The sequence below is a fragment of the Trifolium pratense genome, linkage group LG2 (genome assembly GCF_020283565.1).
Source record: "Trifolium pratense cultivar HEN17-A07 linkage group LG2, ARS_RC_1.1, whole genome shotgun sequence".
Classification (NCBI taxonomy): Eukaryota; Viridiplantae; Streptophyta; class Magnoliopsida; order Fabales; family Fabaceae; genus Trifolium; species Trifolium pratense.
Window position 1 is genome coordinate 39,572,866 of NC_060060.1, and position 259,398 is coordinate 39,832,263.

At 33.7% G+C, this 259,398-nt stretch overlaps 27 protein-coding genes, 2 non-coding genes and 2 pseudogenes across 47 annotated transcripts; 19 read left to right on the top strand and 12 right to left on the bottom strand.

Moving 5' to 3' along the window:
- The first annotated feature begins 8,075 nt into the window (after positions 1–8,075).
- Positions 8,076–20,897, top strand: LOC123904690 (annotated as a pseudogene).
- Positions 20,898–22,282: 1,385 nt separating this feature from the next.
- Positions 22,283–22,880, top strand: LOC123904691 (annotated as a pseudogene).
- An 18,318-nt stretch (positions 22,881–41,198) lies between these two features.
- LOC123908687 (glucan endo-1,3-beta-glucosidase 14-like) lies at positions 41,199–44,576 on the top strand. Of its 3 annotated transcripts, none has more exons than XM_045959402.1 (3): positions 41,199–41,494; positions 41,599–42,653; positions 43,743–44,576. In XM_045959402.1, exons 1-3 carry the CDS (start codon positions 41,431–41,433, stop codon positions 43,821–43,823), a joined length of 1,200 nt encoding a protein of 399 aa, XP_045815358.1. In that variant the 5' UTR covers positions 41,199–41,430; the 3' UTR covers positions 43,824–44,576. The 3 variants fall into 3 exon arrangements, with proteins under 3 accessions (XP_045815358.1, XP_045815357.1, XP_045815359.1); XM_045959401.1 differs by having other exon boundaries at positions 41,282–41,494; positions 43,740–44,425; XM_045959403.1 differs by having other exon boundaries at positions 41,283–41,494; positions 43,962–44,190.
- Positions 44,577–46,655: 2,079 nt separating this feature from the next.
- Positions 46,656–51,215, bottom strand: LOC123910107 (succinate dehydrogenase subunit 6, mitochondrial-like). Of its 2 annotated transcripts, none has more exons than XM_045961156.1 (4): positions 50,951–51,215; positions 50,150–50,368; positions 47,346–47,448; positions 46,656–47,126 (listed from the first exon to the last, which is right to left on the bottom strand). In XM_045961156.1, exons 2-4 carry the CDS (start codon positions 50,330–50,332, stop codon positions 46,972–46,974), a joined length of 441 nt encoding a protein of 146 aa, XP_045817112.1. In that variant the 5' UTR covers positions 50,333–50,368; positions 50,951–51,215; the 3' UTR covers positions 46,656–46,971. The 2 variants fall into 2 exon arrangements, with proteins under 2 accessions (XP_045817112.1, XP_045817111.1); XM_045961155.1 differs by having other exon boundaries at positions 50,150–50,337; positions 50,951–51,104.
- A 2,560-nt stretch (positions 51,216–53,775) lies between these two features.
- Positions 53,776–56,681, top strand: LOC123908923 (nuclease SbcCD subunit C). The gene is made up of 4 exons (XM_045959662.1): positions 53,776–53,975; positions 54,052–54,239; positions 54,321–54,483; positions 55,100–56,681. The coding sequence occupies exons 1-4, from the start codon at positions 53,898–53,900 to the stop codon at positions 55,277–55,279; spliced, it is 609 nt and encodes a 202-aa protein (XP_045815618.1). The 5' UTR covers positions 53,776–53,897; the 3' UTR covers positions 55,280–56,681.
- Positions 56,682–56,793: 112 nt separating this feature from the next.
- Positions 56,794–58,816, top strand: LOC123908922 (calcyclin-binding protein-like). The gene is made up of 5 exons (XM_045959661.1): positions 56,794–57,039; positions 57,152–57,289; positions 57,985–58,224; positions 58,312–58,371; positions 58,511–58,816. Exons 1-5 carry the CDS (start codon positions 56,929–56,931, stop codon positions 58,613–58,615), a joined length of 654 nt encoding a protein of 217 aa, XP_045815617.1. The 5' UTR covers positions 56,794–56,928; the 3' UTR covers positions 58,616–58,816.
- Positions 58,817–60,522: 1,706 nt separating this feature from the next.
- LOC123908921 (geraniol 8-hydroxylase-like) lies at positions 60,523–61,966 on the bottom strand. Its single transcript, XM_045959660.1, has 2 exons — positions 61,414–61,966; positions 60,523–61,317 (listed from the first exon to the last, which is right to left on the bottom strand). The coding sequence occupies exons 1-2, from the start codon at positions 61,942–61,944 to the stop codon at positions 60,715–60,717; spliced, it is 1,134 nt and encodes a 377-aa protein (XP_045815616.1). The 5' UTR covers positions 61,945–61,966; the 3' UTR covers positions 60,523–60,714.
- Positions 61,967–67,413: 5,447 nt separating this feature from the next.
- Positions 67,414–71,241, top strand: LOC123907851 (probable arabinosyltransferase ARAD1). The gene is made up of 3 exons (XM_045958247.1): positions 67,414–68,631; positions 69,445–69,810; positions 70,599–71,241. The coding sequence occupies exons 1-3, from the start codon at positions 67,714–67,716 to the stop codon at positions 70,773–70,775; spliced, it is 1,461 nt and encodes a 486-aa protein (XP_045814203.1). The 5' UTR covers positions 67,414–67,713; the 3' UTR covers positions 70,776–71,241.
- A 670-nt stretch (positions 71,242–71,911) lies between these two features.
- LOC123907852 (14 kDa zinc-binding protein) lies at positions 71,912–74,229 on the bottom strand. Its single transcript, XM_045958248.1, has 6 exons — positions 74,094–74,229; positions 73,928–74,020; positions 73,050–73,136; positions 72,613–72,760; positions 72,300–72,417; positions 71,912–72,200 (listed from the first exon to the last, which is right to left on the bottom strand). Exons 1-6 carry the CDS (start codon positions 74,123–74,125, stop codon positions 72,133–72,135), a joined length of 546 nt encoding a protein of 181 aa, XP_045814204.1. The 5' UTR covers positions 74,126–74,229; the 3' UTR covers positions 71,912–72,132.
- Positions 74,230–74,305: 76 nt separating this feature from the next.
- Positions 74,306–75,990, top strand: LOC123907853 (sulfiredoxin, chloroplastic/mitochondrial). Of its 3 annotated transcripts, none has more exons than XM_045958250.1 (5): positions 74,306–74,417; positions 74,499–74,665; positions 75,311–75,344; positions 75,522–75,615; positions 75,716–75,990. In XM_045958250.1, exons 1-5 carry the CDS (start codon positions 74,345–74,347, stop codon positions 75,729–75,731), a joined length of 384 nt encoding a protein of 127 aa, XP_045814206.1. In that variant the 5' UTR covers positions 74,306–74,344; the 3' UTR covers positions 75,732–75,990. The 3 variants fall into 3 exon arrangements, with proteins under 3 accessions (XP_045814206.1, XP_045814205.1, XP_045814207.1); XM_045958249.1 differs by having other exon boundaries at positions 74,331–74,417; positions 75,311–75,382; XM_045958251.1 differs by lacking the exon at positions 75,311–75,344 and having other exon boundaries at positions 74,331–74,417.
- A 510-nt stretch (positions 75,991–76,500) lies between these two features.
- TRNAK-CUU lies at positions 76,501–76,573 on the top strand. Its single transcript has one exon. It is a non-coding gene; the product is annotated as a tRNA-Lys (tRNA).
- An 857-nt stretch (positions 76,574–77,430) lies between these two features.
- Positions 77,431–78,423, bottom strand: LOC123908704 (E3 ubiquitin-protein ligase ATL23-like). Its single transcript, XM_045959417.1, has one exon. The coding sequence runs from the start codon at positions 77,993–77,995 to the stop codon at positions 77,588–77,590; it is 408 nt and encodes a 135-aa protein (XP_045815373.1). The 5' UTR covers positions 77,996–78,423; the 3' UTR covers positions 77,431–77,587.
- A 4,796-nt stretch (positions 78,424–83,219) lies between these two features.
- On the top strand, positions 83,220–86,506 carry LOC123909490 (DNA-directed RNA polymerases II, IV and V subunit 3-like). Its single transcript, XM_045960329.1, has 3 exons — positions 83,220–83,763; positions 84,538–84,775; positions 86,085–86,506. The coding sequence occupies exons 1-3, from the start codon at positions 83,312–83,314 to the stop codon at positions 86,355–86,357; spliced, it is 963 nt and encodes a 320-aa protein (XP_045816285.1). The 5' UTR covers positions 83,220–83,311; the 3' UTR covers positions 86,358–86,506.
- Positions 86,507–87,433: 927 nt separating this feature from the next.
- On the bottom strand, positions 87,434–103,533 carry LOC123910211 (protein NAP1). Of its 3 annotated transcripts, XM_045961296.1 has the most exons (24): positions 103,225–103,533; positions 102,233–102,670; positions 102,070–102,144; positions 100,331–100,411; positions 99,758–99,838; positions 99,546–99,628; positions 98,696–98,780; positions 97,154–97,279; positions 96,959–97,066; positions 95,947–95,991; positions 95,727–95,869; positions 95,143–95,275; positions 93,922–94,032; positions 93,697–93,775; positions 93,354–93,547; positions 92,814–92,959; positions 91,931–92,012; positions 91,675–91,785; positions 90,962–91,087; positions 90,759–90,898; positions 90,578–90,674; positions 88,972–89,963; positions 88,521–88,733; positions 87,434–88,289 (listed from the first exon to the last, which is right to left on the bottom strand). In XM_045961296.1, exons 2-24 carry the CDS (start codon positions 102,650–102,652, stop codon positions 87,812–87,814), a joined length of 4,149 nt encoding a protein of 1,382 aa, XP_045817252.1. In that variant the 5' UTR covers positions 102,653–102,670; positions 103,225–103,533; the 3' UTR covers positions 87,434–87,811. The 3 variants fall into 3 exon arrangements, with proteins under 3 accessions (XP_045817252.1, XP_045817251.1, XP_045817253.1); XM_045961295.1 differs by having other exon boundaries at positions 96,959–97,279; positions 103,225–103,387; XM_045961297.1 differs by lacking the exons at positions 102,070–102,144; positions 102,233–102,670; positions 103,225–103,533 and having other exon boundaries at positions 96,959–97,279; positions 99,758–99,848; positions 100,331–100,384.
- Positions 103,534–111,283: 7,750 nt separating this feature from the next.
- On the bottom strand, positions 111,284–119,384 carry LOC123909468 (chaperonin 60 subunit alpha 2, chloroplastic). 2 transcript variants are annotated; one of them, XM_045960308.1, is made up of 10 exons: positions 119,173–119,384; positions 118,943–119,096; positions 117,302–117,423; positions 116,993–117,200; positions 116,755–116,900; positions 116,333–116,639; positions 115,612–115,862; positions 113,975–114,175; positions 111,920–112,715; positions 111,284–111,626 (listed from the first exon to the last, which is right to left on the bottom strand). In XM_045960308.1, the coding sequence occupies exons 1-9, from the start codon at positions 119,233–119,235 to the stop codon at positions 112,428–112,430; spliced, it is 1,740 nt and encodes a 579-aa protein (XP_045816264.1). In that variant the 5' UTR covers positions 119,236–119,384; the 3' UTR covers positions 111,284–111,626; positions 111,920–112,427. The 2 variants fall into 2 exon arrangements, with proteins under 2 accessions (XP_045816264.1, XP_045816265.1); XM_045960309.1 differs by lacking the exons at positions 118,943–119,096; positions 119,173–119,384 and having other exon boundaries at positions 117,322–117,423.
- A 1,142-nt stretch (positions 119,385–120,526) lies between these two features.
- Positions 120,527–120,598, bottom strand: TRNAQ-CUG. Its single transcript has one exon. It is a non-coding gene; the product is annotated as a tRNA-Gln (tRNA).
- A 96-nt stretch (positions 120,599–120,694) lies between these two features.
- LOC123907684 (UPF0047 protein YjbQ) lies at positions 120,695–124,175 on the top strand. Its single transcript, XM_045958044.1, has 7 exons — positions 120,695–120,902; positions 120,988–121,048; positions 121,143–121,237; positions 121,341–121,374; positions 122,454–122,508; positions 122,598–122,640; positions 123,921–124,175. The coding sequence occupies exons 1-7, from the start codon at positions 120,732–120,734 to the stop codon at positions 123,990–123,992; spliced, it is 531 nt and encodes a 176-aa protein (XP_045814000.1). The 5' UTR covers positions 120,695–120,731; the 3' UTR covers positions 123,993–124,175.
- A 4,089-nt stretch (positions 124,176–128,264) lies between these two features.
- Positions 128,265–132,203, bottom strand: LOC123907686 (glycine cleavage system H protein 2, mitochondrial). The gene is made up of 3 exons (XM_045958046.1): positions 132,042–132,203; positions 129,494–129,753; positions 128,265–128,673 (listed from the first exon to the last, which is right to left on the bottom strand). Exons 1-3 carry the CDS (start codon positions 132,118–132,120, stop codon positions 128,545–128,547), a joined length of 468 nt encoding a protein of 155 aa, XP_045814002.1. The 5' UTR covers positions 132,121–132,203; the 3' UTR covers positions 128,265–128,544.
- A 172-nt stretch (positions 132,204–132,375) lies between these two features.
- Positions 132,376–138,192, top strand: LOC123907685 (pseudouridine kinase). Its single transcript, XM_045958045.1, has 9 exons — positions 132,376–132,497; positions 132,616–132,741; positions 133,421–133,523; positions 134,248–134,295; positions 134,396–134,493; positions 134,602–134,716; positions 134,821–134,903; positions 135,692–136,256; positions 137,473–138,192. The coding sequence occupies exons 1-9, from the start codon at positions 132,441–132,443 to the stop codon at positions 137,529–137,531; spliced, it is 1,254 nt and encodes a 417-aa protein (XP_045814001.1). The 5' UTR covers positions 132,376–132,440; the 3' UTR covers positions 137,532–138,192.
- Positions 138,193–140,489: 2,297 nt separating this feature from the next.
- On the top strand, positions 140,490–145,976 carry LOC123907892. 2 transcript variants are annotated; one of them, XM_045958338.1, is made up of 4 exons: positions 140,490–140,632; positions 141,139–141,543; positions 141,682–141,798; positions 141,892–145,976. In XM_045958338.1, the coding sequence occupies exons 2-4, from the start codon at positions 141,259–141,261 to the stop codon at positions 145,201–145,203; spliced, it is 3,714 nt and encodes a 1,237-aa protein (XP_045814294.1). In that variant the 5' UTR covers positions 140,490–140,632; positions 141,139–141,258; the 3' UTR covers positions 145,204–145,976. The 2 variants fall into 2 exon arrangements, with proteins under 2 accessions (XP_045814294.1, XP_045814295.1); XM_045958339.1 differs by having other exon boundaries at positions 140,495–141,543.
- Positions 145,977–148,152: 2,176 nt separating this feature from the next.
- Positions 148,153–153,146, top strand: LOC123907893 (GPI mannosyltransferase 2). Of its 5 annotated transcripts, XM_045958340.1 has the most exons (7): positions 148,153–148,673; positions 148,786–148,878; positions 149,650–149,845; positions 150,554–150,732; positions 150,905–151,149; positions 151,755–151,924; positions 152,752–153,146. In XM_045958340.1, exons 1-7 carry the CDS (start codon positions 148,228–148,230, stop codon positions 152,917–152,919), a joined length of 1,497 nt encoding a protein of 498 aa, XP_045814296.1. In that variant the 5' UTR covers positions 148,153–148,227; the 3' UTR covers positions 152,920–153,146. The 5 variants fall into 5 exon arrangements, with proteins under 5 accessions (XP_045814296.1, XP_045814300.1, XP_045814299.1 ...); XM_045958344.1 differs by lacking the exon at positions 152,752–153,146 and having other exon boundaries at positions 148,169–148,673; positions 151,771–151,920; XM_045958343.1 differs by lacking the exon at positions 152,752–153,146 and having other exon boundaries at positions 148,169–148,673; positions 151,646–151,778.
- A 1,384-nt stretch (positions 153,147–154,530) lies between these two features.
- On the top strand, positions 154,531–160,020 carry LOC123907895 (uncharacterized protein At4g19900). Its single transcript, XM_045958345.1, has 5 exons — positions 154,531–155,703; positions 155,791–155,940; positions 156,598–156,732; positions 159,138–159,332; positions 159,425–160,020. The coding sequence occupies exons 1-5, from the start codon at positions 154,634–154,636 to the stop codon at positions 159,609–159,611; spliced, it is 1,737 nt and encodes a 578-aa protein (XP_045814301.1). The 5' UTR covers positions 154,531–154,633; the 3' UTR covers positions 159,612–160,020.
- Positions 160,021–161,057: 1,037 nt separating this feature from the next.
- LOC123907896 (glutathionyl-hydroquinone reductase YqjG) lies at positions 161,058–163,987 on the top strand. Of its 2 annotated transcripts, none has more exons than XM_045958347.1 (6): positions 161,058–161,183; positions 162,070–162,294; positions 162,384–162,560; positions 162,663–162,887; positions 162,989–163,117; positions 163,611–163,987. In XM_045958347.1, exons 1-6 carry the CDS (start codon positions 161,091–161,093, stop codon positions 163,842–163,844), a joined length of 1,083 nt encoding a protein of 360 aa, XP_045814303.1. In that variant the 5' UTR covers positions 161,058–161,090; the 3' UTR covers positions 163,845–163,987. The 2 variants fall into 2 exon arrangements, with proteins under 2 accessions (XP_045814303.1, XP_045814304.1); XM_045958348.1 differs by having other exon boundaries at positions 161,066–161,183; positions 162,064–162,294.
- Positions 163,988–175,175: 11,188 nt separating this feature from the next.
- LOC123907897 (protein NARROW LEAF 1-like) lies at positions 175,176–179,848 on the top strand. 4 transcript variants are annotated; one of them, XM_045958350.1, is made up of 5 exons: positions 175,176–175,596; positions 176,294–176,807; positions 177,039–177,423; positions 178,474–178,974; positions 179,064–179,848. In XM_045958350.1, the coding sequence occupies exons 2-5, from the start codon at positions 176,316–176,318 to the stop codon at positions 179,486–179,488; spliced, it is 1,803 nt and encodes a 600-aa protein (XP_045814306.1). In that variant the 5' UTR covers positions 175,176–175,596; positions 176,294–176,315; the 3' UTR covers positions 179,489–179,848. The 4 variants fall into 4 exon arrangements, with proteins under 4 accessions (XP_045814306.1, XP_045814307.1, XP_045814305.1 ...); XM_045958351.1 differs by having other exon boundaries at positions 175,209–175,596; positions 176,294–176,841; XM_045958349.1 differs by having other exon boundaries at positions 175,214–175,596; positions 176,304–176,807.
- Positions 179,849–198,499: 18,651 nt separating this feature from the next.
- LOC123907898 lies at positions 198,500–199,945 on the bottom strand. The gene is made up of 3 exons (XM_045958353.1): positions 199,548–199,945; positions 199,356–199,465; positions 198,500–199,263 (listed from the first exon to the last, which is right to left on the bottom strand). The coding sequence occupies exons 1-3, from the start codon at positions 199,865–199,867 to the stop codon at positions 198,710–198,712; spliced, it is 984 nt and encodes a 327-aa protein (XP_045814309.1). The 5' UTR covers positions 199,868–199,945; the 3' UTR covers positions 198,500–198,709.
- A 1,152-nt stretch (positions 199,946–201,097) lies between these two features.
- LOC123907899 (cytochrome c6, chloroplastic) lies at positions 201,098–205,886 on the bottom strand. Its single transcript, XM_045958354.1, has 6 exons — positions 205,741–205,886; positions 205,482–205,638; positions 202,028–202,125; positions 201,894–201,925; positions 201,532–201,595; positions 201,098–201,402 (listed from the first exon to the last, which is right to left on the bottom strand). Exons 1-6 carry the CDS (start codon positions 205,789–205,791, stop codon positions 201,262–201,264), a joined length of 543 nt encoding a protein of 180 aa, XP_045814310.1. The 5' UTR covers positions 205,792–205,886; the 3' UTR covers positions 201,098–201,261.
- Positions 205,887–208,573: 2,687 nt separating this feature from the next.
- On the top strand, positions 208,574–216,361 carry LOC123907900 (lecithin-cholesterol acyltransferase-like 4). Its single transcript, XM_045958356.1, has 11 exons — positions 208,574–209,034; positions 209,402–209,493; positions 209,590–209,708; positions 210,163–210,298; positions 210,438–210,489; positions 211,214–211,314; positions 212,041–212,223; positions 213,081–213,238; positions 213,611–213,665; positions 214,344–214,397; positions 215,668–216,361. The coding sequence occupies exons 1-11, from the start codon at positions 208,788–208,790 to the stop codon at positions 216,082–216,084; spliced, it is 1,614 nt and encodes a 537-aa protein (XP_045814312.1). The 5' UTR covers positions 208,574–208,787; the 3' UTR covers positions 216,085–216,361.
- Positions 216,362–216,676: 315 nt separating this feature from the next.
- On the bottom strand, positions 216,677–218,827 carry LOC123907901 (protein PHLOEM PROTEIN 2-LIKE A1-like). 2 transcript variants are annotated; one of them, XM_045958357.1, is made up of 3 exons: positions 218,214–218,827; positions 217,575–217,693; positions 216,677–217,318 (listed from the first exon to the last, which is right to left on the bottom strand). In XM_045958357.1, the coding sequence occupies exons 1-3, from the start codon at positions 218,586–218,588 to the stop codon at positions 216,949–216,951; spliced, it is 864 nt and encodes a 287-aa protein (XP_045814313.1). In that variant the 5' UTR covers positions 218,589–218,827; the 3' UTR covers positions 216,677–216,948. The 2 variants fall into 2 exon arrangements, with proteins under 2 accessions (XP_045814313.1, XP_045814314.1); XM_045958358.1 differs by having other exon boundaries at positions 217,575–217,690; positions 218,214–218,745.
- Positions 218,828–226,897: 8,070 nt separating this feature from the next.
- On the top strand, positions 226,898–230,544 carry LOC123906279 (probable inorganic phosphate transporter 1-8). Its single transcript, XM_045956155.1, has 2 exons — positions 226,898–228,039; positions 229,555–230,544. Exons 1-2 carry the CDS (start codon positions 227,339–227,341, stop codon positions 230,408–230,410), a joined length of 1,557 nt encoding a protein of 518 aa, XP_045812111.1. The 5' UTR covers positions 226,898–227,338; the 3' UTR covers positions 230,411–230,544.
- A 358-nt stretch (positions 230,545–230,902) lies between these two features.
- Positions 230,903–237,348, bottom strand: LOC123906278 (exocyst complex component EXO84C). The gene is made up of 7 exons (XM_045956153.1): positions 237,095–237,348; positions 236,180–236,274; positions 233,736–234,780; positions 232,750–233,274; positions 232,195–232,383; positions 231,471–231,613; positions 230,903–231,358 (listed from the first exon to the last, which is right to left on the bottom strand). Exons 1-7 carry the CDS (start codon positions 237,188–237,190, stop codon positions 231,115–231,117), a joined length of 2,337 nt encoding a protein of 778 aa, XP_045812109.1. The 5' UTR covers positions 237,191–237,348; the 3' UTR covers positions 230,903–231,114.
- A 16,478-nt stretch (positions 237,349–253,826) lies between these two features.
- Positions 253,827–257,521, top strand: LOC123904692. The gene is made up of 3 exons (XM_045954321.1): positions 253,827–255,110; positions 255,396–255,824; positions 257,354–257,521. Exons 1-3 carry the CDS (start codon positions 253,827–253,829, stop codon positions 257,519–257,521), a joined length of 1,881 nt encoding a protein of 626 aa, XP_045810277.1.
- Positions 257,522–259,398: the final 1,877 nt, after the last annotated feature.

Consider the following 259,398-nt stretch of genomic DNA (forward strand, 5'->3'; position numbering starts at 1 on the left):
TGAGGATAGCTGCTGAGCAGAAGGGAGAGAAATCAAAGAAGAAGGCGAGGAAATCCAAGCCTAGTGTTTTGATTGCTGAACAAGCTGCTTCGAGGAGCATTAGTCAGTCTTCACCGGTGGGAAGCTCAGCGGGAACCCCGGGAGGTCGAGTTAAGAGGCAGAGGGAGGAGCAGATGACGCCTATCGTCGACTTGTCGGAGGGGGAAGGTGGCTTTGTCCTCCCCGCGTGTTTGAGCAACAGGAAATTTTTTGATAAGAATCCTCTTCAGGTGCCTGCATCGGAGAGGAATTATATCCTGGGTGCTTCTTCATCTGCCCGACAGAACCAGCTCAACGAAGATGTTGCTGCTGTCATCCGGCTGGCGGAGACAGCCTTGGTGTTAAATGAAGGGGGGCCAACTCATGAGGTGGAAAAGCTGGCTGCCCGGAACGCCAAGCTGGAGGGAAAAATTGTGCTGATGGAGGGTGAGCTGATCGATCTGAGGGGGAAATAGGAGAATTATGGGAATTTGCTGGAGGATGTTAGGTTGACCCGGGATGAGCTGAAAGATACAAAGAAGAAGCTCGAGGATGTGGAGACCCGGGGTGCCGAGGAGAAGAAGAGGCTGGAGGAGGTGATAGCTGACCTGCAATCCCAGCTTGCTCCAGCTGCCGACGAGGCCATTGAGACTTCCAGGCTGGTGAGTCGGGCAGACTTGGTGAAGGAAATCAAAAGGCAAGGGGGCTTGATGTTGGCGAGCATGGTGCATGGGTGGAAGAATGCGATCGCCCAACTCAGGGTTGTGAATGCCGAGCATGGTTTGATTACTGATGGCATTCACAAGCTCAAACGGGTTGAGAACGGGCAGATTGTTATTCCTGAAGAGTATAAGAAAATGGCCCTTGAGGAGGAGAAGTACGATGAGGCTGGTGATGATGATGACGAGGAGGAGGAGGAAGCTGAGGAGGAAGCTGTCGGGGAGGACCAGGCACCGGCGGATAACCCAGAGGGCCATGATGAGAGCACCTGATCCTCCTCGACTGTTTTATTTGGGCCTGCGCGCCGTTAACTTGTAATTTTCTTTGTTTTTGAACAATATTTGGGGGCCTGCGTGCCCGGTTTTGTAATATTTGAACAAGTGGGTTTTTATGCCCGGTATTTATAACAGTGCCCGTTTTGTTAATCATGCTCGTTTATTTCGTTCTCCTCGTGTGTATGTTTAAATTATTGTTTTCGTTTTGCTAAGTTATGCCTGCGTGGAATATGCATGTCTTTATGCTTGCTCGTTTTTAACTTAACAAATTTTTGGTTTTGATATTCGTATACTTGCTCGACATTGTTGTATGCCTGCTCGACAAAACCGTTTTTATATTTGTAAGTTTTTTGTTGCGAGCGCGTTTCGTCGAGGATGTCGTCCTCGGATTTAACTTAGAAAGTTTAGGGAACTAACTAAGCGCCTAGAGTTGTTTTCTGAGGCTAATACGGAGACCGACACGTTGTTGTGCCCGTCCCCGCGGCTTGAACTTCCCATCGCGAGCTGGGCGTTAAGCCTTGGCACGAAGACGAGGAGCTTGTCTCAAAGGTTATCCTCGTCGGGGAGATGCTCTGCCCTTCCTGAGCCAAAGTATCTCTTTTTCAGTTATTGGATCGAGCACGTGTGCCCGCGTGCTTTCCGTTGTCGGGGTGTCGGGCTCGTTGCTAGAGGATCCGAGCAGCCTTTTAGAATTGTTTTTAGTTTGGCAATAACTTAGCTATAATACTGTTTTAATTTTTGGGCGTTCCAAGGTCGAGGAAGTTTCTTTCCTCGAAGATCCTCGAGATAGTATGCGCCATTTTCTGTTTTGTCAATGACGCGATATGGTCCTTCCCAGTTGGCCGCCAGTTTACCATCCTGGGAGTCCTTAGCATTTCGTCTTAGGACGAGGCTGCCCACTTCAAATTCTCTTTTGATGACTTTGACGTCATGTCGGGCAGCTATTTTTTGTTTAAGGGTGGCTTCCCGAAGGGATGCCCCCGTACGAATTTCTTCGACGAGATCTAGCTCTTCACGGAGAGCTTCGTCGTTCATTTCTTCTTCGAGCGGCTGCTCGGTTCGGCGAGATGGCTCGCCCACCTCCACGGGGATGACTGCTTCTGTTCCATATACCATTCTAAATGGAGTCTCCCCGGTTGTGGAGTGTGGTGTTGTGCGATAGGCCCAAAGGACGCTTTCGAGCTCCTCGACCCATTTCTTTTTGTTTTGATCCAATCTTCGTCGTAGGCCGCGCAGGATTACTCTGTTGGCGGCCTCGGCTTGCCCGTTAGTTTGGGGATGTTCCACTGAAGTGAAATGTTGCTTGGTCCCCAGAGCAGCGAGGAAGTCTTGGAATCCTTTGTCCGTGAATTGTGTCCCGTTGTCTGTGACGACGGCTTGTGGTATTCCAAATCGGCAGAGTACGTCGCGTTTGAAGAAACGGAGTATCCTGAACGACGTTATGTCGGAGAGGGGTTCTGCCTCTACCCACTTGGTGAAATAGTCCACGGCGACTATCAAGAATTTATTTTGGTGAAGTCCCTTTGTGAAGGGGCCAAGTATGTCCATGCCCCACCAAGCGAAGGGCCATGGCGACGACATAGATTTGAGCTCGTGGGGAGGAGCTAGGTGCATGTCACCATGTCGTTGACATTTGTCGCATTTTTTCACATGGTCCTTTGCGTCTTGCTGCATGGTGGGCCAGTAGTATCCTGCTCGGAGAGCTTTTCTGGCCAGCGATCTTCCTCCCAGGTGCTGGGCGTTGATCCCCTCGTGTACCTCGCGCAGGATGTAGTCGACTGTTTCGTCGTCGACGCATTTTAGGAGTGGGATTGAGAACCCTCGTCTGTATAACTTTCCGTCGAGGATGACGTATGCGCATGCTCGTCGTCTAATTATGGCTGCTTCTTTCTGATTGTCGGGGAGGGTTCCATTTGCGAGGAAGTTATAAACGGGGGTCATCCAGCAATTTTTGTCGCCAATGACATTTATGTCGAGGACGTTGGTCGTCTTCTCGATGCTTGGTCGAGGGAGTACTTCTTGAATGACGGATTTGTTTCCGCCTTTCTTTTTTGTGCTCGCCAGTTTGGACAGGATGTCTGCCCGTTTGTTGTGCTCGCGTGGAACGTGTTGCACTTCCACGGATTCGAACTTAGTGATTTTTTCCTTCACTAATGCTAGATATTCAGAGAGATTGTCATTTTTGGCTTGATATTCTCCCAATACTTGTGAGGCAACAAGTTGTGAATCTGTGAAAATTTTTACTTCTTTTGCCTCCATGTCCTCGGCCAACCGTAGCCCTGCTAGGAAGGCTTCGTATTCTGCTTGGTTATTTGATGTCGGGAAGGATAGTGCTAGGGATACTTCGATGATGATCCCATTTTCGTTTTCCAGGATAATTCCTGCTCCTGCTCCCGTGGAGCTTGACGCTCCGTCGACGAATATTGTCCATTTGTCTGCCTCGCTTGTCGAGGAGGCTGGACTCATCATTTCGGCCACAAAGTCTGCTAGGACTTGTGATTTTAGCGCTTTCCTGCTTTCGTAACGAATGTCGAATTCGGAAAGCTCGAGGGACCATTTGAGCATCCTGCCCGCCATGTCTGGTCGACCAAGCAATGATTTGATGGGTTGGTCGGTTCGTACTATGATTGTGTGTGCTAGGAAGTAGTGGCGTAGTCTTCTTGCTGCGTTGATCAAGGCAAGGGCCACCTTCTCGATTTGTGTATATCTGAGTTCGGGCCCTTGGAGAGCCTTGCTTGTAAAGTACACTGGTTTTTGTCCTTGCGTTGTTTCACGGACAAGGGCTGCGCTGACGGCCTCAGATGCGACGGAGAGGTAGATGTATAGCACTTCCTCGACATCCGGGCGCGAGAGGACTGGGGGTTCGGACAGGGCCTTCTTAAGATGTTGGAGGGCCTGCTCGCACTCGTCCGTCCATTCGAACACAGCTTCTTTCCTTAGTAGTTTGAAAAGCGGTAATGCGTGTTGAGCAGATTTTGCTACGAAGCGAGACAATGAGGTTAGCATTCCGTTCAGGGTTTGTATGGATTTTTTGTTGCTCGGAGTTGGGAGCTCCGTAAAGGCACGACATTTGTCGGGGTTGGCTTCGATTCCTCGTTCTGTTAGGTAGAATCCGAGGAACTTTCCTGCTCGTACCCCGAAGGTGCACTTTTCTGGGTTGAATCGCATGTTGTGTTTTCTGGCCTGCTCGAAGACCTTACGTAAGTGGGCGGTATGGTCGATTTCCTCATGGGATTTTACGATCATGTCGTCCATGTAGACTTCGAGCATGTCGCCTATTTCTCCCCGGAATACTTTGTTCATCATCCGCTGGTATGTAGCCCCAGCGTTTTTTAGACCGAAGGGCATTACGTTGTAGTAATAGTTGCCCGACTCGGTCATGAAAGCTGTTTTTCCCCTGTCGGCCACGGCCATTGGGATTTGGTTATATCCTGAATATGCATCCATAAAAGACAATAATTTAAAGCCAGAAGAATTATCGACTAGTTTATCAATGCAAGGTAAAGGATAAGAATCTTTAGGGCAAGCCCTATTGAGATCGGTATAGTCAACACACATGCGCCATTTTCCATTAGATTTTTTAACTAGTACAACGTTTGACAACCAGGTAGTGTATCTGGCTTCAGAAATAAAATTTGCCTCTAGGAGGTCTTTTACAGCTTTTTCAGCAGCCTCCGCTTTTTCGGGAGACTGCCTACGCCTACGTTGCACTACAGCACTAGCAAGTGGGTCGACAGTAAGTTGATGACAAGCGATGTTTGGATCCAGTCCGGGCATGTCGGCAGCGTGCCATGCGAACAAGTCAGCATTTTCTCTAAGGCAGGCTTTCAGCTGCTTCCTCGCCAACTCGGGGAGCCCCGTACCAATCTTGACTCCTTTTTCTGGATCCTCGCCAAACTGGACTATCTCAAAGTCTCCATCTGGAATGGGGCGATAATGCTCTTTGCTAGCCTCGTCGTCCTCCTTCTCCTCCTTCCTTAGCTTTTTCTCCTCCTTATGCTCTTTCTTGGAGGTGCGGCTGTCAAGATCAACAGAGCTCACACTTGGACCGGGCAGACTTGGTGGTGCTTGCGGGGATGGCTTTGGTGGTGTTTCCGAGGAAGGCTTTGGCTTCTTTGCTTCAGGAGCTTTGCCAATGAAGTTGTTGCCTTTGGATGCTGCGTCAAAGCACCTTCTTGCAGCTTCAATGTCCCCGTGTAGAGTAGCAACCTGCCCCTTATGAGTATAGTACTTCATCTTCAGGTGGGCAGTAGAAGGGACAGCAACCAGGTCTGCTATGGCCGTCCTGCCGATGATGCACTGGTAGAGGCAAGGGCAGTCCACGACCAAGAATTTCACCCTGATCGACTTAGCAGTCTCTTCGAAGCCAAAGGTGACGATCAGGTCGACATAACCCCAAGGCCTAGTAGTTGCTCCATTGAATCCTGTGAGGTCTGAGCCCATGTATGGGGTGAGGTGTGTCTCGTCCAGCTGTAATGTTCTGAACAAACTGGCGTACATGATGTCGCATGAGCTCCCCGGATCTATGAGCACCCGGCGAACGTCCATGTTGGCCATATCTGCCCGGACAAGGAGAGGAATCTGATAATTGGCCGTCCCACCGGGCAGCTCTTCGAGATAGAAAGCTAAAGGCATTGATCGCCCCTTCGCCTTGTCCAGCGTTGCGTTCATGTTCGAGGACGTGTTGATGAAATCCTCGAATTTTCTTTTTATTGATCCGACGGTGTGCTTGTCCATATGACCGCCGGATATGACCAATGAGTCTGTGAAATACTCCCACGTGCTAAGCGTAGGACCAGTATAGGTGTCCCCAAAATCGCTGGGGATAGCCAAATCTTCTGGCCGGGATACGCTCATAGCTATCTGCTTGGCGTTTTTCTGCCCGGCTGGCTGTGGAGGTACCTCCTCGACCGCGCGAGTCTCCGCGGTTTCCGGTCGAGGATCATTGTTTCTTTTCACGAACTGTCTTAGTTGTCCGTTTCTGATCATGATTTCAATAGCATCCTTCAGTTGGATGCAGTCGTCGGTCCTGTGACCATAACTCTTGTGGTATCTGCAATACCTATTTTTGTCTTGGCCAGGCTTCAGGGGGGTTGGCTTTGGTTGCTTCACATTTGCTCTGTCGAATTCAGAGATGTGAACTTCAGCGAATATCTCTCCCCGTGATTTGACGAGGGGGGTGTAGGTGGCGAATGTGCTTGGAGGGCCACGAGGCTCTCGTCTTTCGCTCCTCCTTCTGTCTCTACCCCTCTCGCCACCCCTGTCGCCGCCTCTATCGCTTCCCTTGTCGCCACCCCTGTCATCGTTCCTATGGGAGGACTCGCGGGCAGGGTGGCTGCTTCCAGGTCGGGCAAGGCGGGCGACATCAGCTGCCTGGACTTCCTCGTAATCAATGTACTTTTGAGCTTTTAGGAGGAGGTCGTCCCAGGTGGGTGGTTTTTCTATGCCCACAGCTTTGGCAAAATCGCTGCCCGGGCGAAGGCCCCTCTGCAGCAAGTACTTCTTCATATCGTCGGTTGTTTCGACCTGCACAGCCTCCTTATTGAACCTCTCGACGAAATTGCGGAGAGTTTCTTCCTCGGCCTGGTAGATGGGCTCCAAGGCGTGCACGGTTTTTGGGTGCTTGCGGGAAGCAGTGAAATGTCTACAGAACTGGTCTGTAAGGTCCTTCCACGAGTAGATTGATTGAGGGGGCAGGCTTTGGTACCATGCCATTGCTCCCTTCCTCAGCGTGGTCGGAAAGAGTCTGCATCTGATGGCACCGCTAATATTCCTGAAATCCAGGTTAGCGTTGACATTGGCTATGTGATCGTCGGGGTCGGTCAAGCCATCGTACGCGGGGAGCGTAGGAGGTCTCTCGAAGCCCTTTGGAACACGCTTCCTCAGAATGTCTGCGGACAGGGGGCATCGGGGATCACCCTCGTCACTCCCATTGGGAGAATGGTCCTCGGACGACCGTGGAGAATGATCGCCGGGCATGGGCGTTGGACTGCGAGATTTGCGAGGACGGTAGCTGCCCGACGCGCCATGGTTGGCCATCGTCGCCAACCCTTGAGGTGAATGACGGCGGGGACCTACCCTCGCGATGAGGAGGAGTACGATCTTTCTTCCGAGGAGTAACTTCGACCCTCTCTAGGTCGGGGCGTCGATGTTTGACGGCCGCCGGACGGGGAGGGGAAGAATCAGCCTGTTGTCTCCACGGGGGAGAGTTGGTCTTTCTGCGGCGCCGGTCTCTTTCCAGCGCGGCGATTCTTTCGCTTTGTTCGTCTAGCCGACGACCTTGAGCCTGCATGGCCTCCGTTGTTTGTTTGAGAGCAGCGATCAAGGCCGTGATCTCGGAATTGGCCAAGATTGCAGGTTGTCCAGCGTTGTTTGCTGGAGTTTCTTGTTTCAATTGCGGGCGTTTGCCCATCTGACGATCGGTTAGGATCTCGACGTCTTCTTCATCGGAAGAGAGTGAGGTTTCCCGTCCATCGCGGGAGTCGGTTTCTGGACCGCGTGGTACGGTGGTATCGTCACGCACCGGTGATAGAACGGTGTTATGCTGCGGCGGCGGTGAGGGTGGAACGTTGAGCACGTTCTCGTCGCCGGTATCGGTGTTGAGTTGCTGTGATGAACTAGCCATGGTGAAAGTTGTTGAGAGAATCGGTTTTTATCTTTGTTTCTTTAGGAAAGATTAAAGAAGGGGAGGAACTCAGTCCCCACAGACGGCGCCACTGATCGTACCTGGTGATCAGAATAGATTGATGGCCGGTACGTTGAGCAAGCGTCCACACCGAAGGGGGGGTTTGTACCTGCAGGTGCTCCGATGCCTAAGTCAGCAAGGTGAACAAGAGAGATACAAAAGAAGAGAGAGAAAGTTGAATGCTTAATGATTCAGAATACCTGGCTCTCCTGTATAGGAGAGCTTATATAGTGCCCCCAGCGCTGGGCCAAAGGTTGGTCTATTGGGCCTGGATAACCGGCCCAATAGGCCCAACTGCCAGGATAGCCCCTGTATCGTAGGGGAAGGCAGTTATTTGCCTCTATCCTGGTTTGGAGTCGTTCCGCTATTGGCGGGTAATGGATGACTCCGTGACGGATATGGTTGGTCAATGGAGCACGTGTTAAACATGCTGCTTAGCTGTTAAGCTAAGGCTGAATGAGTCGTCGTGCACGGATAACCGAGCACGTGATTAGCGCGGAGCTAATCTGTTATGTCGAGCAGGACACGTCATTGGCTGACGTGTCGGGGAAGTATCCCCTTATTGGGCCATGCCCCAAATGTCGGGCATAAGTGATTGGGCCAGCTCTTGGCCCAGTCCAGAACAGTTTTGGTGAAAAGTTGAAGAAGAGAGTGAAACTAGCAGCAGGGTAGGGAGGAGGCGCAGCACTGTTCATGGAGGAAAAGGATCGTGCACTGTGCTGCTAGCTACAGTGTTCTGTCCTTCTTGTTTCATTTTTTTGTTTTGTCAATTAATAATAATAATAATAATAATAATAATAATAATAATAATAATAATAATAATAATAATAATAATAATAATGTAATTAAGTAAAAACCAAATAAAAGGATGAAAAACAATTTAAGAAGAGAGTAGGACAAAATTAGGGTATAACACAACCCCTATGGGGTGAAAGAGATGATGCGGAGGCCAAGAACACCCTCGTCGCATGACCACCAACAGGTTCTACATGTTTAAAGAAAAAACTTGGATTTTTCGGGAGGAGGCGACACGTGAAAATTTAGAGAGAAGGCACAGGAAAAAAATCTAGAGAGATAAAGCGAGTTCTTGGTCATATATTGATGTAGTCTAATATTCACCTTTGCCTTAAAAGAAAATGATGAACTATTAAAAAGATGTATCATCAAATGTTAACACAACAGAGTATAAAGATGTATTATTTCTTCATTAAATTAAACTTATACATAATTCAAATATTACATACGAAATAGATTTGTCTTAAACCTAGATTTAAGGCAACAAAAAGGTTCTTCGGGACAACATGACGGAGGAGGTAACACAAAGCCATCCTTATTTGCACCCTTAATCGACTGTGCACTTTCTACCACTTGTCTACTAGAAATCTCTTGTGTGTTATGCACATCTTGTGCATATCCCGGCTGAATACTCACAACAGCAACAAGTAACACCACCAACTTCACCATCATCTTCAACGACATCTTCATCATATATATTAAAACTTATTTTCTAAACAATACTCAAGTGTTTAGATTATTATTGAGGTGGATGTTAAGAAAATGTACTTATTTATATGCATAATGAAAACATTAACAAATATACTCACTTTTTAGATACATTGAAAGTTTGATGTATCTAGTCTATATTACAGTCTAGATACATCAAACTTTGAATGTATCTAAAAAGTAAATTTTTTTCTTATAATTAGGACCAAAGGGAGTATATAATTGAATTCATTAATTAATGTCTAAATCAAGAAATTATTTGACTTTTTTTTTTGTAAGTAATTATTTTGTCTTTTTAATCATATCTATAAGAGATAAGAGATTATTTTATTCATTAATATTTGACCATTTTTTGACCAATTATTATTTTCTTTCTTTTTCTTTTGCAAAGGAAGTTCAATTTTAAAAAAGAAAGTTTTGAGCAATTTTTCATTTGAATTTCCACTTAACAAAATTTCTTTCACACATCTGTAAAAATAAATAAATTAATTTCTTGTAAAATAAATGGAGTTAATTATAGGGTAAATAGTGTTATACCCCCCTGCAAAATAGGCGAGTTTTGCGTTACCTCCCTGCAAAATATTTTTTTGAGATTACCCCCCTGCAATGTCAAGATTCTTTGCGTTACCCCCCTGGCTTAACAAGTGGGCATATGACATGGAAGAATCTTGACGTGGCATGACACGTGGAAATTAATTTATTTTTTATTTATTTTTAATTGCCAACTCATTAATTAATGTGGGGTTTTAATTAAAAAAATGAAAAAAAAAACTTAAAAGTTGTTATATTTTTATGAACTTACTTAAAAGAAAGTTTTGTTTTTTTTTTTTTGACTAAAAGTTGTTATTATATATATAAAAAAAATTCTTATATATATATATATATATAATAACTAATAATAGAGTAACCAAAAAAAAAAACGAAGATGAAAAAAAACTAATAATAATAATAGTAACCAAAAAACTAATAATAATAATAATAACTAATATTATTATTAGTTAAAATATGTGATTGCAGTTTTTTTTTTTGGTTATATTAGTTAAAATATGTGACTGCAGTTTTTTTTTTTTATTACTCTATTATTATTATTATTATTATTATTATTATTAGTTTTTTGGTTACTATTATTATTATTATTATTATTATTATTATATATTATTATTATATATTATTAGTATATATTATTATTATTATTATTATTAGTTTTTTGGTTACTATTATTATTATTAGTTTTTTTTCATCTTCGTTTTTTTTTTTGGTTACTCTATTATTAGTTATTATATATATATATATATATAAGAATTTTTTTTATATATATAATAACAACTTTTAGTCAAAAAAAAAAACAAAACTTTCTTTTAAGTAAGTTCATAAAAATATAACAACTTTTAAGTTTTTTTTTTCATTTTTTTAATTAAAAACCCACATTAATTAATGAGTTGGCAATTAAAAATAAATAAAAAATAAATTAATTTCCACGTGTCATGCCACGTCAAGATTCTTCCATGTCATATACCCACTTGTTAAGCCAGGGGGGTAACGCAAAGAATCTTGACATTGTAGGGGGGTAATCTCAAAAAAATATTTTGCAGGGGGGTAACGCAAAACTCGTCTATTTTGCAGGGGGGTATAACACTATTTACCCTTAATTATATATTTAAATTATTGAAATGATATGTTAGTTTTTAAAGTTATAATTCAATTCAAAATACTATAATACAGGCTTAAATGCATTTTTGTTCCCCTATTTTGATATTTTTAAACTTTTGGTTCCGCTATTAGCCTATTACATTTTTTATGGCCCCCCTCTCAATTTAATGATGTGACATTAACATGACAAAGTTGACTAAGAAATATTAGCTTCCATGTCATTAGTTTGTTTCATATAATTTATTTTAATTATTAACTAATAAAATTATATAAAACAAATAATCTTTGAAAATAGGTTTAGTCTTGTGGTGAGGGGTTTGGGTAGTAGTTATAGGTCCTGAGTTCGATTCTCAGTTCATTGTAAACAAAATATATATATATATGTTCCGGTAAAGAACATATGGGATTTGTATTATTCAAGATTGATAATGGATACAAGTATGATCAGAGAAAAAAAATTGTTTCTCTTTACAAGATTGAAAGAATTGTGTGTAGAATGAATGAATTCTCTATTTATAGGCAAAAACCTCCACCTCTTGCTTCTCAGGTAACTGTCTTGCTTGTAGAGGAATTCATGGGTAGTGGGCGGTTTCTTTTCCTTCTTCTCCAAGCTTCTTCCTACTTCTCCAAGCCATGGTGGATCATGCTTATCTTGTGTTTTTCATGGTTGTTTTCACGCTTCTCCTTTAGATGTTCCTTGAGATATTTTAATTGGACTTGAGTGATTTGGGCTTTCTAGGTTGGGCCTTAACAAATTACACCTTGGTCCATTGCCCGGTACACAACCCCTAAGCACGAGGCTTCAGGAAGGCGAAGTGCTTTTGATTGAAATAACTTGGCGATTATTATGCTTCGGCGTTGTTCTATGTCGCCTATTTGTTGCTGACTCATATTCCTTGTTTGCTTGTCGCCTTGTCCTTCCTTTTGTTGTTGATATTTATTAGCTAATGTGTACGCCCTTCTATGGCTTTGAATACTGTTGTCATTGTTTCTTGGCGACTTTGAGCAAGTTGGCAAGTCGCCCTTCCTCCTTTTCCATTGTATTTGCATTTTCAAGCTAGCGTTGTCACCAATCTCGCCTCTTCTTTTTTCGCTATTTGTCCCTCCTTGTCTTCTTGAAATCAAATTAAAACTTTGTGGCTAGTAACTTCTGCTTCTTCTACTCAACATGAGTTTCTTATTTTCTTTTGACATTCTATATTTAAGAATTGTAAGTAGTCGGGCGTAATCTGTCTCGCCACTTTTTTGTTGTAGTTGATTTTCGTACCGTCGGGCTTGCACGCCTTATTTTGTAACTGTTGTTTCTTGGCGATTTAGAAAGAATTGGCGCTGCTCAGAGTCGCCCTTCCACTTACTTGCATTTAGCGTTGAAAGTAATCTCGCCTTTGAAATTTTTAACTTTGCACCTGCAATGTCTTTGGCTCTTTAAATATAATTATATATCATTTATGAATAACTTTATACTTGTTGCCTTTTGGCGGTTGCAAATGATTTGGCGTTATAATGAATCGTCTTGCTTTGCTGCACGTAAGATTTTTCTGCCGGCGTTGTTAATGATCTCGCCTTCTTTCATATTGCTGGACTTTATGGCCATAGCACTTTTCATATGCATATTTTTGGTTCAGAGCCGGTTAGCGTTTATTGGTCTAGAGTAGAGCCGGTTGACCTTTATTCCAGAGCCGATTAACCTTTATTGGTCTAGAGCCGGTTGGCTTTTATTCTTGGTTCATAGCCCGTAACTTAATCAGGTTGACCTTGAATTTACTTGGTTCAGAGCCCGTAACTTAATCAGGTTGACCTTTATTCCATCACCGGTTAGCCTTTATTGGTCTAGAGCCGGCTGACTTCATTTATGGTTCAGAGCCGGCAACTTAATCAGGTTGACCTTTATTCCAACACCGATTAGCCTTTATTGGTCTAGAGCCGGCTGACTTCATTTATTCTTGGTGTAGTAGCTCTGTCTTTTTAGAGTACTATTTGGACTCACCACCTTTGTTTGTTGTCCTGCATTATGATCAACTTGATACTTTCATTAGATAAATGATAATTTGTGCTTATGTTATTAGAAGAAGTAACGCCAATATATCAAACTTAGTCAAATAAGAGTCTAACCATAATAGGATATGGATAAGTGTTAGTGAACATGTTAACATCAGCAACACTTTACAGAAAATTTATAAGACTAAACTTCAGCAATTATTATAAGATTATGAGTAATGACTTGTGGTTGAATATAACCAATTCTTCACCAAATGTGACTAATTATAGAATGCCAATAATTATAGTGTTGATGAAAGGGTTTCATGTTTTAACCAAATGTCATAACTGATGACGCTGAATGAATTATATGTTCTCTTCCAATAATATAGATTCATCTAGGTGGCTTTTATATATATTGATTATTGAAAGGAACAGATAAAATGTTAGATTTCATCAAGGAGATTTAAAATGATATCACCTGGGTTATGATCATTCGAGCTAACCGATGATCCGACATAGCTTTCCTTCTCACTGTGTTGCAGGAGAAAAGTGTTCCACCTCGCCGTGGCGCGAGAGAAAAGTGTTACGCCTAGCCGTACATTATTCGTATCTGCCCTTATCACATTTGTTCATTATCTTGCACTTTCAAACTGTGGTCCACCTTGCAGCGTATTCATCATTAAATCGCCATATATAGTTCCGACGTTTGTTCCGGTGGTTTCCTCAAAAGAGTAACATGATTTTGACGGTGATGGCGTCCGTGTTTGAAACAACGATGACCGAAGTTACAACACCGACAATCGACAGCGAGACGACGACATTGGGGGCGACAGTTTGGCGAGACAGCAGGTTCAGATCCACGCCATTGATCAAACAAAATTAAACATGAATGAATCAAATTAAAATAGAGGCAACAAATGAATGAACTGAATAAAAATGAGAAACGAGTCGAACAAAACTTCTATCAGTTAAGATAGAAACGGTACAAGCCGACGTAAAGCAGATTTTCTCCATTCAAATACACAAATTATCCTATAAGCGGTACACTAAATATAACCTGTATTAGTTAGATAAACATACTGATAAATCATGGTTGGTGATAAATAGTAAGGACTTAATTATGCTATTGGATATTGTCATCCTAACACCATTATTATGGCCTGATTTTCACATTCTTAATAAAATGTCATATACAAAGCAATGTTCTATCCTTAAGGACAAATATGGTTTTACTCTGTATTTTTTACTCTCCAGCTAGAGTGATTGTGTTTAATAAACTCAACACCCTTCTACTTGTATATGACAAAGACAATTTTGATCCTTGTGTGGAAAATCCCTTCAGGACGACGAAATGCATGCGGATGAACTTCTCCGTTGTAAAATTGAAAGTGTTCTAAAACAATATCTGATATGATGTTATTGTTAAGAGTTGAACGAGATGAAACTTTGAGGCCTGGGAATCGTTTTACCGAGGACATAGGGGGTTTGTATTATTCAAGATTGATAATGGATACAAGTATGATTAGAGAGAAAAAATTGTTTCTCTTTACAAGATTGAAAGAATTCAATCTTGTAGAATGAATGAATTGTCCTCTTCCCTTTATCATAGGTGATGACCCTTTAATTTTTATATATATAGAACATTTTTCTAGTTATTGTTCTAACAAAGATTTAAAGGTTGTGATTTATAATTAACTTTGTTGTTTTGTTTTTGATATTTTGAATTAGCAAATGAGGCTTTTGAGAAGGTTGCAAATGTAGGGCTTCATGTGAATATGATTTTGTACCTACGGAATGAGTATCATGCAGACCCTTCAACTGTAGCTATCATAATATTCTTGTGGAATGCTGGATCCAATTTTATGCCACTTTTTGGTGCTTTTCTTTCTGATTCTTGCCTTGGTCGATTTCATGTTATTGCTTGGGGAACAATCATCAACCTTCTTGTAAGCTAATTATCATATACTAATCCGTCCTTGGGCTAGATACTAAGTCTTAAAAAAAAAAAACACTATTAGGCACATATTTATAACTTATAAGCACTAAAAAATATTGCAGGGAATCATTATGTTATGGCTTACTGCAATAATTAGGCATGCAAGGCCACCAGATTGCAAAAATGGACAAACATGTGAAACAGCAACAGGAATGCAATACGTTTCTTTTCACTTCATTTGCTATAATGTCTATTGGAGCTGGTGGTATTAGGCCATGTTCTTTAGCTTTTGCAGCTGATCAAATCAACAATCCGAAAAATGAGAGAATCATGAAGAGTTTCTTTAATTGGTATTATGTTTCAGTTGGTGTTTCAGTAATGATTTCAGTGGTATTCATAGTATACGTTCAAGTTAAAGCTGGATGGGTTATTGGTTTTGGAATTCCTGTGGGTCTTATGTTGTTATCTTCTGTCATGTTTTTCTTGGGATCTTTTATGTATGTTAAAGTGAAACCAAACAAAAGCTTGCTTGCTGGATTTGCTCAAGTAATTGTTGCATCATGGAAAAACAGACATTTGACACTTCCTCATCCAAACAACTCTGGTTTGTGGTATTTCCATAATGGCTCTAATCTTGTTCAGCCAACGGAGAAAGCAAGGTACGTACTGTTTTGTCTAGCTTATTCAATTTATGGAATCTGGATTGCATGACGTCATTGACTACACGCAATCACGCAGTCAGAGAGATTGTGAGATTTTGACCGTCCGATCTCCCTGGTTTTGTGATTATGCGATTGCATGTAGTTAGTGAATGCAGTAAGATTTTATTGGATGACGGATCCGAGTTTGGATACGTATATATGTCAATTTTTCATTAATTTTAATCATCAAACTAAAAATTTAAGCTTATAAAATTTGAAAAACTATGATTTTTATTAATAAACTTAAATTTTAAGTTATATGTATTTTTAAAATATAAAAATATTAACTATAAAATCACAACTATAAATAAATGTTCAATTTATATCTACTACATTTTAATGTTCATAATTGTTGAGATAATCTTGTAATATTCGACAGTTGAATTCAATATGTTTTGATTCTCCATTTCTCCCTAGGTTCTTGAACAAGGCTTGCATTATAAAGAACAGAGAAGAAGATTTAGACTCTAATGGAATGCCAACTGATCCATGGAGTATATGTACAGTAAGACAAGTAGAGGAGTTGAAAGCAGTGATCAAAGTCCTTCCCATTTGGTCAACTGGAATCACAATGGCCATTACAATAAGTCAACAATCATTTTCTGTGGTCCAAGCAGAAACTATGAATAGAATGGTTCACAACTTTGAGATTCCATCAACAAGTTATGGTGCATTTGCAATCCTCACCTTAACCATATGGGTAGCTATTTATGACCGCATTATAGTTCCTTTGTTAACAAAATACACTAAGAAAGGAAAAGGACTCAGTTTAAAGCAAAGAATGGGAATTGGTATAGCAATATCATGTTTAGCTATGATCGCTGTCGTTTCGTGATCAAAATAAGTTTTAATTAAGAAAAGTAGTAACAAGGTAATTAACCTTGGTCGTCTCACAAGGACCTCTAATTTAATAATTAGTAAAAATAAGAACAATGAATAACACAATTAAATATGGGGTTTTGGGTTTGTTTAGATCGAAAGAGTATTAGAAATTCAATTGATAAAAAGACGATCAATCCATTGGTTTTAGGAAAACTTCGTTATGATTCTATCCTCGGTTCACATAAAATATTGTTTATATATTCATGCCTTGGTTGGTTTATAAGACCGATTATACAAGCGATAAACAGTTTATACGAATTCATTCGATTAAGCAAAGAATGTGTTCAACTAACCATGAGTAGTGAACAAGCGTCACTTAGAACACGGTTTGTATCATGACAGATTTCGACCAACCCTTTTTTGCTAAGCACGAAAAAACCTATATCAATTCCTATTCGAACTAGTCATACAAGCGATGAATCAATCCGAAAAGTCTCACAATATATAACTCAAAATAGAGATTAAGCATCACTATATTCGAGTTTCATAAATAAATAAAGAGCATGAATTGATAAGAGAAGACAGTAAATAAATAAACTGAATTACTATTAAGAATTGAACCTCAAGAAGTCATGAACGATGTTCCCGTATACCAATGAATCAACCTAGGGTTTTTAGGCTTCCATGAGAGCAAAGCAGCCCTTCTTTTCTATTTTGCGTGAAATCAGAATTTTTAAAACCCTAGCTGTGTTTTTGCTTAAGTACTCAGAGAAAATTGGGCTTCAAAAGCTACGGGTCGAAAAACATAAGTTTGACCCGAAATTACATTATTTTCATAAAGTCTGGAACATAAACGTAAATATTTGACACACTTGCGCTCCGAACTGGGTATTGGCCTCAACATGAAAGTTGTAGCTCTTGATCTCAGCTTTCCAACGCATCTTCCGGCGGCTCAATCCGATATTCGTAGCTCCAGTTATGACCTGCAGACTGGAAGGGTGTCAAAGTGCTATTTATTCATAAATTAAGTGCGAAAATAAAATAAAGTTAGAAATAAACTTAAATATAAAAACACATTAAAATAGTAAAAATAGTAAATTAAACCATAGGAATACACTAGTACAATAGTAAAAGAATGTGCATTAAAATGCACTGATCAAATTCCCCCACACTTATTCTTTTGCTCTCCTGAGCAAAACTCAAGTTTAAAGACTAAAGTAAAACTTTTTTATTTTATTTTACTATTTTTTTTTAATTGACAGAAAAATAAAATAACTAAATGTTCCCCCCACACTTAAAACATACATTGTCCGCAATGTATAACAATAAGCATAAAGTGAGAAAAGGAAGGAACACACCCGAGGAGCTAAGTTATAGCAGCTGGAAAGTCCATGTCCGGCGGTTTTGGTGGAGGCCTTTCTGCACTACGAACACATGAAACAAGAAAAAGCAAATAGCACGTGAGCTTGTATAATAGTACAGAATTCGGTGGCTTAGGAGGAATAACCAGCACATATAGTGAACCTGCGTTAACAAAAGCATGGAAATCACAAAATCCACAATTAACTTGTGAGTCAGGTAAAATAGGTGGAAGAGATGCATAAATGGTGAAGGACAACTGCATATTGTGTGGCTTAATCCGAGGCTCCACCACCAATTTTTCTGCTATGGGCAATAGTTGCTTCCGACTAAAATCCACATTTTTTGTGTCAACTTCAAGAGTTATTGAATTTGTTTGAATTTCTGCACAAGTGGTTGTCGGCATCAAAATGTCTTCTCCTAAAATGACTGCACTGATCTCATGACAAACATTACAAACACCACATTCACAAGCAACAATTTCAAAAGATTTATCTACTTCAAGAGAAGTATATGATTCATCCAAATCAAAATTTTGTGGTGTAATATTCTCTTTCATGCATTCACTTGAGTTTGTGTTATTTATTTTATGTTCATCAGATGAAACAAACAATGTTTTAATGGGCTCACCTGAAGTTTCATCAACACTTGTATCACATTGCATTACCTCTAAGAGTGCAGCAGGTTGTACATCAACATGAGACATCTTCTCCTCTTGAATTCGATGGACGGTGGAGATTATTTGTTCAACTTGATCAGTTTGGACTTTCATAACTTGCATATGTTGAAGAAATTGCAAATGATCTTCAGCCATTCTCTTATTATTTTCAGCCATCTGCATTATCATTTCTTCCAAACTAGGTTGTGGTTCAACTACCAATGAATCAATTTGCTGAAACTGTGGATGTGACCAAATAGGCTGTTCTTCAAGATATGAATTTTGTTCTTGATAGTATTGTCCTTGAAAATTACCTACAAATTGGGTCTCACCACAAAGAGCAGTATCTAACAATATAGGACATGCATCACTAATATGAAAACTCGAAGAACAAATATTACACATCACAGTTGGAATATGATTTTGATAGCATGTTTGTTGTTTTCTTGCATCCAAGCAATTAATTATATAAGTCAACTGGTCCAATGAATCTTCCATTTTTTTTATAGTTTTTTTTTTTTTTTGTCTAAATGAAATGAAGAGAAAAATAAAAAATTGAGTCAAATAAAATCTAAAAAAAATAAAAATACCACCTAAAATCTCTAAAAATCAAACAAATCTATATATAATTTTTTTGGATTTTTTTAAATATATGGAAAATTCAAAAAAAATAAAAAGTGGTCTAAACGAAGGAATTTCGCAATCTCAGCCTGAATTTTCGTATCAAAGATACGAAAGTTTTGTTCCTTGATTTTTTTCGGATTTGTGGACCAAATTTCGGATCAATCCGAGATATGAACCGAAAATTAATTATTTTTCAGCTTCACTACAAAATTCAACGTCAGAACCTGAAACACAACTAAAACTCACAAAACAAAATTGTTAGTAATGTTAGTTATTTCTCAATTTTACTAATCCTAATCAGAGATCCCCGGCAACGGCGCCAATTTGATCGCTGTCGTTTCGTGATCAAAATAAGTTTTAATTAAGAAAAGTAGTAACAAGGTAATTAACCTTGGTCGTCTCACAAGGACCTCTAATTTAATAATTAGTAAAAATAAGAACAATGAATAACACAATTAAATATGGGGTTTTGGGTTTGTTTAGATCGAAAGAGTATTAGAAATTCAATTGATAAAAAGACGATCAATCCATTGGTTTTAGGAAAACTTCGTTATGATTCTATCCTCGGTTCACATAAAATATTGTTTATATATTCATGCCTTGGTTGGTTTATAAGACCGATTATACAAGCGATAAACAGTTTATACGAATTCATTCGATTAAGCAAAGAATGTGTTCAACTAACCATGAGTAGTGAACAAGCGTCACTTAGAACACGGTTTGTATCATGACAGATTTCGACCAACCCTTTTTTGCTAAGCACGAAAAAACCTATATCAATTCCTATTCGAACTAGTCATACAAGCGATGAATCAATCCGAAAAGTCTCACAATATATAACTCAAAATAGAGATTAAGCATCACTATATTCGAGTTTCATAAATAAATAAAGAGCATGAATTGATAAGAGAAGACAGTAAATAAATAAACTGAATTACTATTAAGAATTGAACCTCAAGAAGTCATGAACGATGTTCCCGTATACCAATGAATCAACCTAGGGTTTTTAGGCTTCCATGAGAGCAAAGCAGCCCTTCTTTTCTATTTTGCGTGAAATCAGAATTTTTAAAACCCTAGCTGTGTTTTTGCTTAAGTACTCAGAGAAAATTGGGCTTCAAAAGCTACGGGTCGAAAAACATAAGTTTGACCCGAAATTACATTATTTTCATAAAGTCTGGAACATAAACGTAAATATTTGACACACTTGCGCTCCGAACTGGGTATTGGCCTCAACATGAAAGTTGTAGCTCTTGATCTCAGCTTTCCAACGCATCTTCCGGCGGCTCAATCCGATATTCGTAGCTCCAGTTATGACCTGCAGACTGGAAGGGTGTCAAAGTGCTATTTATTCATAAATTAAGTGCGAAAATAAAATAAAGTTAGAAATAAACTTAAATATAAAAACACATTAAAATAGTAAAAATAGTAAATTAAACCATAGGAATACACTAGTACAATAGTAAAAGAATGTGCATTAAAATGCACTGATCAAGCTACATTAGTTGCAGCATTAGTAGAGAAAAAGAGAAGAAATGAAGCAATTACAGATGGCTTTATAGATAATCCTAAAGGTGTAGTGAACATGTCAGCAATGTGATTAGTGCCTCAACATTGTTTAGTTGGTTTTGCTGAGGCATTTAATGTGATTGGACAAATTGAGTTTTATTATTCACAATTTCCTAAAACTATGTCTAGTATTGCTGTTGCTTTTTACGCTCTTGGATTTGGGACAGGAAATTTGGTTGCCAGTATTATAGTTAAGGTTGTTAAAATTGGGACACAAAGAGGAAGTGAAGTTAGTTGGTTATCATCAAATATCAATCAAGGGCACTATGATTACTACTATTGGTTACTCACTATTCTAGGTTTGGTTAATTTGTTATACTTCTTGTTGTGTAGTTGGGGTTATGGGAGTGTTGAAGATATCAAAAATTGGGATGAAGAAGATGAGGAAGAACATATGTAGTAGTTGATTGATTAATCCAAAGGGTTATATTTTATAATGATTGTATTGCTAAACTTGGCTTCTTCTTTTTTCCTTTGGCAAGAGGAAGTGTGGCTTTTTCCTGGTTACAGGAGGGCAAGTAAATGTATTTTTATAATTAAATAAATGAATGGATGTTTTATAAAAACTTGTAAATTGACAAGTTAGGAATTACTTTTTGAATGTAATTTTTTACCATCATCTTCTAGTTGTATTTTTTACAAGAATCATTTAGTTCTAGTTGTGGTTGCTATTGATAAACTAAACAACCAACCATTGCAATGATTAATACATTGAATTTAGTTATAACTTATGATGCATAAAAATAATTATGAATTAGATGCAGGGATTGGCCTAAAGTTATCAAGTTCTTGCCACAGCTTTTTCATCTTAGTATAGTGTGTAGAAACAGAAGTGTCACCTTGCTTAAGGATGTAAATTTCTTCTTGTATATCAGAAATGCGAAAAACATCACCTTGATAGAAGCGTTCTTTAAGATCTTGCCAAATTTCTGATGCAGTATCCATCCACAAGACACTTTGTGAGATTTCAGCATCAACAGCATTAGGGATCCATGACATTATCATAGTGATGCATCTATCCCAAGCAAGAGAATCGTGATCTTCATCATCTGGTCTAGGCAAAGATCCATTGATGAAATGAAGCTTATTCTTGGATCTGAGTGCCATAGTCATGGCTCGAGACCATGAGTGGTAATTCAAGCCTGATAGTGGTGGAGTAATTAACCAAGATGAGACCAGGATTTTCATTTTGATGTATAAAGTAAGGATTGAGAATGTCATTTTGATAACCCTTGTTATGATTCTGAGATGCAGAACCAGAATGACCCCCATGAACGCTAGCATTGCTATCAACAGACATTGTTGAAGGAATGAAGAGTCAAAGATGAAACAAGGAAAAAGAAAGAAACAGAATGGGAATCTTGCAGAGAAAGAAACTGCAAAGAATGAAAAACAAAGATGCAATTTCAAGGAAGAATTGCAGAAAACGAGAAAGGGATCATAACCAGATGATCAAGTTGCAGAGTTTAGGCGCGAATTGAGCCAAACGAAGGAAAGAAAGAATGAAAACTTTATTATTCAACTTGATTATTACAATCTCAATGTTCTACCTTATATACAAGTTAAGGGTTCATAACCAACTAGTAGAAGTAGTTGTAACTAACTAAAACTGTTTCTAACAAGTAAAACTAACTAACTTGGTAACTTGTATTACAAGCGACAGTGAATTTATCTCAATTCACTTATCATCAACAATAGTATCATAATTAGGCTAAAAAGTGTTAATTTTTGCTTATATTTCATTCAAGGATTTTTTTATTGGCACAACATTTCATTCAGAGATATATGAGCTATTTTTTGCGTATAAATCATTTGATTATTCCGGAGTCAGTATGTTTTTAGGCTATAATAAATTCCGAATTTTAGTCAGTATATTTTGGAGTTGCATCCTAAGTAAAGGAGTGTATTAGGTTTATGTCGTGAATGAAATGTTTCGTTGACTAATTTTCTCAGGCAAGGATACTCACAGAGCCTGGATTTGATGCTTTTGAGGAGAATCCACCACCGTATGAGCATGATAGTTCTAATCATGAAAGTTCAATTCATCATCCTGAAGCTTTTCCTCACACTAACAACTTAGGCCAGCGAATTTAGATGTGAAAATCAAGAGCAGGGAAGCAGTCATTGGTGTTTCAGATAAGGATACCAACATTCCCGATGGAAATACTTCTTGTCTTGCAACGTGCAAAACAAGTGATATGGATAATGATCCAATGAGAACTTTTAGTTATGAAGCAACGGAGGGGGAAGATAGAGAAAGTGGTGGTTTCAGGTCATGTGTTGGAACTCGCTGGTTCTGCGCTCCTGAATTGCCTTAGAAATTGATTTCTGGTCACTTGGATGTATTTTTGCTGAGCTCTTGACTCTTAAGCCCTTGTTATGATCCGGCTAGGATGGCTACAACAATGGAGCTACTCCATGACAAGTACTTTAATAAATAACCTCTTCCTGTTCCTGTTTCTGAATTGCGAGTTCCTTTGACCAGAAATACAAAAGATGAGGATTCTGTTGGTGGGTGGCAGGTTACAATGACATGGGTTCTGATTCTGATTTCGATAACTTTGGCCCACCAGAACTGGTACCGGTTTCTCCATACAGTTTCCTTGAGCTTGATGGATTTGAGGTACACCATTTTCTGGGAATCGCTGTTTTCGTTTTTGTTGTTCTACTAATATTTACTCACAGAACATCATATGGAATGTCTGCAGTGACGAGACTATATGTAAGAAAATATCTTTTTCTGTTATAACATGTGTGAACTAAAGGATAAATTCTGAAAAGCAAGCAGCAAAACGGAATGTTAGTGTTACAAATTACAATGATATCTGTAGTTGATGTAATAGAGCATTTTTTTTTTCTTGACTAATAATAGAGCATTTTTTGAACACTGAACTTTCTGCGATTGGACTAAACTCCTACGGTCCTACAGTTAAATGTTGCCAAGTCGAAATTTTCGCAACTCCACTATATTCAGAGAGCCAAATGTCCTTTTTTCTTTGAAATCCTTATTCTCTTAAAACTCAATCAAAACTGAAAGAAAATAGAAGGATACCTACAGGACCAAGCACCGAGTATCATGACTCCATAAAATATTTGTTCTGTCCTGTATCATGATTGGTTATGTTATGTCCAATATATCTTTTGCCTGCGTTCTCAACGGTGCATCCAATTTGTGAGGGAACTGAAGTCAAAAGTCAGAACATGTTCTTGTGTAGGCATGCAATCTGTAACTGATAATGAATACCACTTGCTCTGCAGACGCAGCCTAAATTTGGTTATTGGTTTCTATTTGCACTTTTGATTGTAAGTTCTTTCTGTTCTTTATTATTGATCATGTATTTTATAGGTCTTATTTATTGATTCTGTATTGATTCATCAGAGCAGGGAGTAATCTCCATCTATCTTAGTCAAAAACTGAAGTTGCATAAATTGTGGTGCAAGCCCTGCCCTACAATTATAGAGTGGTTGTTCCGATAAGTAAGTGAGCAAGTTAAACATTTTGGTTGTGGAGAGTGCACAGGGTGCATTGGCTACATAGCTTATATGAGTATTGACTTGAAGTCTTCAACACTAAATAACACACTACATGTTTAATAATTAGGAGTTTATCCACTAAAACAAAATAAAAGAACAAAAGAAAACAATTTAGACTTTTTTATCATAAAAAAAAGTTAATATTTCAAGACTCTTAAGGAAAGTCAAGTTCTAAAGAGAAGACAAGTCCTGAAGAACTATCATAGCCTCTTAAAGTTATCAGAAGTGTGCCCCATCGCATCTGATCGTGCAACGATGGCTTCACAAACTTGCCTATCGTGGTACGATGCGCCTCATCGTGGCACGATGAGTTGAATTTGTTTTCTAAAAAAAAACATATTTACTTCAAAATAAAAACAAATCCATCGTGTTGCGATGGCTCTCATCGTGACACGATGTACCAGCGAATTTCTTCCTTATTTGCTCTTTTTTATGCGTTTTCCATATTTCTTGCTTCTTGGTCAAGTAACTTCATATCTTTAGGTCTTTGCTTGCATTTGGTCTTCAATAATTACTAAAACTATTAAAAACTAACCTAAAATACTACTAAAATCACTATATAAATTCCCGTCATCAATATCTCTAATGAAAATGCCTCATAAACCGTACAATAGTAGCTAATATCATTTAGTCCAAAAAAAAAAAACAGCTCATATCATCAATTCATGATCAACAACAATTAATTCATAACAACTATTTTTTAATAATTACCAAGTTCTATCGTTACCAATTAATCCATATATTATAAGTATTTAATCTATATAAGAAAGTTAATTGTTCTGGAAAATTTCAAAATGTCCTTACTTAAGCTGCTGTCATGTGTCCAATGAAAGGACAATTAGTGTCCAAAAATTTTGTAACTGAACTAAAAGTACACATCCAACCAAGCCACATGAACCAATTGGGAAATTGTGAGTAGAAAAGTGCTTTTTCAAACTACCATTTGCTAACATAACCAAGCCACATGAGCCATTTGTCTCATTTTGAGTGGAAAATTGCTTTTTCTAACTAAGCCATCTAAGCAACTAAAATATTCCACACTTTCCCTCTCATTGTGAAATTCAAATTTTGAACTCAAATGTTAAAATTCAATGTTTTATTACCTTCTAACTGATATATAAATTTTAGCTATCGTATACGGGATAAATTATCACTGATAAAAATTCAAAATAATTATCATATGCGAGACAAATTCTTACTAATAAAAATTTCAAAAAAACTATTTTACAGGGGTAAATTCTAACTGATATATAAATTTTAACTATCATATATGTGATAAATTATCACTAATAAAAAATTTAAAATAATTGTCATATGTGAGACAAGTTCTTACTAATAAAAATTTCAAAAAAACTATTTTACACGGGATAAATTTTAACTATCGTATACGGGATAAATTATCACTGATAAAAAAAATTCAAAATAGTTATCATTTGTGAGACATTTGTTCTAACTAATAAAAATTTCAAAAAAACTATTTTACACAGGGTAAATTCTAACTGATATATAAGTTTTAACTATCATATACGGGTTAAATTATCGCTGATAAAAAATTCAAAATAATTATCATATGCGAGACAAGTTCCTACTAATAAAAATTTCAAAAAAACTATTTTATACGAGATAAATTTTAACTGATATATAAATATGTTCTATGTAATTGTTTCTTTCAATTCAAATATTTATAATTACAACCAATTTTGATTACCAAATTATAATTTAAAAAAATGTCGTCGTAACATTACGACCCGTGCAATAGCATGGGTCTATTACGTATAAATTATTAATCGATCTCTTATATGGAAAGAAACTTGCAAAGAAAGATGTCTTTGAGCGACATAAGACGTACATATCGACACCCCGTTGCTTCCTTTAACTAAGATATATATGATCAATTATTTTTGTACAATATCGACTTTAAGAAACTTTCCTACTTTCTTGGAGGAAAAAGATATGGTATTGACTAACAAAACTAACAAAAGATATGGCACGACATCAATGTAGTGTGATCCCATGACATTTAAGATATCACTTTCTTTACTAAGAATATATACGTAGTTTTTATTGGCCCAATATAGGCACAATAATGGTACTGCTTCAGAGTATAGGTGCAGAAACGGCGCAATCTTGCGCTTCATGCACACTAAGCTATCACACAAAAGCATGGAATGAAAGAAAGAAAGGGAGATGTTGGTATAATCACTTATTCTTAAGATATGTAAACAAAAATTATAACAACTCTATTTATAAGGATTGCCTTGTTAGCTAAGTAATTGAATCAACTACCTAACTAACTAAAAAAGAATTTCCTAACAGTTTTAACTAACTAGATTGGTTATTATATATGGATTAGTTTCACAGCAATTTTGAGATGGGGAGAGTTTCAAACTATAATTAATCTCATATGTTTTACTCCCTTCATCCTTTATTATAATTTCGACCAATTTCACATATATTAAAAAAAACAATTGTAGTGCAGTAGTCAATTCAATTCAATTATATCCTTCATAAAAGTTGTAATTTAATAGAAAAATGTTATGCGAACATAAAGTAAAAAATAAAAATACAATAACATGCATAAAATGGATGAACGAGGGTGTCGTATATTTGTCTGAAAATTTTGATGTTCCAATAGAAACCCTCAATTTTATATATTCTAAAGAGTCGCAAAACTTACACATATTCATTACTCAAAAGTGAAAAATGACGAGTTTAAATTTATACATATCAAATGTTCCGTAACCTTTTACCACATAAGATTTACTTACAATTATATATCTACTTTTTAACAGAATCTAACTTGTATACCTGCCGACCTATTCAATTATTTCCAAATTGCATGCACTTAATTAGTCAAATAAAGACCCTACGTACGCAAACTTTTCACTATTTTGCTTTGTGTTTTTATATTTCATTTGGTTGATTAGAGGTGAAGTAAAAAAATCCGCTACATATAAACAACATAAGAAATAAGAATCTATATATAATATATCCTGGATGGAAGATTCAAAGCGAGCTCCAACTTGAAGTACGAACAGATAATAAAAGTTGTGATTCTAGCTAAAAAAGAAAGATAAAAAAGTTGTGATTATACCTAAAGAAAGAAAGATAAAAAAGTTGGGATTAAACCTAAAAAAATAAAGATAAAAAAGTTGGGCAAATTCAGTACCCCATATTTGATTCACATACAGCTAGCTAACAAGATATTCCCTCCGATCCTATATATATATATAAAAAGTTTACTTTTTAGATTCTTCATGTATCTAAATAACATTGATCTAAAAAGTAAACTTTTGGATAATGATTTAGTTATTTATCTTTTATTTATGTCATTTTTTTTTTATCTTTACCTTATGTTTGTATATGAATTTTTAAACATCAGATCTATAAAAAAAATTAGGGAATAAAATATATGTATGATTTCTATCGAGCCCACTTTGCTGACACAAATAGGGAATAAAATTTATCCCGTGTAAAATAGTTTTTTTTGAAATTTTTATTAGTAAGAACTTGTCACACATATAATAATTATTTTAAAATTTTTATCGGTGATAATTTGTCCCATATATAATGGTTAAAATTTATATTAGTAAGAATGGTCAATTTTAAAAAATATTTTACATACTGGTTTTTTTACGGACTATATTTGTAAAAAAAAAAAATATTGACTTTTTTTCATATATCCAATGTCATATTTTTGTTTTACTAAAAAACCAAAATTCAAACTCATCTTTTTTTAGTCCATGCCCAAATAACTTGACTCAGCTCAAACCTCTTATCATTAGTCTATCTCAAACCCTAAATTTATTCTCTTTTCCTCTTCCATTTTATGAACAGACGCTCCTTCCTTTCATTTTTCCAACTTCTTCTTTCAATATTTTATCATAAACTCACATCTTTCAATTTGGATTTTTTTATATCTTTATATTATTTTATAAAGTACAATTTTGATGAATAAATTTCTTTGGAAGTGTTTATAACTACTATTTTTGTGTTTTCTTGGGTTAATTTGATTTATTTATTTTGGTTATGGTATATTTTTTATTCAAAAGATCTTGTATGTCATTTATGTTTACTATTTGAATGTTAATTTGAAAAAGAATTATGAAAGTTTTTTTTGCATACCGCGTGATCTTGATGTAATTTGACTGTGATGAAGTTCTTCATGTTGTTGTTTGTTAGATAGAAAAAAAAATATCTTTAAATTACATAATCAAACTATTAGAAAAAGTTAGTTTAACATGAGTAGAGAAAGAAAGAATGACTACAGAGAAAGAAGATGTGAGGAAAGGGGAAATGATATGGAAATTTGTGTAGAAGATATAATAGAATTTTGAATAAGTGAAGAGAGGGAAAAAAATTGAATTTGAAATTTGGTGTCATACATTGGGAACCATAATTAGAAGAATGAAAAAGAGTCAAAACCAGTGATGTCATTGTCAAATGGTTTATTTGTAACTTGAAGGGTCTTTTCATGTGGTTGGCTTAGATGACTTGGTCCAATCTCAATGATATATTTCTTTTCTACTAACAAAATGTCATATGACTTAGATGGCTTGGTTCAATCTCAATGATACATTTCCTTTCTATTCACAAAATGTCATATGGCTTAGATGGCTTGGTTAGTAGTGTATTTTTAGTTTAGTTATCAATTTTTTGGACACCAATTGTCCTTACTTTGAACACATGACAACATTTTAAGTAAGGGCAATTGAGAATTTTTCAGAACAATCAATTTTCTTATATAAAATAGATGTATGATACCCACCATAGGTGGTCTATCCATATAGGTTATGAGGGGGTTGGATCGACATATTTGTCTAACAACAACCACTCAAGTGATTTTGACACCACAATTTCACCTAAAATCTTAATCCAATAGGTTTATAGGTTCTCTCATTTATATTTTGCTCCACATCAACTCTTCTAACCAATATGCGAGACTTAACTCATACTTGATATATCACAATAGTCCACCATAGACCTCAATAAATTTTTTAATTTTAACCATTTGATAATCTTATATAAAAAAAAAAAAAAACACCATTAGATTTTGCGTGTCCATCACCAAATTTATGTGATAACTCGCACATTAAATTTTTTAATTTTAACCATTTGATCTTTTAGGTTAATTAATTATACCAAAAAAGTAATTAGAAAATAAAATATTTAGTAGAATATATATATGGGTCAGAATCAAATGACACCAAATGTTACACCTCTAAATAACGTTTTAACCGATATAAATTTTATAAAATCTACCGTTGGATTGAAAGTTTATATCATATAGATTATTTATGTAAAACTTCAGACAAATTCAAAATCATTTGATATGTTATTGAGATACATTAAAATTAACGATTTGTGTCTTTTTTTTAAATGTCGTTAATCTTTATATATCGCAATAACAAAAAATGGATGATAAATGATTTTCATCGTAAATGTATAGCATTAAACAATATTATTTCTTATTTTCAATATAATTTAGTGGATAATTTCTATGATATTTGACCACAAATGTCCAGATCCGCCCCTGGGCTAAGCGCCTCCCATAAAAAATGTTGATTGATTATACTATTTAAATCATAATATATATATATATATATATAGGGGTTTTCTAACTTAGACCCTAGTTAGGTCTAAGTTAGCAAGGTGCACCTTTTGAGTTGGACAAAAATACCCATTTTTTTTTTTGAAACAATAGAGTAACTGGGGCATGTATGTAATTTGCATCATAAAAATACCCTTTTTTTTTTTTTTGAAACAATAGAACAACTATTACATTTTTTAAATTTCTTCCAAATTTCGACCTCATTTTACGTGCGAATCGAACGCCGATTTCAAAAACTAATACCGGAAACCTTTGTAAAATTGAAAAACGATCAAAATCCATATAAGGAACGTCGAGTTTCGTTGAGTATTGAGGGAGATCGAACCGGGTCAAAAACCGGGTCGCACGACCCGTTTATGCATAAAACGGGTGGGAGGGACGATGAACAGTGCGCGTCGCCCACGCCCACTCTCACCGGCGGCGCGTGGGGGCGCGTGCGGCCTCAGGGAGGCTCTATTTTTTTTTGTTTTTTCATAATAAAATAGTAGATAATATTCTGGAAATTTTGGTATATTGTATGAAATTTTTGGAGACCCGAAACTATTTTTAGTTAATTAAATGAGTAAAAAGGTAATTAAAAATATTATAATTCCATAAAAAATTTCCAAAATTTTATGTAAAGTACTATGAATTATTTAGAACCCTTTTGTGTACCTCACTCTCCCTAGTTCAAGTCATGAAATTATTTTCACAAATTCCGCTGATTATTTAAAACCATTTAACAAATAATAATAATAATTTCATAGATTTGTACTCTGAAACCAATTGTGTTTTTATTTGTTTCTAATAAAATATTAGATAATATTCTGGAACTTTTGGTATATTTTATGAAATTTTTTGAGACCTGAAACTATTTTTCGTTAATTAAATGAGATAAAACGGTAATTAAAAACTATTGTTTGCTTCTGAAACCATTTAGCTGGAAGAATGGTTTCAGAGAGTTATACTGTGAAACCATTCTAGCAGTAAAATGGTTTCAGAAGCAAACAATTAAAAATCAACTCCCCTGAAACCATTCTATCAGTGAAATGGTTTCAAAGTACAACGCTCTGAAACCATTGTACCAGCTAAATGGTTTCAGAATGGTTTCAGAAGCAAACAATTAAGAAATTACTCACTGAAACCATTCTACCAGTAAAATGGTTTCAGAGAGTTATACTGTGAAACCATTCTACCAGCTAAATGGTTTCACAGTATTATATAAAGATAATTAAAGGTAGTGAAAAATTGAGTTTTTTTTTTGTGTCCAAATCAAACGAACCAAGTCTCTATTTGTAGACAAAAAAAAATTATGAATTTTGGTATAAAAATAAAAAAATAAAAAATTAATTTACAACGAAATAATTGAGTTTAAAGTATTAAATGAAAAAAAAACACGCCAACCACCCAGCAGTTGACACGTGTCCTGCTTTTTTAAAATGAAATTTTCTCTCTCCAGGCGCAGATCTAGTGTGGTGCACGCGCTGGCTTATCATGGAGATGGATGATCTGGACTGTCTGATTGATCCGACAGCCATGATGAGATCATCTCTTGGCCGTCTGATGGAAATCAACGGTCTGTAACGGTGGTCCTGCGGTAGGCGCGCGACACTGGATCAGCGCCAATATGTTTTTTTATTTTTGTTTTTAAAAAAGAAAGGGTATTTTTGTCCAACTCAAAAGGTGCACCTTGCTAATTTAGACCCAACTGGAATCTCACGTGAGTTAGCATTCGTTGACACCAAGTGTTAAACTTTAGTTTGACACTAAATCTTGTCCATTTATATTTTTTGATCTAAAGGTTGATATTTATTCACTTAAAATCTCACGTGATCAATAGTTTTCCTAATCTTAGCTAAGTGCTATTTACTCTCTTTCGTTTAAGTTATTTGCTGCCCAGATTTTTTTTTCTCGCCTTTCTACCATTCATTCTTTCAGATCTAATTTGTTAGGGTTTAAATTACACCCTCTTCCCCATTTTAATATTTTTTAGGGTTTAAATTTGGGAATTAAAACACCAAGGGAGAATGATGATTTAACAATAAACCTTGTGATTTCATAAACTCATTTGTCACACCTAAATTCCACATATAAAATCAATCCCTAGATTATGATTCACCGCTTCCTAAATTCCACACCTAACTTATGATTTCACCGCTTCCTCTCCAATTGGGATTGTTTTAATTTTATAAATTTTGCATAAATTGATTTCATGAACAAAGATCCATATGATGGAAATGCAGACAAAATATTGAGTTGTAATAGAGACTAAAAAAATTATAGTATCGCACGACCATTATGTTTCTTTCAACTGGAATTTTTCAATGATCAAAAAATAAATAATAGGATGCGGTTGAAAGAAAAGATGAGAATCACGGATTAATTATAAGCCGATTGATTAATTATAATACACGGTTTAGATTTGGTGTCAAACAAAATTTTGACATCTGGTGTCAACGGATCGTAACTTTTATATATATATATATATATATATATATATATATATATATATATATATTGGTAAGGATAAAATACATAATATATGATATACAGCTAGCTGTTTTATATTTATAAAATAAAACATCTTTAAAGTAGTAATGTTAGTAGGCATCATAGAAAGAAAGAAAGAAAAAGTACTATTACTTGGCATGCATATATATTTTATCTTTTGTTATACTTTGGCATGAAATTGACACCCGCTTGATTTGAACTTTGAAAAATCAATCATATCCACAATCTTATTGCAGTTTTGCAAATAGTAGGAAAAAGCAGAGACAAACTGCTTTTGGTTAATGTACTATGTGTGACTAAAACAATATTATCGTAAATAAAGATATTGAATTTAAGTGATTAATGAGTTTCTTCTATGATAATTTGTTGGGAAAACTTGAGTCTAATTTATGTTAAGAAGTTTCGGGTCACTTGCGAGATGGTCTGAATATGTGTTTATAAATTAGAGATAACAAACCGCTTTTATGGAGTTAAGTTAGGCCTAACTCTCAATGCTAAGATGATATATCAGAGCCTCCTTCACGATTTACTAAGTTGCATGCTATCGGGTTTTTTATCGGACCTTCTTCTAAAAAATAGATAGTTAATACCAAAAAAAGATAAAAATAAAATCATGTTCTCGAATAGAGAAAATCCATTGATATTAGTTAATTGGTATTGTTGCATTTGGATTTGATTTTCTTTTAAATAGTTTAGTAGCTATAGCTCTATCCTTAAGATGAATAAGTGAAACATATAATGTTTGAATTCCGAATCCTATATATATAAATATAATATAATATAATATTTCTATCAATTGAGTTAGATCGGACGAAACGTAGGTGATATTTTCTTTAATTGTCCAAATTAAGCCAACATGTTACATGAGAAGTCAAAAACGAGTAATATTATCCAATTAGGAAGCTCCCAAACCCTGACCCGGAAGTATTTACATACAGAGAACAATGGATGAACCAAAAAAAAGTTGTGACAAACACACACAATCTTATTGCAGTTTTGAAAATAGTAGGAAAAGCAGAGACAAACTGCTTTTGATTAATGTACTATGTGACTAAAACAATATTATCGTAAATAAAGATATTGAATTTAAGGGATTAATGAGTCTTTTTTATGATAAATGGTTGGAAACAGTCATTACTTTACAAACCGTTTTTTTTGTTAAGTTAGGTTTAACTCTCAATGTTAAGATGATATCAGAGCCTCTTTCACGATTTACGGGTTGTCTGCTATCAAGTTTATGATCGGACCTTGTTCTAAAAAATAGATACTCCTTCCATCCCAAATTATAAGGGAAAAAACAAAAATCACACTCATTAAGAAAAAAATAAAACATGATAATTTGAACTATGTTTTTTTGGATTTTACTTGGAATAAGTTGCATGGAAATATCTAAAAACAATTTGGTTGTTGTTATTGAGAAAATGAGAGAAAAAAAATTAAATGCAATTTGCAATTAATTTTATGAGATTAAGGAAAAAAAAACATTATTGGAAATGATTTTTTTCCTTATAATTTGGGGAAAAAAATGGGATTTTTCCCTTATAATTTGGAACGAAAGGAGTAGTTAATAAAAAAAAATAAACATGTTCTTGAATCAGAGAAAATCCATTAATATTAGTTAATTGGTATTGTTGCATTTGGATTTGATTTTCTTCTAACTAGTTTAGTAGATACAGTTCTATCCTTAATATGAATAAGTGAAACATATAATGTTTGAATTCCCAATCCTATATAAATATAATATAATACTACATTCGATCATTTTTACAAGGAACACTTTGAAAAAATCACACAGACCAATAAAATACATTTAACATAGTTATTTTCATTTAATACTTTTATAAATTTAAATTTATTTCATGTATAACCTTATTTAATTACTTTTTTATTCAACTAACTTACTTATTTTAAAATTCTCTCTCATAATAAATAAGGGCATAAATGAAATTGAACATTTAAAACATTTAAAAATTGGTCAAAATTTCTTATAAAAAATACCAATTTTTTTCAACATGTTACATGAGGAGTCATTCTAAGAAAACCAGTAATATTATCCAATTAGGAAGATCCCAAACCCTGACCCGAAAGCATTTACATACAGAGAACAATGGATGAACCCAGAAAAGTTGTGACAAACACACACAATTTGAATTCTTAGCAATGACACGCATGTATCGCACTAATAACAACAAATTTTCTACATTCCAACTCAGACACAGGTATGTAGGTAGATATATATACTTCTCATTTTCCTTCACTGCTTTTCACCTCAAAATTTTAATTTCAAGAAATAGATAATTTTAAAAGTAAAATAAAAAATCGTATTTAAAAGTCTCTTTTTTTTCTATTATACCCAAAAATGCCATGCCAAATGTCATGCGACTTTGTTTTCATTATTTGTGGTTGTAGAGTTTATTGTGATTATTTCCACTTTGTTTGTAGAAAAAAAAAAAATATTCTCGTGAGATTAGCTCAGTTGACAGAACATTGCATTATATATGTAGAGGTCGAGGTGTGAATTCTGATTATCTCACTTATTCATCTCAAGGGTAGAATTTCTAGCCACTAGATTATAATTGACCAAAAAAAAGATATGGTTCAATTGATAAGGGATATCACATTTTATATGCAGGGGTCGTAGTTCAAATAAATTCCACACATATCCACTTAAGAGTAAAAATTTTATCACTAAACTACCCGATCAAAAATATATTTACTATGGAATATACTGAATTTTTAGCACGTGCAAGAATCAAACATGGTCTAAATAAGTTTTCATGTTCAACTCTTTCATTTATCTTAAGAAATTGTTCAACTCTTCTGTTTAAATTAAACTAAATATAAACATAAAAGGATTAAAGGTATTGTGTGCGAAAAAAGGGATTAAAGGTATTGATAAAAAAAGAAGATATAAGATAAGAACACGTACATCTCATCACCCTTGCTTAATACTGTTCCTTATCCATTCACCAAAAACGTCTTTTGCTGCTCTCTTGGGCCATATTACATCACCATATTCTTCAACATTCATAAACCAATTGCGCATGTTGCACATTTTGTTTCTCTTCTTTGGACCTTATGTTCACTCCTTTTCTTTTCCACCTTTTTCCTCGATGATATTAGCTGTCGTATTAAAGCTAATTTACGGTTACACCAGCCTTAATACAAGATGAGAAATGTTACTTAAACACATTTTTCTAACAAAAATATAACAAAAGCACACTTTTAGTTTTTTTTAATATTTTTTTGTATATTTCGATAATCATGTTGGGAGTAAAAGAATACAATGTTATATTTTTGTCTAGATTTTTGATGTTGATATAGCATATCTCATAGAAGATTATACTCTCTTTTGTTGACCGACTATAGAAGATTTGTTGATGATCTATTTGTAAAAAGAAAAAGAAAAGAAGTCTTTGATAACAAATACCTTCGAGACACTCTTTAAGTATTATCTATTTAAATAAATAATTTATTTAAAAAGTATTGAAACATTTCAATTTTCAACGTGTTGATTTCACATATTTGCATAAAATTTTAATAAAAAAATACTATTTAAGATACTGAAAAAATATCTCGAGGACACTGTTTAGAATTCCAAAAAGAAAAAACCTAATTCACAAGGTCAGACCAACATTAAAGGGGTCTAAAATAAATTTTAAATTAAAGTGAGACGTTTTTACTTAGTCAGAAAAAGTGTCAAACAAAAACAAACAGTACAAAAAGTCCTTTTTTTAATACAAAGACTGATAACTCACTTTATGTAATGTTTGTTATCCTTGTTACTTTGATTATTACCTGATCAGACGGTGATTTACAGTTGCTTTAGAGTCATTTTATTATGTTTTTGAGTCTAGTGATGTATTTAGGCTTATATGTAATCCTCTATGAAAAGAGAGTAGTTCTATTGACAAAAGGAGTCAAGACAGACCACTGAGTGAAGTTGAAGAACGCCTCAGAGATAATGAATGATAATCAGAGTCAAGACATCCTGAGTCCGTACAGATTTGATGACTGGAGTCAAAGCGTGAGTCAAACTTAGCCACATTAGAGTTGAAACGTTGAACGCAAAAGCTGCATAATGGAGGAAAGACAGTCTGGCTATTTTCTAGTGTAATACAATACTCTTGTTTGTATTGGCTACTTTGGGGAATATTCTTTGGTTAGTGGCTGATCTTTCTCCACTCATTAGAGGCCCAAATCCCGATGATGATGCTTATATAAAGGGGCCTATAAACCTAATTTTACTATCTTTGAAAGCTCATCTTAGATCTATCATTCGTACTGTCAAGCGCAGCCGTTCCAGTGAAGAGCAGACGCAACTCTGAGATCTAATAATCGGTGTTTCGTCGCCATTGATCAGAGGTTTATCTTTCTCTATGATTTGTAAATCTTTATCTATGGTTGTATCAGTTACTCAGCTCAATATGAGTTAAACTCTCTATAGTTGGAATTATGTGAAGCTTAATTGATTTCGATGTTGTTTATGTGATGTGATTGTGTGATGTTTATGCTACGTTATTCATAGAATACAAAGTCTCGCATTATTTTAAATCCAGGAAAACAATATTTTTATTTTTCGGAAGCCTTTATCTATATTATGTGGTCATTTTCTTGCTATGAACAAATGAACTTATTAACTCGTAAAAATACTATAATTCTAATACTTTTAAATAAGATTTTTGTAATTTACTATATATGATGATGTTATTTTTGTAGGGTTAATTTTTTAAATATCATTAAAAATATTTACATAATTTAATTGAATGTAGGTGTAAACTTTTTTAACATATAATGGGTGCATGATTCTCATTTATTATAGTCAAAATCTTATTTTGCATAAATTTTATTATTTTTATTAAATAATGACATAATTTCATTTTTTTACAATAAAAAACTTAACTCATATCATTAAAAATATATAATTTTCAATATAAAGAAGAAGCGAATTAAATATACATTGACTGGATGACTTTCCCAAAACATAGCCGCCCTTATCGATGTATAACCAACTATATTCATTTGTTGCATAATAAAATTCCTTTCAAAATTGAAATGTAAAGACAAACATAGGCTTAATATTAAAAAATTTAATACTAAATTCAGATACACCAGCAATTTTAAATTAAATACTATAGCATCCACCATAGTTTTGGAATTAATTACATGAGAAAATTCTCTTGCTACTACTTCACGCATGGCCTCCAATAATGTCATTGCCTCTCCTTCGATTGTTTCAAGCTTTTCTTGAATCCAAGTAGTTCCAGCAAGTACAAATTGACCATGGTTATATCTCTTAGACATAATTTCGTATTATATATGCTGCATATTTAGTGAAATGTTTTATATGAACACTTTTTCAAAATTGAGATGTGAAATATATAACTTTTTTATTAATATTTTCTCGTGTATATGGCACATGTCTCACACTAGTTTGAGACATTTACATATAATAATTCTTGAAAATTAAAAATACATTATTAGCAATATACCTAAAGATGCAACAAGTGGCCCGGGTTTTTGATGAAGTGATACATCGCCAGGTCAAAAAGAAAAATAGTACTCAGTTCCAACGTGGCTCAATATGTTCAAGAAGACTCAGCTGCCATCGTTAAGTCAAGGAAAATAATTCAGTTCCGGCGGCAGGTTAGTCACCGCTAATCTATTTGCTTTTAATAGACATATAAAAAATCATATACCAAATATTTACTCAAAAAATAATAATACTATAGTATAGTTTTTTATGATATATTTCCTTTACACGTTTGGTTCAGTTTATCCAAAATATATACAATGAGGTATATAGTATCAAAGAAATGGAGACTTAGTCAACCAAGGAAAGATATGAGAAGCTACCTATATATATATTTTATGATTTCGTAACAAACAAATATAGCACAAAGTTTCGCTAAAAGTTATGAACAGAGCAGGGTGGCAAATCGGACAGTTCGCCCCGGTTAAGCTTACGCTAAAAGTGGAGGGGAGTGGGACGAGCCAACTTAAGTGTATGGGTTTAAAACTCAATTCTGCCTGACAATTCACTTTATGTGATGTTATTAATAATTACCAAAGAGTCCGACAAAAGATGTTTTTTAACATCGCATAATAAAAATTCAACAAGTCTTAATATCAATGTCATATTCTTTATAAACAAGACAACTTAATTATAACACCAAAAACTGAAAAAAAAACATTAAAAAACCAAAATAATCCACTTGGTTTCAACCACAATACCAAAAAAACCAACAAGCAAAACCTAGTTAAGGACATAAATTAATTTTTAAGTATTCTATTTAATCTAAATTGAAACCTTGTGTTGTTTTTGTGCAGGAATACAAGAAATTAGATAAATCTAATTAGTAGTGTGTACATTATGCAATGTAACATGATGCGACCACTAAGATTGTTAGGAATATCAGAGAAATGTAACACATACTAAATACTACATAATCTCACTTTAATATAATCAAACACCGACAACCACTTCATTTTCTACATCCAAATTTTCACCCTTAGCAAGCACAACAGTTTGAACTCTATTCAAGAAATCAAAATAACAACTTACAATCAATACAGGGGAATGGTTTGTCTATTATCCTTGGAACTCAAATTTAATAAAGAAATCAACTACAAAATTCCAAACATTAACAAGTAAAGATGCAAAATTCAAGGCAAGAGGGAAAGATGATTTTTTTTTACCAATAAAGAGAAGAAAAAAAAATAGTGGAATGAGTTCCTCAATGCACTACCCAATTTTTCATTTTAAGTAAACAAAATATTAATTTTTTAAAATATTTATTTATTTCATGTTTTGTCTCAATTCGGTGATTGATTGGACAATAGAATATGATAAGTAGAGTTGTATATGAGGCAGGGTGAAGAGGTCGACCATCCTAGGTCTAAAATAATAAGTCCAAAATTTAGACCCCAAAATAATTTTTTTATAAGGGTCTAATCTATTATGCAACAAAAAACAAACCAAATTCTTATTTTTGTCTATTGCTTCTTATTCTCTATTAGCGTGCGTATCATTGTATCAAGTATCAAATAAGGATTTTATAGTACAATGATACTTGGTATGGTTGATAATTGATGAGTTGATTCAAAATGTTACATAAGTTTTAGCTAGTGGTCAAATTCTCTACCAGACTGTTTTCGTATTACTCCATCATTGATGCATGTTTACACTTCTCTTCTTCTCTACCAAACTGCTTCCGTACTACAAATACCCACCGTCTTCCTCTAGTTTTCTCTATTCAAGTCTGCCTTTCATCGAATCCCTTGTTTTCTTTGATTTTTTCCTTTCTTTTTCTTTTATATGGGATTTTCAATCTTTCCTCCTCCTCATTCTTCTTCAAGGTGTGCGATTTACGATCATTTTTCAGGAAAAATATCAATATTTTTTGGGAATTCAATTCTTAGGCCCAAATTGACTTCCTCTACTTTTCTCTATTCAAGTTTGCAACTCATCGGCCATCCTTTGTTTTCTCATATATTTTCTTTCTTTTATATGCGATTTTCGATCTTTCCTCCTCCTTCAAATGTTTACTATATTAATTAGGAATTCAATTTTTTTATACTACATATTAATTAGGCCCAAATTGTAGCCTCGTCCCTAGGCCACCAAAATCTCAAAAACGGCCTGATGATAACTTAATTATGAAATTTATCATATTTTACCTTTATAGTTATCCTGAATATAAGCTGGGTTAGAAACTAAATTAGTAATTAGTTCCTATAAAAGGATAATTTAAAATATAAAAATTAAAATCTAACGAAATATTGATAAAAATAAATAAATGTTAAATTTAAATTATTTATTTATTGAAATTAGAATATTAAAATTAGTCCGTGTGAACATAGCTCAATAGTAGGGAAGTTGCATTTTATATGCGGGGTTCGAACCCGAAATTTCTCACTTTTTCACCTCGAAAGGTGAATTTCTAACAAATAATTAGGCTATTTCACAATTAAAATAGTTATATAAAATTACAAAAATAGAAATATCAATTTAATTTTTTTAACAGTTAAATATGATTTTCTTATAAGGGTATTTTCATGAGTATGAAGAAGACTTCATGTTCAATCAGAACTAAGAGTCTGTATTTCTCTCTTTTTAGACTCAAAAGAGTCTTGTATTTCTCTAAATAAGAGTTAGACAAAATTAGGCATGCTGTCCATTGTCAAAGGCTAAGGCACATCGTCCTCAGGATACATTGTTTATGGTGGATATGTTGTTGCGTTTCAAGTGTAAGTGGTTAAGTCCTATATCGATTATAATGGGAAGATTGTTGGATTTATAAGAGAGATAATTTATTAACTTAATGCCTTAAAGTTTTGGGTGGAGATGTAGTGTCTTCCTCTCTTGTGGTACTAGTGCATTTGATCCGATGTTTCTCCCGAGTTTCCCCGGACTCTCCAACGAGTGGTATTAAAGTTGTGGTTCAATTTAATGGAGGAGTGGGAATGGGTCATTGAAGAAAACATAGGAGGCAGAAAACATAACAGAAATTATGTGTTTCCATGAGTCAGGACTCTGTCTAAAAATTTTCTAAATCATTTATTCATTTTTCTAGTGCACAAGGGTCATTGAAGAAATTTTATTCCGTAAACTATGATTGATCGATATGCTTGATGTGTGTATGCAATCCATGTCAAGGTTTCCAAAGTATCCTGAAGGGGATTCGCCGGTTAACCCTTTTGCATCCGGTTTACATAAACTGGTGGGGGCGAATCGAACCTAAAGTTTAGTGTGATACACACGCTTTGTAATTTGTGCAATATGGTCATCATATCATTCATCATCTTCTTCTTGTTCAAGTCATTTGCAGCAGTCCCTCAACAAAATGTTCTAACATGTCGGACTACACCAAATTCACCAGAAAAACTATTCAGTTATATCCATTTAGAGCAACATTCATGAAAATGAGATTATAATATAATGAAATTCAATTGCAATGTCATGAGGTGGCTCCCCTCCAATATTTGACCGACTACAATTCTTCTTTTACTTTTGATAGTGACTCAGTGTAGGGTATTTATATAAATAAAAAAACTTTGAAGGTTGGTGAGTGGGTTGTAAAGACTAAAGATACAACCCTGTCCTAGAGAATATATTATAAATATAAGACCAAACCATTTAGTAACATCAAACCACTCTCTTCAAAAAAATAAAATACCAAACCATTTAGTAACACATTACTTACTTCTAAGGCAATCTAAATAAACCACTCTTATCAAAACCATATAACATAAATCTCATCTCATTTCATTTCATTTTCTTAAGCCACAAGTCACAATGGCAACATTTACTCAAAAAATGACATTAAGTTATATTCTTCTAACATATTTTCTCTCTGCAGGTACATACCCTGTTTAATTTGTTCTGTTTTTTTCATCATGCATTTTAACATTTTATCTTATCATTGTTACATTACATTCTAACTTGTGATTATTGAAATTACAGATATTGGATTATTTGTACATGTAGCATCATTTGGAATCAATTATGGACAAGTAGCTAACAATTTGCCACCACCAGAAAAAGTCTTGGAACTTCTCGGCACATTAAAGATCACAAAAACAAGAATCTACGACACGAATCCAGATATTCTTAAAGCTTTCGCCAATTCAAACGTCGAAATCATCGTAACAATTGAAAATCAAATACTAAACCAATTAAATGATCCACAGCAAGCACTACAATGGGTAAACACCAATATCAAACCTTATTTACCAGACACAAAAATCACTGGAATTCAAGTAGGGAATGAAGTTTTCACCGAAATCGACACAACACTAATTCAATATCTTGTTCCAGCAGTGATCAACATTCACAATGCTCTAGTTCAATTAGGTTTAGAATCAAACATCCACGTGTCAACACCTAGTTCATTAGAAGTTCTTGAAGAATCATATCCTCCTTCAGCTGGTAGTTTCAGAAGTGAAATTTCAGGAATCATGTATCAATTTTTGGAATTTTTGTCAAAAACAAAATCACCCTTTTGGATTAATGCTTATCCTTATTTTGCTTATAAGAATAACCCTAATCAAATATCATTAGATTATGTATTATTTAATCATAATCAAGGAATGATTGATCCTAATACAAATTTACATTATGATAATATGCTATATGCTATGGTAGATGCAGTTACATTTGCAATTGGTAAATTAGGGTTTAATGGAATAGAAGTTAGGGTTTCTGAAACTGGTTGGCCAAGTAAAGGTGATTCTGATGAAATTGGTGCATCATTGGAAAATGCTGAAATATATAACAAGAATTTGTTGAGAAGACAAATGAAGAATGAAGGGACACCTTTGAATCCTAGAATGAGATTGGAATCATATTTGTTTGCATTGTTTAATGAAAATTTGAAGAATGGACCAACATCAGAAAGGAATTATGGTTTGTTTGAGCATGATGAAAGTATGACATATAATGTTGGGTTGTCTTCTTTTGCAAAGTCATCAAATCCATCTACTTCAATTTCTCTTACCTCCTCTGCCACTAGGACAAAGGTAACAATAATGAAATGAGTAATAACATTGTTTTTTTGTTTTCCAACAATGCACAAGTGTTTTTTTACGAGTACGAATCGAATTCGATACTCGTATAAATTTACAGCACTCACACTATGCAGGGCCATGAGTCCCTGTTGTGCAATGTTCACATAGTTTCACACAGTAATAAATCTGGATTGTTGATTTGAAATCAGACAGTCTAGATTATTTCAATTGTAAAACAATCTCAATTGTCGGTTCAGATCGGATGGTTGAGAGCTGCAACAGCGTGCAGAAAATCAAATTCCCACTATGCATGCACCAACCGCTTCTACTAGATGTGGCGGTTCGCCTATGCACAAGTTATTCGTGATTAAAAGAGAACTTTTATTTAAGACATTAGTTATATGTATATGTCACGATACATATGTGTGAGTTGTACCTCGATTCGAAACAAAATTGAACTTTTATTTTGAACATGAATATGAATCTTGATTCATTTAGATTGTATGTTTTGGGATTGAATCTTGAATTTTGTGTAGCTAGCTATTTTTATTTATCATATTTATTTCCAACTTGAAGGTTAAATTATTTAAAAAATTCTTGTATGATATGATTTTTGCTTATGTCACGTGTATTTTTAAAATGTCATATTTTCATTGACCGTGTATATCATACTATGATTAATAATATAAAATTTAGTGTCGTAAGTTTGGCTCAGTTGAATGGAACATTACATTATATATGTATGGAATTGAGTTCGAATCCCGATCATCCCACTTATCCACCTAAAAAAAATCTGATTCATGATTTATTAAATATACCTCTTGAATGTTGATACACAATTTGCATCATGATTCAATAACCATTTTTTTTTTTACACACAATAACCATGTTTTAGAAAGTTGTAAGAAGTGTATATTAATTTTATAAGAAATTTTTATATAACTATTTAAAGATTGTCTCATTCCTAGTTACATAGTTAGCCAAATATTTTCTTCAAATATACTATGACTATCTTGCTATTTTAAGTACTTTATTATATTAATTTTATCAACATATGAATCTAATTATTTTCTTTTTAAATCAAAATTTATTTTGAAGCAGGCTGCCCAAAAGGAAAAACAAAGCATGTTCTACTGGATGTTTGTGTATTTGCTGATTTCATCACTTTGTGCCTTTCTTTAAGAAGACTATTATAACACTGTGGAGTGATTCATGTGTACATATTACAACAAAAAAAATAAAAATTATCTTCAAATTGCAAAATAAAGACCCCCTTAAAGTATATTATCAATATATTTAAAGGTACCCTATATTTTGCAGAAAATAAAGACTAACACACTTTCCAATTGATGGGGGCAACAAAATCAAAATCAGAGGGTACTACGAAGAGACATAGCAATTCAATGAAGATTTTACTTACTACCTTTCTTAATTTGATCGTGTGGCTATTTACTTTAACATGTCACTTTAGCAACATGCATGTGGTTGTGACGTTAGATTGTGCTTATTTTTTGGTAGATAAGGACCAAATGCCACCTCATTCTTTTATTGTTCTAGACTTCTAGTAGAAGAATGTTTCTATTTTAATTTTATTTAATTTAATTGTCCAAAAGGGAATGTGTTGTATTGTATTGTATATTGTTGATTTTTGTAGAATTTATTTCATATATATAGTAAAAATAATTAAGTTGTTGGCTGTGGATAAAGTATGAGGTTAGACATTATATCTTATTGGATGTTATGAAAAGCCCCTCTTTTATGGGACGTGGAATCCATTAATTATTAATTTTTGTGTGTATATTATTACTCTAGCTTCTTCTTTTTTCCCTTTCTCAACTTGACTATATTTTAGTATAGCAGAAAGTTCAATTAAAATGTGTATATAATGAAAATGTAATTAATTAAAGTGTACAAAGTTAAGACTTTGTTTGTTTCTTTTCATTATCCTTAAGCAGACAATAGGACGATCTTGCTTTATTTCCTGGCCAAATAACCGTCAGCAAAGGGTCATCCCCCACCCTTTTCCAAAGGTGCCTTTATCAATTTTTATTTTTACTTAAATCTTTTTCTATTTTTCTTATGTTTCAAAAGGCCATTAAAATCAACTGGTTAATAGATTTCACTTAAGATTAAATCATTCAAAAGAGTTTAAATTTATCGATCGTTAGTTGGTTTAGTTGTGATTGACATTGAATTTGACGGGGTGGACCACGGTTCGATCCCCACAACTTCTATCCGGAAGGGGTTGGAACCATTTGATATCAGAACTGACCCTCGAACCAAATTATGTGGTCTAGTAAGTCGAATACTGGTGGTGAAATAAAACAAAAAATCTAAATTTTAGATTAAACAATGTTTTGTCAAAATTCATATTATCAAATAATTTTTTTTATATTATCATATCTCTTCTTTAAGAAACATGTCATTAACATGGAAAAGTAGAATATAAAAATAAAAAGACAATCATACATTAGCTTATATTAAGCAGGTGCGTATAAAAAAAAATTGTTGGAAAAAATTATTGTATTACATAAATATCAATTATTTTGAGAGGATTAGTCACTGCAGTTGTACGCGGAGATATCTTTTGTTTAAAAATAAAATATGATGGGATTGTCTTAGCTCTTTGAGATCAATCAGTGTGGTGGTGTGCACATGAGCCCCTCAAATTCTAAAGTTGAGACAAGATGAAGAAATAATAATACTTTTTCCTTAGGTCATAAAATAATTACAAAGGCAATTTGTAAGTGTATCCCACCAAGAATTTTTGTGTCAGCAAATTAGTATCCTCTTAAGGAATTGAACCTTCTGATTTGAAATTTCTTCTAGTGGCAGTATTTTGAACTTTATTGATTTTAACACAAGTTTAATATGACTGTAGGAAGACCAAACCAACGAATTAGGTTTTGTTTGGATAAACAACATACTTGAGCACTTATAGAATAAACACATATCATATAAATGTTTATATATAAATTGTCTTTATTTAAGGTCAAAATTGTTATAGTAAACTATTTTGAAAAGCTTTAAATCAGGTGTTTTCAACTTATGGATGTATCACAAATTGTTATCTTAAATGTCAGAAATGAAAAATGTCTAAAGTGTGAACAAATTCTTAAAATTGATGTGGTAAATTCGTAACCATCAAATAGTGAGTTAAGAACTTAAACCTTCGGGCAGTGCAATGTATACATATGTGTTTGTGTTTAGACACTATCATTATGAGTTATATTTTATGTTTTAAGATTAAGATTCAAATCCATTTAATATGATACTAGTGGGTCAGGCGCGCGGACACGCCTGCCTGTGTCTAACTTATGTCCAAAAAAAATAGATATGTCTTATGTTACGGTCAGTTTATTAATAAAAGATTTTTGCTGCTAAAAAAAAGTGTTTTATTATATTATGGTGAGTTTGTTAATAAAATATTTTTGTTGGTACTAAAAAAATCAAAAATATTATCGGTATTATGAAAAGTTCACACCAAAATTCATGTATTCTCTTTATATAATATAGATATAGATAATAGCTAGACTTTGTAGACAAGTTGGGAGAATTGATCTCAAGCCTACACTAGGCACGAGGGTACCTCATCTTATGAACTAACTATTGAAAGGGAGCTTGTTTAACACGATCATCTTTGAAGATGCTCTTAATATCTTGCATAAGTGCTCAATTACATGAAAATTGAAAAATAGTGTTCACCTTTGTATTCTTTTACGCATATCATTGGATATACTCTCATTTTACCTGGTAATATGTTAAGTAGCTCAATTATTTTGGTTTGGTTGTGTCATAAACGATAATCTAAATTTCTGATGTTCATGATATGTTCTCTATTATATACGATATATGTAGTAGTAGTACCTACAGAATAGAAGTCAGAGCTTAAGGTCAAAATGACAAAATCTATCACCCTGCAGGAAACTTCAACTTAACCTAATCCTGCTGAATTTTGGAGGGAAATAGCAACAACAAAAAAACTGTCATGGTCATTAGAAGTCTTAGCTGTCATTTGCCTTTTGAACATTTCTTTGCATTATTTTCATAAAAACAGAACAAAATATAAAAAATTTCCAAACCAAGTGCTTCATCACACAAGGTCCACCAGTAACAAAATTTTACATTGGTTCCATAATTATTTTCAGAGTAATAAAGAACAACACAACATCGGGAGAAAAAATGGCAGTCACAATTTGATTTGTGGACAATGCATTATTTCTAAATTTTGACCTATGCAACAACAAAAATATTTATTCTGCAAACATAAATCGAACTGGCAACACCGAAAACTAACAAATGTAGCATTAACTTCCAGACACCAACAGATTCAATAACCTCCTTCGGTCTTCCTTTTCCACCACTCCAGAAACTTAGCCTCAGAAGCCAATGTGTCTACCCTGTAAAGTTGAAGTGCATGATTTGCGATTTCATGTCCAAATGTCCATCCAAATACACCTCCAGCTAAAAAAGACAGTCCAGCACCTGTTTAATAGTAAAACATTAACAGAGTACATGAAATATACTTTCGTAGTTTGCTTGAATCACAAAATCCTATTTAAAACTTCACATAGAATATATTATATATTATATATTATAAACTATAAAGAGTAAAAACATTTCAGAGCAAGAATGATGCTTGGATATGATAATCACATTTGGCTGCAGTGAAAGGTTTCAATAGTATGAAAAGTAATAGATTACCATGTAAACTCCTTGAATATTTCCAGGCAAAACCTGCAGTGAATAACGCTCCCAAAGCACTTCCTGTAAGCCCATATTGCACTGCTTCTCTAGCAGTTTTCAGCTGAAATTGGAAAAGGATGTTATCCAAGCAGCACTTCAGATTAAAAAATAACTCCTTGAATAAATCATTGTCTTAGATGGTTTAAACATGTATAAAGAAGACCCGTACAAGCACCAATGAGGGGGCTGACCAAATGAAACCAGTAGATAGAAATAGATGGAGATGAATAAAAAACTATAAATCAAATAAATTATTATGAGATTTGACGGTAAAAAGTCCACCTTTAAACTTAATGCATAATAACAAATTACAGAGCTGTCTGATTCATATACATGATAAACAATTTGCGGTGATTGTTGTCATTGCCGTTATCTTGTAATGATGTGTTAGATCTGGGCCTTAATTAGGATATCAATAATATTGGGCCTTGTTAGTTATTATTATTAGGCAGTTTTTATTATTAGTTGACAGTTTTCATAGAAAATAGAGTGCGAAGAAGAAAGATATAAATAAGAACATCCATGGTCGGAAAACAGAGTGCGAAGAAGAGAGCCCTAGTAAAAAAGGAAGCCGCAAGTTCGCTGGTGGAGGGGATGTGTCAGTGGTTGAGAAGAGAAAAGGAATTTTTTGCATGTATTTCCACCGCTGAAGGCCAACAAATGTCACTGCAATAATTTCAAAATGTTTGGTGATTTGTCCTCCCATCCGTGGGACCCAGGGGGTTATATTGGGCTGTAGGATTGCGCAAACACTTAGGTTTTAATGCCAATGCTAGTAAAGTAGTTTTGTAATTGAAACCTAGGAATGTCAGTGTATATGTCAGTGAAACCTAGGAATGAAGGAAAGAGATGACATCTATGATGGTGTCTAAAGGATGCTCTTATGATGGAAGGAACTCTAAATGGTGAAAGAAAAAAACTTTTGAAAATCAAAGTTAATGCCCAACTCAAAATTGAGTAACTACAAAAGGATCATCCAAAGGAAAGAGATGACATCTATGATGGTGTCTAAAGGATGCTCTTATGATGGAAGGAACTCTAAATGGTGAAAGAAAAAAACTTTTGAAAATCAAAGTTAATGCCCAACTCAAAATTGAGTAACTACAAAAGGAAGTCAGAATTCAACGTCTCTGCTTCGCACAGTGGTGCATTTACTTAAGCTTAGAAAAAGTAATTCTATGATACAACTTTGTTTTAGATATTTTTTCAAGAGCTTTTAGTTCTAACTTCTAAGAAAAAGCAGTGAAATACTTATTTCATGTTTTTAAACATATATTTTAAATAAATCATAGATGTGTTTTTCCCTTCAAAAAAGGAAAGTCAAACAGGTCGATTATATCTAAAAGTTACACTTGCATCAATTGTGAGTGATTTCACACATAACAATTCGTCAAAGATTCTCTAAGCCGACGATTAAATGTTTAATCATGCAGAAAACACTGAAAAAGAATGATTGATACACAACCAACTGAAGAGACATGCAGCATAGCTGACCTGACAAATAAATGTAAGGAAAAAATAACACATAATAGCATCTCATCTTACATGAGTGTGAAATTTTTATCTATATAAATAGATTTACAAGACATTTTATTTTAGACAACACATTTACCATATGCAAGAAGTAATAGTTTTCATCTCTTGGAGTAACTAAACTAATCACAATGAAGCAACACAGGGAATGAACCAGGATTGATGAATTTAAATAAAATGAAGTTTCCAAGTAAGATGAAAAGTGCAATCACGTATCTTAAACTACTTAATGCATCTGTGCCTTCATTGGTCTCACTAATTTGTTGACAAAGTTCAAGTAGTGACTACTTAACACAGGCTTCCTATGGACTTAAACATAAAAAGTAAAGGACAAAGTGCCTTCTACTTTTGAATTTGCATGCCAAAGAGACACTTTGAAGATGTACTCTCCATAAATGATATTATAAAATAACAGTTCTCGTGGACTAAGTATATTGATAGAGGAGATACCAAATGTCTTTTTAATCACACCATTTCTCCAAACCAAATATTAACCGACATTAAGAAATCCAGCATTAGGAAACAGATCTAAAGAAGCAGCACACCATGTGTAAAAAATCCACACTATAACTAACCAAGCACACTTGAGAAGTGTCTTCCAATTGAACAACAAAATAGATATGCAAAATAACTCAAAAACAAAAGGTATGGTGCAAACATGAAAGGGATGTTTTATCACTTGAAAAGACAAGGTAAAAAAAGTATGTCCTGTACATTTAACTCTGCAAAGAAAAATTCCCAAAATTTCCTTAAGTTGGAATTCGTGAAGCAAAAGACGACATTAGTTTTTCAAAAAAATAACCCATCCTCATATAATCTAAAACAATTTAGATATAGAAGGAAACATGATCTCTCTGAATTCACAGTAACACAACACTTGCAAATACTATCACGTCAGCAAGACATCAAACACATTAGAGAATCTAGAAAGTACCTAACCGGCATGTACTCTAAATCTTAGACTAACCAAGCGCACATCACATGAGAGAGCCTTTCTTCCAATCAAACCATATAAAAACACAAGCCAGCTAACAACAACTACAGCCTAGAATATTTAAATAAGCATCTCACACTACCACATAAATATTATACAAAGCCTAAATTATGTAGAATTTCAGAATATAATGCAACAATTAGTCAGAACAAAAGGCAAAGAAAAAACTCAATCAAAACACACAAACCGTGTGAAAAGATAAAAAATGGAGTTGAAAAAGTGAAAGAATCATTACCACAGGTCCATGAACAGGATCAGAAGCGATAAATTCCTCAACATCAGAGTTAGACCAGGAAGTGAGGGGTTTATCACGCTTGATGAAGTTGGAATAATTGTTCATAAAAGAAAACCTTTCACCCCAAAACTCTTTGTAGCCTTCCCAAAATGACTGGGATGAATCTTGTGTGTTACCTGCCATCACCACTAGAGGCGTGCACGGGATGATTAATCAAACCTATCAAAAAAACAATTTCAAAATTCAATCTGAATTGGTTTCAAACTAGTTTAGAACTAGGTCGACTTTTACGACCGGTCTATAAATGGATCAAAATGAAAACCGTTTTTTAACTGGTTTTTCGAATATTACCCTCTACTAAATCATATATAATTCAATCATACAAGCATATGATAGTTAGGGCAATCTATTAAATAACTAAATAAGCTAATGAGCAACAATTTGGGGTTGTTTAACAGAACAGGGTGCACAAGTTGGCAACTAAAAAGAGAAATTGCATAACCAATTTTTCAGACTTTTTACCAATTTAATGAATTTAATGGCAAGGCTTGATCAAATCAGAAGTAGGATAAGTACAATTTGACAATTATTAATCCCAATCTCCATATGCAATCCATCATGTAAATGCTAATTAACTAGATGCAATACCTTTATTAGTGTTGAAATTATACATCAAATCGAAAGAGGAAAAAAAAAAGACAAATTATAAATCTAATTTCATAATTTTCCACCGAGAAAAATCACAGCAACAAAATATCAGAGAAGAATACTTCAGAGAGAGAGAGAGGGATTTGCACTTACAGTGATGAGATTGAGAAATGGTATAGTAGAGAAGAGAGGGAAATCGCGAACTGAGATAAATGGTATTTTCGCTTATTTGCAGCTGTGCGAATTTGTGAGTAATCAAGCAGAATACTATCACTCAATAAGGATTATAGAAAAAAGAAAAACGAGAATGGATTCTCTTGTAGAATCATAACCATTGATTTGTGAGGATTGAGAAAAGAAAAAGAGAAAAAATATGAATTAAAAGGTAGAGATTGAAAAAATTGAGGAAAATAAAATTGAGAGAATTCATTCTCATAGAAAAATTATGTAAAAAAAAAAAAATTATAGAAAAACAAAAAATACCAAAAAAAAAAAAAAAGAAAAACAAAAAATGCATAATACCAAAAAAAATACATAATACCAAAAAAAAATGTTGGATTCTAAGATGATAGCTCTATCAAGTCCCTCATCGGTGTACCACTTAAGTCCACCATTAGATTCAATAAACATATATGATCTCATAAGCTTTAAAACTGTAAAGTAAAGGAAAGTAATATTAATGGCATAAATTAGTTTTGTCCTCGTAAGCTTTAGTCACATTAAACTTCCAACCATAGAAACGATCATCAACAAACTCATGCATGACAATGTTTGAAGCATCAGATACATTTGACAATTTGTCAATAGACCCATCAGAGTAATTCATTTGTGAATCATCATTAGAAACAATGAATCCATCTTCAACCGAATCATCACTTGAAACCAAAATGCAGTCTTCGTTTTTTATAATAGTCATTTGAAATTGATTGTCGAAAACTTGATAATCAAGAATGACTCGGGTGGGTTCAAGAAACTCAAATTCTCTTGCCACAACTCTCCGTGAAGTCATGTGACAGTTTCCATCATCTAGGGATTAGGGTTGGGAATAGGTCAGGCGCCTAGGGCGGCCTACATGGGCCTGGTCTACTGAAGTCTGGTCTGGCCTGACATGTTTATTAAAAAGATCAGGCTTAGACTTTGAAAATCGCTTGTTTCCTTAAATAGACCAGACTTAGGCTACTAAAAAAGTCTTGCAAGCCTAATACACCGGCCTAGCCTGTTTATATTTAATAACTACGGTTATTTAGTAACTCAACGACATTTAATTTAAAAGAAGTCATTTATACTATAATACAATATATATTTTTCAAAGAACAATCTTAAAGATATGAACCATGTGTGACTTTTATTAACAGGTGCAAATTTGATACGGATGTAGTCTCCAACCTTGAACTGGTTTTTGGTGCAAAATATCTTTCATTCATCTCCAAAGTAAGAGTATGGTTGAAAAGAATAATCCGTCATAATGTTGACATCGATTTTTTTTCCCCACAAAGCACAAAAATCGTAAATCCATTTTTGTTGATGTAGTCCATAATTCTTGCATCCAAAATCTGTTTTTATAAAGTGCAGATTATATAGGTTAATATTCATAGTTAATAGAAAACAATATCATAGAGAATTTTAAAAGTGGGTATTAAGAATTTTGTTGGACTTACTAAGTAAGATTTGCTTGTAATGTAGTGATCAAAATAAATGGTTTGATATTGTCAAAAAAATAAATAAATGATTTGATCAACAACACGGTACTTCGACTATGGAAATGAGGGATATGCGATGTAGAAGTAATTTGAGAAAGTTTTTGAATTTTAAAAAGATTTCTACCATAGTATGAAATTAATATTTCAGTGTGCCCTTCCGTTGCATAATATTTTCTTAGTTTATTCCAACTCTTAGTTAATAATGGACGACAATAGTCTCCATTGAATAGAATTCAATGATATTTTTCCGTGCTCATCTTGTAACTTCCAAGTATTTTCAAATTAATGGTTACATGAAGTTCCTTAAAGAAATTTGGATTGATTTCTCCATATGGCTATTCAAAAAAATAAGTAAAAAAAAAATATTAACTTGTAGGAAAGGAAAAATTAGAAACTTCGTAAGAAAAATTAAATTAGAAAATTTGTAACCTCATTCGAAACATGTATAGTTAAGAAAGCTCCAATAGGTTCACCTTGAAGAACATGTTTACTTGAAGTCATTTTTTGATATTTGAAGTGAAAAAATGAAGTTGAAGTTTAGTTGAAAGATTTGTGATTTCTATTGTGAATATTGAATGATTTATAAAGTTGGAAAAGAAACACGGGGACAAATTGTGAAATGAAATAAGATTCACTAATGAGAAGACATTGCTAAATGAAATAATATTCACTAATGAGAAGACATAATATTCATTGTTGATGCATTTATGACAATGAAAAGACAACATGAAATACTAAGTTGATGAATTTTGCCTTTTACTAATAATGTTTATTGTATCATACAACTTGTATGTGAACAATATCTTAAATAATGAGGCAATTGATCAGTTATTTGTCAAAGTTAACATGATATGTTATACATACCATGTGAAAAAATTGTACTATATTTTACTCGCTCTGTTCCGGAACTTTAGTCCTTTTGGACTTGCGCGTTAAGAAATAGTTAACTTTAAACTTTATGAACTTTAAACCTTATTAACAAATATTTTACTCCCTCCATTCCTGAACTTTGAACCTTTTGGACTTGGTTTAATAATTTATTCACAAAAAAATTGATTTAGTAAGGGTATAAATGGAAAAAATTATGTAATTGTTTCTTGGTTTCTTAAAAAGACTAAAATTTTGGGACAAAACTAAAATGTTAAAAAGGACCAAAGTTCTGGGACGAAGAGAGTAATAAATAATCAACTATGCTATATATCAGAAGTTTTGATTTTTAGATTAATTGTAAAATAAATGTATTTAGATATGATTGATTCATTTTACGATGAACATGAGAAACAAGACGATCGGAGGGAGTAGAATAATAATAATAACCGGTGTAGAAGAGAGTGAGTCTGTATTAGAAATTGATCTAGAAGAATAAGAATCAAGATCCTCTGTGACTGTGTTGAGCAGCAATGGCGCTTTCATCAGCATTTCATGAACGACTCGAACAAATGGACCGCACACGAATTCAACGTCTCTCCCTACTCCAGGTTCACTTCAATTCAACTCCACTTCCTTGTTTTCCATCAATCAAACACCAATTCTTTTTTCCTCTTCAATTTTCAGGCCGAGAAAGAATTGCAAACTCAAAAATCACGTATTCTAGCTTCAAAACTTGCAAATATAAGAGCCTTGGAGCAAAGGTGCTGGCTGTTTGATCGTAAAATAGCATCGCAGAATTTCAACCTTCTGTCTCTCAAATCTCAAATTGAAAACCTCGAAGCCAAATATGATTCCCTTTGGCAGGAATTTAGGTATATAATTATAGCAACTTAATTTAATTCCTCTTTTTTTTTCATTGACAATGGATTTGAGAATTGAGACTTTTTAGTTAGGTCAATGCAGAATGAAGTGGAGGAGATTGAAGAGTTGCACAAAATGAAAGGTAGCTTTTATGAAGCAAAGAAGATGGAAATGAAGGAATTCAAGGAAATGTCTGATAAGTTTGTGGTGAAATGTGAATTGGAAGTTGAGACTTTGAGGAATGGAGTCAATGAGGTAACTGGAAATTAGAAAAATCAACAACTTAATGCAACTTTTCTGTTTCATTTGGTTTATCATAATTCATAATATTGTATATTTATTTATGCCTTTTAGAATTAAGTTTAACTTCCAATAATCATGTCATGATTTTCAGGCACCTAGAAATTTAGCTTAATATATGTTATATAAGCACATAATGTAGCACCGACACTCTAAATTGAAGATGTGCTCGAGTGTCTGATACGCATCGTGTGTCCGACGCCAACCCGACACTGACACTTGTAGTTAAATACAATCATTTTTATTTTCTTAAATTGTTATCGGTATGTGTCAATGTCTGTGTTGTATCCGATGCCAATGTATGTGTGGGTGCTTCATATACTATTTATAGCAGCTGATTGTTTATGTTATTATGTACATATGTCATGATTAAAATTTTAAAGTAACACAGAACTTAACTTGTATGTTCATGGTATGCTATATATGTGCTTCATTTGATCAAGGTTGAGCATTCCTAGCTACCATTTTGTTTGAAATTAATAATGACAATGTTAAAATTATGAATATGATCAATCTGGTGATTGCAAAGTGTTTGAAAGTGGTTTTTTCTTTTCCTATGCATGGTTTTCAGCTGAGGTCCTCTTTCACGGATCTTAAAAGCAACAAAAGGAACTCATGTAATTCAGAGATAGCTGCTGCTGAAGCGAGAAGGTTGAGACTGTTGGCTGAGAAGGAAAATGTATGTAGATATATTGAATCTAACCACCAAATCAAAGCACAGTTGCAAAATCAGGTTCAGAATTTTCTGTGACCCAAGCACGGTCAAGATAAGGGAATGGAGTTAAAGACTACCTAGCTTTAGTAGTAACTTTTTTACAAATATATTCTGATGACATAGCCCACCGAGGTTTAGCTCAGACTTCATTCTCAATTTCTTAGTTTGAGCTTTCAGGGGCTTAGCCATTAACTCAAAAGATTATGTATGAAAAAAGAAAGAATATTCTAAAGAGACATGCTAAGGAGAGAGACAAACTGTATCAGCTAACCTGTGTGACCAAAAGTCATGCAACAAAACTTTGATCATGTTTGCACAGATAGTTTTGTTTTTTATAATTTTTGAAAAGGGTTTGCACAGATTGTTAATTGTGCATGGCATCAGAGCACATGCACTGCCACAGTGTATCTAGCATGATTCATACCACTATTAGTGCATATGCAACCATGCCACTCCACAACAGTATGCAAGAGTCTTTTGCATGTTGTACCTATTTGGCCATCTCTGCTCTGATATGTCAGTAGCTCCAATATTGGGATCCAATTCTCACTTCACATTCCAAGATTTGCATGTAGCCTAGATAACCAGAGCAACACAGACAGAATACGAGCTTCCAGTACAATAAATCATCTCATTTGTTACTCAATTCCCTGGTTCTTCTAGTAGCTAACCAGTTCCCTATGTAACAATTACTTTTTGAAACAGTTTCTCTAACTCAAATTCTTTACCCTATCCCTAGAAAACCATTGTTTCTCCCCTAATGTTTTGTTTGGTAAAATTAGCGGATAACTGATAATTTATGGTTGATGACCGATAGTTTATAGCCGATGGCTAATAAGTTAATTTAAGCGTTTGGTAAAATTAGTGATTCATAATAATAGGTTGTATCCCAAATTGTCTCCCACTTGTAAAGTTGTAATCGTGAACATGTCCAAGTTGATTACCCAGATTTAGCGCAATCCACTCCTTGAAATTAGACGAATAGAAGTTGCCTCGTTGTTGTCCCTCCAACAAAAGGGATTCCAGGTATGAACTGCTATCGGACAATCCTGCATTACATGTAAGATATTTTCTTCAAATTAGGGACATAATCCGCAACAAAAATCTCATAGGTGCCATCTTGCGATACACGACTTCATGACCAGCCTGTCGTGACACATCTGCCAAGCAAAGACTCTAATCCGCTCCACAACATCTAGCTTCCATATTTTACCCCACTAGTTAAAATCTTCTATCACTGGAGTGTTGAAAAAGATTATTTAAAAATCACCTCACAGATTTTTCTACGGAGACTAGTTATCACTAATGATGGTACCAATATCATTGTAACAACAAAAAAAATTAGAAATTATATACTATCAAATTTTTGGAGCATATGAGAATATGGAAGGAGAATCTTAAAAACAAAATCTTGTAAAAAAAAAAAAAACTTAAAAAACAAAATGAGTTATGGAGGCCCAAGCCCAACAGTACAAATGAACGGAAGCAAGTCCAAATGAAGCACCGTCTCTCGAGAACTAGCGAGAGTCCCAAATTACCCCTACTATACTATTCAACGTAACTTAGCAACTTGTTCTAGCACCTTCCACAAAATTCGAATCCGAACAGACATACATATACACCAAATCAAATAAAAGGGAAGTTACGAACAGTGGTATCATATCATCGAGAGAAAACAAAAAAAAATGGCAGAAGAATTGACATTAGATTTGGAAGAGCTTCGTCACTTGCACGAAATCGCCAAAAGACCTCGAATCCTCTCTCTTCTCACCTCCGAGATTCGCAATTTGGAAAAGGTTTTCACTATTTTCACACTCCATTTCCCCCTTTGAATTATTTTTCGTTAATCAATTTCGTGGTTTTTGTTTTGCATAATCGAATTGATTAATTGATTTTCTTATGAAGCAGTTATCATCAGAGACATCATCTTCTGCACGTGCATCACAGATTCCAGCACCAATTTCTACCGGAACTACGGTGTCACCTGTAATCAAGTATTCCCCTCTCGCATCTTTCAGTTGGGATCAGGATAATGACAAAGTCAAGGTATGTAAATCGCATTTACTAATTCTCTAACATTTTTTCCATCATGTATTATTTTATAAGTTTGTTTAATTAAGTGCTTGTTTGTTTGTAGCATAAACACTTATAATATTGAAGTTTTGTTTGGATAAACGGCTTAATTAAGTAGTTATAGCATAAACACTTGTCATATAAGGGATTGTGTATAAACAATTTTTATAACAAAACATAAAATAAGGTTAAACCGCATTCATATAAGTTTTAAGCTGTTTTCATAAGATATTATGAATAACTAATGAAAATAAGCTGAAAATAGTTGTTATGCACATGTCAGAAAAATGTTTCCATAAACTCTTCCAAACATTATGCCAATAGATAAGCTCAAATAAGTCAATTCAATTATGCATAAAATATTTCTATATAAAAATAAACAAAATTAGTTTAGTATAATTTATAAGTTGTTTACCTAAGCTATCCCGGATAGCTTACGAAAATAAGCTGAAAATAACGTATAGACATATATCCACAGGTTCTTCCAAACAACCTCAGAGGTGCTTACTTTAGCAGATAAACTCAAATAAATCAATCCAAACAAGTCCTAAATGATGATGATTTGTGTCATTTTTTATTCGTTGCTATAAATTTAAACGCCAGACAAAGCTTTATGTTGTAGTTACGTGCAAAAATAATACTGATGAGTTTTTGAAACATATATGCAGATATATGTGTCACTTGAGGGAGTTGATGAGAGCAAGATTGAATCTGAGTTTAAGCCAAATTCGTTTGATGTCAAGTTCCATGATATTCAAGGGAAGAACTATCGATGCGCGATTGTGAAATTGCACAAGGAGATAGTACCAGAGAAATGTAAGGTTTTCGTCAAGCCTAAAAGGGTAATCATCACTTTGGTGAAGGCTTCCAAAGTAAACTGGCTAGATTTGAATTTCAAAGAAGATAAGGTAGTAAAACGTAGAATTAGATGACAGTTTCTTTTCGTTGTTTAACAATGTGATAAAGCAGTAATTTTTTTCCTGTTGGTGTTGCAGCTGAAGCCAACCATGGATAAAGAGAAAGACCCAATGGCAGGAATCATGGACTTGATGAAGGTCAGATTCTGTTTTATTTTTTCGTTCTTAGTTGGTTGAGACTACTTTGTTTTCAAAATTTTATGATATTTACTTGTGTAATCTGAAGAATATTAACTTGACTTATACTTACTATGCATGTAAATGTAACGAAATGCAGAATATGTACGAGGATGGGGATGAGGAGATGAAGAAAACAATTGCAAAAGCATGGACTGATGCTAGAACCGGAAAAACAGCTGACCCTTTAAGTAGCTATCGTTGAGCAACTGACATCGGTTTAGATGCTCAATTCCTGTTTTTGGAGAGTGATATGCTTCACTTAATCTCATGATTTAATTTGATGTTATGAAATGAATGCTTGGTTTAGAATTAGGTACATGGCACATTGGCACTGTAGGAGTCGATGTGCAGTTACTATTGTTGTTTATGTTCTACTTTCTTATTGAAAGATGTCATTTTTGCATGTGGTTGCTCAACTCAAATATTTACTTGCTCTTTGTTGTTCGGTCTTTCATGATGCTTTGTATATGCGAGTATTCTGAGGATGGGTGGGTTATACTTAGATCTCATGCTTATGTTAGATAGATAGTAGCCGAGAGATCAAATCTCAGAGAGCAATGGATTGAACAACATGCTTTTTGATTAAATTTTAATGAAGTACATCTTTTTTACTGAAATTTAGTTAAACACTTATTCTAGGTGTTGTAGTCTAGATAGTAGTCATGGACTTTCTTTTTGTTTAACCATTAAAGTGAATGGATGTGTTGGAAATGAAGCCCCAACTAACAGGGGATGTGAGACCCAGTAGCTAAATGTAGTGGTTGGAAATTGGAATGCATGAGCCATTGATTGACGAATTGAACCGGTTTTTCAAATGTTCAATCCTAATCGATTTAATTGATTTTGTTCCCTAAGATTTATATGATCTGAGTCTTTACTTATAACTGATGGTAAGACTATGTATGGCCTATATATCCTATAACTTCTTTTGATCCCTACTGAGGGAGAGTGAGTAATGCTGTTATTCCTTTCAATATGTTTAGCCCTTACTCTCGAGTAAACTCTTATTTCAATCCTTGAAAGTGTAATGTGCAGGCACACGTGGTTTGTGAAAACGCTGAATTTTCACTTCACTCAGTTTTTAAGTTACAGGAATTGTATTTTGTAAGGTATCTAGAGAATCTGTTTAACAAGTGAAGAGTTGTTTTATCATTTCTAGTTTGTATGCATAATAACAAGGATGTTCTTAATGAATTCAAGTCGTGTGACTTGCTTTTTCCAAATCCATGTTTTCTCAGTAGATTATTTTTTCTGTTTTAGGGCTTTGTTTCAATCCATATGTTAAAAGAGCCGTATCCATAACCAGTGTCCGGTGATGTATCGCTGAGTTCGAGGGTTGAATGAATATATAAAATAAATCCTCATTTTGGATACTTTGTAGAGGCTTAACTTTAGAGGAAAGTTGGTTTAAATTATTTGCTGCAGATTCAGTATTTGGTTACTCACTTCAATTTGTTTATTTGTTTTGAACAATCATTTACATTAATTGATTACTTTTATCATGCATGCTGCTGGACTTTAGAAAACTAATGAACCATTCAATAAATAATTTAATGACTAACAAAAAATGAATATCAAAGTTGATTAGTATCTCTGTTTCTTGAATAATCCTCCTATTTCTGATTTCTCTCTGATATATTTCAACTTCAATTCTTGCATTATCAGTATTAGTTTGATTATGAGGCATAGGTTTCCTGGGAAACCTACTATTACTTTGAAGCTGGATACCATTTTTTATTACGGCTGATGAATTTTGGTTAAGACGCAGACGTTGCTGCAATGTGTTGGGTCTCACAAGTCAATTAGAAAGTCCTCATGAATATACTCTGCCCATAACACATCGAGCAAAAATTTGGGGAAGCCTAGTGCATAATTTTTTTTTGTGTTTACGATGGAGCTGAGGATCGAATTTAGCATACTACCTAAATATCTCACCAGTAGAACAAACTTAATGGCTTTCAGGAGGCATAATTTAGTTTCCAGGATATTAAGCTATTTGAGAGGCGTCATAATGTTGGTAATTGCTTATATAGAACTAACGTAGTTTCTATGATATTAGGCTATTAATAGAGAATCAAGAATTCTCTAGAAGTGTGTTTAAGTGTAACATCATTAAGTGGAGTGCTAATTACGTATCAGAATCAAGTGAAATAACATCCTTATTATTTCTACGCTACAAATATAAAACACTTTTATTCAGTTACCAATCTTAGCTATACAGTTTGATATGATGAGTTAACTGTATAAATTATTTCTAAGTTACAAGTAGATATATGTTAAATTGTGTAACTATATATTTGTTCATTCTTCGACAGGAATAACCATAAGAGGCTTGACTTTATGCAAAGTAGTTCCAAATTTTTCAGTCATGTCCATGTCTTCAATTTTCTCCCCATCAGCTAGCTTCCAATCAAAATGGTAAAGCAAAGTGGCCAGCATAGTATGCACAACCCTATGAGCAAACGGAACTCCAGAACACATTCTTCTACCAGCTCCAAAGGGAATGAACCCAAAATCTTCTCCTATAAATTCTTCTCCGCTCTCTAAAAACCTTTCAGGCAGAAACAAATTTGGGTCGGTCCAAATGCTCGAGTCCCTTCCCATGCTCCACACATTAACAAGAACTAGTGTATCTTTCGGTACCCTGAAGCCACATAAGTCGGCCTCGGATCCAGATTTGCGAACTAGTATAGGAGCTGTTGGATGCAACCTAAGAGTTTCTTTTACAACTGCTTGTAGGTAAGGGAGTTTATTGATATCTGAATCCTTAGGTTCTTCATCTTTGTTGATAACTTGTTGAAGTTCATTTCTTGTTTTCTTCAATTTCTCTGGGTTTTGTAGCAACTCGGCCATTGCCCATTCAATTGTGGCTGATGTTGTGTCTATCCCAGCTACAAATAAGTCCTGCCACATAATATGTGATGCGACAACAAAATGAGGAATAATTACAACTATAATTCAAAACTTTAATAATTTGGTTGAGTTTAATTCGATTTTTACCAAAAATAGATGTAACACATCATGTAATGTCAGTTCAGGATTTTCCTTCTGTATGATCTCAAGAAATGAGTCTAACACATCACTTCTTTCCATCGTAGAATCTTCCTTTCCATTAGTTCTATCTTCAACGATAGACTCAAAAAGTGTTAGCAACTTCTGGTAATGGCTTCTCATCCTTCGTCTCACTCCCTGTGGATCAATTTTGCGCAAAATAGGATAATAGTCTGCAATATTTGGCTTCGAAGAATCGATCAACATAGAGGAAATAATATGTCTAAACTTTTGAGAAGAACAAGTAAAACTGGCCAAGTCAATAGAGAAAAGGGTGTTTGATATGGAGTTAAGTGATATAGTAAATGCAACCTCGCCAATATCAATAGGTTTACCTTTTCTACAATTTTCTTGCAAGTAAACGACTAGTTCTTTCAATTTTCTTAAACGAAGAATTTGAGTAGAATCAAGCTGTTGAGAAGAGAATATCTTGGTAGCACACATTTTTCTAAGGGTCTTCCATTTAGGTGAAATAGGCATGAAAATTGGAGAAGCTTTATCATGTGAAAGTGCTTGGACAGATTGTGGCACAAATCTATTAGATAAAACTTGGTCATTTTTATGAAGTGCTTCTTTGGCTATCTTTGCAGAGGAAATTACCATAGTGGTAATAGTGCCAATTTTAACAGTCATAATTGGTCCATATGTTTTGGAGAGTTTAGCAAGTGTTTGGTGAAGTTTTGAAGGACCAAGTTGCAATTTATTTCCTATTAAGGGATAACAAGGAGGACCTGGTGGGAGCTTTGGAGATTTTGTGTTTTTTTGAAGTAGGTTAAAGGCTATGATATGAATGAATGCATATAAAGTGCAAATGAGAGGGACAAATTTTATGTAGTACTCCATGGGTTTTTAATGAATATTGTCGCTTTGGTTATGAAATTGAGAGAGAAAACATTTATTTGTTCTTGTCTTCTTAGAAATCAAGAGCATAGTAGTATGATCTTATAGAACAGATGTTGCTCATATAAGGTCGTTAAATGCTTACATATATAGTGCGGATAGAAATTTTGATAATTGATTTGATTTCAAAATGCTATGCAGGGACGGATCCAGGAATCTATAAAACAGGGGGCCGAAATAATTAAATAATAAATATAAAATAAATCATAATAATTATAATAGTACTTAAATATGCTTAATAAAAAATAAAAAATACATTACATTGTTTATCTAAATTGTACACGACACATTGCTCTATATCATATAATTCATCAACAATTGAATCGTATTAATTAGTTTGAAATTCATTTTCTATCTTATTTCTCAACCTATTTTTCACAATCTTCATAGCAAGAAAATAATCTTTCACTTGTAGCAAACAATCAGAACTAACGTAATTGAATTTGGACTTTAATAGTATATAATATATATTATCAAAATATTTTAAAGTAAATTGTTACAATTACTATGTTGTGGGTGCATGTTTTGCACCAAACTGTCGTTACTAATCTTTTAATACATCTCTCAAATATCAATTTATGTAATAGGTATCAAGAACAAGTATATGAAGAAAAAAAAATGACAAGAGGGGGGGGCCTCAGCCCCTACTTGCCCCCCCTTATGTCCGTCGCTGATCCTATGCAATATTATTGTTATCCTTTTTCACAAATGTACAGGCGGTTATAACCGTCTCTCCCTCGATGTAAAGGCAAGTTTTGGCGCCAAGTTTTACAATTCAATCACTTTTAATTATGGCTCCTCTTCGATCAGATACTAGATTGAGCGTTAGAATGCTAACATGTTTCGCAAATACTTTTTCCAACGTGATTCACCATATCTAAAACCTATCATCATTGTAACCGCCGCAAGTCACGCCATTAGAATAATCTAGCTCTGCTCTGAGCAGAACAATATACATTATTATCCAATAGCCCACAGCAAAGGTCGTTTTCTTGTGCCTTATAGAACTGTACTAGAAAGCATCACAATATTTTTGCACCAATAAGAATTTATATGGATTTCAATTAATCTTACTCTAAAATACTAGGTACTAAAATAACTGTTCTCATGTGCTTTGAGACCTCTCTTTGTCCCTACTAGGTACTAATCAAAATTAAAAAAGGTCTCTTAATGGCATAAATTGGCTAGGTTGGTGGAATCAAATGAGGATGCTCAATTTGTATTTAGCTTTGGTTGTTTTCTGTCTTTGGCGTATTTGTGTTGACAAACAATGTCATATGATATGAAAGGCAAGGACCATATATGAACATTTTAAAATTAGTTCTTACTTCTTAGTGATTAGTGGATTGCATCATATGGTTTTGTTTTTGTATTTTTGCCCAATCACTACTTTAATACAGTATCTTTAATTGATTATGTTAGTTGTGACTTGTATGAGGTGGTTGTAAAGAAAACTCGTTAAATTGGGGATGATTCCTTTGCCAAACGTAGAAGGGTTCTGTTCTTTTGTTTAATTTCTTTATCTTTGGTCCCACTTATGCATTAGATTCTAAATAATTCAATTAGTTCCTATATAGAGATAGATTTTATTCAAGATGCTCTTTTGCTTTCCATATTTTTAATATCGTAGATAATATAGTTTTATTAGTGTATCAAATGTGAGTTAGAAGTCTAACGTTTCATGAGAAAATGAATGTTTAATAATATATATGTGAGATGTCATATTCAATATCTTAAGGTTTTAGATTATGTCCGATTTCTTGGTTTTTTTTATTCCGGGTCATTAGTCATGAAAGGATTTATTATACACATTATCTTAAATTCTAAATGAAGATGTGATGTCTTACCTCTTGATGGTTTTGCATGATAATATGTTCAATCTCTTAATTATTTTCAATGACTCTCCAACAAGTTTGTCCTAACATCTTTTTTTTTTTATAGCAAAAGCACCATTTCATTAGATAATAATTAAGAGTATAATAATACCGGTACATCATAATAGATATAGGGGCTAGTATGAGAAAAAATGTTGGAGCAATACAATGAACAACCTTATTTATTTGTCGCTTGACATACGTCACAATATAGTTGTTATTGGTGGACAAAAGAGTTTTACATCGAGTAATGATATCGCCAAGCTCATTATATGGAGAATTATGAGATGAAAGTGCATCCACAATAGTTCTACATTCCGTTGCAAAGAACATGCGGCCTGGTATCCATCATAAATAGCCACTTGCTCTTGCCTTAAGGGCACATGTTAAGAAAATAAATGTGGAATAAATTTATTGAACTTGTGCTGTATTTATATTTTAATTTTCTCAACATTAACTTTTTTGTATCATTAAATGTTATATTTCCATTTTTATGTAGCTTAACATGTGCCCTTAGAGCATAAGTTAACATGACCCTTTAGTCCATGAAGATTTCGAATGATAGCTTAACATGTGCCCTTAAAATATACTCCCTCTGTTTCAAATTACTTGACGTTTTAGAAAATTTTATTTTTTTCAAATTACTTGTCATTTTGATAATTTAAGGTTATATTTTGTCTATTATACCCTCATATAAATTCCAGGTATTTATGAGTAGTTGTTGAAACCGTAAAAGATTTAATATATATTTGAAAAACTAAAGTTTTTTTAAAAAAATTTGGTACATAACATTTTTTTTTGGTACATAATATATTAAATTTATTGGAAAGAGAAAGTGTGTGAAAAAACAAAATTATAGGTGAATTAAAATAAGGGTATAATAGAAAAATAAGGTGCAAAAATACACTTACTTAATTTCTTTTTTTAAAAAAAACGTCAAGTAATTTGAAACGGAGGGAGTACTAAACATGACCACACAAAAAAAAAATCAAATGATATGCACCAGTTGAATGAAAAGTATGGACTAAAAACACTAACGGCAAAAACTTCATGACTAAAAAGTGAGAAAAAAATTCTCAGGGACTAAAAATGAAATTCTAGAAAATTATAGGACCAAAAACATATTTAACCCTTTATTTTTTTTCTCTCCCTATTTAAAACCGCTACAAACCAGCGAGTTTTTTGTAGTGGACTTAGGGCCTGTTTGGATTCAGCTTATTTTTTAGCTTATGAAAATAACTTATACAAATAAATAAAGTTTTGTGTTAATTTATAAGTTTTTTTTTGGTACAAATTTATTAGTGTTTTTACTCATAAACTGCCTTGAAAAGTTTATAATAATGCATAAAAGCTTATTTATTTGTATAAGTTGTTTTGCATAATCTCAAAAATAAGTCAATTCAAACAATCCCCTTAGCTATAACGAGTCAAGATCCTCTCCATTTTTCATCTTTCAACATTTTTACCATTACTAAAGTTTTGGGAATATAAATGTAATAATGTGATATTTGGTGGGTCCAACTATTTAATATATATTTGAAAACAATTCAAAACTATAGTAATGGAGAAGGAAAATTGGAAGAGAAAATGGAGAGGATCTCAACTATGTATTGTCAAGGATGTATTTGAGAGAATTCGCAAAGCCGTGTCGAAAGGAAAATGTGTTATGATATATTTTCACCATAGCTTCTTACGGATTCAATTTGGGGTTCTTTATGGTATCTTTTAAAATTTGGGGGTTTTAATTTTTGTGTTTAGAAGAAGATTGAGGTGAAATTTTTTTTTTTTTGAAACAGATTGAGGTGAAATTAACATAGATAGATTTATGATATTTAGAGGTATATTTGAAGAGACATTTTTTTTAATAAGGATGATGATGAAGATTCTAGAGAAGAAGATAAAGATTCAAGCAAGATGTTCACCGTTTTTTCAAATTTTTATATTTTCAATAAATATATATTTTAAAAAATATATTTATATGATTTGGCTATCTTTATAATAAAATTAGTGACCAGACAGAGCGTATTTCGCGCCTGTTTGTGTAACAGCTCATGCCCCACCACCTTAGGTGGTCCCGACATTGCCACCTCACGATCTTCTCCACCCTCCTCTCTAGTGGAGTTTTTGTCTTCCTTGGAATCGAACCATGTAAGGAGTTTTTACCTTTCGTGGGAATCGAACCACGTACTCTGGGGTTCAAGTACGTGTTAAAGTTTGTGTCTATTATGCAAACTTATGTAAAAATAAATAAAAAATACATGTCTTATGTTATGGTAAGTTTGTTAGTAAAAGATTTTTGCTGCTAAAAAAACAAACATGCTTTATGTTATGGTTGATTTGTTAATAAAAGATTTTTGCTGCTAAAAAACAAATCAAGTGTATTGTTAGTATTATGAAAATTTCACCCAAAAAATATTTTTATCCTCTTTACTAGCCGGCCACACAGGGCGTATTCCGCATTGTTTGTGTCTAACTTTCTATTATGCAAACTTACGTAAAAAAAAAAAAAAAAAAGATATGCCTATGGTGACTTTATTAAGAAAAGATTTTTGCTGCTAAAAAAGATACATGCCTTATGTTAGGGTGAGTTTGTTAAAAAAAAAAAAAAAATTTCTCAAAAAAAAAAATAAGGATATTGTTGGTATTATGAAAAGTCTACATAATTTTTTTTTTTTTATCATCTTTATATATAGATGCAGATATATAGTATAGATATGAGAAAAAGGATTCAATGTCTGTTTGTATTAGCTTATTTTTGAGCATATCCAAAATAACTTATACAAATAAATAAGATTTTATGTTAATTTATAAGTTTTCACTAATGAAAAATGTATTTATATAATCTATTTTTTCATAAATTACCCTGACAAACTTATAAGTTATAATATGAGTGAAAATTTATTTATTTGAATAAACTCAAAAATAAGTTAATCCAAACAAACCCTTAATTGTGTATTTTATAGAATTCAATTGTTTATTTTTATAAAAGATAAATGATTAATCAGGAAAAATAAAAGATAAAAAACTAAAGTGTTACAAATAAATAAGATAAAAGATATGCATCGTAATTTTGTATCTCCTCTAGAATTTAAAAATTAATTAGAAAAAATATTGTTTTCTTTTCTGAAAAGGGCAATTAAAAAAGTCTAAATTTGCACCAAAATCTATCCAATTTGATGAATAAAAAATCAATATTCACAGCCGTAAGATTGCAGAAATCAGAAATTCGTGTGTGACATCTCCTCTTTACCGAATTTGCGATCATAGTTCATTCATTCATTCATCATACAATACAATCAAACAAAACAAAAGGAAACAAATTTTTTTCATGAATTGTTAGTTATGCATACCAATATGAATGATAGAAATAGAAATATTAGCAGTTATTATTATTAATTACTCATAAAGCGAGCGGTACATAAACACCAAACATATAGAGAAGAAAAGAAAAGGTTCAGAAAAAGTGTGGCAGGCAATGATGCCTTACGCAAAAACCATGAACGAAGAAACAACACCAACCAAAACCAAAGGCAAAAAACCTAAAACCACTTTTCAAACACTCTTCTCAACAATGACAAGAAAACCAATTCTCAAACGAACCCTAGCAATCATTTTCATTATCTTAGTTCTCTACGCGCTCTTCAACACGTTTTTCCAACCCACCGATTCCACCACCTTCGACTCCGCCACCGCCACCTCTACTTTTCCTTTCAACTCCGCCACCTCCTCCTCCGTCCAACTCGCTGCTGGTGCATCCAAATTCCCTTCTGTTAAGGTTTACCTTTACGATCTTCCTGAAAGGTTCACCTATGGTGTTATTCGTCATCATTCTCTCGCGCGTGGCTCACGCGTCGATGAAAACGATGTTTCGACGGTTAAATATCCCGGTCACCAGCATATGGCGGAGTGGTACCTTTTTTCGGATCTCGCTCGACCGGATTCTGAACGACCGGGTTCGCCTGTGGTTCGGGTTTTAGATCCGGATGAGGCTGATTTGTTTTTCGTTCCGTTTTTTTCGTCGTTGAGTTTGATTGTGAACCCGATCCGGCCTCCTGGATCGGGTCCTGGTCCGGAGAAGAATGCTTATAGCGATGAGGAGACTCAGGAGGCTTTGGTGGTGTGGCTTGAGAAGCAGGAATATTGGAAGAAAAGCAATGGGAGGGATCATGTGATTGTGGCTTCTGATCCGAATGCAATGTATCGGGTTGTGGATCGGGTTAAGAACTGCGTGTTGCTTTTGTCGGATTTTGGACGGTTACGACCTGATCAGGGATCTCTGGTGAAGGATGTGATTGTGCCGTATTCACATCGTATAAAATCATATGAAGGTGATGTTGGTGTTGATAAACGTAACACCTTGTTGTTTTTCATGGGAAATCGATATCGTAAAGAGGTAATGTCATTGTAATGCAATGCGTTTCTATTATTATGTTTTTAATTTTGAAAAATTCTGGTGATGAATTAGGGTTTTGATCATAGCCTGTTGTGTGTTAATTTTGATAATTGAGTGATTCAGGTTGAGTGATCATAGCAACAAAAAAAAAAAACTAATTGTAATTTGATATACACTTGATACTTGATTAATTGTGTTGTAGCTGCAAACTGAAAGAAAGACTATTTATTTAATTTTTAATCTAGCTGTGTGTAATGCTGCAGATCGGTGAGAGGGCACATTTTCTTAACTTTTGAAAATGTCTATTACCCAAGCCAAGAGTGTAGTTGTAGGAAGTTAGTTAAATGACAATGCATCCTTTGCAATTTTAATAGTTTAGGAAGCTATCTAGATATGTTATTTAGGTAGCTTATGGTATCTGTGTAATGTATGTGTCTTTTTCTCCGTAGGCTTTAAAATTTCAACTTTGCTGTCTGTTTGCAAACCTGGATTTTTCCCTTATCCCGTTACTTGACAAGAACTTTGCTTGTGTTGTATCCATTATTTTGCAATTAGATGCACAACTTCATTGTGCATATATATCTTTCCCTTTCCTAATTGTTATCCTTCTTTAAAATAATAGATAGATCAATGGTAAGAGAAAGGGAATCACGGCTATAATTTTTTTAATGTCATCCATACACCTCATCTAGTGGATTGCTCCTTGTATATACTTTAAGCAAAATATTGTTGACCTTGATTCAGACATTTTATTTGTGCACACACACAGCTTTTTGTTATATTGATGGATTTATGTCTTCGCTGGATTTACAGGGAGGGAAAATTCGTGACACACTCTTTCAAATTCTAGAAAAGGAGGATGATGTTATAATAAAACATGGAGCACAATCCAGAGAGAGTCGGCGGGCAGCTTCACTAGGAATGCATACATCAAAGTTTTGCTTACATCCAGCAGGAGATACCCCATCAGCCTGCCGATTGTTTGATGCTATAGTCAGCTTGTGTGTTCCAGTGATTGTCAGCGATAGTATTGAGTTGCCTTTTGAAGATACTATAGACTATAGAAAGATTGCTGTTTTTGTGGAAACTGCTCCTGCTACAAAGCCAGGATATTTGGTGTCAATTTTGAGAGGCATTACCCCGGATAGAGTCTTGGAATATCAGAAAGAACTAAAAGAGGTTAGTAGTACTGCTGGCATAGTTTCCTTCTGTTATAAAATCTGTGGGTGTTTTACTGCTTTGTCTTTTACTCCCCCTATTGCATTTTTCTAATCTCTTGGAAAGTATGACCGCATCAATACATAGTTAGAAGTTAGAACGAGATATTTAATAGAAATTGGTTAACATGGCTACTTAGTGTTTCTTTTTCTCCCTCTTTCTTTTAAGCTGTTTTCCTTTATATACAAGAATTGTTGTATTGATGTGGAGACGGTGTTATATTGTAGTATAAGTCCCTTAATTTTAGAAATTAATCATGTTTCTCATGTGTAATGAGTTTGCTAATTTGCTAGTATGGTGGTAAGTTTGATTAGCATTTGTCTCTTTTGTGTAAAACAAGAATACCTTTTCCTCATCCTCTCCTCCGAGCTTCTAATCCTTTATAACTGCATAGCATAAGCATGTGTTTGATCTTTATGCCAAGTGCGATTGACATTGTCATGATTTTCCCTAATTTTACAATATATTCTTTCCTGTAAGTCGTTAATCATGGTCACCCTTGAATCTTTGTATCTTGGCGTACTTGGGTTCTGTACATTTATGCTTCCTTGTAAAATTATACAAGATTCAACTTACTAGTTCACTTTATCTTGACATTTCTTATAAAATTTTAATTGACTTTTTTGTAGTTTTTTTTAAGAAGCCAAAGAGACTTTTTTTGTAGTTAATGGTTTCTAATTGAAGATACAGTTTTTAAGTCATTTTGGTTCTTTTTAATATTATTATTTATTTAATTTATCTGGCTTCAGGTGAAGCGATACTTTGAATACGAAGAACAAGATGGGACAGTAAATGAGATTTGGCGCCAAGTTTCAAAAAAACTACCATTGATCAAATTGATGATCAACCGCGAGAAAAGGCTGTTTGCAAAGGAAACTGAATGCTCTTGTGTATGTACAAACCAGACTGCCGTTAGAAGCTTATAGCACTCATCTCACAATTGGGGGTTTGGCATCCCACGAATTCTGGCTCAGTTTTGACGGGACATTTTGAGGCGAGGAGAAAATTAAGGATAATGATAGTTGCAAATGTAGTTTCTCTCATATGTCTCACAAGGGTGGCTTGGAGATAATTGTTGACAATCATATGATTTACTCAACTCACTTCCCAATTAAATTCCTGTCACGCATGAGATATGCAAGAAATTATGTGCAACTATCATTATCCACTAGTTACTGCGGGGCTGGCATGAGTGTGATATTTAGATGCTGGACATAGCTTGTTATCTGCCATGTATGTATACCTAATGTATTCTGTCATTGTAGATTCCACTAGCCCCTTTTATAATTACACGTTAGACTAGGCTAAGAAAATATCAATTTGTATCGTGATTGTATTGTACAGAATATAAAAAAAATAAAATAAAATCATAATTATTTCTATTCTTTATAATCATAGTGTGATCTTTCCCGCTTTGTTATGTTGTATCTATGTAAGGGTAGCTCTTTTAACGATTCTCAATTTATTTATTGCATGTCAACCATGATTTTGTTCACTCTGTTGGTAACATGTTGATCATAAGCAGCAGGGGCCAGGGAATGATCTCCTGGTGTTGTTTTTTATATTAAAATCTCAGCAAACAGGAAAGGTAGATAATGTGAAACTTGCTTAGAGAGTATGGAACCTTAGTACATGAAGTGTGTTTGAGATAGTGGTAGTGTTGGAATCCAAATGGTTTGAGTTTGGTGTTGCGTGAATTATACCCCAAGAACCGTACATTTAGCAATTGTTCGCTGAAAGCAATCTTGAACTCAAAAATAGAGATGTAACTATAGGCCTATGAGAAACGAGTAGAGACAGTCCAGGATAGCTCCAATAAAATCTAAGCAAAAAACGTTGGAAACATAAAAAATAGGCATCTGCTACTGCATAACTTTCATCACGACTGTTCAAAATTAATGTAGTTCACTAATCACTTTCACGCCACCGTTTCTATGTAACAGTGCCCACTATTTTTCATTCCGCATAATCCCTTACTTCTATATGAGCATTCTGTCATTCTAATGTAGCTTTGCAGAGACAAGATGAATAATATAACATAACAATAACAGTATCAATGGGATTGCTAATTCACATGATTCAGTTTTTGCTCTTCTCCCTCAGTTTTGCTTAGTTTATAACATAACAGTATCAATGGGATTGCTGTATCAATCATAAACCGAGAAACACAGTACTTATTTTAAAGGATAAGTTTACGTTTTTTCAATAACAAAAAACATTTCACATTTTCCATTCAACTATTTCTAAGCTCTGCAGGAATCAACAAGGATCGACTTTCAACCTTCAACCAGGTGGCCAATTCATCTGTCTCCCACCTAGGACATGCAAGTGCAGATGATACACACTTTGGCCTAATCAGAATAAGAAAAATGAGATTAGTGGGATAGAGCAAATAAGGTACCATACCATTATTAGCAAGGACAAAAGTTTCGAGAAGAAAAAGAACCTACAGGCACTGGCACCACTGTTGATGACAACACGAAATCCATCAGATATGCCTTCTTTCTCAGCTACTATTTTTGCGGCGTAGAGAAGCTGACCAAGTATCTCCCCATGTCTAGCATCAGCCTACAAATGCAGATTTTATTTTTGTACATCAGATCAAAATGCTCCCCGCTATTATTATGTAAAGAAAAAAAAATCTCACAATCAGCTAGAAAGTGGAGAATAATGATCTTTACACCCTTTTTACCATAATTGGTGTGTACATATAAAAACTAAAAGCCTTGAGTTAATGTCGTATAAAACAAAGTGATTAGTGACCTTCCCAAGTTCTGTTAATCCATCTCTGAATTTTGGAATGACCAGAACATGAACTGGAGCCTGTGGACTTATGTCCCGAAAGGCGAGGACTTTTTCATCTTCATATACAATGCTAGAAGGGATTTCCTTGTTTATGATCTTGTCGAATCTGCATAGAGATAAAAAAGGGCACTTCAGGTCCTCGACATTGGCTGAATGTTCTGGAAATTTCTACCTGACAAGTAGATTGGTTCTCTTTTACTTTGTATTTAATTTAATACCGACATCTTAATTCTATCAATAACATAAGAGAAGTAGACCCTGCGTTTAATTTTTAAATCTTTCAATGTTCTTTGATTTTGAATTGTCTGTGAAGTTTGTTAGTGATAATGAATTTCAAAGATACAAACATATTTCAGAAAGATAAGCATTCAGCAGTGAGTTTAATGTTTTGATACATTGTTGGTGCTCCACTGTCAGCATTAACAGCAGCTGCTTTGGCCGCAGCTTGTTCATTGTTTGCAGCACTGGTACTAAAAGGCGACCTGAAACGAGTAAGCAAAATGCCAACAGATATCAATTCACAATAAGCCAATAAAACTACTCCAAACAAGAGGAAGATAAAAAGATTATAATGGCAAACAAACTGCATACAACTTCAAAACAGATTCTGGTCGTCAACAAGCTCTACCAATAAATAGTGTTGAATGGCAATAAACATGTATATTTGCTGCTACACCTAACATTGCAGACATTCTCATAAGTCAAAAGATACTTTCTAAGGTATCCAAGCACATTTTTGGTAATAGCCAGTAATATATATTCCCAATCAACATGACAATATCACATGGTCAATGAGGTGTTTGAACTCAAACGATTAATGAATTTCAATTAATCATTCATAGAGCCTGAGTTCGAATCCTGACTAAAACAATCATTGGTTATCAAACTCTGGATTATCAATGCCCCTCCCCCCCCCCCCCCCCCCGGGAACCAGAGGGTTAAGACCATAAATAATCAACAATATGCGGTTGAACAATGTTTTGGAAATAGCATTACAGTTCTAGTTTATTTCTCTCATTTTTTTCAAAAGCTCCCTCACATAAAACAAGTATACCTGAGTTTGATTCCTAGTGGGAACAATTTTTTGCCAGACTTTACTTAAATCGCGACTAAACTCTTGATTAAAACGGATCCCCTTTCCCTGAAATTCCCAACTTTTATTGTTTTTTGCACTGCCCATCTCATTAAGAACATAACTTTGACCTTACAAAACACAGATTATTCAAAACAAAAACAAAAACAAACAAACAAACAAACAAACAAACAGTATTACCTGCGACATTGAATAGGAAGAACAGAGTTGGAGAAACTGAAGTTGTTCGCTTTAACAACAAAAGCTCTTGTTGACACCAATTGCGAGTAGTTCCTGTCAATCATTCAAGACAAGATTCAATATTTCACAATTCACACAACACAATAAATATGAGTGAATTGTGTACCTAAGAAGAGAGAAAGGAACAGTGGCTGCCATGGTTGTAAAGTCAGATTAATTAATTAATTAATTACTTCAATTTTTCTCTGGAAAATATTCACCCTTTTGTAGAGATAATTCAGTGTGCACGATCCTTCCTAAACCGCTTGTAAAAAACGAATCTTGGCCGTTGAAAATGGTGGGCCATGCTTATGATGTGATCCACATTCTCAATATAAACAAAATATTAAAAAAATCTTGCAGAGAAGAAGAAAAAAAATGGCAAATTTTGTTCTGCAGGTTCCAATTACTTTGAGAAGTTTCACTGTGTCTGCTTCATCCAACCCAAATGGTGCATCACTCTTTCTTTTTCTTTCTGTTGATTAAAAATTGTATCTTTTTTATAATTTAAATTAATAATTTTATAATATAGGGGCTGCTCTTTCTGGTGGTTCTGGAAGCAATTCTGGTGTGGGTCCAGTGATATTGGAACTTCCTTTAGATAAGATAAGAAGGCCTCTGATGAGAACTAGATCAAATGATCCAATCAAAGTTCAAGAACTCATGGATAGTATTAGTCAAATTGGTCTTCAAGTGCCTGTAATTACTTACTTACTCTCTTTTGCAAATTTATGTTCAAAATCTATCTATGCTTTTTGGGTTTATATATTTCTGTCCTTAAAATCTATGTGTGGCATGCAGAGATATAACTTTTTCTTATAGTTTATAAAGATGCAGTAAAAAATAACTGAAACAATTTTTATCAAGTTGAACCGGATTGAACCAAGTCCGACTCAGCTCGACTCATTTCTAAACATAAACTTAGCTTAGGATATTGGATATATGTATTTGTTTTCCTACCATTTTCTTTTATATTAACCTTTGTAGCTGAGGGTTGGCTGACATGATTAAGAATGAAACACTTAGATGTCAATTCTTACATTTTATTCGATGGATTGCTCTTTTATGTTGATGATTTGATAGCTTGGTTTCAATATTATAATGTTTCTACTATAGAAGACCTTTACCAGATTATGGCTTTTATAAGAAAATAAAAATACCATCAGAAAGATAGCACATTGTAACTTTGCAATATAGAATAAGAAATCAAAACTGACTTATCCTATGATTTGCTTGCATTTTGTGTTAGGAAAACTTACAATTCCTTCTCTTGTTAAAATAAATTTCTCATCCATCAAAACATCTTGCTCAGCTGCTAATTCAAGCTCCTTTTAAGTGATGCAGATTGATGTGCTAGAGGTTGATGGAAACTATTATGGTATGCATTTTTATGAATTGTGTGAGGCGTCGTATATGGTATAATAAGCTCATGCTTAATCCATATTAACAATTAAAACAGAAATTTGTAGGACTTGAAAGTTCTACCATTGAAGGACTATCTTATTTCCAAAATCCACACTTACAGTGCAATCTCAACATCTTTGGTGATTTGTAGGTTTCTCTGGTTGTCACCGGTATGAGGCTCACCAACGACTTGGACTCCCCACCATACGCTGCAAAATACGGCGTGGTACAAAAGAGACTCTAAGGTTTGTTAATATCTTTTGGCTAACTATAAATGAAAGCATTGGCGATCAATTGGATTCAATGTCTCGGTTGGCTGATTGGTTTTTTGTTCTAATCATGTAGGCATCATATGCGCTAAAATATATGATCGTTTTATCATTCAGAGTAATGACAGGAGTCTTTTGCACTTGCTTCTCAAAGCATATAGTGATTTCAGTTTTATCATATTGTGGATCATATATTGTGTGTGTATGTATATATATGAAGATGCTTTTTTTTTTAAGAAGAAGATATATATGAAGATGCTGATGCACATGTTTCTTGTTACTAACCAAGAGTAGTGCATTGTTAGTACTGAAGAAAATATTATCAATAGAAGTTTATTTGTTGGTTCAAAATTTTACTAAACCAAAATATGCTTTTAGGTAAATTTGATGTTGCAAAACAATATTTTTTTTGTTATCATTCTATGTGATTTTTTCCTTCATTTCACTATATTGATAACTTGTGGCCAGTCCATACTATGACTTGACCAAATTTATATGGAACTTATGAGAAATTTTGAGAGGGGCAATGGAACAAACACGGTACACACCAGTGTTAACTTGTTTAAAGCGGGTCGGGTCATGTTGTTTTGGTCAGCTCCGCTATTAATCCGTCTAAAGCGAGGCGGATTAACTTAGACAGTGGATGTGTCAACACCAGATATTACTAACGCCATTGTAAACAATAATATTACTGGAGTCTATTCTCAAAGATAGTAGTATCATGGACATTGTGTCATAACTTAACTTTCTTGTTGAAAGAAAATTAGCTAAGTTACACTTATATTATGGAGGACTCAACAAATTATTATGTGTTGTAATCGATATTATCAATAATATGAATATGAATTTAATTAACAATTAGCCCGTCTAGCTCAGTTGGTAGAGCGCAAGGCTCTTAACCTTGTGGTCGTGGGTTCGAGCCCCACGGTGGGCGTTTCATTTTTTTATTTTTTTATTTTTTTAGATTTGCAAAAGAAAAAATAGCAATGAGTCTTATTTGCCTCTTTTTGGCTTATAGATGAAATGACAAGTTATTGAAAATTCACACACACAAAGTGGAGTCACTCGAATCCCGATCATAATGTCCGACACTAACAATTTCGGCATTTTTGAGTTTGACGAATCACATCTCAAAGGCTATTATTGAGATAGAGATATTAGAGAGATTGCACAAGAGGAATTGGAAACAAATTAATGTGAAAATCGTAATATGTTGTATATAGTAAAATTATTGGAGAGAAAGAGAGATAAAATTAAATTGTTTGAAAATCAAGAGCATTTATCCTGAAAATCAAGAGCATTATTATCGTGTGATATTTTTAGGGAATAGAATCATAGCTTTTAGATTAAATAGAATTGACCGTTTAGATTTGACGTCAAAATAAATTTGACACCATGGTGTCATTTAATCCTAACTCATAATGGGTATAATATAATAAAGCTTTTTAAGCAAATGTGTGCCTAAAAAGCAATTCATAATGTGAAACTTGATAAGTCAATACAATACTGCATTTTTAAGCCTAATTTTAAAACTAAGTATTATGTTTCTTAAAAAATATAAGTATTGGGGGTTTGACATTAAATGTTACACTTCTCAACAATGTTTTAATCGATATAAATTTTATAAAATTCATCGTAGATTATTTGTGTAAAATTTTAGACAAAACCAAAACTTTAGACACATAAAGTTAACGACATATAAAAAAAAGACATAAACCGTTAATTTTGATGTATTTCAATAATAATAATAATAATAACAATTACAAAAATCAAAAGTAAAAATATCCACGAAAAAATTAAAAGAAAAGAAAAAAAAAAAAAGAAGGTGCAACGATGCGTTTAAGCTTCAGAAAAAGCTTTGTTCTTGTTCATCACTGTTAGAGTTTTTTTTTTATCAGATTCTCACAATTCGTCCTCAATTTAAACCTATATGAATCTTGATTGTTTTTTAGCAGGGACTTTCAGAATTGAGAATCTGAGGGTCAAGTTTGGATCTACAGAGAGGACAAAGAGGGTGTTTAGATAGCCACGTGTCAGCACATTGGACATGAAAAGCGTGATTACAGCCTGGAACCAGACGAGCCGGCTGTTCAATATCGATTTCGTCGAGACAAACGGCGCATTCAGTGGGCGCAACCAATTCTTTACCTGTTATTTTAGGTATCTTTTCAAGATCTAAAGGGGAGAGACCCTTATCAGTGACCGGCTTAATCGGCGGTGTACCATCAGAACCACCACCACCACGGTTGTTATAATTAGGAGTGGTGGTGTACCATAGAAGGCACATGTAGACGATGAAAATTGAACTCATTCCTAAACAAGGAAGAAAAAGCGCAAAAAGAACTGAATCAAGCATCTTTGGTGATGATGAAAATTGCACCTTCCCTTCGGAAATTTGCGTTAGAGAGAGAGAGAGGGGGGATTAATGTGGTGCAGGTGGTTGGTGAAGGAGTGGCATAAGGTGTGCGTGAAGGAGGTAGCAATAGGTCATGATATTTTGTTTTGTGTGAGTTGAATTGGGAGAAGGATATAGTAGGTATTTATATGAAAGTGTTTGATGAAGAGTTTTATGGTTGTTTATGGGAAATATCTGAGTAATTGAATTTTGTTTTTTTGAAATTAATTGTTTGAGTTTGAGCTGAGTAGGACTCATTTATTGCTCAGCAATTTCACTTTCACAGCTGTGATGATTCAACATAGTAAATCAAATACAACTATATTTTCTGGTTTTACATATTGTTTTGTGATTTTCATGAAACAACGGTTTATCTAGCTATCAGCCTATCACCATACCCTCCTTACTTTCATCACCATCGCTTTCTGTGTTCAAACTTGAATGAAAGGTTGAAGCTTTTGCGGATCTGAAAATGGTGGAAAGTTAAAAGTTTTTCATTTGACTTAATTGCCCTTCCTTTTTAAGAATAGAATGACAAAATTATCCTTAGTTGTCAAATGAGTTGTTTAATGTTGTTGTTGAAATAACATTTTTGAATAAAAATATATATAGTTCCTTTTAAGAATCAACGTCCATTGTTCACATAATCTACTTTAATATATAAGATGTTCAATTTCTTTCAATAAAATTTAAGAAATAGTGGTCACAATTGATAGTTAACATGTGAAGTAACAACTAACACTTCAAAAAGTGGGTTTATTTTGCTTTTGCATAAATAATAAAAACACTTCCTTTTGATTACTATAATAATTTTCATAATACTTTTTTCTTGTTTAATAATTATTATTGCGGAAACTATCTATGAACATGAAGATTATATCATCTAAAAAATCATTATTTAGTGGAATTATATCCCAACTGCATTACTCTATATACTATCTCTGTCCTTAATTATAAGACTCTGTTTGATAAAAATATACTATTCATTTACCTTGTTTTGATCGTATTTTTTTAATAATATATAAATGTAAATATTAGCATATAAGATCTTATTCAATTTGTTTTGATAAGTATTTTCAAAATATTGAATTTTTATAATTTTTACTAATAGACAATTAATGATATTAGTGATCAAAATTGTGCATTGGCGTACGTGCAATGGTCAAACAGGATTTTATAATTAGAGACGTAGGTAGTATATAATTTTTTAAATTAGTTTATCCAATAAACATGTTTTGAAAATAGTTAATAAAACAAAAATGGTTTGCTTTTTTTTTTATTGAGAAAACTTTGCAGCACATTTACTTATATAGGTTCATAACCTGTCTAAAACGTGAGTTAACCGAATATAGGTGTGAAATTCATGAATGTGTGAAATTCATTTATTTTTTTTGTAGTAATACTTTAAAATCAAACCGAATCGATTGATTTAATTGTTGAATTAGTAATTGTCAGTTACCTTTCGGCTTGACTCTTCATGCACGAGAAGAAGATATATTTAGGAAAAAGAGAAGAAACTATTTGCATGAAGAAACTATTGTCAGTTACCACCAAACACTTTCACCCCATCATTCTCCTCACATGCATGAATCATCATCATCCATCGATAATTAGAGACTAAGGACAAAGAGAAAGATTTGAAGAAAAGAAAAGGAGAGAAAATGAAGCTTAGGGTTCCTTCCATAAAGAGCATATAGCATATAATTTAGCATTGAAGGATTCATGTGACACCTTAAACTCCAAAATATAATATTTACTATTTGTAATAATATGGTTCTTGATGGATAAAACTCCAAAATATAATATTTACTATTTGTAATAATATGGTTCTTGATGGATAAAAATACGAGTTTTCAAAAACCTTTCGCGAAGGTAAAGGATATCACATAACATGCACATAACATTCAACCAATTGTTTGAAAACCTATAATAATAACAGTAAGACTCGATTGTCCCTAAGACCTAACTCCATTGAAAATTATAATATTGTTAGACTGATCATCTTCACTCGTTAGACAATTAATGATATTAGTGATCAAAATTGTGCATTGACGTACATGCAATAGTCAAGCAGGATTTTATAATTAGAGACGTAGGTAGTATATAATTTTTTAAATTAGTTTATCCAATAAACATGTTTTGAAAATAGTTATCATCAATTAGTTTGATCATTAACTTGTTTAAAGCAGGTCGGGTCAGGTTGTTTTGGTCATTTCCGCCATATGAACCGTTGGATGTGAGATGTTATCATGTACTGTCAGTACTATATACATTTTTCTCTCTCTCTCTCTCTATATATATATATATCTTTCCATCGTCTTTCATTTCTCTGCATCACCAATTTCTTTCATCTTACAAAACTCAAATCACTTTATAATTTGTTATTCTTTATGAAATTCAATTTTACATTTACTATGCAAATAACACTAATAATTGATGTGTTTTCCATCAAACACACATTGAATAGTTTTTTTTTGTTACAAGAAAGAAAAAACTTAATAGTTTATATATATATATATAAACCCTTGCACGTGATATAGTAAATTATATTATATTTTTTATTATTGAGATTATTGTAAATTCTTAAAAATGAAATGTAGTAAACAAAAAATTGAGACTGGTTATTATTTTGAATTATAGAAAAGAAATGTTACAATAACTATCAGTAAAATAAAATTTAATATTTAATAAAACAAAAATGGTTTGCTCTTTTATGAAATAATTAAATACGTATATAATAGTATATATACTTTGAAGCACTTTTTTTTTATTGAGAAAACTTTGCAGCACATTTACTTATATAGGTTCATAACCTGTCTAAAACGTGAGTTAACCGAATATAGGTGTGAAATTCATGAATGTGTGAAATTCATTTTTTTTTTTTGTAGTAATACTTTAAAATCAAACCGAATCGATTGATTTAATTGTTGAATTAGTAATTGTCAGTTACCTTTCGGCTTGACTCTTCATGCAAGAGAAGAAGATATATTTAGGAAAAAGAGAAGAAACTATTTGCATGAAGAAACTATTGTCAGTTACCACCAAACACTTTCACCCCATCATTCTCCTCACATGCATGAACCATCACCATCCATCGATAATTAGAGACTAAGGACAAAGAGAAAGATTCGAAGAAAAGAAAAGGAGAGAAAATGAAGCTTAGGGTTCCTTCCATAAAGAGCATATAGCATATAATTTAGCATTGAAGGATTCGTGTGACACCTTAAACTCCAAAATATAATATTTACTATTTGTAATAATATGGTTCTTGATGGATAAAACTCCAAAATATAATATTTACTATTGGTAATAATATGGTTCTTGATGGATAAAAATACGAGTTTTCAAAAACCTTTCGCGAAGGTAAAAGATATCACATAACATGCACATAACATTCAACCAATTGTTTGAAAACCTATAATAATAACAGTAAGACTCGATTGTCCCTAAGGCCTAACTCCATTGAAAATTATAATATTGTTAGACTGATCATCTTCACTCGTTAGACAATTAATGATATTAGTGATCAAAATTGTGCATTGGCGTACATGCAATAGTCAAACAAGATTTTATAATTAGAGACGTAGGTAGTATATAATTTTTTAAATTAGTTTATCCAATAAACATGTTTTGAAAATAGTTATCATCAATTAGTTTGATTCAGGCGAAGCTTTTGGTTCAGGCGAAGCTTATCTTTCTCGGAGGCAATGCTTCTTCCATAGACCTATAAAGAACATAGTTTACAAAACTAAAAACGCAGAAACAAACTCAATTTTTATTTTTTCTTAAGCTACAAACGAATCAACCATAAAGGTTTTCACCAAAAAAGTAAAGATGTTAGTGTAGTATCCCAAAAAAAAAAAAAGAGCACAGAAAATTGTAATGCACCTAAATCTGAACAAAATGACTCATTTTGTACATAAGATTTCAATATTGATAGTTCTAAATTATTATCGTCCTTAAACTATCATCTGTATAATTTTATTTCCCACCCAAAACGATTGTTGGTATTCAGTACTTACGTTTTAACATGGATTTAGTACTTACGATTGTTGGTATTCAGTTCATTACACCATGAACCTGTCAGAGTTACCCACTGGCAAGCCATCTCCGCCTTTATCAAACAAAGACTCAAACCTTCCATTACCACTTGCCTCCGAGAAAGATAAGCTTTGCCTGACATAAACCAAACACTTCATTTCCTATTTTTTTAAAAATAAAATTACAAGTGACAAAACAAAGCTGATGTGGTAGCGTGACTTAACACATCAACATTGACTTGGTCAAAATTGACATTTTGCAAAATGGGCTAAACATAGGGGTCAAAAATGCTATTTTGAAACATATGGGGCCAAAATCACAACTTTTTAAAACTTAAGGGGGCAAAAATGCAATTTAGCCAAAAAGATATCTCAAAAACACAATTTTATGGCTTCTTAATCCATTGTCAGACAAATGAACATTTTCCCAAACTAACCACTTAATCGACGTATTAATAAGAAATGTGATGTGATATGAATTTTAAAAAATCATTGGATTTGGTTTCACTTAACTAGGTTGTGTTGGACCAATTTTGTTGTTTTCTTATGTATCGACTAGGGCTAGGGTTGAACTCTATTTTGCCTACTAATCTCTCATGCGTTCGAGTTGACCTAGTTCAATTACCGATAAACTCAATACACTCTTCTGAATAGACTCATTAAAAATTATTGTAACTCCTTTAATACCGACCACAAAAACTAAAAATCCAAAGTAACATGTCACTTCTTTAATCCCAATAAATTTATGGGTGATGCTAACTGGTGTCCCCGCGGCACTGTTTAAGAAAATAAAAAAAAAGAAAGTTTTTAATAGAAAATATTTTTTTGTATATTTTTGAAGAGTTGACTGCACAAGTTCCAATACCAAATTACTATTTTTACTTACTTAATCAGTGTCCCGAAGCACTGTTTAGCATTTTCCTAAATTTATTATATAATCTCTATGGAGAATTTTTTTAGGATAAACATATTTACTATATTTTCAAACTACAACACAATTTAATTGTTTTATTATAAAAAAAAAATTATTTTTGTTTTAGAAGAAAAAAAGTGGAAACTTGAATTTTGAGGTGTCCTAGTAGAAAAACATAAATGAAATGACATTGTTATCCCTACAAATAGGGACTATAAAGAGGTAACATTTTACATTTCGGGGGTTTGAGAAGGGTTTTAACTTTTAAGAACCTTTTTGTTCATCTTTCTTCTCTGAGCTCGTTGGGGTTTCTAACAAACAACAATGGAAGGTGCATCCTACGCACGCATGCCAAGGGTCAAAATCCGTGAGCTCAAAGACGATTACATGAAATTCGAGCTTCGCGACACTGATGCTAGTGTAGCCAACGCGCTCCGGCGCGTGATGATTTCAGAAGTTCCAACCGTCGCCATTGACCTAGTTGAAATCGAGGTTAACTCTTCCGTTCTGAACGACGAGTTCATTGCTCATAGACTCGGTCTAATTCCACTCACAAGTGAACGTGCTATGGGCATGCGTTTCTCACGTGACTGTGATGCTTGTGATGGTGATGGACAATGTGAGTATTGTTCTGTTGAGTTTCATCTTAGGGTTAAGTGTATGACTGATTCTACACTTGATGTTACTAGTAAGGATCTTTATAGCTCTGATCATACTGTTGTTCCTGTTGATTTCTCTGCTGCTGATTCTTCTTCTGTTGAAACTTCTGATGGCAGGTTCGGTTCATAATTTCTTTTTTCCTTTTAAACCCTAGTGATAAAAATTACTTTTTTATAATGGGTTTTCTTCAATTTTAACTGGGTATTTGTCGTTTTGTTTTTCTTTTTCTTTGTTGAAAAAATGTGACTGTATGCATGGATTTTGTTCTGGGGCAAAAAAAATTGACTACAGTTTTGTTTTAGGCCCTTTGGATAAATTGCTTAAGTTTAGACACTGATGGCAGGTTCGGTTCCTAGTTTATTTTTTCCTTTTAAACCCTAATGAGAACAATACTTTTTTATGATGGGTTTTCTTCAATTTCAACTGGGTATTTGTCATTTTTATTTTCTTTTCTTTCAAATGGGTTTTCTTTGTTTTCAAATGTGACTGTATGTATGGATTTTGTTGTGGGGAAAAATAAATGGCTTATTTAAACCCTTGCAGCATAAGTGTGTGTTTATATTTCTATAACAAAAATAAAATAAAGTCAAATTGTTTCCAATCAAGCTAGCTATCTTGGAGAGCTTATGGGGTTGAGCTGAAAACAACTTATGATGGACATGTCATAAGCTGTTTCGATAAGCTTGCCGCAAGATTCTCACAAGTGCTTATGTATGTTGATAAGCTCAAATAAGCCAATCCAATGGACCCTTAATCTCGTTTTGATGGGTTATTTTTTCCTGGTTTCAATATCCAGTTGTTAAGTATTTTGATGTTTTTAGTGATGCTGAAAGTTTTAGGTTTAATTGGAGGATATGTGTGATTTCAGTTTTTGTTTGTGTTCAATGTAGGGGGATTATAATTGTGAAGTTGAGGAAAGGTCAGGAGCTGAGGCTGAGAGCAATTGCTAGGAAGGGGATTGGTAAGGATCATGCCAAATGGTCTCCAGCAGCAACTGTCACTTTCATGTATGAACCAGAAATTCACATCAATGAGGATTTGATGGAATCTTTGTCACTGGAGGAGAAAAAAGAGTGGATTGACAGCAGTCCAACCCGTGTTTTTGACATTGATCCTGTCACACAGCAGGTTTGCTTGTTCTCATTTGTTTTCTTATGATTTTGGTTATGCACATTTCACTGATTTCATCAGTAATGCTGGCATTACTGTTACCTGATGCATATGTTCTTTGATTTTTTAATGTTGCAAAATATTTTCCTGTCTGTCTTCTCGGTTTTGGGCTTAAATGGTTGTTCGATCATTGATGCATGTATTTCTGTTTGAAACTATCTGAACACGTGCAAAATGTTTATTAATTCTTAGCAAATTTGTGATTATGTTTGCTAGTCATGATCATCATTATGTGATAAACTTAATCGTTTTGAGTTGAAGTAGAGTGGAAAGTGCAATTAGAGGTACTTGTCCTCCTTCTTTGTTCAATGATGGGCATTAGTGATTTGCTGTTTTAATAATGTTTCTTTTGAGCAAATTAACCTTTACTTTCTGATTATTTTCACATCACACTGTCATTCTAGAAGGTGCTGATATAATAGTTATCTATGCCAAATAGAAGCATTGAGCTGGTAGGCTAATAAACGTTACAGCGGGGTAGTGGGGATGATCATTATACCGAAGATTATAGATTCATCATAAATAATAAACTTCCTTTTTTTTTTTTTTTTATCATAAATAATAAACTATATCTGTGTTGTGTGTCGGAACTAATGAATACCAAAAAGTAGAGTTGGAAAAATAAAAAGTGAGCCCTCTCCCCAAACCATTAGTGGCACAAATAACTGTCAGTACTGACGATTTTGAGTGCAAACGGTAGTATGACAGGTGAGTTAAAAATCATTCCATGGCCATATTTTGGTAGTGACCACCAGCCACAATGTGCCACAACACTTGTAGTGCCCGATCAATAATTGTTTGATCTTAGGAGAGACATAATTTAAGATAACAAATATGAGGGATTTATGGTAAGTGGAAAAGGCAAAAACAGTGCTAGAACGAATGTGAGGGATTTTACTATACTTGGCATGCCCCGAGCTACCAATTTTCATAACAATTATTAGGCTTTAAAGGAAGTTACAATTAATATGATATTAGTATCCGGATTTAAAATCCTGCTTGTGATGGCTGTTTACCATGTCTAGTACTCATTCTCATTGTCGGCAGAAGAACTCATTTCTGCTGAAGCAAGGCTTCTAAAGAGTTCTTGAAATTGATATCTGAATCAATGCTTTATGTAGTGTTTGTTTAAGGAAGTTACAATTAATATGATACTCTGCTTGATTTGTTGTTAATATGAATCCTTCCTTGATGTACTGTTCCTTAAAAAAATGCATTGTGGCTTGATTGAGGTAATTTATGGTACTGAATTTTTTGTGCTGATTAGGTACTGGTGGTTGACCCTGAGGCATACAGTTATGATGATGAGGTGATTAAGAAAGCGGAAGCCATGGGAAAGCCTGGGCTTGTTGAAATCAATGCAAAGCAAGATAGCTTCATATTCACAGTGGAATCTACTGGAGCAGTTAAGGCTTCTCAACTGTTGCAGAATGCCATTGAAATTCTGAAGCAGAAGCTGGATGCTGTGAGGCTATCTGAAGATACAGTGGAGGCTGATGATCAGTTTGGTGAGCTAGGTGCACATATGCGAGGAGGATGATTTACAAGGCTTTCAGACATGTTTCCCTCTGAACTTGTTTGTTGCATGCCGTTTTTAACTCAACAGCTGCAAAACTTTGAACTAAATATGCTGCTGCTAATTTACTATTAGTACCCTTGGTGATAAATTCGCTTGGCTTGCATTACAAACTTACAGTGATTTGCAGTTTTAGTATAGCCGATTATATGCTCACACTCACATGAATGGGATTAAGTGATTTATTATAGTCAGCGAAAGAACATAGGAATTTTTTTATTTGTTTTAACGAAAGGAATCAGTTTTATTAAACCCAACCCAGTCATTGATTTATATGTTAGTAAAGTCACTTGTTGAATCATATTTACATTATACACTCGACCTAAATCCAGAAAATTTTTACAGTTTGAAGCATATAGCAATCCAACGCTGGGTTCATACTCAATTAGAACATGTTTTTGGTGATCATAAATACGGTTTTTTGTATATGAACTGGTTTTTATACATGAAAAAAATAATTTCTACAGTAGCAGCATTAGATGTAGATACGCTTGTAGTGTAAGATTTAAAAATTGTTAATGTTCTTTATGCTTATTTGACGTAGCACGTGTGTAAAGAAAGTTGTGAATCACTACTTCAGGCTTTGATCTAGCAACATAGACCCTCAAATTTATGAAAACAATAGGCTAATATCTTTACTCAATAAGTTAGAAACATCACATTGTGATTACCTTTTAAGGTGCCCTAAAAATAATGAATCTAACTAGTCTAACGTGTAATGATACTGTAATAATGAATCCCTATATATATATGTATGAAGGTTTATATTTTTTAAAAGAAAATGTTTTTATAAATAAATTTACAGAAAGAAAAAAAAAATTTTCTTTGTTTGATTGTAAAAATAAACGCTTAGACAATAAGCACTTAATTAAGTACTTATGCCCAAATATATATATCTCAAAAAAAGCTACTCTAACTTCGAGCAGCATATTTTGTTATAAAAAGAAAGGATCATATTTTCATTATTAAATTAAAATGTTTACACAGTTCTATATCCGTTTAGAAAGTAAAGGCTGAAAAAGAATGCATATTTAGAAATGTATAGTTTTATGTTTCATTTTTAATTTAAAAAAGTGATGTAAAAATAATATAGATTTAGCTATACGCAAATAACATTACAAATTGCACAATCCGAAGGATTATCGACCTAGAGACTTCCAGAATACAAGATGTCAAGATTGGGTAAATGAGCAAAAAAGCAAAAGACATGAAAACCTGGTTCTAACTAAAACTGCAGGGACTTCATATGGCATTTGATTTTAACTATCCAGGGACTACAAAAGGACGTTTCAGTGTGATATACATTTTGCCAAAATTTGTGGGAACCTGCTGGAAGATTTATGTTTGGTTATGGACAACTGATCACCAGCAAAAGGTGAATAATTTACCAGCTCATGTTGGATAATCCAAAAATCTTACTACTTGTATGCTAATGGACCAGATCTTGATACTGCAAATCTAGGGAGTGGACTGGGTCCAGTACTGCCAGAAGCCGAGCTTTCAACAGATTTAACCTTATTTCGGCTTGCACCATAATCCAATGGCCCAGAACGACGGGTGTTCCTTATGCTACTTATATCAGCATCATAAAGGTGCTCTTGGCTATGTGATGATGATCCTTTAAAGTATCCTGAATCATTGCCATAATATGGTGGAGTGGAGTCCCCACGAGGATGCCTCAAAGCAGGAGAAGCATGTGCTTGCAATATAGCAGGTGAATGTCGGGGTGATGCATTCATTATTGCCAATGGAGTTGATGGAGTATCTGCGTAGTATTGACTGTAGACTGAACGGAGAATGGCATAAGGAACATGAGTTTCCAATGAGCTTCGCGGAAGGTATGGTGAAATCTCACAAAGTTGGTCTAGGAAGATAAGCTGTGCTACAAGATGAGATCTGTACACAAATATAAAACATCTTAGAAAACTACAAATTGCATTTGTTTATTTTTACAAGAAAACTAGCAAATGAAAGACTAATGTTTCAGATAAATAAAACAGAGCACTGATGAGAGCTGCAGGTGCTTTCTGCCTCCAATAAATGGCAGTATCTTACCTTAATTAGTATGTGTATTATTCTTTCTCACAAATAAACAGATATGATTCAAGCAAAAACGTATATATGTACCTATGTGTTTCACTCCATGAATCCAGTATCATCTCTGCAGAGAGTTTCACAAATAACTGCAGCGTGGAGTTGATGCTTGCTTCAGCTGACATATGACTTGATAATTCAGGATCCATTCCCCCGTTGGCATGCCCATTGTTTAAAGAGTGTTGATGCTGATGTTCACGTTCCAATCTAACAAACTCACTTCCAGCAATCACTGCAGAAATACACCTGTCCAGTATTACATGGATAGAGTGAGACAAATGCTACCATATATTATTGCACAATGGAATCAAAATATTAATAAATAAATTATTTCCAAACCCCATATATTTACTAGATAGTGGTAAATCCAATGGCATGTGCCAAATTATAAGCATGCAAATACAAATTTCAAGTCATTGTAAAGTATTAAAGTCCATAATGTTCAAAGAATAAGTACTTTCAACCAAAACTTAAGTATACTGACCTTGCCAAGCAGTGGATATTGTTACTAAAACCCTCCGTGTCAACATTAAATGCCGTGGTGGACCAGATATTAGATGTCATGAATGTCGCAAATAAGTATGGTAACAAGCTCCATGAACCATCACTTGCCCCACCAACATCCTCTAAAATTGATCTTACCCAAATGGAATCGTGATCACTTACAACACCTGCAGTATTTGCCACTGTTCTCATTCTCTTTATCTCTTCCTTTTCTGGTACTCCGTCCGGCAGATGTTTAACCACCCCAGTTAGCAGTGAATGTATCAAGGGAGCGCCTTCTTCAAGTATGGCACCAGAAGCCTCAGATAGTAGCCGATCAAAAGCCAGGGCCAGCCCAGCCTGAATACAAAAGTCTATCACAGTTTCCAGATCAACTATTTGCTTCATAGAAGCTTCTCTTTCAATTCTATCACCAGCATGAAGACTGGAAGCAACTGCTTCTAGCACATCACGATTTGATCGCAATGAGGTGTCAATGCAATTTAAAAGTGCAGCAGTATGCTCTTTAAGCATTCTATCTAGCCTGTCTACTCCATAACCACCAAAAGTACGTACAAAAGCCTGCAGTTCACTTAGATCTGTGACTGATTCTGCAAAATATCCACCAACAGGCCTTGTGCTCCTGAAGCATTTATGAATTGGAACAAACAATATCCCAGCACCTGATACATCCTTGATTATGTTTTCGATATACCAATTGCATACAGATTCAGTGGCTGATCCTGTATGTTGGTCCGTTGGCTTCTCAAATAAATGCAGAGAAGAAACTGGCCCTGAAAAGGCTTCTGAAAGTAAAACTTCACGAATACCCTGAGTAATGTCCATGCTGATGTGCTGCTCTGCAAGATGCACAATGCTAACATGTCTCCGAATCAGTGATTCCAGAACAGAAGGCCGTTGAAGATCATTATCAGTTTTCAGAACACCAAGCAGCCTTCTTCTGAAATTGCCAAGAATGCATTCTCTCATGTACTGCACAAATAGCTTGAGGTGTTAAAATAATAATAGTAGGACCGATGTTTGGTTCAGAAACAGTACAATTTAATAATCGGACTGATGTTTGTTGTCGGATTTGAATCCTCTGTGAGGAATGGTCGTTAAGAGTGAAGTGCAGAATCAATTACAATGATAAAATCAATAACTTCAAATATGTAAAATAAAGTTTTGTCAAAAAAAAAATGTAAAATAAAGTGAAAATCATAATCACTTTGACCTTCACCCCACTTCAGAGTTCAGAGGATGTAACTCCAAATAGATTGTAATTATAATGTGATAAATACAAGCAAATTTTTATTTATTAATTTATTGCTACTTCACTGTTTATATGCAAGTTTAGCACATGCACTTGCAAGTCTGCAAGTGTGTGGATAATTATAACTTCATTTACATTATATCTTCAAAAAATGCCATAAATATCATCCTTTTCGTTAAAAGAAGGGACAGATGGGGACCAGTCCCTTTAATACTCGGCCTCCACTGGTAACTAGAACCAGAATATATAAGAATAAGATCAATATTGAGACCCATTACAATTCATTGCACTACAGAAAATAATTTGGTTTAAAAGACGAAGATGCATCCCTAACCTCTCTCAGAACAAAGACATGATTTAAAACACATATGGGCTCCATATCATTTAAAACTGAGCACAAATTGGTCAACCTCTGCATTGCAGCTTCTAACCTGTTGTCGGAAAAAGCAGAGACATTAACAAGCAATAATTATGTGATTACACATATCATTTAGCACAAGATGAGTATGGCATACATTTTGATAGAACTATTATTTTCAGGAAAGCTTTCATGTCCAGGTAATGGAAAGCCAGCAGTCCCTTTTGGAGATTTATATGAAGCAATAGACACTCTTGATGCATAATTAAGATATGAAGCCGCTTGCTCTGGAAGAAGCTGATGGAAACCTCAATGTTAGATTTCAGAATTGGAGCTAAAATGTTAACCAAAAGTATTTACCTGATTTTCTAGGGCACCAAATCCTCCTTCAGAGTCAAGAATATTTATTAATCCTTCTAATCCCCCCATAATGGATTCAATCAGAGATTCGACATAGAGAACAGCATCCCTGCCAAATTTTGTAACCTGCTTGGAAATTCAAAATACAGTGACCATCTATATTTTATATTTCCTGGATTTGCTATGACATCTAATGATCAATGAGGCAGCAGTGAGAGAGCTTATATGACATTTGAGTCAATATGAGGTTTCATTCTTCATCGAGGTAGTGCCATTCTTTATGCTTTTATGTGAAAGTTTGGATTGACGGTGATATCAAAACACACAATGACTATGTAACTTTAAATTGAACATTTCACACTTCACTCTCTCAATTGAAGAAAAAAAATTGGTTACAAAAATTGTATGAAGCCTCAAATGCAAATAATCCAAATTTAACATATACATATCTACTACCATGAACTCTGTTTTTTTCTAATATCATAATTCTTCCTTTTACTTGAATAAGAAAATATAAACAGATATAAACAAAAATGAAAGATTGCAAATATTTTGTAAATTAAGTTTTCAAGTAAGCTAAACAAAGCAACAAAGCACCACAACAAAAAGGAAGCAAAGTACAGCTCCATCATAACGTGCAATTGGTGGTTTAGAACTTTGGTCGCCACTTGACAATTCACAGTATAAAGCAATTGGGGTAGATTTGTTTTTACCTCTTCTGGAACAACAGGAGATGCACACTCTGGAAAACTACTAGCAATCCCAAGCCATGCACAGCAATGCTGAGGACGGCCTTCTGGACCAAACATAGTGTTTCTAAAGACCTATTACAGGAACATAATTTGGCTTTAAAATGAATATAAATGATAAACAGAATTCAGAATTTGAAACATAGGTCTAAAGTCATAACAGATAACCAACTATCATTCTAGAGAAATGGATTAGGTGAGGGTGGAACAGGGAACTCACAGCTGTGAGGTGCTGGTGGTAAAAGTACAGCTTCCTAAGACTACCATGCTTTGAAAGTAGGGATTCCAATTCATCTACACATCTGCATCAAAATCATGATACCATTATTATGTCCAAGTTTTTTACTTTAATAATATTGGGAAAAGAGAACAATATTGGCAGGAACCATTAACTCAACTGTCAAGCTTTGGTAAATATTGTTACACATATTGCACATGACTAATGCATAATACAAACTACAACCTCAAAACCCAACACTATATAAAGGCCCGCTAGTGGTAACATATACTAGAACAACAAAAAGACAAAGACCAATCTCTACAAATATCAGGCAAACAAACAGTCAAAAGAAACCGTAAAAGTCCTACACACAAGAAGGCTGGTAATTAACTCAATCAAATAAAAGGTAGAAAACAAGAAATCGCCAGAAAAAATAATTATCATTATTCTCCTAAGTTAATGTACAATCCTTGCAAAATTAAATTCATTTGCATAAAATGACAATATTGATAAGTTAGTTGTTTGTCTAGGAGGTCTGGAGATAAATCAGTAACATGGAAATAGATTGATTACGGGGAAGCCCCAGCAAATTGTGAATGCATCGTTTCAGGAATGCCGGTAATTGGTAAATAATTTTTCCTATGCTTGTTTGTCGAAACAGAAAGGGAGGGAGGGGGGGGGACTACCCAAAATAGATTAGAAAAAAGAAATCATGTTATTTCCTCCCGAAAACAAAAATTGCAGCCCAAAATAGATTGGACCATAGAAATCATGTTATTACCTCCACTAAAACCGCAGCCCCCTTTATAGACAAAAATTAAGTATTTGATTATTGAATTACTCGAGAGTATGAGAATAGCAAATCAAAATCAGGGATGAAAACCTGGACCAATTGTAAGCAGCATTCCCCTCTGATAATAAGCCTTCTTTGCCGGTGGAAACTGTAGCTTTTTCTAAGTGCCTAATGTTTATAGATGAACGTGAAGACGTGACCATCAGCAAAATTGATAGCCAATCCTTTCGAAAATCCTGATGATAAGATCAATAAGTGATGAGTGCACTCAAATGTTACATTGTTAACTATAAAACAATAAAGATAGCAAGATGGAGAAAAACTAAAAAGATTCTGACACTAAAAGAGCTATAATGAATAAACAATCTCTGCATGCATCAGAAGACTAGCACAACTTCAACACTTTACCCTTCTTTAATCTTTACCATACCAATTATTTATTAGCAAAATGTCAAGCACAAGTTATATTGAATAGCATTACTTCTATACAAAAGTGGCAACTTGGATATGATTATCAGCTCAATGCAAGAATATTTATCTCAAAGTTCATAATGAGTATTAATATGTTTGGAAGACATATTTTCCATGTTCAAGATCTTAGAAAAAAAGCCTCAATGATGACCTACATACCGACAGATCGCAAGTGATGGCAGATATATTTTCACTCTGTGGTTTTGGCAGGTGTTCCAGGTTGTGGACAATCTGCTGAAGAAGTCCTTTCAAGCTAGCATCTATATCAAGAGCCACCATTCCAGGGGTTCCCAGCAAAAACCGGATTCTTCCGGCACTGGATGAAAGATAAGACAATGAGTAACCCCGAATTGCTGCAATCAAATGAAACAGCTATTAGGATAGCAGTTTACAAGTTTGTTGGAGATGTCCTTTTAACATTCTTTGACGATAATTACAAATAGTAATATAACATCATATCCCTCATCAAGGGAGAGATTAGTATACATAAAGTTAGTCTAACCTGCAATGTATTTCCGGACCAAGCAACACAAATGGTCCATTCCGTCCAACAGAAATCCAATGGTTGGGTCATTTGGGTCCTGTAAACATGATCATAAATTTAAGTCAGCCGAACCACCTTATCAATGGCATACTAATAAATAGTTTTAGAAAACCCTAATTCGGTAATTTGATTACAGAAGAGCATCGGTTAGATCATAAAAAGCTAATAAAAATAAATGCTTACTATGTCCACTGGCACCACACGAGCAGTTTTAGACTTTGATGATGCAACCCCAACATGTTGGAAATACCAGATCACTTCACATTGTGCTAAAGCCAAGGCAGAAAACACCATCTGGAAAGATATATCCTCTCATAATCAAGTTGTTGAAAAGTTTAAGATATGTGAATGCATGTATGTGTATATAAAACAAAAATAACACAACAAACTCCAAAAGCTGCAGAAGTATAGTACTTGGTCCGCCTCCCAAGAAAGCCATAATTTGATATATTGAGACAATTGAAGACAAGTTTAAGAATATATATGAAGCATATTAGATTAGCATGTAAACATTATCTTTTAAGTAAAATCTACATATGCACTTTAACTAGCAAAAATGGAGTGTAACTAAACAGAACTGTTCACAAACTATTTGGGATCACAATTCTGTTCAGTTCGTTTCATTTATTAAATTAATGAGCATAATATTAGGCTTGTTTAGCTCTCAAACAACTTGGTTAAGCATAAAAGATTATTTTTGTTACATGGTATTCAATAAATATAAACATACTTCTTGAATAGATATGTGAGTTGTTTATATTTTATTTCAAACCAATAATTTATGATATACGTGTCAAACCAATAATTTATGATATTATCATTTACACATTTTTTTGTTTATTTAAGCTTCTTATTACAAGTAAATATTGGACTTCAACAAACAACCCACTAACAAAATATAAGAATGAAATGTGTGCTCTTCATGACAAGTAAATGATGGGCTTCATAATGGTATTTATAAAATAATAAGAATGTTAATTTTAGCTGAAGTTCACCTTAGGAACATCATAAAATAGAAACCGCATGTGCATTTTAACAAGAATATTTAAATTAAAAATTACAAAACTAAATAATTACATATAAAAGATTTGTTTGGGAAGAATAAATCACTTGGTTAATTAAGTTAATTAGAAGTTACTCATAAACCACCCTTGGAACAATATTCGCTAGTTGCTTGATCAGTTGTAGTAAGCTATAGAAAAAACGAGAGTTCCTTTTAGTAATTTTTCCATAGATTTCCAGTTTCTTACTTAATGAAACGAAACCACAGAAGAGACCTGATAACATGTCCTTTGTGTACAAGTGAACCTATAAAGTTTATACGTGAAAACATAACAAAAGTTTCAGCAACATTTGTCAGATACACCATGTTTTTGTGCTTAAAATATGCTAAAAGAAACAGACCTGAATGTTGGGGGCCAGTAGACTGGGCTGGTTAGTAAAAAACAGCACCATTCTCCCTATCTCTTGTTTCAGTAAAATTCTCCTTTCCCGATGTATGGCATCACAAGATAATATTGCTTGTTCATGCACTTCACTGAAAAATTACCACGGTCAATTGTAATAACTAATAATATCATACACATTTTTCAAAAAATCAAATGTATAAGGAAGATCAAAGGTCCATATTACAATTTTTGGCCTAACTAAACCCTAGAAGCTAACTCAAGAGGTAAGGATTCTCCAAACCTCATAAGGACTACTTTGGCTATATCTCTAGTCAATGATGGATCTCAGCAGTACCGGTGCAGCCTTTCTTAGCATAAAACAATTCAGTTTACATGTTATTATTTTGTTTTTGTTTCTTAGTGTAGAATGCATCACTGCTTTCAGAATCATTGCCAGACAACTTATGTTCCAGTCACAAATCCACTGAAAATACCAAACTGAATAATCATGGACAAGTTCCTAGATTTACTATCTTGACCTCACTTGTATCTGTAGTCCATAAAAAATATATTATATGTAAATAAGAATTCCCAATGTACCTTATCATTTTCTCCACCTGCTTTGCAACATTATATTCCATATCCGCCTCTTTTTGCTTTGTGCGTCCAGATTTTGCCATCTTCTTAGATTCTAATATTCGAGGTAGAACGTACAGCTGATACTCCTCATGCAACAGTATGTACTGTATTTTGATGATTATAAATTTGTCAACTACTGCAGATAAAAGACACTGCTCAAAACCAACAGGAAAACATTTACCTCATCTCTGAATAATGTGAGGACTAAATTCTCCTTCAATACAACCTGAAATTCCATGAGCAAACTTGACATAAATCATAATCCAAATTCCACAATTATACAGTAATAATCCACAAAACTATCAGGAAGTTTGAATCTTGGGATTATATTTTAATCCACAAAGTTTCTTTATAAAATCATTTCTTAATCATCACAATATTTGGATGACTAGTGGGAAAGAGTATCACGTTTATCTGAAATAAAACAACATTGGCAAATTCTCACGCTCCAGCTAAGCTACTAGAAAGAAGTATAGCACGCCTCAAGAACAAAAATTTATACTACTATTTGCTTTATTTCACAATTGATAGTGTACATCCACCTCCATACCCCTGATTGGCTTACCCAAATTATTTTAACACCAAGAAATATTACATTTATAATCCCAAATAAAGCCAAGCTCAGCTATTCTATAGCATTCTAATAAAACAACCTCCTCTCAGAAACATTAAGCTCAACTTAACTCTTTTGAAGAATTAGATTAACATTTTAATGAATTTTTAATTGGAGCACAGGACATGCTTCTTCCTCAAAAGATATATCATCTCTTGCAGATTTCTAACGCCATATTCTCCTTCTCATTTTCTTTTTATGGTTCATTTATTTTGTTTCTTTGTCTTGCATATATTATATTGACGCACACCTCAAGACAAGAAAGAACAGCAATCTGCTCTGATGTATTCACGCTTCAAATCATCAGTACATGTATAAGAAATAGAAACAGAAACACAGATGAATCCCTCTCCCGTATCTTTACTAGCTACTAATATTAGCATTCATGCTTGGAGATATTTACAGTTTATACTTTTCAGAGAACATGCTACCAAACATTGTAGCCAATAATGGCTGTACTACAGTTTTTGCCTCAGCAAACAGAAACAATTTTAATAAATTGCATACAAGGAAAGGAAAAATCAAATATAAGTTTGTTATATGGATAAATGATTTTAAGTTATACAAGCATGGATCATACCAAAGCAATATCAATGCTAGTGACACGACGCAGCTCATCAGGGCAGACAAGATACCCAAATAACACCCATTCTCGATATGCAGTTACATTTGCAAGATCTTGTGCTCTCTGCAGCATTGAGTGGAAAAAGTAATTCAGAATCTTTTTATTCATGAAGTTAATATCAATATGGGTTAAAAACAACATTAACATTACCAGCGGATGAGCAGAATTTGTAAGTATGTCTGGATACCGAGGATGATATGGACTTAAAAATCCTTCATTTCTAAGTTTCTTTGTGTCTGTCGATAGAAATATAATAGGGCCTACAGCCTCCAATACCTGAGAAAAGAATATCAAAACCTTTAATAACAGTACATTTATTTGCCAAATACATCCATTCACCCATAAACAAAATTAACTAAGAAATCCATTCATTACATGAGATCTAATATAAAAACCACTATGCCTCTTCATCTAACAGCTTAAGCTTTTTGCATGATTGGTTTGTGAAGTGGTATCTGAGGCTTTATGACCAAGTGGTCTAATAAGGAATCTTTTCTGCCCCGTTCTTCTAATAAAAAGTTGATTTCAGCATAAGATAGATGGTCCCGTGCAATATTCACTTCTTAAGCCTAAAGGGCTCTTGTGTGAAGGGTTGTGTTAGAGATAATATGAAAACAATTCATCCATCTTCACCCAACAGCTTAAGCTTATGGGATAGTTGATTCATAGGGATTACATAAACGAATAACAAGTGTAACATAAAAAGCAGAGATAAGAACATAAGACATTCAATCTTTTTTGTTGCATTACAGGACCTTTGTTGTTCATTTGAAAAGATTATGAATTACAGGTTGTGTCGAGTCATCATGTATGAAAATCATAATAGATCTACAAATAGAAGTATTAATTTTTAGAAAGTGTGTTGAGGTTTTAACATTTGACAACTAAAAAGTAAAAACAACACAACATCTTATCTAGGTCTAGGTTTTGACTTAAAACCACAAAGATGGACGCCCGACCAACAAAGTGACTTCTTTTCAGATGCTTAGATGAATATCGATTCATATAATGTTAAATGTTAAAGACTGGTTCTTACAAAAGTTTCGGCTGTTACGTCTCGTCACACAAGAGCCCAAACATCCAACACGGATAATGCATGGACCCGCTTTATCTTGTTTTCAAAATTAATTTAATTTATTAAAATTATAAAGAGGGAAAGGGGAAGCGGCCACTTAGTCATAAAGGCTTTGATACCATGTCAATGACCAAGTATCCAAAAGCTTATGTCGTTGGTTAGAGGCACATTGATGATTTTATATGTATGTCTGAGACTGAGAGTTCCTAGTTGACTATTTGTAAGAAACGAGGATTTCTCCATACATGGTCCTACTCCAACCAATTACACAATCCATGACAAACAACACAAACACTCAATTCTGTTCCAAAGCGAATGAAGTGATATAACTTGATTATTCAACATTTAGTATTTTCCTCAAGCAAAGACATGAAAGTACCACAAACTTGGTCATCTCCATAAAATGTTTTCCCTTTCACATGCTTACACAAGATTTAACATCAACTAGTGTAACTCAAAGAGTAGACAGGAAGTGAATATAAGTTGAATTTGATCACGACAAGACAGAATTCTGAGAGAAAAAAAAGTTATAAGACTAGAAAATCTATTCATTGTCTATATCATATGACCTTTGCAATTATTTATATCATACTGATACATAAAAGAACAAGACTAACCTCTCCAATACGAGGGCTCACAAAATTTAGGTCTTCCTGTAAGCCTTTTAGTGGTGGATCATAAGAGTCGATGAACTGAACCAAGCTGTAAAGTAGAGAAAGAAACATACAAGGATTGAAAACATTAATGTTTGTTTTCTACCAAAATATCTAACTGGTAAGGGGGGAAATTATCACAAAAGAATCTCACATTAACGCTAGCATAAAATCCATTTTTCATCATCATTATCATTTTCATCCCTCGGCAATTAATTTTGTCAATTTTAATGTTTGAACTTCAACTCCTCAACGCTCTCATCCCTCCAGGCTCCATTCATTTTATCATAACTCTGTTCACGGAAATTGTTTACTTGACTAGTATGTAAACTTTTTATTATATAATGATGTGACTATAGAAGATAAGAGTTGTATGGTAGGCTGGGCTTCAGAATATATGATTAAACTAATATAAACAGAACTAATATTTTCTAAATTGTCATATACTCCCCCTGGTTTTAAATTGCTTCCAAACAAAGAAAGATTTTATCATAACCCTTCCTCTCTTCCCCGCCCACCAAAACAATCGCTAAGAGTAAATTAGAATCTCCATCTGTCTATCGCCGATCCCTCTCCAGGAACATAAGTCCATGTATGCATAATTGCACAAGCAAAATGCCCCTCAGCATTGTTTATGGCAGTTTGATGTGCCCGTGTTAATAATATTTTTTGGATGAAAAGAAAACGAATTATTTTTTCTTTAAAAAACTAGATAATACAACATGTTATGTCTGTGAACGTATAAAAGCATACCTATGGGCTATTGTTTACCAGAAACTGGAAGAATTTAAGAAAAGTTATCAGAACATCTTACCGATGATAAAAATCACAATCCCGCTCATTTCTTGACATTGCATGTAGAAGGTTATAGGTCTGTAGCAACATCTTTCTCGGCATCTGCTATGAATAAATTGGTTTCCAAATTACTACTAATTTATATTTGACCCAAAAAATTATTTCAAAGAGGTTTTTTTTTTCTTCATAAAATGAACAAATTTAAGGAAATAAAAGAGGAAGTTAGCTTGCCTTCTCAGAGAAAAGATTAACCCGTACAAATGAGCAGAAGAGATCCATAAATGCATGTAGTATAAGTGAATTCTGATGGGGCTGCAAAACACTGTGCCTAGTTATTTGACATATGCAAAAGAAATAAAGTAATTATTTATTAGTTTATTAAAATGTGAGGACATCCATTAGAGCTATTTCACTAAAGTAAACAACTCCAGATGAATGGGTTAAAAGAGGAGGAGAGAATTCACAACGCCCCATTTCTACTTCAATATTTGTTATATAGCACAGTAACCCGTGTGTACATGGGTCAGTCCATTTTCAATAATAAAAGAGATGACACCTTTGTTGTTCAGAAACATTCATAAAATTTAAATCATTATTCAAGAAAATTTTGATGTTACTCCCACTTCTCTGTTGTATTAGTGCAGATGTTTGTAAATGATGAAAGCCGCTGAACTTTTGGCTTGAGTGGAGAAAGAGAAATGGGTGCATATCATATAGTGGTATGTATATGAACGAACCAGTTTTACAGATTTTGTAACATCAAAGCAATTCACATCATAGGAGAGCAACAATATTGAGACTCACCAACAAGGTAATTACTGTACTACTTAGATCCAATATAAGTCGCAGTGCTTGTTCACGAAAAACCATCAAGTCAAGAAGTAGCTGTTACACAAAAGAATCATTATCATGTGAGTTCAGGCAAACATGCAGTTGAATTAAACATCTAAAAGATATGTCTTAGAATCTGGGTTGGGCCTAACTCAACATTACCGTTAGATAATAGGTTATTGGGCTTATGTCTTTGGGACTTTTATATTTATAAGTTAGTAGTTGAGTCCTTTTAGGGTTTTACTATATATTCTTCTTGTAACCCTTATTTTCATATGTTAAGGTATTCTATTGAAACCCTAGCCTCCATTGTTGTTCCTCTTCATTCTTTCCCTATTTTGTCATCCCTATTGTTAAGAATTACAAAGCAAGTTGTAAGGTGAGGACTGCCTCCACTTATAAACATATTGTAATTGAGATTAACCAAAGAAAATAGAAGGAAAAACATACAGACTGGTTTTTATGAAAGTTGAATTTTAATGATGACATGAGCGTCAAAAGAATGGCAAATGATAGAATATAAACAACCAAAGAATGATCAAATAAAACATCAATCCATGAATTACTAAATTATTTTGGTACATAAAGCACGGAGTTACAAATCCTTGCTTGCGGTACAAGAAATATCAACAGTTAGAATTAGGGTATTTTGTGCTAAAAAAGTATTATTTATATTTTATTATTACGGTATCATTGTTATAGAGTGAGCTTGTGCCAATTGTACTAAACTTGTACCTTAGCCTAGAGTATCGGTATAAATAGGGGGATAAGTTCAGTGTTTGTAATACAGCTATTCAAACTTCCTTTTGGATTAAAATTACTATTAGAGAGGTAATGGATACGTACAAGATTAGAACTACTGCACAATCTTCAAATAAAGAACAGGTAGGTATAGTTGTTACTTGTTAGCACTTGGAAGTACTGTTTTGTCTTTTTTATCTTATATATAAAGCAACTTTCAGAAAGGGGGAAATTATTAGGATAAGCGGTGATGGGTTTTTATCTTTATCCAAGGGTAATCTACATAAAGGAGTTGCTTAACAGTGTGTTGTAGAAGTATCAGTTTTAAATCTAAACTACATGTTTTAGTCTTTTAGACTTTAGTGCAAGCTTCCAACTTCTCTTACACTCTTTCCAACCTTCCTTCCTATGAACAAAGAAATAAAACTAGAATTTCAAATTTTCAGATTTCTATCTACTCATGCAGTAAATTGAGTAAAGAAAGATATTGACATGTAGAGTTTGGGCATATTGATAACTCATACTAATCAAGTCGGTCAAGTAAAATGACATGTCAGGAATGAACTTAACGACAAGCTTCAATAATTGATTAAATGCACATGAATGGTTTTATACCCAAATTCCAAAATGCATTTTCTGAAGTGTAGACACTTGACTACGCTATGGGCTTGAAGTGTAGACACTGCAGAGGCCCACCTAACTTCTTTGTGAAGTTTAACTTTTATTAAGAAGAATATGTGAATCCTCAAAAAAAATGTGTGCAATAAGGTTTGAACTCTATACTGCATGGTCATACAGCCTTTAACCAACAGAAACCGTAAGTTGTTGGGTGAAAACACGTGAATGATTTTATATCTAACACGAGGGCATGCAGCCAAAATGAGAAAATTGAAAAGCTTCAATTAGTTGCTTGAAGTTTATGATTGGGGGGAACATATGGAAAATCCGTAAAAATAAGTTTAAAAAAGCACCTGCACCCATGGTTCCAAGCTCTGTAAATGAAGTTCCGCGTGATCTTGCATCGAGTCCCAAGCAATCTTATCTATCTGCATCCATATTTTTCCCAAATAATGAAAATCACAAACGCCGTAACTAACATTCAAAATGAAAAGCACATCAGACATGACTTCTTACACGTTCTAGTTGCAACTTGCTGAAGTGTTCTGGAAATTTCTTGGATAACAAAACACAGATTCTAGGATGGTTAGGGAATACACCAGCTTTCCAAAACCCATCCGAAAATACATGATTGATGGGGTCCGGATAATCCAAAAGCTGATTTAACCTATACATCTTAGCCATAAGACCTTCCGCAACATCAGTGAGCTGCACAACCCACTGCATGTTAAGACCCTTTTGGGGTTGGGACGGTGTAGTACCCTGAGACTGGCCATCATGAGTGAAATTCCTGGAGCTGGTAGAAGACAGTGGAGAAGCCGTATCTGTTCCAAGGTAATCAGCCCATCTAGACGGACCATCCCACTCCCTTGATCTTGCAGCAGTAGGCGACAACGAAGAATCCTGATTTGATAATCTTTGCCTTGACTTCGCCATGAACTAATAATAAACCGTCTGCGCATCAAGAGTAATCAATCACCAACACCAATTTAGCTAGCTAGCCCCTCACCTTCTCTCACATTACAGTACACAAATCCAATTTTATTACCAAAAATCTAAAATTTTGAAACCTAAAATCCTAAGCCTCTCAGAAATAGTATCTATGAATTAAAATTTAGTAATTTACAAACCTAAAATTCAAAAATAAAAATATAATGGTGTGTTCCTAATAATTATACAAAACAAAATGAAGAATGAAGTTAGAATGAATGAACATGAGTATAATTTATGAGCAAAGAAGATGAATTATTGAGTTGTAAGCATGAATTATGTAATTTATAAGCAAAGCAAGTTACTAAAAAAGAAAGAAGTAAAACCTAATTCCATTTCTAGCTAGTTGTTAAAGCGGTGAGAAGTTGAGTATGAGAATTACCAGAAACAGAAATTAAGTAAACATACAAATTAAGTTAAGAAAAAGCAAAAGCATTTCATTACAGAGAATCAGAATCTGAAATTCAAACTAAAAATTCAAAGAGAGAGAGAGAGAGAGAGAGAGAGAGAGATATTACAGTGAGAGTGGAGAGAGAGAGAGAGAGAGAGATAGATCTGGTTGGGAAAGAGGAATGTGAATGAATTAGAATGTGAAATGAAAGTGTTGGAAGAAGCTGCAATTTTTCAGCGAAGATATCATAATCATATTATTGTTACTGTTTCTTCTTTTGTGTTTGTAATCAATAATCATTCATAAAAGATACAGATTAATTAATATAGTTAATTAAAGTTTAATTACCAAATACAGATATAGATTAGCCGTTTTTATTTTTAAATTAGTTGTCACGCCTATTTCTTCGATTTTACTTCTACACGACGTGCGTCTCTTTTTCTACTACGTATGAGTCATGTCATATATGCTTTTTTAATATGAAAAAAATACACATATCTATGTTTTTCTAAAATATAATTATAATATCACGATCAAGAGTGGAACTAGATCGACTGTCCCAACATATATGAGAAGAATAATAAAATCAAATCAAATATTTGAAAATATATATATATATATATATATATATATATATTTTTTCAAATAGCCTAGTGGCCCGACTCACACATTTAAATGTGGAGCAATGTAGAATTTTGATGTTCGAATCTTGATCACTTTAATAATGTTTCTGATAGCTACAAGACGTGAATATATATTAAATGGTAGTAATAATTTTATTTTTTTAAAAAAATAGTAGTTAAATGACAACTAAAATAAGGATATTGAAAAACATATATATAGGACTCCAGTGTTGGAGTCTTTGACTGGAACACATTAAGTAGAGTTATATATATATTTTATTTTTTTTTGTTACATAGAATAGAAGTAGAGTTTGTGTAAAAAAAAATACAAAAAGAGTTTAGTTGATAATTACAAGTAATAAATTGATCTAAACGGTAATAATGTTAGTCTCAAGGATTCTTAAGAATGAAAATTTGAATTAATTTGAAAAAATATAAATTTTTAATATTTATTTGTTTTTGGGAATTTGTTACTAATAAGTGAAATATTTGTTGTCTGTTTTTAGAGTTTTTTTTTTTTTTTTGGATTGATGTTTTTAGAGTTATTACCTTTGGTTTTTTTTCTTTTTAGTTTTCGCTTTCATAGTGATAGGGTTGAGCATCAGTCGATTTTGGTCAGGTTTAAGTCGAAAATCAGCAAATCGTTAAAAATTTCAACCATTTAATTTGGACTCAATTTTGACCATCTATATCTTTGATTTATTTGGGTGTTGGGTCATGCGGATGATGGGTATAGTGGACCGGTTGTTATTTGGTAAGTCTAATAAGCTAACTTATAAACTTGTTTGATACAAATGGATGTGTTTGGTAACAAAATTATCGAATTAGCTTATAGTGTTTTTTGAGATGTTATTTTAAGTAGCGTGAGAGCTTATAGCTTTAAGCTTTTTACATTTTATCGCATTTTTGCCCTTATTATTTTCATTTATTATTTCTTTATTTTAAAAAATATATATAATAATTATCCTCTAATCATATACTTTTATGTTATTTTGTACTTACAACAGCTAAATTTGTCAAACACTTTAATTTCATTCTACTAATTTTTCAACTATAAGCTATTAGCTATCTTTTCAGCTATCAACTAGCTTATAACTTTATTTTACCAAACAGAGCCTTTGATTCAAATTTGTGATTCAACGACAATAATAGATCAAATAGATGAGAAGTAAAAATAAAAAATAAATCTAGAATATTAGAGTATCTTTCACATCTCCTTTATCAACACATTACAAGTTTAAGTTTGTAAAATATAACATTTCTCTCCTCTATCAAAGATGAATAAAAGCAAAAAAATAAAGAGTATAAGAGATTAAGAGAGAGAAGAGGTGCTTGAAACCTAAGAAACAAAATTTAATTTGCTTCTTTGTGATTGTTTGGTCTATTTTGATAACGAAGAGATAGATTTTTAGAGACTCGTACCCATCTGTATACAAATCATTCATAACCGATTTTTCAAAATTGTTGCCCGAGAATCGACCCGCATCTAACTAAATGCTTCCATATGTTGACGGTTATGCCAGTTTCGAGTTGGGTTGCTGCTCAGCCCTACTTTATGGTAGCTTTGAATGAAATTGAAATTCAATCTTTGATTGAAGCAAGAGCTAGTTTTGCTCCTCTAGATTCTTGGTTGAACCAAATCTAGATTATTACCAAGGACGTCTTATTTTTGTTGTAGATTTGCAATTGATATTATCATTCATCGTAAATGTGATAATTGTTCTTCTACTTTTCATCTAATCCAATTTGTATGTTACTTTTATCTTCCTTGTAGAATTTTCTTAGAGTTTTCTTAGATTTTTTTTTCATTTTTCTCTTTGATTAAAGATCACATATATAGAGGTCAAGATCTTATATTGGTGGATCTTTATTGTATCCACATCAAGTGACATCATGAGCCAAGGTCAGCTTAACATTAGGCTAGTAAAACTTTTGTTTTAGGCTCCAATTTTTTATTTTATTTTTAACTAGTACATATGTATAGTATATATTATTACTATCAAATTTTGTGATTCACACTCTTTAATTATAAGGTTAAAAGAGTTCGTTACTTAAAATATAATGGAAACTCGGATGTTGAGACTTGAGAGATTAGATTTATTTACTAAACTAAACATCTTAAAATAAGTTATACAAGTAGAAAATGATATTTAAGGTTGACGCGGCGATATTGAAGGAACAAAATTGTTACGGTGCAGATATGTATTTAAGAGATGATAAAGATAATTTCATTCGAGCACAAACGTTGAGCTATGGTAATCCACTTCCACGTGAAGCAAAAGAATGGGGATTAAAAGCGGCTATTTTTTGGTTAAGGAGAGGCTATTCTAGTGTTGTCATAGAACTAGATTGCAAGCTCGTAGTTTATGGCATCACCGATAAACTTAATTTTCGTACTGAATTTGACACTTTATTATATGCATGTAAAGCTTCATTATTTGCTTTATCAAACTTTATGATAAGTTTTATTAGGAGACAAGCCAACAATGTGGGTCATTCACTAGCTAGAGCGGCATTGTCATTTGTTAGTCGCCAAGAATTTGATTACATACTATCCTGTATTTAAGTTATGTTGGTGAATGAAATGAATTAAGATTGGTATAGTAAAAAAAAAGAGTAGAAAATGATAGATTGGTTTCTGGCGTAAATTCATCGAGTTTAATTCATTGACTCTTGTGAAACTTAAATGAGTGACAAACTCTCCCTAAAAATTTTAACTTTTAACGTTACTGCATGTCTAAACCAATGGTCGAACACAAAATCTTAGTTAAACTAAAAGACACTTGTGCTATCTCATTTAAACGTTCTTGAGTGACCGGTTGAAATACTTAATTGTGTAAAAATAATTCATTTTTTTCAATATATATATATATATATATATATATATATATATATATATATATATATAATGCTTATAGAAAAATGTTAACACTTTTTGTAATTAATTGCTGCTTAAATGAGTTGGTTCTATTATTGATTGAAAAAGAAGTGTTCAATGTTATAAAAAAAAAAATCAGTGTTAAATTATTATTAAAAAAAATATGTTAAATGAAATCGATTCACTACAAGAAAACACCTATTTACCGGCGGATTTGAATAACACTTACAGAGGGCTTAAGCCCTCAATAATTTACTGGTGGCCTAAACCCTCAATAAATGAGAAAAAACCCTCACAACATTAAAAAACAATTTTTTTTAAAGGACATATAACTTATTGGCGGCTTAAACCACCAATAATTTAGTGGCGTCCTAAACCGCCAGTAAATTGACTATTCCATACCGTAAAGTGACGGCCTAGGCCGCCAATATGTTTTCCAACATTAAAAAAAAATAAAATCAATTCAACGCAGGAATTTTAAAAGTTAAAATCATTTGTCTTAACCAACATAGAGAAAAGGAACACATCACACTACCACAATCCATCTTCACCAATGAAACCAACCTTCCCAAACAAAAGATAAACTATGGATTTTCAAACCACCGCTTCTGCAAATCACCAACATAAGGCAATGCGAATCGATTTGTCTTCGTCAGATCTGTCTTCGCCGGCAAAACCACCATGACCGCTGCTCATTCATCTCCCTTGATCTCTCATCAGATTTGTCTTGAGTTTTTTTGCCTTTCTGTTTCCTGTTAGCAATGCATCAGAGGTCTGGTATTGTTGTTTGTTTTTGGATAGCTCATGTTTGTATCTTTCTCCCAACAAAAAGGATTCACGGTAAAACTTAAAAATAAAATCTTCTTTTTGTTAGATGTGCGAACATTGTAGGCATTGTTACTTGCTAGATCTGGAAGAAAATAAATAAACAAACCCATTCATGAAGCTTGCTAGATCCGGAAAAAACAAATAAACTCATAAAGAAACCAGTTAGATCTGTAAATCTATGAAGTTATATTATTTTTTTTAAAAAAAATATATATATGTAGTTTGTGGCGGCTTAGGCCGACAATAAGGCTTCTGCAGGTTGAAAAGACCATTGCTGGCTTGTGACGGTCTAGGCCGCCGGTAATTTTCGCCACGCCATTTATTGACGGTTCTGACCGCCACTACGCTTACCAACGCCTCATTTCTTGGCGTTTTGAAGCCGCCAGCTAGCCGCCAGTAAATGCTCAATTTCTGGCGGTTTTTGCCACTTATAGAGGGTTTTTGGCCCCCAAAAAATTGGTGTTTTCTTGTAGTGATTATGATAATTTAATAAACAACTTGCGGGTTCTAATCTAGAGCGTAAGTAAGAGTTGCGGGTTCTAATCTAGCTCACCCCAATTTTACTAACCGTGAATTAGTCTCGGTGGTGAGGGTTTTGGTCATATTAAATATGTGGTCAGAAGTTTAATTTTTGGTTTATACATATAAAAAAGAAATTGGTTGAGAGGAAAAAACTCAACTTGTTGTGTGCCCCATAAATTCCCGATAAAAATTAGTTATTACTAACAGAAGTGGAAACTTCTTATTAACATCATGATATAAAAAAACCTAAGTAACAATATGAATGGCAAGAAGGAAAAGGAAAAAAAAAAAAAAAAACTAATATGATTAAGTTGCATAGACGTCATGAATATATCACCCCATAAAATATGAATAAGGCCATGATGATTTAAAAAGTGATTACTGATTAATAACCACGCCACCACATCTAATCTAGTGCATCCACTGTACAGTATTGGTGGGTCATATTACTTTTTTTTAACTAAAAATGTTTAACTAACAAATATACAAATTAACCAACTTTTTGTTTCATTATGCTGAATGCTAGGGGCAATCTCTTGATATGTAGTAAATGCCAAGGTGCAGTTGGTGAGGAACTAAGGCATAATGTAGAACAAAAATAATGATGTAGGGTCACAAAACAGTGTATTTTTAACACATGAATCATTGAGTCCTCTCTAGCTAGCAAGTGCCTACATAGTGTTAATTAGTGTGAATGGAAGAAAAAAAAACATTGATACTTTGAAGCCAAGTGCGGTATCTTTGAAGCATTTCTGTCACTAATGAAATAACTTACTTGGCTTACACATTAAGCCACCATCATTTCATTTCTTATTGGCAAGTTAATTAATATGCTAGTAGTATTTTTCTTTGAAATTAATTGTCACTGACATTTTAAAATTTTGATTCTTAATCCCTTCGTCCCATCGTCCCAAATCTTTAGTCTTTTTAGTTTTTTAATTTTATCCCAAAACTTTAGTCCTTTTAAGAAACCAATGTACATTTAGTGATACTTTACCATATATTTGTACCCTTACAAAAGTTAAAACATTAATTAAATATATTTTCTTATTCTTAGTAAAGTAAGGGTAAACATGACTTTACTTATCATTTCTTAATCTTCGTACAAAACTCTAAAAAGACTAAAGTTTTGGGACAGAGGGAGTAACATATATCGATATTTTTAATTTTTATAAAAAAAATCATGCAAGATCTATATAATATGAACCTTTAATCCAACGATGAATTTTGTAAAATTCGTATTCATTATAATTCATGACTTGTGCATCATATATCACCTGAACCACTTTTTCATGATAAACATAACTTGTTTTTATATTGTGCCCATTTTAGAAAAGTCATTAAAATTAGTAGTTTTTTGGAGCCATGCTAAGGAGAAAAATATAAGTTTAGATATTAGATTAAAGAATTAAAAGTAAACACTACTATCATATATTTTGTGAGATTGGATTTTAATCAAATGTTTAGAGAAGTGGATTTCAAAAAATCACACTAACATTATTACGAATTATGAATTTGAAAGCATAGAATCAGAAAAATGATTTCACCAAAATTTATTCTGTTTGTGAAACCATTGGATTTTAATCTAACTTCTTTTGGTGGAAATTTTAATCAAATGTTTAGAGAAGTGGATTTCAAATCACACTAACATTATTAAAAAAAATATGGGATTATTAAACTTTGAAAGAAATTATTATTTTTACATCTGACGGGGTTGTAAGAAATATTTTTTGGTGCTTGTGAGCATAGTTTAATCGGTAGGGATATTACATGTAATATGTACGAACTGGAATTTGAATCCCGATACCCCCACTTATTCACATTAAAAAAGTGACATTTAAACCATTAAGCTACTTGATAAAAAAAAAAATGTACTAGTCCTGCATTCTGTTCATTCCAGTATAAAAAGCAGCCAAGTAATACCACAAGGGTAATACTAATAGTCTTGTAAGAGTAGCTCAATTGATAGCTATTAAAAACACTATTGGAGGGGGCCGAAATTTAAACTCTAAATTTTCCACTTGTCACACTTATGGATGAGTCTAGCCACTAGATTACAAGACAAAAAAAAAAGCAACTAATAAATAAAGAAAAATTATAAAAAGCAGTTATTTAAAAATGCCAACACAGTTTCTCAAGGTAGCAAATGATGATGAAGTGGTGCATTAGGATCCAAAGGTTGTAAAACAACTTTGTGCAAACATGGATAATGATAAATCTTTCACATTGGTTGTCTCTAAAAACCAACAAAAACGAAATAAGAAATTAGCTCGCAGCGTAGGGCAACCATATAACACCCACTCACGGAGTGCACCGTCTCATTTGTCTTTATGATCACCTTTATAGGGAGGGGAATTCATGTGCAGATACAATTGCAAATCTTGGTCATTTTTATTTTTTTTTTATAAACAAATCTTGGTCATTTAATTTAAAGTGGTGGGATTCCTTGCCTCCAGAGTTTAGAGATGAATTTTTACGTGACAAGCTTGGGATTCTATGCTTATGTACTATGTAATTTGCTTTTTAGGCTATTTTTTTTTTGGGTAAGGTCTAGTCTCTCGTTGTAATTTTTTATTTATTTTATTTATCTAATATGATATATAGGTATAGAATGAGGTGTGCAGGAATGTCAACTTAGTTGGAAAATAAACCTTCAACTATCTGTTTACAATACTTTTTTGTTCGAGAAACAATTGTAACTACAAATAGTTCAGCTAAAGAAAGACTCTTCAAATGGAAAAGGAACTCGACTCTTTCAATACCAAATTGTTTTTATATTAATATATATATTACTAACAAGGTTTTAATTCTTCGTAATAATTTATTGAAACCACTAAAATAAAGGTAGCAGTTTTTCAACCGAAAGCACTGAAATGAGTAGTTATTTACTCAACTAAAACGTGTTGCTGAAATTAGTACAATCCAAAGTTTTTCTAAGAGAAAGGGATTAAATAAAGGGGATTAGAAATTGTGAGAGTTGTTACTTGTTAGAGAGAAGAGCACATGGCAACGTGAGTAAACTACTGATATTCTACAATCAAAACACAGGTCTGTCTAAGCTTAATTTTCCATACAAAATCAATTAAGGGCCCGTTTGAATTAACTTATTTTGAACTTATGCAATATAAATTATGTTTTATGCTAAGTTCACACTAGTGAAAATTGTATTTTTATAAGTTATTTTATCATAAACTACCTTGACAAACTAATAATAATACATAAAAATTGCATAAGCTATTTGCATAAGTTCAAAAATAAGCTAATTCAAACTGACCTTAAGTAGTACATATATAGCTGTAACTAATACTCTAATTAAATGCATTAAGTCAAGTGGATTTAAGTCAAGGGAGTTCCATTGGCTAATCATTTCCTACTTTGTACTACATAATAAGGGAGAAAGACATCTCAACTTCCACAAAATAGCATAACCACAGTCCACATAGCACATACAACCTACACAAGACAACACACCAGAATGTTTGAAAAGTTTTTCCATAAAGCAATTTTTGACTTGGCTTAAGCTTATTTTGACATTTGATACTCAATTACTCTTCCAGACATTACAGTTTGTATAATCTGGAATAATATTACTCTTGGTAACTACACACTGATTCAATGAAGACACAAGTCAGCGTAGTAGGAGAGCCTATTCTAAAAGTAATCCTGTTGCAAGTGTACCTACTCATAGAATAAAATGAAATTTGAGTTAAAAAAAGAAGAAAATGAAAGTACAAAAAATTGATTAATATTTCAAGACTTACTCATTCAAATGGACCAAATTAAAATTTAGACAAATTCATTACATGATTTTGACAGTGGAATTTCAAAGTTGCCTAGTGAAGTTTAGTGCATTTGTACTTGACTTCCATAAATTGATCATTTATGTTTTAATCAATTAGTACACACGTCTAAGATAATTTGTTTTCTGATTTGAAGCATAGTGTTTATCAAGAATCAAAACTAAAAAGTACCTGTATAAGCAGATCTCATGACCACAAGGAATAGCATAGGCTGGTGTTTAGAATAGCATCTATTGGGAGATGTTAGATCCTTAAATAGATCTCAGTACCTTGAGAGTCAAGATATTAGTGTCCGAATTTCCAGGCAGGGATATAAAAGATCAAATCCCATGACACAGGCACACTTCAAACATCCAAAATGGAGTTTATTATTTACAATCTTTTGACAATATCAGATACAGGTTCTATCTTGTATGGAACAAAACTATCATCTGTAAAATGAATCGATAAAATGAAGAAAGAAACGTAACACTATTCTTTGAACTTCACCAGTTGTATAATTGTTCCTATCACTTCATTAAGAGTAAGAAGCAGAACCCCTAACTTCTCCATTCATAATAGCATTCTTGTTGCTTCCCAAGTACTAATCAAGCCAAGGGACATTCACAAGCTGACTCAATCAATTCATCAGTGAAGAAGACCAACTCTGTTTTTCAAAACTGTAATTGTTTTCTCTATTTTAGGGAGATATACCAGGGACCAGAGGTACAATTGGCTTGGGTTTTCTTACTTTTTCAACCATTATAGCTTGAGTAGTTAGAACCACACCAGCAATGGAGACTGCACTTTGAAGAGCACATCTCGCAACTCGACTAGGATCTGCTACTCCAGCATTCAAAAGATCTTCATATGTGCCAGTCATGGCATTGTATCCGGTTCTCCAGTCAAATGTTCTAGTCTTTTCAACAACAATATCTCCATCAACTCCAGCATTAGTTGCAATTGATTTAGCAGGTTCAATAAGTGCCTGCAATGATCCATGCACAACTGCTTACAAATATGCAAAAATGTGTTCGAGATACGTTCATAAACAATTACCTTTCGCAAAAACTAGTCTCAATCCTACAAGAGGAGGGGGGAAATAGTATAAAAATTTCAAAACGTTTTTACCAGAAACCAAAAATTCTAAAATTTAAAAATAAATATTCTAACTAATATCTCATCTGATCAAATTATATTCCATTTTCTATGGTAACTCTAAGCCAACTAAAAAGATGCACACTTGCACAGGAGACTTAACATACACCTCAGTTGCCATAGGGGGTAAATCAATGTTAAATCCTATATCATTGCTTTATGCACAAGTGGAAATTAAAACCTGAGTATTGACAAGGGAGGAAGGTTCAGTGGATAACCTTTAAATGCAAACTTAACATGGATGGTGGATTTCTACATCCACAATGTGGACCATCTAAGAAATGAATCAAATAATAACTAGATATTTTTGGTATTATTGTCGCTCCGCTTGAGATTCTAAAGTATTTCGATTTGCTTGAAATTTGAGACAATTCTTCCAAGCCTCAATGAATTTATATTCCAGGGTATGAAACGGTTCAATTTTGGATAAAATTTTATTTGATGAATCTATTCTAGATAAGGAAACTGAACCATATCAAGAAATTAAAGAAAGAATGAAATGCAATCAACAAAAAAAGGCTCATTCCCAAAGTAGCAGGGGAAAAACTGTCAAAAGTAAAAACAAAACAAAAATCCAGAAAAGAATAAACAACCGCAGATATGTTAAGGAATGGCATATTTGTTAAGGAATGACACATTCCCCTACTCAAGCATTAGTATTTTCGTTTTGCATTATCATTGCATGTGAATATTCTTCATAAAATCCAAACATATGTTCCAAAGAAATAGCAAAGTAAGACCCGTTCAATGAAGTATAGTCAAAATGTAAGAAACCCTGGTTAAAATCTTAAATACACACTATGTTTTGGAAAAGAGAATGTTCGACCACAAATAAATGAGGTATGTTTTGCAAAGTAAATGGTTTTCCTTCAATTATAATCAAACAATAATTTCAACGAGAAAACTTACTGACCTCCCAAAAGATGCAAAATTCACAAGTTGACTCTCACAATTTTTTTTTCATTGAAAGAAAAGGTAAAATAATACAGGAAAATAATTGTAGGAAATTCACTACAAATTTAACTTTTTAAAACAATATTCAGACTCAAAGGTGAAATAGAGCTAGCAGACTCAAAAACATATCCATACCTTCGCCACAATATCAGCACCAATTTGCTCATCTAGATCTTCCATGGAGTTCTTTATGGAAGGTATCAAGTCCAAAAGGTGGACATATGTGGCACCCCCGCCAGGAACCAGTCCCTCATTTATGGCAGCAAAAGTAGCATTCTTGGCATCCTCAATCCTCAGTTTCCTATCCTCAAGTTCTAGCTCAGTGTGTGCACCTACCTACATGGTTGGTAGCATTAAGTAGTATACAGCACTAAGCAAAATAATAATTTGAATGTCACGTATTCTGAGAAAAATTTAAGATGACAGACATTTGTTTCTGCACAAAAATTTTCAATCAAAATATTTGGAGAAAGACATAATTAAGAGCTTATTAATTATGTGAGAAGTTATGTCACAAGCACTTAAATTTAGTAATCTATTTGTTTTTGGATATGCAAGTTGAAAAGCTATCTGCATTCTCAACATTTGTTTTCTTTTTCAAATTGAATCTCGGGGTGATGGGAAACGGGAAACAAAGTGCAAACAGCTTATGGCCAGTTTTCATACGCCATATTGGGGAGTTTATTAAAATAATTATTCTTTTAGAGAATTAAAATCAGTTGAACACAGCTTATTGATATATCATAAGTTATATTTATAAGCTCTTCCCAACACATATAGTTACACAAGTGGTTACGTCATAAGATAAGTCCAAGTAAGCTAATAAACCCTTCCAAATTCCTCCAAAGTGAATTTAAAAAATAAAAGGAATTCAAGAAGATCCTTGCATTTAACATAATGACCTACTTATTGTAACAAAAACACAATGAACTACTTGGTTTCAAGCATAGACTATACAAGAATCAAGGGATACATATCCAAATACACATATTTTGTAGCATCCAAGCTAATGGTGAACAAAGGCCAATAGTTAAGACTGTTAAGTAAAATTTGTCAAAAAAAAACAGAGTAAAAAAATAATAAATGCAATTTCTATTTTTACTACAACAGAAGCCACGAGAAAAGTTCTTTTGCACCAGATGGATTTTGGCAACATAAATCAAACAATGCTCAGATTTCATATTACAAATTGCACCCAATGATAAACTGTTTAAATCTAAATCTTTCTAAATGATTTGGCCTATAGTTGAGTTCAAAATTTTACTAAATCTTTAAAATTTTCCAAAACCCTCATGCAAGAATGTTGCAGGTGTCAAGCCTAAAAGAAAAAAAAGCAAATGTTTTGCATGTGGTGCAAGATCTAGATTCATATTATCTTTATTCTTTTACAAGACATAATGTCATTGAACTCAGAACCCTACAACAATTGATAGAAAATAAAATAGAATAAGCATATTTTTTATTTGAGTCATTTGACTAGCAATGGGACATCTTTCATCGGCCCTTGGTTGAATGAATAATATAACTACTATAGTAATATTTGATTCGACTAAAAAATTATAAACCAGAAGTTTTTTTTTTTTACAGAGAAGATCAGCATCAAATATATGATATATTATTTAAAAAACTATAAAATCTCAGAATTTTGATCCTTAAATATCAAATAGAGTAAAAAATACTAAAGAAACAGTTGATACATGATAAGTAAAGTGCCAAGGTGATCAGAATACAGACAGCCCATGATGGCATGACATGTCTATTGAATTAGGTACCTTTATAACAGCTATACCAGCAGTGAGTTTTGCAATTCTCTCTGAGAGGTTTCTCGAATGGTTTGCATTGTCTGTTTCAATAAGGCCCTTCTTAATCTGTAAAATTCTAGCCTGAATTTCAGCCTTAGTACTTGGATCAGCAAATATAGTTGTTGAATTACTGGTCATTGTCACTTTCATTGCAGTACCAAGCTGGTCTGATGTTGTACCTTCAAGTGTGAGACCCAAATCTCCACAAAGAAAATCCGCACCTGTGATATTAAAGTCAACAAGAGAAAAAGTGCGTTGATATTAGATCATAAAATATGCTAGGCATAAGATTCGTTGCAAGACATGGGAACAAAGACATCTGAGACAAAACTAAATCATAATTTCAAACTACCCTCGTACAGTTACACAAATAAAAAACAGCACCCAATTGGATGATTTCTATTAACAGTCAACTGAGATACTGAAACCATCCACAAGGTGGATTGCAATCTTAGCAACTAGAAGTTGAAAAATGAGATAATGGACTTGCATTAGTACCCAAGATAGTCATACTGTCCAACAAAAAATGATAAATGAAAACAAACTGCAATGACATAGAAAGCTTCTTGTCACTGTGCTGTTCAGTTTATACTGCAAAAGAGGCAATTATCTGGAGCATAGAGTTTATTAAAATGATTCCAAAATAGAAAAATATAAGCATAGTATGAAGGAAGTTGGCAGAGATACTAACCCGTCATGAGCGCAATATCTTGTAAGAAGGCTTTCTTTGCATCTCCAAATCCTGGACATTTTACAGCTGCAACTCGTAGTAATCCTTGCATTTTGTTCACTATTAATGTTTCCAATACTTGTGCCGAGACCTCCTCAGCAATAATTAAGAGCGGGGCACTCAACTGCATAGCCTTTTCCAGCAAAGGAACTATTTCTTTGACACTTGAAATCTTTTGATCAGTTACCAAAACTTTAGCATTGTCAAATTCCACAATGGATTTTGCCTGGTTGGTGATGAAGTGAGGTGACATGTAACCCCTATCAATCTGTACAGAAAGAACAGACAACTATAATAGGGAAAAACACATGACATGATCGTTCAGATCTGGGAAAGAACAAATGATTGTCATCGAGAATTATTGTTAGCATCATAATCAATACCTTCATTCCTTCTTCAATTACCACAGAGGTTTCAGATGATGAGGATGACTCAATGGTAATTACCCCATCATATCCAATCTTCTCTATAGCTTCAGCAATCAAATTACCAACATACTCATCATTTCCAGCAGAAATCGTGGCAACAGCTGCAAAAGATGGGGAAGACAACTTCAACACATTTTCACAAAGAAACCCGTACATTGAAAAACTCAAACAAGCATTGCTAAATAGTGAAGACCTTTGATATGGTCCCTTCCTTCAACAGGAATACTTCTCTTCTTCAAGAATTTCACCAATTCTTTTACAGTCTTTTCCATCCCTTTCTTCAAAGCAATAGGATTGGCCCCAAATGCAACTGCTAATAGTCCAGATTTAATCATGGCACGAGCCAAAATAATTGCAGTGCTGGTACCATCACCAGCCAAATCATTCATTTTACTTGCAACCTACAAGCAGAAAAAACAAAAAAAACATAAACACTAGTTATTTTTTGTCTTGAAATTTGCATCCATAAAATCTAAGGTAAAACCTAAAAACCATGATCGACCTCTTGAATTAGCATGGCACCTGCATTCTCAATTGCATCAGAAAGCTCTATGGATCGAGCAATTGTAACACCGTCATTAATTACTTTAAGCTTTCCATCATCAGAAAGAATAACATTCCGTCCTGCATGGTTAGGGATAAATAAATGAGCAAGAACAGTCAATAAAGTTGAACAAAAATTAGTCAAAGGGCCATACACTATAGGCATTCAATTGCAGGTAATTTATATATATATATATATATATATATATATATATATATATATAATTAAAAAGCAACAGAGAGTTGTAGGCCCTGTTTGGATAAACTTGAGCGCCTAACATATAAGTGCTTATGTATAAGCTATTTCTATAACAAAAGAATAAATAAAGCCAAACCTAATATAAGTTATCAGCTATTTTCATAAACTAACTCGGAGAGGTTTTGAAAATAAGCTGAAAACAGCCTATTACATGTCCATTCCATAATTTCTCCGAAAGAGTCTCACAATCACGTGCTTATATACTATGTTGTTAATCTCAAATAGCAGCGCGTAGCACTGAGTCCCAAAAATATAGTGGGTACCAGGATGACCGCTATTGTGAAGACTTAAAAACCATAAACATAAATTCCAACAACATACATAAATGCTAAAAAAATAGAAAAAAGCACAAAATTAAACGGACATAATTATAATAAACATTGTCATTTCCCATCAAAATAGGTCCTAAATGAAGACTAAATAACATTCCATCCAGTTCTCCCTTTATACCTAACTGATGCTTCTTTGCTCTTGTTATTACTCTAGTTGAAGGGTGAAAACAAAAATCACAGACAATTGTTTTCTTGCTCGTCTTTATAAGAATTACATTGCCAACCTATACCAAGGTTGTCACCAGTAGGCTTAAAATAAGAGCAGAACGATGAGCTTGAAGAAGGAAACGGCGCAATGGACATTTATCACGTAATTTTGAGAAATTAGGGCACCCAAAGGGGTGCAAAGAAGACTGAAATACCTCAACTTAATGAAATAATTTCTAAAATTGGGGTTTTCAGCAATTTCCCCCTACCAAAATACAATAGCGGCCCAAAAAAGCTACGGAACTGATATTCACCCGCTATTTGCGACCGGTATGACTGCTTCTCTAAATAGAAGTTTGTGGCTCTTTGGCATAGCGGGAAGGGGGTCGCTGCTACGCTCTATAGTGCGCTATTAACATCATAACAACATATCAGTAGATAACCCACTTGGGGTTGGTCTAGTGGTGTTGGCTTGAGTCCTTGGAGTATGCTCCTCTCAAGGTCTCAGGTTTGATTCCCCTTGGTGCCAATTTCGATGGGCTAAGTCCATACAGAGCAAAAAAATCTCCGGCTTTAAATGGGGCCCTCCCGCAAGTGGGCGGTGGGATTGGTCCCCTTGGATTAGTCAGTCTTAAGGCCGGATACCAAGTTTTCAAAAAAATAAAAAATATCAATAGATAAGTTCAAATAAGTCAATTCAAACACGCCCTTCGTGTGTGTTTGTTTGGATTAACCTACTTTGTACTCAAACCAGCTTAACACTACTTACACTAAAACCTAACCAAAACCATACATGCACTAAACATTTAGAACCTGCGATTAATTAATATAATAGTGATAAAGCAAAATGCAAGAAATTAACCTTTAGGTCCTACGGTAAGAGAAACGGCATCAGCGAGTTTATCAATTCCAGCTTGTAAAGTTTCTCTGCACTCTTTACCGAATGATATCCTCTTAGCGCTTGCTCGCACCACGAATTGTGGGTTTCTCCGAACAATTTGGTTCCGACGAAAAGACTGAAACGGCGTAATGTCAGAAAAGAGATGTAGCGAAGTGAGAGAGGGAGCATTGTAGAGAAGAAGAAAGACTTACTGAAAATGAAGAAGAAATGGAAGGGAAGAAGGGTAAGGAGAGATAGTTTTGAAGCGTATTCATCTCTCGACTCAAAATGGATACCGCCAATCCTTTCCCGCAAAATATTCACAATGGCCGCGGCTCCTGATATTTGTGGAATGTGGTGTTCGAAGAGACTTACTTTTGCTTTGGGGAATGCTCTGCAAAATTACCAAACTATCCTCGTTCTATATTTAAGTAGCAAATTCTTGGTGGGAGAGTGTTTCTTGCTTAAAAATCTCAGTTTTATAATGTCCCTTACTTAACTAGCGAAATTGTAAAAAGGAGATTTTTAAGAAAAACAACACTATCAAAATATTTTTTTTTGGTTTATAATGAGTTGTAGATTGAACTAAGGACCTATAATGTATTACCTAAGTTTCTCACCACTAGACCAAATCTAGTGGCTTACCCTATCAAGATTTTTATAACGTAAGTTAGGGGTGATCGTATCCGAACCAATCCAAAAGTAAAACCGCAAATCGAACCAAACCAAACCGAAAACCGCAAAAACCGCATTTGGTTTGGATGTATTTGGATGGCTTTCTTACTGAACCGCAAACCGCAAAACCGCAAACCGCAAAAACCGCAAAAACCGCGGATAACCGCAAAAACCGCATTAAGTTACTATTATATATTTATATTCCAATATCGTAAAAGAAAATATATTTATATTCCAATATACATGCCCAATTATCAAGTCAGTCGACCAAATTAATCGAACTTCAAGTTGTTTTTATTTTTTGTACTGAAATTTTATTTTGGTGTTGTAATGTTATTTTAAATAAACAAATTTTATCGGTACCGTGATGTTATTTTGAAAATTCAATTTTTTTATATATTTAAAATTGTAAGTTACTATAATGTTATTTTGGATAAATAATTTTTGTTGGTACTACAATGTTATTTTGGAACTTCAATTTTTTATTTTTTTTTTATGCTTAAAATTGTTCGGTACAATCGTTATGTTTTAAACCGCACCAACCGAACCGATCCAAACCGCATTGGTTTGGTTTGGTTTGGTTTGGATGACTTTTTAAAAATCAACCGAACCAAACCGAACCGCATGCATTTTTATCTCGCGGTTAGGATGACTTTTATGCTCAAAACCGAACCAAACCGCACCGCGATCACCCCTAACGTAAGTTACTAGACACAATTCGCTCCTTAAGTAAGGGTGTTTTTCCTTTAAAATTTATCATTTTTATAACATCATGCCCTTAAAAGATTTGGTAGGGTATTTTTCCTTTAACGCCAGTTACGTGTAACTAGCATCGCCTACCGCTTTGGTTTTTCACAGTAAAAAGAGGGGAAAAAATGAAATAATATTAATAGGTTCCACCGAGAATTGAACTCGGGTTACTGGATTCAGAGTCCAATGTCCTAACCGCTAGACCATGGAACCGTGCCTGTTACAACCTCTGCACACCACGTATTTGAATTAATATTTTCTTACTAAGAATCAAGAATTATTTATTATTTATTTTTAATTATCATTTTTTTGCTTCACAAGTTATATAGTAGCAGAGCAGTGAATCATGATGCAAGTGTCATCACTGTGCGTAACGAAGCTTCCATTTAGCGTGAAATCGCAGCTCCCCACCGTGAAGACGAAGGAATCCATGGCGACATCCACCGCACCTAAGTGGGCCCAGAAAACCATCTCTCTACCTCCATACAAACGCGGCTGTCATCTCGTTACTCCTAAGGTCAATTCTCAGTCTCATAATTTTCCCCCTCAATTTCATTTTTCATTTATTTATCTAATTTTTCAAAAACCTAACTATTTTTCAGATAGCCAAAGAAATTGAACAAGATCTTTCTGGATTCAAGTGTGGTCTCGCTCATCTCTTCCGTCAGTATAATAACTTGTGAATAATATTTTTATTTTTTTTCAATTTGAATTTGCATTGAAATGAAGTTGGAATTTGTTTGGTGCGAAATCACAGTGCAGCATACAAGTGCTTCACTTACTATCAATGAGAATTACGATACTGATGTTCGCGATGACACCGAGACATTCCTTAATCGAATTGTTCCTGAGGTTTTACCATTTACCAATATTCATTTATTCATTCAGTGTTGTTGTTTTTCAATCAGTGTCTTATTGTAAGTTTTGTGTGTATGTGCGCTCGCGCGTTTTGCAGGGGCCATCTGCGCCTTGGAGGCACACTTTAGAGGGTTAGCTTCTTTTTTTAATTTTATGTTTTTCTTTAGATGCTAAATATTGTTTATATTTTTGCAAGTTATTTGTAGTAAGTAATTATACTGTTTGTTAACTATTAATCAAGGTTGGAGTCATGTTGTGTTTGAAAGTGATTCTCAATTGTTAGTCAGCTCCATTTATGCTAGCTCATTAGGTGCATCAGAGTTTAATTCAATTATTTCTAGTATCCTTAGTAGTTTATCACATTATCCTAATTTTGAGGTAAAGTTTGTCTGGAAACAAGCGAATATGGTTGTTCATTCTTTAGCAAGGGCGGTCATTTCTTCGGCTAATCACCGTTTGTTTGAGTCTATTTCTCTTAATATGTATTGAACCTTATTTTTATTCTTTTGGTTTACAATGAAGCTGAGGATCGAACCCAGGACCTCTAGTGATTATCCTGTTTATTTGTTTACCCTATTTGCAAAGGAGGTGAACGGTGCTGTGTGCAGTCTCAATCCCGTAGGTCCTGGTATAAACTATAAAGTATCGGAAAACATGAACAAACCCATTGTTGCAAATTTGCAATGAACCCAACTATGATGTGTTGAAAATCCGATTTGAATCCAGCTCCCATGAGGGAAGTCAATCCCGCCACCCTCTCCGGTCCAGTAAATTTGATCCCTGTGATTTGTAAGCTTGTGTTAATTTTGAATTATGATGCTAGGTCTGGTTTGGTTCTGGTCTGGTCTAGTGTAGTCTATTAACCCACCTGAGTTTAATTTATCGGTTGCTTAATAAATATTTAGATTTTGTTCTTGGGGTTTGCTTTAGAATGTTGAATACTTATTATGCAATATTTAGATTTTGTTCTTGGTGTTTGGATACTATGATAGCCATTTTAAGTTGTTCGTTAAACATGTAATTACGAGTTTATTAATCGAGCCTATGGAGATTTCACGAGTTTACTGGGACTCTCGAGTTTGACAACCTTGGTTATTACATAATAATGCTGCTGTTAGTTTTCAACATCTATTTTATGTGTTTTCTCCCAATCTGTTGTATTTTCCATCCTTTCAAACCAACAATGTTCTTTCGTTTTTTAATTTTGTAGGTCACGATGACATGCCGGCTCATATTAAATCATCGATGTTTGGTTGTGCACTCACGTAAGAAATACTTCACATTTCAGTTGGATTCATTATGCTGAAAAATTATGATTATGTTATCATCTACTGATGATGTCTTGTATTTTCAGGATACCAATTACAGATGGAAGGCTTAACATGGGAACTTGGCAGGTAATAATGCTCACTTCTGTAATGATTTACCTATAGACATTCTGGATTACACATTGAAAAATTCTTTAAAACCCGTGAGTTACGCACTGTTCAATTTGAGTTTGTTGACTGACGAATGTTTTGGAAATTCAAACCTTAAAATTATTACTCATTTGCTGACCAAGTTCATGTAAAAACATGACCTAGAATGAAAAATCAATGACCAAGTGTATCTTATGCTTATGCACGTGCACATTCATGGAATTGAATAGATGTTTTCATTGTGGGTCGTGTTTCAAAAGTTATTGTCTGACGTAATTCCTCATTGATGCCATATTAGTAGTGATTGGTAGATATATTTCATAATCATTGGTATACAATACTAGTACACTGTTTAATAGTTGAATTATAATTATGATTGTGGAAAGCCTTCAGTTTATTTCACACAAAAAAAGAACAGAACAGTACAACACTACATGTCAAGATTGGTAGTTCCTACACTATCCATGTGATGTTTCTTAACCACTTTGGCATTTCACACATTTTGACTTGAAAGTAATAAATTCCCTGCATTGCACAGGCACTTGAATTTCTTAAATATTAGTAATATTTATTTTTATCAAATCACAAGGATGAGGTTTTAGATTAGGACTGTGTGCTACTGACAAAACATAACATCGGTGACCTCATATATAAGAAGGAAGAACCGATGGAAAACTGATTTTCTTAGGTACTGCTTGTCCACACTGTAGGTGATGGGCAGCAGTTCAATTTAATTTGCTTATGTGAAAATTTGCTCCGAAGGTTTTGAAGAAATTAAGAGCAAAATTTCATTTATTTTCTTTTTGTACTCGGTGTTTCCTCAATAAAGTTAGTCCTTAACCCACTTGGTTTGGTGCATTGGTATTGACTTGGGACCTGGGAGTGTGCTCCTCTTGAGGTCTGAGGTTCGATTCTCTCTGGCGCCAATTTGGGTGGGCTAATTTAGCTTCTTCAAAAAAAAATAAAGTTAGTCCTTATTAATACTAAAAAACAAAAAATCCAAAATGGCCGCATTTAAATCTATCATCGTTTTATTTCCTTGGATTGTGGTTACAATATTTTACTATGATATAGGATGTGTGATTAGGAGTTGGTTGAGATAGATAATTGTTTAGTTACTCCTTGCAAATGTTTGCACTACATTCACTACAAGATTATGTAACATATTTTTAAGGGGGACAAAACTCAAGTTAGATAAATGTAACATCATAATTATAATTATTAATATTACACTATTATTTCTTCTTTTTATGTTTCAGGGTATATGGCTTTGTGAGCACCGGGATCATCCTACCTCACGAAGAGTTGTTGTCACTCTTAATGGAATATGAGGTGTTAGGATCCATTTCCTCCGCTTCACCTTGATTTCGGAACTTATAGTTGAATACATGTGCAATGTACAAGTACTAATGACCCTTATTACAATGTAACTTGAGTACTTTGCTATGGATGCAATGCAACTGTGAAACGTATTCCGACCATTAGTGCATATAATTATTCCAAACCATTAGTCATTTTCTTAGTGTGACTTTATATGATAAATATTTCCAACAGTTAGTCATTTTCTTGTGTGACTTTTTATTAGAAGTGTTCTATAGCTTGCGATAAAAATGTAACTGTGGAGGCTTGGGTTGGAGTACAAATTTCGGCGCAAGTTCAGCATATGGGTTCTGGTAATGAACCTCCGATTGATCATGATAGCGTTTGAGTTTGAATGAAGTTATCAGTATAATTCTCTCTCATCTTTCTGCAACCACTGCAGATGCATATCCTGAAATGAGTTTGGTGTATAATGATTTTGTTGGATCTGAGGAGTAAAAGATGAGCTGTTTGTTTCTATAGAGAATGTTAAACGAGTTATGTTAATTTACTCCTAAAGTATACTAATTTTTGTTTCTAGGAGTAAATTAAACAGCTCATCTCAGGTGTATAAATTAACCACTGCAGATGCATATCCTGAAATGCTTTGATTTCGTTTAAGATGAGCTCATCTTAGGAGTAAAAGATTTAGAAGTTGTCATTATACTTTTTTTTTTTTTATAAGATCATTATACTAATTTTTGTTTCTAGGAGAGTAGATTGTTCGAGTTATGTTGATTTACAAAACTAATTAAATTAAAAATTACTTAAATTGTTATTATAATTTAACAATATCAAGCGAATATAAAATACATATTTAATCAACTAAAATTGTATGAACTACATTGCAAGAAGCTGAGAACAAAACATCTTGGTGATTTTTGTTATCTACACATTCTGATCCATCATTTAATGCAACAAGGGTGCTAACGTTTTCTTTTTCTCCTCCTTCACTGCAGATAAATTTTATAGCACGACTACTATTCTTACCTTCAGAATATGTTGGATTGGATCAATGATATGTTGCACTTTAGCCTCTATTTTAACACCATCATTACCACATTGCTTCACCAACGTACAGCAGCTTTCCATGACATCTTTATTACAACTTCCATTTGGCAATGGTAGTTGTAAAATTTGAGAAGTGCCATGATCATTATTTTTGTCTTCAAAAGATGCACTCTTGTTGAAATTAGGATGGATCAACTTTCTTCTCTTTTGTTGGACAATCACCAAGTTCTCACTCTTTACTCTCATTGGAGCTTCTCTCAATTTCATCAGTATGTTTCCTCACCTTGCTTCGACGCTTGAAATCAACAAAATCTACCTCTTTGGCTTTTGTTTTAGGACTGCTTCCAGTCACAGTTGTGGAATCCGTATTTAGATCTTCCAAAGCATTTTCAGAGGAATCTCCCTTCTTCTTTTTCCTCAGATTACTGATTTGAGTTTTATTCATCAAACTTTCCCCCTCGCTGTGTTTTAAGGCAGTTTCCTCAAACTTTCAGCCTCAAAGCAATCAGTTTTCTTCCTCTGACTACTGATTTGAGTTTTACTCCTCAAACTTTCTGCAACGTTGCGCTGACTAGGCTTTGGCTTTCTTTTTGCATCTAGTGGTTGTGACTCTGACGAACCATTTCCATCACTTTATCTACTGAAGTAACGAAATCATACTCATCATTTTGTGCATTGCTCCACTTTTTTGTTTGTTAACATTCTGCGCAAAAGATAAAAGATCAAACATATTACTTTTTCTCTTTGGATGGCCAAGTGAGCTCTATATTATCGATGTGGAAAACTACACATCCATCCTTTGCGGGAAGAGTCACTCTTGCTAAGAGTGTTATGGAAGCGATCCCTGTCTATCCCATGATCCCAAGTCTTGTTTAGAAGAATTACAGAAGATGCAACGTCAGTTTATCTGGGGAGACACAAAGCATAAGAGAAGATTTCATGCCATTGGATGGATCGTATTACTGTTCCGAAAGATAGCGGAGGACTAGGTATCAGGAAACTTGAAGCTGTGAACAAAGCATGCTTACTGAAACTTAACTGGAAACTCAAAGAAAATAGTGATGAGCTCTGGTGTGAGGTTTTGCGGGCAAAATACGAATGTGACAATTCTAATATCAGCAGCACTAGAAGAGTATCAACGTCGAGCCTTTGGAAGGTGTTAATTAATTTACAACCAATGATATAGAAATTCACCTTCTGAAGTGTCTGGAATGGGAGAAGGATCAATGCTTGGAATGAAGCGTGGATAGAGGCTGGGTTGTTGTTGGAGGAAATAACAGACATCCCGGAAAATATATGCGTGACTGGAAAGTTCATGAGCTAGTGGATAATGAGGGTAAGTGGAATTTGAACATTTTAGCCAATTTGATCCCTGCTGATATCCTGATGAAAATTGCAGCAATTATCCCTCCTAAAGATGAATATGGTAATGACGAGAGAGTAGGAATTGGTAGAAATAATTGTGGCTTCTCTGTAGCTGGTATGTACAACAATATATGTGGCCATCATGAGGTGGAAGATAATAATATGTGAAGGAAAGCATGGAGATTGAAAGTTCCTGAGAGAGTGCGACTTTAGTGTGGATGATTTTACATAATAGATTGCTCACAAACTCTCTTAAGAATAAGATGGGGTTGAGCCATGCTATGTGTGAGTATTGTGGTGATAAAGAGGAAACTACTCTTCATGTGATGAGGGACTGCCCCAAAGCAAGGGAAGTTTGGACTTATGTGGTGCCTCTGTCATTGAGAGGAATTTTCTTCATGGGAGATCTTCAACATTGGATAGGTTTTAATTTAAACAATAATAGTCAATGGAGAGGAAGAGAAGATTGGTGTGATTTTTGGGCTCTAAGCTGTCATTGCTTGTGGATGTGGAGAAACAAGGAGTGTCATGATGCTGATTTCGTGAGACCTCATAGGCCGGTTCGACACATTCTGCAACTGTCAGAAGACTACAGGAATGCAGTTTTGAATAATTCTGTAGCATTAGCTCGTAATCAAGTCGTGACTATGATTGGGTGGAGTCCTCCGAAGCCTCTATTTATTAAACTCAAGACGGATGGAGCTTATAAGGATAGACAAGTAGCTGGCTGTGGTGGCGTGCTCCGTGGTTGCCAAGGAGAATGGCTCGGCAGTTTTGCAAAGTGGGTTGGGTTGTGTAGCGCTTTCATCGCAGAGCTCTGGGGTGTTGTTGAAGGACTGAGATATGCTCATCAGCTGGGTTTTCAGAAGGTTGAGCTTAATATAGACTCAGAAGCTGTGGTCCGTGTGCTCAAGGATGGAACATCGAACAGCATGGCAGGTAACTCCTTGTTGAAACATATCAGGAACTTGTTGGCTATGGATTGGATTGTGGAGATTTCACATACATACCGCAAAGTGAACAAGTGCGCAGATGGGATGGCTAACAAAGCGAACTTGTTGGTTATGATGTTATGTATTATGATGCTTGCCCAACTCAAATAAGCAACTTGTATCATTGACTTGCAGGGGAATGCCACCCCTAGGCTGATTTCTCTGTAGTTTCTTGCTTTCATTTGGGCTTTGCACATTATAAAAAATAAAATGAAAATTGTATGAACTAAATTAATTTGATAAGGAATAGCATCTAAATAATATAAAATAGCATATAATGATATTTTTATCATTTTACAAATTAAACACATCTTTTTCTCTTTTATTTCCCACTTTTTTACTCCTATACCAATCAATGTGTCAAATTTATTCTATTTCTCTTTTTCTCTCCTCACAGACCACCATAACTTGACGGTTTAATTTTCCACTATGTACTCCGTCCCAAATGAGTGACCCAATTTGATCATGTGCACTATTAACATATCTTGTTTTGATCATATTTTATAACTAATAAATAAAAACAAATATTAACATGATGGATTTGTGAATGTTTTCAAAATATTAACAAAAATCTGAGTCACATATTGTGAGGCTGAGGGAGTACGAATTAACCCAATTATTAAGGAACGAGACAACTACCTGATCTGATCGTATAATAAGACAATTCTTGGCTGAAAACGTCTATGGTCCACTAGAGTACGGTACATTGTACAAGATAATAGGAGCCATACAAGAGGAATGTGACTAAGCTAGTAGTAGTAAGTAAAGCTTGTCAAAAAGAAGGGGAAAAAACAAATTAGGTAGAGAGTACTAAGTTACCATCACGTTCGATTAATTCATAGTAATTTCTGTTCCATCTTAGTTGATAACCAGTGCTTCAAACTAAAATAAAAGTCTATGACAAAATTGGCACTATGTCAAAACAATAAAAACTACTGATGTTTCTTTTATTACCAAACTCCCCATGTTATCAATCTCAAATTTCCATTGCAGAGAGTGAAAATATCATCCCTCTGAATCGAAGCTAGTGCAAAAATAAAAAGAGCAGTCAAGACACACACTCAGAGAAACATACAAAAAAAAAAAATCCAGCATTTCTTAGCTTCCAAATTGACATCATCACCATGGGGAGTACTGAAAGATATTGGCAAAATTATTAATGCTTGGAATCTTCTTCTTCACAGAACTTGGAATACTGTTCTGAATCCATCAATTTGTTAAGTTCACTGTTGTCACTCAGTTCAACTTTAATTATCCATCCATTTTCATATGGGCTTGAGTTGACCTACATGAAGATAGGTACGAAAACATAAAAACACTTGGCTGATAAAAAATATTCGCTGCTACCCTTCAGCATTAAATAGGCCGAGTGATCCAAAATATAGATAGAGTGTACAAAGAAATGCACATAAACGCAGCACACATAATTTGTATAAAAGCTTATAATTAGAGGTGGGAACAGGCCAGGCCGGCCTACATGGCCTTAAGGCCTAGCCTACATAGGCTCAGGCCAGGCCAGCCTATTTCTTTAAATAGAGCAGGCCAATGCTTTTTTATAAGCCTATTTAGCTAAAAAGGCCAGGCCGCAGGCCATTAAAAAAGCCTTTGAGGCCTACTAGGCCGGCCTATTTAAGTTAACATGAATAATATTTTTATTACGATTATTATTTATATATTAAAATTTATACTTTGATTAAATTATAAATCTATTAACTTTTTAAGTAATTTAAGTTTATTAATCTACATTAGTTTTTAACATATATAAATGTATTATTATAAACTAGAATTGAAATATGATGACATATATAGTCAAATTCTCTAAAATATCAAATGGAACATTATTTTATTAGTTCATAAGTATATTTCAAAATAAATATAATTATTTATTTAAATATGTTCATATGAAATAGGTTTTTAAACAGGCTAACAGGCCACATCAGACTTTCAAAAGGCCAGGCTCAGGCCTAGAATTTAAGCCTATGATAGGCCACAGGCCAGGCTCAGACCTTCGATTTTTTGACAGGCCAGGTTCAGGCTTGGCAAAGCCTAGCTCGGCCTAGCCTATTCCCACCTCTACTTATAATGAATTAGACAGTGAAACTCACCAAAGCAGGAGAATTGCTGAGCTCTTCATTAATTTCCACCACTTTTCCTGAAACAGGAGAGTTGATATCACTAGTTGCCTTCACACTTTCAACTGCACCAAAACCATCTCCTTGTGTCACAGCTGCTCCCACTTCTGGCAACTCAACGTACACAACATCGCCCAAATGATCTTGGGCATGATCAGTTATGCCGATGGTTGCAGAATTTCCATCAACTTTCACCCATTCATGAGAATCAGCATACTTCAGATTGTTCAAAACTGTAGTTATAACATAAAAGAAGCTTTGTTATCAGAAAATCAAATAAATAACTTCACTCCTAAGTCGACCAACAAGTATATCAGATCAAATCGCCACTTTTGTTTTTCGCATAACTGTTAACAAAATGAGGCTCTCCTTCGAGTAACATATCACTTGCATTTATATTGCTTACAGTCATAGGTGTTTATTTCAGATGTTCAAAAGTGTGCCTCACAATGACAGTTTTATGGACAAACAAATAAAAAATCAGCTACCATGCAAAAAATAAGTTCTGACATGGTTAAGGGTATAACTAGAATTCAGTGAACCTCTGCAAAAGTGGTACTCAAACAATTTGAAGTAATTATCTACTCAAACTTGCAAAATGTTAGTTTCAATAACAAACAACAAAACAACCAATCATTTCCAATATCCTACATGTTCAAATGGACATTTCACATTTAGCAAGTAGATGAAGATATTTAATCTTAAAACATACACAATAGAAGTGATTTAAGCTTCCTCTAGAGTATTTCTTACTGATATACAACTCTGCAAATGAAGCAGAGAACAGGACATGTAGATCTGTTACATTTTAACAAAAATATTTTTAATTTTAATTTTGATGTTTCTTTGATCTTAAGTCTTATAAATTCAGGTGTAGGTCATGAATTTGATTTTTTTTTTCTTTTTCTGATTTGAAACAGATAAATGAAAGTAGTGAAAGTTAATACTTAACTGAAAATAGAGAACAAAAACCTTCTTTTTCCTTCAAATGCAAAAACTCATCAAGACCATATATACATTTTCAAGAGGTGACAACTGACAACAACCTAAATTTAAAACTCAATCCAAGTAGAAAGAATCAGAAAACCACCAAAACCCATAAGATATTTAATCTTAAGACATTCATTTTGATTCTAAAACTCTATGCAAATGGAAGGTGTTTCAAGTTTTGACTATTCTCGATCGGCATGCTAATGATAAGAAAATTTCCATCCTACATATTAAAATTTTAAGTGTTGGTTAACTCATTTTGCAATATGTTTGCAAGTGAACAGTGATTTGGATTATCCAAGCATTTACTTTATGATGTACCAGATATTAGTTAGAACACTTATTTGATTTCAAGGAGATATTAGTTATAACAAAATTAAGCAACGTAAAATTTTCATCGGATATGGGATATAAGGGCTTATTTGATTTCAAGGAGGAGAATTACTTCGAAACAAATGAGTAATGTTTACCCAAAAGTAATTTGGATTAACGAGCATCGTTTGAATTGCCTTATAGGTGCATAAAAAAATAGCCTTATAGGAAAAATTAGTACATATAACTCAATCAGAAGAAATTGGCAAAAGTGTGTCTAAAATGTATTTTAGCCAAAAAAGCATCAACTTATTATCTTGTCCCCAAAGTGCTAAAAAGCTACATTTGATTGAAAATTCACTTTTAAAAGCAAACATAACAACCAAATGTTATTCTCCACAAAATTTCAAAATATGAACTAAAAGAATGAGAAAGAATCTGTGAAATGGTGATTTTTCTACCAGCGGTATAACAGACACCACCACCTTTGTGTGATTCTCTTTAGAGTGAGTTTGTTAATATCTGATGTTAAAATTACTTTTTTTAAGTAAGAAATCAACTTTAATGTTGGTTTAAGCTTTTTTTTAAGATCATTATATTAAAATGAATTTTATGCTAAGAAAGAAAAGCCATTCTGATTATCTTTTGGAAAAATCATCTATGAAGCATAGACAGAGGACACTGAAACCAATAATAATTTGAGAAAATGACTTAATTCAATGAAATCATATGTCGAGGTCGTGTCGTACAATGACGCATGTCCGACACCGGAACACATCTAATCCGAGGATAGAAAAAATCATTTCTAACATTAGAGTAAAAAAAAAAAAAAATCCAAAATCAGTTTTTATAATTGTAAAATGGCCTCTGAAGGACACAGAACAGAAAAGAATACAGCAGCATTCAAGTCAGGTAGGGTAAAGGGTATAACTGTCAATGCAATTGCTGCTGTTGGTGCACTTCCCCCTACCTTACCTACCTACTACCTTCAAGCCTCCGATCACACACACTCATATTAACGTGTGTGTATACATAGATATTGACAATATAATAATAATGAGGAATAATGAAAAAATTGAAGAAGATGGATCTGGATCCAAACACAATCTACAAAAAAAATGATGCAAATGACATGATATATTATAAGGTGGCGGCGATCTTAAAAATAAGTGTGATAGATCGATCATGAAATAACAATGGAAATGAAAGAGATACGTACCGGTGGAAAAGGTTCTGTGAAATACAGAGATCCTGAGGTATGATGCGGCTCTTGAAGCCCATAACTGTCTGCAAGCCATCTTTTTCTTCTCTCTGATGTGAGTGAGTGAGTGAGTCAGTGAATGAGTTACCGCAACTTCAGAATGAATGATCACGCTTGTGCTTATATATATAATATGCAGTATTGCGGGGTTGGTGACCGAAGAGTGCAGCTTTGCTCCATTTTGGCTTCCTCAATTTACCCTTCTTGATTGCATAAATAAGTGACATGTGGCAAAATGAAATCAAACGGCTAAGATTAAAACTCAGAATTGAGTATTTTTTTATTTATTTTAATGATGAATGAAAAATAAAGAAAACACACCACCTCTAATTTAAGAAAAACACAAGAACGAGAAGAATGAAGAGCAGCAGCAACATAAGGGGAATATTGCAGCCTAATACTGCTGTGCATCCTGTGAGCTACCTGATTTCATTATTTATACCCTCCCTCAATTTTCATTTCCATATTTATTCATATTTCCTTGTTGCAATTTGTGCAAATTTCATAATTGTTTTTGTTATTGGGTTGTAAGGTTATGCTGAGTGGTAGACAATTGGATCATAGGGATACAGAAGCTGTGATAATTGGGGGTATGGTGTTGGATATTCATGCCACACCTTCAATCCATGCAAATCCAGGAACTACTACCCCTGGCAAGGTTAGTTATGTTATCATATCTACTGTAGTCGATTCACTTTTTTATTTATCATATCTCGGTAATCTAGAGTTCGGCCATGATGTAATTGAAGGATGGCCAAGAATTTTTTCCACTAGGAATCGAACTCGGGCTCGTCCTAGGGGGAGCTCATTAACCACTTGAGCCCAATGCCTTGGTTTGGATTCACTTTTTTTTTTTTGTTATCCTATCAAAGTATACTATTGTTTGTTTTTATGTGCAATGCAACCTATAGTATAACTTCACCAAAAGAGCTAGAAATGTAGACAACCCATGATAATGAAGCACAAACACATACACAGATATACCGGACACGACACCGGTAATAATGTAAGAATATAGAAGTGATTGACTGATTGTATATAATCGTGCCAGTGTCGTATCAGTGTCGGACACCAGCATGTTGCGGACACTTGGAAACACCTTTATATTCTAAGTGTCAGTGCAACATAGTTCATGATTCAGTAGTTAGTAGTTAGTAGTTATTAGTTAGTACTCACTACTTACTGTTAAGTTAAGATGATAGAGAATTGCTTTTCAGTTCTAAATGTTAAATGAAAGATGTTGCCGTGCTAGCTAAATCTTGTTAACATTTGTTTAGTGTTATTTCTATTCTTTTCATTCTATTGTCGCTGGCTATCTTAATATGGAGAGTTGCCAGGTCTATTATGTGCAAGGTGGTGTTGCAAGGAATGTAGCAGAATGTATGTCAAAGCTAGGAGCAAAGCCATACATGATCAGTGCTCTTGGGTTTGACATGGCTGGTAAAATTCTTATAATTATCTCGAAACATATTAAGTTTTATCTTCTAGCATTTCTCATTATTAAGACTCGAGAGTTTAGAGGTGCCACTTGATGGCATTTTAAGTTGACCTAAAGTGAAATTTATCTGCTATTCTTACTAGAAACATTTCTCTGGTTCATTTATCTAAAATTTGGATATACATTTTCGTTCTACTTACTACTTATGGACTAAAGCACAAAACTATGTTGTTTTTAATAAAGCAAGATAGTCAATTAATCTAATTAGAATTATGTAAAACCTTCCACTAATTGACTACCGTAACATTCTAGATTTGACTGGACCCATAAGTCGCTTACTTACATAGTGAGGCTTCACGAACTTTTCAGACTACCTTTTAAAACATGGATTCATAATTATCATATTAGATTTTCTACTATTAGATAACTTGTAAAATACTTATATTAATGATTCTTGAGTGACTGAAAACATCCAATAATCTGAAATAGTAGATAATAATTTTCATTAGCGTGTAATGGGAAGATGATAATTGAGAAACCAACGAGTACGTTATAAATTCTCTCTAGTTATATACTTGTAACGCAAAACAGTCAAGAAGCTTCAACGTTTGACTCTTAATACGATATGTGTGTATCAGAAGACAATTTGACAGGAAAGACACCAATAGTCCAGGCAAGAAATTTACAAAGTTCTTCCTTAATTTTCTCTTTATTTTTTTGCTCTAGGAAACCTACTGTTGGAACAGTGGAAAACTGCTGGCCTATCAACAGAAGGTAAGCTCTTATTTCTTTGCAGTTTATCTTTGTATAGAATTTTCACAGGTTTTAATAAAGCAAGATAATGACGTATTGTATAATATTGAATTTGAGGTAGGTATTTTGAAGAATAAAGATATTGAGACTCCAGTTGTATGCAATATATTTGATGTCAATGGCGAGGTAGCTGCTGGTGTTGCTAGTGTGGAAGCTCTTGTAAGTTGATCATTAAAGTATTAAGCTATCAAGTAATCTCAAAACTTAAGCAAGCTAAAAATAAAAGACCGAAGCAGATACAAATTCTCATTTGTTATGTTGTTGCAGGAAAAATATCTGACACCTGACTGGATCTTACGCTACAAGAGCACTTTACTTTCTGCTCCAGTGTTGATGGTTGATGCAAATTTGAGTGGTCCTTCCCTTGAAACTTCTTGTAAAAGTAATTGCATTTAATCTTTTAATTATCTCCACATCTGTCTCTACTGCATTATAAACTCACTACAAATTCTATATCGTTTGGTTCATAAATATCTTTGTTCTCAGTGGCGGCTGACACGGGGTGCCCTGTCTGGTTTGAGCCGGTATCAGTTACTAAATCCCGAAGAATCAGTTCTATTGCCAAGTATGTGAGTGCCATGCTTCATACAAACATGATATTCTTTCTCAAATCTATTTCATGGTTTGGGAAAAAAATCCCTAAATATAAACTTGTTTTAAATTACTAGATACATTTATTATTTTTTTCAAATATACTCATAATTTTTTTATTTTTATTTTTTTGATCAGAAAATATACTCCCAATTAATACTGCTAAATATTTTGGGAGATGAGAAGTTAGAGTTGAACAGGTCGATATAAATAAGACATATTAAACACACTATATACTCTTTATTGACTGAACTGTATACTTTTTCTTAATGAGGTGAGGAGTGCTAGGCACACTCGCTTTAACACCATTTTTCAACACATACTCTCTTATCAGGTGATGTTCATGTGGATCCTACCATTTTGGAAACGTGCCCCACATAAAGTGGTGGGACCCACATGGTTTCCCCCAATAAGCGAGTAAGTGTTGGAAAGAGTGTTAAAGTAATTGTTCCTAGCACTCCTATATGTGAAAAATTGCAAAATGAGCTATAATAAGGGACAAAGGTAGTTGAAAATAGTTGTTGCGGTATCAGAAACACTTTCCTGGTGTCGTCTTGAATTGTTGATATTCGATTATTTTTTAATGAAGTCATCAATAGCATTCATTCAACCTGCTGCTAGCATCACTAAAAAATTCTTTAGATGTATTACACCGCACATCACACTTGTTTAAATTTATCAAAATTCAATGCTGTTTGTGCCTATAAAATTCATCAATTGTGTGTATACTTTTTTTGGGATTAACATGTGTGCATGCTTTGTTTAGGTAACTTTTGCTTCTCCAAATGAAGATGAGCTTATTGCAATGGCAAATGCTTTATCTGGCAGCGATGAGTTCCGCCCACTTAAAGAAAACCATAAAAAAGATGACCTATCAGCAGGATCTTTGTTTCAAATACTGAAACCAGCAGTGTTGGTTTTGCTAGAAAAAGGCATTAAAGTGGTCCTGGTGACCGTAGGTTCAAATGGAGTGTTTTTATGCAGTAAAGGAGGCCCAAGTTGCTTTAAAACTCTTGTAGCGAAAACAAATCGAAGTGGTTTTAGTGGACAACTATACAAGGCTGTTATGCAAAATTTTCCACCTAATTGTTATTCTGGTTTTTCAGAACTTGATAGAAGTAATCGTCTCTTTGCTGTGCACTTGCCGTCGCTCCCTGCTTCAGTTGTGAGGCTTACCGGGGCTGGTGATTGCTTAGTTGGTGGAACACTCGCATCAATTTGTGCAGGATTAGATATAATGCAAAGTGTGTCTGTTGGCATTGCAGTGGCTAAAGCTGCTGTTGAGGTGGAGGCAAATGTCCCTTCTTCTTTTAGTTTAGCTGCCATTGCGGGTAAGATTTTATCTATGCATTTAATTATAGTCTATGTAACACTGACACTTGAGATCGAAGGTGTGTCCGGTGTCTGACACGTGTTAGTGTCCATCACTGACACGTATGACATTCAATCACTTTTTTTTTAAGAGGGACATTCAATCACTTTTATTTTCTTAAATTATTACAATTGTCAACATATCAGTGTTAGACTGTCAGTATCGTATCAGTGTATGTGTCAATGCTTCATAGATTAAAGTCATGTCTATTTGCTTCGTTGTTACATATCTGTTGATAGCCATATTCATATGCATGTAGAATCAAACCAGTGTTTAACTATGCAAAATTCATATGAAGCCCGATAAGTATTTATTTAGATTCTCATGAGAATTGCAAAAATAGGAGGAACCTTATGAAGCCTGTGATGTGGTCATTTCTACTAAAGACAAATTTATCAATAGAAAAGAATCGTACAAATAGTGTTATATATTGAACTCAATGAAGATTTAGACAACAGAACCTCTAACCAATTAATTGACAGCTTTCAATCATATGGCCTCTTATGATCTGATGAGCGATAAAAAAGTTTGAAAGTAAATTCCGTATGTTGTATATATCAACAGACATTGGAATATATACAGTTAGCCATGATGTGTGACTAAGTTTGCCCTCATGTTAGTGAACTTTATGTGTAAGTGTAATGGAGAGGTTGGAAATTTGCTATAAACAGCCGAGGTTTCACATTAGAGCTAGAAATGAGTTGAGCCAAGTAGAAATTGGTTCAACTCGGCTCAATAAGAATTGGTTTATTGAAGTTCAACTTGGATTTGTGATGATATTTTTTTAGTTAATAATCTGCTAGCTAGCAGTTTGACCTTCTTTTTTTTTTTTGTGTAAACCGGGTATCCTCTGCACGCAACTGTAAAGACTAATTCCTCGAGCTTTGTGGGACTCAAATTGGTGGCATATTCTCCCTATGAGATTTAACTCCACTGCATGCCCAAACCAGGGATCAAACCCATAACCTTGGTTAAGCTAGAAGAGACCCGTGTCATCTCATCTAAGTGCTCTTGGGTTGTGGTCTGACTTTGTTTTATAGAACTAGAAGTTTGACTTTTACAAATATAGAATTAATTAATTCTTTTCAATTATGAGTTTAATATTTTTGTAAGGTTTTAATTATTGATGAATAAATCATGGGAGTTGTGTGATATTTTGTTCTTCTGTCGCGCAGATGATGCCAAGTCTGTATTTTGTCATGCAAAAGTGCTCTTTCACCAATCAATGTTGTAGATTTTGAATGAGGAAGGAAGGATCATATTAACAACCTCCTTTGGAGCCTACAAAGTATGGTACATCACCCCAAGTTTTCATGCATTAGAAATCTAATTTTGGAATCCAATGAGTTGGATGCACTAACATGCTTTACTACTGCGTACTAATACTAATCATTTCACTAAATTTCTTTTAACAAATATTTCTCTGAAATGGGATGTGCTCATTTTACTTTCTTTTTTTTTCCTTTTTTTCTTTCCTTATAAATAAAAATAGATGTTGCAAGGGTAGCCACATCTTGTACTTCATTTCAATATTTTCATTATATATTCCTCATAGCCTGGATTTTGCTTTTTTTTGTACTTAACGTTAGTCGTAGCCTTATTGTAACCATGATTGATAAGGAAATGCAATAGGAAATTTTCTCATTTCACACACTCACTTTCTCCCCTACCCCCTAGCAATTCGGAAAATGTTTTCCGAATTTTTTATAGTGTAAATTTTACACTAGAAAAACAGTTCGGAACATATTTTCCGAATTTTTTTGCGCGCTAGGGGAGTAGGCGAGAAAGTGAGTGGGTGGGATGAGAAAATTTCATGCAATAGCCTTATTGTAACCATGATTATGGATCTGCTCTACATTCCAACCTATGCGAAAAACCACACTTATTCACACCTATATCTATATATTACTAGTATAACTTGCGCACGGGTTAATTTTCACTCATAAAAATATAAATTATTTAGATTATAATTTTAAATTGTATTTTTGATTAAGTATAACTTCATTTTCATGTATTAAGTGTAATTAGTTTGGTTTAAACAACAAACAATAAAAATGTAATTTATATTAAATAATTAATGTCAATCAAATCATTGTTAGGGATGTCAATGGAGCATGGGCATCCACTGCCCTATCAGATTGCCCCTATTTCCATCCTCATTTCCCGCCTTCTCCCCATCCTTATCCTCGTGGATCAGCATGGTTTTCCATTAGCATAAAAAATGAATAAATTTCTATTATTTTTAATCCACTCATTAAAAAAGAAAATAAAGTTTTACTATAAAACAAAAAAATATTATAAAGTTATCTTCCAAAAAAAAAAAATATTATAAAGTTATTGTAAGCATTACATACAAAAGAAGTTTCCTTTTCAATGATTTGCTAATATTGGTTATATAGAAATGACGTTGCCACATATGCCTCCGGTGAGTGATGGAATGTCACCTAATTAACGGAAGAATGATAGAATGATACCTAGGAAATGATTCATGAGAGAGAAACTCTAGAAACATATTATATATATATATATATATATACAAGTTTCTCTGTCATGATCTTTCTCTTAGGTTGCAATCTCTCATTAATATATTTGTTCATTTCCTATATGGCAAATGCTAGGAGTCCTTTACTATGAATTCTTTCACAAAATAATTTCGCATATAACAAAAAATCAATTTAGTTAGTTTCACATGACGATCAAAAATCCCCTCCAAAACAATTGTCCCATTGCTACCGATCTCGCGCACATCGTCATTAACATTGACATCGTCATTAACAGTGAGATCGTCATTAACAACATCATTATCAATGGCATCCTTTCGCTTTTTCTTTCGCGCTTTCCTTTTCTTTGGAGGAGGACCTTTTCTCTTTCTTATATGACTCTTGTACAGCATCCAAAGAAAGACAAAACATGCTACAACCAATGATATTGACAATTGAATCACCTTGCTCACATCAACTTCCCTTGGTGTAGTGATTTCCATAAAAGGCTGAGGAACATCATGACCCAGGAATCTATCACTATTATTAGGTTGTGGCGGCATAGCAAAACCATTGTCATCATAAGTAAATTCACCTTCTGCATGAAGTGAAGCCCCCGAAACAGGACTTTCACTATGCTGTCAAAATAATACAAATTCCTGTCCAGATTAATATTTTATATTTTGTGCAACAAAAAACAGTGCAATTTATACATGCATTCAAATTCATAGCATTCACACAATATACAAATCATAGAAATCAAATCTCAAAAAATTATCTGGTCATCTTAAATTATGTTGGAGAAATGAAAAAAAAAAATAAGACTACACCAGAGGCATTAAGCTATTAATATAGTGTCCAATGGTTACGTGATTCAAGTAACATTTTATCTTAAAACCCCCAAAGATTTAATTCCATTATGTTGATATTCTGCTATGGTCCTCTAAGCATAATTTTTTTCCTTGGCTATGAAACAAAACAAGCTTCAATTTATGCATAAAAAAGAAAAAACATAATTTAACTGAACTCCGGAAGAAACAGAAAAAAAATAAGTCATAGATATGATCAAGGCCAGAGGATAAAATTTGCAATTGGAGAAAATTTACAATTGAATCTCAAACAAAAACAGAAGAGAAAAATAGGAAAAGGAGAACGAGTTTTTAAACAAAAAGAAAAATAAGACGTCTCTTTCGAGGTGTGAAATGATAAATATTCTCCTATTTCAGACTCCTAACTGTAATTTTAAATAGAAGATATTGTAACATCGATTATCAACATCACCATAATATATACTCGATTCTTAAAAGATTACATATAAGTGTTACTTTTGTGCTAAAAATATTGCATGTAAACTGCCATTACTTACGGTCATTGTGTACCTAAACCGTACTTTTGTGCTACTAATTTTTTATTTTATTTTTAGAATATCTACTTTAATATGATTTAATCGAACATGCATGAAGTTACCAAGTTTGATCTAATAAAGAGAGATTTAGATAGTATGTTATAGGTCCTGAATTCGATTCTCAACACATTGTAAAATAAAATAAAAAATCGGATATACATGAAAATTAATTTGACCGAAAATTTTAATAAGGAAATTCGTACTGTATTACCTTTTTAATTATCTCTTTTTCAATCACATTTAAATAAGATTAACCTTTTTTAAAAACAAAAAATGGCTATATATATGCAAAGTTACCACAAAATAGAAAAAACCCATGGCTATTAGTTTTAGTGCCTCTCTTTCCCACTATATACATACAATACATACACGTCTTTTACGCTACCACCGACCGTCCTCTCCTTCCCGCTCACCAAACCTAAAACCTCCTCCTCTCCTCCTTTAGTACAGGTGCGTCCTATTCGCTTCTCTTCTTCCTTTTCATCATCGCACACTATTTTCGCATTATCATCGTTATTATTATTATTATTATATTATATTAATAAATAACTTTCCGTTGCGCCGTTCCGATTTTGCTGCTTTACCGTTTACTCATCGCTTCATGTTCTTATCTTTTCTCTTTCTCTTTCGTTTTTTCTAATTAATTCTCTGATTTCTTTCGATCATTATTTTTGTTCCGATAATACTACGGAGTAGTTTTTTTTTTTTTTTTTGTAACCGGCGTTTTTGTTTTTTAAATTTTTGCTCACAAACGAAATCGTATTTTAGGTCAAATTTGTTTCAACTAGGTCAATCGATTTTGATTCAAATTTTATAAATATCCTCAAAACGTTTGCTTAATATTATATATTTAATATTTAATTTGTTTTTAGTATTTGTTTTGACAGATTTTTAAGTACTGGAATTTCAAATAATTATGATTGATAGTTGAAAATTGATAAATTACTGATTATTAGGTCAAACTCGCGAAGAACATTTGGGATAAGACTGTAAGTATGCAATGCATGTTTTTTTTCTTCTTTTAATCCTAATTTGACAGAATAGTATAGTATAGAGTTTATAGAAATACCGTACCGATGGGGTTCATGGGTAAGCACAACAATGCTGGTGGAAAAGATCCGGATTTTGGTGCAATCTTTATGTCAAACAGTGGATCCAAAAGAGAATGTTTCCACAGGGGATTATTCGGGCTCCCGTCTTCTTATATCTCCTTTGTCGAGAAGATTAAAGCTGGGTCGGCTTTGTTTTTATTTGAATATGAGAAAAGATTACTACATGGTGTTTTCAAGGCTACTTGTGATGGTGGTATCAATATCGTTCCTAAGGCATTCAATTCGTTAGGGGTGCCATATCCTGCTCAGGTGAGAACACCTGGTTGGTTAATTTTATGAATTTTAGGGAGTGTACGATATTCTTTTGTTTCCGAGTGCAGGAAACAATTTTTGTTTATTTTTTAGTTAATACTATTGTCTTACTTTTCCATTGATTTTTTGCTTTAGGTTAAGTTCGTTACAATTTGGGATTGTAAGCCACTCCCTGAAAGGATATTCCGAGATGCAATCCGAGAGAATTACTTTACATCAAGCAAGTTTCACTTTGGGCTATCCGAAGATCAGGTCTGCACTTGTACATATGATTGGTTTTCACTGAAATGAAAAAGTTTTTTTAAAAGGTTATCTGAATCAGTATGTTTTTTGAGCTATTTTCAGGTCTATAAACTTCTACATTTGTTCAGCATGAACAAGCTAGAGCCGAAGATTCCTAGGAGGCATATTTCTAGAACAGATGATATGAAATCAGAACGGTACCCGGTAGGTAAAGTTGGAAGATCTGCTGGCCATGGAATACTCGATGAAAGTGTTCAAAATGACCAAGTTTTGGGTGACAATGATTCATCCATCTTGATGCGTAATTACCAAGGAGATTCTACACTGTACAATGGATTCAGTGCGGAGGATATTTTAGTAAACAAACAAAGAAGGTCTTCTGAGCTTGGAATGGACTATACAAGTGGATATGTTGGTGATTATGTGCATTCAAATGATGAAAACAGATTTGCTGCACGCAACAATGTAGATTATATGGATAACTATGCTGCCAATCCCACTCTGGATACTGCAAATGGATATGTTGGTGATTATTTGGCAGCAAAAGATGACAGCAGGTTTATGACCCATGAAAACGAAGATTATATGGGTACACACCGCAGGCCATACACCGTAGGTGGATACTCCAAAATGCCATCTGATAAATTTAGAGTTCACGGTGATGGCAGGTCACCAATTAGTGATAGGTTGATGGGTGAAGACTTAAGAAAGACGGATAAGAGGATGGTATTTTCAGATGATATTCATGGGTTACATGATTCCAATGTTGATCTGCCTGTCTTCTACAGCAAGCCCTTTTTAGAGCAAAATTCTTTGGTTGAAAATCATCTCAGGTCAACTTCTGATATGATTCACCCATTCCATTTAAACACTTGTGCAACACAAGGAGACGAGAGTTCTATGCTGTATAATTCAGATGCTCCTGGCTTAAACGCCAGACAGTTATCATCTTTTGGAAATAATGGTTCTGAGTCAATGACAGGTAGAGTTTCTCCTTCAACCAACTGCCGAAGGAATTCAGTGATGCATACGGAACTGAAAGACAGATACAAATGGCAGAATATTGGTGATTGTTTTTCAAATTCTGTATTGTACGGCGGTAACAGGGATTGCATGCCTTTCAATGAGACTCAAAATTCTGACCAGTTGGCATCAGAATCTGCTTTATATGATGCTTGCAATTACATTCCTTCCTTAAAGTCTTCGCCAGCTCCTATCCCGGCTTCAGATATTGGAAATAGTGGCAGGACACATGAACCATTTTCTTCGATGTTCCATAACCATAAATCATATTTAGACAATAATGTTCATCCCATGGCATTGCAAAACTATCCGAGTCATGAGATAACACTACCAAAGAAAAATGAAGCACTTGGTCCTGATGTTCCTTTTGCAAATGCGGATCATTTTCAAGTCCAATATGATGATCCAATGGATCGTGGATATGATATTGGATATTATGATGATTCTCAAAATAGCAATCATGGCCATCCAAAGAGAAAAAGTACTGTGTTTGATCGTTTATCTTTTGCGCAGAATGTTAACAAACGAAAAAGTGGAGACAATGCACAAAATGATGAGTATGATTTCGTTACTTCAGTTGATGACGTGATGGAAATGGTTCGTCAGAGTCACAACCACTCGATGACAAAAAGAAAGCCAAAGCCTAGTCAGCGTGACATTGCAGAAAGTTTGAGGAGTAAAACTCAAATCAGTAGTCAGAAGAAGAAAAAAGATTGCTTTGAAAGTGCTTTGGAACACAAAAAGGATGAAAGTTTGAGGAATAAAACTCAAATCAGTAGCAGTAGTCAGAGAAAGAAGGGAGATCACTTTGAAAATGCCTTGGAACACAACAAGGATGACAAATTGAGGAATAAAACTCAAATCAGTAGTCCAAGGAAGAAGAGAGACTTCTCCGAAACTGTCTTACAACACAGCGAGGATGAAAGTTTGAGGAATAAAACTCAAATCATTAGTCTGAAGAAAAAGAAGACGGGAGATTCCTCGGAAAATGCTTTGGAAGATCTAAATACGGATTCCACAACTGTGACTGGAAGCAGTCCTAAAACAAAAGCCAAAGAGGTAGATTTTGTTGATTTCAAGCGTCGAAGCAAGGTGAGGAAACATACTGATGAGATTGAGAGAAGCTCCGATGAGAGTAAAAAGAGTGAGAACTTGGTGATTGTTCAACAAAAGAGAAGAAAGTTGGTCCGGCCTAATTTCAACAAGAGTGCATCTTTTGAAGACAAAGATAATGATCATGGCGCTTCTCAAAATTTACAACTACCATTGCCGAATGGAAGTTGTAATAAAGATGTCATTGAAAGCTGCTGTACGTTGGTGAAGCAAAGTGGTAATGATGGTGTTAAAGTAGAGGCTGAAGTGCAAAATATCATTGATCCAACATATTCTGAAGGTAAGAATAGTAGTCATGCTATAAAATTTATCTGCAGTGAAGGAGGTGAAAAAGAGAACGCTAGCACCCTTGCTGCATTAAATGATGGATCAGAATGTGTGGATAACAAAAATCACCAAGATGTTTTGTTCTCAGCTTCTTGCAATGAAGAGAGTTCTCATACCAAGGAAGGTTCATCTATGATGGATAATGTCAAAGCAGCATCTCTGGTGACGGAATCGATGGATGCAATTTGTCAAGAAAAGGCAAATGTTGGCACCCTTCCTGTATTAAACTATGGATCAGAATGTGCGGATAACAAAAATTGCCAAAAGATTTTGTCCTCAGCTTCTTGCAATGAAGGGAGTTCTCATGCCAAGGAAGGTTTATGTTTGATGGATAATGAAAAATCAGCATCTCTGGAGACGGAATCATTGCATGCAATCTATCCAGAAAAAGCAAATGTTGGCACCCCTCCTCCATTAAATGATGGATTGGAATGTGTGGATAACAAAAATCACCTAAGTGTTTTGTCGAGTTCTCATACCAAGGAAGGTTTATGTATGATGGATACCAAGGAAGGTTCATGTGTGATGGATAATGTAAAATCAGCATCTTTGGAGACAGAATCATTGCATGTAATTTGTGAAGAAAAAGCAAACATTGGCACCCTTCGTCCATTAAATGATGGAACAGAATGTGCCGATAGCAAAAATCACCAAAAGGTTTTGTCTTCAGCTTCTTGCAAAGAAGGGAGTTCTCATACCAAGAAAGGTTCATGTGTGACGGATGATATAAAATCTACAACTCTGGAGAATGAATCATTGAAAGCAATTTGTCTAGAAAATTGTGCAAATAAGATCATGTGTGCTGACCGTGGTATCAATGCCGATGATGAAATGCCAAAAGATTGTGGCTCCTTCTCCATTGAAGCTAAAGATGGATCTGAATATTTAGGTAACTCTGGTAATGAAAAAGCTCCAATTGAAACTTCTTGTCACATTGAGGCTTGCAGGTAGAATCAGTATCTCTAGGCACATGATCATGGCATTCAACTTGTCAAGAGCACCATTTCGATAAAGATCATATATGTGCTGACAGAGGTATTGTGATACTGAAAAGTGAATTTCAAAAAGATGGCAACAACTTCTTTCCTGCTGAAGTTAAAGACGGGTCTGTCAATTTTTCAACACTCCGGGGATGTAATGCTCCAATTGCTACTTGTGGACAAAGGATGCTGAGTGTTCATCGAGAGCTCACATATGCCATCACTCAATGGACTGGTAGAAGGTTCAGAAACATGTGAAGGAACGTTCTGAGAATGTGAGAGATACTGTTATTTTGAAGAGGTAGTAGTTTATTTTTCTTTCTTTTTTTACAGATGGTAGAGGTTGTAGTTAGTAGTAGAAGTATCTCAATTTCTCTAAAGTGAGCATTCCAAGTAAAGTGAGTAATATCAATCGTTCATGAATTAATTAATGGTTGATATTATGGGTAGCTGAAGTATCTACCCTTGATTTCTTTTTCTTCACTTTAGGAACTACTCATTTTAGTGTATTTGGAGACTCTTCTTGTTTAGTGTCAGTGTGTCACAGTGTTGCTTTGCGTTTGTTCCAAAGCTACAACTATTAGCTTTTGAGTTGAATGTCCATTTGGGTGTTGGCATAGTGTTTCCAAAGGTATCATTAGACAGTGTTCCCCCCGAATGTGGAAAGAACAATTGTTTTGGCTTATGTTTCGGTTTATAACGAAAGTAGATTAATTACACTTGTGGTCTTTTTAGTTTGAATCATTTATGATTTTGGTTCTTCAGTAATTCTTTGATGGATTTTAGTTGTTCATGCCTGTGGTGAGCTGTTGTCTCAAGGCTGGGCCACCTAGAACACGGCTCTCTCCTTCGGAATAAATAAGAAACAAACCTTCACACCGGTACAATTAAATTTGATGGAATTGTTATGCAAGGAAAATAAAACTGAAGTTCTAAATTCTGTTTTGCATAAACAAATAAGGGTCATGCTAAACAGTGCCCCCGGGGCACTTGTTAAGCATACCTAAAAAGGAAATGAAAAATAAAATTTATATTGAAAAGACAACTTTTTGTACTTTTGAGGCATTGAATGCACGCATTTCGAGACAGAATTTCTATTTTAAGATGCTTAACCAGTGCCCCGGGGGCACTGTTTAGCATTTTCCAACAAATAATGTTAGACGAATAAACCATCAATTGGTCCCTAAATTATCAATCTCTCTTCAATTTATTTTACTGATTTATAGCTTATTTTTCAGACACTATTTCAAGTAGCTTATGAGCTTATAGCTTATATTTTTTCTTTCACTTTTACCCTTACTATTTTAATTAAAACCCACTTTTATCCTTTATTATTAGTTAAGTTTCGTTCAATTTTTTTTATCCTTTATTATTAGTTAAGTTTCGTTCAATTTTTTTTTTGGTCCGTACTATAAAGTCTAAAATATATGTTCTCTTTTTTGTTTTTTACTAAAATATATGTTTTGTTTCTTCATTTTGATACAATTTAAATTTATTGTTTTCTTATAAAAAAATTAATTTATTGTTTACTGTTCAAATTTAAATTAAAAATTAAATAACTGAATTTAAATATTTTTAAATAAAAACATTATTATTAATTATGAATGCTCTTTTATGTCATTTTACCTTTATCCTTGATTGAATCGTTAATTTTACCAAACATTTTAATTAGCTTATCAGTTATCAGTCATCAGTCATAAATTAGCTTATCAGTCATCCGCTATTTTTGCCAAACAGAGCCATAGTCCTTCAATTCTTTTAAAAACATGAGAGAAAATGACAGTTCAGAGACCAAATTGATAAATTATTAATAGTTTAGAGATTATTTAGCATACTTTTATTTTTAAGGATCAAATTGGAGAAAAGTTGATAGTTCATAGGCCAAATTGAAAGTTTATTCAATGTTGCAAGGAGCTAGATCAAGTCCATTTTAAGAAATTTACTTGTCATTCTATCCATTTTCCCGCGTGTTCTACGAATTTAGCACAATACCCTATCTTTTAAAAAAATCTCATTTTAATTATAAATTTATGATTATGATTTGTTGTTTATGATTGTGCAAATAATCTGATCTTTGTGTATGTTGGGTTCAAAAAGACATGTTATAATTGAAAATGACTAAATTAAATATTATAAAACAACATTTTTATTTATTTATTTTGATACAAAGAGGGCAAAAGTTCAAGAAAAACAATTACGCAACAATTAAATGGTACACAAATTTCTAAAACATTAAAGGTGGATTATAAATAAATAAAAAAACTACAAATAAGTGATTAACATGAATCGGACATGCCATATGTAAATAACAAATAGTATCATCCAAAGTGTTTTTACAACTAATTAATGCACTGGACCGTTGCCTTAACATACAGAAATGTTCTCCTCGTTGTTGCTGCCTTCTAATCCACTACCCATAAACTCTGCCTTCCACCCTCATATCTCATCACAATGTAGCTCAGCGCGGTGGTGGTACTTTCCCTGTCATGGCTGCACCAACCACCAACCTCATATGGGGAAGTTGGCCGCATGCGCCACCGCGGCCTTAAACCTTGAGGTGTTTGCTAATTGGTCAGATATTCACGCGTTGGATGCGTTGCTTTGTTAATGGTCTTCAATGGCGGTTGGTGGGCTATCCGCTGCCATCACCGTTGTGTAGGGGTAAAGTCAGGTTTTTTTAACTATCGTTTTTGTTGATCGTTCTCAACCTCCTCCTCCTCCAGTTTTGTGGGTTCACGCAGTTCTATTTAGGATGAGGATCAGAATTCGAACCATAGTACTTCCATTTATTTACCTTTAAAATGTGAAATTCTAATCACTAATGTGCTTAACAAAAATAATAAAAAAAAAAAAGGAAAATTGCCACATCACCAGTTTTAAAAAATTCATTAAATCAGGTGACCCGGTTGCCTGTTAAAACAAAAATCAATGAATAAATGACACATCCGATTTAATTGGATTTGATTTGATCTTCATTTTGAGTTCCAACTCCAAAATGGTTCAAACATCAAACCCTCATCATCATCATAATAACGATCACAAAACATTGGTATTAAAATCAGCAATATATTCAAGGATCCTTCTAATATCCCTAATCATCTTCTTCCGAACTCTAGCTTCCCCTTACGACACCTCCGCATCCTTAAACCCACCTTGCCTCACCACCACCGTCGCCGCCACACCAAACAACACTCACCGTTCTCCAATCGCTTCCGCTATCGAAAACGGCATCGTTTGGGACTCCGTTTACTTTGTTCGCTCCGCTCAATGTGGCTACGAATATGAACAATCCTACGCTTTTTTACCTCTCCTCCCCCTTTCCATTTCCTTCTTATCTCCTTCAATTCTTTCTTCTTTACTTCCTCAAAGATCTCTTTTCGCTCTTTCTGCTTATTTAATCAATAATCTCGCTTTTGTTCTCGCTGCTCTTTACTTTTACAGGTACTCACTACTATTACTGGTTCATTCATTTTTTTCATTTTAGTTCATATTATTTATTCATTAATGTTGTGTTATAATTGATTTGTTTCCATTGTTGTTGTAAATTCCACAGACTTTCTATTGCTATCTTGAAGGATCCTGAAATTGCATTACGAGCTACGGTTTTGTTCTGCTTTAATCCTGCTTCTATATTTTATTCATCAATGTAATTTTCTCTTTTTTTTTTGTGTTTTATTTATGAGTTTAATTGGATCACACTGTCAGTGTAACTTTCACAGTAACATCAATAAGTCAAACTGTTTTCATGTAGACTATGGACCTGTTTGGATTGGCATATTTGACTTATTTGAACTTAACTACTGCCATTAGTTTTATGAAACTGTTTGGGAAAACTTATGAAAACAACTTATAGCAATTTTCATAAAAAAAAATTATGTTTATTTTCATAAGTTCTCTAATGTAGCTTATGAAAATGGCTTGTAGCATATATAAAATAATCTATATTTATCTTTTGCTATAAAATAAAAATAGCTTATGTTGTTAGCTTATACGTAAGCGCTTATTATGATAAGTGATTGTCCTATAAACTGCAAATAAGCCGTTTATCCAAATAGGCCCTATAAGTTGTTTACATAATCTATTTTGTATAGCTTATGGAAATAAGTTGAAAGCAACTTATGGACATGTAATAAGTTGTTTCAACAAGCTCTCTGAGACAGTCTCATTAGTGCTTATGCTAGTAGATAACCTCAAATAAGTCAAATCCAAATGGGTGCTGATTGTATTTTAAAATTGATTGTATGAAGTAGCAAAGTTAAGTTCTTATTGGTTGTCACTGTAAAATAAATTTACACCGACATTGATTAGTAATATTTAAATGTATGCCCCTTTTACTCTATACGATTTGTAATATTTAAATGTTGCTTTGTGATTTGGATATTGATTAGTCTAGTCTTGTTTTTGGTTTGAATTGTAGATACTCGGAAAGTTTGTATGCTGTTCTTAGTCTTGGAGGACTGTACTACTTTGTATCTGGAAAAAATAATTTGTCTGTTCTTCTTCTGGCTCTCTCTGGCTGTGCAAGGTCTAATGGAGTTCTTAATGCTGGCTATATCTGTTTTCAGACTATGCATCGGGGTTATCATGCCTTGTTTCACAATAAGAATGTTACTGTGAGTTAATTGCTTCTATGTTATTTCCTGACATGTTAATTAAGTGGCTGTGTTGTTTGTTGTTGAGAAATGATTTTGGAAGCATAGTTTGAAATTATCATTTGCATTCAGGCAATGGCTTTATACTTCTAACTGAACCCTGTAGCATATTGGTGATGGGTTAAACTCCATTCTTTGCTTTATCTTCTGTTTCTATGTTTGGGCTCTTGATTGAATGAACTGCTTCTGGCACTTGCATATTTACAGTGAACATGGCTGCTAGTTTTTACCAGTTTTTAAGAACTATATATGCTTCTTCATAATTTCGAAATTTGATGACTAAATTTAATTTAAAAGGATTCTGGATGCCCATGATATTACGGATGGAAGGAGCGGGAGGGGTTGGGACTTGGATGGGATATTGTAAATATATAAAAAATGAAGAAGAAATAAGTTTAAGTGTTCTTTGCAGCTATGTAATTTTCTCACATGTAATTGGTTATAGAGTATGAAGTAAATATACCTTAAACTGCTAGTATTAATTTTTCTCCATTAATTTAGGTCTTATTAACTAGTATGTGCTATAGACTGACACAGACATCACTCACTAGTTAGGGTAGATGTTTTAGAGTTGATATCCATGTCAACTGAAAAGATAAAAAAAGTTATCAATCATCACTACTCCATAATATAAACTAGAATTTTTGACTGATTCTGTTGTTTCGCCAGTTGGCATTGCAGATTGCTGTTGTTGGAGCTTTACGCAGTATATGTATATTTGCTCCATTTGTAGCCTTCCAGGCTTATGGCTACTACAATATGTGTGTTGGGCGTTTTCCTGATGAAAGAAGGCCGTGGTGTAATGCAAGGATACCGCTGCTTTACAATTATATTCAAAGTCATTATTGGTATGTCCATTTTCTAAGTTCTTGTTCATTTATTTTTCTGAAGTTATGCTATTATGATGCATTTTCTTTGTATTCTGTAAAGTTGGATGTTTAAATATTGTATTCCAATTTTGTCAAAGAAAAAAAAAAAATATAATGTTCCAATGAAGGTTGTTAATTTATGGTTGTCCAGGAATGTAGGTTTCTTGAGATATTTTCAGCTGAAACAGTTGCCTAACTTCCTTCTTGCATCTCCAATACTCTCTCTGGCATTTTACTCAGTTGTTCATTATGCTAAGTCAAGGCCTCAGATCTTTTACTCCCTGGGTTTTGACACTACTATTGAAGAGAAGAGCTGTGGAGTTGTGTTTTTGTCAGAGGATCTTTTAAGGTCCAAAGTAGCTGGCACTGTGGAGAAATCCTCTGTTAGAACCGAAGGTATAATTGTTAAACAGATACATTGTCATTTTAGAAATGGCAGATCACAATTATTTCTATTTTGACAGTTTCTATGTGGTGGTGCTATTTTCTGATTCTATCACAAAGTCTTTCGTGTTGTAATGCTTGTCGTTCTTGTATGGTGATATATGTGCACTTATAAGATGCACTTTAAATTAATCTATTACTCTGCCTCATTTAATGCCTGTTTGTTTTGTTATAGATTAAAATAGAAGTGATTTTGATATAAATAATCTGGAGATTGTTCTTTAGAGACTTTTAAAAAAAGCATAAATCATGGAAGTTGAAAACTATGCATGTTAAAATAGCTTTTGATTAATATGATTGAAAAAGCATAGCTACCATAAACTGTGGTTTTCTCTCTCTTCTATTAAACATGATTTTCTTCAAAAGCTAATCAAAATAGCTGTTTTATTTTCAGCAGAAAAATCATGTTTAACAAAATGGTTTTTGAGAAAAGCTAACACACAAACAGAACTAAAAAATCCAGGACAAACAGGCCCTTCGGCAATATGAATTATGATCTTGTCCATTCGCATATATAATGGATCTTTGCAACTGTAACACTATTCACTCCGTAACAGAACATTTCAATGTTAGGAGGAGGAAGAACATAATCAAAGGGGACGTTTCTAATGTTCCCATAGAGTCTGAGCCAGAAGCCAGGTCGGGTTACTTGTCTGCATCTGTTCTCCCGTTTGTGTTGCACTTGGGATTCATGGCAGGCACTGCTTTTCTTGTCATGCATGTACAGGTTAGTGCCAACGGTCTTGCTGACTTCTGTTTATAATGTTACTGAATATATGAGAAACAGACCAGTTTCAACTTTTTGTTTTTACTGAAGATTGTTTATAATGTTACTGACTATATGAGAAATGAAATGGACCAGTTTCAACCTTTTTTTTTTTTACTGAAGACGAGTTTCAACATGAACTTTTGTTAATCATCTCATTTTGGAGATATGGTCCTGGATGTTGCCTAGATATTCTAACTTGACATTAGGTGTCCTTAGTGGAGTACAATTGGGGAAGTGAATGTGGGAAAATTGAAATGGCCATATTATTTGAACACAGTGATGTCAATGACAGAAGTCAAAAATCCGCCATATAAACACGCCATTTCAGCCTATGGCACCGCCATGGTGGGCATCCCTTCACAAATATCCTTCACAAATATGGCAGTTTTTCAAAATTCCGCCATGCCATGGCCGGCATTTAACAAAACTGTTTGGACTCAAAAAGTGTGGACACGCAACTAAGTCATTGGGCTCAAGTAGTTAACGAGCTTCACCATGGATCATTCGGGAGAGCCCAGGTTCAATTTTTGGGTGGAATAATTTCTTGGCCAGCCTTTACTTACCTCGTGGCCGAACTCCGGATTACTAGGCCCCTTCCCCTAGGAACCGGAGGGTTAACACAAAAAAAATGTGCGGACACGCCTTTCATTTTCATTCTTCTATTTTCTGTCTTGCCACTTTTACTACCCACTACATCTTCAGTCAATTCCTATATTAATCTTTTTGTTGCTTGAGAATAGCTGAAGTATTTTAATTCTTACTACTGGGAATTTCATATATAACAGGTGGCAACTCGTTTCTTGTCTGCCAGCCCTCCTCTTTATTGGTTTGCTGCATATATAATGACATATCCTGCAAAATACCTTAGATGGGGATACCTGATATGGGCATACTCTGCAACATATATTCTTCTTGGCAGTTTGCTATTTTCAAACTTCTATCCGTTTACATGATTTATGAAGATAGACATGTGGCTGTCCATGAATATGATGCAGTGTTGGATCTGAGTTTAAGATGCCTGTTGGTTACGTCGGCCATTTGGTGGTTTCTATTTGATCTAATTGACCTGTTATGTACTAGTAGCACAATGAGGAAAATGTCCCCTTCATGTAGTGCAGCCTGTATTTTGTAATCATTGTAATGATTTAGCCTCAACAAAATCCAATTTTTTTTTTTTTTTGTTATTTTCATTTTTTATTATCTGTTTTCTGTTAACAAGTTTCTTTTGAAGTTCAACATATCTTCGTTTCCAATTGTAAGTACTAGTAGTATATTTATACCTCTTCTGATTTTTATTAATGTCACCGATGATTTATTTTACGTATACACTATACGAAACCGGTATTTAGCTGGGTTTAGATCCTCTCATGCTCTTTTGGTCCGGTCTTCTCTCTTTTTTTCTTATCCAAGGGTGATGAATTCATAAAGAAGAAAAAAATAATTAGTTTAGATAGAGGAAAGAGAAAAAATAAATGAATTGTTGAGATTGATGCTAAATGGAAAGCATAAAAGGATCCAAATCCTATTTAACTATGCCTATATAAAGTATTTTTTTGATTTACAATGAGTTGATGATCGAACGCATGACAAATAACGTACTACCCAAACTCCTTACCACTAGTTCAAACATAGTGACTTATGTCTATATAAAGTATGAGTACTGCTGAGCTAACAAAACTCACTCTAACATTCATAAAAAAAAACTCTAACATTGTACGTATTTCGAACGTCTTCTCTCTTATTTATGTACCGAAAATCATGCGGGCGGGTCTAACATTTTATGGAGTGCAGCCTCGCTTCATTTGCAAATGCTCGATTTATCCCTCTTGATTGCACAACCAAGTGACATGTGGCAAAAATAAAAAGGATTGCTATGATAGAAAAAAAAGAAGAGAGAAATAGGGAACTGGAAAAGTTCCTCTTGTTTCACCGATACAACCGTCTTCCACCTTTACCTCTTTCTCTCGCCACCGTTGTCGCCACTTTCCTTCGCCGCCACCCCTTCGAAACCGTTGAGTTTTGGATGAACACGGAAACACTTCCGCCGCAGTCTTGGAATAGTGCCTGTCATAGTAGCAAACTGTTGAGTTTTGCCTTGAACATGATGTCAATGACTAGTTTTAGAATATGTAACCCTAGAGTATGAGCGACCATCGGAGAAAAATGATTTATTCAACGCTTATTTATTTTTTTATTAAAAATATAATCTTTTTCAAACTTTTTCTCTAAACCATTGAAACTTTTATTGCCACGTGCAAAAAAGTCAACCAAATTTAATATCTCAAAGTTTATTTGGCTAAGTTTTTGCTTCTTAACATGTTACGCATGTTGGGTGAAAAATCAAAGTATGTCGAGTTTTCATCAGAATGCACCCGAAACATGCATGCTCCCTATCTATAAAAAATTCAAAATTTTTAAAATAGTTAAACAAATTTATAATTTTTCTATAGAAAAACTCTCTGTAAAGAGGAAAAAAAAATATTCTAGAAAAAAAAGTTATTAAAAAAAATGGAAAATAATTAATTTTATATATTGTTTAAATAAAAATAAAATTGACTGTCTTGGAATAACAGCACAGGCACAGCACAGTTGAGTTATGGGATAGAAGAGAAGTCAAAACGAAGACTGAAGTTAGACCAAATACAGGAAAACACAAACACCACAAAAATGTTGCGTTCCCGGCGCCGTTCACCGTACGGCGCCTATTTATGCGCCTTTATCTCCGCCGTCCTCCTCCTTTTATCAGTCTCTTTCCTGTACTCTCGCCTTTCTCTCTCCCACCCTCATTCTCCCACCACCCCCCGCACTCTTCTCTCCGACACAATCTCCGACGACTCCGATCTATCCACTTCCGATCCCATCGATGAACTCGACATCATTGACCTCGATCAACAACAACAACAACCTCTTTACACCAATCCTTCCCCTTACTTCTTCGATCCTATCACTTCCTCCATTCGTAGATCCTTCAAAAACCCTCACATTTTCTCCAACGAACTCACCACCGACGAATTCACCGTTTTCTCTCCACCAGAAGATCGTTCCAAGTCCGCTTTCAGCTCCGACGACATTCCTCTCGACGATGACGTTAGACGTAAAGCTACAATCATCACGTCGATCGAGGATGCGCTTCTTCTCAAATCACCTTCCTTGAGAGAAATTTGGGGTGAATGGTTCGATAAGAAAAGTTTATTTCTCAAAAAAGATAAAATGTTGAAATCCAGTTTCGAAGCTTTTAATCCAATGCTTAATCCTCTGCTTCAAGATCCTGATTCCGTTGGTGTTTCTACACTCACTAGAGGTGACAAAATTGTTCATAAATGGTGGATCAGTGAGTTCAAGAGAGTTCCATTTTCATCTCACAAAAACACTAATAACAACGGTAAAATAACAACCGTTGCTAAAGGTGGAACAGAACGTAGAACTTTGAATGATAATGGTGATGCTGAGTTTTTGAATAATCATGATCATCATATATATGCTGATGGTAATAATTGGGGTTATTTTCCTGATTTGCCACTGCGTTTGTCATTCAATGATTTCATGGATGCATTTTTTAGAAAGGGTAAATGTGTCATGAGGGTTTTTATGGTGTGGAATTCACCTCCTTGGATGTTCACTGTTCGGTATCAGCGTGGTCTCGAGAGTTTGTTATATCATCACCCTAATGCATGTGTTGTGGTTTTCTCTGAAACAATTGAGCTTGATTTTTTCAAAGATAGCTTTGTCAAGGACGGGTAATTATGTCATTTCTTCAATTTCGTGTTATTTTGTTGTTTGAATCTTGCATTTTTAGCTAAGGAATAAGGATTTTGTTTTCTCAGCTACAATGTTGCTGTTGTTATGCCAAATCTTGACCAGTTATTGGAGGGTACGCCTGCAAATATATTTTCTTCTATTTGGTTTGAATGGCGAAAGACAAAGTTCTATTCCACTCATTACAGTGAGCTTATTCGTCTTGCAGCACTGTATAAGTAAGTTTTCTTGATTGTTTTGGCTAGTATTAGTATGTATTAATTGCTTAGTTTGTAATTGTAAACTGATTTTGTGGAAGGATGGTGTTTCCTTCAGCTTTGCTGTATGAGTTGACTATTTCTGATGCAGTGTTTGTTAAAGAGTGGCAAACCTGTGATGCTCTATAGCACTTTAACATAACGGATGTTTATGTATCCGCTATTAAAACCACAACACCGTTATAGTTTATCTCATAGGGCAACAACGGTCGTTATTTCAGTTTCTGCTAGCTGATGTTGCGGCAATAGTGGGGAAAAAAATTTAGGGTTTCTTAAAATAATAAAACTGAAGTATCTACATGTGTACCAAACATGATGTAATTTCTAGTAGAAAAACTGAAGAATCATTGAATATTACTTCTATATTCACCGTAAACCGTAATACATAAACCTTTCAATTACGAGCCATGCTCTGCCTCCATTTCCTTTTTTATTTGTATGCAATTTTTTTTTTTAACAGAATTGACTTATTTCAACACTATGCGACTTACACCATTTGTTCGTAGCGCTAGTTGCTACTTCAATAGTGATTTTCCACAATTCGCGATTGATAACACTGTTATGATGTTTAGATTTTGGGATATGTTTTGTCATTGACATTGGGTTCTGTTTTATCAGGTATGATGGGATTTACCTAGACTCTGATATCATAGTTTTGAAGCCAATTTCTTTCCTTAATAATTCTGTTGGTATGGAGGATCATTCTGCTGGAAGTTCTTTGAATGGTGCTGTGATGGCTTTTGGCAGGCACAGGTATTGTTAGTGTGGTCCCTATGCTTCCATTTTGCAAACATGATATTCAACGAAGCTATTAAAATGACAATCATGAACGTCTCATAATAATGATTCTATAATGGACTGATCATTGAGAGAATTGCATCCTTTATTTTCTCATATCTATTTTTATAACACCCATTGGCTATGGTATGGTATAATCATGTCACCGAACCCAATTAATGAATTAATGAGATTAGGCTTAGTTGATGCATAGTTGGATACATTTTCCATTATGAGTCCAGATCTTCTCCATCACGTAAGAATATAGAGATCTCCATTACATTGCATATATATGACACATGGCAAAATTGTTAATGACTGAGATCCAATCCCTTAAAATAGGCTTAAATATCTTGTTCATCCCTGTAAGTTCGCTTTTTTTATTTATTTTCGTCCCTGTATTTTTTTCTATGGAAATAGCCCCTGAAAGATCAAATCCATTTGGTTTCAGTCCCTAACATTAGTTGCTGTTAACAAAAAGATGACGTGGCAAACGGAGGTACACATGGCACACTGTGACGTGGCAATTAACGGACAAGTGGCATGTTGAAGTGGCTGAATGAAGACTAAATCCAAAAAAAAATCCAATTATGAAATTTTTTCGATCTCTTTTTCTTTATCTCTCCTCTGCCATCTCTTCTTGTCCATATTTCTTCTCCTTCAAAGCAAGATTCCATCTCTCATTGTTCTTATTTCTGCTCATCTTCATTTCTCTTTTTTCCTCCTACCACCACCACCCCAAATGTTCCACGATGAGTAAAAGGGTTCAATGATACTACCATGGCTGAAATTCCAACCAAAAGTGAAGCTCTTTTTTGAAGTTTTATGAAACAGTGAGAGGAAAAGCCTTAAACTTTGTGAAGAAAACAATTAAATATTGAAATGATGAGTGTTCCTACCCGGTTGCAGTGACGCCACTGTATTAGATCTTCTTTATCTCTATAAACTCATAAAATTCCATAGTCTTTGAAGTTTGAACCCAAAAATTCACCCCCTTTCAAACTCCATCTCATCTCTCTTACATTTTTAATCAAAAATGTCATAACTTAAGGAACATAAGAGATCTTCATTAACTTCATCTCCCTCTCATAATCCAAACCCCATATCTCTCCCAAATGTATATCCACCACCAACACCATCTCATTCTTCAAATTGTGATTCCCTGGTTCTTGTTGATTTGTAGGTTGAATCATAGTGTTGCATTACATAATGGCTTTTTTTAATGAATTTATGTGTTGATTGTTTTTCTTCATGTTTTTTGCTCTTTTAAATGATTGAAACTAAAGGGGTTCAAAAGAAGATGATGGTGGAATCTTATAATTTCTGAAAGAGATTTTCTGGTTAGGTAACAGAGAAGAGGAAACAAAAGCCCCATTTTTTTGTTCAAAATCCAAACCCCAAATCTTTCATTGGATTTTAGGTTAACATTGATTTTCAAAATTAATGTTGAGTTTTTTTTGGGGTTGAAGTTTCCTGGGATTTAGGTTGAAGAAGAATATTGAAAAGGAAGACTTAGAGATGAGGAGAAGAAGCTTTCTGGAAAGAGGAGGAAGAAGATGAATGTGATTTGAAAATATTGGGTTTTATTTATTTATTTTAGTCCTCCTATACATGTCTCAACAAAGTTTTTCGCCATATATCATCAATTGTCATGCCATCAAGTGCCACATGTAACTCTGTTTGCCAAATCAGTGTTTTTTTAACAGCAACTAACGTTAGGGACTGAAACCAAATGGACTTGATCTTTCAGGGGCTATTTTTTTAAAAAAAAATACAGGGACGAAAACCAAAAAAAACGTGAATTTACAGGGACCAACAACATATTTAAGCCTTTAAAATAAAATCATTTTATTCTATTTTAGAAAGAAATTAAAATGTGGCTGATAATGTTTTGGATTCCAACAGCTTGTGTACCATGCATCTTATGAGTATGGGGATTTATACTACTTCTTTCCTGAAATTTGTCGGCTAATAATTTTTAAAAAAATGTGGTTATGTCTACTATTTGGGATGATATGATGGCTGATAAAACCAATTCTCCTAAGAAACAGTCTCATAGCTACATGATTGAAGCCTAGAAAGTAGGATTCTGTTCATTAGCTTCAATATGAGGTTGAGCGAATGATACAAATTTTGAATCTGAGATTTTACTTTGCAAGATCTTGAATTTTAGATACAACCAAATTACAAATATGCATAGATTTGAAATATCATGTCATCAAATTGCGGTTAATTTATGAACATTCTGATTCAAATCGTGTGTTACTGTACTTTTATGGAACTAATTTAAATTTGAATGGTAGATTAATAGGTTAAAATGCAATTAAATTGATTTGTTTGGTATGGGACATTATGCGAAATTGATTATTTGTTCCATGCAGTCTGTTCATAAAGGAGTGCTTGGAAGAGTTTTATATGACATACGACGATAACAGTTTGAGATGGAATGGTGCTGATCTATTGACAAGGGTTGCACGAAAGTTTACAGGAAAGGACAACAAAACTGTTAAACGGTTGGAGTTGAATGAGGAACCCTCTCATATCTTCTTCCCCATCAAATCTCAGGACATTACAAGGTAACTGGACTTTGGAGGGTGACACTGCCTTGCTTTTTGTTTAGTGTTGTCTTTATGCTCTCGTTCCCTAACTGAATTAAACCTGCAAACAGATACTTTGTTGCACCAACAACAGAGACGGAGAAAGTACAGCAAGATGTTCTGCTTGAAAAAATACTGCACGAGTCATCGACATTTCATTTTTGGAACAGCTTGACTTCTGCCCTCGTCCCAGAACCAGATAGTCTTGTGGCCAGGCTTATGAATTATGCATGTATCCGATGCTTGGAGTTACTGTAAATGCCAAGTGATCCCAAAGCTGTCTTGAGCTTCCATTCTGTGTCACATATCAGGAATGCTTTATATCATTGGCCAAAAGCAAGATTGTAATCCTTGAAGTCGTAATGCAGCTCTTGACATTGATGTCTAGAAGTCTTGGGCAGATTCTTTACCATGTGGCTGTACAATTTGTTGTATGTTTGCAGTTGAATACTGGGTTTAACTCCTCTGCTAGAAGAAGAGCTAACATATACTGAAACCTTTGTAGAGTAAGGCCAGCATTATCAAATGTTCATATGTTACAACTAACAATGTATAATGTACTAGAGATGCAGTGGCTCAATACTGAACGGTTTTGATGGAACTGCTGTGTGTAGCCAATATATTTTTAATTTGTCAATGAAGAAATAGAGTAAGATGTTAGTGTTAATTTATTCTAAGTAAATATATATGTTTGGTCATGAATGAAAAGCCTAAACATTGGGGAGATCTTTAACAATAGCTAACTGCTCATACTTTCAAGCAATAACAACTTTCTCATGAGGCTCCTTAAGACATTTCTTTTATCTTTTCATGAGTTAAAATTTCTTTAAACCCATTTTAGTGCATGCTGTAAGGTCTCTAAAGCATGACTTGTAAACATCTTCTACAACCATTTTGATGATCTATATGTAAGCCTAAACATAAATGCCATGTTCATATGATTATGAAGCTAACTTGCATGATTCCAAATGCATTAAAAAATTTAGTCTTAAACAATGATTTGCTATATAATACATGATGAGTGCAAATATCAAAGATCCTATCATGTTAGAGACGATCTAAGAAACCTTAAGCAGGATTACATAAAGAAAGCTAAACCTACAAGATCTTTATTTACTTTGTTCAGTTTGTTGTCTTCGACTCCTTTTTTCTTAGCCAGCATTGCATTGAATAATTCTCTTTTCACCTGACCTCCATATTCATTATCACTTAATAATTTATTGAGTATAACATTTTGTAATATTCAACTATTATGACCTAATTTTTGCTTATAAAAAAATTCATGACCTGATTTTTATTTAATACTATTTATTATCAACCTAATTTGCTTATAAAAAAGTTCATGACCTATTATAAAAAAATAAATAAAAAAATCATGACCTAATTTTTGCTTATAAAAAAATTCATGACCATCATTATCTCTTAATACATTATTAATAAGAGAGTGGTGATGAGTTAGTGTGTTGCACTCTTAACTGAATGTGTCAATCCAATTCAATGAGACTCTTCACAGCCTCACTGTTAGTGTCTTGAAACTAGTTAGCATTGACCCAAATTTATCTACTTTCTAACGTGTTATTTATAGACTAAATACATTAATTATGCAATTAAATATATTTTTTCGGTTAGTGAATGCAATTCTCCAATATTTCTCCCCAAATGTTGGTCATGATGACGTAACAATCTTAATATAACTTAATTCAAACTTTATTATTTGTAGTGTAAATAAAGCAAAGCATGTTTTGTCTAAGATCACCGCTCTTTCCCAAAACCTCTTCCTTTAACTTGTTCCCTTTGTTCTTCTCCCACCACTTCAACTGCAACCACAAGGTAAAAACCACCTTCTCTTTCTTTATGCAATAACCATGCTACTATTGTTAAAATTCATCATTAATACTTGTCAAATTTGTTGACTTTTATTTGATCTCAACATTTACAGTTCATAGATTTATGCTTTTCTGGCTGATTTACATCTAATTGATTTGGTAAAAGCTCTTATTTGGATGAGGATACTTCTTCATAAAATTAACTAACTCATAATTGATTCCAATTTATTACTATTATTTATTATTAATCGAAGATGGTAGTTACTATTATCTTACTATGTGGCTTCATGCTTTTAAGGTTTTGGTTAAGTCTCTCTAGTGTAGTTGTTTAGATTATGCAAAGATGCACTTTTCCTTGAACTAATGGCTTATTTTGATTTACTTATTTGACCTAATTTATTGGCATAAGCACTTGTAATTCTGTTTCATAAGCTGTTTTCAGCTTATTTCCATAAGCTCTCTAGGATCGCTTATGATTACAGTTTATAGCTTATATGAAAATTGTTTGTCTTTATTTTATCTTTTGTTATAGAAATTGGGCCCGTTTGGATTAGTTTATTTTTGAGCTTATGAAAAATAATTTATGATAATAAATCAGCGTTTATGTTAATTCATAAGTTTTCACTAGCGAAAATTGTATCTTCATAAGCTGTTTTTAGCTTATTTCCATAAGCTCTTCGGGATAGCTTATGATTACAGTTTATAGCTTATATGAAAATAGATTTTACATAAGCACTTATATGATAAGCACTAGCACTTCATTTATGCTATAAGCGCTTAATTGAGTTGTTTAACAAAAGATGGCTTAAGTTTTCTTTTATACCATTTTCCTACTTTGAAAGTTGTGTTGTTTGTGATTCTTTCTTAAAATATCTATTTCGTAGCATTAGCATATTGTTGAAATGGCACGATCTTCATTGGATGAGATATCGGACTCAGGAGCATTCACGAGATCTGCTTCCACATTCCGACAATTTGTTTCAAAGGATCCTAATTCCCAATTTCCACCAGAGTCAGGAAGATATCATCTCTATATATCATATGCTTGTCCTTGGGCTTGCAGATGCCTTGCTTACTTGAAGATCAAAGGACTCGACAAAGCCATCAGTTTCTCGGTTAGTAGGCTTTCCGTTTAAAATTTTCAAGTACAGTGATCTCAATCTTTCCTCATAGAAATTTCATATCTTGCGTGTTTAATAATCAGGTGGTCAAACCGATATGGGGAAGAACTAAAGAAACAGATGGATATATGGGATGGGTTTTTCCTGAATTGAATACCGAGGTTCTTGGAGCTGAACCTGATCACTTGAATGGAGCAAAGAGTGTTAGAGAACTTTATGAAATTGCAAGTACAAACTACACCGGAAAGTTCACTGTTCCAGTAGGTTTTCACTTTATAATGGACCGGTTTCTTTCTTAGCTTTTCTTGTTTGCTTTACTCACAAGATGTTTATTGTTAGCTCACGGATTTTGATCTACCCAGATTCTGTGGGATAAAAAACTCAAGACAATTGTTAACAACGAGAGCTCGGAGATTATCCGCATGTTTAATACTGAATTCAACAATATCGCAGAGAATCCCACCTTGGACTTGTATCCCTCTGAATTGCAAGCCCAAATTGATGAGACTAATGAATGGACTTATCATGATATAAACAACGGTGTTTATAAATGTGGGTTTGCAAAGAAGCAGGAACCATACATTGAGGTATGAAGCAATGCTTAAATTTTTTAGGTGTATTTAATACTTAATACTTGAATTTTACATTCATTAGGCATTTGAAACTGTTCATTTGGTCCTTTTTGTAGGCTACAAGAGAATTATACGAAGCTTTGGATAGATGTGAAGATATACTAAGCAAGCAACGCTATATATGTGGCAACAAGCTTACTGAAGCAGACATTCGTTTGTTTGTCACTCTCATTAGATTTGATGAGGTATATAGTGTTTGAGTTTGTGTGTCTACATTTATGTTGATTTTACGGAATATGTTGTAAAACCATGGAGTTTGTACTGTCAAATTTCATTCTTCTGAAAAACTTTGAAATTCAATATTGCCCTCCCTTTCTTTTTTTTCAAACTTCTCTATCCAAACATATCCTTAGGCACCACAGTCATTAATCATTATAATCACAATTTTTCCTTCTTTTTATTGCTTTGTTGTTATTAGATTGATACTTAATGGTTTACTTTATAAAATGCTGAAGGGGAAAGCTCTGAAGTAGAACTCAAATTTAAAGCTTTTTCTTCATTCTTTTTGTGCTAATATATCTGCTCAACATTTTGATTGTATTACAGTAACATGCAAGAACTATGGCAATTCGCCCATTGCATGGCTTTTCTGCTTTCATATTTTAGGACTCATTTTGTTGCAATCTACCGATTCCAATGTTTTGATTTTTGAGTAATAAGTTATTGTCGTAATTGCAGGTTTATGCAGTTCACTTTAAGTGTAACAAGAAACTAATACGGGAATACCCAAATATCTTCAATTATACCAAAGACATTTTCCAAATTCCTGGTATTAGTAGTACAGTAAACATGGAACATATAAAGTTGCATTACTATGGAAGTCATCCTTCTATCAATCCATTTGGGATCGTTCCCGAGGGGCCAAACATCGATTATTCTGCTCCTCACGACAGAGAAAGGTTCTCTGCTTAAGTTGATGACTGTTTGTAAAATTTGTAAGTGATGAGACATTTCAGTTTCTTTTTAAGGGTTTGTTTTGTTGAAATGTTGCAAAAACAGCCATGCTTTGAGGAATAAAATATTTTCGAAATAAAAGAGACAAATTTGTGTGTGTATGCTTTAGTGTTATAATTTATCTGTAATTGGACTTGCATTGATTGAAGCTGTTTGTTATGATAGTTTGTGATGAGCAATTTTCCTGTATTAAATCATGCATTCATATATACCTCGTTGGCTTCTGAAAAGGTTAATAGAGCTTTGCTAGAAGCATTCTGGTAGCCTTGTAACATTTTCTTTATTATGAGTTTTGACACTTTGTAGCACCGACACTTTTAATGGAAGGTGTGTCTGGTGACTGGTATCCGACACATGTGAATTAACTCATTTTTTTAAAACTATTTCTAGTGTTGTGTCTGTGTTTCATATCTAGATTAGATGCCTTCGTGGCTAATTTCAGTATCAACCGCCATTAGATTGTATTTCAAGATAGTTTTGTTGAAGTCATTTGAACTAAAAGACATTATTTCATGATGAAAAGAGAATGCCTTGACCTTATTCCTCATATATTTCATTCTGATTCTGAACTTGAACATCATAACATGGCTGCTGAACAAACATTGAGGCAGCTTGCTGCTCCTGATGTTAATTACAATGGCTTGTGTATTGAATATGCTGACGTTGATGTACCTTTTGAATTGAAATCTGGTTTAATACACTTGTTGCCAAGGTTTAATGATCTTGCAGGTGAGGACCCGCACAAGCATTTGAAGGAGTTTCAGGTTGTATGCTCCACACCATTGAGGCCTGAAGGTATCACAGAAGATCATATCAAGCTAAGAGCCTTCCCGTTCTCATTGTAGGGTGCTGCCAAAGACTGGCTCTACTATCTCGAGCCAAATTCTGTTTCATCTTGGGCTGACTTGAAGAAGATTTTTCTTGAAAAATATTTCCCTGCCTCCAGAGCTGCTTCGATCAGAAAAGAAATATGTGGTATCAGGCAGGGCAATGAGACATTGGCTGAGTATTGGGAGAGATTCAAACAGCTAGTTTCCAGCTGCCCTCAACACCAAATCACTGAACAACTTCTCATCCAGTATTTCTATGAGGGCTTGCAACCAATGGATAGGAACATCTTGGATGCTGCTAGTGGTGGAGCACTTGTTGATAAGACTCCAGCTGCTGCCAAAACTCTGATTGAGAATATGTCACTTAATTCTCAACAACTGGAGTCTTATCAACAAGTGCTCCACCACTAGCAGCATCCAAGATGTTCCTATCCATTGGTTGCAAGTCCTCATAGAAATACTGGATGAGAAGTTGTTCAGTGATTTGGTGTTGAGGGCAGCTGAAAACTAGCTGTTTGAATCTCTCCCAATACTCAGCCAATGTCTCATTGCCCTGCCTGATACCACATATTTCTTTTCTGATCGAAGCAGCTCTGGAGGCAGGGAAATATTTTTCAAGAAAAACCTTCTTCAAGTCAGCCCAAGATGAAACAGAATTTGGCTCGAGATAGTAGAGTCAGTCTTTGGCAGCACCCTGCAATGAGAACGGGAAGGCTCTCAGCTTGATATGATCTTTTGTGATACCTTCAGGCCTCAATGGTATGGAGCATACAACCTGAAACTCCTTCAAATGCTTGTGCGGGTCCTCACCTGGAAGACCATTAAACCTTGGCAACAAGTGTATTAAACCAGATTTCAATTCAAAAGGTACATTAACGTCAGCATATTCAATACACAAGCCATTGTAATTAACATCAGGAGCAGCAAGCTGCCTCAATGTTTGTTCAGCAGCCATGTTATGATGTTCAGAATCATAATGAAATAAGTTATGGAAATAATCAGAGATAGAGTTAGAATCAATGTTACCGGGTTGCACACTATTAGCTCGGTTGAGCCTAGTGCGTGGAGTGTTCTTTCTATCTCAGGATCAGGAAGAACTAATTGGAATTGTCCAGCAGACCTGGTCATGCAATAAGTGACAAACAACAATTATGGTAATTCCAACTATATCCCTACAACGAAAATAGGTGAGTAAAATAGAAAACAGGTCAAACTGAATGTAATAAAATCTAAAAATACCACGAAAATTCTAATTAAATAAAATTGAGATGATACAAATTTTTTTGGATTTTTTTGAAAATATGAAAACAGTAAAAAATTAAAATAAAATAGAAAAACAAGGAATTTGGGGCTGAGAGTGAGAGGGTCCTGTCCCGTTATTTTGTCCCAAAATGGGGGACTTTGAACCCTGATTTTTTTCCTGATGGAATGGGGTGGTCAAAAAGCAAAACAGACGCAATTTAGCCCTAAATCGTCTCTTATTTTTTTTATACGGCAGACACGAAATAACAAAAGAAATAAGCAATTCTAATACTGATTAACACAATTATGAGTCCCCGACAGCGGCGCCAATTTGATCATTGTCGTTTCGTGATCAAAATAATAGTAGTACAAGGTAGTTAACCTTGGTCGTTTCTCAAGGACTCGCAATCAATTTAACAGTATTAGAACCAAATTGAGAACTATAAAATATGGGGGTTTTGTTTTGGTAACAGAAAGCAATAAGCGTGTAATTCAATTTATAATAACACAATCAATCCATTGGTTTTAGGAAATCTTGTTTATCATCTATTCTAGGTTCTCATGAGAGTGTTCGTTTAGTTTATGCTTCGGCTGATTACATAACTAATTTAACAAGCGAAAATCAGTTCAATAAAGAATTCGATGATTAAGCATCAACATGTTCAATTAACTATGGGGGTGATCAAGCGTCACCGATAACACAGATAAGATCATAACAATAATTCATTCAGCCCTTTTTGCAAGCGAAAAAGCATATAACAATTTTCTATTCAAATTAATTTATACAAGCGATGAATAAATTCGAATAGTCTCGATAGTATGAATATGAAACAAAATAATTAAGCATCAATTGTATCAAACTCATACATAAAAGGGAGGAGACACGAAAATTGATATATGATAAGCATAAACATATGAATTGATATTAAAACCGAACCTCAAGAATCAAGAACAAGATTCCTTACACACCAATGGATCGAATGAAAGTTTAGTTCTCCATAGTCAGTGACGGCTGCTAGGGTTCTTTTCTTATTTTCGTGAAAGATGAATAATCCCTGACCTGAGTCAGAATTTTGTTTTTATACATCGAGGAAAATGGGCCACAAAACAATTGGGCCGAAAAATAAAAGTTATGCTGAAAATAATTAAATCTTGGTAAGTTTGAGACATTGACGAGTAAATATGACTCCTTTGCGCTCTGAATTGGCTTTGGACTTCAACACGAAAGTTGTAGCTCTTTGTCTTATCTTTCTAATTCAACTGACCGCGCCTTAATCCGATATTCCTAGCTCAAGTATAGTCTGCGCAATGAGAAGGTGTCAAATTACTGTTTATTACGAAAATAAATAGCAAAACTTAAATAATAGCAAAACTAGACTCTAAACACAAAACATGATAAAAACGCTAAAATAGCGAGAGAAGTCGTAAAATTGTCATAACACAGATTGATTAAAAAGTACACTAAAATGCACTGAACACATGGCTATACTAAGATTGTTTTGCACAATTAGAACATTTTCCGACAAAGCCTTGCAAACGTCTTATTTATTAACACAAATATTTGAAAGTTTAACTTGCTGTTATATTAGTTTCTCAATATATTAAAATTAGAAATACATTCATAATTGTCTTATTTATTAGTCTTTTGATTCTCAAATTTGTTTTTAGTTAGTCAATTTTGTCTTCAAATATTCTTTTTTTTTTCTCTTTCAATTTTGATACATATTCAAGGACCAGTGTAACAATAATTAAAAACTCACTAAAAATACATATAAACTTTATGGAGACATTAAAATGTTAACAAATCAAAATTTCTTGGGCCAAATAGTCTTCAAAAAAAAAAATCTAAATCTAACTAGACTAAATTCTTTAACATATGTCAAAGGTCAGCAATAATTCAAAATCAACAATCATTTATGACTTTTGCACGATACACCACTTGAATCACTAGTCTAAAATATGATGGAATATAATGCAATAGAATGGAGTGAGATAGTATTCCCTTTTGGATACATATAGGATGGAATGGAATGAAATATAATGGTATTCATTCCATCACATTCTATTGCTTTCCCTTATCTTGTTTCCCTCCCAATTTGGTTAGTATGGGATGGAGTCCTTATTTAAATTAATCTTATATTTATTTAATTACGGTTTTATCCTCATTTATTTTAATCTACCCTCTCTCATATATAGTCACCTTACATTACCACAAAAGAAAACATCTTGGGCATATATGTATCACTCAATATTACGAGGTTGCCCTCCTGTTGCCAATGGTAGACATATATGACACAGTTTAACGCAGTAATTAATCTTGGTTGTTGATTTAAAATCAGACGATTTAGATTTCAACTCAGTTTTATAAAGTAAATTAATCTCAATTACTCATTCTTATCGGACAACTAACGACTATAAGTGTATCACGCAATTACCACGCTAGGAATCTGATTCCTACATATTGCAATGGTTGGACTGTTAGTTGAAACTTGCACATTGCAAAGGATGATGAATGCACATACACACACACACACGGTAGACGAAGATCATCAAGTTTTGATAGTGCATATATGATTGGGTTGTTGTGCGCTGACCATATTAGCATGCGTAAGATAAGAGACCAAATTGTGGGGTGGTGGATCCCATTGTACCATTCCAATTATTGTTTTCTTGAACTTTTCCTTTTAACAAGAACTAGGGAGATATTAATTACTACTTTCCACTTTTTCTATTTGGATCCACAAAATCTCTTTCAAATACTAATCTTTAGACTAATAAAAAGATTTGAAATATCGCAAAAACAAAATTTTAAAGGCATATCCTAGAATATCTTATTGCTCGTACGACCTAGGAGTATATATTACTCATTCCTTTTATAATTTATTTTTTTATAAAATCTTACTAACGAATGTTTCTGAAATATTTTTAAGAAATTCAATTAGAAGAAATAATTTCATACTTTTCAAAAATTATCTTATATTAATCTCATTTATAATCAGCATGAAAAAGAGAAACAATAATAATTAATTGAAAAATGAAGTTAAAGACTTAAGAGTATAATAGAAAAATTACACCAATAAATAAATTATTCCAAATGATAGAGTCTTGAGCTTTTTAAACATGTAGTCAGAGATTTGATTTATGTTTCTTATTTCACATGACAAATAGTTCAGTTAAAAAAGAAGAATATATCTTTACGTGTTTCACGGTTTTTTCAACAAAAATTAATTATTGATAACCGCAGTGAAAACTTATTCATATATACCATGTTAGTCCAATAAATTTTTGTAAAAACATATTAAGCTGTAATTATCATACTAAAAGCTTCTCTTATTTTACAAGACTACTTGTAGTTATTTTTTTTTCTCTTGTTGTTTGATAGCATTTGGCTTTTACGAGCAACAAATTACACGTGTAACAAGTCTATGGCATCATAATTAAATACGAGTCCGTTGAATGAAATCATGATTTGATGATTGAAAATTGAAAATATGATGTGACTAATAATGTGAAGATAATGTTAGGATAATGGATGATTGGACACAAAGAGAGAGAGTGAGACAGAGATAAATGGTTGTTGTTCTTGTTTAAATTTACTTGAAAGCAATTGTTTAGCAAAATCTCATCTTACTAATAACTTATAAGAAAATTAGCTTTTTTTTTCTTCTAATGAGTAAAATTGAATTATAAGGAGTAAAATATATACTCAATTCAAAACCATCTTTAAATGCTATGAAGTTAAACTAAAAGATTAATATGCTAATTAACATAATCTTAGGTAATGTTGTTTCCAATTCTATCTAGAAACCAAAACTACGAAATATACATAATTTGATCAATAAGTGCAAGTAAATTCGACAAAACACCTCTAAACATAATATTATGCCGAAGACGTCAAAGACACTATGTTGTAGCAAGCCAAATCAAATATCCAACCTTGGAAATTTTCTTGCCTTTCAACGTTTGAACAGTACACGTGTCACTTTCAACGTTTGAACAGTACACGTGTCACTGTGTCCAAGTGCCACATGTCAGTCCACATATGCAAATTGACTGCCACATGTGACAAAATTGACGGAAAAGACTAACTTGAAACCTAAAATAAACGTAAGGGACCAAATTGATACTTTTTAAACGTAAGGGACCAAATTGAAACCTAAAATAATCGTAATGGACCAAATGTGTAGTTAAGCCATTTGTTTTTTAGGAAGAAAAAAATTAATAATGTAATGTGTTTTAGGTAAACAATTGTTAGAAGATTTAGGAAAACAATTTCTTTTTACTACAATTGTTAAATGGTTTTCTAAATTTTATATTCGTCGTTTACTAATATCATAAACCAGTATGGCGACAAAACGTGGTCCCTTATAAATAGGTGCTTTTACAAAATAAGTCATGATCAACTCCTCGAATTCACATTCTTGTAATATATACCCTCCCTCAATTGGAACATTAGAAAACAGTTTGCCTTGATCCAATCATTTTATCATTAACTTTTTATTTATTTATTTATTTATTTATTTGTTTTCAAATAATCAAGTGACTAAAAAATTTATCCGTAAAATAAATAAGTAGAGTGTGAGAAATTCAAACAACTGCTTCTGCATTTATAATGGAATGTCTCTACTAAATAAGTTAAGTTCACGTAGACTTATCTTGTTTATTATTTTATTCTATTTTTTGGATCAAATTGTCTAACAGTTAAAAAAAATTATCCGTAAAGTGAACAAGTAAAGTGTCAGAAATTCGAATCACATCTCTTTCGTTTATAATGTAAAGTCCCTACTAACCAAGTTAAATTCACAATATTTATCTAATTTATTTTTAATGAAATTTTTTTCTATCAAACATTCACATGTGGTTTTCTCTAATTTTAAACTCAAATTATTATTATAAGAGAAAAACCAACCAAATAAATCAAAACTTAGCAAAAAAATAATATGTAGCATCATGGTTGTTAGAAGTCCCACATTGGCTAGAGATATAGCATAGATAATCTTTATAATTGTAGTGCAAACTTCAACTCTCAAGCTAGCTTTTGTGGTTGAGTATATAGGCCTTTAAAATTCTAATATGGTATTATAGTCTATCCTAGATCCATTTGTTGTTTGTTGTGGAGACCTCTCAGCTTGTTGAGTTCTGGACGTGAGGGAGTGTGTTAGAAATTCACATTGGCTAGAGATATGACATGTGCAAACCTCAACTCTCAAGCTAACTTTTGTGTTGAGTATATGCCTCTAAAATTATAATTGTAACCGAGAAGTTACTAAAGAATGGAAGCAGACAAAAATATAAGGGTACCAACCTTTTTATTTTTCCTTTTGGGTTTGGCTAGCCTATTTTCTTTTATTGATGGCTGAATTATATATTTCATAGCTATATCTATATGGGTATGAAATGAATTATTAGTTTGAAAGGATGCGCAACTTTTGGGGAGCAAACAGGGATGGCCCTCTAAACCCCACCCACGTAAAAGAAATTAATATAAATAATATAATTTAGGATCTGTTTATTTCAGCTTTAAAAAAAAAAACAATTGTATTTTTGAAAATATATTTTGTAAAATTGTTTTTTAAAATATTATAAATTTTTTTATATTCGTTTTCTCAAATTGAAACACTACCCACATAAAAGAAATTCATATAAATATATATAATCTAGGGTCTGTTTATTTCGGCTTTCAAAAAATGGATTTTTTCTTTATATTTTTTAAAATCGTTTTTGTAAAATCGTTTTTCAAAATATTACAAGTTTTTTATATTTGTTTTTTCTAAATTGAAACACTAATTTTGACATCATATAGCATAAACATACATTATTTGAAAATCTTAATTTTTACAAAAAGTTGTATTTCAAAAATGATTTTTATGAAAATCTATTTGAAATTAAGTGATTTTTTTGAAATTTTGTTATCTAAATTTTTTTTCAATAAAATCATGAAATACCTAAAATAACATTTTAATAATAACTATTCAAATCAAATTTTCATTTAAAGTTTTTATAAAACAATTCTTTATAAATTATTTTTACACCAAAATTATGTAACCATTTTTAAAAAAGCCAAAACAAACAAGCATCTAATCTATTACCTGATTGTATCTCCTTCAAAAAAAACTGTGATTGTATCCAATAAATACATATATTTTACTCAACACAAATAAATAAATTCATATATAGAAAAAAATAAATAAATAAATAAATAAATAAATTCATATATTAGTTTCAAGTGGCCACATGTCTCCTTTGATAAAATTTCGACACACACACATATAGTGGTAATAAATGACTTACAGGGTGTAAATGACTTAAGAGTGTTTTTAAGTTTTTCGTTTTTTGACAAAACGAGTGTTTTTAAGTTAAGTGCTAGTCTATTATGTTTTACTCATTCCGTCTCAATATATAAGAGCTAGTTTGACTAATGTATGTATGCCAATGCATAATTTTATAACTAATTTTCTTAATTTTTTATTGGTAAAAATTATAAAAACTTGATATTTTGAAAATACTCATCAAAATAAATCAAACAAGATCTTATATGCTAATATTTATATCTATATATTATTAAAAAATATAGTCAAAGCAAAATAAATGAATAGTGTCATTTAGTCAAAATAGCTATTATATCTTGGGACGGAGAGAGTATTAGATATGTTTTTAAGTTAAGTACTAGTCCATTATGTTTTATTAGATATTAGTTTGTTGAGAATATTTATTATGTTATGTCATTAATACTCTTATGAAACTCTAGCCTCTTTTGATGTCTCTCTTTTCTTTGATTATCTCTATTGTTAACAAACAGATTAGAGTTCGATTTTCACTTTGAGCAAAATGTACTATACCAATTATTTATCTTGATTGCTTCAAAAATAGAAATAAAAATTGAACTTGAATGTATTGAATACACAATTTTTGAAAATAATATTTTTATATTTGATTTCTTAACATGTATTATTTAATTGTCTTAGATATTGCTCTTGGATAAAATAAAAGTTCTCGTAATTTGGCAAAAACTATCGCATGCCTTTGATTTAAACTTGTGGTGGGCTAGCTCTTCAGCTTAGTGTGACGTTGTATTGATCGTCGTCGCGACGTTATTTTGTTTTCTCATTTTAATGTGGTGTTTGTTTGGTTGAGATTGACAGATCAGTGCATATTCAATCAATAATTTTGGGTCGTCAACGTTGCAAACTCATAGACACGAATATTCTGAGCACTTTAATTTTGTTATATTTGTAGGCTTTGTTACATTTGTAGGTCTTTTGTCATTGTATGCTATTAACGTGGATGTTGTGAGTTTGTTCATATATTTATTCATTTTGATTTTTATTGATTCTGAATTTGTATTATTCCATGTATTTATTTATTTTTGTGTGTACAAAATGACAAAGATTGTTAAAACTCAAACACAATTGCAAAGTTCCAATTTCACCGATTCAAATCCAATTGAAGACATTTAGCCTATGCTTGGTATTACGGTGGATATGATAGAATCACAGTCATTTATTGTGATTTTTCAAAAGCTACAAAGTGTAGCTTCTGTGAAATCACGGTGGACTACCGTGATTTTGGTGCATCTACTATGATACCAAACATAGTATTAGTATATTAATTAATATCAGCATTTGTCTATTGAGATATAAGCTCTGTTTGGTAAAAAATTGCCGATAACCGATATGATAGTTTATAGTTGATAACTTATAAGCTAGCTTTTAGTTTATAACGAATAAGCTAACTGATTGAATTTGTAATGTTTGGTAAAATTAGCGGTTGAAATAACTTATAAGTATGAAATGACATAAAAAAGATATGTTTAATTAACATTTAATTTTTACAAGTAAGCTGTAGGGTAAAATTGAAGAAAAATGATAAGTTATAAACTCATAAATTACTTGAAATAACATTTGAAAAATAAACTATAAACTAGTACATATAAACTATTTTAAAAAAAATATTATCAAATAGAACTTTTAGCTTATCTTTTATATTATAAGCTTGTATACACAAGCAAACTCTAAACCCTAATTTGTTTCTCAGTTTTCCCTCCATTTTATCTTGCAATTTTTATTAAAAAATAATACAATTTTGTCTTGACTAGGATTCGAACCCACAACCCTTTAGTGCAAGGCAATATTTCCAACCACTATGACAAGTATACCAATCGTGATTAAAATTATGTGCAATAATTGATAAGCATCATCAATTTTAAAAGTATATCATATCAAAATTATTGTTGACTATATTATTTCATCACGAAATATTTTTATGTCTTTCGTGATCAATGATTTTTTTTCTACCGGATCATAAATTTAGAGAATAATTATCGTGTGAGATTTGGAAAGTTATTATCACGTGTAATTTGAAAAGTTATTATCAAACTCAATTATGTTAAATCAATTTTTTTTGCAATACCACCAAACACAACCATAGTCATGTCACTAATCACATACATTATTTAGATTTTAACATTGCAGATTTAATATTAACTGATGGTCAATTGATACAATATGCACTAGAAGACCAGTTGTGATTTAAATTATGTCCACAAGAGTTAAGCTCCATCAACTTTCATAGGAAAGATTTCATACGACAATTAAGCACCATCAATTTTCATTGCACAATTTAAACAATTAAAAACCGATAATCTCTTATATTATAAGCTTGCTAACATAAGCTAACCCTAAACCAAATTTTTTCCCCTCTCATTTTCTCTTTCTTTTTATTGCAGTTTTATATTAAAAAAATACAGATTTGTCATCGAACCTGAATCTCTTACTTACAATAAAACCTTTCAACCGCTAAAACATGTGCTTCAATTATGAAAGAATTTAGGAATCCTAATATGTTAACCCTGTTTTCAATAAATTTGAATGGCATAATTAATCACAATTTTTATTTATTTATGGATGTCTCTACTTAAGTTTATGTTCTTGATTATGTTTTTAATTTTTTTTAACCTTTAATTATCATCAATTTTTTAACCTTTAGTTATCAACAATTTTTTTTAATAAGTAAACAAAACGATGGGGTTCCAAAATTATTTAAAAAATATATAAAATATAAAATAAGCACATAAACAAATATAGAATAATTAGTCCATAAAATTCCCTATACTACTCTTATTGAAAATGTCCTTAGAACTTTTGTATTTTATTTTTTATTGTTACATATTACACCTAATTAGACCCATGCACCACATGGATCAAAGTTCTAGTAAACTACTATAAGCTACTTTATTTGTCTTCCCCAAAGTTATAGGTTATGGACCAAAATGAAGCTTTTATCTAATCAAACTTAAAAATGAAAGATTATGGATGGATGTAGAGAGTACTATATATAGAGATATTAATTAATGAATGAATGCTTCTTGACAATTCACAGACATCATCACAAAATTTTTGTAATGATGATCATCAACTTTCTCTCCCTTCACTTCACTTGCCATAATCATTCATTCTAATTTCTAATTCTAATGCCCCCTATTCATTCAAGTATCATACTTTTTGTCTGCAAATCTTAATAGATGATTGGAAGAAGATTATTTTACATGTACTTTTCTTAGGGCATGAAAACCTTCAACCTTCTCTTCTTCGACACCTTCTTCTTCCTACCTCCAACAACAACAACAACACTACTCATCGGTTAGTTTTCTCTCACTCAACAACCAAGCAAGATTGTATCTTTCACTACCCTTTTTAATGGGTTGCGTTTACTTTTCTTCTTTTGCTTCTAAAACTTTGTGTTTTCCGTTTTCTCTTGTCGTTTTCTTTTGCATATAGTGTTTGTCCATTCTTCTGTTTTTTTATTTTTTGGTTACCCATTATTACTTTAGATGACTTTCTGGGTATACTCTTTCTCTCTCTCTATCTCTTGATGAAAGTATCTTGCTTCTGGGTCTATTCGTTTTGGTTTTAAGGAGAAATTGTAGTCCTAATTTTTCAATTTTAGTACTATTTTCAAAGATTATGTGTTCCTATTTTTGTATACATATTTTAGAGTACCCTTATGTTTATATGTTGAAGAATGATTGAATTTCTAGAGTTGGAGGAGTGGCTTTTGTATACATATTTTAGAGTACCCTTAGGAGTGTATTTTATTACTAGCCTTTTGATTTGGAGATATTATTATTTTTTGGTTTATAACCCTCTGGTCCCTAGGGGAAAGTGGCCCTAGTAGTCCAGAGTTCGGCCGCGAGGTAAGTAAAGCCATGAAATGATTTTTACTTTATGCAGTTGATTTTTACTTTGAGAATTTTCTACACATATGTTGAAAAGTCAATAAATTCGAGCATAAGTCAAAATTTGAAATGGTGTGTTTTGATCTGTAAGCTACATTTAGTGTGATGTAGGAGAGCTGACAGATGAATCGGAATCGATTGGGCTTGAGAGTTCACCATTCAGGATCAACTCAATCGGAGGAGTCGGCGCTGGACCTAGAAAGAAACTACTATGGTCATCCTAATCAATCGTCCAGCCCTCTACACTTACACAGTTTTGCGGTGGGTGTTCAGCATTCCGAAAGCAATGCAGCTTACTTTTCTTGGCCTACATTGAGTCGCTGGAATGACGCAGCAGAAGACAGGGCCAACTATTTTGGAAATCTTCAAAAGGGAGTGCTACCTGAAACTTTGGGCCGGTTGCCGTCAGGACAGCAAGCTACATCATTGCTTGAACTTATGACTATTAGGGCATTTCATAGTAAGATTTTACGAAGGTTCAGTCTTGGCACTGCAATTGGATTTCGTATCAGAGGAGGTGTTTTGACGGATATTCCAGCAATTCTTGTCTTTGTTGCTCATAAAGTTCATAGGCAATGGCTCAACCATGTTCAGTGCCTACCTGCTGCCCTTGAGGTGGGGAATTTTGGTTCTTCTGGCTATGTTGCAGGTTTCTTCATTGCTTAGTGGATCTCGTTATACTTTTTCAATTCAATTATTCATTGAATAATTTTGTTTTTTTTTTTCCGTTCCTGTTGTCTTTGTATTTAGTATTTACATAGGTAATATGCTTTTCTTGGTCTAGTCTTTAATGAGTTGAAGCTTTTGTTGATGAAGTTAAAGTCAATTCTTAATTTTTGTAAACAGGGTCCAGGAGGTGTTTGGTGTGACGTGGATGTTGTGGAGTTCTCCTATTACGGTGCACCTGCACAAACTCCTAAAGAACAATTATATACGGAGCTTGCTGATGGCTTAAGGGGAAGCGATTCATGTGTTGGCTCTGGTTCTCAGGTTGCAAGTCAAGAGACGTATGGAACCTTAGGTGCTATTGTTAGAAGCCGAACGGGAAGTCGAGAAGTTGGTTTTCTAACAAATCGACATGTGGCTGTTGATTTGGACTATCCAAATCAGAAGATGTTTCATCCGTTGCCACCTAGTCTTGGACCTGGTGTATATCTTGGTGCTGTTGAGAGAGCAACATCATTTATTACTGATGATCTTTGGTATGGCATTTTTGCTGGAACAAACCCAGGTAATTTATTTTGAAATTGCAGATTATCATGAATATTTTACCTATAGTGGTTGATGGGAAAGAATTTTGGAGACAGTGGCACTTTTAAAGCAGCAAAATAGAGGCAGGACGAGTCAAAGAGGATGATACAACGTTGTTACTGTGTTAAAGTTATAGGGTTTTAGCCTTTAGTTGATAGAGAATACTCTGACTAATCTTAGATATTATGGGATATTTTTTATATATTCCATTGTTGCAAACCAAACTCACAGAATGCAGAAAAGCAGGAAAATAACACCGAAAAATGAAAGGAAACTGTATATTATTGATAACATGAAAAAATGCAGAAGGGAACAACCAATCCCCACTATTCGCAGAGCTATTGCTCTTCAGAGAAACGGAATTCTGTGCCTAATAGAACTGATACGCTTATGATGATCTTGTTCTCTCTCCCTACTCCCCATATAACCGAATTCTCACCGGCACTCTACTGACCTCCCTCTCTCTCTGCCACCTCATCATTCCTCTATTGCTTCCTATTCCTCCTTACGTAAAATTTTGCCTAAGCCCGTGATATCAGCTAAGGGTCTATCAGGAAGGCTCAGAATTCATACTATGGAGCCCAAAGCATAGGCTATGGGTTTAATGAGTATGGTTTTACGGCTAAGTTAAAGATCTTCCTGTTTAGAACGTTCTCTTAAGAGGTTGAATGCTGAGCGAGTATACTATTGACGTGTTTTAGCTCTTAATTTTATTGAGAAAGTGTTATACTGTTTAGTTCTTGAGGTGGATAAAATCTGCACTTAATAATCCAATATTTTTGTTCTGCGGCAATTACTAACCAGTTCATTTGCTATGATAAATGCCGAAGATGTGATTATCCCAAACATCATCTACTAAATGTAATTCTTCCGCCATCCTCCCAGACTCGGAGATGTTACACTTCACTTAACAATTTAAGTTCTTATAATGAGATAAAATAGTATGTTACTTTTTATTCAAATAAGTATCATTCTACAATGGCATGTCAAACTTGTTCTAACGTCATTTCAAAATTTTGTTATCTTGCAGAAACATTTGTGCGAGCTGATGGTGCATTCATCCGATTTGCAGAAGATTTTAATATGACCAATGTAATTACATCTATAAGAGGTGTGGGTGATATTGGTGAAGTCCATGTCATAGATTTGCAGTCTCCAATTAACAGTCTTATTGGTAGACAAGTGATTAAAGTTGGAAGAAGTTCTGGTTTGACTACAGGGACTATAATGGCCTATGCCCTCGAGTATAATGATGAGAAAGGTATTTGTTTTCTCACTGATTTTCTTGTTGTCGGTGAGAACCAGCAGACGTTTGACCTTGAAGGTGACAGTGGAAGCCTCATTCTCTTGACTGGTCAGAATAGGGAGAAGCCACGTCCTGTTGGTATTATCTGGGGCGGGACAGCTAATCGGGGTCGTTTGAAACTACGAGTTGGTCAACCCCCTGAGAATTGGACAAGTGGTGTTGACCTTGGACGGCTTCTTGATCTCCTTGAACTTGATCTTGTAACAACAAATGAAGCACTCCACGGTTTGTTTCTGTAGCATTTAATTGCCAAAACATTTATTTATTCGCTGAGAATCTACAGCTGACTTTTCCTTTCTTTTGTCACATTTTAGCTGCGGTGCAAGAGGAAAGAATTGGCTCTACTGCTGGAATTGGTTCTACAGTTGGAGAATCATCTCCCGTTGTGCCAGTGAAAGAAAAGCTTGAAGAGAGCTTCGAGCCTTTTTGCTTAAATATGCAACAAGTTCTAGTTGAAGAAGAACCATCTAATATAGTGAAACCATCATTAAGTCCCTGTGAATTTCTTACGAGAAATGAGATCGAAACAGTTCCAAATGTAGAACACCAGTTCATACCAACTAGTTTTGCAGGCAAATCCCCAGCTCATCAAAGCTACCTAAAAGAAGACTTGGAATTCAAAAGTCTCTCCGAACTTAGGAATGAACCCGATGAAGATAATTTTGTTTCCTTGCATTTAGGAGAACCTGAAGCGAAGAGAAGAAAACATTTGAATGCTTCCTCGTCATCAAAGAGTTAAAGCAGTAGGGGGGTTCAAAGTGAAGTAAAATGCAACATATATTTATAGAATTAATGATGCAACTCTCGTCTGCGTTGTTGTAGTAAAGGCTGTTAGTATGTGGTGCTTCAAAAGTAAAAAATAAATAAGGTTCAGTAACTCCTACATGAAATTCTTATTATTTTTTATTTTTTTATTTTTATTTTCATGTTTTGATAAGGTGATGATATTAATCACTTGTGGGCTACGTTATATTTTAAAGAGGACATTTAGCTTGCACTGATTTATTTACCACTTTGACTTTGTATCATAAGCACTTCTGAAAGGGCAACAGCTATTGTAAGTTAAAGGAATGTAAAATATATCTTTGTTGAGCTTCAATCTATTTGGTATTGAAATTATATCTCTGCTTTCACATCAGTTTTATCATAAGCACTTCTAAATAGGATTTTACCTCCCACAAAATACGCTAGATTTGCTCTACTCCCTGCATATGATTACCTTGTAATATCAAGATTTCATCATTTAACACCCCCAATGGACACTTAGACCTTAGAATCTTTACTTTTGATGATGTGTCAAGCTTAGTTGGACGTTGATTGGACAAAATTGATCATGTACAAAGCCTATGTGGCTTTTCATTTATTTTTTATTAAAATAATTTGTGCTACCTAGATAAATAATGTTAAAATAATAAATATTTTTTTAAAAGAAAAAGAAATTAAAAAAATTATTAATAAAATTATATAATATAATCCAATTAGTAATCACTAATCAGTTATCACTAGTTAAGAAATTAAAATAAATGGATAAATTATAGCAATAATCTATAATCCAAAATCGAATAACAGCAAATAATAAGAAATTAGAAATTAGAGATTCCACCCAAACATTGATCTTCCAAGTTCTATCCCTTTCCCTTAAATCCAGAAAATTAAGCCATGGGTTCAAGAGCGAAAGTGGCGGTTTTGGGTTCAAGAGAAGGGAAAGCTCTGATGAGAGTGAGTAATGTTGACAGATAAGCCATGTTGACGGAATTGTTGGATTTCTTCTGGGTTTGGCGATTGGATCGCCGGTGGTGCCACGGTTGATTGTTAGGGTTTGGTGATTGAAAATTGATTGGTTGAATTGAGTTATCTTTTGAATTGAAATTATGAGAAAGGGGAAAAGTGATGCTATGATGGAATTGAATTTGAGAATTGGAAGAAGGAATGGTTTTTAAGGTTGGTAAGAAGAAGATGAAGGTGAAGAGAAGGAGAAGAGGGTTACGCGTGAGAAAAATATATAAGTTGTTTAGTGTTTTTTTTTTCCTAAAAAAAAAAAAAATTTATTTTAGGCTTAATTAGTAAAATGGTCCCTTAAAGATATTTTTGGTTTCACATTGGTCCCTTAAAGAAAAAAAAACCGAATAGGTCCTTTAAAGAAAAAAAAGTTCGAATAGGTCCCTTAAAGACATCTCTGTTAATCAGTTTGGTCCCTTAAAGACATCTCTGTTAATCAGTTTGGTCCTCGAAAAAATGGATGGAAAGGACCAAACTGATTAACAAAGATGTCTTTAAGGGACCTATTCAGACCTTTTTTTCTTTAAGGGACCTATTCGAACCTTTTTTTCTTTAAGGGACCAATGTGAAACCAAAAATGTCTTTAAGGGACTATTTTACTAATTAAGCCTTTATTTTAATTTAGGGGGTGTATTCAATTAAGATTTCAATGGATTTTAAAAGACTTTTTTATGATGACAAAATCATGTGGTATTTAATTATGATTTTAAAAGACTTTAAAAAAGTCTAGTGGTATTCAATTAAGATTTTAAAAGATTTTAAAAAAGTCCAGTGGTATTCAATCAAAACTCTTTACAACTTACAAAAAGTCTTGTGGTATTCAAAAATATTCTAATTTCAATGGATTGTTTAAAAAATAGGATTTTAATGGATTTTGATGGACTTTTTAGTAAATTTTGAGCTACAAAAAGTTTTTTCTCATATCATGAGATTTTGATGGATTCTCATTGTTTTTTATTTTTTTCATCTTTCCTCATGTTTCTATTTCATGTTTCCTGATTATCTCATGTTTTTTATAATCGCTTATATTTTCTCCCTACCTCTCTATCACGTTTCCTCTTCATGGTTGTCCTGCTACCGTAGAGTGTCACGATTCATTATAGGATATAGACATTGAAAATATATACAACAACATGTTTCAACAACAGCAACAGAACATTGTTCGTCATTTTTTTTTTAAATTTTTTTTTTGTTTATTCATTAATTTTTTTTTTGTAGAATTTTATTCATTGATTTTTTTATTATATTAATGATTGTTGATTTTTTTAAGGAAGGATTAATTTTCATTGATTGATTCATTATTATTTTAGAAGGAATTTATATCGAATTTATTGACTCATTTAAATCTTAAAAGTCTATAAAGTACTTCAAAATCTCAAAAATCTGTGTCATAAAGTCTCACAAATTCTTGTGTTAAGAATCTTGATTGAAAAAGTCATTCAAAAAAGTCTTCTAAAATCGCATAAAATCAATACAATCTCACAAAGTCTTTTAAAATCTTCAAGATTTAGTTAAAAATATATGATTATCTTGATTTTTTTTAAGAAAATTATGTTTTTATAAAATAAATTGATGTGGCATTAAAAATAAATAATAAAAAAACCAATTTTTAGTAAGAAAAAACCAATTTTTATAAAAAAAAAGCATAAAAATTCAAAATTCAATTATTATATTTTATTTTTTTAATAAGTGTGACAACTCTTACAAAAAATAACGTGTTCACAACCATCGGTTACTATAATACAAAGAGCAGTTATTCTTGGCTCTTGAATCATAGAGGTGCAGATATCACAACCACTTCTTGGACTTAGATTTGGAAGCTGCATCTCCCTAAAAAAAATTAAATTCCTATTGTGGCTTGTTTGTCACAACTCGGTTCCAACCTTATCTCTTCTACATCATCGAAACATGGTTGCCTCCAGCCTTTGTACTCGTTGCTCCAATGAGGAAGAGACTGTCTGCACTCTAAAAACCTTTGCTTGACTCTTTGTTTTTCTTCTCAAAATTTCTTTATGGAAACTGATCCTATTAGTTGGATAAAACATAATTTAAGCAACACAGGGATAACATGTTTGTCGCATGCCTTTGGTGGTCTTGGCGGAACAGAAACTCATCTTGCCTATCCAATACAAATCTTTCATTTCATCGCCTTGAAATGGAGGTCCAAAACTTCTTCTACCTTCAACATTTGCTTTCCTACTCTTAATTCTAGCACCCGGGATGACAGGTGGGTCCAATGGAATCCCTCTAATCGGGATTGTATTATTATTAATGTTGATGGAAGTTGTTTGGATTCTCCTATTAGAGCTGGATTTGGTGGTCTTCTTCGATCTTCAGCAGAAAATTGGATTAGAGGTTACTCTGACTTTATTCCTCACTCTTCGGAAATTCTTTATGCTGAATTAACTGCTTTGTTTCATGGACTTAGTCTAGCAAGATCTATGAACTTTACTGATGTGATTTGCTATTCAGATTCTCTTCTCTGTGTTAAGATCCTTCATGAGCCAACTCCTAAGTTCCACAAGCATGCAGCGTTGATTCAAGACATAAAGAAATTTAATCAACCAAAATTGGTTGTTCAATCTTTCTCATACCCTTCGGGAAGATAACAATTGTGCAGATTATTTGGCAAAATTAGGCACTTCTTCTAATGATGAACTACTTATCTACATTAACCCACCTTCAGGTATCAAGTATATTCTCTTTGCAGACTCTACCGGAACTTGGTTCCGTAGGATTTAGTGTTTTCTTTTGCTTTCTTTTTTTCCCTTTTGTCTTAGCTTTGTAACAAAAAAAAAAAACATAAAATTTGTTACATTTAAAATGAATAAAAACATATTATTGGTCATTTCCGTTATGTTTTCTCAAAAACGTTAATTTTGCTTACGTGACTACTGGTGTGACCACGTAATACACTAAAGTTGATGGTATGTTAAAAAGAAAAACATGTCAATAGCCATTTTCTATAAGAACACTTCATTTTAACATGTTGATAGTGTATTTATTCCTAATATGAGAAAAATATCTGAACTCATAATCATATTCACTAGCAAACGTCTAACAATATTGTTCATAAATAAATCATTTATGCATACTTATAATGAATAACACAAAGCAGAATTGAAGTTTTTTTTTTAAGAAAAACTAATTAATAAAAAAATATCAATATGACAAACAAAAGACCAATACGAAACAAATAAATAAATTAAGGGAACAATTGTCCAATTTAGGCTAATATTTATTATGTAATGATAATAAATAAAAGCAAATAATGCAGAGGACAAGTTAACTGGGTAGATTGCGACGGTTCGAAATATTGGACCACCACAAACAGTTGTCTACGGAGGAAACTAACAAATGAAACCGTTCTAATATTTTGTCTCTGCAGCAACTCGTGCTCAATGCATCCCAAAAAAGTTAGATAAAGGTTGTTGAGATTATGAGACAAATGCTCAGTACCACCAAAAAACAAGAAATTAAACGCGTGAATCATAAACATCGTTGCTGTCTTGTGACTTGTGAGGATATAGACACTTTGTTTTTTTTGGTCATGATACATACGCATTTATAAAAAAAATAAAATGATACTGTATGTATCAATAATCAATCTTATCAATAATATAGCTATCATCCATTTAGTAACACATTGTTAATACACAACCAACCTCTATGCAAACTCTCTCAAACGTTGGACATTTAAAAGATAAATGTTGGTCTCATTCAAACCACACACATTTTAATAAACACATACAAATGAAGCAATTGTTGCGAGTGTTGGAGAGTTTGGAGGGAATATCGGGAGTAACAACAAGTTAATGTTTATAAGAGAAGAAGACAGTTGTGCTCCCTACCAAGTCGAACCACAGTTTTCATACCACTTGTTGGAAAGTCTGAGAAAGTGTTAGGAATAACAAAATGTCAATGCTCTATGGCCACAAGAGTGGAAGACGCTCTGCTCCACCACAAAGCCGAACCACGACTCTTATACCACTTACTGAAGATACATCGGTTGGTTCATGAGAGAGCGGTTCGGGGGATCATCCACATCTTTACCTAAAACCTTAAAGACATTAGATTTATGAGTCCTCATTTATAAAATGATCAACGTCCATTTTTTTAAGCAATGTGAGACTTAACTCACCTTACACTTACCACAACAACTTCACTCTTAATGTGAGTCATCAATTCATTATACTCATATACCCCCTTAAGCGGAAACTTTCTTTTCATCCATACAGTTGCACCACATTCGTTGTTCTCAATAGGACACGCCCTCTGATCACTTTTGTCAGGACGACTTTCGATATAATGAGTTGATTGAATCATTTGTCAAACCATCGGCTCTCATATTACTCTTGGGTCATGATAGGGCAATATGAGGGATCATCCACATTAGGCTTAAGAGCAACCATACAAGTGAGTTAGGCACCACATCTTTACCCAAAATTTTAAGGCATTTTAGGTTTATGGGTCCTCTCATTTATAAAGTATTCAACCTATCCATTTTTCCAAGTAATGTGAGACTTAACTCACTTCACACATGTCACAACAACTACTTGTTGGGAAGTCCGAGGGAGCACCGAGAGTTTCAAATTAAAGTGTCAATGTTTCAAGACCACAAAAGAGGAAGATGTCACATCTTCATCCAAAACTTTAAGGCATTATTAGGTGTATGGAATATCTCTTTCTTAGATATTGAACATTATTTACATTTCAATCGATATGAACTTTAATCACTTACACGTAAAACCCAATAGACTTTGTGCCTTCATCACTATACATCAATAATCTATATGCCTCCTCGAGAGAATATATATATATACTTATTACTTTGATTATAGTTTCAGCACCATTTGTCGTCCAAATTATCCTACAAAACAATGTTATCCAAAATAGACACACATCCCCAGCAACGATCCTTTTACATTGAAATAAGCCTCTTCTAAACACAGGATATAAATCGCCACTTATTGTAGAATCACACATAGTAAAATATATGGCATTACACAACATTTTGCCTAATTTGAATTTAAAAACATCATGCTATGAATTTATATATACTTCTATTACTTGCTATAGTATGATGAGTATTAATTATACTTTACGCTTATACTTGTCTTCCATAATATGTCCATATTTATTTTCTATGCTTTCTCAATTCTCACATATATTTTTTTCCATATATACAAATTAATAAACAAATACGTGCATGTGAACATGTTTTGTGTTTGTTGGTAAGTTAATTTAGTTTATAATTACTTAGAAGAGTGTTGAAGCATATTGTATATGTATTTGCACATATATATACATATATACAGTTGAAAAATATTAATGAAATAAACAAATATTATACATATCATATAAAAAAAAATTAGACATATATGATAAAAAAGAGATAATTAGAGATGAAAATTAAGTCTATACCTTGAAATTGAGATTGAGATATGTTGACCAGAAGTGGAGCTAGGAAGTTAATTATCTGTTGGCAATTGAGTGATTGAAGCTGCAAGATGACCTGATGGAACCACATCTTATAACCAAAATTGCCTTAAAGGATTATTAATCCATTTGTCTTTGTGAAAATAAATCTTTTAAATAAAATAACCAATTTTAAATGTTTTTATCTGTTTGTAACAAAATTTTTTTTTTAAAATGAAAATCTAAAGATGAAAACAAAAATTATTTCAAATGAGAAATTACTTTTAGTAAGTTTTTATTTTCCTTTCAAAATACTTTTTGATAACTGATTTTTTTAAAAAAAATAAATTTTATCATAGAAATCAAACATAAAAAGTTTCTATTTCACTAAAAAAATAAAAAAATTAATTAATTTAAAAATTATTTAATATCAAAATTACTCGAGTCATAAATTCGAATATAAATTTAATAGTTTTTTTTTTTTATAAACGTGTGTAAATTATATATTAGGCATATATAATATACATATATAACATAGAAATTTAATAGATAATTTTTGTAATAGTGATGATGAATATAAGAATTAAGCTTACATAAAAGAAAAATTATAGAGTGTGGTTAATTAATTACCAGATCATGCTGGCAGCTTCAACCTCTCAAACCAACATAAAATAGATAGTACTTGTGATTGTGAGGAATGAATTGAATGGAGAGAGAGAGAGAGAGATATAGAGGATGGATAGTATATACATAACATATATAGCTCCTCTTGATAATATATAATATATAGATGAAGACATAGAAATTGACAAAAGGGTCTGGCTGGCACATGATTTCTTAGGCGTGCATGTTTGGTTTGGGTAGAGAAAACCCAGCTCGTGATTTCTTATATGAAATTAATGTCTATTGTTTTCACTGTGCTGTAGAGAGGGTGTTTGTGTTAGTATTTAATGGTGTTTTTTTTTGGTCTTCTTACAGCTATTGACATTGACCCCTTTCCTCTCTTTCACTCTGTAGTGTTTATATGTGTTAATAATCATGTTATCACTTAGACAAAATGGGACCACACAATGATTCTTTATAAACAAATACCAAAAGTGTTGCCATCATTTTATATACAAGCTAAGCTACTTTTCTTTATTAGGCAAATTTATGTATTTAAAGTTTCGCGTCGATAACAATTAGATTTTGTAAGTTTTTTAGTTAGTAAATTAATCTTTTAAGTTTTTAATTTGATGTACAGTTACTCTTCTTTCGGTTATTTTTTCTTGCAGTTAAGCCTGAAAGTGTCAAATTTTTATTACCCTTCTTTCTTATAGTTTAACCAATTGTCTTTCGGTTATTAACGTAAAAAGTTAGATAATTAGAAGGATTTTCGTGAAAAAGTATAATTAACATATAGTTAAAATATGAAAACTTCAAATAAAAATAATTTTCAAGATGGTTCTTATCTATAACTAGGAATGAAGGTAGTATATAACATAAGTTAAAGAGATCAGTCAATAATAAAAATTTGAGATGATAGATCGATGTCCCAGGTCAGGTTACCACCCCTCTCTATCGCTCTCTCCCTTGGCATACAATATCTTTTTAGTTTCTATATATAAATCAATTGTTTTCGTTGCGTAAATTAGATATATTTGCACACATTTGTAGAGATTAATTAATTCTTAAGTTTTATGCATGAGACTCAAATGGATGAGAAATTCTCTATAATTAAGAGTTTAAACAAAGCTGCATGTTCAAACCAAATATCAAACCTAAGAAATTGGTTAAACTATAAGAAACTTGTATTATCTAAGTGTTTGACATCTATCATCTAAGTGTTCTTGGATTATATAAATCGTTGCTACAAAAGTTTACATTTACATATCCATGTTTAATTGGTTCCTAAAGTGGGGATTGCAAGGATAATAAAATGATGCAAATTTCTGAAAATAACTAGATATATATAATATTAATCATGAGTAAAGTCAATTGATAATTAATTAACATCAATAATATAATATGATTATTAAAAAATAATTTATTATTTGATTTGATACGAGATCTTGCATGGTTCAAGAGCTAGATGTTTGTTCGTTTGAATAAAAAAAGAAGCTTACTAGTTTATTTTTGAAAAATAAAAAGAAATATATACTAAAAATACAATTATAGTACTCTAACTTGACTCAAGGATTAAAAGGAGCAGACATCCAAATCCAAAGTATTACTCAATACAATAGATAATCCCTTATGAGAAAGGACACACATGTCATTTATCTTATTTTTCTGTAACATTTTGATTTTTTATCTTATTCATTTATAACACGTTCATTCTTTATTTTTTTTTATTTAGGTCATTTATTTTTTATAACATGCACATATAAACCCTTTTTCTCATTTTTTAATTAAAAAATGCTGAATTTTATTTTTTTTAAATGCCTTTTTATTACAATTAAATAAAACTCGTAATTTTGATGAATATATTCATCATCATCATCATCATCATCAATTTCTTCCTATCTTTAATTTATCTTCTTCCTTAAACAACACCACCTCCACCACTACTAAGCACTAAGATTCAAAAGAGAACAAGAACAACAACATCAAAACGAAAAACAACAACAACAACAACAAAATAGATAATTGTGAGAAATTACTATGTTAAATATTAATGTTATATAAAAAATAATAAACTACCTTATTTTATAAAGAAAAAAGTTACATAAAAAAAATGACATAAGTGGAATAAACAAAAAATAAATAAAATGTGTCGATCGGACCGGCCCATTAACACATGGCTTTGTTTGGCAAGATAAAAAAAGTTAGCTTATAGCTTATGTCTTATGCTTATAAGTTAAAAGACATGTTTGCTAACAGTCTTTTCAGAAACAATGTATAGCTTATTTTATTAACTTATAGCTTATTTTTCAGATGTTATTTTGATCAGCTTATAACTTATCATCTTTTCTTCCATTTTTACTCTTATTGTTTTATTTTACACTTTATTATTTATTGTATAATTTAAAATAAAACAAATGTAGTGCTATGTTCTAACTTTTTTATTGTATAATTCTAATGACATGTATATAGATATATCATTACTTTATGTTAAAATAGGTATGTATCATCATAGACGGATCCAGAAATCAATCATACGGGGGTAGGATTTCTTTTTTTAATAATAAATAATAGAGTTAAATATATTTTTTTCTTATAAAATAACGAGTTTTATGTTTAGTCCTATTAAATTTTAACAGAAAATATCCTCTAAAATCTTGTGGTTTGATAAGAATAGTCCCTATTTTTAAATATTTTTACAAAAAAATTGATACTTTTAGTCCTCAAAATAATTGCTATAAAATACAAATATGGACTAAAACAAGAGTGAGTAAATAATTTCTAAGAGATGTCATTGCATGGGGGAGGGGGGTTGGAGCCCCTGCTTGCCCCCCTTGGGTCCGTCCCTGTGTATCATTCCTTTTTACGTTACACCTTCACCATCGATAAGCTATATCAGCTATCAGTCATAAGCTATCAACAAACTTTTCGACCATCGACTATTTTTATATTCATTGTGCTAAAGCTAAACTTAATAATTTTCTTTTTCTTTTTACAAGAAAACTTAATAATATCTTGTTGACATGTTGTTTGATATATTATTTTTTTTTTTCAAGTAGTTTAGTGGCTAGAAATTTCATCCTTAAAGTGGATAAGTGGGATGACCGGAGTTCGAACCCTGACTCCCTATATATATAATGCAATGTCTCTACCAACTGAGCTAAACTCATATGACATGTTGTTTGATATTATACTTTGGCAGGCCGTATTTGAGGAGGGCGAAGAGGGCGACCGCCCTATGTCCATAAAAATAAGTCTAAAATTTGGGCACCAAAATGACTTTTTTTAGGGGACTAATAGGCCCAACAAAAAATATATACGAATTTCTTAGTTTTGTATGTCGCTTCTTATCTCTCGCGGAACATATAATTGTATCAATTATGAATTTTGGTACAATGATATTTGATGTGGTTGATGATTGATGAATTGATTCAATGATACGTAAGTATTAATGATCAAATTCTCTGTCAAACCGTCTTCGTACTACTTTTTCATCACTACACGTATGCAAATTATTTTCTTCTTACAATCTTGCTGCATATCAACACACACTCGTCGTCTTCCTCTATTTTTCTCTCTACAAATCTGCAACTCATCGATCGTCCCTAGTTTTCTCTTATATATGGATGTGAACACAATTATATGTGACTTTGCATGATTGCATTTAAAAATTGTGGTAGAAATTGTTTTGTAAGAGTATTTTGGTATTAAATAAAAAGTTTAATATTTTTTGAGAATTCAATTTTTTTTATACTACAATTATTAATTAGGACCCAAATTGTAAATTTGCCCTTAAGCCACCAATTTTTTGAAACCAATTTTTTTTCCCCGAAATATTCAAAGACACATTTGATTTTATTTATTTTACAAATAAACACAATTTGATCATGAAATTGTTATATAATTTTTTTTACAATAATTGTGTTATATTAATGAAAGTTATATATAATTTATTATTCAATTTAAAAAATAAAAAATTATTTATTCAGTAGCTACAACTGTCACACAGCAAAGGTCGTTTTCTTGTGCATATAAGCACTGTACAGCATCACAATATTTTAGCACCAATTATAATTTATTTGGATTTCAATTAATCTTACTCTAAATTAGGTAGTTACTACTACTAAAGAAACTGTTCCCATGTGCTTTGAGACCTCTTTGTCCCTACAAGCACATAATCACAATTAAACAATGTCTGGTAATTAAATGTAATTAAACGGCATAAATTGGCCAGGTTGGTGGAATCAGGTGAGGATGCTCTCATTTTGTATTTAGCTTTGGTTGTTTTCTCTGTCTTTGGTGTATGTTGTGTTGACAAAAAATGTCATATGAACATGCCATTGCCATATAGAAGGGAAGGACCACATAATTGTGAACCTTTAAAATAGTGATTAGTGATTAGTGGATAGCATCACATGCTTTTGTTTTTGTATTTTTGCCCAATCACTACTTTAATATCTTTTAATTGATTATGTTAGTTGTGACTTGTATTAGGTGGTTGTGAAGAAAACTCGTCATATTAAGGTAGTTTCCTCTACCAAACGTATTAGGGTTCTCTTCTTTTTTTCAATTTATTTATTTATGGTCCCACTTCTGCATTAGATTATAGATAATTCAATTAGTTCCTTTATAGAGGTAGATTTTTTTTAAGATGCTCTTTTGCATTTCATACGTTCAAATCTCATAGATAATATATATATATATATATATATATATTTGGTGAAGACATAAATAATACTCCATCCGGACATAAATATAAGCAAAAATGCATTTTTTTTATTCATTGAATAACAGATGTATTTGGACTATAATACAGGCTATATACATCTATTATTCAATGAATCTAAAAAATGCATTTTTGTTTATCCAGAGGGAGTATATTTCTATTAGTGTATCAAATCAAATATAAGTTCAAAGTCTCACATTTTATGAGAAAATGAATATTGGTTGAGAAGTTTCGCATTAGTTACGAAATTGTTTGAATATATATATATATATATATATATATATATATATATATATATATATATATATATATATATATATATATATATATATATATATATATATATAAGTGAGACCAATCTTCACTTTATAATTAAGCCGGTAATTTGAAGAGTTGAATTAGATCAAACTCTTAATTCTAAGATGGTATCAGATTGAATTTCCTTTCATGATTCGCTGGGTCCTCTAGGCAAAAGTTAATATGCATAAGACTTTTCTTATGTATGGTGCATAAGTCATTCACAGCCATCGGATGATTTTACACATGTAATAATCATAACTGAAGAACTTTCTATTTTTGCTTCCTCAATTTCGGCCACATTTTACATGCGATTCGATCACCGATTTCGAAAACTAATACCGGAAACATTCATAAAATCAAACGACGATCAAAACGGTATAAAGAACGTCGAATTTCGTTGATTATTGAGGGAGAACTAACCGGGTCGACGAACCGGGTCGTCGTGACCCGTTTCAGCAGAAAATGGGTGAGGAAGATGATGAACAGTGACGCGCGTCCACGCCCACTCTCACTGGCGGTGCGTGGGGGCGCGTGCGGTGCCAAGGAGACTCCAATTTTTTTTATTATTTTTACATACAAATAGTAAATAATTTTCTGAGAATTTTGGGACCAGTTTGGTATTTTTCTGAGACCTGGAACTATTTTTAGTTAATTAAATGAGGTAAATATGCTTTTATAAATATAAGATATTAATAAAATTTTCCCAAAATTTTATTTAGGGTATTTTGAATTATTTGGAACGGTTGGGGATACGTCACTCTCTTCGGTTTTATATCGTCTTAAAAATTTAAATTTATTTCACAATTTTTATTAAGGGTTAAATATGTTTTTGGAGAACAACTCTTTGAAACCATTCCACAGCAAAAATGGTTTCATACTATTATACACTGAAACCATTAGTCTAGTTAAATGGTTTCATGGCGTTATACACCGAAACCATTATTATAGTTAAATGGTTTTATATGAGCATTAGTGTCAAGATGTTATACACTGAAACAATTAGTCTTGTTACTTGGTTTCAAGATGTTATACACTGAAACCATTTGTCTAGTTAAATGATTTGATACTGTTATACACTGAAACCATTATTATAGTTAAATGGTTTTATATGAGCATTAGTGCTAAGATGTTATACATTGAAACCATTAGTCCTTTTAATTGGTTTCAAGATGTTATACATTGAAACCATTTGTCTAGTTAAATGGTTTCATACTGTTATACACTGAAACCATTATTCTAGTTAAATTGTTTCATAGTGTTATACACTGAAACCATTAGTCTTGTTATTTGGTTTCAAGATGTTATACACTGAAACCATTAGTCTAGTTAAATGGTTTCATAGCGTTATACACTGAAACCATTATTTTAGTTAAATGGTTTCATATGAGCATTAATGTCAAGATGTTATACACTGAAACCATTGTTATTAAGTAAAACATCATATAACCATTTTACAAAACCATGCTACATAAAGCAAAAAATCATATAAAGCAATTAGGGTTAGTTTAGTTGAAAAAAATTTGGATAGTATGCATGAGATATTGTATTCGATCATTTTTTTATTGTAAAGAAAAATCGATATATATATATATATATATGTGTGTAATTAATGTATGAAATTTTATTTATATTGTGATTATGATTGATAAAACTTAAAATTAAATTGTATGTTTGACAAGTATGCTTTATATATACATGAACCATTCGTTATTATGTTGGGCTTCGAGGGGGTGTATGACGAAAATTAATTAAAAAGGGATTTTTATAATATATACTTCAAAGGAACAAAAATTATTATTTAATTGGAAACGGGGGGCGCGCTAGAAATTTGGGGGAGGGGTGCGCTAGAAGTTTGGAGGAGGGAAAAATATTGGGGGCGCGCTAGAAATCTAGGGGACGAAAAAAAAAATTGGGGGGCTCACAAGAAATCTAGGAGAAAAAGAAAAAAAAACTAGGGGGTGCGCTAAGCAAAAGGGGGGCGCGCAAGTAATGAGATAGTATATGGGGGGCGCGCGAGTAATGGATTGCCTAATTTTGGGCTTGGGCTAACCTTTGGTTGACTTTTGGTGTAGGAAGCAAATTTGGTGGGTGTAGGAAGCAAGTTTATGCATGGTGCATAAGTTTAGGCTTATGCACCATAACCACACCCGGTCCTCTGCTATTAGGATTCTGAAGGGAATTTATTAAAAAAAGTTAATATTTAATTGTTATGAAAAAAAGTTTGAAGGGAATTTTTTTTCATTAAATTTTATTGTTATGAAATTCAAGTTAATATTTTAAATTTTTTATATAAGTCGGGTCAATAGTCGTGCGGTCTGACCAGTGACCCACTGGTCAGACCAGTGACCCAGTGCCTCAACCGGGTCGATCACGGTTCGGGTTTTAAAACATTGCTTTAAACCATCCTCTCACCGATGAAGAGAAAAGAAGAAAAGTAAAAAAAAAATATATAGAAAGTTAGTGCCTGATTAATATAATAATAATAAATAATAATAATAATAATAATAATAATAATAATAATAATAATGATGATAGTTAATGTTGTCTTAAACTTTGGAAACAAATGACAAGTAATCCTTTCGTCCCTAAATATAAGACTTAGTTTGACCACTGCATGTACGTCAATATCAATTTTGATCACTAATATTTTTAATTGTCTATTAGTAAAAATTATAAAAACTTAATATTTTGATAATACTCGTCAAAACAAATTAAACAATATCTTATATGCTAATATTTACATCTATATTATTAAAAAATACGGTCAAAACAAGATAAATCAATAGTACATTTTCATCAAAGTAGCTCTTATAAAAAATATGAAACTACATAAGTAACAAATAATGAAATAAAAAGTTGTATGTCAATAGGAAGTGATTTTTATTTTATTTTTTATAGATAATAGTTTAGGTGAGTTCAGATTTTCAGCTTGTACAAGTACTTTATATGACAAAAAATAGATCTGTTTGGTAAATGTCAAATTTTGAACTTATCATATGACTAAAAAAGATCTGTTTGGTAAATATTTTTCTAAAAGAGCTTATAGCTTATTTTACTAAAAAATATCTTATTTTTTAAACGCTATTTCAAGTAGCTTATGAGTTTATAGCTTATTATTTTTTTCTTCCAATTTTACCCTAGGCATCTTTAAAAATAATTAAATATTAATTGAACATATTTTTTTATGTTATTTCATATTTATAAACTAGTTCAACCACTAAATTTAGTAAACACTACCAATTCAATCAACTAGCTTATTCTCCATAAGCTACAAGCTAACTTATACGTTATTCGCTATAAGTTCATCCGCTATAAGTTTGCTTATTAGTTATTTTCTATTTTTTACAAAATAGAAACAATATATTAAACGACAAAAATGAAACAAGATGGAGCAGGACATGAATATTATTTGGCCAACTCCAGCGATGAATGGATGGATATACAATATTTGACGGCGAAACAATTAAACTTGTGAAGAAGAGTGAGTGGTTTCAACATTTTCCTAACGCTCGCGTGCTCCATGTGAGGTCATGGTGTCACAACAAGATAAGGCTTCATCTCTTTATCACTGTCCAAATCCAAAATGCCAAATACTTTACTCCACTCTACTCATCAATGATCAAGTAGTGGTGTACATAGATTATGCATGTGTGTACGTCTATTTTTCGCTTCTTCTCGTAACCTCTCATTAATCACTAATGAAAATCCAAATTTTGGTGGCTAGAGTAATTAGTTTTGGCACTAAATCACACACTTCAATAACCTACAACATAGATCACAAACATGGAGAAGAATCATAAATATAGATAAGTCAAATAGACATTGTGCATTGTTAAGAAGTCTCGTATCGAATGTGAGTTAGCCTCAGCAAGAGTTTATTATAAGTAAGGGCAATCATCACCTTACAAATTAGTATTATAGGATTGAGTTAGACCTAACTCTTAATTTTAAGATGCTTTAGAAATTATTCGACTAAGACAATAATTCTCGTAGTTCGTAACTCTTTGGAGAATAATCTCAAGTAACAGAACTATGCTAAAATCCTTGATGTTAACTCACTCCAAAAGAAAAGGAGAACTGGGAATTTTGTTTATGAAAATACTTGTTTTATAGGGAGAATTTTTTTATGCTTCACTTAATGACGTGGAAGTATTTGCTTTTTAGATTCATAGAATGTTTGATGTATCTGGACATAATTCTATGTCCAGATAAATCAAACATTATATGAATCTAAAAAACAAACATTTTCTTATAATAAGGACCGGAGGGAGTAGTTGCTTAAGCTTTATTGATACATTTATGTGAGCTATTTTCTGCCTATTTGAATAAGGTGATGGTTAGAGACAAATTATTGTATTAGCTTTGATATTTTTTTAATAGTTTTTGACTTAAGTTGTTAATACATTTTGACTTTTATGGTAGATTTTGGGACATGTTTGTTTCAGCTTTAAAAAATTAAATTTTTTCTTTGTATTTTTTTGTAAAACTGTTTTTCAAAATATTACAAGATTTTTTATATTCGTTTTTTCGAAATTGAAATACTAATTTTGACATCATGTAACATAAACATACATTATTGAAGATCAAAACATAGTCAAAATCGTAATTTTTTCAAAAATGATTTTTTTAAATAGCTTCAAAATTAAGTGATTTTTTGAAATTTTGATATCCAAATTTTTTTCAATAAAATAATGAAATAGCTAAAATAATATTTTAAGAATAACTATTCAAACCAAATTTTCATTTAAAACTTTTATAAAAAATTCTTTGTAAATTTTTTTTGCACAAAATTATGTAACACTATAAAATTTATTTTTAAAAAAAATCCAAAACAAGCATGCCCTTGATGTGATGTTATTTATGATTTTAGAAGTTATGAGGTGTAGACTAGGGTAACAAGTAGAAGACCAATTTTTTTAAAAAAGAAACAAACGCAGTATAGCATTGGCCAAGCGGACGCTAAGGGATTCAGTTGACATTTCAAAAGTTGACTTTAGCGCCGGTCGCACCGACACATCGTTAATTTTACCGTTAGTAAATTTTCTTAGAGTCGGACTTAGATTTGGCTCGGCCGCCTCTAAAATAGAGTCTAATGGCTTATAGCCGACGCTACTGTTTAGCCTCAAGCAATTTAGACTTAGCCCAACACCGATGCTAATCCAACGCTAAATGACTGTTAGCGTCGGTTTTTGACCCTTTAGTGTGGGTTTTCGGCCGACTCTAAATACTGTTTTTCTAGTAGTGTGCGTGTGAGCAGCAGCAGGCTGCATATCAGACTCAATATCGGAGAAGGCACAAGCAGGTCAAGACTTGGCATATAAAATCATGGACCTGTTGAATAGGGACTTGAACCATATACTCTTTACAACTGATGGATCTGCACCTCAAGACGGACAATAATCATGGAGCATTTCCGTTGTTGCTTTCATATCCCTACTATCTATTTTATTTTTCAGTACTTTCATTTGTGTACTTTTTATCTTTCTTTTATGATGTAATGACTGTTATTTGATGACAGTCCCCTATTAGATTACAAGTTATAAGCAAAGTTTCAGCGAAGTAATAATTAGATTTATATGATATGAATTTCACGCCTTAATACAAAGACCACTAAATGTGATTGCTCATGAAAGCACAAAAGTTCAAAAGACAGAGAAACGAGTAAGGAAAATAATGCCCACGAGATAAACTTTCAAATACCGAAGCCAGTAAGGATTTGAGCCAAATATTTCCACGGTATTGCCCATTTTCTTTCTTGTATTATGAGAATATCCGTGTAGTTGTTCATAGACTTTCAAGCCACCCTTATTATTATTATTATTATTATTATTATTATTTATTATTATTATTATTATTATTATTATTATTATTATTATTATTATCCTTTGCTTTGCCACTTTGGAGTTAGGTAAAAGCTTTGTTCTCTCTTCTTGGCAACATTATAAGTTCGGGGTTGCTTAGGGAACTAGCAATATCTAAGTTTGGGGTGGTATACAAGAAGAAAAAAAATTAGGGGAAAAAAAAGAAGCAAAAGAGAACATTTGTGATAGAAAAGAACCACACAAACACACATCCTCTCTCATCAAAGAAAATTCTTTGCTTATAATTCTTTCAAGCTTACGGCAAACTCACTCATGTAGCCTCGTTAACGGTGAACCAGTATAAAAATTTCAGTGTGATCTTCACTTGCGGATGTTCACTCCCTTGTGTTTGATAATTAGTGTTGATCGAAAAAGTTTTACAGAAACCCAATTCAAAGAGAAGTTACATCAGACAATAAAGTTTTCACTTCTAGAGTAACAGAAAAAAGTAAATCAACGGCTTAACAACATTTGATTATTTATTCAGTCATCTATAAATTTATGACTGTATTTTAAGTTTCTTGTTATCTTTTTGGTAAAAAGTAAAATGAAGGATGAAATAGGTAGAGTTAGAAACTTCTAAAATTAAGTATACTTGCATGACACGCAAGCTCAACCTGAATGCAGATCAGAGTTAGAAGAGAATTTGAAAAGACTGAGGAAGGAGTATATTTCTAAAGCCATATTTTCACTCAATTACTAGCTTAAAACATCTAAAATTCAAGTACTCTATATGCATCAATATTTATTACTCCCTCTAGTCCTATATATAAGAGAAATTTTACCTTTTAGATTCATTAAGAATCTAATGTATCTGATCCATAATTCCATAATATGGTCTAGATACATTAGATTTTTAATGAATCTAAAAAGTAAATTTTCTCTTATATATAAGACCAATAACTAGTTTAAACCATATTTGATTAAAAAAAAAAAAACTAGTTTAAGCCATATTGTTACTTGGGTAAAGGGCAAGTACTCTATAAATGAGCATCTCTACTGGTAACTAATTCTAAATAACGGCATAACATTCAAACATGCACATCATGCAGGTAGCACAAACTTCACCAGAATATGAATCAATATTCGTTAAATGCAAGACCAATATATAAAGTATTATATGGAAAAAGGGGGCAACATCGTATCAATAAAACCAAAAGATATTTGAAGTCGGTTTCAAAACTAATTACAAAAGCTAACCTGAGGCATTCCTCTGTCCTTCAAACTCAACCTTCAGAGCATTCTGTTGGCCTTTGATTGCCCAATTGTCGGATTATGCATCCACATGAGATGCTTCTCCTCCATCTTCTTCCTTCTCATCATCACTATGAATCTCACCATTACACAATCTTTTGAACATGTCCATAGCAGAGTGATCAGTACCTGCACAGCAGAACAAGGCCGGTTGAGCTTGAGCATTTTTGAAGCCATGTATATACTGAGTAGCAGCTTCCAAGTCAGGTTTCTTCGTCAAAGAAAGTCCTACTTTTGGTCGATGCATACCACACTCAGCCTCAGTATTCTTGTACTCGTCTCTCTCCCAACCCAACTTCATACATTCTAATTCTAGCATGAAATCATTCCATATCTTGTCAAACCCAATTTCCTTAGAAGTTATAAGATTGTCCCAAAAATCATCAAACTCCTTCAAATTGGCGGACAGAATAGGATCATCTTCGTCTTCGTCTTCAGTCATGCAAGAATAATGGAATATGAGTTGTTTTGAAGAACAAGCAGGGATAGGTTCTTCAGCTTTCTTTTTCTCCTTAGCATGGGGAATGTCCTCATCAGTGGAAACCATTGGTACAATAGCCATATCACTATCACCTGCTAACAAAAATACAATAGCCGTATCACCTGCTACCAAATTTTTAGCCAGAACAAAAAATATCATCCTCCCGTAAATTTAAAAATCTTACAGTCAAAAGTGTCAGAATGATCAGCACAATTTGATTTGCTCGGTGGAACAGGATTTCCAATCAGCACACATTTGTCCATTATAACATGAAGCCCAGTGATGATAAGAACCCTGTTTATTGTATAATAAATAAATAAATAAAAGAGACAATAAATTGGTAAGCCAATTTTCCACAGCGAGAGAGAAAACTCACTTGCGACATAAAAGTGAACTGAAGAAGAATCGAGTAAGCATAACAACAGAGCTTTTCTGCAACCTTCCAGATTGAACAAATTCTTCCAGATTATTGGCTAGAACTCCAACGATAGAATGGGAACCATCGGAGAACGTAAGACTGACGCAGTAGCATCCGTCGGTTACCGAGCACCGCACCCGCTTCACATCGATAACTTGAACCACCACCGGCTTAAAACTATTACAAGAGAAATTGTCACTACAAATTGTCATTATCGCCCCTTTAGTTAGATTCAAAGACGCAATCATCGTCCTTTTTCTTTGATTCACAGACGCCATTAATTATCGCTTGTTCCCTCTAAATTTCGGAACCCTAACCCACCTTTTTGTTGATATAGATGGTGGAAGTGGAAGTGTGTTTATATATATACTTTTTGGTACATATATTCGGTAAGTTTGTTACCCATTTTTTTTATCTTTTTTTAATAGAGTTTGTTTTAGAAGTTTAAAAATTTATTTTGTTATTATCAAAAAATATTGAGATGGAAAAAAAATAAGTTTTTTTTTCTATAAGCAAAACAAAATAAGTTATGTTCTGGCTGACTAAAAGCTTAATATATTAAATGTTTAATTGCAGTTTTGATCTTCTTATTTTACTATATTTGCGATTTTGTTTCTCCTATATTAAAATTAAACATTTTTGCCTTCCTATTTTGATTGTTTTTGCATTTTTGGTCCTCCACCCCAATTTTTAACCGACTGTCATAAAAAATGCTTAAACATCAGCAATTTTTTTTTTATAACAAATAAAATTTAAGATAATTAATTAATTATAATATAAATAAAATAAAATTTAGGTAAATATAAAACCAGATTGGCGATAAATTGGAACCTAACTGAGAAATCGCATCGCAACTCTCAACTTCTTCATCTTCATCTAAGTAAGCTTAAATACAATTTCATGAAAGCTTAAAATGGATGTTATGGAATTGGGCCCTCGCTGAAAAACGAAATATATATTACTTGCAGAGAAAAGTACTAACCCAAAATTCCTTCTTACCTCTAGAACATAGTCACATCGGTCGTAATTCAATTCGGTAAGTTAGGGGTATATATAGTCGGTATGCTTTTTAGATTCTGGTACGTTCAAATATAATAATCGGTATGTTGCAAATAAAAAATTATTTAGGGTATGATTGGTTGTCAAGAGAAAGTGGGAAGAGAGAAAAAATGAGAAATTGAGTGAATTTAATGTATTGATTGGTATAAGAAAAATAAGAGAGAATGAAGTATTGATAAAAAATATCCTTGATTAAAAACATATATTAATTTAATTTTTTGTCCGAATACAATTAATTAATTTAAATTACTGAATTGATTTTTATTAGTTTTAAAAATTAGATCAACTTAATTAATAATTATTTAATAATATAAGATAATTTTTTTTGAAGAACTTAAATTAGTCCACCCAAATTTGCACCAGAGAGAATCGAATCTCGGGCCTCAAGAGGAGCACACTCCCAGCTCCCAAGTTAATACCAATACACCAATCCAAGTGGGTTTTAATAATATAAGATAATAAATTTAATGGTTAATTAATTTCTTATTTTAATTTTAAAGAATAATAGAATAGAATCACAAGTTTAATAAAATGGGACATTGTGAAGTGAAATAGAGGTCATTGTTGGAAAAGTGTTAAAAACAAAGATGGAAGATGGAGGTTAACTGTTAAATCATTTTTCTCCAGTTTCTATACTTGGCCACCCTTGATCAGCCTGTAACTTGACAAACTCGGCTAATATCTTGATCTCTTCATCTTCTAAACGAGCTCCAAATGTGCACTGGCCTCGCGGTGTGCACTCTTTACCAAACCCCTGCATGAAACTCTAGAATCTCAATATTTGTATGAAATATAAACCCCTAACCATAAACCATGAATGATGAAGGATAATCATTACGGCAGAGAGTTAATACTCAAGTCTATACATGATATGATATCTTACCGGCATTCTTCCTTTTCCATAGTATGTGACACGGTAGATTTCTTCTTCTGTATCAACTCCATTTCTATAGACCAACATTTGATTATTATTTCAAAGATATGATAAAATTAATCAGAAGAAAGAAATAGTGATCCCTATTTGGATAAATAGTTTAATAAAATCAAACTATTTGTATATACTGTTATAAGCTGTTTTCATATAAACGCTTCACTTTAGGCCAGAGTAATTTTCGATTACACAAAGTCGAAAAGAAAAGAAGCTCTGAAAATTCCAGTTGCCCCTTTTGATAAATCCAGTGCTTTCTATATCCATCAGTTCACATTATCAAATCACAACACGAGGATCAGGTTTTTGTGAGTTACCTTTGTAAATCCTTTGTGTATAGAGTTGACCCCTGTAAGGAAAACAAATGGAAAAGGAATAAGGAAGAAATAAAAACCTAATTTGGGTTTGCTATAACATGATGAGATGTCATGCCAAAGGCGATGATGCTTACTGGTTGAATAATGTTTCCACCTGCATCGTGACATCCAATACATGTTTGGCGAAACAATGTGGCTCCTCTTTGGATATCTATTGTTTGGGCACTTGAAACTGTAGAACAAGAAGCTAACAAGCATTAACTTTATGCTTCAATAACATTTATAACAACTTCAAGCCAATTGGAATACAAAAACGACAACTTTAGCAAGCCTTGTTAGAAGCTATAGAAATTTTCATCTCAAGTCTCTACGTTATGTATGATTTATCACTTACTACTAACAATTAATCTGAATCCTTATCATAGAGATCTTGTTTATTATTCAGGTTCAATCCTTGCGTACATGTTCATTGACTATTTAGCAATCATGATATTTCCTTTTCCTCTTGAACTAGAATTTTCTGTCTCTCTTTTTCTTTTTTTTTATAAATAATGGAAAGAAAAATAAAAGCTAACTAGCTAGGTGATGGAGAGAAAACCCTCTACAATAATCATCTAAAATGAGCTTCGGTTAAGGGGGAAGCTTCATCCAATCAATCACCCTGAAGTCACCATCGTGCCCAAGGTTTGCTAACTTATCAGCATGCAGACTGTCTCATGATAAATATGGTTATCACTAATCAGAGCAGCTCCAATTCCGATCAGCAGACGATGAGAATCGCGCAATTGTTGTGTATTTCGCTCTGGCTGATTTGGAAGCACAGTTACCAAAAGGTTTTTAACCAAACTGCTTTTGATACTATTATTTTTTCTCAGAAGGCTTCTTTGTTTGTTGAGGAATTTAACTCTGCAAATCCTCCCCGCAAGTCTTCCCATGTGTGTGCTGTTCCGAAGTGGAGTCCCCCTCCAATTGGTCTCTTCAAGATCAATGTTGATGCAGGTTGTTTTAAAGTTGGTAGGACAGGTTGGGGCCTGGTGGTGCATAACTCTGCAGGTCTGGTCCTGTTTGCAGAAACAAAAATTGATGAAGTTTTGGTGTCTCCTTTGCTAGCTGAATGTATGGGTTTGAGGTGGACAGGTGGTGCCTTGCTTGGGCTTTGGATAAACAACTCTTCAATAAAAGACTCTATGGAATATTTTCTGTTAGTCTTTCATTTTCTCAACTTCTTCATTTGTGGATCACATGCCACGTGTCCCTTAAATTCTTTAACTGCGGTTATTGACAGCTGTGTGTATTTTCCCTTGTGTTATTTGAGATCATAACATTACCACCTCCATTAAAAATCAACCTTGTCCTCAAGGTTGAAGTTAAGACAATGTTGTTGGATGATAAAATCGAATTTTTAAGTGACATCCAATTCAAGTGGTCCTTGCACAGATAACATCCACCTGCATCCCATTGTTTGAATTGTAAAGGCCCTTTGGAGTCTTCACCTTTTGTCAATAGCTAAGTTAGGAAATACTTGCCAAATTCGGTCAATGTTTGTATTTTTAGGCCATTCCCATGACCCAAACGAGCAGTACTACTCAAGTTGCTATTGTTCCTCATACCTAAAATGTTCTTAGAAATAGAACTCAGAAATGAAATAAGTGGCCTGTGCAGGTTCACTAATAACAAAGTACTAGAATATTGAACTCCTATTGTTTGCAAAATATCATAAGCATTCTGCAAGGGACTAAACCATTGCACAGTAGCATAACCTTTGTTTAGAATAACACAAACAATAACAGTAACAACAATTGTTTGAACATTAAAGAGAATTTTAACAATTGTGGTGTCGAACAATATAGCCAAAACTTGTTCAATTGGTACTGGTATCAACCAAACAGTCACTGCCACATCTTTATGAAGACTTTGGACGACTGGATAATCCCTTCTTAATGCATTGATGGCCTTGTGGTAAAATATTTGAATTACACTAACACATTCTCCATGTAATCTATTGTCCCAATGACCAAAATATGACTCATTGTATGGTAGTCTGTTAATAAGCCTCCAGTATATGAGTTTTGAGCAAAAATGCCTGATATAATAAACATCATGAGTTGAAGGGGCATGCGCTAAGACATTAAAAGCATCCTTAATGGCAGCCAAGGTATTATTGGGCTGATCCTTGCCAAGTAACTCGTCATTAGAAACAAGCACTATTATTTGGACCTTAGTGTTGCCAATTGCAAGAAGCTTGACTGTTAAACACAAGATAGTGCTGCAACAATATTGGGTAGAGAATGACACTCGAAGGGCAATTGCGTTGTAATTTAATCGAAATAAAAAAGTTTCCAACTTGCTTCCACCCTTTTTGTTTACTGGGAGCTACACACATTTCCTTGAATGTGAGCTTGCCAACAAAGGCCTCTACAAGCCACAAATGAATGATCCTCATAATCCTTGATAAGGCCTCTACAAGTTGAAAGGCAAAATTGCCACCGTAATGTGAACCATCAATGTTAAGACTTAAGATTGAAAGAGTTTGGAGAAGGTGGATACCATTTCACATAAATTTCAACATGACTGACTATTCTTAATATAAACCGGGGAGGGGGCTTTTGCAACAGATGGTGATGAATCAAAGCAAGCTGATTGTTTAAAGATGCCAAAAAGTACTAAGGGTCAGAGATTGTTCCTACAAAACTAGGTGATTCGTATCGAGCAACTGCATATGAATCACGATACCAATACCATATTGGACCAATGCCACTGATCCGAACCAACTTTGGGAGTTTGTAAGTTGAATTGAGATCCATTGAAATAGACCAAGACTGAAAAATGAACTTTCATTGGTTGTCTTCTATACTTATAAATTTCTCCCACAAATCTATAGTCATGCATGTCTCAATCCCTCAAAACATGAATGATTGTTTCCGGCGCTTGTGAACATCTTGGACATACATTAGAATCAATAATGCCAAGATGCTTCTTTAAGTTTTCTGTGATTCATTTCTAAATTAAATTGAAAAGAGGACCTCATACAGTGTTCAAAGGTCCCTCTCCCTCATGTCATACTTAAATTATAAATGTAAGATGGTTCTTTTCAGTATTCATATAAACCTTGCATTATTTTAGATAGATATGTTATTCTACTAGTATGTGTCTTTTTTGAATCGTATTCAAGATGTGTGAATGTATTAACTATTACTCCACTAATATACTCAAATCCAGCAGGGGCGAATCTTCATTAGAGCAGGAAGATGATGTCGGGCATCTCGATCACAAAAATAGATTTCCTTTGGTATCTAGAGTTTTGTTGTATATCATACCATACCCTACAAACAATATTAATTTAATTTCATCTTTAAACTATAAATGAATTGGATTGAAATTTGAATGAATTTTCAAGAACATAGTATTCACATTTTCCACTAAACAACTACTACTTTATGGTTTGTACAACTAACTAAATAACAGCTTGTAAAAAAAAAAAAAAAAAAAAAAAAAAAAAAAAAGAGTGAATGACATTGGTAGGCATGTGTAGTAGTGCAGTTTGAATAAAGAAACAGGGGCAATTTAGTATTTTTGAAAGGAGCTAACCCGGAGTGGCGGAAATTGGAGAAAAGAGAAGAAAGGCAGCAGCGGCAAGAGGAGGAGCGAAGGTGTTGAAAAACAACTTGACTTGTTTTGTCTTTATTATAGGAATCAGCTTCAACTCATGATGATGATGATGATTTTCTTCCCTTTTTACGCTATCCTGTAATGTAATCAATCACTATTGAGGTCGCATCATCATCATTATTCAAAATCAAAGTCACACATGAAAATACAAACAAAGTAGACAATTAAACCTTTTTACCTTAATGGAGACGAGATTATTGTAACCAGAAATTACGCAACCAAGCTTCATTTCGTTTCTTTCTTCTTAAAAACACTTCATATAATGCTTATCTCAGATTATATTAGTATTATATTATGCGTACAAGTATTATCCACTTGTTATACTTGTTATGGAATTGGATTCCTTTCTGTCAAATTTTGACTCAAATTTTGACTGCAGGTTAATCACAATCATTTATTTTTAAATTTGGGCCACCAAAATTTGCATCCAAAGACTCACAATGCATGAATGCATGAATGCATGGATAATTGAATGCATTGAATCCAGGTCCACTTGTTATACTTGTTAGACACTGTCTGTGGATAGATAGAATAGATAGATAGATAGATAGATAAATGTTCCATGGCTTTTTAAACTTTTTTTTTTCTATCAAGTCTTTTTATTTTATTTTATTTCTTTTTTGACGAAATCAAGTCTTTTTATATAATTTAAAGGAAAAATTAATAAAGTTTTTATCCCTAGCAAATACTTAAATTTTGTGAGCATATTTTTTTTTAATAATAATTTTGTGAGAATATTTTTAAGTCGACGGTAAGTTCCATTTAAAATGAATTGAATGAACTCAAGTTTTTTTTTGTCTTAAATGAAGTGGTAATTCCTTGAAATTAAACTCACATGAATGAACTTAAATTTTATTTATAGATAAAATAATTCCTAATTAAATTTTAGGTTTAAATGTAGTTTTAACACCTCTATTTTAATTTATTTTGAATTTTAACTCCTCCTATTATAAAATTCAAAATTTTAGGGCTTCGATTTTCACTGAATTTAAATTTTAACTCTCTTATTTTAGAATTAGAAATATTAGTCCCCTTATTTTATGATCAAGACACTTAAAGAGATCGAAGAGGAAGTTCTGCTTCTGAAGACAGACTTTGATGAAGACAAGTTCAGGTAAGGAAGATACGCAGAAGACAAGTTATGAATTTGAAGCAAGACTCTGAAGGATTCAAGCTTCACCCAAGATTCTGAAGTGACAATTTTAAATATTGTACTCCTCTGAAGACTCTGTTTCAACATCCTTTGACTTAAACAAGGTATTTTGTCTCTGCTGCATTAAATGCACTCAACAAGCCAACTCACAATCAACGAAGTTTAAAGAATTTATTTTCAAGAAAGCTTCAACGGATAATTCCTTGTACTGCAAATGATTTGTCTATCAAATAAGTAGTTTCATCAAGAGAAGAAAGGAATTCAACTTGAACGTTAGTTTTCAACGGGTCTACGTGAGTTGGCATCTCTTCAACAACGACTTTATTCAACTCTTATATATATATATATATATATATATATATATATATATATATATATATATATATATATATATATATATATATATATATATATATGGGACTTTGAGCACTTGAAGATTTTCAAGATTATAACAAGAATATAGACAACAAAAGCTCATAACACTCTAATATATTATGTGAAACAAAAGCAAAACACTTAAAAATATTCTTACAAACTTTGTATCTTATAATATTTAAATTGTTTAGAAACACCGCGCTTTATTGAAGTTTACCACTATTTGAATCTCAAGTGTAAATAACAACCAAACAATCTTTGTATTAACTCTAATTGAAGAAGTCTCTATTGATCTGTGTATCTTGAGCAAGAGAAGACTTTTGACTAGACTATTATGTCTTGAGCATTATAAATCTCTTGATCTGTGTATCTTGAGCAAATGATGTCTCTTGGCTTAGTGTTTTGAGCGGGAAAGTCTCTAAATTGTGACAAAAGATTTAAAATCATATTCGTTAATGCATTGAAGTTATTTTAATTATAAAAAATATTTTAATTTAAATCTCAATAATCCAATTTCGTACCACACTAAATAAATGAAAAGTCAAAGTAATATCTAACCAATTGATTGAAGTACAAATTAAGTATTCATCCTTATATTTAATGAATTTATTTTGATTCATCAATACTTTCTCTCTCTCTTTTTTTTTTTTTTTATTCAACATCAATACTTTCTCTCTCTCTATCTCTCTTTAAATTCAACATCAATACTTTCTCTCTCAAAATATATTTTTTCCCCAAATTACCCTTTTTTTTAAACCAAAATAACTGAGATCCATTTAAGGGGTTGACATTTCCCAACAAATATTTTTTCATATACATCGGCCGAATATCGAACCCAGAACCAAATGGTTAAGGGACCAAAGTATCCCAAAATTACCCAAATTATAAGAAAAAATATTAATATTTTTTTTTAAAAAAAAGTTTTTCCTTATTTTTCTTATCTCATGCATACTACTCAAACTCCTCACTACTAAACCAAATCTAGTGACTTAACATGCATTTAATTTTTTTCATAAACAATAACCAAATTTTTTTTGTTGTTGATATAACCAATAAAATTTATTTTTACATCTTTCTCATACAACTTATTTTAAATAAAATAAAATAAAATTATCCCCGAGCATGAGGTTTGAATCCCGAACACTCCACTTATCGATCTTAAAAGTGAAATTTTTAATTACTAGGGTACCTGACAAAAAAAATTCAAATCAATAGTGTTCGTTTGACCCAGCTTTTTTTAAGCTTATGCAAACAGCTTATGCAATATAAATTAAGTTTTATGGTATTTTATAAGTTCACATTGAAAATATTGTAATTTTATAAGCTATTTTATCATAAAATACCTTGACAAACTTATAATAATATATAAAAATTGCATAAGTTGTTTGCACAAGCTCTACGTTAATTTTTCAATATTTTTTTTTTGTTTTTGACTAAAGTTTTACTCCTATTATTATCAATTTTCAATTATATAAATTACTTTATTCTCATAAAAAATATTTATTTAATTTAAGTATATTAAAACTAGAACCAGAAGAACGAAATCCACGTGAAAGATTGACACAAGAAGCTCAACTCTTATCCATCTCTACGTTATCATCGTTTCTTCCTTCTCTTTCGTGCTTGAATATCCAACAACACGTTCCCCAAATTCAAACCCTAATCAATCAATCATCAATTAGGGTTTCCATTTGTCGATGACGATGTTGTTGGACGACGTTCTTCAATCCATCGAGCTATGGCTACGTCTCATAAAGAAACCACAACCCCAAACCTTCGTTAACCCTAATCTTGACCCTGTGTTGTTAGTACCTGGTGTTGGTGGCTCCATCCTTAACGCTGTAAACGAAACTGATGGTAGCCAGGAACGTGTTTGGGTTCGTTTTCTCTCTGCTGAATACAAGTTTAAAACTAAGCTTTGGTCTCGTTATGATCCTTCTACTGGTAAACCTTTTTTATAATTTTTTTTTAAGTTTAATTGAAGCACGTTAAACTTATGCTATTTTTCTAAATTTGACAAGTATAATTAAGGTGTGTATGCGTGTTTTAATCAAATTGCGTGTTAATATTGATAAAAATATGAGAATTAATTACTACTTTTGCAGTGAGACAAGGGTTGGATAATTAATTATGTTGGGCTCAGTTTATTTCTTTCTTTAGCTTAATAATTCTCGGCTAGGTTTTATTTAACTCGCGGCCAAACTCTGGTTTCCGGAGCCCCCAATCTTCGGAAGGAGGGTTAACACAAAAAATAAATAAATTATTTGTGTTGTTTTACGTTGAATATTGTGATAATGTTTATTGCAACCAGGAAAAACTGTAACAATGGATCCAAAATCAACAATTGTGGTTCCTGAAGATAGGCATGGACTCTATGCAATTGATGTTTTAGATCCTGACTTGGTATGCCTGATTTAAACTGAGTTGTGTGAACTGCATTGCTGATGGTGATGGATGACAAATTGATTGGTCTAATTCTGTATCCATTTTGTGATTCAGGTAATTGGAAGTGAGGGTGTATATTATTTCCATGACATGATAGTTCAAATGCAGAAATGGGGGTATCAAGAGGGAAATACACTTTTTGGCTTTGGATATGATTTTCGTCAAAGCAACAGGTACATAAATAGTTTGATGATAGTGATTCATTCAACCTTGAAAAATGAGTCAATTTCCTTCTCATTACTAACCCAAATTAATGAGCGTCAATTTTGTCAGACCCTCAACTCTTCACATCTGTACATTTCGAGATTATTTCATTTCATCATTCTAAAAGAAAATATATATTCTTTCTCATCTCATTTTCATAATAGACTTTATTATTAGTAATACCTATACTGCTGTGTATATTTATCTCTGCGATTATTCTTACAAAAGGAACAATTTTCACATGAAAATGAAACTATTATCTGACAAATAAGTAGACTAAAGTAGACTAGAGTAGGCTCAACCGTGCAAACTATTATCTCCAAATTTGATTTTCCACAATCCTAAATATTAGGTCTCGAACAAATATTTTCTATTCCACAAATTGAAATTTCTCTGAGAAATCTAATGTTTATTTTCGTTCAGGTTACAGGAAACAATGGATCGGTTTGCTGAAAAATTGGAATTAATTTATAATGCTGCTGGAGGGAAAAAGTTAAACCTCATAAGTCATTCTATGGGTGGTCTTTTGGTGAAGTGTTTCATGTGCCTGCACAGTGATGTAATACATCCATTAAGCTTACCAAATCTGTTTTACCTTATTTTGTAGTTTCATTTAACCTTCTCACTTATATCCATCAAAATCATGGAATTTTTTCACTGCTGATAGGCAAAGTCCGCAATTTTATTGTTGTTTGCAGAATTTTGAGAAATATGTGAAGAATTGGATTGCAATTGCTGCACCATTCCAGGGTAAGTAATTCTATTCTATATATTTAATCAGAATTATATATTAAGGATATTTGAAGGAGATGTTTTTTCTAGCACTTCAATGCAATTTGTAAAGTTAGGACTGTTGGAAATTTGTTTTCCTTTTTTAAGGCAATATCAAATGTATAGAGTTTAAAGTAAATATTTGATTTACAAAAGTATGCATTAAAGGAAGAATTTTGAAATATAGGAAAAATAATAAGAAAGAAAAGGAGATGTAGGTTATGTATGATGCTGTGCATGTCTTGGTGAAAGAGAGTAAGCAAAAACCAAATTTGAAAGTGATAGGGGCAATGCTGTTACCACCATGTCTCTTGATGGTGACCTAAACGTGATTGAACTTTAAACCACAATGTATGATTAATTTGATTGATTCTTTGGTTACCTTTAGAGAATATATTGCTTTTAGTCGACGCCTGATTTTGCTGTAATATTTCTTCTCTTGTTGAGCTGTCATACCGCCGTATTGGTATTGCATTGCAACCATGTATCTACTCTGTTGTAGCCCTATATATGTTGGGCTTGTAACTTTTCACAGGATTCAATTCTTTTTCTAATACTTTCAATTTAGAAACTCTTAAGATTCTCCCTGATTTTACAGCCTTTCATGTATTGGTTTTTATATCATCTGTGTTTTTACAGATAGAGGTTTATTAAATCTTTTTTTACCATTGGACATGCATCATGATGCAACATTGTTATGCAGGTGCACCTGGATGTATCAGTTCTACCTTTTTAAATGGAATGTCCTTTGTAGAAGGATGGGAGCAAAACTTTTTTATTTCCAAATGGAGCATGCACCAGTTGGTAATTATCAATTAATTATTTCTGCCTTCTGAATTTGTGTTGAGTTTACTTATTATTTCAAACAACCCTTATTACGGGGACTTCTCAGAGTCATCCTACCTTTCTCTTTTGGTATATATATCGTTATTATCTATAATATCTGTTGGATACAGATATTTGAGGGAGCTAAGTATTATACTTGTATCATGTGAGATATTTTTATCATCTCAGCAGTTTATCCTTCCGTGATATAGTTGTGCAGATATATTAAGTGTTTATTGATCAATATGAAGAAATAAGAAAATATTGATGAAATCTTCCGTAAACCATGGACAAAAACTTAAAATAATTAAATGATAATCAAAACTCACAATCATGCATTTGATATATATGGCTATATCAAAAGCAAAATAGTATGCAGTGGTATAATACCTAAGAAAAAAATGTAAAATACTTTTAGCTGCTATTATTTATAGTTGAACGTTATTATATAAATTAAATAGCATTTTCATGTATGATTTTGTTTGTATTTTCCAAGTATTGTTCGATGCTGTGTTCTCTATTATATTGTTTGTTTTCTTTCATGCGAACACGATTGTTTGTTTAAGCACAATCTTCCATGTGGATTTTCTTTTTGTGTGCATTTGGGTATGAACTTATGATACAATTTTTAGTTTGTACATTTCTTTTGGTATTTAGACGCCTTGTTTTTCGAATTATTCATTGACGTTTGTTCCAATGTCACAGCTGATTGAATGTCCATCAATATATGAACTGATGGCTTGTCCTAATTTTGATTGGCAACACATTCCTCTTCTGGAATTGTGGCGTGAAAGACTTCATTCGGATGGGAAATCTCATGTTATTCTCGAGTCATATCCGCCATGTGAATCCGTTGAGATATTTAAGCAAGCTCTTGTTAACAACAAAGTGAGTACCAAGCTCTACCTTGCTCCTCTTGCATATCAGCAGAACTTAGTTAAATGAGTGGTTTAAAATTTAAATATGTTTTTACCCCAACAAATGTTCTAGTTTTTGTTTTTAGTCTGCGTAGTTTTTGTCCTTAAAACATAGGGAAAATTGCTTTTGTTGTATTGATTTGTGTCCCTGTAATTTTTGCTTATGTTGGTTATGATCCCTGTAATATGTGGACCATATTATTTTTTTCCCTTGGAACATGGACCATAGAAGGATTATTTCCAACAAGAACAAAGATTATAAGAACCAAACCCAAAATAACAAGGACCAAAAGCAAATTTTCTAATATTTTACATTTTAGGGACTAAATCCAAAAAAATAAAAATTGAGATTAAAAGTGGTTACTGGTATATTTACTGAGACAATATGTATTTAAGCTAATTTGAGTCACAGCAACATTCCCATCATATTGAATGTAGCATAGTTGACAACTTGATTGTCAGCGGCTCAGCGCGTTTTATAATCATTGCCTTTTCCCTATATTGAGTTGAACTTGATTGTCAGAGCATTTTACAATCATTCTTGTGGTTTAAAATTGTTTTTGGAGAGGGGCAGTGTTGTCAATTGTGGATAGCTGAAAGTAACGATTTGTTCAAACACCACTATGCTAGTGCCACTGTTTGACAATATTTTGTACTAAATAGTATATCGCAAAACATAGCAAAAATTCTGCTACGCTATAGCCGCTATTTGACAACACTGGCTAGAAATACATTAATATGTTTGAGAAGAACGTATGTCGCTATCCAAGATGTGGTTGTTATTTACTATTATGTACCTTAATTTTGATTGGTGTGATATCCATCCAGGTTAGCTATGATGGTGAGGAATTTTCCCTGCCCTTCAACACAGAGATTTTGGAATGGGCAAACAAAACAAGGGAGATTCTATCTTCTGCTAAACTTCCTCCGGGTGTTAAATTTTACAATGTTTATGGGACCAGTCAGGCGACACCTCATAGCATTTGGTAATGCCTCTATTAATTTTTTGGGTTATACTGTGGTTAGCCTAGAAATGTGTATTGTATTTAGAATGGTCTTGTACATGCACATATAGAGGTATTTAGTATTCCTTTTAGGGCCTGTTTGGATTTGGCTTATTTTTAGCTTATGAAAATAGCTTATGCAAATAAATAAACTTTTATGTTAACTCATAAGTTTTTACCAACAAAAATTGCATCTTTATAAGATGTTTTTTCATAAACTATCTTGAAAAACTTACAATAATACATAAAGTTTATTTATTTGCATAAGCTATTTCACATAAGCTCAAAAATAAGCCAATCCAAACGGGCCCTTAATATATATGACCTTCACTTTACATGACAACTATTCTGCAGCTATGGAAATGCGGACAAGCCTGTCTCAGATCTGCAAGATTTACGTTATTTGGAGGTACATTTTTATTTGTTTCACTTTCCAAATATATGTTTATCAGTGCATCTTACATATCAAAGGGTCGGCAAAGCCATATGGTTTGGTGGACATGATATTTATTCCCCTAATTTGCAATACAACTTTTTATCTATACTTTGTTTGAAAAAATTCTGGGAAATTTTGCATCTGCGATTTTTTGTGTATATTAATGTAATGATTGAGTAAATATATTTTTTTTGGTCAAGTATAGTCTAGTGTCTAGACTCACTTTTTTAAGTATGGAGAAGTGGGGTATCCCGGGTTTGAACCCAGCGCCCTGCAAATCAATGTCTTTGGCAACTACCAATTGAGTTGCACTTACGAGGCATGATTGAGTAAATTTTAAAATTCTTTACAAGGCTTCCAAACATGTGGCACATCTTGAATTTGGAATGCTGCAAGCTCTTGTCTTGCCTATACTTAAATCTGTAATTATATCAACCCACATTTCTTTCCTTTGTTTTATCTTTCAATTTGTATAATTATTTCAAAAAATCTATTATTAACACACTCGGGGCTCCTCCCTCGACGTGTTTAGGTACAGATTTTACTTCATTGTATATTGTGTAAACTGCCCCTCACCACCACTACCAAACACACACCACATACATTTATTTTCATTAGGTTGCGGAGGCTAACTTTATTTAAAATATTCAGGCCAGATACGTGTGCGTTGATGGTGATGGAACAGTTCCAGTAGAGTCAGCTAAGGTTAGCTAACTCTCCTATTCATTTCTTTATGCAATCGTGATTAATTGAATCTAAGTATTCCATGAAAGGTCTTCTTACATTTCCAATGTTTTACAATTTTTCTTGATCTAATAAGGTTCTGTATACAACCTCTTCTGTATACAAATTTTCTTGATGGTTTGATTATAGACATTATGAGCTATTTTTATAAGTTGTTCCTAACATTTTTATAAGTTGTTCCTAACATACACATGTGCTTATTGTAAGATATAAGCTCAAATAAGCCCTTCCGAATGCCCCTTAAATCTTTGTTTTTAACATCAAATGTCAGTGGGTTGGGTTAATATTGCTCCTTGTTAGTGGGATGGAAGGGGATAGAAATAGAACCTCTTAACACCCAATACTCAAAATCCTACTTAATCCACAACTCACCACTTGAGATGCCACCCCTTAGATCCCCCAAGTCTAGTGTTGATTAAAGAAATTTGAGTATTGAATAAATAAATTAAAGAATGTGAAAATCTCCTGTAATTAAATAACAAATTAAAGAGAAAATTGTTGATATGATATGAAAGCTCATAATACATGTATGACAAGTGTGAAAGACAACACACTAAAGTATTTTCGACTATTAAGAATGAGGATTAAAGTTTGTTATCGAAATGGATCAAGTTTTAATTTTAATAAAATATATAAGATAAAAACAAAAAGACATTTTTCTTTGTGGGGTCAATTGGTAATTTGCCCAAGTTGAACAGCTTGTCTGCAAAACCCTCAGATTCTTCACCCTATTTGACAAAAGTTTTATAAAAATCCATTGGAGTTCTTTCCTTGTCATGCATCTTATGTATGATCAAGTTTAATTATGTAGGAAAAATCTAATTGCTACTAGAATTTGAGAATGTGTTACTATTTACCTTATTTTCATAATTGGATTTACAATTTAGATCCTTTCACTTTTTAGATCCTGACTTGACCTGTGTCATTTGAATAGAGACAAACACCACTCTGCTCATGGGACGGTTTTCCTGCACTGGTCCTACTGTTGTATCTGTTTCTCAGAAAATGACAATGTCACGTTCTAAGCTAAAATGATTAAATTGTCAAAAAAAAAAAAAAAGAAGCAGCAGCTAAAATGATTAAATAAAAGGAAGACCCAAATGCTAATTGATTCCTCTTGTGCATCATACACCCTTTGCACCTTTTTCTGTTTATCCTTTATCTCGATTACATCCATCATTATCACACAATGCTGCCCGTTTTAATGATGCTATCTTTGTCTCCTATGCAGGCTGATGGGTTCGATGCGGAGGAGAGGGTTGGAATCCCAGGTGAACACCGGGGTATCCTTTGTGAGCCTCATCTATTTAGGATTCTCAAGCACTGGCTGAATGCAGGAGATCCTGATCCCTTTTACAATCCTATCAATGATTATGTGATCCTACCCACTGCTTTTGAAATGGAGAGGCATAAAGAGAAGGGTGTAGAAGTAACATCCCTTAAAGAGGAATGGGAAATTATTTCCAACGACCAAAATGGCCAAAGCAATACTGATAATAAAATGTCTCTGAGCTCAATATCAGTTTCGCAAGAAGGAGCTGATAAATCCCATTCTGAGGCTCATGCTACCGTCTTTGTTCACCCTGGCAATGACGGTAAACAACACATTGAACTGAATGCTTTGGCTGTTTCAATTGATGCCTCGTGAATCATTCTGTTGAAGTGTGAATGAACATGGTGGGAATACCTGCTGTATATTTTAATTGTGGCTCCATCTATTTGTATATATAAAAGGACATTCATATGATGCTGCCACAATATTCCTCCATGTTCTATATTGTATAATTGTATAATATGATTGAAGTGTCAATTATCATGATAAAGAGTACCATCTCTGACATTCTTATCCGACTTTATAAAGAGTGGCGTACTATTAACATTTGTATCAGCATATGTGCAAAGTTCAATTGAAAGGTTGTTATTTATTTATTTGCATCTCAACTTTTACTATTAATTAATACCTTTTATGATTATCTTTAATGTCATTTTATTTCCTTTTGGTTTTTTGTCCAATGGAAGAACTATTCGACCTGGGAGAGGATCTGGAATTCAAACTCCCTAAACATAATACTAGTTACTTGTGTTAAAACTTAAAATATCTGTAGAAATCATCATAATTTTTAAATAAGATAATTTTCTTTCCAGATAGCTAATCTAAGTTCAATGAAATAATTGTGAGCTGAAAGAAATTAGCAGTTCATGAGAACAATAATTATATGTAATTTAGTAATACCATATGATTAGCAGATCAGGGGAACACTATGGAACAGTATTTTATATAATAGGTGGTTGGACAACGTAAGAGTTTATGAAATTTGTAACAGGCAAATAAAATGTCTCTTGCATCAGTGCATGCCAAACTTGGATGCATATTATGCCCTTCCCCCTTACAATGCCATACTTCAGTACAGTATAGTATGATATTATGAGCAAATACATGGTGTTTTGTTTTATTTATTACTAGTATAAATGAAAAGAAGCTTTATTGGCACATTACATAAATATCTATTTCTTATTCCTTAGGCTTGATGGCAACACCTTTGATGACAAGACCCTGCTTCCACATACCACCTTCATATTCAAACATAGATATCTCCATCTCACCACCATCTTTTTCAGATGCTACAAACTCACCTACTGGAATCTCTATCCATCTTGCCCTTAACTTATCCATTAAACTTTCCTTGTGTTGTTGCTTGTTTCCTCCCGGAAGTGCAAGTCGAACATTTACCGGAAGTTCCCAACCCTGAGCTGGATCTTTCAACATTATAATAAATGAAACTTGATATAAAATTCCTGGTGAAAGCTTTCTTGTGTCAATTTTTCCATGCAATTCTAGCCAACAAACTCTCTTCAGTTCAGCCACCTCAGTCGTTCCGCCACTGCAAAACATAGCTTGCACTAATTAGGACTTAAAATTATGTGACATGAGTATGCTAGAAAATTATAAGATTCAGTTTAACCAAACAGTCCTAGATAGCATTAATTTATATATACTTTTATAAGAGAATATGTAACAAAAAAGATAAAAATATATGCGGCGAATAACTTTAACAGAATATAGATTTTGAAATTGGAATTATTTTCAATCACTTGGATTAAATTGTTAACATAATAGAAAAACAAAATTATATGTACCTAGCATCTTTTTGTTGTATCCATTTCCAATAATTTGGATCTTCTGCCCAGGTGATTGAGAGTGCTCTTGCATACAACATGAAACAGTTTGCGTTGGACTTCTTCTCTACCCAATACTTCTACAAACAAAAGGTTGATCATCAAAATTTGTTCAATAAAAAAACTCTTCAACAGAATTAACTGAAACACATAACTAAATTCAATATTGGCTAACATCCACATATTAATTACTATTAACTGATGCATATTACATACTCTTTGAAAATACCATCCATTTAAATAGTTCATTTCTATCTTACACTCAAGGTGATAGAACCAAGATATTGAACTCAAGTGGTTAATGAGTTCTCCCTAGGACGAATCGTTTGAGAGAACCAGAGTTCGATTCCTGAAAGAAACACTTATTGGCCAAACTTTGCTTACCTCGTGACCGAAATCAGGATTACTGAAGCCATTTCCCTTAGGAACTAGATGATTAAAAAAAAAAAAAAAGACTCGAGCTGATAGAGTCGGTGGTAATCATAAAATCATCATTCGTGTCACTTTAATATATAACGATTTACCCTTTCTCGATTTATTTATTTTTTAAATGAAAATTGAAAGACCAGATGTTTTTGAAAGTGAATAAATTGAACTTGCCTTGGTTTTATGATGTAAGAACACTCCACCATATAGCTGATCACAAAGCTTTTCCCTTGAAGATTTATCAACTGGTGAGTCTGCATCCTTCAATATGTGCTCATACTTGTGTGGAAAACTTTGTTGTTTGATCAAAGGTTTAGCAGCTGATTGAGTCTCATTGGATTTTACAACTATTCCATTTTGTCCTGTCTTTTTAGAGGCTTCTGAATTATGTTGTGGAGACAGCAACAAATTATTTTCCCTTCTGGATGGTAATCTTAATTCTTCCTTATTGGTTGGTTCATTTGGTTGGTGTTGTGGTTGTGACTGAGAATGTTGTTGATGTGTTTGTGGTGGTGGTGGCTGCTCTAACTCTGAAAGAGAATTCCCCATTTCAACTCATATGCTATATGTGTTTATTCCTGTCATTTCTTTGCTTTATATACAACACAAACCACTAATACAATAGATTTTGCGTTGTGCTGCAAATATTCTTTTCTTTTCGTCAAGTAATTTGGTCGCTACATTTACGCACTTTTTAAGTGTGAAAAAGTAAGGAATTCAATATTCCAACCATGACCTTTGCAATAATGTCTCTAATAGCGTGGATGTTCCTTTTCGAAGGGCGATACCGCACAAGTATATGAAAAAGTGACTATGGTGATTATAATGATTATGAAGATGATGATTATCATCTTTGGATTTTAGGATTCTTTTTATGATCAAAGCAATATTTCTATGACCATATTTCTATCGAGTTAGTAAACACAAACCGGAGCTCATGATACCAATTGTTAGACGTATGACCAATGACTTAGAGGGGGTGAATAAGTTGTAGTATTAACTTTGAAAGTTTTTCGAAATATGAGTTCGCTTGCAGAAGCGGTTTTGGATCGACAACATCTATCCAGAAGTGGTTCATTCCCTTGTATGCACCAGTTCAAAAACCAAGTTTTTGAAGAATAAACATGTTTAATGTGTTTTTTCAAAAAGCCTTTTAGAAAAACTTTAGCCAATTTTTTGCCTACTTCAAATCAAATTACTTTAAACCTATTTTTGACATCAATCAAAACAAAGAGATCACATGCATTTTTTTTTTTTTCAATGGCTATAACACATGCATTTACTGGTTCAATACCATAGGCATATTTATTTTTCGTTGTTTTAATCAAACTGATACTATAAATTAAGTCATTTTTTTCAATTATAAAAATTATAGTGACCATTATCTGTAAATAGACATCACTTATCATCATTAGTGTTTTAAATATTTTTATTGGCATATTCCATGTCGAACATGTCCATACTAGAATTTAATTTATTTTTTAAAACAATTTAATCTTTTAATTTTTTTTTAGAAAAATCTATTTTTTCTTTAAAAAAAGTCACTTTTATTTTTTTAACAGTGTTTGTTTTAGATTTTTAAGAAAATTATTTTGTTAAAAAAAATTATTTTTAGCTTTGAAATGAAAAGTTAACCTTTATAGGTTTTATAATTTTTTTTCTTTTTCTAAAGAACAAAAATTTAAATGAAGGAGCTTCGCATTTCTTTTTTTAAAAAAAAAAATTAAGATGGTAAACCATCTCTAAATTTTTTTAAAAACAAAATTAGTCTTTTAAAAGTTTAAACAAATGCATCCATTATATACTAGTTAGACGCGAATTGTTATCAAAGGATAATTGTTTCATTCAATTCAATTCAATTTTATTTATGAAAACGAATGGCTTCCATGCAACCGAGGGTGAATCTTGATTTATTTATTTTGGATTACTTCTTTCTCAACTGAATTAAAAGAAACATTATTTTAGCTGCTAGTAAAATATTATGCTGAACAACATTAACGCGATCACACACACACAGCCGCCGCCCACTTCAACCCTAGTTTTTTCTTTTGTTCATCCATCAAGGAGGTGTGGTTTTAGGGTCAATTTTTGACCCAAAATCACCCCTCTAAATTATTTTTGTTTTTCTTTTCATTTAAATAAGTATTCGTTTTGTGCGGCGTTGTGTTTGTGGTTGTCTCGTGCGGCGTTGTGTTTATCATCATCTAGTGCGACGTTTGTCTGTTTTGTTGATTCAAATTGACATATTTACCTCAACTCATTACAGATTTGATAAAGACTTGGACGTCAATGTTGCAGATCCGGGAGTATGAAGATTCCGGTTACTTTTATTTTGTCATATTTGTAGGCACTTTCATGAGCCGTTGTATGCTATTAACCTAGGTGCTGCAAAGTTGTTTGTAGATTCGCCTTTTTCAGTTTTTAGCAATCTTGAATTTGTAATTAATGATCGATGTACTTTCAATTTGAATGAATGAATACATATTTTTAGTAGAAAAAAAAACTGAATTAAAAGAAATTATGTTCTAAGCCATTAGGGTCGATTTAGTGGTAAAAAATTTAAAGTATGTACTAGTTAAAGACTCGTGCGAATTATTCGATATTTGAGTTTGTCACTATATTAATATAGAAAATTTGTTTAAAATTAAATATTTAAAAATTTGTTATATAATATTGTTAAAATATAAATGAAATTATTGTGTTAATTATTTCTTGTAAACTTATTTATTCAATTTTTTATGTTTTAGTGAAAAATAATGGTCCCGTGTATATTTTTAATAAAAAATTAGAAATTTTATTAAGAATATTTAGGGTAATTTAGTAAGTTTGTACTAATTAACTTGATTATATTATTATTAATGGTTAGTAGTAAACTTTGTAGTAATATTGTTTATGTTTCGTTTACAAAAAAACATTGTTTATGTTTCTTTGCATTTTTTTGTTATGAAAAACATTGTTCATTTTTTTTGGCTTAATTAGTAAAATAGTCCCTTAGGGTCCGTTTGATTCGCTAAAAATAAGGGACTGGACAGGACAACTGTAGTTGTACTGTGTTTGATTGTAAAACTGTTTCAGGAACTGAACAAACTAGGAAGCAATGGACATGACAAAAACAGAATTTTTTGTACCTCACTAAACCACAACACAACTTTTTGTCCGCAGTACAAGTTGTCTAAAATGCCAAAATACCATTTTATTAACAAAATATCGTATAAGACAAAAAAATGTTCAATATCACAAAAGTTTGTTCTGTGCTGTTCCGTCATGTGTTGTGCTGTTCTGTCTTGTACTGTTATGTTCAGTACTTACCCTTTAACAAATCAAACACACCCTTAAAGATATTTTTGGTTTCACATTGGTTCCTTAAAGAAGAAAAGGTCTGAATATGTCCCTTAAAGAAAAAAGAGGTCTGAATAGGTCCTTAAAGACATCGATGTTAATCAGTTTGGTCCTCTGTCCATTTTTTCGAGAAACCCTTAAATGATTTACCACATATATGCCATGTAAGCAACCACAGTGCCACGTGTAAACTACTTAACGGTTTATGGAAAAAATGGACGGAAAAGACCAAACTGATTAACGGAGATGTATTTAAAGGACCTATTCGGTTCTTTTTATCTTTAAGGGACCAATGTGAAACCAAAAATGCTTTGAAGGGACCATTTTACTAATTAAGCCTTTTTTTATAGAGTCTTTTTTTTCTCTATATTTCTATTTTTATGCGGTTTTTTTTTTCTATATTTTTTCTATAATTTTTTTATTGACTAAACTTCCTATATTTTTTTTCTCCCTGTTTTTATGTATAAATTGTTATGTTTTATTCTTTCCTACTTGTTAAACCAAATTCTATTTACATTTGTGGGTAATTAATATTTAAAGATAAAGGCATCTGATTCCAGATATATGTAGCATATCATACGTGTTAACTTATTCCTTCCATGGTGTTAAAAAAAAATTATTCCTTCCAATCTTCTTCCATGATTTATAAGTTATCAACTCATAATTTAACATGAATTTATAGATGTTGGATAAAAAATTACACTTTCTTTTTTTGAGAGATGCTTAAATTATATTATTACTTCCCTTTCTCGAGAAGATGCTTAAATAGTTAAATTATATTATCATCCCCTTTTATATAGTCTTATGTTAAAATATACACTCTCCTACCCTCTTATACAAGATATATAGAGAAAATTACACTTCCCTCCCTTGAAATTAAGAAGCTTGAATTTCATTTCCTTCACCCATAATATGAAAACCTACATTTTTCTCTTTTAATAAACCTCCATTTTAATATAATCAAACTTCTAATTTAAATATTATTATTATGTTTTATGCACATCATTAACATATAAAGTTAAATATTTTTATGAATTACGAAACTATAAGTAAAATACAAATCTTGGATAAATTACTAAACTCGATTAAAAAAATATTATATATTAAATTTATTCTAAATAATAAAAATTTCAAAGAAATAAAAATTAATTTATGCAATGATGATTTAAAGTTTTTTGACATTTTTTTTACATAAACTAAAGTTTTTTTGGCATAAAAATACTGATTTAAAGTTAATTGTTAGAGTAAATTACACTCATCTTTCTTGAGAGATGCTTAAATTACACTACACTCTCTTTTTATGTTAAAATGTACACTCTCGTCCCCTCTTATACAAAATATTTTGGAGAAAGTTACATTCCTCTTCCTTGATAGAAGCTTGAATTTCATTCTCTTCCCCCTTATATGAAAACCTACATTTTTCTCCATTAAAAAACATTTCATTTTAATATAATCAAACTTGTAATACATATGTTTTCATATTTTTTATTCACATCAATAACATGTAATTCAAAATGCTGTCATAAAATATGAAACTAAACAAAATAAAATATTTGGATAAATTGCTAAAGCAAATTCTAAAAAATACTTTAAATTGAATTTTATATTCTAAAATCATATAATTAATAATATTATTTTTTGAGTCATGATTCGTCGACACCAGGTGTCAAAGTTTATATTGACATCAAATCTCATTCATTTATTTTTATTTGACCTAATGGCTCAATTTCATTCACTTAATATCTAATTTGTCAAAAAATAAAAAAAAAATCAGCTAAAACAAATAAAATAATATCTAACAAATCTTCTCTTTCCTTTTGTGAAATAAAGAAAACAATTAATCTTCTTCCCTGCTCCAAATTCATTCGCTCTCTCAACAAGCTTCGTAAACAAGTATCATATGATTATAACAAAAATTTCGATGGCATGATAATGGCTTTGAAAAATCTCAGTAAAAACGAATGAGTATGAAATCCATAAAATTAACAAAAGTTTGAGTTCCCAAATCTTTCATACTATAATATAACTATAAAATTAGTGATAATCTTCCACCTGTAAAATTATAAAGATAAATTATAAAGATTGGTATCGATGGATGTGATTTTGATATAAAATATTTGGAGATGAAAGATGTGATTTTTTTGTTGTTATTAATCTATGTCGATGGAAACATGATGAAATCTTTGATATCAATTAATTGGAGCCATTCAAAAAATTAAATTAAATCTTAATTGGAAAAATAATAAAGGAGTGATTTGGTGGATTAAATAGCATGTGATATTTTAAGTGATCATGTATTAGCCTTTGGATTATAAAAAATCAATGGTTAATATTTGGTGTCAAACTTTTATTTGACACCTGGTGTTAACGGATCCTGACTCTTATTTTTTTTTAAAACTAATTGAATAAACAATCTCCATATTAAGTATTTTGAGATTACTCCAATTCTCTCAATACACAAACTCCTCTCTGCTAGGGTTTGCACATCTCAGCCGCCACCACCTTCTTCCTTCACTTTCTTCACCAACCGACTACTTCCGCCACCGTTTAACCTTCCAAACAGCCTCGTCTCTCCAACCGGTTGCACCTCCTCCCCTCCACACCCGTCGAGATGTAGCCATGCCTTGAGGTGGTGCGATTGATTCCCTTTGGAGTCACGACGCCACCTGTAGACGTCGGCGGTTGAGCTAGGTGCGTTGATACGCCGTGTTGGCGGTAGTTTCGTCGTCGCACTAAAGGGTTCGATGGTTATTTTGGTGAGTCTTGTGTTCGTGGTGCTCAGTTCCATTGATCAACCATCCCTCGATCTGGCTTTCGAATGGTTCTGCGTTGCTTTGGATGTTCAACAAGATTTGTTTTGTCAGATGTTGATATTTCAATATTCGTATCATTCAGTGATTTCAGACAGTATTGCTTGAAAGAGCACCATCACTTGTTGCTTGCTGCAGGGAGTAGTAGGTACGTGGACTGTTTTCGTGTTGACGATCGGTTCATTCGTCTCGATTTTCTAGGACTTCTATTTTGTCTTTTAGGACCAACTAGAAGTTGATATATCTTATCGTCCTACGCGCTTTTGTGTGGACACACTGGGTTAGGTATATGTCCCCCCAATTTTTGTATATATTTATTTTCTTTTTTTAATAATAATATGAGCTATAGGTGGAGGACGGGGAAGGATAGGGATGCCAATTAAGTTGGGATGTCTGTCCCTACCTTGATGTCTAGAAACTCTTAATTTATAAAAAAAAAAAATTTAAAAAATTTTATTTTTTGATAAATTAAGAGCATCTAGATATCAAGGTGGGGGAATACACAACCCAACTTTGTTGGCGCCCCTATCATTCCTCGTCCTCCACCTATAGCTCATATTATATATATATATATATATATATATATATATATATATATATATATATATATATATATATATATATAAACTGGGGGGACATAGACCTAACCTAGTGCATCCACACAAAAACGTGTAGGACAAAAAGATTATACCAACTTCTAGTTAATCCTAAAAGACAAACTACAAGTCCTAGAATGTTGAGGCGAATGAATCGATCGTCAACACGAAACGGTCCACGTACCTGCTACTCCCTGCAGCAAGCATGGAGCGATGATGACTTTTTCAAGCTAAACAGTCCAAAATCAATGAACGATCCAGATATTGTACTACACCCTGCGACGTAGCTGGCTATCAACCCCTGACGGAACAAGTCTTGTTGAAAACCCAAAGTAACCCAGAATCAATTGAAAGCCAGATCGAGAGATGGTTAATCAATAGTACTGAGCCCCTGGAATCACCAAACAAATCGGCCAACTCATTAGCACGACGAGCGATTACTACCGTTAGCACGGAGTATCTACACACTTAGCTCTTTCGAACAATAGAAGGTCAAACCAGGTCAGGATGAAAATTAATTTCTTAAGTGATGACTCAAAATCAATTGATATAAAATGTGATTTAAAGTTAATTGTTATCGCAAAAATATTTCTTTTTACTAAAATGAACTAAAGTGTATATTTTAACATAAGAGGGTAGGGAAGTGCAATTCAAGCTTTTGTCAAGGAAGGGATATAATTTACTCAAATAAAAAAAAAATTGTTTGGCGGGTCAGCCCGCCAATCGTTAGAAAACGGGACAGACTCGACTTTTGAGTTCGAATGTCTAAATTGTGAAAATATTTTTTTCTAGCCCTACATTTATCTAACATATTTTAAAATATTCTCATTCTACCCTCATATTAAAGTGTGTTGGTATGTTAATTAAAGTGTGCTGGTATGTTAAAAGTGTGCTAGTATGTTAATTAAAGTGTGTTGGTATAGTAAAAGTGTGCTGGTATGTTAAAACTGCATCAAAAGTGTGTTGGTATGTTAAAAGTGTGTTGATATGTTAAAATTACATTTATCTCTTTAACATATTTTAATGGAACACTTTTCAAAAGTGTGATGGTATGTTAATTAGTCGCGGTTACACCGTGGCTAAATGGAAAATTATGGAAAAAATTACATCAAACCAAGGATGAGTTACGACACCAAAACACTTTCAAAATTATTCGAAATCACTTTAGAAATTACACGAAAAAAACTGAATATTTTGATGTTTTTATGTCTATAAAATTGTGGTTTTCACTGTTGCGCTTAAGGAGTATGCTTCTTTGGTTCTTGATCGGCTCGACCGTAACCGGTTTATTTCGCATTGGCTTTATCGTGATTCGTGTAGGAATATTGATGAGAAGCTTGTGAAGGATTTGGCTCTTGTGGTTAGGGATTCAGTTCTGCCATCTTTTTTGTGCAAAAACAAGTGTTATGAAACAATGATGCATGTTGTTTGTACTTTGTGAAGATGCGAGACATCATTTAAACCATCTTATCATTGATGACCATAAGATGCTAGAACTAGAAGCAACATTCGTTGAACTCTGGTTGGCGTCATTTAAAATATTTTCCATTTAGCACCGTGGCTAATTAACATACCAACACACTTTTGAAAAGTGTTTCGATAAAATATGTTAAATAGATAAATGTAATTTTAACATATCAGCACATTTTTGATGCAGTTTTAACATACCAGCACACTTTAATTAACATATCAACACACTTTTAACATACCAACACACTTTAATATAAGGGTATAATGGAAATATTTTAAAATATGTTGGGATAAAGAGATAAATATAGGATAGAAAAAAAAATCTATATTGGTCCGCTCTACCCAGCTTTTGAACGGGCTTAAATGGGACAAGTCTAAATAGGGCGGGCCACCCGCTTTGCCACCCTTGCTCATGGTTTGAGGGTCATAATAATATGTTTGCTGACTAAAAAAAATCTGCCGCACAAAAATGTTACAGACTGCATATCTGCACTCATATGCAGATTCTAAATTGTTGCAATTTAGGATAAATTAGGAATATACAGCTATGATATGATTACCAATCGTTGCAGATGACATAGGACGGCTATTATATAATATCACAATATGTAATATAATTGATTTAAAATACACAATAAGATGAAATTGATTCGCATATTTAGAGGAATAACGCGCACACTCAGAACTTTGACTTACAACCTAATTGGTTCTCCCTAAAATTATGACAACAATATTGCATGACTTACTAATAATCGGATACAAATTTTCCAACAACCTTATGGCTTATAGCTAATCACTTGACACTAACAACAAACAATTTCCACCCCAATTCTCACGTTTCCTTCAATAAATACAATACACAAACTTCACAAATTTGAAATTTTCCATACATTAGAATACAAACTAAGCCTTTTGCCATACATTCTTTCATGAACCATTGACCATAACACAATTGAAATTGCATCGGCCGCATTTGACTGTAATGTGATATGAAGAATCACGATTCGAAACCTATTATTACCGCGGCTGAATTCAACACATAGCTAATTGAAAGTGTGGAGTTGGCAAGTATCAAAATCAAAGAATGGCGAGAGGATTGAAGGTGCTATCAGCCCTGGACTCAGCAAAAACACAATATTACCATTTCAAAGCCATCATGATAGCAGGAATGGGACTTTTCTCAGACTCCTATGACCTCTTTTCCATAACTCTCATCACAAAGATGCTAGGAAGAATATACTACTCAGACAGCAACGAAATCCGTCAAGTCAACCCTATCGTTGTCTCGGCCCTTGTCTCCGTTGCACTCCTAGGAACCGCAATCGGTCAACTCCTATTCGGCCGTCTCGGAGACCTAAAAGGTCGGCGCCACGTCTACGGTATCGCCTTATTATTGATGATAACAAGTTCTTTGGCTTCTGGCTTCTCCATTTGTACAACAAAGAGAGCTTGTGTTTTTCTCTCACTTGCTTTCTTTAGATTCTTCTTAGGACTTGGAATTGGTGGTGATTATCCTTTATCTTCTACCATTATGTCTGAGTTTGCTAATAAAAGGACAAGAGGGTCTTTTATAGCTGCTGTTTTTTCTATGCAAGGGTTTGGTATATTGGCTAGTGCTACTGTTACTATGGTGGTTTGCTCCATATTTCGCCGTGCTTCGAAGCCGGCTTCGGCTTACGATGTGCCACCGGAGGCTGATGTTGCATGGAGGTTGATACTAATGATTGGTTCTGTTCCGGCTGCCTTGACTTACTATTGGCGTATGATGATGCCAGAAACTGCCAGGTATTTGCCTCTTGTCTCTACTTCACATAAACGTTGACCTATCATTTTTTTTCATCCACATTAGGTTCTCAAGGGTGGACCCAAATTAATCTTCGGTTCAATCTTAGTCACATTTAAAGTTCATTGCTTTTTTCAAAAATGTGTTTTGAACTTCTTTTGATTTTCACTAAAATTTGAGTGATATAAATATTTAAGAGATCGGTCCACAAATCTTAATTTAATCTTAAAAATATCGAAATTGTTAGGTCAGATGTCATGATCGGGGTTCTAACTTCAATCTTTTCACTTCGTGTGTGTGAGTGAGTTTTCAATGAATTGTCATTTTATCTAATTACCAAATTATCTCCACGATTTAAGAGACTGTTTGAGAGAAATTATAACAAATGTGACACGCTCATTCAATTAGTTTTTTTTTTTATTAAAAAAATCATGAATTTCTTAGCAAAACTTAAATAAAAAAAAGTTTAATTTGAAATTGTTTTTTGTTATAGAAATATGTTAAAGATGATTTTTTTTTGACGAAATTAAAGATAATTAAATTGTTTATCCAAAAACAGATAAAAACTTATTTCTTGGTACTACTACTTGCCTACTTTCTTGTTTGTGTCGATTGAATGAATTGGTTCAAATTGAAATGAAGATTTTATTTTGGTATTAATTAAATGAAAATTGACTTTAATTGGTTCAGTGGTGATTGACGCTAAATTTGGTAGGAAGAATCACGATTCGATTTCCACAACTGTGGTCGGGAAGCAGTTGAAATCCCTTGATATCAGAACTGACCCCGAACCAAATTAAACTGATGGTGAAAGCAAAAAAAACATTGCAAATAATGAAAAAACTGGATATGACAAAGATGTTAATGTTTACCCTAGTTGAATATTAATTTTATAATATATACTTATCGATCAAACCTTGTCTTAGGCCTTCAAGTAGTCAGTTTAACCATTTAATTAACAATGCTTTAGTCAAAGAAGAAATTGATTAATAGAAATGAACCATGTGGATTTTTGCTTCTCTTTTTTTTTCTCTCATTAAATTCCTTGCGTCATGTGGTTTAATTTTTCTAGTTTATAAATCCACTCAAGTTGATCAGATGTTAAATTATAACTAGAGATTATTAGAGAAACCCAAGCAGTTTACGGTAACCAATAAAAGAATGCCAGTTAGTAGAAAATGCAAGTTTAATTAATTTAATTTATAGGGGTTGAAGTGAGGCTTATTACTCGTGATTCTTGCTGTTTGATATTAAAATAAATAAAATTATCTTGTTACCAGGCGAAAAGCGTACTACAATTTATTTCGATAATCATATTATATGGTGAATTATTTGGTACACATATTTTACAAATAGCGATGTTTGATTTTAGTGATGCTATATATTTTATATTATAGAATTAGTTGATCATCTTTAGTAGAGTCTTTCTCTCAATTTCTTTTTGTCCTTTCATATTATGCTCAAGCTCGTTGCATTGTTCAATTCATATTATGCTTTAACAAAATGGTGTGCATTAGGTATACAGCTTTAGTGGAACAAAATGTACTGCAAGCTGCAAAGGACATGGAAAAAGTACTAGATGTTGCAATGAGCCAAATAGCCGAAGAAGATCCGTTATCACCAACCAATAATGCTGTATATCCACTTCTTTCAAGAGAATTCTTGCGTCGACATGGTCGCGATCTTTTCGCATGTTCTACTAATTGGTTTCTATTGGACATAGTTTTCTACAGTCAAGTTCTATTTCAAAGTGAAATATACAAACAATATATGAAACACAAAGATAAACAAGATGTGTATGAAGAAGCTTTCTATCTTGCAAGAATCCAAGCCATTCTTGCTGTTTGTTCCACAATTCCTGGCTACTTCTTCACCGTCTACTTCATCGATCGTATAGGACGGGTTAAAATACAAATGATAGGTTTCTTCTTCATGGCAGTGTCATTTTTTGCTATAGGGGTTCCCTATTACTCTTATTGGACTAATGCCAAAAACCAACATAATAAAGGGTTCATGGTTCTATACGGTCTTGCTTTCTTCTTTGCAAATTTTGGACCTAACACCACCACGTTTATTGTTCCAGCCGAGCTCTTTCCGGCTAGGTTTAGGTCAACATGTCACGGTATTTCTGGAGCTGTTGGTAAGGTTGGTGCGATCATTGGATCTGTTGGATTTCTATGGGCTTCACATAAAGTAAAGGAGGAAGGATATCCTAAGGGAATTGGAATGGAAGCATCCCTTATCATACTTGGAGGGGTGTGCATAATGGGAATGTTTGTTACTTACTTTTTCACCAAGGAAACCATGGGAAGGTCTTTGGAAGAGAATGAGGTTGAGCAGTCTCATCATGCTGAAGAATATAACAATCTTTGATTTATTATGTGTGCTTGTGTATATATATCATGTATCTCAAATAATAATCAAACGAAAATGTTTTGCCAAGCGGTAAAAATCTACAGTTGCCAGTTTTGAATAACTTCAGAAAAATCTTTTTTGTTTTTGTTTTTGTTTTTATTACCAGTATCCGGCCCACTCGACTATACACTCTTACTCAGTTTTGATCAATGGAACAAAGATGTACCTATCCCTTTTTGGAGCATAATAAAAGGGAAACCTAAATGGGAATGGATAAATAAATAAATATGTTGATATGCTTTTTTCTTGCTCTTTCTTCATGAGCTTGACAATTATTATGGCTTAAAGGGTCAATGAGTATTTTCAAAATTATGGGATGTCTACTCTCTAGTGGCTTTATATTCATCATCCCAGTCAAAGTAACTGGGAAGAAAATTTTGTATTCATTGCATTTATTTGTAAAGAGACTCATTGATCAATTGAACAATAATAGAAAAAAACAGGGGAAGATTCAAATTAACTTAACTTCTTTCCAAATCAAAATATACAAATAAATATGGATCTATGATTCAACTACAAGGAATCTTGCTATCCTGGCACATGTCTTGTAATACATTATATACTTAATACTAGATATCAAGCAGATTGCAAATTTGATAACTAGGACCGGTGAAGCTTTCACCAAATCTAAACTTACTCTAATTTAAAGCTACCAGAAAAACTTAATTATCAGGATCAGACAAGTTAGAGGGGCTGTCAAGTTCTGCCATGCTAGCAGAAGCAAAAGATTCGGTAGAGTCCATCGTAGAGAGGGAAGAAACAGTATCAGAGTCTGAGACAACTTCATCATGAACAATGATGTGATCTTCATCAATATCAGATGTCTCCGACCCAGATGCTCCAAGCAAGAGCTTGTTTATTGCCGACTTTGCAGTTTCGACAAACCATTCATCCGCAGGAAGTGCGCTAAATGGCAATGGCAATTCATTGATGTCAGAATTCGGCGAAGAAATACAGATGAGGGTAAGGATTGCAAAACAAGAATCAAGGCCACAGAAATGAATAATACTAGTAATACCTTTGTGGTTGTGCGTTTATGCCCCTAGCAGAGAAGGTCCGGAGGGCACGGGCAATAATAGCTGATGCTATCTGGTGAATATGTCGAGATGGATATCTCGCAAATCGCGCGATTTCAACCGTAAAGTGCATATCAAGAATCAGCTGCCACAAAAAGTCAGATATCGTTCAGAGGACGGAGAAAGAACACCTATCCCCAAATTTTACCAAACTACACCAATATGAGTATAAATTCATTAACTCATTTAACTTTCTAATGGGATTAAATTATAATAAATAATAGAATAATATTAAATGTTTTTTCTGGGTCTTGTATTAAAACAAGCATCAAAGTTGTGTTGGATAAACGTTTAAAACTATGATGGCTTCTAGGGTGAGGTATTAGGTAAATACCTCACCGTGAACGATCTAGAAAAACCATTAGATTAAATGAGTTCATTGATTTTATCATGTACCACACCACATTAGATTAAATGGTGTGGTGCATGATGAAATCAGTGAATTCATTTAATCTAGTGGTTATTCTAGCTGGTTCATAGTGAGGGACTTGCTTAATACCTCACCCTAGAAGCCACCTGAAACTAAATTATAGGCATCAGTTATAAGACTTTTTCATGTCTGGTCGTTCAATGTTCCCAGATGCATTTTTGCAGTCAAAGAAAACTATTTTGAAACTTGAAATAATATGAAATTGGGAGGCATTATCTATGTGGAGTAGACAGTACCTGATGCAAACCAACTGGCAGGAGAGGAGCTGATTTATCCTCTAAGACACCCCAGAATTCTTGCTCATCAGATAACCACATGACAACAGTCTCTGTTAACCTAGCAAGCAAAATTTTATGTATTTTATCTTTCCCCTGTAACACATCTCCGGCCACAGTTGCTAACTGCTGCAGCTTTGCAAACAACGCCTGCAAATTATAGCTATACCTGTCAGTACTAAATCATTCAAAACACGCACGTACAGAGTCTCACAGACACACATATCAGCGGTGTTGATTGCCAGCCATGATGGAATGGTGTGGCAAATTTTTTAAAACCACCATAGGCATTTTTGAAGGGCAGAGAGAGAGAGAGAGAGAGAGAGAGATGCACACTGAAGAAGAAAACAGAGAGAGAGAGAGAGAGAGAGAGAGAGAGAGAGAGAGAGATGCACACTGAAGAAGAAGACAGAACATGGAAACACAAAGGGACTGCCAAAGCAACAACCAATAAGAAACAAATCAATAGAAAAGAAAAACAGGGTAGGCGCAAAAGCAGAGAACTAGAATGATGACCTGAAATGGAAGTGAAGGCAGTGGACCAGATTCCCAGTAAAGATCTTCCTTGTTATCACTCAAGTAAATATGTGCATTCAATCGGGTGCTTCCCTCTCTTGAATAGATGAAACTCAAAACATACTGCCGACAGAAGTGATCTCGGAGCTTGTCAAAAGAATGTTGAAGATGTTTCCTCCACTCCTTTAATTCTACACTAGCACTTGTATTGAACCCTACATTCTCCATGAGCCCACTATTTGGTTCTTTACTTTCATTTTGCAGCATCCATGTCGATAATACAGCATTTGGTAACAGTTCATCCAGTATGGTAAACGCTATTCCTAATATTGCAAGTTGCTCTGAGTCTGTCTCAGCTCTGAAAGGCACGGCCTCTTTAAGCTCTGGAAGATTGTCATCATCAGAAGGACCCGGTAGTGATTTGATAAGAGCATCCATGTATTTATCAAATAGTTGTAAGATTCTACCAAGTACATTTCCTCCAAAGTGCAAAATAGCCATCGGTGTTAGCTGTTCCAATATCTCCTGTATTTTGTACAAATACAATCTTAGTAAGCACATGAAAGTTAATATATAACAGAGAAGGATGCATATATGTTGTACTATAATTAGCAATAGTTACATACAACTGACAAGTGACAATACTATACTTAGAAGGACCATTTACTATAGGTGAAAACCTGATATGTATCGTGATGACTTTATTTAATAATTTTCTTAACCTACCGACAAATTTATTAATTTTTCATTTTCACCAGCATGCTGTGCTCTCAAATTATTTAATATATCTCCAGCATAAATGTTTTTAACGACAGAAAGAGCAAATTGAGGGGGAAAATTCAAAGCAAAGTCTGTTTTATCAGCTTCAGTTTTTTGTCTCCTGCCTACAGAGTTTACATGATTCTATCAACCAAAAGAATGTGGAGGCAATGCATCACTTATTGTCCATTTAATGATAGCCATATCATAGGATGAACTTCACTTACTTCAACTACGTGCATAAATCGCATGCCACTCTCAACAAGCATGGTATTGGATGAAGTTGCAATTGCAGAAAGTGAAGAGGCAAATTGTGGTGACAGTGGTAAGCATTCATCCGACTCTGCTATGTCAAGAACTACTCTTCTAGCACGTCTAAAATTTGATTCCAAGACTTCTTCAACAGAAGGACGCAGTAACACCAATAGTAATTTAGACATTTTTAATCCTTGTGGCTCCAAGATTGAGCAGTACTTCAGACTAGCCTGAATGCAGATGCTGGCAGAACGCAAGGCAGACACAGTCTCAGATGATGGTGCATTCTCTTTCACCAATCGGACAAAATATTCAATTTCCCACTCTGCCCACTGAACAACTTTGTTCGTATAAACAGGATTATCTCCAAATATCAAACCAGATTCCTTTATTGTCAATGAAATTACAGAGAAAACAATCTTAGACAATGTAAAAGGAAATGTTTCAGGACAGAAAGAACTCGACGGAAGCAACGCCTCAATTTTTTTTTGGAGGTGAGACCGATAGAATGTCAGCATTAGTTGATGTGCTACAGGACCTTTTCCAAGTTTTATCAAACCATCTATGGCCTTCTTCAATTCAGGAAAACTAACAGAAGGTTGCTCAGCAATTCCAATTAGCTGGTCTTCAAGCACTGCCTTTCTTTCCATGAAAGCAGACTTATATGAGGAAGCTTCATCTGAAGAGTTATTCCCCGAGACTTTCAACTCTTCAGAATTTCTTTCTTCAGCATCTAACGCCTCTAATGCTTCTTCAAACTTATGTTCAGCCAGAAGTACATCGATGTTTTCCAATAATAGAGTTTTCTGGTCATTTTTCTCATTGGATAAAGGCTCAAGGAGTTCAGGTAATTCAGGTTCATGCTGAATTTCACCGACATCATTGCTTGATTGATTCCACTTATCCAATTCATGACAGACACCGGTCATTAAATCTTGTACCAGAATACCTTGAGCTGATATATGCTTTTGCAGATCAATCAGTTCATGCTTTACCTCCACAGCTTCTTCAGATATCCTACAATATCAAGAACAAACAATTAAACAAAATTATGCGAAGTAGAGGAAATTGTTTTAAATTACTACCGAAGTGTGTTACTTTATAGTTAAGGTTTAAAAAAATTTAAAAATACTAAAATAGGAACCATTCATAAGCCTCTTAAATAGTTCGTATGCACTTCAATTCCACAAATTGCTTTAGGGGAGCTTAGTTTTCGACCAAGATGTGGGCATGTGCTTCGTACACTTCAATTACATAAACTGCTTTTGTTTTTGTGTATAGGAATGTTTTGAAGATACTAAACTATAACTAACTTACTGGGCAATATATTATTATGAGGTTAAGCTTTTTAGATGATTGTTTCTTGAAAGAACTAAAAAAATGAAAATGCTACCACTTTGTTCCTCATCTTCCTCGGTAGTATCCCTGCTATAGAAACCATTACCAAGCTATGCTTGCAACAGGAATGGTTGTCATGACAGTGGTTAATATGTACATTAAATAGGATTATGAAAAATGTAGCCAGCACGTCAGAAAAATACAATGAAAAAAAATGCAAATAGACCAGAACGTTATTCATGATTATTAGCATATAAGAAAATATCTTATAATGTCTATTATGATAATACAATAGAGTTCCTTAGTATATTTCGTGCGATCCGTTTCTAATCATAGAGTATCTTAGAACATCTCTTAAGGTTAGTTTCTATATAACTATATTGCCAAAGAAAATGATTTTTTTTAAGTGTCTGACAGTGTTGTATGGCAGAATATGGTAAAAGGCCAAAACTCTGCCATATGAACACACCATTGCTGCCTATAGCGTCGTGGTGCTGCCATAGTGAGCACCCCTTCACAAATTGGCTACAGCGGTTGTCAAAACAACCACCAGACCATTCCGCCATGGTGGTGGCATGGCCTTCATTTTAACAACACTGGTGTCTGTTTAATATAGGGGTAAAAATTGAGGTGAAAAATTCAAGGATCAACTTTCAATACAACTTCACTACTAACTTATTCACAAATATTTGACCACTATATCAAAATTCAAAATGATCATTAAAATGTTGACTACTTTTTCCCCTTTTCAGGGACAGCCATCAAAGCTATGTTAAACAGGTATTAGCTAAATGGTGATAACTCAAATAACCGGTAACAAGTGCATAAAGGTACCAGTTCAGAGACCAATACAATACACCACTTTTAGTAATTAAAAAAAATGGTCTCATACTCTCATCCACACCAAGTACCTTTGTGTATTTGTACTCATATCAGTGCAGTACAGACAAAATGTAAACAGATTTATGAAGTTTTTAGCATTCCTTACTGGATAACTTTGAAGAATTGTGGTAGGAAATGAATGCTAGTTCTTAATAAGGAAAAATGGGAGAATGATAATTGAAATGATTTATGTTACCTCAAGAAAGCCAAGAACTTTGAGTGCATATTGCCACATAAGTTCTCCACGGCATCTTTCAAATCTAAGAGTTCACAGCAAAGCTTCCTAATTCCCTGAAATGAATGACAAGTTTTATCATCAATATCCTCTAAAGATGCACTTGCCATGCCATTGATAAGGATGATGCTATTGCTAATCATGCAATCCAATAGTTCTTGAACGGAACTCAGAACATGCAAGTAAAGAAAAAGCAGATTACAGACTACATATATTGCAGCACAGTAGGGCTACAACCAGTATTATCAATGACAGATGGCAGACCATGGCAGTTGTCCAAAAATCCGCCACGGCAATCCACCATGGCCGATATTTGACAACATTGGCTACACCATACTGAAAAAAGGACCAAAACACGGTGATTACACTATGAATTTGTTTTGATTGGCTTATTTAAGCTTATCTACTGACATAAGCCCTTGTGAGACTGTTTGGAAAAACTTATGGAAAAACTTTAGTTTATCTTTTGTTATATAAATAGCATATATATATAAGCACCTATAAATAAGTGTTTATGCTATAAAACACTCAATTAAATTGTTTATCCAAATAGGATCTATGAAAATCTATCAGGAATCAATAAAGTTGACATTGGACACATGTGGTTTAAAATAGAAAACCCTATCAAAAAGAGAAATTTTTTGAGAAGCTTTTGATTGAACTTAAACATCAACATAGCAAATCTGAGTTCCGAAACAAAAATATAATTAGAATGTAAATAAACCCCATTTAATTTTCTCTTACCTAGAGGGAAACACAAATGTTGGTAACAAAACATGGAATAAATTAAAAAATAAAAAATAAAAAATGAAGAGGAAAATGGTAAAAGGGCATTGTTATTAATGGTGAAGTGAAATAGGAAAAGAAAAAACGAACCTTTTCAGTTTGAGACTGGTAAAGGGAATCAACCTTGGATTGGGGGATGATGCTTTCAATGGAAGGGAAATCATCTTCTTCCTCGCTACTTTCCATCTCTGCTAGCTCAGTTCACAGCGAGGAAGTGAAACAGGAAACAAACAAAATCAACGGAAAATTCCTCTTTGCATTGGAAAATAGATTTTTCTTTGTAACGCTCCTTTCAAATTTTTAAGAATATTATTTATGTTACGAATAATATGAAATGAATGTCCATTATTGTGTAGGTTTTCTTGTTCTCTAATTGTGTCCTATAAATAGGATCCCTTTGTTACAATGTAATACACACCTTGAATAGAATAATATAATAGTCTATTCTCTCTTATTTTTCTCTCTTTCATCTCTTCTTCTCTATTCTGTTATTCTCTAGGAATAGTTCATAACACGTTATCAGCACGAAGTAGCAAACTTATGAAAATAATTTCAAAAATATTTGATTAATCATATTTTAGATCGGTACAATTTCAATAATTACCAATTGAAATGTGAAAGTTTTTACATGATAATTCGACTTTATTTCTCGATGTACAACTTAGTAAGATCTCTATCTATCTATTTTATATTTTACTATGAGGTAGACGATTATTATTCCCTATGAAATATATGCCTAAGGGGGCGTTTGTTTCAAGGTTGTTAATTTTACTCCCAGGAATCATATTCCTAGGAAATAATAATGGGAACTTTATTCCCAGGTATTTTAGAAAAAACATGTTTGGTTCATATTAACTACATTCCTAGGAATTATTGATAAAAGTGGGTAAAAGAGAAGTTATTGGAAGTTATTTAAAATGTATTCCCATTTTCATGGGAACTTTTCTTTCCCACCCATTTCCTTGGGAATAAAATCATGGGAATAAGAGAAGTTATTGGAAGTTATTTCATTCCAAGGAAACTTCATATCCAGGAATAATTTCATTGTCAACCTTGTAACAAACATGAGTATATTTATTCCAACCCATATATTCCCAGGAATATTATTCGTAACCTTGAAACAAACACCCTCTAAGAAAAAAAGGTTACATTTAGCTTTTTATACATTAAACTTTGAATTTATTTTATGGTGATTATGTTTTCTTAAGCTTTGAATACAGTTATTTTCTTATGTTTTAAATCCTATGTTTTAAACCCTATAAAAAATTATTTTGGAAGGAATTAAATCCTATGTTTTATAGTACAAAAATTATTGAAGCTCCAGAAGAGCAAATACATTGTTATATCGAGAAACAAAGTTACACTTTGCTAATGTATTGTATATTTTAAAGTCTTAATGAAATTTAGTATATATGCTTGGAGGATATTCACATAAATAAATAGCATATTGAAACAAGTAATGGAGGAGATCTTGTATCTCTATATTACGAGACACATTATCAATTTTTGCCTCTAGTTTGGGGGCATACTTATAATATTAGTGCAACTCAAGCATATGTTTAAGTAAACCAGAACTTTACAATTTAAATCATATTAAGTTTGTAACTAGCAAGATCGGATGGGTCATCCCGAATCTATTATGATGTGAAATATAAAATAATTTTATATGAATTGAAGGGCCTGAAGTTTCTTCAATCTAATAATTTTATGTGTTACTAGTTCCCGAAGGAAGTTGATAAATTAAGTAAATGAACATCTTTTATTTTTTTAGAATATATATAAGGTGATATTTGTAAATCAATACACCGATCATGTGGACCGATTAGATTTCTAAAATTTGAATTGATGCATCAACCAAATGGTCACATGTATGTTTGTTATAAACTCACAACCAGAAGTTTGTGAGATTATTTTTAAGAGATCGTTTTATATATATTATTCTAGAAAATATTTGATAAATATCATATGTTAATTGAAATTTATACCAAACATCTTGTGAAATATGTTCATACAAACAAAAAATAATGGACCTGAAGATTCATTCTAAGTTATAGTTGGGAACACTCAAACATGTATGTTGAGATATTAAATAGCATCATGCCAACAAATTATTATATACATAAGCTCTCCCCTAATTTATTTGAATTTTAGTTTATAAACCTATTTTCCCATATAAACATTTTTGGATGTGATGGGTACGTCTCAATTGCTCCAATATAATGCATTTAAATGGGTAGTAAAAGAATATTGGGAAAATAATTTTTATATGAATCTCCAAAGTGAGCCAATAATTGGAGATTTTTTTAAAGCTTTATGGGCTAATTATCAATTGGTGAATTAGTTTTCCCAATATTAGGGGGATATAATAAGCAGCTAAAAATATGAACTAGAAGTTCAATTGAAATGTTTTGAAATAAATTAATAATTGTTATTTTGATCCTCTTAGAAATCAATATGAACCATAAGTTCAAAAGATAACTCATTTGCAAAGTTTATGAAATCAATCAACAGCTGCTAATGCTCCAATAAAAATGAATGTCCCTGTTGGACAATCTAATATTGCAAATGATTCCTAACCACGCGTGAAGCATGGTAAGCAAATCGGTTCCAAAGATAAAAATCCTCAAATAAGAAAAGGAGCTAAAAATAAAGATGACCCGAGTGAGGATATGAAAATAGTATTTGACATAATTAATTTTCCAGTTCCAGAAGAACTTATCAGGTACCTGTAATTTATGAAAATAAAGAGATCTCGACAAATTATGTCATGAATGGAATCCGATGAAACCGAAAGAAAATCAACGTTGACGGTGTTTATTTATATAATATAGCGCTATATATGATAAGAAATCATGAGGATCATAAATCAAAGTCTATTAAGGATTATAGACAATGAAATGATTGACTAAATAGATAGACGTAATTGATACAAAATTAAACTAGTTTTGCAAAGCGAAATGTTTTTGGACCAGTAGTCCATTTCATCTGCAGATGGAGATAAATCGATATGAATAAGTTTTCAAGAGAAAAATAATAAAAACAAAATGTTTAGAATTTGAATTGTTATTCAAGTATATTGATAAACGTCAATCATTGATTTTCAAGAAGCATATTCACCTGAAGTGAATTCAAAAATTAATTAAGTTGAGTAGCATCTGAAATACTCAATTCATGTGAAATATGTGTTTTAACGTATTTTACTGGCTTACTTGATAATGATGATCCCTGAAGGATTTAGTTATATTTGACAATGAATTATTTATATCCGAGGCTTATATTAATGATAAAATATCATCTAGACTCCCGAAGAGCTTATGAGATATTCTCATTTAAATTTATAATTTAAATAAGATTATATAGCAAAAGTGTTAAAACAGTTTGACATTGACAAATCTAATTTGTTGTATACTAAAAATGGTTGCAATGTCATTTGATGTGTCATGCCTCAAGAAAATGATGAACAATTTGAATTGGTCTTGAAGTACCATATCTTAATTCAATTAAGCTCACTAATATATTTGCTATAATTTCGTAGTATTTTATTTTTGCCTATTCATCCAACCCAAATATTGAAGTAAAGCAAAACATAGAATTATTTATACTTTAAAGAAACAACAATATCATCCAATCATGTGAAGATTTTAGCACTACATCAAGCAAGCTGAGAAGATGTTTTTGTTGAGGATTGTAATTCAACACATACAAGAAATTCGTTGTTTTATTACAAAATGATGGTTCCTGCAACAACTCAACATGAAGATAATATCAGACGCAGTGCTAATTTAGAGAAGAGTATAATAAAGAAGATATGACAGATTTTTCTACAGAGTCAACTTTTAGTAAAACCTTGGAGCATCTAGTACAGAAGATTATTTGATTTTTCATCTCATGTATAATAATTGTCTTTATGAGGGGGAGATATAAATATGTTCTGCACTCTTTTTCCCTTCACCATGGTTTTGTCCCACTGAGTTTTCCTGATAAGGTTTTTAATGAGGCAGTTCACACACAAATGATGATGTACCCTTTTTCCTTCACTAGGGTTTTTTTTAGAGAAAGCATATCCTTCATGGACATTCAAGGGGGAGTGTTATGAATAATATGTAATGAATGTCCATTATTGTGTAGGTTTTCTTGTCCCCTAATTGTGTCCTATAAATAGGACCCCTTTGTTACAATGTAATACACACCTTGAATAGAACAATACAAGAGTCTATTCTCTCTTCTCTTTCTCTCCTTCATCTCTTCTTCTCTATTCTTGTTATTCTCTAGGAATAGTTCATAACAATTTATTTATTTATTTATTTTTGACAGAATTAATTATATTTTTTATCAATATATTGTTAATTATATGTATCTTTTTTTACAATATACTACAATAAATACTTTAAAGAAAACATTAGTACATTTATTCTTTATTTTGAAGGATAAAATTGTAAAAACAATACAAATTTTTAACAAATTTAATAGTATAGTTCACTTTTTAAATTTCGTAATTTTTTTAAAAGGGTCTTATGATTGGGACAAATGTAGTTTTATTTTCTATTTTTATGATGATTTTTTAAAGGGCAAATAAGTTTTTTATTTATATTTAAAATATTAATAATAAGAATAATTTGTTCCGCAAAAATTAAAATTAAAAAAAAAAAAAATGTTCCAACTTGCTACAACTATGGAGAACAATTAAAGTTGTCTTAAGTTATATTTCGTTTTTGTTTGTTTTTTATTTAAAGATGTTATTTCCTTTACGAAGTTATTATTTGAGAAAATAATTAAAGTTGTTATTGAATTTTTAAAGTGTTTTCCACTGTGAATGTTTAAATGATTGATGAGTATGATATGTCGAGTATCTGTGACACCCTGTGTGAATTATATTATCAATATGTTTTATTTGAAATATAAGTTTGAGAATTAGGGTGTTACATGCATTGTGCCACACTGGAATGCATCATGCCATGATGAGCAATTTGTGAAGCATTGTGCCACGATGAGGATGATTGACATACTAAAATTGAGAGAGCTCAAGAAGGCAATGATCACTCCAAGGATCAAGAAGGCAATTTCCCACCATTGGTATTAGTTTTCTAACGCTTTATCAAAGTTACTTTTTATCTGTAATTTTCTAAAACTCTTTGTTATGATTATTATGTCTATGAGTAGTTAAATATTTTAGGTTAGGTTGAGTAGATGAACTTCCCTTAAACTATTTGATCCATGTAATTGGTTTGAAAAAAATTATATTAATTGCAATTTAGTTTATTATTTATTTAATTATCTCTGTGCTTCATGTTATATTCATAGGTAGACGTATTTATCAATTGTTCACAAGAATTGGTTGACTAGTAACATAGCTTTTAAGACTTGATCTGAGATAATTATTCAACCAACACTAGGGATAGTAGAAATATTGAACTTCAGGTTGTGATGTTTATGAATTAACGCTCACTTAAATTAATTTTTTCATAATTACTCAACTTATCTACGAAAGTAGTGAGTGTTATTAATTGAAAATGGTAATATTAGACAAGAAATTGTGTCTTACTATTTTATGGTTAATTCGTCGTGATGATAAAATGGATCGCATGGAATCATTGAAAGTAGTGGGTTGCACCTTTGTCTGTTACACAATACTTATTGAGTGAGAAAATCAAAGATCAAAGGTCAAATAATACTGTCACATACAGCTCCAGCAGAGGAAGATTATTGTCTAAAGGCATTGTGACAATCGTGACACTACTTTTACATGGCCGTAACAGGCTTGGCTGAGGCAATTGTCAGTTTTGGCCTTTGGTTTTCCCTCTCTTAATGGCCATTATGCTTAATTATGAAGATCATTCTTGTAAATGCATATATTCTTGTGGAGGGACTGTCTAGCACACTTGGGCTCTTCAGTGTGGTGAGAGGGATGGAAGCTTTCCAAGCATGTAGGTGTTCGGGGTACTAAAGTGTTTGGCTACGACGAACTGGCGCGCTTGAGAACCACAGTGACAAGGAAAGTTGTTTCATGATGCTAAAATACCTTTTTACTTGCTTTTAAAAATATGGGTTTTCACACAACATAAACACATGAGGAAAGAATTGGAAATTTGTGTTTGGAATGTTTTTTTGAAAACGATTTGTGTTTGGAATGTAATACATAACATTAGTGGTCTTTAAAAAATAAGAAAAATCAATCACCATTGCCTGCTTGTTTTTTTTTTTTTTTGATGGAATTGTCAGCTTGTTTTGATCACTAAAGAATCCTAAAATCCAAAGATAATCATCACCATCATTCTAATCATCGTAATGATCATCACTACTTCTCTAAACTTTTCATATAAGTCTTATATAAATTTTCTTGAATCAAATTATATCATGTTACTCGTTAGTCTTTGTTGATTTGATACTTTTTTTATTAAGACAGCATACTGGTGCACTTGCGAGCGTGTCAAAAACCCCCCAATTTTACTGAATTTTATTTCTTCCTAAATTCTTGTTAATTACTTTATTTGAACGATTCTTGTGGAGATGAACTTATTATAAATATATAAGTTGACAACACATTCAGTATACTTGCTAAATTTCAACATCAATATTACTCTTTGTATTTAAATTTGAATACATATGACAAATGTACCTCTTTTAATTGCGAAAATATTGTAAGAAAGTCAACTAAAGCACTAGCAGGGATGGACATAAGGGGGGCAAGTAGGGGCTGAGCCCCCCCCGCCTTTGTCATATTTTTTTCTTCATAATATACTTGTTTTTGATACATACTACATAAATTGATATTTGAAAGATGTGTTAAAATATTATTAACGATCGTTTGATGCAAAACATGCACCCACAATATAGTAATTGTCACAATTTACTTTAAAATATTTTGATAATATATATTATACACTATTAAAGTCCAAATTCAATTCTTCACCAAAAAAAAAAGTTCAAATTCAATTAAGTTAATTCTGATTGTTTGCTATAAGTGAAAGATTATTTTCTTGCTATACGAAGATTGTGAAAAATAGGTTGAGAAATAAGATAGAAAATGAATTTCAAACTAATTAATACGGTTGAGTTGTTGATGAATTTTATGATATAGAGCAATGTCATGTATAATTTAGATAAACAATGTAATATATTTTTTATTTTTTATTAAGCATATTTAAGTACTATTATAATTATTATGATTTATTTAATTTTTATTATTTAATTATTTCGGCCCCATTTTATAAATTTCTGGATCGTCCCTGAGCATTAATATTGCTTCATTTAGCGCAAGTTGGTTTTCCAATATCTATATACAAATGAGAAGAAGTGAAAACCCCAAAAGCGAATGACGCACGAATAATGTCAAAATACGAATTTATGGTTTTATTTTTACGCGTGGCATACTAGGGCATACGAAATAAATTGCAACAAGATGTTTTACTATAGAGCATGATGATGGAATTCATGAATTGAGAGTAGAAATTTATAATACGTCATTGAAATCTTGTCAAAAGCGGAAGAGGCAAGTGTTTAAGAGTCGAGAGACGATAAAATATAAATATAAGTAGGGTTTAAGAGCACATGTTAACATTCTCCATATAAGTAATATGAGATAATTTATTTCAAGAAAAAAAAAAGTAATATGAGATAGTCAATGGGACACATATCGACAATCAAATGAGTGGCTCAAACTTCAATTAACGCCACAAGATAAAATGATGAAAAAATTGATAAATAAAAGGTGAATTCTTCGGTACACATATTATGTGGATGTGTACCGGTCTACCGCTGATGTGGTTAACAAGTAATATAGTAATTAATGCATATTTGTCAACAAAAAAAAAAAATTAATGCAGATTTTGTTTCTGTATTATGTTTTTTATATTAAACACTACTTTTTAATATTGACAAATGTATCCTTCCACAATAAATCAAACCATGCATCATATCTTTCAACTTATATATGATTTTCAACAAATTTAAATATTTTAATATTATTCTAATATCTTATAAATAATATTATTTTAGTATTTTATATTTTCTTAAAAATTAAAATACGATTTTAATAACTTTTTTAATTATTCAAACAAAAAAACTTTTAAAATTATTAATATGATTGATCCAACTACGATTTTAATATTTCAATATTATTACCTTTCAATTTTTATTTTTAATATTATTAGTTTATAAAGATTAATATTCATATACCACCTAATCATTAGTGCATATAATTATTAAAAAATATTTATTTTTTAGTAAAAAGAGTTAAATTTTTTATTATGTTTATATATTTTATTGTAATATTGTTAATTTTTAGTGATTCGTTATATTTTACAGAGTTAAATAAGTTTGTTATCGATACAAAATTACTAAATTTAATTTTTCATCTTCACAAGAAAATGTCATGTTTTGATCCCCACAAAATGTTTATGCATGCAATTTTGGTCATAAAGTTGATGTATATTTCTGATGATTTTGCAAATATGTATAACGCATTATAAAAAGTTTGTCCAAAAGTAAGGAGCACAAAATTTGATTTCTAGGTCAAAATATTCGTTACTTTTATCTTGATATTTTGATTAAAAAAATTCATATTTAATTCGTCTCATATTAAAAAATACTAAAGTTGTGTAAATGAACTTTTGATATTGTTCTAGACATGCATAATTGTCGAAATTTAAATTCATAAGTTATTGTTAGTCAAATTAAGTGATATTGAACGACTTGATTGAGAAAAATTGAATTCCTTAATAAAGTAAGTATAATTAGTTAAGTTTGCATATGAAGTATGAACTATGTTTTAAGTTGAAGGGTTTGATCTAAATTTTTTTATTTTTGTTGACACAATTGACATTATTAGTCGAGACTTAATAGTCATTTCATTTGAACTATGTTTTTTTAAGTCATAGTTAATCTAACTAGTTGAGATTGAATTGTTTGATTTTAGAATTTGAATTCTTAAGTGTTTCTCATTCCCACTTGGTAAGTTGAATAGTGAGATTGAGAATGTTTGATCTCCTTAATTCCTTTCGGTCTAATTGGTTGTGACTTAACAATCATTTCATAATAACTAGGTTTTAGGTGTAATAGTTCGTCCAACAATATGAGATTGAACTGTTAGCTAGAATGGTGAAATTCAAATTTTTAAGTGTTTATCATTTCAATTAGGTCAAGTTGAATAGATTAACTAAGATGAATTGATTCCCTATGTCACAATTGAGAAAATTAGTTGAGACTTAACACTCATTTCATATGAATTACGTTTCTTGAGTCATAGTTAATCTAACTAGTTGATGTTGAACTGTTACATTGTCGATATTTAAATTCTTAAGTGTTTTACATTTCAATTTGGTCAATTTTTTTCTTTGGTTCTTATCAGTAGAATTGTTAGCAACTTAATAATCCTTTTTTGATAACTAGGTTTTTGATTCATAGGTAATCCAATTAGTTGACATCAAAATATTATATTGCTAAAAATTTAAATGTCATGGGTCTCGTTCCAATTAGGTGGTATTGAATTGTTTGAGAAAAAAATTAAAATCAAACACGTACAATACAACTGAAGTTGTCCTGTCAAGTCCCTTAAGTTTTAGCATATCAAACGCACCCTTAATCATAGTTGGTAGAATTACTATTCTTTTTTTTTTTTAAGAATCACACACTACATGAAAACCTCAATTTTCTAATAAAACTTGTTGAGGGTTTAAGTAAGTAAAGCCCTCAAACTTATTATGGGGCTTTTATGGTACATATGAAAAAAATTCAATCTACCTGTACATTAAATCAATTAATTAATAATTATTTAATAAATCAAAAATTTGCCGATTATTGTATTTCAGAGATAATAGTTTCATAAGAAAAGACACAATTTCAATGTTTTATAAGCCATACACAAACGTTTTTACATTTTTTCATAAAAAAATCAATATTGACTATTATGAGTGATAATTATTATTTTTTTTATTTATAATTTTGATAAATAGTATTTAGTTATTATAATATTTTAAATGATAAAAAATGATTTCTTTTGGAAAAATATTCATTTACCTAATAATTTAATGATCTAATATATCGGAAAAATATTCATTTACCTAATAGAGGTCTGGATAGGAATCAATTTGAAAGCGACTCGCAGATTTTAACTGAAGCTATTCGAACGAGGCATAGTGATAATTCGGAATTTAGTTTAATTGTTGCTGATATTATCCAAATTATGTTATCGTGTATAAACTTTGAAGTGAAGTTTGTTAGGAGACAAGTGAATATGGTTGCTCATTCACTTGCTCGGGCGGCCAATTCTTGGGCTAGTTTCCGTAGATTTGAGATTATTCTCTTATGTATTGAACATTTACTAGTTAATGAAAGACGTTAAGTTTGCTTGATTAAAAAATAAAAAAAATTGAAGGAATATTTTTAGTAAAGGGTAATTTTGGTAGAAACTCCCAAATATCTCAAATATTGTACAAAAAAATTATTTGAGAGTTTCTACAAATATATATATAGGGGGTTTTCTAACTTAGACCCTAGTTAGGTCTAAGTTAGCAAGGTGCACCTTTTCAATTGGACCAAAATACCCATTCTTTTTAATTATATAACCAAAATACCCATTAATAGACGCGGATCCAGTGTCGCGCGCGTATCGAAGGACCATGGTTACAGATCGTTGATTTCCATCAGACAGCCAAGATCTGATCTCATCAAGACTGTCTGATCAATCCGACAGCCCAGATCATCCTGATCCATCAGATTCCAGCGCGTGCGCCACACTGGATTACACCCTGGAGAGAGAAAAATTTGCTTTTTAAAAGTAGGACACGTGTCACACAATGGTTGGCTGGACGTGATTTTTGTTCATTTAATACTTTGAACTCAATTATTTCGTTGTAAATTAATTTTTTTTTTTTTTTATACCAAAATTCATAATTTTTTTTTCTACAAATAGTGACTTGGTTCGTTTGATTTGGACACCGAAAAAAAATGCAATTTTTCACTACCTTAATCTCATTTTTTGTCTACTAAATACGTTACTTGTGTGTTGTAATTTAACACGCACCACTCAACCAACTCATTGAAACCATTATACCAGGAAAATAGTAGATAATATTCTGGAACTTTTGGTATATTTTATGAAATTTTTGGAGACCTGAAACTATTTTTAGTTAATTAAATGAGATAAAACGGTAATTAAAAACTAATGTTTGCTTCTGAAACCATTTAATTGGTAGAATGGTTGCACATAGTTGTATTCTGAAACCATTTTACTGGTAGAATGGTTTCAATGGGTAATTTATTAATTGTGTTTGCTTCTGAAACCATTTATCTGGTACAATGGTTTCAGAGAGTTGTAATCTGAAACCATTTTGCTGGTAGAATGGTTTCAGTAAGTTGATTATTAGTTATTTGCTTCTGAAACCATTTAGCTTGTAGAATGGTTGCACATAGTTGTACTCTGAAACTATTTTACTGGTAGAATGGTTTCAGTGAGTAATTTATTAATTGTGTTTGCTTCTGAAACCATTTAGCTGGTAGAATGGTTTCAGAGATTTGTACTCTGAAACCATTTTCCTGGTAGAATGGTTTCAGTGAGTTGATGTAAGGTAGTGAAAAATGAGATTAAGGTAGTGAAAAATTGGGTTTTTTTTTCTGTGTCCAAATCAAACGAACCAAGTCTCTATTTGTAGAGAAAAAAAAATTATGAATTTTGGTATAAAAAAAAAAATTAATTTACAACGAAATAATTGAGTTCAAAGTATTAAATGGAAAAAAATCACGCCCAGCCAATCAGACAGCGACACGTGTCCTGCTTTTAAAAAGTAGATTCTTCTCTCTCCAGGGTGTAATCCAGTGTGGTGCACGCGCTGGAATCTGATGGATTCGGATGATCTGGGCTGTCTGATTGATCAGACAGTCTTGATGAGATCAGATCTTGGCTGTCTGATGGAAATCAACGGCCTGTAACCATGGTCCTGCGGTACGTGGCGACACTGGATCCGCGTCCATTGATGATAATTTGGTTAATTAATTAAAAAGAATGGGTATTTTGATCCAACTGAAAAGGTGCACTTTGCTAATTTAGACCCAACTGGGTCTAAATTAGCAGCCCCTATATATATATATATATATATATATATATATATATATATTTGAGAGAGTTTTCCAAAAAAAAAAAAGGTACCGTATATATAATATCTGAGAGAGTTTTTTAAAAAATATATAACATTTGAGATATTTGAGAGTTTCTACCAAAATTACCCTTTATTACAAATATTTCCTCACCTCCCCTTCACTCCATCTACTTTGAAACAAACATACCCTAAAGGAAAATGTTACTCCATCCGATCCTATATATAAGAAAAAGTTTATTTTTTAGATTCATTGTAAAATTGATGTATCTAGATAACATTATAGTTTGGATACATCAACTTTACATTAAATTTAAAAATAAACTTTTTCTTATATATAGGATCGGAGGGGGTATTTAGTAAGATTTTTTTGATGCAAGAAAGAGAAGAATGATACCCACAACCTAAAACAAACAAAAAAAATCCAACCGTCGGAAATTGAAAAACCTCGAAATTGCATATACGAAACAAAAAATATGAACTTTACGAGAAATTGAAAGAAATGTTTCAAAACGAGTGATGCTATAAGTATAAAAAATAATAGAAATTGATGAAAAGTAAAAAAACACATATATTAAAACCCTTTTGTCAATTTCACAAAAAAAAAAACCCTTTTGTAAAAAAAAAAACCATTTTGAAATTTTTGTAAATTAAAAATCTCATCTCATCTCTTTTTATTTTATTTTTTTTTACAAAACATCTCTATTTATTTTGACAAAAGACAATTTAGGAAATTTCTTTAATTTCCATTTTAAAATTTTTGTAAATTAAAAGAGTAATTTAGGAAATTTCTATTTAAAGAAGTCTTGAAATGACATGTTAAATTATTATTACATATGGACCAATTAAAATTATACACCTTAACAGTGTACCGGTACACGTCCACATAAGATGTGTACCGGAGTGCTCACCTAAATAAAATACTTACTCCTTACCACGAGTTGAGATCAGCTCCATTAGTATATCCTCCTTTTCCTCCATTTGTTGCCTAGATCTGTGACATGTGGCAATAAAACAAATCAACGGTTCAGGTTAAAAAAGAAAAAAATTGAAAGAAACATGTAAACTCTTTGCTAATCATTCACCACTATCATCTCCTTATTCCTTGCTAATCAATCACGTCCATCTTCTTCTTCTTCCCTTACACAATTTCACTATTAGGATTCCTTGCTAATCATTCACCGCCGTCATCTCCTTGCAACTCGCCGCTGAAATCAACTCTCCGTCTGTCTCAACACCATTCCCCGCCATCACCTCTCTTTGTCACTACCAGCACCGCTCGCTGTCACCCTCTCTATATATCCGTTTCGCCGTCGTCGCCGTCATTTTCACAGTTTCAGTTTAACGGTAAATGGTGATTGATACATTAGTGATTTCAACAACATTAAAAATTTGCAGATTAGATAGAAAGAGAAAGACATGCTTATCATCAAACAAAAAAAGACAGTCGTCACATGTAAGTTTATCATCAATTTATATAATTTTAGACATATTTATCATTTATTTAACTTTTCTTATATTATGATGCAGCAGCAAGCAATGTTATCACAATCCAGTCAAGTTGATACGTCGAGACTTGAAGCTATGTTGACACCATCAGACCAAGTTGACACATTGGGTCTTCAACATCAAGCAACAAGTCAATTTGGCACATTGGGATTTCAAGGCTTGTTGACACCATCAAGCCAAGTTGACACATTGGGTCTTCAACATCAAGCAACAAGTCAATTTGGCACATTGGGATTTCAAGGCATGTTGACACAATCAAGTCCAGTTGACACATCAGGACTTCGCAATTTCTTTTAGACTTATTTTGTATGGCTTTTGATGCAGCTGAATTTTATTACTTTATAATCCAGATTTTGTAGCAGATTTATGTTACTTTATAATGCAGACTTTTGTTACTTTATAATCCAGATTTTGTAGCAGATTTGTGTTACTTTATAATGGAGATTTTTGTTACTTTATAATGTTGTTACTAAGTAATGCCGAGTTTTGCGCACAAAGCTCTGTCCCAGGCCAAAACCTCATATGCAGCAGCCCTTCGCAAACCAATAACTAGACACTTAATAGCTTTATAGTGATTACAATTCAATACAACTTGTATCAATTCTTGTATGATACCGTGTTCCTGTACATCATCTGGTGTATTATTATTACAATTGTTAATTTTTCTTTATTATAAAAATGTAGTAGTACATCATCTGGTATATTATTATTATTACAATTGCTAAAATTACAGTCTAAAATTGAAAGTTAAAATTACAGCTACAATTGATTATTACAACAAAACGATCCTAAAGTTGAAACATAATCGCTCATGGCACTCGTTTGTCCTAAAACTGAAGTTGGTAATAATGGTGAAAATGACGGCGAGCTGCGATGGAGAGAAAGAGTGAGCGCTGCGAAGAGGAACAACGAGCAAACCATGTGGTATCAAAACTTTGGCGGCGAACAAATCGAAGTAAAAGCCGGCGGCATAGTAACCGTGTCTTTTTCTTGCTCTCTTGCTGCAAATTTTTAATGTTGTTGAAATCACTAATGTATCAATCACCATTTACCGTTAAACTGAAACTGTGAAAATGACGGCGACGACGGCGAAACGGTTAGAGAGGGTGACAGCGAGCGGTGCTGTTAGTGACAAAGAGAGGTGATGGGGAGAATGGTGTTGAGACAGACGGAGAGTTGATTTCAGCGGCGAGTTGCAAGGAGATGACGGCGGTGAATGATTAGCAAGGAATCCTAATAGTGAAATTGTGTAAGGGAAGAAGAAGAAGAAGATGGACGTGATTGATTAGCAAGGAATAAGGAGATGATAGTGGTGAATGATTAGCAAAGAGTTTACATGTTTCTTTCAATTTTTTTCTTTTTTAACCTGAACCGTTGATTTGTTTTATTGCCACATGTCACAGATCTAGGCAACAAATGGAGGAAAAGGAGGATATACTAATGGAGCTGATCTCAACTCCCTTACCACAATATATATGGTTTTGACACTTTTACACATATTAAGAAAGATAATTAATGTTGTATGAAAAAGAGAGATTATGAGTTGATTTACAAAATTGTCCTTCATTTATGGTATGAAAAAAATAAATTAAAGAATTGAAAAAAGAAAGAGTAATAAATAGTTAAGAGTATATTAGGAAAAATAGCATTAAATGTTTCATTGAAAATATAAAGCGACATATATTGTGCTACAATTTTTTTTTCTTTCAAAGTGACATATAATGTGGTACGGAGTATTTATTTTATAATCATTACAGGATTCTCAGCAACGATTGCTAGTCAGCCAATCATCTGTAGTTAATTTGGAAGTCATTTTATAATGAGCGAGAATCGTGTACATGAAAAAAGAGGTTTCACGAAGAGAATCATTTTATGTGGCAGTTACTATGGATGTTCAGTCCGAATTATAGGGTTTGGGTTTTGTTCTGGACTGGGCCAAGAGCTGGCCCAATCACTTATGCCCGACATTTGGGGCACAGCCCACTAAGGGGAGACTTCCCCGACACGTCAGCCAATGACGCGCCCTGCTCGACATAATGGGTAAGCAGCACGTTTAGCACGTGCTCATATACCCGCGCATGTTGATCCGTTCACCGTAGCTTAACAGCTAAGCAGCACGTTTAGCACGTGCTCCCTTATCCAGCCACAGCTGTCATGGAGCCTATCCCTTACCCGCGAATAGCGGAACGGCTCCAACCAAGATAGAGGCAAATAACGGCCTTCCCCTACGATACGGGGACTATCTTGGCAGTTGAGTCTATTGGGCCGGTTATCCCGGCCCAATAGACCAACCTTTGGCCCAGCGCTGGGGGCACTATATAAGCTCTCCTATACAGGAGAGCCAGGTATTCAAAACCATTCTACACTTTCTTTCTCTCTCTTCTTTTGTATCTCTCTGTTCACTTTGCTGACTTAGGCATCGGAGCACCTGCAGGTACAAACCCCCCCTTCGGTGTGGACGCTTGCTCAACGGACCGGCCATCAATCTATTCTGATCACCAGGTACGATCAGTGGCGCCGACTGTGGGGACTGAGTTCTTCCCCATTCTTTAACCTTTCTCCAAAGAAACAAAGATAAAAAACCAAACCTCTCAAAAAACTTCATCATGGCCAGTTCTTCGCAGCCACTCAACACCGACGCCGGCGACGATAACGTGCTCAACGTTCCATCCTCTCCGCCGCCGCAGCATAACACCGTGCTATCCCCGGTGCGTGACAATACCACCGCGTCTCACGGTCCAGAAACCGACTCCCGCGACGGACGGGAAACCTCACTCTCTTCCGATGAAGAAGACGTCGAGATCCTAACCGATCGTCAAATGGGCAAACGCCCGCAATTGAAACAAGAAACTCCGGCAAACAACGCCGAACAGCCCGCCGTCTTGGCCAACTCTGAAGTCGCAGCCTTGATCGCTGCCCTCAAACAAACAACGGAGGCCATGCAGGCTCAAAATCGTCGACTGGACGAGCAGAGCGAAAGAATCGCCGCGCTGGAGAAGAGCCGGCGTCGCAGAAAGACCAACTCTCCCCCGCGGAGACACCAGGCTACTCCTTCCCCTCCCCGTCCGGCGGCCGTCAAACATCGACGCCCCGACTTAGAGAGGGTCGAAGTTACTCCTCGGAAGAGGGATCGTACTCCTCCACATCGCGAGGGTAGGCTCTCCCCGGGCAAGAAAGGGAAGCACGAAGCCCCGCGCCGCCATTCACCTCAAGGGTTGACGAACATGGCCAAGCATGGCGCGTCGGGCAGCTATCGTCCTCGCAAATCTCGCAGTCAAACGCCCATGCCCGGCGATAATTCTCCCCGGTCTTCCGAGGACCATTCTCCCAATGGGAGTGACGAGGGTGATCCCCGATGCCCCCTGTCCGCAGACATTCTGAGGAAGCGTGTTCCAAAGGGCTTCGAGAGACCTCCTACGCTCCCCGCGTACGATGGCTTGACCGACCCCGACGATCACATAGCCAATGTGAACGCTAACCTGGATTTCAGGAACATTAGCGGTGCCATTAGGTGCAGACTGTTCCCAACCACGCTGAGGAAGGGAGCAATGGCATGGTACCAAAGCCTGCCCCCTCAATCCATCCATTCATGGAGGGATCTGACTGAACAGTTTTCCAGACACTTCACTGCTTCCCGCAAGCATCCAAAGACTGTGCACGCCTTGGAGGCCATATACCAAGCCGAGGATGAAACTCTCCGCAATTTCGTCGAGAGGTTCAATAAAGAGGCTGTGCAAGTCGAAACAACCGACGATATGAAAAAATACTTGCTGCAGAGGGGCCTTCGCCCGGGCAGCGATTTTGCCAAAGCTGTGGGCATAGAAAAACCACCCACCTGGGACGACCTCCTCCTAAAAGCTCAAAAGTACATTGATTACGAGGAAGTCCAGGCAGCTGATGTCGCCCGCCTTGCCCGACCTGGAAGCAGCCACCCTGCCCGCGAGCCCTCCCATAGGAACGATGACAGGGGTGGCGACAGGGGACACGATAGAGGCGGCGATCGGGGTGGCGAGAGGGGCAGAGACAGAAGGAGGGGTGAAAGACGAGAGCCTCGTGGTCCTCCAAGCACATTCGCCACCTACACCCAACTCGTCAAATCACGGGGAGAGATATTCGCTGAGGTTCACATCTCTGAGTTCGACAGAGCAAATGTGAAACAACCAAAGCCAACCCCCCTAAAACCCGGCCAAGACAAAAATAGGTACTGCAGATACCACAAGAGTTATGGTCACAGGACCGACGACTGCATCCAACTGAAGGATGCTATTGAAATCATGATCAGAAACGGACAACTAAGACAGTTCGTGAAAAGAAACAATGATCCTCGACCCGAAACCGCGGAGACTCGCGCGGTCGAGGAGGTCCCTCCACAGCCAGCCGGGCAGAAAAACGCCAAGCAAATAGCTATGAGCGTATCCCGGCCAGAAGATTTGGCTATCCCCAGCGATTTTGAGGACACCTATACTGGTCCTACGCTTAGCACGGGGGACTACTTCACAGACTCACTCGTCATATCCGGCGGTCACATGGACAAGCACACCGTCGGATCAATAAAAAGAAAATTCGAGGATCTCATCAACACGTCCTCGAATATGAACGCAACGCTGGACAAGGCGAAGGGGCGATCAATGCCTTTAGCCTTCTATCGAGAAGAGCTGCCCGGTGGGACAGCCAATTTCCAAATTCCCCTCCTCGTCCGGGCAGACATGGCCAACATGGACGTTCGTCGGGTCCTCATCGATCCGGGGAGCTCTTGCGACATCATGTACGCCAGTTTGTTCAGAACCTTACAGCTGGACGAGACACACCTCACCCCATACATGGGCTCAGACCTCACAGGATTCAATGGAGCAACTACTAGGCCTTGGGGTTATGTCGACCTGATCGTCACCTTTGGCTCCGAAGAGACTGCTAAGTCGATCAGGGTGAAATTCTTGGTCGTAGACTGCCCCTGCCTCTACCAGTGCATCATCGGCAGGACGGCCATAGCAGACCTGATGGCTGTCCCCTCCACCGCCCACCTGAAGATGAAATATTACACTCATAAGGGGCAGGTTGCTACTCTACACGGGGACATTGAAGCTGCAAGAAGATGCTTTGACGCAGCATCCAAGGGCAACAACTTCATTGGCAAAGCTCCTGAAGCAAAGAAGCCAAAGCCTTCCTCGGAAACACCACCAAAGCCATCCCCGGAAGCACCACCAAGTCTGCCCGGTCCAAGTGTGAGCTCTGTTGATCTTGACAGCCGCACCTCCAAGAAAGAGCATAAGGAGGAGAAAAAGCTGAGGAAGGAGGAGAAGGAGGACGACGAGGCGAGCAAAGAGCATTATCGCCCCATTCCAGATGGAGACTTCGAGATAGTCCAGTTTGGCGAAGATCCAGAAAAAGGAGTCAAGATTGGTACGGGGCTCCCCGAGTTGGCGAGGAAGCAGCTGAAAGCCTGCCTTAGAGAAAATGCTGACTTGTTCGCATGGCACGCTGCCGACATGCCCGGGCTGGATCCAAACATCGCTTGTCATCAACTTACTGTCGACCCACTTGCTAGTGCTGTAGTGCAACGTAGGCGTAGGCAGTCTCCCGAAAAAGCGGAGGCTGCTGAAAAAGCTGTAAAAGACCTCCTAGAGGCAAATTTTATTTCTGAAGCCAGATACACTACCTGGTTGTCAAACGTTGTACTAGTTAAAAAATCTAATGGAAAATGGCGCATGTGTGTTGACTATACCGATCTCAATAGGGCTTGCCCTAAAGATTCCTATCCTTTACCTTGCATTGATAAATTAGTCGATAATTCTTCTGGCTTTAAATTATTGTCTTTTATGGATGCATATTCAGGATACAACCAAATCCCAATGGCTGTGGCCGACAGGGGAAAAACAGCTTTCATGACCGAGTCGGGCAACTATTACTACAACGTAATGCCCTTCGGTCTAAAAAACGCTGGTGCTACATACCAGCGGATGATGAACAAAGTGTTCCGGGGTGAAATAGGCGACATGCTCGAAGTCTACATGGACGACATGATCGTAAAATCCCACGAGGAAATCGACCATACCGCCCACCTACGTAAGGTCTTCGAGCAGGCCAGAAAACACAACATGCGATTCAACCCAGAAAAATGCACCTTCGGGGTACGAGCAGGAAAGTTCCTCGGATTCTACCTAACAGAACGAGGAATCGAAGCCAACCCCGACAAGTGTCGTGCCTTTACGGAGCTCCCAACTCCGAGCAACAAAAAATCCATACAAACCCTGAACGGAATGCTGACCTCATTGTCTCGCTTCGTAGCAAAATCTGCTCAACACGCATTACCACTTTTCAAATTACTAAGGAAAGAAGCTGTGTTCGAATGGACGGACGAGTGCGAGCAGGCCCTCCAACATCTTAAAAAGGCCCTGTCCGAACCCCCAGTCCTCTCGCGCCCGGATGTCGAGGAAGTGCTATACATCTACCTCTCCGTCGCATCTGAGGCCGTCAGCGCAGCCCTTGTCCGCGAAACAACGGAAGGACAAAAACCAGTGTACTTCACGAGCAAGGCTCTACAGGGGCCCGAACTCAGATATACACAAATCGAAAAGGTGGCCCTCGCCTTGATCAACGCAGCAAGAAGACTACGTCACTACTTCCTAGCGCACACAATCATAGTACGAACCGACCAACCCATCAAATCATTGCTTGGTCGACCAGACATGGCGGGCAGGATGCTCAAATGGTCCCTCGAGCTTTCCGAATTCGACATTCGTTACGAAAGCAGGAAAGCACTAAAATCACAAGTCCTAGCAGACTTTGTGGCCGAAATGACGAGTCCAGCCTCCTCGACAAGCGAGGCAGACAAATGGACAATATTCGTCGACGGAGCGTCAAGCTCCACGGGAGCAGGAGCAGGAATTATCCTGGAAAACGAAAATGGGATCATCATTGAAGTATCCCTAGCACTATCCTTCCCGACATCAAATAACCAAGCAGAATACGAAGCCTTCCTAGCAGGGCTACGGTTGGCCGAGGACATGGAGGCAAAAGAAATTAAAATCTTCACAGATTCACAACTTGTTGCCTCACAAGTATTAGGAGAATATCAAGCCAAAAATGATAACCTCTCCGAGTATTTAGCATTAGTGAAGGAAAGAATCACCAAGTTCCAGTCCGTGGAAGTGCAACACGTTCCACGCGAGCACAACAAACGGGCAGACATCCTGTCCAAACTGGCGAGCACAAAAAAGAAAGGCGGAAACAAATCCGTCATTCAGGAAGTACTCCCCCGACCAAGCATCGAGAAGGCGAGCAACGTCCTCGACATAAATGTCATTGGCGACCAAAACTGCTGGATGACCCCCGTATACAATTTCCTCGCGAATGGAACCCTCCCTGACGATCAGAAAGAGGCAGCAATAATTAGACGTCGAGCATGCGCTTATGTCGTCCTCGACGGAAAGTTATATAGAAGAGGATTCTCAATCCCACTCCTTAAATGTGTCGACGAGGAAACAGTCGACTACATCCTGCGCGAGGTACACGAGGGGATCAACGCCCAGCACCTGGGAGGAAGATCGCTGGCCAGAAAAGCCCTCCGAGCAGGATACTACTGGCCCACCATGCAGCAAGACGCAAAGGACCATGTGAAGAAATGCGACAAATGTCAACGACATGGGGACATGCACCTGGCTCCTCCCCACGAACTCAAATCTTTGTCGTCACCATGGCCCTTCGCTTGGTGGGGCATGGACATACTTGGCCCCTTCACAAAGGGACTTCACCAAAATAAATTTCTAATAGTCGCCGTGGACTACTTCACCAAATGGGTAGAGGCTGAACCTCTCTCCGACATAACGTCATTCAGGATACTCCGTTTCTTCAAACGCGACGTACTCTGCCGGTTTGGGATACCACAAGCCATCGTCACGGACAACGGGACACAATTCACGGACAAAGGATTCCAAGACTTCCTCGCTGCCCTGGGGACCAAGCAACATTTCACTTCCGTGGAACATCCCCAAACTAACGGGCAAGCCGAGGCCGCCAACAGAGTAATCCTGCGCGGCCTAAGACGAAGATTGGACCAGAACAAAAAGAAATGGGTCGAGGAGCTCGAAAGCGTCCTTTGGGCCTATCGAACAACACCACACTCCACAACCGGGGAGACTCCATTTAGAATGGTATATGGAACAGAAGCAGTCATCCCCGTGGAGGTGGGCGAGCCGTCTCGCCGAACCGAGCAACCGCTCGAAGAAGAAATGAACGACGAAGCTCTCCGTGAAGAGCTTGATCTCGTCGAAGAGATCCGCACGGGGGCATCCCTTCGGGAAGCCACCCTTAAACAAAAAATAGCTGCCCGACATGACGTCAAAGTCATCAAAAGAGAATTCGAAGTGGGCAGCCTCGTCTTAAGACGAAACGCTAAGGACTCCCAGGATGGTAAATTGGCGGCCAACTGGGAAGGACCATATCGCGTCATTGACAAAACAGAAAATGGCGCGTATTATCTCGAGGATCTTCGAGGAAAGAAACTTCCTCGACCTTGGAACGCCCAAAAACTAAAACAATATTACAGCTAAGTTATTGCCGAACTAAAATACATACTCTCAAAAGAGGCTGCTCGGATCCTCAAGCAACGAGCCCGACAGAAAGACAACGGAGAGCACGCGGGCACACGTGCTCGATCCAATTATTGAAAAGGAGATACTTTGGCTCAGGAAGGGCATAGCATCTCCCCGACAAGGATGACCTTTAAGACAAGCTCCTCGTCTTTCGTGCCAAGGCTTAACGCCCAGCTCGCGATGGGAAGTTCAAGCCGCGGGGACG

Bases quoted from the DNA above. Each gene is read 5' to 3' on its own strand.
- LOC123908687 (XM_045959401.1), top strand. From the start codon at position 41,431: ATGGCAACATTTACTCAAAAAATGACATTAAGTTATATTCTTCTAACA. The intron at 41,495-41,598 runs GTACATACCCTG...TTGAAATTACAG, and splicing joins AACATATTTTCTCTCTGCAG to ATATTGGATTATTTGTACAT. The intron at 42,654-43,739 runs GTAACAATAATG...TTTATTTTGAAG, and splicing joins CCTCTGCCACTAGGACAAAG to CAGGCTGCCCAAAAGGAAAA.
- LOC123910107 (XM_045961156.1), bottom strand. From the start codon at position 50,332: ATGGCAGGTAACACACAAGATTCATCCCAGTCATTTTGGGAAGGCTAC. The intron at 47,449-50,149 runs GTAATGATTCTT...TTCCAATTTCAG, and splicing joins ATCCTGTTCATGGACCTGTG to CTGAAAACTGCTAGAGAAGC. The intron at 47,127-47,345 runs GTAATCTATTAC...ACTATTAAACAG, and splicing joins ATATTCAAGGAGTTTACATG to GTGCTGGACTGTCTTTTTTA.
- LOC123908923 (XM_045959662.1), top strand. From the start codon at position 53,898: ATGGCGCTTTCATCAGCATTTCATGAACGACTCGAACAAATGGACCGC. The intron at 53,976-54,051 runs GTTCACTTCAAT...TTCAATTTTCAG, and splicing joins AACGTCTCTCCCTACTCCAG to GCCGAGAAAGAATTGCAAAC. The intron at 54,240-54,320 runs GTATATAATTAT...CTTTTTAGTTAG, and splicing joins TCCCTTTGGCAGGAATTTAG to GTCAATGCAGAATGAAGTGG.
- LOC123908922 (XM_045959661.1), top strand. From the start codon at position 56,929: ATGGCAGAAGAATTGACATTAGATTTGGAAGAGCTTCGTCACTTGCAC. The intron at 57,040-57,151 runs GTTTTCACTATT...CTTATGAAGCAG, and splicing joins AGATTCGCAATTTGGAAAAG to TTATCATCAGAGACATCATC. The intron at 57,290-57,984 runs GTATGTAAATCG...ACATATATGCAG, and splicing joins AGGATAATGACAAAGTCAAG to ATATATGTGTCACTTGAGGG.
- LOC123908921 (XM_045959660.1), bottom strand. From the start codon at position 61,944: ATGCCTATTTCACCTAAATGGAAGACCCTTAGAAAAATGTGTGCTACC. The intron at 61,318-61,413 runs GTAAAAATCGAA...ATTATGTGGCAG, and splicing joins ATGTGTTACATCTATTTTTG to GACTTATTTGTAGCTGGGAT.
- LOC123907851 (XM_045958247.1), top strand. From the start codon at position 67,714: ATGATGCCTTACGCAAAAACCATGAACGAAGAAACAACACCAACCAAA. The intron at 68,632-69,444 runs GTAATGTCATTG...CTGGATTTACAG, and splicing joins GAAATCGATATCGTAAAGAG to GGAGGGAAAATTCGTGACAC. The intron at 69,811-70,598 runs GTTAGTAGTACT...ATCTGGCTTCAG, and splicing joins ATCAGAAAGAACTAAAAGAG to GTGAAGCGATACTTTGAATA.
- LOC123907852 (XM_045958248.1), bottom strand. From the start codon at position 74,125: ATGGCAGCCACTGTTCCTTTCTCTCTTCTTAG. The intron at 72,761-73,049 runs GTATCAAAACAT...ATCTCTATGCAG, and splicing joins GACAGTGGAGCACCAACAAT to ATTCGACAAGATCATAAACA. The intron at 72,418-72,612 runs GTCACTAATCAC...CTGCATTTGTAG, and splicing joins GATTAACAGAACTTGGGAAG to GCTGATGCTAGACATGGGGA.
- LOC123907853 (XM_045958249.1), top strand. From the start codon at position 74,345: ATGGCAAATTTTGTTCTGCAGGTTCCAATTACTTTGAGAAGTTTCACT. The intron at 74,418-74,498 runs GTGCATCACTCT...TTTATAATATAG, and splicing joins TGCTTCATCCAACCCAAATG to GGGCTGCTCTTTCTGGTGGT. The intron at 75,383-75,521 runs GTATAATAAGCT...GGTGATTTGTAG, and splicing joins TGTGTGAGGCGTCGTATATG to GTTTCTCTGGTTGTCACCGG.
- LOC123908704 (XM_045959417.1), bottom strand. From the start codon at position 77,995: ATGCTTGATTCAGTTCTTTTTGCGCTTTTTCTTCCTTGTTTAGGAATG.
- LOC123909490 (XM_045960329.1), top strand. From the start codon at position 83,312: ATGGAAGGTGCATCCTACGCACGCATGCCAAGGGTCAAAATCCGTGAG. The intron at 83,764-84,537 runs GTTCGGTTCATA...TGTTCAATGTAG, and splicing joins GTTGAAACTTCTGATGGCAG to GGGGATTATAATTGTGAAGT. The intron at 84,776-86,084 runs GTTTGCTTGTTC...TGTGCTGATTAG, and splicing joins TTGATCCTGTCACACAGCAG to GTACTGGTGGTTGACCCTGA.
- LOC123910211 (XM_045961295.1), bottom strand. From the start codon at position 102,652: ATGGCGAAGTCAAGGCAAAGATTATCAAATCAGGATTCTTCGTTGTCG. The intron at 95,276-95,726 runs GTACATTGGGAA...GTAATTTTTCAG, and splicing joins CAGGTGGAGAAAATGATAAG to TGAAGTGCATGAACAAGCAA. The intron at 89,964-90,577 runs GTTAGGGATGCA...CTATTTGTGCAG, and splicing joins ATGTCTTTGTTCTGAGAGAG to TACATGAGAGAATGCATTCT.
- LOC123909468 (XM_045960308.1), bottom strand. From the start codon at position 119,235: ATGAATACGCTTCAAAACTATCTCTCCTTACCCTTCTTCCCTTCCATT. The intron at 119,097-119,172 runs GTAAGTCTTTCT...ACGCCGTTTCAG, and splicing joins CCATTTCTTCTTCATTTTCA to TCTTTTCGTCGGAACCAAAT. The intron at 117,424-118,942 runs GTTAATTTCTTG...CTAACCATGCAG, and splicing joins TCTTACCGTAGGACCTAAAG to GACGGAATGTTATTCTTTCT.
- LOC123907684 (XM_045958044.1), top strand. From the start codon at position 120,732: ATGATGCAAGTGTCATCACTGTGCGTAACGAAGCTTCCATTTAGCGTG. The intron at 120,903-120,987 runs GTCAATTCTCAG...ACTATTTTTCAG, and splicing joins GTCATCTCGTTACTCCTAAG to ATAGCCAAAGAAATTGAACA. The intron at 121,375-122,453 runs GTTAGCTTCTTT...TTAATTTTGTAG, and splicing joins TTGGAGGCACACTTTAGAGG to GTCACGATGACATGCCGGCT.
- LOC123907686 (XM_045958046.1), bottom strand. From the start codon at position 132,120: ATGGCTTGCAGACAGTTATGGGCTTCAAGAGCCGCATCATACCTCAGG. The intron at 129,754-132,041 runs GTACGTATCTCT...TTATAACTACAG, and splicing joins TCACAGAACCTTTTCCACCG to TTTTGAACAATCTGAAGTAT. The intron at 128,674-129,493 runs GTGAGTTTCACT...ATCTTCATGTAG, and splicing joins TCAGCAATTCTCCTGCTTTG to GTCAACTCAAGCCCATATGA.
- LOC123907685 (XM_045958045.1), top strand. From the start codon at position 132,441: ATGAAGAGCAGCAGCAACATAAGGGGAATATTGCAGCCTAATACTGCT. The intron at 132,742-133,420 runs GTTAGTTATGTT...GAGAGTTGCCAG, and splicing joins GAACTACTACCCCTGGCAAG to GTCTATTATGTGCAAGGTGG. The intron at 134,296-134,395 runs GTAAGCTCTTAT...AATTTGAGGTAG, and splicing joins TGCTGGCCTATCAACAGAAG to GTATTTTGAAGAATAAAGAT.
- LOC123907892 (XM_045958338.1), top strand. From the start codon at position 141,259: ATGGGGTTCATGGGTAAGCACAACAATGCTGGTGGAAAAGATCCGGAT. The intron at 141,544-141,681 runs GTGAGAACACCT...TTTTTGCTTTAG, and splicing joins GGGTGCCATATCCTGCTCAG to GTTAAGTTCGTTACAATTTG. The intron at 141,799-141,891 runs GTCTGCACTTGT...AGCTATTTTCAG, and splicing joins TTGGGCTATCCGAAGATCAG to GTCTATAAACTTCTACATTT.
- LOC123907893 (XM_045958340.1), top strand. From the start codon at position 148,228: ATGGTTCAAACATCAAACCCTCATCATCATCATAATAACGATCACAAA. The intron at 148,879-149,649 runs GTAATTTTCTCT...TTTGAATTGTAG, and splicing joins TCTATATTTTATTCATCAAT to ATACTCGGAAAGTTTGTATG. The intron at 151,150-151,754 runs GTATAATTGTTA...ACTCCGTAACAG, and splicing joins ATCCTCTGTTAGAACCGAAG to AACATTTCAATGTTAGGAGG.
- LOC123907895 (XM_045958345.1), top strand. From the start codon at position 154,634: ATGTTGCGTTCCCGGCGCCGTTCACCGTACGGCGCCTATTTATGCGCC. The intron at 156,733-159,137 runs GTATTGTTAGTG...TGTTCCATGCAG, and splicing joins ATGGCTTTTGGCAGGCACAG to TCTGTTCATAAAGGAGTGCT. The intron at 159,333-159,424 runs GTAACTGGACTT...ACCTGCAAACAG, and splicing joins AAATCTCAGGACATTACAAG to ATACTTTGTTGCACCAACAA.
- LOC123907896 (XM_045958347.1), top strand. From the start codon at position 161,091: ATGTTTTGTCTAAGATCACCGCTCTTTCCCAAAACCTCTTCCTTTAAC. The intron at 162,888-162,988 runs GTATGAAGCAAT...TCCTTTTTGTAG, and splicing joins AGCAGGAACCATACATTGAG to GCTACAAGAGAATTATACGA. The intron at 163,118-163,610 runs GTATATAGTGTT...TCGTAATTGCAG, and splicing joins CTCTCATTAGATTTGATGAG to GTTTATGCAGTTCACTTTAA.
- LOC123907897 (XM_045958350.1), top strand. From the start codon at position 176,316: ATGAATCGGAATCGATTGGGCTTGAGAGTTCACCATTCAGGATCAACT. The intron at 176,808-177,038 runs GTGGGGAATTTT...TTTTGTAAACAG, and splicing joins GCCTACCTGCTGCCCTTGAG to GGTCCAGGAGGTGTTTGGTG. The intron at 178,975-179,063 runs GTTTGTTTCTGT...GTCACATTTTAG, and splicing joins AACAAATGAAGCACTCCACG to CTGCGGTGCAAGAGGAAAGA.
- LOC123907898 (XM_045958353.1), bottom strand. From the start codon at position 199,867: ATGGCGTCTGTGAATCAAAGAAAAAGGACGATGATTGCGTCTTTGAAT. The intron at 199,466-199,547 runs GTGAGTTTTCTC...TACAATAAACAG, and splicing joins AGTTCACTTTTATGTCGCAA to GGTTCTTATCATCACTGGGC. The intron at 199,264-199,355 runs GTAAGATTTTTA...TTTTGTTAGCAG, and splicing joins TCATTCTGACACTTTTGACT to GTGATAGTGATATGGCTATT.
- LOC123907899 (XM_045958354.1), bottom strand. From the start codon at position 205,791: ATGAAGCTTGGTTGCGTAATTTCTGGTTACAATAATCTCGTCTCCATT. The intron at 202,126-205,481 runs GTTAGCTCCTTT...CTTGTTCTACAG, and splicing joins TCCAATTTCCGCCACTCCGG to TTTCAAGTGCCCAAACAATA. The intron at 201,596-201,893 runs GTAACTCACAAA...GTTGGTCTATAG, and splicing joins TACACAAAGGATTTACAAAG to AAATGGAGTTGATACAGAAG.
- LOC123907900 (XM_045958356.1), top strand. From the start codon at position 208,788: ATGACGATGTTGTTGGACGACGTTCTTCAATCCATCGAGCTATGGCTA. The intron at 209,709-210,162 runs GTACATAAATAG...ATTTTCGTTCAG, and splicing joins GATTTTCGTCAAAGCAACAG to GTTACAGGAAACAATGGATC. The intron at 213,666-214,343 runs GTACATTTTTAT...TAAAATATTCAG, and splicing joins AAGATTTACGTTATTTGGAG to GCCAGATACGTGTGCGTTGA.
- LOC123907901 (XM_045958357.1), bottom strand. From the start codon at position 218,588: ATGGGGAATTCTCTTTCAGAGTTAGAGCAGCCACCACCACCACAAACA. The intron at 217,694-218,213 runs GCAAGTTCAATT...TTTTGTTTGTAG, and splicing joins TCTTACATCATAAAACCAAG to AAGTATTGGGTAGAGAAGAA. The intron at 217,319-217,574 runs GTACATATAATT...TATGTTTTGCAG, and splicing joins ATACAACAAAAAGATGCTAG to TGGCGGAACGACTGAGGTGG.
- LOC123906279 (XM_045956155.1), top strand. From the start codon at position 227,339: ATGGCGAGAGGATTGAAGGTGCTATCAGCCCTGGACTCAGCAAAAACA. The intron at 228,040-229,554 runs GTATTTGCCTCT...GGTGTGCATTAG, and splicing joins ATGATGCCAGAAACTGCCAG to GTATACAGCTTTAGTGGAAC.
- LOC123906278 (XM_045956153.1), bottom strand. From the start codon at position 237,190: ATGGAAAGTAGCGAGGAAGAAGATGATTTCCCTTCCATTGAAAGCATC. The intron at 234,781-236,179 runs GTAACATAAATC...TTGATATTGTAG, and splicing joins AAGTTCTTGGCTTTCTTGAG to GATATCTGAAGAAGCTGTGG. The intron at 233,275-233,735 runs GTAAGTGAAGTT...TACAAAATACAG, and splicing joins GATTTATGCACGTAGTTGAA to GAGATATTGGAACAGCTAAC.
- LOC123904692 (XM_045954321.1), top strand. From the start codon at position 253,827: ATGGCCAAGCATGGCGCGTCGGGCAGCTATCGTCCTCGCAAATCTCGC. The intron at 255,111-255,395 runs GTCATATCCGGC...AGAACCTTACAG, and splicing joins ACTACTTCACAGACTCACTC to CTGGACGAGACACACCTCAC. The intron at 255,825-257,353 runs GTGAGCTCTGTT...TTACGAAAGCAG, and splicing joins CAAGTCTGCCCGGTCCAAGT to GAAAGCACTAAAATCACAAG.